Source organism: Canis lupus, chromosome 27, assembly GCF_011100685.1.
Source record: "Canis lupus familiaris isolate Mischka breed German Shepherd chromosome 27, alternate assembly UU_Cfam_GSD_1.0, whole genome shotgun sequence".
Taxonomy (NCBI): domain Eukaryota; kingdom Metazoa; phylum Chordata; class Mammalia; order Carnivora; family Canidae; genus Canis; species Canis lupus.
Genome location: NC_049248.1, coordinates 16,659,644 through 16,903,436, shown reverse-complemented (window position 1 = coordinate 16,903,436; position 243,793 = coordinate 16,659,644). Strand labels below are relative to the sequence as shown.

The 243,793-nt window shown below is 34.1% G+C and overlaps 1 long non-coding RNA gene across 4 annotated transcripts; it reads right to left on the bottom strand.

Annotated features, from left to right (window-relative positions):
• Positions 1 to 4,567: 4,567 nt before the first annotated feature.
• LOC111092899 lies at positions 4,568 to 121,534 on the bottom strand. Of its 4 annotated transcripts, none has more exons than XR_005379642.1 (5): positions 121,410 to 121,534; positions 120,764 to 120,847; positions 117,931 to 118,040; positions 12,148 to 12,352; positions 4,568 to 7,187 (listed from the first exon to the last, which is right to left on the bottom strand). It is a non-coding gene; the product is annotated as an uncharacterized LOC111092899 (long non-coding RNA). The 4 variants fall into 4 exon arrangements; XR_005379641.1 differs by lacking the exons at positions 4,568 to 7,187; positions 12,148 to 12,352 and adding exons at positions 80,258 to 80,377; positions 96,071 to 96,139; XR_005379643.1 differs by lacking the exons at positions 4,568 to 7,187; positions 12,148 to 12,352 and adding an exon at positions 80,266 to 80,377.
• Between the last annotated feature and the right edge of the window lie 122,259 nt (positions 121,535 to 243,793).

Genomic DNA, 243,793 nt, shown 5'->3' with positions numbered 1-243,793 from the left:
ATTCGTTTGCAGCCCTTAAAATGCATGGGGAGTGTGATCACACATTGGGCCTGCAATCTCTATATAATGCTGTTCTATTCAGGCTCACATTTAAGTAACAATGGCCTTTGATTCTTTATATATTTTACTTTTTTTTTACACCACTGTGTTTGTAGAATAGGTAGTTTTTTTCTTAATATATCATCGAGTAAAAGTTTATTAACTTTTTGCTTAAGAAATGTCACAACCTGTCAAAAGCATGATCAGTTCATCCAAGCTTTTGTTTCAGACCATACTACTTACAGATCTATTATAAGATTGAGCATGTGGACCTTCATGCCACCATCCTCTGAGCTAATGGCATGGTCTACATATCCCCTATACTGAACTCAATTTTACCGATGAATACTGCAGAAAGCAATCGTGTGCAGTTAAACAGGATGTTCTAACAGGTATTACTCAGTTAACAGTTGAGAAACTCTCCTACCAAAGGGTCTAATTTAACTATTTGGAATGGGTCATGAGAGGTAGCATGACAGACACAGGTAAGTGGAGCCAGAGGGACACATTTGTGGCTCTTATGCTATTGAGTAGTTCAATTTTACCAAATTACCCTAAATTGCCCCTGTATTTGCTTGGTGATAGCACCAATTCATGGACTACAGTGTATTGAAAGTAGTTAGTATTTCCTCTCTGACCTGAACAGTGCATATTTATTATTTTTCACCATTTCCCTGTGCACAAAGTAGAGAATCTATTTTCTCTCTCAGTGAAAATATCCCCTTTAAACATACCCAAGTGCAATCCAGGACCTTTCAAGAGCTATGGACTTCTTAGTCAATAGGATTCAGCAGTATTCCTAGTTGGGTAATGTGATTTCTACAAATAATTCTACTAGGGCTTATTCTTTAGTAGCAGGATGAGAGATAATCACTGATTTCTCAAGGTTTGAGAAATGTCTTGGGCTGTTTGATCCCCCATAATTTGCTAAAATTTCTTAGAATGGAGCAGATCTTGAATTTGATCTGGAATAATTTGTCAGTCTATATACATCATTTAAGACAATAGTCCTTAACTTCTCTTGCAATGCTTCTTCTGAAGGGCAGTTATGATATTATGAATGTAGTACAGTAAATTATTCTTAATGCTTATCAAGTTCAAAGCTTGTCACATTAAATTCTTATAGTATGTTGATAAATCAAAATACCCATATGAAAAAATTATACAGGCATAGAGGTTGCCATTCTTTATTTTATTATTTTATTATTTTATTTTAATTCCAATATAGTTAATATACAGCGTTTTACTAGTTTCAGGTGTACAATATAGTGATTCAACAATACATACATTATTCAGTGCTCATCATAAGTATACTCTTAGTCTCCAGCTATTTCATCATGTTCTCCCCACCTACCTCCCCTCTAGTAACCAACAGTTTGTTCTCTATAGTTAAAAGTCTGTTTTTTAGTTTGTCTCTTCTTTCCCCCTGTGTTTGTTTCTTAAATTCCACATATGAGGGAGTATCCAAAATATTTAAAGAAGTTATACAACTCAACACCCCCCTAACATGAACCTCTAAATGATCCTATTAAAAAATGGGCAGACGATATGAACAGACATTTCTCCAAAGAAGGCATCCAGAGACCCAACAGACACATGAAGGGATGCTCAGCATCACTCATCGACAGGGAAACGCAAATCAAAACCACAATGAGGTATCATCTCACACTTGTCAGAAAGGCTAAAATCAAAACCATAAGAAACAAGTGTTGGTGAGAATGTGGAGAAAAAGGAACCCTCATACACTATTGGTGGGAATGCAAACTGATGCAGCCATTGGGGAAAACAGAATGAAGGTTCCTCAAAAAATTAAAAATAGAATTATCATATAATTCAGCAATTATACTACTGGCTAGTTACCCAAGGAATGACTGTCATTCTTTATCATGCAGATTGTGTCAGGCTGTACTCCAAAATTAGTATAGAAAAGAAGCCTTTAGCTAAATCTGGTATTGTGTTCCAATCCCTTGTGGACAAGCGTTCTTCTACTTTTTGTGTAGTATTTCCCATATTGGTTATAGGCTAAAAAAATAAAGGGAAGCACATTATTTAATCCCTGACAACGCACTCTTGATCTCCATGAGCAGTCTGCCTTACGTGCTGGCCAGACAGGGCTATTATAAGGGAGTTAGGAATACTCATTCCACTTCATCTACTATCATTTCCTTTATCAGACTAATGACTTCCTTTTTATGACATTCAAGAATTCTATACTGCTTAACATTTAAACCCAAAAAGGGCTTGGGCAATTCCAAAGGATCTATTTTTCAGATCCAATTCAGAGAGAAGGGTTGACTCAGTCAATATCCTATGTGAGTGTGATAAAGGCAGACCCCCTCCCTTACACACAGTATTCATTCCGTTGACAGGGATAAAAATCACAAAATATCTAATATTTTCTTTAATCACATTTTCTTTCTCTCCTCTCTCTCTCTCTCTCTCCTTCCTTTTTCCTTTTCCCCTCAGAGTGCCACCTTCTTTTTGGATAGCATGAATCTTTTCCCCCCACTGTTTAGCCCCATTCATGGTCACTGATTGAGCAGATCTCTTCTTGTCTTCTGAATATATTCTTACCCTCCCCTCTCTATCCCCCACTCCAAGAGCATAGTTAATTACATGCTTTGCAACTATCATAGTCTGTGTAATTGGCATTAAATTATGTGTATCTTTCCAATCATCACACAGTCAAACCTGGATGCTTTCCTCTGTTCATTGTTCAGAAGATAGTATTCCATTTGTTGGTCAAAGAGAGTAGAGGGAAATTACTTGTCTTGGTGTAAGCTGCAGAAATTGACCTTTATCCATTGCAACAATTTAGCGATCAAGTCATCTGAAAGTGTCTTTCCACAAAGGTTTTCAGCCACTTGGGGATCAGTCATAAACCAAATAACTCCTTTCATTCAGCTATATATAAAATTAGTGATTTGCTCTCTGATCATTTATTCTGAGAATCCGTGCCAGCAGGAATTCGTCAGGCTTGCGCTCGTATTTCTACATAAAGCCCCCCAATCTTAACAGTCTAACCTCTGGAATTTGAGGTCAGCTTGATCGCTATTGACTACAATGTCTTTACTAAATCAAGAAAAACAAAAGTCTTACTTCTCTTTCCTCTGTTCTAGTGTCTTCTTATATACATCTAGAATTTTACCAGGACTGCTATTAGCAGCCAGGGAATAGTATGTCTTTATTAACTTTCTTTCTACTTGCATTCTTTATCCATTCACTTAGCCAATTTCCCCAGATCTAAAACCTATTACCCTAAATTTCATTGTTAAGACTTTCTCCTATAGTTTGACTAAAGGTTTTTCCCACTTTATATCAAGAATACACAAGTAACTATCCCAGCAACAAATACTGTGTTTTTCAACCCCTCTATTTTTTATTCATTTTCTTATTTCTTTTCTTTTTTTTTAAAAAAAAAAGATTTTATTTATTTATTTGAGAGAGAGCATAGAGCAAAAGGGAGAGGGAGCAGCAGGCTCCCTGATGAGCAGGGAGCCCGATGCGGGGTTCAATCCCAGGACTGTGAGATCTTGACCTGAGCTGAAGGCAGACATTTAACCAGCTGAGCCACCCAGGTGCCCCTGTATTTCTTTCTTAAAAGCACATAAGTCATTATAATTTATAGGTCTAAAAGTTCATCACACCAACTCTGCCAATCTATGTTACAAAAGGCTAAATGGTCAAATCAGACTAAAGAAAGCCCATGGCTCTTAACCAGCAATGAGATCTACTAATGATTCAAAGGATCTAGGTGAATAGCAGGACATTCCTTCCCTGGAAGAACTCAAAATGTCAAATGTAGCTCCTCATTGCTACGTTCTCCCACATTGATTCACATTTCGATTTAGGATTAACCTACGAGGTTTATGAGTAATATATGCAGGAGTATTGACCATAAAAGTTAGCCATATTTTGGAAAACTCTTGTTTTGTATTCTATTAATTACACAGCTCATGTGACTACTCCCCATTCACCAGTCATCTATGCTCTATAAACAATAAACTCCAGGTTTATCTACAATAAGCAATTCAGACCCACCAACCAGGTATATCCTCCCCAAACATTTTATAGGTAAGAATTCCTGGTGTTTTTCCACTAGTGTGCTCTATTAATAATGTTTTCTCAGAAGACAAAGTCATGCTTCTCTCACCTTGCAACTGCCCAAGAAGGGAAGGAATGAGATATTAGCTATCTCCTACCCATTACTGGATACCAGTAGACAATGGGGTTTGTCTCAGTAGTTTTAAAAGTTTTTATCAAGAGCTACTTTGACCTTCTAAACAGAGGTCTCCATCATTAGAACAATTTCTGGATTAAGTAATAATTTTGTTTAGAATAATCTTTTTAAAAAGATTTATTTATTTGTTTATGAAAGACACACAGAGAGAGGCAGAGACATAGGCAGGGGAGAAGCAGGCTCCCTGTGATGAGACTGATGCAGGACTCGATTCCAGGACCCCAGGATCATGACCTGAGCCAAAGGCAGATGCTCAACCACTGAGCCACTCAGGCATCCCTCATTCGGAATAATTTTAAATAAATATTGTTACAAATATTTTGGCAACTAAAACCCCTTATTTAATAAGAGACTTTGCCATTTGTTCTTCAGTGAATAAATGAGACTTATTTATAATCATCAGCTTTCTTTTTCCAGATCAAATCTATTATGTTAAAATCCATTAACACTTGATTCTTTTAAACAAACACTTTTCAATTGATGGCACAGTTCCAGCTAATAGATCATAAACTCTGAATTAGTTGAAATCTGAATCAATTATAGCTTACTATAATAGTATTTTTTACTTACTTCAGTCTTTAGGGATTAGTTACTTTATGAACATCTAATTCCTCATTCAGTGTGTTAAGTGGCAGGATTTCCCAATTCTTTAGCAATTTTTTCAGAGTGTCTTGTGGCAAAACAAGGGCCCTTGAGAGGCATCACAAACAAACAAATAAATAAATATAAAATCAAATAGAAAAGACTGAAAGCTCTGACATTTCCCAAACTCTTGTGACAATGACACCATTTACATAAGTAAACTCTGTTAGCATCTTCTAGAACTAGCATCCTATATAGCAGTCTTTGGGAAATGCTGGTCTATGGATTGATTTCAAACTTCTCCTTCTAGCAGTCAAGGCTTTCTGACCCTCCGAGCCACACTCTTTTTCAATTGCTTAGTCTTCTTCTCATTGTTTCCTGATTGTACCATTTAGTCTGTTCTGCTTATCCTGCGTCGCATGGTTTGCTGCCATGATAGGCTTTTTTTCTTTCTTTCTCCTCTTCACATTCTATTCTTTCTTCGTGGCTCAGGTTATGCTCTTCTATCTGACCCTCTCACTGACCTTACCTATGCCAGTCCTTGACTGGTTTTGATCTCAAATTCATTCCTTTGTCTTTCTTGGCTCCATCCTGTATTAAGTGCTGATCATTGCAGATTGTGTTCCACGTTCTCATGTGACCCAGGTTTTAACTTTTTTTTTTCAGTCAGTTAAAGGTTCTATTTTAAGACTGGGGGACAAGTGGAAAGGAGCCAGTAGGGTTTTTCTCTTTGCTTCTCTAGCAATAGTTGCATCTTCCTCATAACTCACTGTTTGAATGAATACACAGGTCTGCCATGGATCAGCTTCTTTTGGGTGGCTTTGGCTTCTTTCTTTGGGTAACACTGACTCTTTCCTTTGATGATCAAGAATAGGAGTGGTAGCAGCTTCTCGTAGTTGCTAATTTTGGGGTTGGAGATTCCCATGTATTTCATCACTTGTGTTATAATCCCTGGCATGAAATTCCCTCTGTTTAAAAACTTGGAGTGATTTCTATTCTCACTATTGTATCTTGATTGTATAACATCAAGCACCGATTGAATTTCCACTCTATTATTATTATATCCTACCTTTGCATTAATTTTTTAAATGTATGATGTCTGTCTCTTCCTAGTATAGGCTTTTAACACCATATTGTCCGTGACAAAATTTGCAATACAAATTCCATGTGTAGTGTGATATTTTGGGATATTTGCAACATGAATAGCTGACAGTTATTTTCAAATTTTGCAATATGAGGCTGAAAGTGGCCAAAATGCTTTTAGCAATTCTGGTAAACTTTTCAATCATTTTGCCTTAGTATATAACATGCACCAGGTCCTTTGCTTTTCTATTGCCTACAGCACTTCTGTTCTTCCCTTCTGTGTCCAAACATCTACCCTATTTTAAGTTAGTGGTCACTTATTCCTTCAGAAAATTAGTTAATAGAGTAATGCTCACATCAAATTACCTGAGAAGAACAGAAGGGATGTTCTTATTTTGTCTAATCATTTGAAAGGATATTGGCTCATTTCCCCTACTTGATGAATGACTGGCATTCATCTCTTGAATTCTTTTCTGTACGATACAGAAAAAATAAACAGAAAAGCAGAGGGAAAAGCCCACAACAAAAACAATAACCATAATCATCACTTTTAGGACTTAGTAAGCAACGAATTGGAGACAAACTAATTGCTAGTCACAGCTTATCTCTGACTTCTCATCTCCCTTTTCATCCATCTCTTTTTTCCTCCCAATCTTTTACTCTGTGGCAGCCAGTACATCTACTACCTGAAATACCAATAGAAAATCTTAAATCACAAAAAGGGAGGGTTTGGGAAGTTTGTATATGTAATTTAGATAGTAGTAAGTGTAGTTCCCCAATGCATTCCTTAAAATGTATCAGCTTCTCTGTTCTTGGTTGATGAAGGATTTAGAATTCTTTTGAATGGAATTTATTTTTCTTCTGTTTGCTAAAACTTGTTTCTGGTGAAAGGAGGAATAACGCAGGAGGAGAATCTTCTTGACTGCTTAGCGGTTTGAAAAGCCTCCTGCAGTTTATTCCGCTCAAACCAGTAGATAGCTTTCCAAAGGGAAGCCACGAGGTGGCAGCAGCAATGTTAAAGCGTGGCTGCTCATAACTGGTATGTTACGAAGTTTTTAGAGGTTTCTTTGTTGTTGTTTTTTTGCTTGATTATTTTGTTTTGCTTCTTTAGAAGAAAATACACAATGAAAACTTGAATTACGTATAAAAAAAGATGCAAAATGACTTTTGGTTGGATATGTTCTGCTTTTGTGAGCAAGGATGCAACTGAGATCTTAAATCAGGGAATCTCGCTGTCTTGATGCTACCAGACAATGAAGAAGAAAGAAGAAAAGCAAGTGTGTCAGTATTTTTCATTCAGACCAACTTTAGCTTAGGATTTAGCACCCTGGTTCTCACATAATGAGGAAATTGGCAAGCAAATCACATCCTTTCATTCTTTTTTTTTTTTTTCTTTTTACAAAAAGTTCTGTGTTGTTAGAGTCACCACAGAGACTCTCACAACTCCCATTATATTCAGAATGGTCCTGAAGTATTTTACACAACATTAAAAAGCTAGATGGCATACTAATGCTAAGTAAGTTTATTATAGTGAAGTGGGAAATATGAAAAATATATGCAAAATGGAATTTGAAAAGACAAAAGTTTTTCACGTATACAGCAATCCTTTTTACTACGTGAATACATGCATTTTCTTTAAATTTTTTTTAATTTATTTTTTATTTTTTATTTTTTTTATTTATTTATGATAGTCACACACACACAGAGAGAGAGAGAGAGAGAGAGAGAGAGAGGCAGAGACACAGGCAGAGGGAGAAGCAGGCTCCATGAACCGGGAGCCCGATGTGGGATTCGATCCTGGGTCTCCAGGATCGTGCCCTGGGCCAAAGGCAGGCGCCAAACCGCTGCGCCACCCAGGGATCCCAATACATGTATTTTCTAAATAAATCTACACAATATAATTATTAAAACATCCTGAGTGATAAGAATCATGTACAATAAATTTAGTTAAACCGAGTTTAAATAAATACCTAAATACCTGATGACTTTTTCAACATAAAAATATAATTAATAAACAATGGACTTTTATGTGATACATGTTTTATTTCTTCAAAGCAAAATGGCTTAGAATTTGTTGAAATCGTTTTGCTATGAATCTGACTGAATAATGGGAATATACACACACACCCTGGTGTAGTGTTTCAAGAGGACTAAACTTTTTTCGAATTTCTACACGGAGATGGACACAATATGTGCAATGGAAATGCTAAATGTGTCACAATTTATCAAAGGCTACATTATAAAGAGTTTATGGTTTGATGAGATGCTTTCTTAGCATTTCATGTTTCATGTGTTTCATAGAATAAATTCATCAGCATAATGTAATTATGAGAACAATAGGCGGGATTACTAAAACATGACTTCTCATCCAAACCATTAAATAACCTCTGTTCAGTTTCTTTTTCTGACAATAGTGTTCTATGGTAACTACAGTTTTGTGGGACCCAGTGAAAATATTAAGATTCAGAGTGCCCAAAGTGAAATTCCATATTCTTATTTTAATGAGATCTCCATGTGGATCTGAGGATAGGCCAGTTGTGGATACCAAAACTAAGATACCTTGCAGCAGGACACCTGGGTAGCCCAGTGGTTGAGCATCTGCTTTGGCTCAGGGTGTGATCCCAGGGTTCTGGGATCGAGTCCCACATCAGGGTCCCCACAGGAAACCTGCTTCTCTCTCTGCTTATGTCTCTGCCTCTATGGTTGTCTCTCATGAATAAATAAATAAAACCTTTTAAAAAAATAAGATACCTTGCAGCACAGAAAATCTGATGCAACTCCCCTGGGCTTATGCACGTAGGTCAGATTGACCTACATCTCTTCATTCTTTAGGAGAGTATAAAGGTAAAATATTGGCCACTGCCCCATTGTCTACCTGATATTTCATTGAGTTATGATGGACCCTAGAGTGTCCTATAACAGGATAAATATTCCTTGTCTATCCTTGGAATGTTTCCATTTCTTCCTTCTCTTAAGAGGTATAACAGGTACAGGGGATATAAAGAACATTAGAAGTAAGAATTATTATTTTTTTTAGAGATGTGTGTATAAGTAAAATAGGTTTTAATTTCATTTAGGTTTATATTAGATCATCTAAAAAGCAAACATGACTAAAACTGTAATTTAACTTATTCTTGTAAATTTCAAAATATGTTTGTTACATGAGGATAGTTGAGATAACTCTCAAGTTCCTACATACTTGCATAAATCCATGGAACAAAACTACTTAAAATAAGAAGGTTATAGTTGCTTTTATTCTGTAGTTTTCATAGTAAATAGGTCGCACAATGAGTGGCAAATATTTTTCTAAACTAAGTTTATTAGAATTACATTTAATTAATATGAAAATATTATTTATTTCACATCTTATTTCACATCTAAATGCATTGCCATCACATTAAGAGTTTTCATTCAAAGAACTGAGACAGAAAGACAGTGAAGTGATGTTGGCAGGGGCTTTGAAATTGGCATACAAGGAACGGCCATGGAAAAACAAGTGATTTTCATGATGGTTGGGAAACTCACATGGGTTCTCATTACCTTGCACATATTCCCTCAATCCTTAATGAAGAGTGCAATATACTTAAGCAGCAGGAGATACTTTTGATATCTATGCTTCTTAAGGCAAAGTTGAATTAGCATAGGTGGGCAGACCTATTGAGATGGAAACCTAACCCAAATTAGGCCAAACTCTTTGAAGAGATATGGAAATGAAAATGCTAAAACATTGTGAGAAAGGTGGATTTTATTTTCTTGCTTCATCCACATCTACTTTTCCTATGTAGATTTTAGATAAATAGCAATGATTTTAAAATTAAATCATCCTAATAACACAAACATCATAGCGTATGGTTTGGTCTTCTGGACACAGGACTGTACGTATGCACTCAGTTTACAGTCTTAAATGGAAGAGAGAAATGAAAACACACACTTTACTCCTATATTATTGTAAAGTTTGCCTTTGAACTAACAGACATGAGTTTTTAAGGTGTTTGGGGAGAATTTAATAGCATAAATTATTATATTGATAGTCACAATTTCTATAATTCTAAATTTCTTGTAAAATTCTAGAAATATTCTCCCATAGATTTTTAGGATTTGTAATTTTAAAAAGTATTTATGAACTAAGGAACTGAAAGTCATAGAAAGCTATTTAAGGGATGAAAGTTTCCTAACTTCTGAGTCACAAGTGTATATAGTTCACTTATGCTTGGCAGTACTAACCAGTCTCTAGGATTCTCAGTTATAGATGTGAAGGAGGGAAAGATACAAGATGCTAAACAACTCAAAGCTTTAGGCTGGAACAACTGTAGTAAACATTGCTATAAGGGAGCAAAATACACAGCATATATAAAAAATACGAATAAATATCTATTTGTTGAGTGACATACATGTATAAATAGTATAATAAAAATACTTATACCTGCTCAATGTATAACCTTATTTTTTTTAAGATTTTATTTATTTATTTGAGAAAGCGAGCACAAACAGAGGGATGGGCAGAGGGAGAGAAAGAAGCAGACTGCCCGTTGAGCAGGGAGTCCGACATGAGGCTCCATCCCAGAACCCTAGGATCATGACCTGAGCCAAAGGCAGATGCTTAACTGACTGAGCCATCCAGGCATCCCTAACCTTATTTATTAAAATAATTGGTGGAAAACCACTTTAAATAGAAATTTATAAACAATAATGCTCATTCTATTTATCACAATTTTAATGCCCCATCTTCCCTATAGTATCTCTATAGGAATATGCTGGAGGGGCACCTGGGTGGGTCAGTGATTGAATGATGTCTGCCTTCGGCCCAGGGCATGATCTTGGAGTCCCAGGATTGAGTCCCACATCGGGTTCCCTGCATGGAACCTGTTTCTCCCTCTACCTGTGTCTCTGTCTCTCTCATGAATAAATAAATAAAATCTTAAAAAAAAGAAAGAATATGCTGGAGTTCTTGAACTTGCAACTTTGTGAATAAACAAGACAATTTGTTGAGAGATGCAAATCACATTGTGAACAAGAATTTTATGGATTTCATTTCACATGTGATTATCAAACAAATATAGGTGATATTCCCTGAGTTTAGATACCAGGCTTTTTTTTTTTTTTTTCTCTAACTATAACCAGTGTGGTTAACTGCAGTTTTCCCTAATACCTTTTTTGAATAAGATTTAACTGGGATACTTTCAAAATGGTCCCACTATGGAGCACCTGGGTGGCTCAGCCAGTTGGCATCTGCCTTTGGCTTTGGTCACAATCCCAGAGTCCTGGGATAGAACCTCAAATCATCAGGATCCCTGCTCAGTGGGGAGTCTGTTTCTCCCCCTGCCCCCTTATTCTGCCCCTCCCCCACTCGTGTGTGTGTGTGTGTGTGTGTGTGTGTGTGTGTGAGCTCTGTCTCTCCCTCTCTTTCAAATAAATAAAAATCTTTAAAAAAAAATGGTCCCACTATGAATCCAGTGAATTACAATCTTTAGGATAAGTATCTCAAAAACTGTATATTTAGCAAGTACAGCAGGGAATATTTATTTTCAAAAAGTGCAAAATACTGGCTAAGGGAACAGTTCAGAAAGGCTCTGAGGCCCTTTCTTGTATGCTGTGTTGTTTTTAACCTCCCAGCTGGTAGCAGCTCAGTGCCTTATCCTATCCTTTTCCTAATTTGGGGGCATCAACATTGTGTGTAAAATTGATGAGATGCTATGTCCTGCTTCTGTTTTGGAGGAACATGGGGAGCCCAATGACTCTTCCCATGTTTGCCTTTCCAAAGGACATGGAGAAGACTGGCAGTCACATATCTGTAGACACTGACGGTTTCAGACTCTCATGCACCAAGCCCACTAGACACTGCTCAACTTAGGCTTTAAAGCTTTTATTTTAACTTATTCATGACACACACAAAGAGAAAGAGAGAGAGAGAGAGAGAGAGAGAGAGAGAGAGAGGGGCAGAGACACAGGCAGAGGGAGAAGCAGGCTCCATGCAGGGAGCCCAATGTGGGACTTGATCCTGGGACTCGAGGATCACGCCCTGGGTGAAAGGCAGTCGCTAAACTGCTGAGCCACCCAGGGATCCCCTCAGCTTAGGCTTTTCCTGAGACTGGATAATTTGGCTTCCATGGAAGGCTGAACTTTTCTTTGGTATTTATGGGAAAGATCACATCTGCTGCAGTTTCTGGGACTTTTAAGTATTGTGTATCTGTGACTGCATGTACCTGGTATGCTGATCATCTCTTCATGAAGAGAGGAATTGTTTTCCTGTTTCCTTATTAGCTGTAGTTCAAACATCTCCCTCGATGAACAGAAATATGAAGAATTTTCTGCACTTGTAGATGCTGTTTTTGTAGTAATGACAATTATCCTCAGGCCTTCTTAGACTAAATATGCTTCTTCTGTTAAATGCACTGTTCATTTTCTTCCCTTGGTCATTAAAAACAAAACAAAACAAAACAAAAACAAAAGTAAAAACAACTCTATTCATTCTTACTATGACAGATTCCTACTTATAGCTCTCCTAGCAGCTAGCATCTCTGTATTACCCAACAAAATCACAATTTTGTAGGTGTATGAGTTTATTTAGCTATTGTCTTATCTTAACCACTAGCTCTTAATCTATTAAATGGCGAGGACACCTGGGGGGCTCAGTGTTTGAGTGTCTGCTGTTGGCCCAGGGCATGATCTTGGAGTCCAAGGATAGAGTTCCACGTCAGGCTCCCTGCATGGAGCCTGCTTCTCTCTCTGCCTATGTCTCTGCCTCTTTCTCTCTGTGTCTCTCATGAATAAAAAATAAAATCTTTCTAAAAATCTATACAATGGTAGAAACTATGTCTTTATTACTTTTATAGCTCCAGTGTCTCTTATAGATTCGGGTACATGGAAATATAATTTTTTAAAATGTCATAAGAACAATTAAATGTTTTCAGGGTGTCAGGAGCTCTGCTAAATGCTCGACATGAATTAACTCATTTTATCCTAAAAACAATCCTATGAAATCATTACTATTATTATGTCCATTTGTTTTCATTTTTACTGATTAAAAAATAGACGATCAGAGATATTAAGTACTTGTTCAAAGCCATATACTTGTCATATAAGGATAAACTCAGGCCATCTGATAGTAGAAATATTTACTGGAAAAAATGAATAAATGAATGAGTGGGATTTTCTTCTCACTGACAAAGATTAAATTAGTCTGGATAACATAGGAAATTAGATCTGATGCTTTTCTTCAGTTTCAGTGGATGTTATTAAATTTAATGCTTTTCCTACAAATGTACTATTGGTTTATATATTACTATTCTCTAATTACCATCTAATTTTAGACATGCATAGTAATCTGTTTTACAAAAAGAAATGATAAAAAACCACAAACTTCTAATATTGGAATGGCAATACTATATAACCTCTGAGATGTGTTAATTGTATGTTGCTGAGTGTACAATGAGTGAATCACTCAATAATCCCTCTGATTCCCATAAAAGTTTCATTATTTAGGAGAGGAAACATTGAGGGGATGTTTTTTAGATGTCTTAAACTCAAATGAGTACTCTGTATTTATTCTAGTAGTTTTAAGGAATATGGATGTTATTGTTTTCAGGTTTTTTATTTTTTCTAATTTCCCAATGAATCAATAGGAATAACCCACAATGAAGTGTTAGATGAGTCTTAACTGGTATTTTTGGACTAGATCAACAACCAATATAAATATTTTCAGTGTTTTAAAAGAATTTTTTTGCAAGAAAAACATTTCCAGGTTAATTTCTCTTTTTTAATGGAAGATTGAATCAATTGGCTAATCTAATTATCTTCTTAAAATTCCCTGGAAAATGTCAAATTTTTCAATTATTAATCTGTAAAACCTTAAATGTTTGAAGTGTATGACCACTTAACTCTTAATGAGTTTTACTCTAAAATTATCTTAAAGATTCAGTTAGTGTACACATAAATCCATTTTAGTCTAGTATTCTGAAGCCAAATTATTTAAATAATTTTTGAATAAAAGTTTAATTATGAACTATTCATAATTGAGTAAATTGAATACAAATTGAGATGGTTTAACCTCATTAATTTCCTATGTCACCTTCAATAGTGAAATTCATCAAATAATTTCCAAGTCTCCATTTGATTTTGTGCTACACTGACCTAAAATGTTTTACTTTTCACTAATTATTTTTTTACTGATAGCTGGTTTCCACTTTCTTTGTCTAATGTAGAGCATTCCACTATTCAAGAAAACAGGATGGATCAGATATATAGAGAGTTGCTGTATTATGGAATCTTTATATACAAGCAGTGTCATTCTGAGATTTGTATATTTGCAGGAGATCAGAGATCCATGGTCTAAAACCGTGGTGATCTTGCTAATTTTGTTAATCATGAGTATTAGTCTGATATCCAGAAGTTATCATAGCAAACCACACAGCATCTTTAGCCAATTGTAATCTTTCATCTCTTCTTATATTGCATGGAAAATACTTTCCTGGGGGTGTGTCTTGATAACATTAGGAGTCTAATGAAGTTCAAAAAGCAGAATTTAGTTATACTGAAAATCACTTTCTAAATAGCAAAAAAAATAAAAAGCACATTTTCAGCTTTCCTTAGGATTCAGAAGGTAAATTTATAAATATATCGAAACACTGAACATATTTGATATAGTGTAGGTTACAAACAGCCCACAAAACAACTGTCTGACCAATTCATTTAAGCTGCACTCTGGCAATGGCTGTACACTTACACTTTGCTGACTTGCCATGAAAAATTTTATAAGCAGCTGGTTCAGTGAAAATCTTGCACTGATGAGCTCTCCAGGACTTTTAGTATGACCAAGCACTTTATCAACAGAGAACTCCGAAAGGAAATAGATGGCCTGACATGCAAACTTGTCAGAACAAACAGAATGAAGGGGGACAGCATGGTTTAGTTATAAGGAAAATGCCTGACAACAGGAGGAACATCGCGTACTTTATTTTTCTCAGCTTTATAAGGCATAGCTGTAGGCCATCTTTCCATGACACATCAACTTCTGGCACCAGGGAAATAATATGTATGAGTTTAAAGAGATGTCATGATTTGACTTACAGAGCTGAAAAACTATCATTGTTAAGAATCTGGGGGGAGAAAAGAAGCCAGAGTCATTTAACATTGCTAGCAATCCTGCTCTCATTTGTTCCAGGAAGGGTGTCTTGGTGAGGCAGAAGGCTCAGAAGAAAATCACTGTAAGCACATCTTAACTAGAATTGTGCGGTCCAGGCTGACTACCTATTCTGTGTGGTCCACTGATACAACCCAATACCCACTCTTTATCAAACACAGCCACCTATTTTCTTCACAAATTTCTCCTTTGATTTTCTGGTCCACTCCAATATACAACTACTTCTTCTGAGAGTGAGTCTAATGATTCACCTTAATTTCATTTCTTTCCTTTCATGTTTTCCTTGAGTTTCTCTTCTCTCACTCATTTACATCTCTCCATTTTCTCATTACCTTGTTATATTGCTTTTTCCTTCCAATTAAACTGCCACTTAATTAAACGTTAACAAATTAGGAGTACATTTGTATGTATGTGCATGCATTCCAATTGACTGAACTGAGTTTAGCAAGCAATGTATTCATTATTTAAACATCTTTTACATAAATATAAATAAATGGAATATCCATCAATTCATCCAATATATAGAGATTACCTATTATGTGACAGTAATTATTCTTAGTATTAGGGATATAAAAGTGGATAAAATCCCTCTGCATTCTGGTAAGGAACTCAGACAAGGAACAAATCAATATAAAATATAATGTCAGTCCTAATAATGGCATAACTGTGATGGGGGGTCCCTCCTTTAGATAATCTTGCAAGACTTCTCTGAGGAGGTGATGGTTGATCAAAATAAAAAATGCATTCTTGTGAATATCCAGCAGAAGAGCACTGAAAGTGAGCATTCTGGGTATTTTTGCAGAATAGTGGGGAGAGCAACAGGCCTGGGTCAAAGTAAGACAGGAAATGTGTAATAGGAAATAAAGTTGAAAATGTAACTGAAGTCCAGATCACGTAGGGCCCTGAAAAATACAGTCTTTCGATTTTATAATAAATGAGATGGGAAGCTAAGGGTAGGTTTGGATCAGAGGATTAGTATGATTTTAATTTTGTCAAAATGGGATAATTCTGGATGCTTGCTTCTGTGATGAATGAAGTCAGGGAGACAAGTTAGGAGGCTATTGTGGTCACTAGCGTGGTTACCAGCTGATGGGGTGGGGCTAGGCTAGCAGCTTGTTCAAGTGCGGGTGAGGTCAGATCCCAGGCTAATTTTGAAAAAGGAACTGCAAGAATTTGTTAATAGATTTCATGTAGAGTGTGAGAGAATGAGAATCCAAGATTTTCAGTTTGAGCAACCAAAAATACACAATTGCTACTTAATAAAATGATGAGAGCTGGATAGAGGAGGCTTGGGATGAAATATCAAGAGTCTGGGTCATTTAAAGTTTGAAAAATCAATAAAATGTTCTAGGCATGCTGTTATGGTCATGGGTAACAGGTTATAAAAAGTTTGCTTCTCAGAGAGGGCTCTGGTAATCATTACAAGTAAGCTTGCTTCTCCAGAGCATTAAAGACACATGCTCTTGTGGTCTGTAGAGAAATGAGAGGATTTTTCTCAGCAATCCTGCAAATTCTTACTATTTATTTGTACACACACATATGTAAAGAGAATTTTTCAAATGTTACTTTAAAGTTTTTTTCTCGTTTTATATTATACAACTAAATCATTTTGAAATTACACAACCAGATCACTCTTACTAGTATTACTGGTGCCTCCTCACATTTTTCTTTCTCCAAAATTTGTGTCTAAATGTCCAAGCAAAATTTATACTAATAAAATAGGAAGCACACTGCTGAAAATTTGATGAGAAAAATCAATATTTGCTTTGGGACTACATTTACTTAACTTGGTAAAATACTTCAGTTCTGGGGATTAAATACATTGTGGAGGATACAGAGTCATATATAGAAAGATTACAGACTGGAAATTAGGAAGTTTGGCCTCTTGGATTCTTGGATTTACCTCCAACAGTCAGATGGGAAGGGTGACACCATTCTTAGTGCTCAGTTTTGTCTTCTGTAATTATAAATAGTATCTACTCTATTCCATTCTATATCTCAGAAAAAATAATGGAATCAATGAAAAATTAAAACCACATAATATATGCTATTAATCATATCACTTGTAACTAAATATAGATGGAAGAACTATTCCCCTTTTTTAAAAAAAATATTTATTTGAGAGAGAGAGAGAGAGAACACAGGAGTGAGGGAAAGCAGAGAGAGAGGGAGAGAAAGACTATTGAGCAGAGTCCATATTGAGCACGGAGCCTGATGCAGAGCTAGCTCAGTCGCACAACCCTGAGATCATGACCTGAGCCGAAACCAAGAGTCAGATGCTTAACCAACTGAGCCACCCAGGTGCCCCACTATTGCCTTTTTCTAAGTAACATTTCAGAAGAATGTTAAAATTATCCTTTGAATGTTTCCAATAGCTCAGTCTTTCCCTAAGAGAGAAGAACACGTGGCAATATACCTCCTGATTCCTTATCATATGTAATTCCCTTTATCAGCTACTGGGAAAACATAGGTTGAATACATGTAGTTCTTCCCATTAGAGAGTTAACAATTTAAGAATTTGAGAGATTTGGATATGTGCACAAATATTTGCAACACAAAGTCATATGAGATAAAAGTGGGGCAAACAAAAAATACCAAAAAATAAAAAGCAATTTAATAGCCTCCCTACACCAGCTTATAATTCAGAAGAAAACAAATAAAAACATTATCCAAAATAATGTCTAATAGGCAATCACTTTCCTTCCAGAAGCATGAGATTTGATTACCATCTTTTTAACTTATATGAAGACAAATGTGGCCTCTGGTCATAAAATTGCCTGAATGTTTGAGGAATCCATCCACATTATTCAATGATATTACATTCCGTAGTAGTATATTCCATAGGTTGATTGCACACTTTGTTATACCATTTTAGTTTATTTGTTCCATATTTACTGCCCTTCAAATCTAAGTATCCTTTTCCTCTCTTATTACTATAAAATGGTAATAGGCACAATTGATTCATCGGCTACCATCACTCATTTTAAAATGCTGGTCTTTTTGGCTGTATTGACTTATGTTTTCTCCTCTGTTACAGAAATGAACCACTGCTATACCCTTGGCTAAATTCATGGCCTCACTAGAGTCCTTTGAATGGAAATCTCATATTTAGGGGAGAATAACTGAAATAAAAATATGTCCTTCTTACAAAACCCATTGCAGTAATTCTGCTAGCCTTCAACTCTTCTGAACATATCAAAAACATCTAGAAAGTTGTCCTGTTGTTTGGTTATTGAATACAATGGAAGTTGGTGTTATTTTCTTGATAAATAGTAATAAGTTCTCAGAAACTTTCTCGGTATTTAATGGGGATCAAAAAGATAATAAATCTATTAAGTAGAGTCTGAGAACGGTGTTGGAAATCTATTAGAAAATACGTATATAAACTATTTATTCTGCATTGGTTATTACATCATAAAATTATGCTGGATGCTCCAAGTCTCTATAACTCAGGATTTGAAATCCAAAGATTTGAGCAGACTGTTATGTTACTACTAATGTGAACTTGGGCAAACTAACCTCTATGTGACTCAGATTCTCTATTTCTAAAATGAAGAAATAATAACACCTGTTTCCTCGGGTTGTGGTGAGTATTGCATGAGTTATTATGAGTTAAGTGACTAATAGATGGCCGCAGGGCATATTGGTTATATTTAATATTACTGAAGTAGAAAGTATCTGCTGGGTATCATGAGAATAAATATGGTTATGTGGTAAGAGATTCATTCATCCACTTAACTGCTTCTAAAGTCATCTTGATGAAGAAGTAATGAGAATGCATATATTTCGGATATAGAGATAAACTCTAGAACTTAAACTAAAAGTTGGATCTAGGAACGAAAGTAAATGTTAAAAATATACATTAAAGTTCATTAAAGGGGGAATCCCTGAGGGGCTCAGTGGTTTAGCGCCTTCCTTTGGCCCAGGGCGTGATCCTAGAGTCTCAGGATCGAGTCCCACATTGGGCTCCCTGCATGGAGCCTGCTTCTCCCTCTGCCTGTGTCTCTGCCTCTCTCTCTCCTCTGTGTCTTTCATGAATAAATAAATGAAATTAAAAAAAAAAATAAAGTTCATTAAAGGTACTCCATTTTATTTTTTTTAACATTTTATTTATTTATTTGAGAGAGAGAGTAAGCAAGGGAGAGAGAGAGCAAGCGAAAGAGCACAAGTAGAGGGAGGGGCAGAGGGAGAGGGAGAAGTAGACTACTTCTTGATAGAGAGCTAGATGCGGGGCCCAATCCTAAGACACTGGGATTATGATCTGAGCTAAAGGCAGATGCTTAACCTACTGAGCCATCCAAGTTCCCCAAAGGTACTCCATTTTAAATGTAGAAAAATATAGAAGAAAGTACAAAAGGAAAGATTTTTTATTACTATACTGTGTGCTATTCAGTCTGCTAAACAACATTTTTTCACTTCTATGTAAGCAATCTAACCTGAAATTACGATCTGAAACATATATAATGTAGATATTACATATCTATATCATATATACATACTACAACCTTAAGAACAACAAAAAATTATCTTCAGTTTTGTTTCTTCAGTAAGATTTAATTACAATTGGCTGAGTCCTGCATGGCATACAGATAGAGGTTTTATTTACTGGACTTTTATTAGTTAGACCAAATCCGCCTCCCATCTGTAGAAGAATTGCCAATATACTTGCAGGTTTCCATTGTTGTATGATACACTGTATTTTGGCCTCTGCTTCAACTGTTCTACCTTTCTTACTTGACTTTTTAATCTTGGTCACTCAAATTAAGGGGTACCTCTTCCAGAAGGTCTTTTCCTAACTAAATTACATAGATTGGTTTAGGTGTTCTTCACCTGTTTTACTTTTACAATTTAATGAATATTCCACTTACCAGATTATATTAAAATTATATTGTGTTTGTTCCCCTAATGGGATACAAGCACCTTTAAAGCAATGATTGTTTCTTATTCATCTTTTCCACCCAGCATCTAGGAAGATGTTCACACAAGATAGGGAATCAATGAAATGAACGTTTTTGTTTTTGAACTGAACTAATATATTCTAGTTTTAAAATTGCATTTGTGAAGTGAATCCTAAATAAAGTATGAGCATCAGAAATAAGCCCAGTTTTCATGTTTTTTATGTGTTCTGAATAAGAATTCTAAGAAGCTGATGATGGATAAATAAAAACAAGGAGCTATTTCTGTCCTGCACTTGAGTACCTCTTTAAAGTTACAATGTAGTTGTTTACTTGAGGCAGTCTCCTCTTCCCTGCATAATACAAGTCTCACTGTGAAGAGAGGAATATTTTACACGTTAATTTGTACTGGGGTTGTTTTAAATATGAGCACTGGGTGTTATACTATGTTGGTAAATTGAATTTAAATAAAAAAATTTTTAAAAATATGTGCTTTCTATAGAGATCATCTAAAGACATGCTGCACTGACATTTTTGTGGCCCTTGCAAACTCTACTTGTGTTGGGTATTTGATATTGCTATTCTCTGTGGTGCTTTTGAGGAACAAAGGGAGGGTCTGCTGTAGAGCTCTCTCCAGGGGGGATAAGATGTTGCCCTGGTTCCCTTATGTCACCTAGAGTCTTATCTTGGTGCTGAACTTTTCCATTGTTCTAGGAAAGCATATTAAATATTAAAACTTCTGTTATTTAACCTATTGTGATTAATGCATTCCTTATGAAATATGTTTTTGATTATAGCATTTACATTACTCTGACTGGGCTGTATGGTAATAAATTTCTCATGAGAGGAGAAAGCTGGAGTCCTTGGATGCTCTTACGTAGAACAAGAAGGTGGAGGTAGAAATTTAATTTTTAAAAATTCCTAGCAGCACATCTCCTTGTTTCTTACTAAAAAATAATTCAAATTTTAGGGGAGTGTTCAACTGACATTTTTCACCTATTAATGATATTCCTAGCATAGCGCAAACACACAAAATACTCAGTAAACATCTATTGAAAGACAATGAAAGAATATTAATAACCTTTGAAAAGCTTATGAGAAGTGTTTGGAAATAATCACATATCTAGGAAATATATTAATCTACCCAATAAACAACAATAATTGGATATAAAAATGATATTTTCAAGACATCGTGGTATACTGGATAGAACAGTGCACAGGATAACAAAAGCTCTTCTATTTGATGTAGGACTTTGTCATTTACCTCCTCCGAGGCCTCAGCTTCCTAATGTGTAAAAATCAGAAGATGTGATCAAAACACCATATTATACAGATATGCCATTTATTTTTTAAAAAATCTGTGATTTTAGGATGACCTATTGCTTTTCTTGATTAGAATTTATATATGGAAGAAGGAAGATTTTGTATATTTGCTATAAGCAGATATTTAAATTCCCTAAATCCAAAAGATCAAATTAGATGAAGGAAATATGAGTGAAAATATATATACCATGAGGGTAGGGTCCACATAGCTTTTCAAATACATTAACCTCTATTTCAGTGTATTTCTAAAATTTTTTATGGCTGAGAATACCTCCTTAGCCAAGTGCAGTGAGAATACAAGCAAATGTTGATTTCATATTCTTATTCTTTTCATATGCTTTATAAAATTTCACCTTTTTTTCAAAAAAGATAGTTTTAAAATTTTTATTTTTGATGGTTTCTTTATGCAGTTAAGCTCCTTTTTGTTTACTAATGGTTGCTGTGGAATTTTCCCTATACAGAAGCCTAATTGTAGAGTCACTCAATTTTCCAAGAATGATAATAATTACCCATATCATTTCTCTATATCTATCTACCTATCTATGTTTTCTATCTATTTATCTGTCAGTTATCTATATCATTCCCAAATAGAAAAAAAAAATCACACTTAGGCAGAATTCCCCAAAGAAAATATTGCTTTTTTACTCTTTCTTCATCTTAATTTGTGTATTTGGGGCACCATTATTATGATTGTTTTAATGCTGATAATTGGAGTACCAAATACTTCAAAAGGCAGAGAATGAAAGGGTCTGAAAACTGGTGGATTGGATGAAAGATTATATAATAAAAAGATAGGCATTCATACTCCTGACCTCACCTTTCAATTTCAGATGACTAATAATATTCTAATATCTTTACTCAATCTGGAAGAGTATATTTATTCACTAAAAAAATTGAAGCAAAGCAGCCCTGAATTTTGAGTACAGCAAGTTCTTCAGCAAATGGAGAAGGCACATTACTGGAAAGAGAACAGTGATAGTAAGACCCTTAATGCTCTTTCCTTTCTTGTGTCCTACAAGGATTCCTCTAATAATACACAAGACATGAACAAGAATCACAATACAACTCCAATGCTGATTAATGAGTTTCCCTTAAATATGAATGGATAGCCAAAATGATACCAAAAAATTAGCAAAACAGAATTGTAAGGGAAATAGATCTAAGCCACAAATAAAATAAAAATCCCAAAATACAATAATTAATTCGCTTAGAAGTATTATAAAATGTAATCTAAACACAAAAATTGAGTTCAAAAAATCCTACTACATTAAACATAATTATTAAAACAATGCAGTAATAAATTCAATTAGAAATGAGTAAATCCTCACAAATGATAATAAATACAGAGAGGTGAAAATAAGAGATATTACAAGAACACAAATGCTAAATTAATACAATTTCCAGAAGAGAATAAAGAAAATAAGTGGAAGAAAATTATCAAAAAATACTGAAAACTTCCCTAAAATTTAATGGTCATAACTTTCTAGATTAAAAGTTCCCACTGAACATTTGAGGTAATAACAAAATTTAAAATCTTGGGGCGGGCATCCCCGGTGGTGCAGTGGTTTAGCGCCACCTGCAGCCCAGGGCGTGATCCTGGAGACCCGGAATCGAGTCCCACGTCGGGCTCCCTGCATGGAGCCTGCTTCTCCCTCTGCCTGTGTCTCTGCCTCTCTCTCTCTGTGTCTCTATGAATAAGTAAAATAGAAAATCTTAAAATAAATAAATAAATAAATAAATAAATAAAATAAGATAAAATAAGAGCACCTGGGTGGCTCAGTGGTTGAGCGTCTGCCTTTTGGCTCAGGTCGTGATACCAGAGTCCTGGGATCGAGTCCCACATCAGCCTCCCTGTGGGGAGCCTGCTTCTCCCTCTGCCTAGGTCTCTGCCATTCTTTGTGTTTCTCATGAATAAATAAATAAATAAAATCTTTAAATAAAAAATCAAAATCTTAAAAAAAAATGTGTATCTTTTCAACGGAGAACACCAAGAACAAAGAAAAGATTTTAAAAGCATATATAGAGGGGATCCCTGGGTGGCTCAGCGGTTTGGCGCCTGCCTTTGGCCCAGGGCGCGATCCTGGAGTCCCCCGTCGGGCTCCCGGCATGGAGCCTGCTTCTCCCTCTGCCTGTTTCTCTGCCTCTCTCTCTCTCTCTCTCTGTCTATCATGAATAAATAAAAATAAACAAAAATAAATACAAAAAATAAAAAACAAAAAAAATTAAAAGCATATATAGAGAAGAAGAAATGAATGGAATAGGTCAAGCCAAAAAAAAAGAAAAAAGAAAAAAAGAAAAAGAAAGAGACTAACATTCGATTTTTAGCAGCAAACTGAAACTCACAAAACAAAGGAGTCATACCTTGAAATTTCTAAAGGAAAATTATTTCTTTTTTTTTTTTATTTTAAAGATTTTATTTATTTATTCATGATAGTCACAGAGAGAGAGAGAGAGAGAGAGGCAGAGACACAGGCAGAGAGAGAAGCGGGCTCCATGCAGGAAGCCCGATGTGGGATTCGATCCCGGGTCTCCAGGATCGCGCCCTGGGCCAAAGGCAGGCGCCAAACCGCTGCGCCACCCAGGGATCCCAGGAAAATTATTTCAAATATAGAATTATCTACCCAGGTAATATTAATCACTAGTTTTTTTTTTTTTAAAGATATTAAGGGTGTCAAAAATATAACTCTTATGCAACTATTCTAAGGAAGCCATTAGAAAATAAAATTCACCTAAAAAAATTAAAAATCTATGAAAGAGAAAGACATGGGAACCAAGAAAGTGTGATCAAAGGGTGATGAGTAGTAGTGTTGTTGAACATAACCTCCATGATGGATATTTTCTGATAGGCCTTTATATGAATCATAAAGATTCACACACTTCTGTGCCCTTCCCATAGGTCTGTCTACATGCCTCTTCTCTAGACATCTTCATTTTACAATCTTCATAATAAAGCAGCCAAACTTCTGGCTACTGTCCAACATGTCTGTGTATTTTCTTTTACAGTATTGTCCCTCCATTCAAACTTGATAACCAAATATACAACTTGAAGCTCTTCCCACTGGTATGATGGTCACATACAACTGAAATCTAATTTCAGCTTGTATCATTCTTTCAAACTGACCCATGCAAGGATCAAGAACCAAATATTTTTCACATCCCTCAGTTACTCATAGAAAACTCACTGAGATGCAATAGCTATGAGCTGAGAGAAGCACTCTTTTCCACTCTGGACCTAATTAATGCAGATCTAAAATGTACCACTTTCATCATCATGTGGATTTCTACTATCCCTCCTCAAATTTGGTAAATATTATTTACAAAGCTAATAATGCACAATTATGATTCTAGCATCATATTTCATGTATCCGATCTCTACAAGGGCCCATGAGTGTATTAGAAGATGATTTTTATGTAGTGATTAGTTTTTACTGCAGGAATGGTCTTATTCTACATATTAAGGGGATGTGCTATGATATATATAAAAATATAATATATAGTTAAATATATATATATCTGCCACAGATATCTCTAGCACCATTGGCTCTGGTAGATCATATTTTCCAAGTACTGGATCAGCTTTCAGTGAAGAATGAGCTACCTGTCCTGTCATATCACATGATCAAAGGACAGAGCAGAATTAAAAAATCTGGTACATACTAATCTGACATCTAAGAAGACTTGCAAGCATGTGTTTCTTAATTATTGAAGGAGGCAAATTATTGAAACCTTGCTCTTTTCCATAGAGGATATGTTTCAGCATGAACCAAATCATTGGACTCCTATATATTGTATTACTGAGGCAAAATTTTGTAAGGTTTGTTACCTACTATTTGGCATGCATTTGTCCTTTATGGCACCCAAGGAACTTGTCACATCATGTTCATTGATAAAATTACTATGCTGTTATCACTATTGGGAACCAGTGAGACATTCTGAAAATAGCAAGATAAAATCCCTTTTATCTACATTTTCATTGAGAACAGGACATTTTATGGAACTCAGGGCAAAAATGTGAATGTGTACTACTATCCTTTCCATGTAAACATGAAGTAGTACTGATCTTTCTCTCTTTTTTTTTTTTTTAAGATTTTATTTATTTACTTTAGAGAGAAAGCATATGAACAGGGGGAAGGGGCCGATGGAGAGGGAAAGAGAATCTTAAGCAGACTCCATACTGCCCATGGATCTTGACACAGAGCTCAATCTCACGACCCTGAAATCATGACCTAAACAGAAATCAAGAATTGATGCCTAAAATACTGAGCCACTCAGGCTGATCCAGTACTGACCTTTGTTAATGAAGATTGAAAATAGCATTCACTATGTGGATACTAACCTACCAATTGGCATAGGTTACATTAAATTGTTCTAGTAAATTTAATATATTCAGTTCAACAGTTGAAACTGGGATTTATGGCAGTGCACAGTTATTGGTGATGGTTAATCTGTATTTTTTTTTTTTGGTAGGGCCCCTATCAAACAGTTAAACAGGAATATAATGACACTCAACACTCTCATTTTAGACTTTAAGGAAGGTGTTAATCTCTTGTTAATCACCCAGGATGTGTACAATTTTGTTATGATTTACTGTCTGGTTAGGATAGAGAAGACTAAGTTTCTATTTTACCCTTCCTAAAATAATGGCAGTCACCCAAAAGATCAAGCACAAATAAATATACAAGATGGAAGAAAGATCAAAAAGTCTTTCTACAGAGCAATTGGAACTATTGTGAAACAGCTTTGAGCCAGGGCTCTATTTATATACTTGTAACATAACAGCCACAACAGCTTAGGAAATTCCTTTATAATGTATGTCAAACCCTTTTATGACAGCCCTCAGAAAATATATTTCCCTTTTCTCAGTGTCAGTTAACTCTGATAAGTAGCTGAGATCCATTTGAAAGTAATTCGAGAGAAATTTTTTAAAAGATATACTTATTTATTTGAGAAGGAGGAAGAGCACATGTGTGAGAGAGAGAAAGAGAGAGAGAGAGCACCCTGGGAGCAGCGGCAGGGGGAGTGGCTGAGGGAGGAGAAGCAGATTAACAGCTGAGCAGGGAGCCTAATGTGGGGCTCAATCCCAGGACCCTGGGATCATGACTTGAGCCAAAGGCAGATGCTTAACTGACAGAGCCACCCAGGCAGCCCTAGAGGCAATTTTTTATGTGTGTGTGTATATATATATATATATGTATGTATGTATGTGTGTGCATATCTCTCTCTCTATATATATATCTGAGGATCCACCTAGGGAATGATGATTAGGGAGAATATTATATGTATGACATATAATTAATAGTTAATATATATATATATATTATATACATAATATTTGGGCAAGGGCTTTGTTGAATTATTCCTAAGTGGATCTGCCTTCCCTTTCAGTCAATGAGTTTGAGAATAACCTTAGATATGGAAACCGAAGAAAGTATCACAATTTTCCATTGTGGCAGTTGACATCACCTTTGTGTCACATCTCTTGATCTTTTTGGTTATATAAGGCAAGCAATACTACCATTGGTTCCCAGCTTTCTTGCCCCTACTGATATGCTGGTCCATTAGTGCCATCACCATAAATATTTACAAGTAAATGTTCTCTGGTTATCATTCAAGCTTGGAATTCATTACATTATGACTTTCACCTTGCCTCTAGTTGTTCATTGCCACCACATGACCTCAGCCACATTTGTATTGACACTAGACAGTCCCATCTAATGGAAGCTTCTCCTACCATAAACCCTTGCTTGCAAAAGATAGCCATTGAAGTGATTGATTGATTGATTGATTGATTGATGGGTTAATGCTATTGTTCATCTTACTAGTCAACTATTTTACTTATGTGAATAGTGTTTTTTTAAACCCTCTCATGGAATATAGCCATAGTGTGATCTCACATCATAAATCCATTCTAACATGTCCACTTGTGATGTCCTTGTGACCTCTTCCCAATACTCTGTCAAAGCAATACAGCATCCCCACCTTATTTACCAAAGATCATTGTTATGCCCATGCTTCAAAGAGTTAGCCTAGAAGCTCGTTAGGACTAGCTCTAGATATGCTTGCCAGGATGTTAAATCCTGAATGCCTCCATTTCAATGAATTCATTGGTACTTCTCCAACCTTCAATTCTACCTTTCTTTTAACACCCTTAAGATCCATCCCCATTTTGCCACCAATATATATTTTAAAGTTTTGTGGTTCTTTTGATAAATGTGCTTTCTATATTTGGAATTGTCATTCTACATTGATGTTATGCTAAGTTCTGATCGTAGTTATTTGCCCAGTGTTGTTTTTCAAATTTCAGCATGAATCAAAACCATCTGTTGATTAATGGGTTCCACTCCAAGTTTCTGATTCAATAGGGTCTAGGTATCACCAGTTCTCAGATATTGATGATGTTGCTGATTCCACACAGCACAGATGTTTCTGTGTCTTGAAGAGCCACTTATCTAAGATCAATAAGAACAGGTGGGTAGATCTGGAGGAGGAAAATTATTTTCTTGAGCCAGTTAGCTCAAGTGGATGGTCTTTAGACAGTGAGAGGATGCTCTCCTCTAAAACAGGGTGAGGTTCACTTCTGTCCAACCAGAGGGTTAAGGTTCAAGGCTCCTAAGCACATAGATGCAAAAGTCCAGAATTTCCAGGGATATATATCAAGGAGATAAGAATACCTTAGAAAATTGCTAATTTTTAGTTTATTTTAATTTAAAAAAATCATAAAGTCTTGTAGGTAAAGATGGCAAAGTGAACATATATTTTTTTTTCTGTCTACTAATGGTCTACTAAAACTCCACTGAGATGGCAGTAAAGGGAATTTCCTAAGACATTAACTAATAAGGACAATGTGAAAAATGTTAGAAAAAAGCAAAATTTTGATGAAAACAAATGTTTGAAGATAACTACTTTAACAGACCCAAGACAGATGAATTCTAAGCTAAGACAACAGAAAACTGAGCACTGACCTGACGCACCATAGAATGCACACAGGGTTAAATACTGGTAGCACTAAACACCACTGGAAGTAGAGGTGAAAACACAATTAAAAAGAAGAGGATTTCTTGGAATCTGAGATTCTCTAATCTCCGTCCTCTCTCGGAATATCAGAGGCTTAATCACTCAATATAGTGGAGCAGAATGATCATCAGTGGAGAACAGAATAGACACATGGACAAGAGTCCCAAATAGAAAACAAGATGATTACATTAATACTACATACTAAATATCGTGGCCTTATCTTACTCCACTTGGCTTTTCTAATGCTGGCCTCCAGATTTTTATCCTCCAGGCAGGATATCTGAGGACTTTTCCTTGTTGAATATGTTCAGTCACAAGAAAATTTCTAAAGCTAACAACCCCAATGTCTTTCCCCAAATAAATGATGGACCTAGTCACGAAACAAAAAGCTCACAATCAAAACCATTATATCACATTCTCACTGCTTTCAATCATGTTTATAGAGACCTAAAGATCACGAATCACCTGAAGATGTCTATAAGAAATAGAAAGAATTACATGTAGAAAGCAGTTATTACACAAGGACAAAAATTTTTAAAATAACAAATATCATCATATAATTCAAAGTTAATATTATATATATTTATAGTGAGCAGCAGGTGAAAGAGGGCTTTTGAAAATTAAAAACATGATAGCAAGTGTGAAAAATACAATAAAAGATTTGGCAGAAGATGTTGAGTAAGTGTCCCAGAATTTAGAGTTAAATGAGAGAAAGAAAAATTGGAAGAAAAGAATAGAGAACCAGTAAAAACATCCAATATCAATAATGCAGTTCCAGAGGAAGAAAAACTATCAGAGGGGAGGAAATTAATGAGAAATGCAGAACTTTTAGGAGAATTAAAAAGTCTGACATTTCCAAATTAAAAGGGCCCACTAAGGGCACAGAACAATTGTCAAAAATTGAGCAGCTGCAAGGAAAATGTTGCAGAATCTCACAACACTGGGACCAAAGAGATGCTATGGACCTCTAGAGAGAGGCCAAAAATCCTCACATCAAAATATAGTGACTATTAACCGCAGTAATGGAAGCAACGTCATATAGAGTGATGACTTCACAACTCTGAAGAAAAATGGCTTCTATGCTTGAATTCTATCAGGTAAAAACCTCAATCAAACATGAAGTATAATTGTGATATTTCAAACATTTTACCTCTCAAAAAATGGGCATCTGGGTTGCTCAACTGGTTAAATGCATGGCTCTTGATTTTGACTCAGGTTTTGGTTTCAGGGTTCTGGTATTGGGCCCTGCATCCAAATCTGAGCTCAGCGGGGAGTCTTCTCCCTTTCTCTCTGCCCCTCCCTCTACTCAATAAATAAATAAACTTAAAAAAAAAAACCCACATTATTTCCCAGGTTTTCTTTCTCTGAGAGAAAGTGAAGAAAGTACTTCACCTAAGTGAAAAAATGAACAAAGAGTGAAAACATGGAATGCAGAAAACAAAGGCACAAAATAAGAGAGAAATTAAAGCACTAATATGGAAGATGAGGAAGTTGGGATATCCTATAATGGGGAATTATCCACAGGTGTAAAGCAGACTCTGTACATATTAAAGCAGTTCAGACATCTCTGGGAGAGATTTCACAGATGAGGAAGCTTTGAGAGTAACTGCTGAATGTGAATGTATTGGGATTTAGACAATTAAAAAGTGTCAGGGACTGAGTTAATGAAATACCTAGGAAATAAGGGGGAAATATAGTGCTTTAATTCTAAAAGAAAAGAAAAAAAAACTATTTAGGACAGAAAATGTACTTATATAGCACACTGTTTTTCTCTGGGAAGAATGTTATTTACATAGCTCAAATAATGTGAACACTGACTCCTGGACTAACTTGTAGAGACCTGTCTTCCTCAACTGTAACCAGTTCTCCTCTTGTTCTGGGCATGAAGGAGAATTGTACTTTCCTGGCTCCTTATAGTTAGAAAAGACCTTATAAGTTCTTTCTGGTGAGTTGCGGATATAAGTTACCAATGTCACTTCTGGTTTGAAGGCTTCAGTTGCCTATGTGAGTCCCATCAGCACTCTCTTCCTCTGCTGAATTGACTAAAGAGGACACAATTCCCGAAAGGATACAAATATTGAATTATGGAGCTTCCATCAGCCTTAAGCACTGAGACGCTGCCTTCATGACACAGGTCCTGGAGAGTTTCCTGGACCAGCATTGGTCTTTGCTAGAGCCAAAAGCATAAAAATTAAACTTTTTAATTTTAATCCAGCGATTTGGAGGCTGTTTGTTACTGCAGCATAATCTATTCTAACTGACAACCCCAAAATTATGATACAGTTTAATGGGAGAATAGGGGGACAGAAGACGTGTTTTGTGTGTATGTGTGCATATGCATGCATGAATACACATTGGAATGACAGTGAAATTGGTGGTTATTAGAAGGTAAAATTAGCCTCTTCCATAGTGGAGGATTAAACCATAAAGAGTAGAAATATAACCATGTTATTTAGATGTGTGGAATTGAGTGTCAAAAGAATCCATTCAAAATCTAGGCAGTCCTTACTTTACAGATTTCCAATATGCACAAATTTCAGTAACTACAGTTTAGTTAAAAGATATCAGTTGCCTAAAATGTGGTTCCAATTTCTGATACTCCAATATACTAACTATGAGTAACTGCATAGTGTGAAGACTCTAATGCTAGCTCTTCATTCACAATTATGTAAATAATAGATATGTAATGTAATATGTATTATGTAAATAATAGCATAATGATCAGTGGCCAATCATATGGCACCTTTCAAACTATTGGTGATTGGTCATAGCACACCTGCTAATTCAGCTTATGTGCACAGAAAGAAGTATGTGGTTGTATTGCCTCTTTGTCTACCAGTAATAAGCCAATGTGACATTTTACAAGAATGAATAAACACAAAGGTAATTGGCTAACAAAGATTAAATGGCCAAAGATTAAATTGGTTAACAAGATTAAAATGCACAAATAAAAAGCAAGTGATAAAGCTAGAGATGAACTTTGAAACAAACATAAATGGATTGGAGCGTTTGGGAGGCTCAGGCAGTTAAGCATCTGACTTTTTTTTTTTTTTTTTTTTTTTAAGCATCTGACTTTTGATTTTTGCTCAGGTCATGATGTCAAGGTTGTGAGGCTGAGTTCCACCTCTTAGCTCCATGCTAAGCATGGATCCTGCTTCAGATTTTCTCTGTCCCTCTCCCTCTGTCCCTTCCACCCGCTGCTCCCCCCTTGTGCGCGCTCTCTCTCTCAAAAAACAAGAACAAAAACAAAACAAAACAAAACAAAAAACCAAATCATAAATTGATCCTAGAAAACATAGAGAATGTGAATATTAACACTTGTGTGAGAGACTTTAGACATGTAGCCACAGGAACTTAGAGGAAGAGAATTTATTGACATAAATGAGGAACATGATTGTGATGAAAGAAATGAACCAGAGAAAGAGATACTGGTAAACACTTCACATTAAAGTAACTCTTGGAGATATTTCAAAATATTCAGAGCATGATGGGGAAATGTTTGGGCAACTCGTGGCTCAGTCAGTGAAGCATCATCAACTCTTGATTTTGGCTCAGGTCCTGATCTCTGGGTTTTGAGATCAAACTCTTCATGGGGGCTCTTCTCTGGGTGTGAAGCCTGCTTAAGATTCTCTCCCTCTGCCTCCTGCTCTCTACTCATTTTTTCTCTCTCTTTAAAAAAAAAAAAAAAAAAAAAGGAGGGCCCTGGGTGGTTCAGTCAGTTAAGTAGCAACTCTTGGTTTCGGCCAGGGTCATGATCCCAGAACCCTGGGATCAAGCCCGGCTCTGCACTCAGAAGGTTGGCGTGAGGATTTTCTGCCTCTGTCCCTACCCCAGCTTGCATGCTATCTCTCTACAATAAATAAATAAATCTTAAAAATAAACAGAAAACAGTGAAATGTTCAAAGCCGACCAAGTTTAGAAAAGAGGATGACAATTCAGAAAGGCATAAAAAAAGATGCTCACTCTGTATCATACAGTTTATAAAAAGAAGGGCAACTATTCAAACTACTCTTGAGTTGTTTAAAAAGAAATAAATTATATCTTCAATGTTTCTAGTATTAAATTACAATAATATAAATCAATATTAGCTTTACTTTTTTTTTGCATTTTCCTATATACTTATACCTGACAGTAAGAATCTTTGATGTTTTGACAGTTTCAAAGGTCACAGAACAATGATCATTTTCCCATTGTTTATTAAGATGACTTTGAATAGTTTCACCTTGCACACTCATTGTTATTCTTCAACACTATGCTATATAAGCACGGCCTATAGTTTAAAATTATTCCCTCCAGAAATTATGGAATTAGCAAGTAAAAGGAATATAAGGTGGCTGTTATTTGCAAAAGTGATTTTTTTGTAGTACACATAGTTTCGATAAAAATCTAAACGTGAAAAAATGAACTATTTTTAAAGATTTTAATGTAAGTCTGGTGTAATAATACTCTCGGGACAACAGAGAAGATAGGATCTTATGAAGGCAGCAATTTTTAAGTGAAAGAATGTATTATTCAGTAGTGTCATAGAATGTATTTCAGATTTGTTTGAGGCTTCTTCAACTTATTTCATAATAATGGTAATAGTAATTGTAATAGCTAACCTTTATTGATTTACTTTTAATTGCCAGACAATAAGATACAAGCTTTGTGTATGTTATCACATGTGATCCTCATTATTACTCAATGATATGTACTATTATCATACTAAGTTTTTCAAACTAGAAATCTGACATTCTCAAAGTCACAGAGCAATTTTGAGGTAGAGCCAGGATTTGAAGCTAGGAAATCTACCTTCAGAAACCTTGCTGTTAATCTTTTAGGTTATGGTCCTATGCAGTTGCTGCTGCATGGCAATGTTGGCTGTCCTGAAGAGCTAATCTATAGGAGAGCAACAATAGTAACAAAGAAATAAAAGAAGAGTATATTGATGGTTAAACCCATCGATATACTTAAAATATTCATTTAGTAGCTCATCCATTTCACTTCATTTATAAAACCTGAGAGTTCCTGGGGTGGAGGGGGAGTGCCTTTCAACTCTTTTTAATGAGGTTGTTTTCTTTAGTTTATAATAAAAATGAATTCTTTTGGGAAAGAGTTACCCAGTTTAGTTTACTGTCACTCTCAGTTTATTTTCCAGCCTAAGAATCAGCAAGTAAAACAGGATGGTAAAAAGGTGGATAATTCTCAATGAAAATGTGATTAAATTCTCTGTAGTTTGTTGCTTAAAATTTATCATGTAGACTCAATATTAATGCTTTAGAAAGGTTTTTAGACTTGCATTTATTTAACTAGGAATGCATTAAAATCTTGAGGATACAGTTAACTATACAGATTCGTTGGCTATATTCAAGATCTAAAAAATTAGAAACTACAAGGATGAGTTATGGGGGGATTTTTCTTGTTTTTGTTTTAATTATAGCTTTATGGGTAGTATCTGATAACTTTTAAAACTTGATATTAAGGATATCATTTTGAAAACCTGGGAACCATGTTCAACAAACCATGACACTTTGTTTAATAAATCCCCAAAGTAATTTCTGAAATATAATTTTAGGAAATTTCATATTACCTGTGGAAAAATTGAAATGCAGTGAGAGTCAAACTCAGACACATTCACCAACTCCCTTTACAAAGGTTAAGTCTGGCAGATGGAGTTTAGTTAATTCATTAGTTATTTAGATTTTTCTTACAGATTGTCATAAAACAATTAAATATGGGGGAAGGAAATTTACATATATAAATTTGTGTGCTGTTTTCTAAAAAAATTATTCCTTTGATTTATAAAAAGCACACATTTTAATTCTTGTTATAAAGATAGCTGATTTGTTTGTAAGAAGATTATTGTTTATTTAAAAACTACAGTGCTCAGGGCAGCCCTGGTGGCGCAGCGGTTTAGCGCCGCCTGCAGCCTAAGGTGTGATTCTGGAGACCCGGGATCGAGTCCCATATCGGGCTCCCTGCATGGAGCCTGCTTCTCCTTCTGCCCGTATCTCTGCCTCTGTGTGTGTGTGTGTCTCTCATGAATAAATAAATAAAATATTTTAAAAAAATACAGTGTTCAAATATCAGGAAGAAACATTTACCAGTTGAGTAGTTCAGAAGGTCAGTCAGAAACAGACAAATATTCTAGAATCGAAAGTGCTGTATAATAACAACTTGGCATATCACTATCTATATTAATATTTGTTTCTAAATTTATATTTATTATATGTACAACATATACTAGATTATACAATTAATTTTTAAATTTAGGTGAAGTATAAAACTCTTCAGTAGGGACACCTGGGTGGTTCAGCAGTTGAGCATCTGCTTTTGGCTCAAGGCATGATCCCGGAGTCTGGGAATCAGTCCCACATTGGGCTCCCTGCATGGAGCCTGCTTCTCCCTCTGCCTATGTCTCTGCCTTTCTCTTTCTGTGTCTCTCAAGAATAAATAAATAAAATATTAAAAAAAAAGAAAAGAAACTCTTCAGTAATAGAATGGTAAAAGAAAATGATAAAGGAAGATTTTGTATTTTCTAGTTAATTAAAACACATTAAATCTTCACAAACTTCCCAACCTCTTTCAGAATTGAATATATTATAGAGTAAGTGACTTGAAGTTGTATAAAAATGACAAGAAGACCTTAGGAAGAGATTTTGATCGAATATTGACTGTTTAAGCCATTTGCAACTAGAATCTATACAAGGGAATCATGTGTAAAGAATTACCACTGTAACACAAATTTTAGATTGCTAAGATTTAATGGAAAATTAAAAAAATAAAATAAATAAAATAAAAAATATGTATCATCATCGCTCTTGTAGGATTTTGAATAAACTAAATTAACCTTTTTATAATGAAAGCCATACTCATTTTTAGTTAATTTTCAAAATATTTCCCTAGGAGATATTTTAACATAACTTTCACCCACATGGACCTATTATAGTTTTCATTGTTCTGTTTTCCACACTTGCTCCTCTGCTTTAACACATCATGATAAAAATTTCCCCATTTGGGAAGAAAGAAAAACTCAATTTTTTTGTAGGTAGGCTTCAATATTGCCAATCTAAAGTTGATTATATTGAATGAAGACAGACATACACATACACACCTATTTAAAAGTATGTTGCAAAGCAGAATCCTAACCTAGGGACTTCTTGAAATATTGCCTACTTATCCCAGAACTGATCAAGTTATTATTTGCTTGTTTTTCTTTTCATCAGTAATTGTAGTAAGATAAAACTTAGTGAGAAAATCTGCATTCTAGCAATATTAAACTTGTATAATTGCCCTTGGGCTATTTTAATTTTTTGTCCTAATTATTTGGTTTTGCAGATAGTTACAATGATAATAACAATAATGGATTAAGAATAGCATAATTACGATTATTCAGTGGTCTCAGGACAAAAAAAGAAAATAGAGATGTAAGACATTCCTTCATGTTACTTATAGCTACATTCAAACTTTTGGTATCTGTGGTGACTAGCTCACTAGAGCACCTAATAAGATATGTTACCTTTCATAACAATAGTAGCTAACTTTTATTGGCACAATTCTTATTTTCTCTTTTATCCTCACAACTTCCCTTACAAACTTGTTATACTAATTATTACCATTTTGCTATCAAGTAAAGAGAGGCACAGAAAGCTTAAGGTACTCACCCAAAAATGCACAGTTAAGAAATGTCTGAACCAGGAGTGCCCAGGAGGTGTTTCTCTAGGACTCCTGCTACTTTAATGTACTGGCATATGTATGTATACATAAGCATGGTGCGATGTATTTATTATACAATGTTTGTAAATATTTGTGTCTAAATGAAATAGTAAAAATATTTTACAATAACAAAGTATTTTCATTTCGAATGGGTCAGAAAATAGAAAACACGGAGCCACAAATTAGTTATCCAAGAAACCTGTGGAGGGAATGAAACATTGTACTGCCAGAAGGAATTTCACAAGGATCTATGCTCATTAGGGGAACCGTCATTATTTTCAATCCAGTATTATGTAGTCACAGTATAGTGAATGTTAGTTATGCAAACAAAACACCATTTCATGATAGGAAATAAATGTGTGTTTTTGAATTTCAAAGCTCAAGGAAAAAAGGAATCTTTATCCAATCAATAAGCCATTGCAACCTAGAGAGGTCTGATATTCCAGCCCCAATTTTTTTTTTTTTCCATTATTCAGGAGCTGGTCACAAACATGAGAAATTACTCCAGGACTGGAGTGCAACAGGATATCATGCTCAGATAAAAATTTGCTTTTAAATTTAGCATCATTGTAGAGATAATTCATGGGCAAAATGTATCTCTGTAAGGAAGGCAGGTAGTTATTTCAGATGTGCACATCACTCATTCTCAACAACTGAATGGCACATTATTATTGATTAATCAGAATGTTTGGAAAGTGTTCACATTTATGAGTTGTGATGTGGTGTTAATCCCCCTAATCTCTGAAATTATACTAAATGTGCTTTAATTTCTGTTTCTGTAAGAAGACATTTCAATAATATTATCATAATGACATTGTCATTGTTATAGGAAATGATTTTGATACATACTGATCCCTTTCTTTTACTCTAGCTATGTCTTTCTTATGAATAAATTCCTGATGCTCATGTGTCACACAATTAAAATGCATGGATTTTGGAATAAGAATGATTGGATACAAATTTTAATTTCATTACTTTTGAGCCTTGTGATCATATTTTAGCTACTTAACTTTTACAAACCTCAAGATCATATGTAAAATAAGGAAACTATGTCCACCTTTGGCTTATAGAAAAGATTAACGGGAAAACATCTGTAAAACAGATTGTAAAGTATTACATTTGTCATATAGTAGGTGCTTAATAAATATTCTGGCCACTTTTCCTTTAACAATTTTAACAATGATATGAAATGTCAAAAGTGTTAATAATAACTTGTTTACATTTCCACATGATGGGACTAATTTTTTAACTACCAAACCTAAAACCTATCTATAAATCATTATTTCGAAAGCATTAAATTCAATGTCATCGACTTCTTTGCTTTGTGATCAATTTTTCTTTCTGCATTCCATCACCATGGACTTTGAAGAGAGAAAGTAGGCATTGGACCAAAAAATGGGACTTCACAAAGTATTGGATGCACCAGTACTGGGAAAATTAAAAAAAAAAAAAAAAAAAAAACACAGAAAACCTGCTGTGCTAGTGGGGAGTCAGTAGTGTCTTTACACCCAAACCATGGTTAATAAAATAGAAAATACACATAAGCTATTTTGCTTGCAACTTAAACTTTTTGTTCCGTTGACACAGAACTAAATTTCCCTAAAGTTAAACTGTAATCTTACCTCACCACACTTATCAACGATCTAAACTTGTTTTTAAAACAAATGGTGGAAAAAAAAATAAAAAATAAAATAAAACAAATGGTGGATTTAGAATTTAATTTGTCTCTTGGTTAGGCAGAGGAAATGCCAGAGGAATGACCAAGTCCCTTTCCAAGTAATGCTAGGCAGCACATAGTCCCTTCAGTAGATTTGCTTCAGAAATCAGCTCTGCCTCATGGGTGGGGAGGTCTGGAACATCATTCTTCCAACTTGGCTGAGCAAGAGAGAATTCTGATGTCCGAGTTCTACTTTCCACCGGCTGGATGAATTTTTCTTATAATTTGTCATTAAGCAATGAATTAACATGTTTTAAAAAAAAATCCAACTACTGCCATCAAAAGGCGACTGCGTTATCTGAAGGCAGCTTTAATTCCCTCACATGCAGGAAACAGAGTAGGACGGAGCTGGGGAAACACTTAAATCCTCATTACCACATATCCCCTCTTCACCCAAAGAGCCCCCAGCCTGCCCATTATTGTCCTGCCTGTACTTTCTGTGGGACTTTGAAAAGAAAAGGTTCAAAGAGCAAGACTTTCAAGCTCCCCTTTCCATGTCAAACACTTTCAACTCCTGATTTCAAAGTGCCACTCCGTTGCTGTTCAAAGGCCTGTGGACTCGTAGGGGGTGAGATTGGAGTTAAAGGTTGAACTACAAAGCTCCTTGCATTCACAGTAATATCCAGCTTGGAGATACAAATGGTAATACAAACTCAAGCACCTATCAATAAAACTGCCAATATATGAAAAGAGGAACAGAAATATTCTAAATGGCCCCTTTTTTATTTTTTATTTTTTTCAACCAGGCTCATGCTGTCATCACTTGGGATGAAAGCCTGGTTGATATTTTGAAGTACTACTTTTCTCTCTGTTCACATTACAACTAGGGTGACTACTGAAGCAGTTGAGAGAGGGGAAAAATAAGAAAGAAAAAACACCTACAAACCCCAAAGAAGTTAGATAAGAATAGCTAAAGAAGTCCCTTCCAACATCTGAAAAAAAAAAAAAAAAATCCTGCCGTACTCTAGTTGAGTATTCAAGCTTTTCCCCTTCGCTCTCTCTATCCTTTTTATCTGCCTGCCCACAAGATTTGGAGCACTATTAATTGGTCCTCAGGGAGGCTAACAGGCCTCTGCTTTTATGACTCAGTTCTTTGTATTGTACACATGTGGGCATCTCTCAGGAGATAAACAAAAGAAAAATGTGTGAAAGGGGCCAGAAATTGTACAGGTCTAAACACTGAAGAGGCCATTGTCTTGATTTACTTTTAATGCTTTAAATTACTTGAATAATTCTAAGGCCCCACCTCAGTTGCCCTCCTCAATCTGCTTAAGCTAATGTGCCTTTTCTCATTGCTACAGGGCCATCACTGAGGAATTCTATTTCCTATTTGAAATCACATTCTACCTCCTTCTTGGCCCCCTCCTCTTATCCCTCCCTTCCTCGGCAACAAACGAGAGAGGTGGTCTTATGGGAAGATAAAAAGAATAGTTGATCATAAGAACTAACCTGGAGCCAACACATTGGCCTTTCGTCCCTTCAGCACTTTCTAAGCCCTAAGCACCTGCAGCTAATTCTCCTGACTTCCAGCCCTGGTCTTGGATATACTGAAGTAGAGACTCTCCAGCAGCACTTTTCTTGCCTTATAAAATGTTTACATTTACAGAAGAGAGTGACCTCTCTTATGTGATATCTCATTCCCTTTAATATACAGGTAGTCAAGTAAGTACTCATGGTATTTACAGCAAGTTGTTGTCATATGAGAACTTGCATGGTTTTAATGAAACAAACATTTATATTTGAATTCATCTTAAAAATAAAGGTAGGGTCTAAATTTAACACATGCAAAAAAAGCATTTTGCCTCTTGTATCTGAAATCAAACCCAGAGCAGACAATGGTTATATCCAGGCAATCAGAATAGGGTTCAGGTGATTACATTATAACCCGACATTTAATTTTTGTAAACCTTAGGCTTCTAAAACATTTTGGACAATACACAATTTCCAAAAGAAAGTTTTAAAGTCATGTAATGCCTGAGATTTTGGTGTGTCACTGTAGTCTGTCTTTATACATGTCAGTGTAAGGATTGTATGATGTCCCTTTCCTGGTGTCATATCTGGGTTCTATAAAAATAAAGCATGTAGTCAAAGTGCACATACTAGCATTTTATTGTAGGAAACAAGTCAGAGAAATCACGGTTAGTAAAACAAGAGAAATGAGAAAATGGAAGTAGGTAGGCGAAGAAACACAAAGTTTATTACTGAGTAAGCCATAGATTCTCCATAAACACAGTGAGTTTCTAAGTGTCTTGAGAGATCTTCATGGAGCCTGTGTCAAATCTCTGCATCTGGAAACATTCCATCAAGAGGAAAGAAGAGCAAGTAGTTTATCTGCTGGTTTCTTACTATCTCCTGACTCTTACTGGTCAACATCACATTCACAAAGCCTTAACTTTATTGCCCATTAGAAATGGATGCTAGAGACTTCAAGAGAACTGCTGGAAAAGGCAGAACTTTCATAAGCCCAATCCAGTCACAAGACAGGCATGATCATCTCTCCTTGACAATCATGGCTGAATCTAGGATATCCTTATTTGTCTCAAACTAGTTGGATCTCTTATGTGGTTGTCTGGCCACTCACAGAGCAAGGTTTTCTTTAGATCCAGGAGGAAGCTGAGAGGCTTTTTAAAAATGAGTTACCGTTAGAAGTCTCATGGAGTCACTTCTGTGCATTGTGTTATTCAAAATAATCATAGGGCTAGCCCAGAGACAAGGAGATGAGGACTACATACGATGCGAACTCCAGGAGGTATAGTTCATTGAGAGGCTCAATACAGTTAATCTGTATTTGACTGACTACATTAAGAAGCAATAATAATTCTCTTGACACACAGAAGATTGTCTAATCTGAATAGATTCTAAGTGAAAGTACCATTTTTCAAGGGACAGAGAACTATGAATCTCTTTTAGATTCTTTTGAATAATATTTATGTTTGTTATATAAAAGCAAATATAAAAACAAATGTGTGTGTGTGTATATATATATATTGTACAATATGGATTCAGTCACTCTTCAGAATTTTTATTTCTTCTAACTTACTAGATGAAGGATGCTCTTAGGTATTACATATAAATAGATAATATTAATCCTATGATTATGGTCATAATAAAAGATTATAGTACTCAGAAGATAAGAAAGTTCTAACCACAGAGCTACTTAAGGAATTGTGCCATCATAATAGCCTGTCATTGTTTGGTTGTGCTTCAAGTTGGGCTTTTATGTACAGTATTGAATGAGTTTCTGCACAAATCAATAGATAGATATTTATTCTTATTTTTAGTAGGAGAAACCTCAGAAAGTTTAAATGATTTGTCCCAAATAAGTTAAATAATTTGTTCAATTACAAAGTACTAGTTCTGGGTATTGAACTCCATTCTGATTCATTCCAAATTTCACATATTTTGACTGAATCACATGGTTTTTGGAATTCCAGCAACATAATAAATACATACAGTAAAGATCCAGCATTACATTTGTCTCATAGACAACTTTATGTGAAAATGTTTTTAACTTTTACCTTTCTGTAAAAGATATGAGTCTTGTACTTAGGAAGACAACAATATGGTAATTCTATATTTTGCACTTTCTCAGTGTTATCCATTACAGATACGTTTACATTGTTTTCATGCATGGTTATGTTTTTAATCCTTTGGCAATATTTTAAATTCTTCTAAGGTGGAGACTATGATTTCTGTTTATCCTGCATCCTAACTTATATCATCGTGTTTAGTTTTTCTACACATAGTAGGTATTTATCAAATTTTTGCTGTCAAGCCAAATTTATATTTTCATCTGATTATGGGAAGAAAAGCCTTCTCACTAATCATTTAATGCCATTGCATTTAGTTATAGAAAAATTATTATTCCGATTAACCATTCACAAGGAAGCAATTCTCTGGTGGTTATAAGTAGGGAAAGGTCCTGGGGAAAACTACAATTATAAGCAGCTGCAGCATGAATTATATGTAATTATAGTTGATTCCTGTAAATAATTCTTTCTGTAAATTTCCATTCGAAAAGGATTTATTGCTTGGTAACAAAGGGTATTTTGAATTAAAAAATATATTTTCCTAAATTGTTATAAATAAATTTATATCTACCAAAAAGAAGATAGGGAAAGGAAGAACAAGGAATCAAAGAAGAGAATGCTTCCATTTCTAGGTGTGTATCTAACAAGTCACAGACTGCAATTTCTTAGTTCAATTTCAATATGACTCATACGTCTGTTTTTCTTCTTTAGCCTGTCTGTAGACTAAGTGGAAATGAAATACAATCCCCACCCTCCAAAAGAAGAAAAAGAAGAAGAATGTGACATACTCTGTTCTGCAATAATTGTCAACAAAACCTCATAATTCTATTTCAGCAACACAAGAGGCATGTAATGACAGATGGCGTCTGATGTGTCACCAAGGCACTGTTGAATACATTAATATGACTCAATTTTTTGTTGTTGTTGTTGTTTAGAGGGAATGACTATTGGGCATTGAGCATTTCCTGTTCTATTAATAATTTTGCTGTTGTTTCATTACAGTATATATCTTTTCCTATCCAATATGGGCCAATATATGCATTATTTATCATATATATTCTAACAAAAATGACAAGAGAAGAGTTGATATATTATTTAAATCAACCTAATATATTAATATGGGTTTTCTGATTTTAAAATGGCAAAATAAAATGAAAAAAATAGGAGATGCTGAATGGCTACTTAAAAATGGAAAGAGTGTCTGCATTTCTGAATTATACCACAAAATTAGGATAGTTTATGATTTTCAACTCTTTTCTTGCAAGGAGAGTTCATCTTCTTCTGAATTATAGCTTTGTTTCTCCAAACATCTATTCCCTATGCTTTGCATGACTACCACATTAATCTAATGTAGAATAATTCGTATTGTTTAGGAGAAAAGCTGATATGCATATCTTTGTTTGACACTCCACATTTCTAAATCCCACAACTCTCGGGTGTAAGGCAAACTCCATATTTTTCTTCGAAAAAATTGAGCTAAATAATATAGGCCATATTGATTATTAAATATTTTTTTTACCAAAGCTTATATCTCTTAAGAGTCTTTGAGCCCATGAAGGCAATCTTTCTTTTTGTACATAATCAACATTAATCTGATTGTACATGTGAAAGCACACACAGCACATAGTTCTCAAATAATATCTTTTGTGTTTTATGCATAAAATCTTGCAAATAAACCAGGTGCATAAGCAAAACAAAGGGAGAAATATATTGAAACATACAAAGGCTCATATTCACTGCTATATAGGGTCCTTTATTTTGCATCATATATCAAGCAAAAATAATCCACATCTCTGAATATTAAGCAAAAACAATATGGCTCTGATGTACTTCTGCACAATATTGTCTAATTTCCATAAAATGTCTGCAGGGTTTTGCACATCAAGATATCTCTTTCTAAAAATGTTTATGGAAATAGGTCATTATGTGTATTCCTAATAGAGAACAATTTGTTATGTTTAAAAACAGCTTTTGTGTTAATAGTTGTGAATAAGCACTAAGTTATCAAGCATTTTAAATATAAGCAATAGATATGTTTATATTATATTAGTGACATACTTCTCATCAAATGCACAGTGTTAATTTAACCTAATTAGAATAGATATTTTAGGGAAAAAAAGTGAAACATTTAACTTTGATTTCCAGTAGTTATAGGAAGGTGATACAGGGTGTATCAGAATCTGTAAAATGCTATATTGAATATTGAGCTAAAAAATGCAAACAACAATATTAAACCAATATATGCTAAATATAATATCTTTAGTTCTTGTGTAACATATAATAAAATGCTTTTCTTTTTAAAACACATAATTCTAGCTAGTCTGGCTTTGAAGTCAGTAAAAGTGAAAGAAATGTAAAACATCTATTCAATTATTTCAGTTAATATACAAGCATTAGGCATTCACATTCTTAATTAAGAGACAACATGCCCTGTCAGGCATCTGCATGGGCTATTGAACATTGTCTAGATTGTTCCATAATTATCCCAGCTTAATAGTTCTAAAAACATAAGCAATGTGCATCCATTGAAGGAAAGTATGGCTTATCACATAAGAAGGTGCGGCACACAGAACATGCTCTGGTTCCATGTATTCATGCTGGAGGTTTTTATTGGAACATGTTTTAATTAATCCTTGAACAGAGAGCAACAGCACGCCACCAGCGAAAGTTGTTCAAACATTCTTTATTGAAAAAGAATCACAGCCTGTAGGCAGAAATAGATGTACATTTGTTGTAGGATTTGTATTTTGATATACCCTCCTCACTCCAACTCTTACATATCCTAGAACAGCAGTTAACTGTGCTTAATTTTACATATAAATTTTGGCAAAATGTAAACACAAATGATATGTCATATGTTGAAAAATTTAATCTGACATAGGGTATTTTCATTTGGAAAAACTTGATTTGAGTGTCATGTTACAATGCTTTTAAACCAGCAGTCATTAGCTCAACTTTTTGAACATATAGAACATAAATCACTCCTTTGCAGGTCAAAAATAGTTGGGCTAAATAGACTGACATGGAAGGGAATGTTTATGGTTTATCATCTAGCTTAAATATCTAGCAGGATATAGAGTATAGGAAAATTGTACTAAGTGAGTAGATTTATAAATTAGGAAGTACCTCTGCTTCAGAGGGTAAAAGTAACAAAATTAAAAGAAAGTAGTATTACTTTTTTAAGTTAAAAAAGAAATAACCTCAGCATTCTTTATGATAGTAAGGGGCACTTTCTAGCAGAATATCAGAGATTTATAGAACTTGAATTCAGTAGTAAAGAGAGCATAACATTTATAACTTAATTCTAAAGTTTATCCACTAATAACAGTAATTAACACTAGGCATTTACTTCTTCTTTTATCTCTAAATTCCATTACCATATTTTTCTTTTCTTTTTTTTTTAAATTTTATTTATTTATGATAGTCACAGAGAGAGAGAGAGAGAGAGAGAGAGGCAGAGACACAGGCAGAGGGAGAAGCAGGCTCCATGCACCGGGAGCCCGACGTGGGATTCGATCCCGGGTCTCCAGGATCGCGCCCTGGGCCAAAGGCAGGTGCTAAACCGCTGCGCCACCCAGGGATCCCCCATTACCATATTTTTCTTGTCTAATTTACATGGTCTCTAAAATAAATTTGTTTACTTTTCACATCATTATTATCATAATTATTCAATGTCAGAAGAAAAGGCACAATTTGAATTGTCCCAACCTACTTAGATACACCTAAATTGATAGACATATTTCCTCTCTACTAGTTTCTCTTCTAGTGGCCCTGCTTTATGCAATAAATGTTCTATATGAATATCTGAAACCTTAGTTTTAATAGCAATTTTGAAAACTGAAGAGCCATTTTAAGTTCTTCCCCAAACTTGCCCAAATTCATTATGAAAAATGGCAAAGACTTGTAGAATGTCAGTCTGAGGAATCTTGCAAAACTGCGCCCCAGAAAACAACCATAACTCTTGAAAATTATATTTTACAAACCTAACCTTTTAAAGCCATAAAGCAAAAGGAGAAACACTTCTGAAAAAAAAAAAAAAACTATCAAATCTTGGTAAGAATTCTAAGTCTGTAGCATGTGACCAGTGACTTGCTCCCTCCTCCCTCCTCCCTCCCCACCTCAGTGCCTAGATGCTCAAATCTGATTGGTTATGGCCTAAAAAGTCTGATTTCTCTCCTATCTCCTAGTCATGGGATAAGTTTTTTTTTTTTTTTGGAGTTGGACAAGCAAGAAGGTATTTCTTATTCACACCCACTCCAAGTTCCTTTGGAACTTTCCTGGCAAATGCAGCCAAGAATTTGGAGGTCCAAATTCTGAGGTTCATACACTCAGCCCTCATTGATGGGACAGATGTTCATCTAGGCACTGCAGGCTGAGATACTTTGGCTGGATCACACTTGCATCAGCTCACTCATAATTCAGAGTTCCACTGTGGGAGAAGTAAGTTTAAAAAACCAGAGGCTAAGAAAACAAGACCAACTGAAACCAACCAAACAAAAAACAGGCTGCTGCCCCCACTAATCATTGCTCATTATCAGAGGTCTCCACTCAAGGGAAGCAGGTCACTGACATGGCCCAGTTCTGGAGGACAGGCTCAGAGATTTTTGCCCAGAAGAAGAAGCGGTCCATAAGAATAGAGAACTGCAAAGATATCCCTAAAGGAACATATTATGTTTGAAACAGTACAGGAAAAATCAACCTGTGGGTGCTTCAAGTATACCACAGTTCTTGACTATAGTCATTGTGCTAACTAGAAACCCAGATTTATTCATCTTATAACTGAAGACTTGTACTCTGAAAAATATCTCCCAATTTCTCCCATACTACAGATCCTGGTAACAACCATTCTACTCTGTTTCTATGTGTTTGACTTTTTCTTTTCTTTTTTTTTTCCATATTCTACATATAAGTGAGATCATACAGTATTTGTCTATCTCTGAATTATTTCAGTTAGGATAACCTCTTTGGTCCATCCATGTTGTTGAAAATGACAAGATTCCCTTCTTTCTGTGGCTGATTAATGTTTTATTATATAAAATAGATATTCGTAAGTGTGATTTCTTGATCATATGGTCGTTTTATTTTAAAATTTTTGAGGAAATTCTATAGTGTTTTTCATAATGGTTATACGAAGTTACATCTCCACTTAACAGTGCATAAAGATTCTCTTTGTTTCTCCACATCTTCACCAACACTTGTTATCTATTGTCTTTTTAATTAAAGCCAATATAATAGGTGTAAAGTGATATCTCATAGTGCTTCCTTAAAATTGTATTCCTTTTATGATTTTTTTCACTGAAATATTGTTGGCACATAATGTTACATTAGTTTCAGGTGTATGTCATAATGATTTGAGAACTATATGTTATCTTATGCTCAACACAAGTGTAGCTACTATCTGTCACCATATAATACTGTTATAATACCATTTATTATATTTCCTCTACTGTACCTTTTATCCCTGTGACTTATTCATTCATAACTGGAAGCCTGTACCTCCCACTCCCCTTCACCCATTTTACCTCATTGTGGTTTTGATTTGCATTTCCCAGATTATTTGTAATACAGTGCATCTTTTGATGTTTTTCTTGGCCATTTGTATGACTTCTTTGGAAATATATTCAGGCCCTTTGTCCATTTTTAACTGGATTATTTGTTTTTTTCTAATATAAGTTGTACACATTTCTTATATATGTTTGACATTAAGGATTTATCAGATAAATGGTTTGCAGATATCTTCTCCCATCCTGGTAAATGCTTTTTCATTTTGCTGATTGTTTGCTTTGCTGTGCAGAAGATAGTTTTAAGTTTGATGTAGTCCCACATGCAGAATTTGCTTTTGTTACCTGTACTTTGGTGTCATATTAAAAAAAAATCATTGCCCAGATCTTAGTGAAGAAGTTTATCCCCTGTTTCATTCTAGGAGTTTTACAGTTTCAGGTCTTACATGTAAGCCTTTAACCCATTTTGAGTTAATATTTGTGAATGGTGTGATATGAGCATCCAGTTTTATTATTTTGCATGTGGCCATCCACTTTGCCCAGTACCATTTATTGAAGATAGTAGGGTTTCCCAATTGTGTGTTGTTGATGCCCTTGTCAAAAATTAGTTGACTATACATGCATGGGTTTATTTCTGGGCTCTCTAGGCTATTCTATTATCCTGTGTGTCTGCTTTTATGATACTATACTGTTTTGATTACTGTAGTTTTATAATATAGCTTATAATCAGGAAGCATGATGCCTGCAATTATGTTCTTTTTGCTCAGGATTTCTTTCCTCATTTCGAGTTTTCTGTGGTTCCATATGAATTTTAGGATTATTTCTTTTTTTCTATCTGTGAAAAATATTAAATACAGACCATTTTACTGTTTCCTTTATGATTTGGGAACTTTATTTTTCTTGCTTAATTTCCCTGGCTAGGACTTCAATACTATATTGAGTAGAAGTGATGTAAGTGTGTACCCTTGACTTATTCCTGATCTTAGAGGAAAACTTTCTACCTTTCACTGTTGAGCACAAAGTTAGTTGTTACCAATATAAAATTTGTTTGTTTGCTTGTTTGTTTATTTTGGTACAAACTGAGGTTATCCTAAAATTTGTAAGGGAATTCAAGGGACCCAGAATAACTAAAACAATTAAAAAAAATAGAATTTGAGTACTCACATTTCATGACTTCCAAACATGCCACAAAGCTACTATAATCAAGATAGTTGCTACTGCCATACTTACTGACATATACATCAATGATTATATAATTGAGAAGTCAGATAGAAGCTTCCATTTTTATAGTTAATTGATTTCAACAAAAGTGCCATGATTCAATGGTGGAAATAACAGTATTTTCTAGAAATGCCACTGAGACGACTGTATATCCCCACATACAAAGGAATGAAGTTGAATATACCTCTTAACATCTACAAAAGTTAACTAAAATAGGTCAAAAACCTAAATGCAAGAGCTAGCTATAAAATTTCAGAATAAAAAATAGGTGTAAATTTTAGTGCCCTGGAATTAAGCAGCAGTTTCTTAAATATGATATTAAAGGCCAAGCAGCAAAAGAAAAAATAAATTGAACTTCATCAAAATCAAGAATATTTGTGTTGCACAAGAAACCATCAAGAAAGTAAAAATACAATCTATAAAATAGGGTAATATATTTGTATATGGTATGTTTGATAAGACATTTGCATCTGAAATTTAAAAAGAACATTTGTAACTCAAAAATACAAAGAACCTTATTAAAAATGGGCAAATGATTTAATATAATTTTATCCAAAGAATATATATAATTATACAATAGGCACATGGAAAGATGCTGAACAGTATTAGCTATCAGAGCTAATAATACATATGTACATATAAATGTGTATATATATATACATACATATATACAAACATATATATTGCATACCAGAATGGCTATAAATGAAAAACACAGATAATAACAAGTGTTGGCACTTATATGTAGAAACTGGGACCTTCATGTAGTGCTAGTGATAATATAAAATGGCACACTACATTTGGAAAACAGTTCCTCAAACCCAGTAATTCTACTCCTAGATATATTCTCAAGAGATGAAAATATATGTTGATACAAAAAGTTGTACTGGTAAGCTCTTAGAGCATTATTAATAATAACCTAATGTGGAAACAATCCAAATGTTCACTAACCAGTGAGAAGATAAACAGACTGGTATTTTCATACAATGGAGTATAATTCTGCAATAAAAAGGATGAAGCAAATTCATGTTTCTGATCCTGTGTATAAGGGGTTTTGAAGTTACCACTCTATCCTAACAACAAGTAAAAAGTTGAACAGACTGAAAAATCAACAAATCTTCTTGGGGCCAGAAGAGGGGGAGGGTATGGGGCCACTCTCTGCCCTATAGCTTGCAGAAATAGATACTTGAATAAAGAGAATAGTGGCTATGCTAGCAGAGGCTCTACCTATACTAGAAACTACAGGCCCTGCTGAAGGAGCCAGTGTGGTGCACAGAAATCTGAACTGTAATCAACAAATTGCTGGAGTCTCAATGTGGACAACTCTGAGGATTAAAATTCCAGGGAATCCAGTCCTAATGAGACCCCCACAATATTGTGAAATTTATTTCAAGGAATCCCACCAGATTCCCACAGTAAATTATTCAGAAAATAATTTATTTGGGCTCCAACAAGGGGAGAGGAATTTTGGACATTTACCATCTTGAAATATTTTAGAGCACTGTATTCATACTAAGGCCTGTCCTCAGGGGAAGCTAGTTAACCAGAACCTTACTTGCTTTGATATTTCAAAACATAACTGACTAAGGGGAAGGTAAATATGCAACACCAGCCCCCTCTAGCCATCCTGTCTCACTTAATGGAGGAGAAATACTAAAACAAAACAAAAACTCACTTCTAAAGTTTGCGGGCCTGTGGCATAAGCTCACTAAAAGACTGAAACCTAATGGACTATATAGAGTGCGTCCCCTTCCCTACACCTCACCATCACATCACTCAAAGCTTATTGATAGCAGTTCCTTTAATCCAATACATCATGTGTAGCTTAACAAGAAAAAATTAGAAGTCATACCAAAATACAAAAAATACAATTTGAAGAGACAGAACAGACACCAGAACCAAATGTGGCAGGGATGTTGAAATTATCAGACCAGGAATTTAAAAACAATTATGGTTAATATACTAAGGGTCTTTGTGGATAAGGTACATAGCATATAAGAATGGATGGGCAATGTAAGCAGAGATGGAAATCTTGAGAAAGAACCAAAAGGAAATGCTACAGATAAAAAAACACTGTAATAGACAGGCACCTGGGTAGCTCAGTGGATTAAGTGTCCGACTGTTGATTTCAACTCAGGTCATGGTTTCATGGTCCTACAATCAAGCCCCACATCAGGTTCAGTGGGGAGACTGATTTAGGATTCTCTCTCTCCCTCTGCTGCTCACCCTACTCTCTTTCTCTCTCTCTCTCTCAAATAAATAAATACTAAAACAACCCCACTGTAACAGAAATGAAGAATGCCATTGATAGACTTATTAATACTGGGCACACTTTGGTAAGAATCTCTGAGTTAGAGAATATATCAATAGAATCCTCAAGAACCAGAGAAGAAAGAGAACAAAGATCCATCATAGCAGAATGAATGTCCAAGAAATGTGAGAAGACTACAGAAGATATAACATTCATATAATGAGAATACTAGAAAGAGAGAAAGGAACAAAGAAATATTTGAAACAATAATGGCTGAAAATTTCACCAAAATAACATCAAACACCACATCACAGATCTCTAGAAGCTCAAAGAACACCAAGTATGAAATATGCCAAACAAACAAACCCACTAGAGCTAGGAAATCATTATCAAACAACAGAAAATCAAAGGTAAAGAAAAACTCCTGAGAGAAGTCAGGGGATAAAACAACTTATCTCTAGAGGAACAAAGATTAAAATTACATCTGGTATTCCCTCAGAAACCATGCAACCAAGAAGAAATATTTAAATATGGAGTGAAATATTTAAAATGTTGAGGAAGAAAAACTCACCAATCTAGAATTCTCTACTCTGTGAAATTATCATTTTAAAATGAGGGAGAAATCAAGAATTTTACAGACAACAATTGAGGGAATTTGTGGCTGGCAGGTCTGTCTTGAAAGAAATGTTAGAAGAATTTCTTTGTAGAGAAGAAGAATATAGGTCAGAAATGCAGAGCTACATAAAAAACATAGGTGTATCAAAGAAGGAATAAGTGAAAGTAAATTTAAAGCTTATAATTTTTCTTATTCTTAATTGATCTAACATTAAGAGTTTGTTCACAATAATAGCAACAATGTATCTAAATGCATATATATATATGATTATTATATAATAAATGAACACACACATATATATGCTTATGTATGCCTATATATCAGTAAAATGAATGATAGCAATGATACAAGGAATGGGAGGAGGGAATTAGGATTATTTTGTTATCATAAGGTACTCATACCACCTGTGAAGTAATATAGTATTATTTGAAAATGGACTTGGATGAGTTGTAAATATATATTGCAAACTCTAGGGTTACCAACTAAAAAAAGTAAAATAATAATAATAAGTATAAATAATATGCTAAGAAAGGTGAGAAAATGGAATCAGAAAAAAAGTTCTCAATTAAAACCACAAAAGGCGGGAAAATAGGAGAGCACAAAACTAGGGGAAAAGAACAAAGGTAACAATTAAAAACCAGTAAAGACTATGCTAAATATTAATTCAACTATATCAATTATCACACAGTGCATAGGGGCTGGAATGGAAGTGTAGCAGACATTCTGTGATTCAGGCTTCCAAAGCCTAGACCTGACATCAAAGTTAGAGCCAAGAAGTAGATTTGAGCTGAACACTAAAATCAAACTACATTTCAATGCACTATGACCATTTCCTCAACCCTCTGTTTCAATCCAGTAACTAGAGAAAGTCTTCTATCATGAAAAAGGATCAAGTGATTATTTCCTAAGGCTTTATAAGAGATGCTTTATAGGCAAAGGAGAAAGGGCACATAGAACTGTAAGGTAATGTGTAGCTGATCCTGGAATGTGACCCCAAAGGTATAGTGGAAAAAGGCAGCCACTGAAATTAAATGAATTCATCTCTAGAGCCTAAGGGTATGTGGGAATCCAGTATGAAGCAGGAGACACCGACTGCCCTTGACCCCACATGTTTAGGAGAAGGAAGACAAAGAGAAGACTAATGTATACTAAGTACCTAACATATAGCAGTCATGGGGCCAGGTGATATCTTAATTTACAGGACAATCTACATAATTTGTGGGGCCCAGAACAAAATGAAAATAAGGGGCTCCCATCCAAAAATTTAAAGCGGGCCTTTCCGAGCACAGGGTCCTGTGTCACTGCACAGATTGTGCCCATGAAGATGGCCATACTACTTTGATATTGGTACTTTCTGGAATGCTACATAGTCCATACTGTCATCCCTATTCCATAATTAGGCAACTGAGGCTTAGAAGGGTTTAACTAGATTGCCCACATTCACACACCTTGTAAAAGGACAAAGATGGATATACGTATGACCTGAAATCTCTAGTTGTTTTCATTTTACCATATCATGCATTTGTTAAAGGCTTAGAGATCACAGAAGTAGTATACTCATCATTTTAAAAATACATATTTAAATGTTGATACTGGGACTACTGTGCTGAGGCTTTTCCAAATTAGAGTGGGGTTGCACATCCAATGGCAAGGAGACTGCAATATAGCCTAATAACCACAGCAATCTCAAGAGCTTTTCAGAATGAGTATAGAGCTAGAACTTCACGACTGGCAAAGCCATAGGACTAGAATTGTTGAAGCTGCAAGTTCAATGGTCTGCTTCATGGATGGTTCTCTAACTGCTCATTAATATTGAAGGCCAGGGTAATTACTCTCAAAAACCCATGGCACTTGCAAGCCTTACTTTTTGCCAATTTTTCTTTTCTGGTTTGTGATACAAAGGTGGCTTTTTAGCCACAAGAGTGCATTCCATGAATCACCAGAGCATGTATATTGTTGTGGGAGGAGGCTTGTGTGTGTGTGTGTGTGTGTGTGTGTGTGTGTATATATATATATATAATTTTTGAAGGAGGTAGGTGAGAAGAGGGCATGCTGTAAATAGCATGTAACTTCCCTCTGAACAAATTAGGCCCTCTGAATTGTATAAGTGAGCAAATCTAATTTTAGTGAACAAAAGAGGCTGGGAGATGCTGAGTGTAATTTTTATGTAAAAATAGGAAGTCTCCAAAGACATCTCTCTTTAAACAGATGAATGCAAATTACCAAAGTCATCCAAATTGAGAAGGTTGATTTATGCATTTTCCATTGTATCCTTCAACAAAAAAAGCTTTTTCTCTTTCCAAATAGTATGCATTTGGGGTAAAGTTTCACTTTATGCACCAGGAAGGGCTGAGAGAAGAGAGATCCAAAGCAGTCATGTAAAGAAATTGTTTCTGTTTCTTTTCCCCTCCAACATAGCTGCTGCCAAATAGGCTGTCCAACTGTCTACTGTATCCAATTTTAGCGACTTGAATTTTAATTAAAAAATAAAAGTTTCAATGTTATGTATCGGAATATATGATTAATTCTCCATTGGCACCCTATGTCTTCAGCAGAGTGCAGACACAATAAGAAAAAAAAATCAAATGATGCTTGAGCATAGACAGCAGCTCAATTCACAAATCAGCAACAGCCATTTTAGAGGATGGGTTTTAGTCAATGGCTCCCTCACCATTGCCAGTGCTTACAGTTTAGTTGTAGCTTTCAGTACACCAATCTCTTAAAATCAATAGTGAATATGAGCCACTAGCAATATATGTAAACAATTGTTCTATTTAAGACAGTATTTGTATTTATATGCTTTCCATATGCTTTTACCCACTGGATGTCTTCTTTCTGGTGGTCTCTTTCCAACATGGATGCTTCTAAAACTTTAACACATTGTACAGTAATCTACAGCAAGAGTGAAGGAATTTAACTTCCATCTCCCTTTCTATCTGTGTGTGTGTTCATCCATTAATCCATGCATTCAAGAAGCATTTACAGAATATCAATTACCTACCAGTCAGTATTCTAGCCACTGAGATTCTTTCAAGCAAAATCTCCCTTCCAGAGCTGAAAGACTAGACTAATGTTAATGAAATAATATTTTCATTAATTGATTGGCAACTTCTGTTGTCTTTCTTTGCTGTTCTTGCACCTCACAATTCAGACTTTCACCGGAAGAAGCTATTTCTTTACAGGTCACAGACTTTCACCTGGCACACACTTTGATTCCTTGGTGCCTCTAAGTCTCTGTTCTATATAGATTGCCTTTCCCTCCTTTTTATTAATTTATTTTTTGTTTTTATTGTGGTAAGAACACATAACATGAGATCTACTCTTTTAAAAAAAATACACTACACAGTATTATAGGCACAATATTGTACAGCAGATTTCTAGAATTTACTCATCTCATTTAAGTGCATTTAAAAAAATATTTTATTTATTTCAGAGAGTGAGTGAGAGAGAACATGAGCAGGGGGAAGGAGAAACAGGCTCCCCACTGAGTAGGAGTGGGGCTCAATCCCAGGACCCTGGGATCATGACCTGAGCTGAAGGCAGACTCTCAACCACTGAGACATCCAGGTGCCCTGTAAGTGAAATTTTATATCCTTTGAACTGCAACTCCCCATTCCACTCCCCTCATGCCCCCAGGACCTAATAAATACCTGTCTTTTTCTACAAGTTTGACTATACTAGGCACTTCATGTAAGGAGAATCATAAAGCATCAGGTCTTTTATGGCTGGATATTTCACTTAACATAATATCTTCCATTACATACAGATATAGATATCTAGCAATATCTATCATCTATGTAAATATCATATTTTCTTTATGCATTCATCTTTCAATAGACATTTAGGTTTTTTCCATATCTTGTCTAGTGAAAAATGCCACAATGAACATGGCAGTTCATATATCTTTTTGAGATCTTAATATCAGTTCTTTTGGTATAAAAGAAGTGAGATTGCTGGATTATATGATTAAATTGTTTTTAATTTTTTAATAAATCACCATACAGCTATACCATTTTGCATTCTTACCAACAGTGCACAAGGTTCTAATTTCTGCTCATCCCCATTGACACTTTTTGTATTTTGCTTTTTGATAATAACCATCCTAACAGGTATGAGATGATCTCTCATAATGGTTTGGATTTGCATTTCCCTGATGATTAGTGACATAAAGCATCTTTTCATATACATATTGGCCATTTGTATGTCTTTTTTGGAGAACTGTCTATTCAAGCTCCTTGCCATATTTAAATTATTAGTGTTTTTTATTTGTTTACTCTGTTTTTGTTATTGAATTCTAGCAGTTCTTTATATAATTTGGATATTAATGCCTTATCAGATATATGCTTGGAAAGCATTTTCCAAGTAAGTTACTTTATCACCCTATTGATGGATTCCTTTGCTGTGCAGAAGTCTCTTAAGATTAACATAATCTCACCATTTTTTGCTTTTGTTGCTTGAGCTTTTGGTGTCGTATCTAAGATATCACTGCCAAGCCCAATGTCATGAAAAACTATTCCCTCTTGTTTTCTTCTAGGAGTTTTGCAGTTTAAAGTCTTACCTTTAAATAGTTACTTCACTTTGAGTTGATCTTTGTGTATGGTGTAAGATAAGGATCCAATTTCATTTTATTGTATGTGAATACTACTAGGTCTTGACCCTTGGTCCTAGGCTTAAGCTCTCTCTCACTCTCAACCTGCCCTCCAGGGCTTGTACGTAATAAACTCTTCTTCAAAATTTTCCCAATAGTTATTGCTCAAGGGTGATCTTGCAATTATAGTAAAAACTACAAAGCTGGGTCTAGTCATAACATCGGTTTGTGAAGGCAACTATCTGTGCAAAGTTCACTGGGGACCTGGTGAGTGTCCCTAGGTATTTGTAGCCAATAGCATTGCTATCCATGGGCTAAGACCAGCACAAACCATCTACCATATTTATTTTTGTATGCTGAACCATCTTTGTATTCCTGAGATAAATCCCACTTGGTTATGGTGTATGATCCTTTTTTTATATCTTGTTAAATTTGGTTTACTAGATTTTGTCCAGGATTTTATCATCTATGTTCATCAGAATTATGGGCTAGTAGTTTTCTTATAGTGTCCTTGTGTGGCTTTGGTATCCGGCTAATGATGGCCCCATAAAATGAGTTTGGTAGTGTTCTCTTTTTTTGAAGAATTTAAGAAGACTTGTAATTAATTCCTCTTTAAATGTCCAGTAGATTTCACCAGTGAAGCCGTCTGGTCCTGGGCTTTTATTTTTTAGAAGGGTTTTGATTACTGATTCAAACCCTTTATTCCTTATTTTCTGTTCAAGTGTTCTATTTCTTCATGATTCATTCTTAGTGGGTTGTATTTTTCTTGGAATTTATCCATGTCTTCTAGGATATCATAATTTATTAGCATATAATTATTTATAATTAGTCTTTTTATTTCTGAGCTATCCATTACAATGCTTCCTCTTTCATTTCCGCTTTTATCTGAAACTTCTAATTTCTTAGTCTAGCTAAGGGTTTATCTTTAAAAAAAAAAGCCCAAATTTTAGTTTCATTGATTTTGTTTCTGCTGTTTATCTATACATTTTATTTATTTATAGTCTAATCTTTTGTTTTCTTGCTCTGCAAACTTGGGGCTAGTTTCTTCTTCTTTTGGTTCTTAAAGGTATACATCTATGTGATTTGAGATTCTACTCCTTTTTAATGTAGATGTTCATTGCGATAAACCTCCTTTTTAGTACCATTTTTGCTGTGTTTCATAAATTTGGGCATGTCATGTTTTTATTTTCATTTGTCTCAACATATTTATCAATTTTCTTTTTGACTTCTACATTGACCAATTTCCATGTATTTGTGAATTTTCTATTAATCATTTAAAAAAATAATTTCTAGTTTCTTTCTATTGTAGTCAGAAAAGATACCTGGTATGATTTCAGTCTTCTTAAATTTTATAAGTCTTGTTTCATGGCTTATCATCTATTCTGTAGAATGTTCTGCGTGCACCTGAAAAGAGTATGTATTCTATTGCTGTTGGGTGGAATGTTCTGTTTTTATCTGTTAGATCTATCTGGTCTGAAGTTTTGTTCAAGTCCTCTGTTTCCTTATTGATTTGCTATCTGGACATTCTATCCATTGTTGAAAGTGGGTAATGAAGTCTCCCATTATTATTGTATTAGTCTATTTTTCCTTCACTTTGTCATTTTGCTTTATATATTTAGGTGCTGTGATTTAGGGTGCATATATATTTATAATTGTTATATTTTCTTGACGAATTGACACTTTATCATTATATATGGCTTCTTTGTCTCGTGACAGTTTTGATTTAAAGTCTGTTTTGTTAGCTGTAACTATAGCCCCCTCTGCACTATTTTGATTACCTTTTGAATGAAACATTTGTTTCCATCTCTCCACTTTCAGTCTATGTGTGTCTTTAATTCTAAAGCAAATCTCTTATAGACTGTATATAGTTGGATCTTGTTTTGTTAAGCTAGCCACTCTATTGATTGAAGAGTTATTTTAAACATTTATGTTTAAAATATTATTGACAGGTAAAGATCTACTAATACTATTTCTTTAATTGTTTCTTTCTGTTTTGTGGATCTTTTCTCCCTCTTTCCCTGTCTTCCTTGTGATTTTCTTTTTCTATTGATATGTTTTTATTCCTTTCTCTTTTCTTTTGCATATGTTTTTCTTTGTGGTTACCATGAGATTTACACAAATCATCTATAATTATAATCATCTCTTTTATTCTCTTTTAAGTTGATAATAGGTTAACAGCCATGTTTTCTTGTTATTCATGTTCCTGGTAGCTTTCCATTGCTATTGGCACATTTGAAGAATGATGAGCTCCTTTTCCTCCTTCTCCCAGTCTTTAATGACTGTCTGACTAGTAAAGACCTTTACCAGTCAGTCTGGCTAAAGATTTGGGCCTTAATTAATAGCTGTCCCAGGCATCTAGCTTTTTAAATTTTTTTTTCAAAAGTTAAAATCTCTTGCTTCCCTAATATATGATTATCTGACTTCCTTCAGAGCCCTTGAGAAAAGGGGCAGAATTTGGTCCATTAGGGAACACACTGAAAGATGGACACAATGGAATCTCATTCTCCTTCCGTCCTTTCGGAAGAAAGATCACAGTTTTGTGCTTTTCCAAGCCTTTTATTTTTTTTATTTATTTTAAAAAACATTTTATTTATTTATTCATAAAAGACACACAGAGAGAAGCAGAGACGTAGGCAGAGGGAGAAGCAGGCTCCCCATGGGTATCTGGATGCAGGACTCCATCCTAGGACCCCAGGATCATGTCCTGTGCCAAAGGCAGACGCTCAACCCCTGAGCCACCCAGGTGCCCCTCTCCAAGACTTTTAGAGCTGTGCCCATCTCCTTAGCTGCCCCCTGACATCCCAAATTTGGCAGTTTGAATTTCTCAGTTCTGCATAACACAAGAAAAAGGCCAGTTCCTCAGTCAGTGTACAGAAAGGCCAGGAACATTACATTTATCTCATTCCCTCTTCCTTTTCCATCTCTGACCAGTGAGATGTGATCTCAGTGCTGGGCTGTGCTGGCTGGGGGAAGGGCTGACATGATTGAAATTGCACTTTTTACCTTTGTCAGTGTGGCTGATCTTTGTTTTGTGCTCAGTTGAGGTACTGTAACTTCTTAACTGGAATCTGGACCTTTCCTGAGGTATTTTGTTCCTTGTATGGTTGTTAAGCCAATGTTTGTATGTCAGGAGTGTGGGGGAGAGGCCTGAAACTTCCTGTTCCACCATCTTATTGATGTCACTCTTCCTCCTTTTAAATATTTATATTAAATATCCCAAATTGTCTATCTATACTTAGTTACAATTTTATTTAATGTTAAAATAAGACAATTTCAGTATTTAGTCCTATAGATTGTGTAAAGTCCAGGATGTAACTTTACCCTAAAGATTTTTGAGGATAATTGGAACCTTAAATTCCCATGATTACCTTATGTTTTAGATTTATTTTTCCTCAATTCTCAGTGTATATTTCCACATCAAATTCTATGGCTCTGTCCTCTTTTATTTTCTTAACTTTGCATATAAAATTTATGACTTCTTCATTTCCTAAAGGTTGTTTTAAATAGCAGGCTTTAACTGAAGTTTGTGCATAATGATTAAGGATAACTATAGCACAAGCATAATTCAGAACCAATTAAATATTTTTTGTTACATATCAGTTTTGTAAAGACTGTGCATTGCTACTAAGGAGTGGGTTTGGGGAAGGTTTTCTCTTGGCCCAAAGTTTTATTGATAAATCTGTTTGTTGTCCCTTTCTCCAGATATCTCTTCTAAGCTCTAGGCCAGTATTTTTAGCATACATTAAATCTCCTCTTTGATATTTCAAAGGTTTCCCAAATTCAAATATCTCGACTAAATTCATCATCTCTCTTTCCAAAATAGGACCTCTTTCCTGAGTGAGTAATCATGATAGTTTTGCTACTTGTCCATTGCTTAAAAAACAGTGATCCATTTAGTCAAGCCTTGGAACAGTGTTATATTCGAAGGAGCCCAAAAGCAATAGGAATTCCAATATTTTCATTTTAAATCTCTTTCAGATATTAGATGCTCTTGTTAACTGTTAACTAAAACAGATTTGTAACTGCCTATTTTCACTGAGACTCCTAACTTCAGAAATTCCTGGAAGGTTCTTATTTCTGCCACAAATAAACTTTCTTTCAATCCAGGTGTCCTATTCTTATTCTATTACTTTACCCCATTTTTCTCATCTCTTCCCTGCCCTACATCCCTAATCCCACAGGAGACCTGCAAGTAATCACCTATTCAACACTGTCTTGCTCAGCCCAGTTAGGGAGCATTTTGCTTCTTCTAATATCTACTGTTGGTCATTTTATTACAATGCCAAACCTTGGCAACTTTGTCTTTCCAATCTTAGACAAAGGATGTGTGGAGTGGGGAGAATAAAGTGTAGATTAAAGGGAGAGAATGCTGATGATATTAAGTATACATGGCAAGAATCCCCTCTTCTGGACCCCCACATGATTGATAATCATTTTGCCCTTTTATATGTCTTCATTTTTCTCTCATTGTGTTCATGGTCTTTTAAGTTAAGAATTGTTCTAAAAACTAAGTGGTTGAAAAGTTTGCTGAATGAACTAGTGCATGTTTATTAAGTTCTTGCTAATAGGTGCCTTACATTATTAGTTTGTAGCTCTATTATATGTTTTGAGATCAAGAGGATTGCTTTATTTGAATTTTGTCTCATAGGAAAAAAATAGCTTTTTGTGTATTTTGGTTTGAAGGTACTGGAAGGCAACTCTCTACCTCAATGTACCTTCCCCAATACTTGCCAGTTTCTCAAAAAGCTGAGAGGACCATTTTATGAATTCTCAAGAGTTTTAGAGATTTTAGGTTGTTTTAAGTTATATAAATATAAATTATATGTAAATAAAACTCTAAATGCTTGGGGCACCTGGGTGGCTCATTTGGTTAAGCGGCTGCCTTTCCCCTCAGGTCAGGATCTCAGGGTCCTGGGATCTAGCCCTGTGTCAGGCTCCCTGCTCAGCAGGGAGTCTGCTTCTCCCTCTGCACTCCTCACTCTCCCAGCTCATGCTCTCTTTCTCTCAAATAAATAATCTTAAAAAAAACCTAAATACTTAAAAGCATTATATTTTACTTTTTAAATTCCAAAATAAGATTATGTTTCTGTTCTTAAATCATTCATAAAAAGATGTTTTAAATATTAATTACTATTCTTAGCTTATATTCTTGACTAAAACTGTAGAGATATTTAATCATATCTACACAAATACATTATATATGGATATGCATAGTAAGTTTTCTAATATTTGATATATTACAATATATTATTAATTATGTTAGTCTTGTCTTAAAAAATACTACAAAGCAAGGATTAAGATTGACGGGAGAAAAAAGACAGGATATATTATATTTTTCATTTACTCTAATGTGGCTCCATATTGCAAAAGTCTGTGAACAAAAATATTCATATCTTACTGTGTTATATTTAAAAGGCTACATGAAGACATATTAAACATACATCTTAGAAATGGGTGTATAATTCCTTAATGTAATAAGTTCAATAAAGTATCTCATTTGTACTTTTATGTCGTTTTAAAATGTAATAATTTTTTCATTGTGTTAAAATAATATACTACATTTTATTTTGTGACATTAATATGTCTTTTGCTTCTGTCTTCTCTCAAATGTACCAAAGGGCTTTATATCACTATACATAACAAATCACTATTTCTCATTTTTTTCAAAGCTCTATGGTTTGTATGAAAATAGATATGTACACTTTTCAGTTTCCATTGTTCTCAGATATCTCTAATATCTCTCATGTTTGAATAAAAAACCATTACTCAATACTATAAGCAGCATTAAAATTACACAAGAGCTTGTCCAAGTGCCAGTATGGCTACTTGTTCTTTTACGGACCTCTGAGTCCTCAGTTCTTCATTTAAAAAAAAATGAGATCAGATGCTAATTTTCATCTGATAATTATCTACTATAAACCTGGAAAATAAATAAAACAAGGACATCCCAATCAGTTACATTTACTGTTGATGTGTTACTTCTACTCCCTTTTCCTAGGGAAAGGTTTAAATTAGATGAAAAGACTAACAGGACATGCTTCCAGGCTGAGACTACCCAAAATTAGGTTAGTGCCTGAGAATAACTTTGTAGTCTTGATATGAGCTGAGTTTCTGATGAACAGTTAGGTAAGATTGTAAATATCAAACATTGTACACAATGGCTTCTACCAATGTCAGCCATCCTAAAAATTATTAGTATTGCCAATACTCTACCATTAATCATTGTACTGCTATATATTTTAAATTTTTTTTTTGTCAACTTAACTGTCTATTAATGAATTCATTTACTCCACAAATATTTCTTAAACACCTACTGTGAGGGTGACACTGTGGTAAGCTTTGGAACAAGACTTCTTGCCTCATGTATTTGACATTATAATAGGAAAATGACAGATACTAAATAAAAAAAATAAACACAATAATTATAAAATAAATAAACATAGCATTGAAGTTGAGGGTAGCTGACAAAGCTAATTAGAGCTGACAAGTTGTAGCTTTCACAAAGAAATCATCAAAGATATCAAGTAATGCATTTCAGCTATATCCCCGACCAAGAAAATGAGAAACAGAAAAAACTCCTAAAAATAAAAACAGTGAGTGAGAAAGGAAATACACACACACACATGGCTTTAGGAATATATTTATTCCAAGGAATAAGACACTACAAACAGGAAAGATTATTCTTTTTAAATCAAAACAAATTTGATTGGGAAAACGTTTCAGAGATATGAGTTAATTCTTTAATTGGCTGAGTTGTTTACTGGTGAGTTTGTATATTGTCACCTGAACAATAAAGACCAAAAGAAAGGATTTCATGTATATTTAATTTCAAAGAACACCTTTCAGACAATTTATCATTCTTTATGATGGCTGAAAAAAGGCAAGGAAGATGATGGCATCTTTGAAAATAGCAAAGCTAAAAGCTGGTTTTAGAGAGTTAGGAAATATTCTGAATGTGGATTATGTTCTGAATCTGCTTTTCTTTTTTTTTTCAAATTTAATTATTTCTTGGTATAATATTCTCTTTATTTTTATTCTCTGCCTTACCATGACCACAGGTACTTATAGTCAATAGGATGAATTGGGTGAGTTGTTCTGCTTTTATAGCATTGCCCTTGTGGTCTTTCTTACTGTATAGATGTTAAGTAAATTGCTCCTTCACAGAAACCATTACTTTATTACTTTATTCCTATTTATATCGATCTTGAAATAATCAAATTATTGTATCAAACAGACCAAATTTAATTTGTAAAAAAGGCCTCAGACATGTTCAAGATGAGAAACTGCAATTAGTAAATCTGCAAATCAATGGCATATTTATGTAAAGTTGACTCAAATAGGTTGTTCCATGTTTCACCATTGATTATGTCTATATCTAATCTGGGCTTGTTCTTGCTAGAGCCTCAGGACAGTGACATAAGTTACTAGAGTTCACTGAAGTGCAAGGATCTCTTTTTAAAGATATTGAAAATCATTTTATAACATGAGCATTAAGAAAGACAACAAAATGATCTTTTGAGAGCCAAGCAACATTAGAGATGATTTTTTTGTGTAATTTAAATAATTGATAAAAAGATATGTGATAGAGTAGGTATTCTGGTATTAAATCTCTTTTATTTTTCATTAGTTTACTAATAAAAGCTTTTCAAAAAGTTCCTATAATAATGTTCAGATGCTGAGTCTAATCCTGGTCCTGGTTCACTTGTCTTTTTTTCTTTTTTTCTTTTTCTTTCTTTTGTTTGTTTTTTCAAATCTTGTTTCTACCTAAACCTAACAAAATTCTTTTTTTTTTTTTTAAGATTTTATTTATTTATTCATTAGAGACACAAAGAGAGGCAGAGACACAGACAAAGGAAGAAGCAGGCTCCATGTAGGGAGTCTGATGTGGGACTCCAGATCACACCCTGAGCAGAAGGCAGACGCTCAACCACTGAGCCACCCAGGGATCCCAAACCTAGCAAAATTCTTTTGTTTGTTTTTCCTTTGTTCCATAATGAATTGTCCATCTCTATAATCGATTCTGTTTATTTTAACAATTTTTTAAAAGATTTTATTTATTTATGCATGAAAGAGGCAAAGACATAGGCAGAGGTAGAAGCAGACTCCCCATGGGGACCCTGACATGGGACTTGATCCCAGGACCCCAAGAGCACACCCTGAGCCTAAGGCAGATGCTCAATCACTGTGCTGCCCAGGAGTCCCTCTATAGTCAATTCTAATAAATTGAGATACTTCAATAAACTTCTCTATCCAAAAATATTTATAATACAGAAATATTCTACATATCACTAATTCTTATAATGTTTCTCAATAAAAGACAATAAAATATTCAAAACTACAATTAATGAAGAGGTGGTGTTGGCCAGTGAAATTAATTCAGTCCAGTTTTCTGAGGATCTAATAATGATGCAGACAAAGAGTTGACAGCTGGGCAGAATTAATTCGAGCCTTAGCTCTGAGGTGAAAGCCTAGAATTTGATTTTGCATCTTCAAGTACTGCATTGGACAGAACTAAAGTGATCTTAGCAGAATTTTTGTTTGTTTGTTTGTTTGTTTTTCTTTCTTGGACTGGGTGGGTATAGTTTTGTTTCTGTTATTGTGCCTGGAAAGCTGAGATCTATCCACAACTGTGTTATAGAATATAGGAAAACGTTTGAACCTGAAGAAGTTAAAGCATAGGTATTACAAAGTTAAATTCTATGGCCATTTAAAGATTTGAGATGACTCTTAGGAAATATCTAATTTTGAGTAAACCTTTCTATCCCAGTTAGATTGCTGGGATATTAGCCAGGTTTATTCAGAGTGACTAGATTAATTGCCCTGCTGCATCCAGTTATTTAATATTATATTTGTCTAAAATAATATATTGTGTTTTTGGCCAAGTTGAGCTCTTCATTCTTATAATATTTGAATAATAGCTGTTCATGTGTTTAAGCTCTTCTCAAACAATGACATCAACAGAAGGATCATATTTAAATTTGTTCATTTAAAATCAGCCAACATGAATTGAGCTTCCCCTTTGTGACAAGCATTGTGCTAAGTATGGCTACATAGATGGAAGAAAAATAATCATATATCCAAGAAACTTACTATAAGGAGTAAGACATTGCATTAGTTATCTATAATTGTTTAACTCTAAAAATATGATGATTTAAAATAGCAATATTCATGTATTATATGTCAAGATTTCTGTGCTTTAGAAATCAGGAGTGGACCTCACTAAGTGCTTTGACATGGAGGGCAGTCATAAGGTCACTCAGATGTTGGCAAAGGTAACTAACAAGGCCCACTCCCAAGGCTGAAGAATTGGTGATGGCTACTGTCTGGGAACTTTGGTTTCTCTCCACTTAGACTTCTCTACTGGGCTGCTTATGTTTCCTCATGACAGTTGGTTTCTTCCATAGCAAGGAATTCAAGAAAACAATACAGAAGCTGCTTTGGCTTTTATGAACTGGCCTAGGAAATCAAATGCTATCGTTTACTTTATATTCATTTTGTCACACAAGAATTACCATGATTCAATAAGGGAATGAGCTACACAGGAGGTGAGGACCACTGAGGCCATCTTGAAGCTGACTGACACCCCCAAAAAACAAAAAACAAAAACAAAAACAAAACAAAAAAACAAACAAACAAACAAAAAAAACAAGAAAACAAATAATTACAAAGCAATATATTAATGCAATAGTGGCATTATATTTAAGGGAGATATATGGTCTAGAAAAGAAAAATAACATCATGATTGTATTTGAAGAGATAATGTAAATTCCAATTTGGAATTTTGCTGGTAAAGCTAATAAATTTCTTCAATAAGATAAAATGAAAGTATATGTGTGGTCAGTTTTTAGAAGTAAATATTATTTGTTTCCTTGTCAGTATATTTTAAATACATAAGTCAATATTTTCAGTGAAAGAGTAGAATATTTTTCACTAGAAAATAGGTTAGCCTATACAATATTGCCAGATTTAGACATAAAATTTGAATAATATAATATCTTTCATTATGTTTAATATGTTTATTTGTCAGTTTCTTTATTCTGGATAATGGAAACTTTGCTAACAAATTTTTATGTAACAAAGTGGTGCTGAATAATATTTAAGAGCAAAAAAATTCACATATTCTAAGTTGACACAGAACAAAATGGTGATTGGAATAAATAACTTTCTTACTACCTTGATTAGTGCAAATAAAAATTCCAATTAACCAGTTGTTTGAAGGATCTGAATTTTTGTGACTATCAATGTTGAGTCTAAATAACTCCACTTGTTTATGCTCATCAACACTGGGCATGTTGGTGTATGTATCTTTGTTATGGATTCTGCTATTCCAAGTTTGATATTTTTCTGATGTCCAATGACAGCAGTAAAGGTTTGGATAAAAAAATAACATTTAGAATAATTCATTAGTACATTTGTTTTAAACAATATGTATAGTATAAAGATGACAAATTACAATAAAAACAATCATATGTTGGAGCTCCATGTTATTTTTAATTAAGCCCTGTAGCCAAATTGGTAAAATATCTAGCCCAATGTTATATTCTCAGTTTTACAATTACAGTGAGACAGGTTTCCTTATTCTCTTATTACTCTTTCAAGAGTCACTTCTAATGAAGATGGCAGCCATCATTTAAATACACATCATTAGGTAAAGAACATAAATGTCAATAAAACATTTTCTATTAAGTAGCAGGCTGATGGCACCATAAAAATGAAAATTTTTCAAGTTGTAAAATATAGTCAAAGTCATAATGGAGTACATTAATATAGTTTGGCATTCTCTCAGTATTCCTTAGTGAACTGAAAAAGAGCTTTAATTAAAAGTGATTTTGATTGCTTCACATTTATACTGCAAAAGACATACAGTGTTTTCCAAGAAGCTGTTCTTCACATGAAATCAAGTTAGATAGATGTACAGTATCTCTCAAGTAGCTTGATTTCATTCCATTAGAAATAAAAAAATTGGTATTTACTTAAATTTATGTCACTCAAAGGGCTTGTATTGGTGCTTGTCTACTAGTGGCATAAGCCCACTTTAGGCCATGTGTGTTAGTCAATGTTTGTAAAAGGTACATTTTCTATAAATGTTTCAAGAGTTTGCCAAATGAGTTAGTATAGGAACAAGATGCCAACTGTGTTTCTCCTCCGTATATTGCCTCATTTATAACACTAATTAATAAATGATCCTCCAAATTTAATTGAAATTAGCTCAATTTCATTCAACCTGCATTTTCTAAAAGAAAAGAACTTCTGACAATTGTTTTTTTTTTACCTCTATATCCATGTATACTTTTAACTGTATGTTATAAATAACCCCCCCCCAAAAAAATACCCACCAAACAATTCTAAGAAAATAAATATTGCTACTACAACTCTAACTTTAAGGAAAATGTGTTTAGAATGGCAAGATAATACAGATGTTTCAGTCCTAAATCAAATAATTTTACCACTCTTAATCTTGACAAAGCATGAATCCCTCATGAAAAATATATATTAGTGCTTATCACTAATTTAGGAGATTTTTTCCAATATGCTGTCAAGAAAATATTCATATTTCAAGGTTCTATGACCAAAAAAGTAATCTAAAATTAAATACATAAAAATGAAATGTAAATCTGGATCAATTTGAGAAAAATTTTAAGACAAGTTTGTACTAGGAAATCTGTCTTTAGAATACTCCATTTTGTTGTTGTTCTTAGGTGTTGGGCATTAATATAGAATTGTGGAGGAAAATCACAAGGAAACTGGAGATTCTTGCCCACAGAGAGGGGTAGAAGTTATAAAGACAGACATGAGGAACTAACTACTAAACTAACCTCATCCTCAAATAAGCAGCTGTTATTTTAAAAAGCACAAGTAGGAGACACCCAGCACTAGGATCTCAAACAGGAGGGAGACCTAAATCGTGCATAGTGAATTAATATACTTAAATCCTTAATAAAAAGAAAAAAAACTTATAAAAGTTATCATGACTAGAGCCTTTAATTGGTGAAAAGCTTGTGTTTATATCTTATCAGATAATTTCCATTTGTGAACTTCCCTTGAATTGAGTTTTCATTCCATTGAATGGAAAGGAAAACCACCAAATTTCAGCAACTCAAAGAATTTCAAATATCCCCTTCGCTTAATCCATCTGTCAGTCCTTGCTTGAAAGGATTACACTCCCACATATAAGTATGATATACCAAATGCATGCACACACTAATGAAAAGTACTAGGGCTCCTGGGTGGCTCAGTTGGTTAAGACTTTGACTCTTGGTTTCAGCTCAGGGCGTGATCTCATGAGTCCTCAGACTGAGCCCCATGTAGGGCTCTAAGTTCAGCAGAGAGTCTGCTTGAAATTCTTTCCTTCTGCCACTCCCCCAACTTGCGCATGTAGTATGTGTGTGGTCTATCACTAAAATAAATAAATCTAAAAAAAAAAAAAATCAATAAATGTCAAGTAATGTCATCCATGGGAGAAACACTGCTGCTCATGTACAGAGAATTGTAAAATATATTAATTTATTTTTTCACTTTATAAACATTTCTGGCATAATATGAAGTAAACAAAGAAACAAAACCAACAATTTCTACATGAAACAGAAAGGAATAAACCACGATTTTTCTTTCTAATTTAACATAATAAAATTCTTTCTTTCTTTTTTATTATTTTTTAATCTATTAAATTCATCCCTCATCTGCGTATGTGCTCTCATCTGAGAAGAGTAAAGCCTAATCTCTACATGACAATAGCTAAAATAGTAGGAAAATCCCCAAACTATAGTCTGTGAGAAATTTGTCATGGTCAAATTCAGTTCTACATCTTGACATTCTATCCATTATGTTGGGTATTGTTAATTAGCCATTCTAATATGTGGGTTTTTCATTTGTGTAATAGGAATAAAATAATAATATCTAAAGACAGAAGTTCTGAATCATGCACTTTTGTAGCCTTTCCTAGCTTAGGATTTATATTTCTATTTTTAAAAATATTACTCAAATTACAAAAAAAAAAACAAAAACAAAAAAAAAAACAACTTAATTAGAAAGTTTTCTCCAGGAAAAAAAAAAAAGTAAGTTTTCTCCAGGTATAAATTTGGTAAATTTGGGCAGCCTGGGTGGCTCAACATTTTAGTGCTGCCTTCAGCCCAGGGCGTGATCCTGGAGACTGGGGATCGAGTCCCACATCGGGCTCCCTATGTGGAGCCTGCTTCTCCCTCTACCTGTGTCTCTGCCTCTCTCTCTCTCTCTCTGTCTCTGTCTCTCATGAATAAATAAAATCTTTTAAAAAATTGGGTAAATTTGATAATCAATAAATCAATCTCTGTTGGGATTGTGTTCAAAGGAAAACCTCGAATGTCAGTTATATATGTATACTATAAGAATAAATACAATATATCAAATTTATCTAATTCAAAAATAGTTTTATTTTTATTTCAGAACAAATAGAATAAATCTCTATTGCAAACAGCTGTTATCCTCTATATTCACTAAGCAAGAGAGGATGATTTTTTTATTCTGGATATATCTTAAAACTGTACAAATCAATAAAATATCTAAAGCAATGATGGGTATTAGTATGTATTGCTTTAGATATTTTATTGATTTGTATTCAAGCTTATAAATTTGAATTGGAAATTCTTGACAGGATCATGTGATCATCCCACTCATTCTAGGGATTCCTACCTCATCCTAACTAAGTTGCTATCAATTGTGAGTCCCCATATGTGATTGGAAGCTCACTGCTTCATGACAGAGGCTGTGGCATTATTAGATAATTCTGTTAGGAAATTTTACTTTAAGTTCATTTCAAATACATCTTTGAATAACTTGCATTCATGAGTTCTATTAATTACCTGTGGGGAAAGAGCCAACAGATTTACTTTTATTTCTACACAATAGTCCCTTTAAATATTTGAAGACAACATGCACTTTGCCCTCTAGTTATTCCTTAATTTTTTAAAAAAATTAAATACATTAGATTTGTCTTATTTGGTTTTCTATTGAGTAGCCAATATAAAATTTTCTCTTTATAAGATCAGATATATGTGACTAAAGTGACTTGTTGTTGTTAAGGGAAAAAAGAATTAAGAAAAATAATAAATGTTATAGCTCGAAAAATACTGGTATACTCATTAAAATGTGATTAAATGTCTAAACTTCCAGTACATTAACACTGACATTTTATTTTTTAAACAGTGTCAGGTAATGAAGGTCAACGCAAGCAAGCGTTCTGCTTTTGGCCCTTAGTGAGAAGCGCTCTGTACTTGGACTTCACAGCAGGGAACTGTCAGGCGCTGTTCTCCTCTGTGCTGCTTCTCTCTAAGCACTAGCTTGCAGCTGGCTCCAGCATATGCTAGTGTATGGAGATACTTTCTGGGGTCCACCGCCTCAATCACTATTTAATGATTAATTACCACAGTCTGATGTCAGGGTGAGACATTCAATGCTTCAGGTAAAAATCTTAACTATAGAAAATGACAGCAGGCAGAGTTTTGAAAGCTGAGTTAACTTTGTATTTCTTCTGATGAATTACTCCATTTTTCTAACCACTTGTAAAGAGTAAGGTGAAAAAAAGACAAAATCGTCAAGTAGCAAACGCCAACAATGACAGGGGTGATATTCAGCAGAATAGTCTGTGATTGTCACTCACAATGAGAATAGTGCAGACAGATACACAATAAGTAACTCTCTACTGGAAACCAAGCAAACAACTTTCAATTGACATTCCAGGACATAATGGATCTGAGCTGTGAAAAGAGTCTACTAACAATGTTACCTAGTAAGCAAATAAGGGTGAGACCTATTTTCCACCAATATCTGGTTTTGAACTCCCTATATAATGAATAAAGAGGTGACAATATTCTTTAGCTATACTTACCTATATTTATCTTATAGGAAATCAATAAAATATCTTTTTACCAGATTACTTCTGGTAAAAAGTCCAACTTGATGTTAAATTATAGTAGTATAATTGTCTATTTTCAGTTCTCAATAACTGTATACAACTTTGAATCATTTATACTGAAATGTTTTAATTGAAAAAATGAAGCAGCAATTAGAAAGCAAATCTTAATCTAAAACATGCAAGCTCAAAGTGAATTTTTGATTCTGAGAAATTTATATCACAATTTAAAATAATACATGAATTATTAAAATTTTTCAGTGAATTAAATTAACCTGCATTTTTATTCATAAATTTTAATTATTAGTTTTATACAAAGCAAGTAGGAAGTTTAAGGTTTTTTTAACTTAGTGTCCATATTCTTATAGTTAATTTGAAACGAGCTCAAAATATTTGTAGAGAACCAGGAATATTTTTTTAAAAATCTACCGATTAGCTATTGTTCAATGACATTGATCAATACCCTTAGCATATACCTTGTCAGTGGACTCGTAAATGACTGGAAATATTGTAAGGGTATAAAAACAATTCACTGAGATCACTCAAGATTACAATGCCCATTTGTTGAATCAGTTTCAGAATATCACCAATCTGTAAATGAATCATCTTAAATGGACATTTATAAATTTATTACTTAGAGTACACTTTTTTCATTGAATGATTTTATAAATTTTGAATAGGTTTCTAGGCTAGGCTGCCAAGATACTTTAACTTAAAATTGAACATCTTAATAAAAATTATAGCAGTAAATGTTAATGTGAGATAATATATGGTATTGCAACTATAAGCTTATTTGCATTTATGTTTACCTTTTTTATGCGTAGATTTAAATTTTGGATGCAGGGACAACATATATACCATTCCATGTCCTCAGCAATGAATAAGGATTTGCCTTTCATGTTCACCTATCTCCTTCAAATTGTTCCACATATGCCTATGACAAACAGGAAGTCCTAATGCTTTTAGTTTTAAATACACAAGGGTCATGTGTAAGTCATACGGTTGGCGTTGAGAAACTTCTCTGTTAGGACAAGGTAAGACAACACTCTCAATTCACTATATATAGAGGAAAAAAATTTTTTAAATAAGGAAGAATTATAATTCCAAAGTTAGTTTTGATTTTCCCTATCATAAGTAGATATAGAAAATTAAAAATTATATATAGTCTCCAGAATACAATAGAAATATAGTCCATTTAGGTAACATTATTGTTCCCAGCATTTTACATGTTATTTAAGTCCATTAAAAATTATAAAAGACAATTTACTTTGTTTCTGGACTTTAAATCATTTAAATATTTTGATTTTTGTTGTTGACCACGATTCCTCATTTTGAAACCAATTTAGCAAGTTCCAAGAGAGGTGGAAGAGACAGAACTTAAAAATTCCAAATATTCAGTCAGCAAAATATAGATAATGAGAATTAGATGATTTGTTCTAGTATTATTTCTAGGCTGTTTTGAAATTCCCCACAGTGTTGCCATAGTGTAGCTCTGAAATATTATTACTTGAGTAGGCACAGAACAGTTCATTTTGGGCTTGTGTTAGGTGCACAAGAAAAAAAGGATGACGAGATTGGTGAAGGAAAAAATTTGGGACATCCCTATTTTACAATATCCTCAAAAGAGTCATAGTATAAAGTTGAGTATTACTGATATATGTTAATCTTGATTCTTGTTGAAATGGTCATGCAATCACAAGGTAAGCAAGTGCAGTGTCTAATCACAAATATAAAAAAGGTACCAAGCTCATTCAGCCTACTTTAAACCCTGAAATAGGAGCTTTCTAATTTCATTGGGTTGATCTGGCATATTTATATCCCCTATTTAATGAAGCCTGAAGAGTCAAACTAGTAGTGTTATGATGAGTTAACACCACAGCTTTGATTGCTCACCATCCAAATAGCAAAATTTCCTAATATCTTTTTATGGGACTTAAAAGACATTAAACTAAATATGATTGCTGCTCCATAAAATGGTAGAACAGTTTTCCATATACTGTATATATGCAAATACAATATCCCATCTCAACCTCCAGTGCCCATAGTAAGCTACCATTACAGCTTAGATTGAATAACTATTATTGGTTTACATGCTTCTAAATCTTGCATTTTGTGTAACTAAGACAGAGCTAAGCTTTCAAAAAATAGAACAATGCCTTATACACAAGACCATCTGGTTTAAAAGCTTTGTGTCATTATGCAAAGTACCTTTACCCATTTGAAATAAATTCATAATACACACTGAAGACAATGTATATGACCTGAAAATTACAAGGGAACCTTCTTAATGTCAAATGTTTCATATACCTCTCACTCCTTCAGAGAAATGTTGGTGGAAGTAGAGGATTCAGAAGAAAAGGGAATCATATTCTAAAAGTACAAACTTCAGTGGGTATATACTGTAGGGACACTCAATTTCTAGCTTTTAAGAGTAAATGCAAGAAATGTATAGATCATTATTTTATCAGCCACTCAGGATTACCCAGATTACAAAACTCTTACAGTTATGAATGTTAGTAGATACACCTCAAAATTGCAAGGAATTCTTATGAGGTTCATTTGTTTCCTTCAAGTTGGTTGGTGTGAACAGAATTGTGTAAGGTGAGTTCATGAAATGATCACAAGGTAAGGCTTGAATTTGTTGCTCTAGTATATGCCTTCAGTTTATGAAAGGTTTTCCCCTTTCCCCCTTATGATATGCTCAGTAAACTTTCCTTTATGGCTTTCTCCACATTTTTTTCACTGATATGATGACAACCATGATGATCATATTTTATAGAGGTATGCTCTTTAACGCACTGATGTGTAAAATAGGTTTACTGTACTCAAAGCTACACTTTACTGGAGAAGCTATGTCACAATTACTTGACAGTAATGATAGACAAAATTCCAAATAGCCTTACTTTGGGTAAGCATCACAACTTGGGATACCTATCTGGACTATTTTACTTTGCCAACTTCTTCTTCCTTTGTCTCTCAAGTAAATTCTCTGACGAATTTTCTGTGATCATTGATGGGACCTGGGACTCTATTTTTCTTTCCAGTGAAAATAGTGAAAATAGTGAAAATCACTATTTCTTGACTCTTAATTTGAAATAGGAATACTATTTATTTTGGACTTAAGTGAAGTTAAAAACCATAAATCTCTGTCTCCTAAGTCTTAAAATAAGCATCTTCCTGTAGTTAAATGTATTTGTTTTGATTATATTGCATGGTGGAAGAATTTAAATATACTAAATTATTTACATTTAATATAGAAAGCAAGTGTTCAGAAACTCTTGTTTCAAAATTAAAATACGTTTTCATTCAACCATTCAAAAATATAGAGAAAAAGCCAATGAAAATAGGACATGGAAATCCATAGACATGGAAACAAGACAGTTAAGTTCTCAACTGAGTAGTAAAATATACATTTTCCAATTTTCACATGAAATTTCACAACACTTGAAACACTCAGCCATATTAAGGACTAAAAAAGGGGTCAGAATATAGACAAAAAATAATTTTGTGTTTGTGTGTGAGGAGGATATCCTTTAAGAAAAGTGATCTGTGAGAAACTTTCACCCAGGCTGATGGAATGTGATGCTTCCAGGAAGTATCCTACCCTGTGTTTAGAACACATGGTATACTAGGGTCTGCCGCTTGCCTGAGAAATTTAGAAACAAGAGATTATCTCTGATAGTGGTGGAGTCAAGAGATTACCTGTACAGTAGTATGGAACTACACTCTTAATTTGCTGGAATAAGGATGCAACTATTCCCAGGCACCAGATGTGGGCCACATGAAAGGGAGTGTTGATTAAGAATCATCTTGGATTCATTTTAAAAAGACTACTCAGAGGACAGAAATACTTAGAAAACACTGGAAGAGAAATCCTAGGGGATGATAAAGGAATCATCTTGCAAAAGGGATCATCAGAGGACAGGGTATCACCAAATCTTAGAGAACCTATAAGAGAATCTTTGCAAAAGAAGAATCAGATTTAAACTTCTGCCAGGTTCAGAGAAACAGACCGCTTACAGGGCACCATCCAAGTAAGACAACTTTTACTTTGCTCTTACCGTTTTTCCTTTTTTTCCCCCCTCTCATCCTTTAAGTATTCCAAACTAGCTAGCAAAGCAGAATATGGTTATATAAGGACGAGGGTGGAGAACTGGAGAAAAATGCAACTGATCCTTTACTAATGGAACTTTAATCTGAAATAGTAGGCCCTAGATGGGTAGAGAGGGAAAATATTTAATGCTGAATCAGAGACTTAGAGGATGCAGACTCAACCATAGCATATGTTTGATAGCCCTGTTCTGTGATATGCTTCAAGCTTGAAAATTAGAGCTTTTTTTTTTTCAGTTTTCCAGTGAATAACTATTTTTATATTTTTTGACCACCAGAAACACATATGCTAGTTTTGATCTGTATTTAATATGCAGCATATTTTAGCCAGGCAAGGTGTGTGGGGGGGAAATGCCCTAAATAACATATTTTTTTCCCTGGAAACATATTTATTTTTTCCTTCATTGTCAAGAACATTTTGTTTGGTACAGAATTATACACTGGCATTTGTTTTCCCTAGCATTTTTCAGACAGAATTCTGGTGTTCTTTGGTTTAATTGTATCTTTTGAGAACTCAGCTATTATTATTGTTGCTAATAGAAAGCTAATAGACTCCCTTTTCCTTGACTGCTTTCAAAATCATCTCTATGCCACTATTCATTTGTTTGTTTTTTTAAATATTTATTTATTTTATTTATTTATTTATTTATTTATTTATTTATTTATTTATTTATTTAACAGAGAGAGAGCAGAAGCAGATGGAGAAGCAGGTAGAGGAAGAGGGAGAAGCAGGCTCCCTGCTGAGCAGAGGCCAAGGTGGGGTTCCATCCAGGACTCTGGGATCATGACTTGAGCCGAAGGTGGACACTGAACCTACTGAGCCACCCAGGCACACCACTATGCTGCTTTTTAAATACTAGTTTTGTATTTGGTGCCTTCATGTGGTGTTCTGCGGGTTCTTAGAGTTTCATGAATCTGTGTTTGATGTATCTCATAATTTTGCAAAATTTGGGGCCTTATCTCTTTATTCTTATGTTTTTCTCTTTACTTTCCTTCTGACATATATGATTTTAGATCTCTTCACAAAGTATGTCTTTTGCATTCTTTTTTGTATTATACATTCTTTTATCCCTTCATGCTTCAAACTGAATATTTTGTTCTAATTCTCTCTTCCATTGTCTTTAATGGCTATTAAACCTATTCACAGAGTTCTGAATTTTAGTTATTGTATTTTTCATAAAATTTCCATTTTTTATGGTTTTGAATTATTTGCAAAACTTCTGCATTGTACTGAACACAGTAAGCACATTTTTACTTAAAAGTCTTTAAAAAAAAAGTCTTTGATCTGTTGTTTTTTTTTTACTCTTAGTTTTGTATACACCTGGTTGATTTTTTAATTGAATGGTGGCCTTTGAGAATGAAAATATTTAGGGAAAATATAAAGCTCTGGATTATACTATCTTCTTTGACAGATCAAGTTTTAATTTTGGCATTAGGCTAAATTGGAAGCATATCACCTTTACTTAGTCGGATATTGAGCTGATATGAAAACTGGCTTTAGTCCTTGCAAGGACAAGTCTAAGCCCTGTTTATCTTGTTCATTCAAGGTAACCCCTCAGAATCCCATCCTCAAGTCCATAGACTTCATCAGGACCTCACTCCTTGGTGAATCCTGGACTCCAATTTTTGTATCTCTATCCTCATGAAACTGTCAAAATCTTCTCAATCTCTCTTTTTTTTTTCTTCTCAATCTCTTGACTACAAATTTGAAATCAGCAAAAACAAAAACAAAAACCCACAAAAAATAGAAAAAACAAACCATTACAGAAATTGTGGTGCCAATGTATGGCTCTCTATTGGGCTTCTTCCTTTATTTCTATAATTTTATCTTGGCCTGCAGTCGTTGCCACCCAGATAGCTCTCTCTGATGCCTTTAAATATATATATGTAAATCTCAAACATACATACATATGCACATACATACATATTTGCATATACACTTATTTGCACTATATCAGTATATTTGCAAATATATATATAATGTAGCATATATTTTATATAATATATTGCATATATAATTATAGTGTAAATATAGATAATATATAATCATATGTATACATATACACACATTTAATTTAGTAAATTTTATTATTCTCAGTGGAAATGCTATGGGAAGATTGGTGTGGAACAGGTCGCCAACCATAGCTAGAAGTAGAACCAATGAACTACCAGAAGAAAAAGAGAGAATATATAGGCTTTTTGAATTTCTGTTCAATTCCAGTAACACAGTTTGACTCATTTGAGTCCTAGGCATGGGGTGACATAACTGTGGTCAATTAAGTACATGCATTAGAAATTCTGTTAAAATGTTTTAAATAATTTTAACAGATATAAAAATCTTTGCTTGGAAACTCCTGTTATATGTAGCTACCAGGTTCTGATGAGAAAAATGCCTCTTTCAGGTAATGACAGCTTTGAGATAAGTGTTGCAGACTGTCACTCATATTGATGTTAGGGAATGTTTCTGAGGCAATCCTACATAATTACACATATGGTCACAGCCTCTTGCATTTAACAGAAACAGCAGAGGTTGTAGGCTTTTATGTCTGGTCTACATGACGTTGTGGACACATATTAGTGTAATTTGTTCTTTGGCATATCAAGTTTCTTTACAAATTTCATCCCCTATTAAATCTGGAATAATATTCTTATCAGAGGAATGTCCAGTTTACAAATAAAGGGTAAAATGTTAATGAAAAATAGAAGTTACAGTGGTGGGGTATTAATTATAAATCATAACTGTAATATTTAGATTTATTATTTCTGTATCTGGGATAACTTCAAGTGACCATTCTTAATCTTGTTATTTAACACACAGTAACATAAATCTTTAGGTTATATAATGAATGGAAAATAGTTTAGAATTTAAAAGTAATGGAAAGAGCTCCTATATATGCTTTAAAAAGAAAAATCCAAAGTGGTTAAAAGTTCCAGTAAGAAACTAGGAATTAGATGAATGCAGAGGTTTTAAATGTCAGTGAGGTAGAAGTTAAATTGGGAGAGGTTCTAGTCTTCGTTGATCATACTCTCTCCTATTCAATGTAAAATGATAAAGAAAAATAAACATAGTGTTGGCTTATTTGCATATTTTAAGTGCTTGTTTAGATACTTTTCATCATTTAATACAATAATTATTACTTTGCTATGCTCATACTATGTCTTGGACATTGTTATAACCTCTTTGAAGTCTTCTGAAGAGCATATTATTGCTGCCCATATTTTCTAAATAGGAAAATTAGCACATAGAGAGGTTAGATGGCTCTCCCAGTATGAACATTTGAAGGGGGATCAATGCACTAGACCAAGTTGAAGTAGGCTTAGAGTGTGACTTATGCTCTAAAGTCTAGACTCAAGGCAGTGACTAAGTAAGAAACAAAAAAAAGTTATACTATGTAAATAATTTTCTTATATGAAGCATTAATAAAAGTCAAGTTAATAAAAATCTAGTAATGATAATAAAAATCCAAACAGGCTTTCTATGCTAAATTGTCAAATAAGTAATATACAAGTGTGTATAAATAAGAAAATAGACTATAAGAAAAAGTTTACTGGCTACACTGGCCTTTATGTTATTACTTTAATTGTTTTAAAACACCATTTTAAATTATGTGCATTGAATATTTTTCTTGAATGCAAATACAATTTGCACTAAGACACTGTGGTTTTTATAAACTAATTGACTTCAAAGAAAAAAATAGCACATGGAGACAGGCACTCAGAAATGTTTTTTTTTTTTTTTAAGATTTTATTTATTTATTCATGAGAGACAGAGAGAGAGTAAGAGAGAGAGAGGCAGAGACACAAGCAGAGGGAGAAGCAGGCTCATTCAGGGAGCCTGATGTGGGACTTGATCCTGGGTGGGTCTCCAGGATCAGGCCCTGGGCTGAAGGTGGCACTAAACCACTGAGCCACCTGGGCTGCCCTCAGAAATGTTTCTGCACTTGCACCAGAAGTCTTCCAAGTCCAAGTACATAACAAAGGTATTCAATTAAAAAGTATAATTTTCATTGGTAAATTATATAGGAACTGATATTATCAAAGAAATTCATTCACATTACCTAAGTAGGACAGACAATGTTTGGATCAATTTTGTATTAAAACTTAGAATTTTAAAGTGCATAATTTTCAGAGTAATTTATAGTTAATTAGTTAAATGGCATTGAGACACTACTTCAGCGTCTTTATGTTCTCTAGCATCTTTAAGGGAAAACTGATTGAAGGTGGAGACTATGACTTGTGCAAAGACCTTAACCATATTTCAGCTTTTTGAGAAAAAGGGAAATATGACAAAGCATTTAGAAGTGCTAAGAGTTGATCTTAAAAACTCAGTTTTTGCATGAAAAAGAAACTAGGTAGCATAAGACCTACAACAAATACAATTTTGTAAACTAAACAAGCACAAATACATCTAAAACATAAAGCTATTTATTTCACTTTATATACATATACATATCCAAGTGTATATTTAAAATATATTAGAATAAATGTTATTTGGGGAGTGTTAGTGATTCTGTGAAACTGAAGATATAGGGAAAATATTTAAAAATGCAAAAGGCTTGAAAACTGATGAAGTTATCATGCCATGAACTAAAGATGTAATTAACTCAACAATCTGCCTCTGAAGTGTAAAGGGGGAAACAAAGACCCAGTTTTATATATTGGACACAGAAAAATATCCAAGTTATATTATTAATTAAAGAATAATATGCTTTCATTTAGTGTATCTCTGTGTGTGAATTAGCCTTTATCTTTATACTATTCTTTAAACTTACCCTAGTTTCATTTAGACTCATCAATTTTTTATCCTGTATTTCCTCAATATCATTGAAACTTACTATTAGTTATTAATCTTTAAGACTACCATCACCATTCATTTTTTACACTAAGACATTGCTTCCCAATACTAGATTTCTTGTTGTATCATCGTCAAAAATTTTCCCATATCCATCACCAACTCCCTTACAAAAAGTACCTTTTTCACTCATTTTTTATTCACAGCTATTCACAATTATGCCAATACACTTCTTTAAAAACAAAAAAGGTCACTATCATACATAGAAATCCAGTATTATCATAAAATCATAGCTATATGGATGAATACAATTAAGATAATACTGCTATATTCTAGAATTTTTAAATAGAAACTAAACATTTTTAAATCATCATGCTATAAATAAGTTCCTCAATGTCTATCTGGCATCGTAAGAAATGACATAAAAATGATTCCACTCATTGTTAGCATAGTTGGAGAGAACTATGACTTTTTATTAATAAATCACTGGTTTGGGCTTTAATTTTAAGTAATCCTAGGAATCCTAATACAAATATAAATGTAATAAGAAGGATAAAAAAACTCTTCTATCTTTTCTGATAAGACTGGAAACTTAGAATCAATGCCTAACCAAATCATGCAAACATATGGCTTTAATTTTTCAAATTAATTCCCAAACTTTTTATAATTCTTCACCAATAAATCTCTTGTGTATACAGAAAGTTTCTAGATTTCTTTAAAAGATTTATTTATTTGAGAGAGTGAGGGGGGAGAGGAAGAAGAAGAGAGAGAGAGAGAGAGAGAGACAGAATCTTAAGCAGGCTCCACACCCAGTGTAGAGCTCAACATGTGGCTCTATCGGGCCACCCTGAGATCATGACCTGAGCTGAAAGAGCCAGATGCTCAAACAACTGAGCCACCAACGCGCCCCAAAAGTTCCCAGATTCTTAATAATTTATTTCTTTTATAGTAGATGTAGAAAAAGGATTTGACAAATCCAGACTCATTTATGCTAAAAGATTAACAATAAATTAAGAAAGGAGAATTTTTTTCAAGTCAAGAGTCTCTTAAAACCTATAGCTAGCATCATACAGAGGTGATCTTTACCTCTAAGATGGAAAAGTAAATGAATCTCTTCTCTTTACCATTGTACTGGATGCTCAAGTCACTATAGTCTAAAAAGAAAAGGAAATAAAAGAAATCCATGATGGAATGAAAGAATAAAATCTGCATCTATTCACTATATGATTCTCTATGTAGAAAAAAGATATGCACAACTACTATAACTAATAAACTAGTTCATCAGTGTAGTAAGATGCAAGATCAATAAATAAAAATCAATTGCACTTCTGTATACTACCAATGGGCTCTATGAAAATGAAGTTAAGAAAATAATACTCTTTCAGAATGACAAAAAATGAAATATTTAGGAATATCATATTAAATTTAACAAAGCACTGAACTTAACAAATAAGTTCAATATTTATACACCGACAGCTCCGTATATTATTGAAGGATATCAAAGAACATTTAAACAAAAGGAGAGATAACACATTTTATGGATTAGAAGACTCAATATTTATAAGATGATAATTTCTCTCAAATTGATTTATAGATTCCCAATGCAATCTCTATCATAATTCCAGCAGGCCCATTGACAGAAATTGGTAAGATAATTCTAAAACTTATTTGGACATGCCAAAGTATCTAAAATAGCCAAATCAATTGCCAATAAGACAAAATTTGGAGGACTATACATCCTGATTTCAAATATTTTATAGAGCTACAGTAATCAAGACAATGTGGTACAAAGGTAATGATAGACAAATGGCCAATGAAACAGAATCAAAGGTCTCAGTGTAATAAAATAAACCCTTACGTTTATGATTGGTTGGTATTTTACAAGGATACCAAGATGACTCCATGGGAAAAGACAATCTTTTCAACAAATAGTGCTTGTACATTTGGATAAATATATGCAAAAGTATGAATTTATGTTATTAATTTACAGCACTTATAAAGATTAACTCATAGATCTAAATGTAAAAACCTAAAATTATTCAACTTTTAGCATAAAATTTAGGATATCTTCATGATCTTGGGTCAGGCAAAGTTATTAGGTATAATAGAAAAACAATCAATTCAGGACGCCTGGGTGGCTCAGCGGTTGAGCATCTGCCTTTGGCTCAGGGTGTGATCCCTGGTTGTAGGATTGAGTCATGCATCAGGCTCCCCAGTGGGAGCCTGCTTTTCCCTCTGCTATGTCTCTGCACCTCTCTCTCTCTCTCTGTCTTTCTCTTAAAAAAAAAAAAAAGAAAAGAAAACCAAGATGCATGAAAGAGAAAAACAATGATGATTTATACTTAATCAAAATTAAAACCTGAATGCTTCAAAAGACAACATATAAAAGCAAAACACAAGCTACAATCTTTGAGAATATATCCACAAATCTTTATATGTGATAAAGGACTTCCATGTAGAAGATATAAGGAACAAAATAGAAGGCAAACACATTTTTTTTTAATGAGCTAATGATTTGAATGACCATTTAACCAAAGAAGATACACAATGGCTAATAAACACATAACAAATGCTCAAGTAGTCATTAAGGAAATGAAAAATAACATCACTATGAGACACATCTTTTTATCCAGTAGACTGGCTATATTGAAAAACGTAGTAACAATTGCTGGCAAAGACAAGGAGAAACCAAAACCCTCATACATTGTTGATGGGAATATAAAATGGCATAGACACTTTGGATGGTAGTCTGATAGTACCTTAGAGGACTAAATATAGTAACCATATGACTCAGCAATTTCACTCCCAGGTCTTTACACAAGAGAAATAAATGCTTATACCCACACTAAGACTTGTATATGAATGTTCACAGCATCATTATTTGCCATAGCCAAAAAGTAGAGACAATTTATTTTATTTTTATAAAAAATAATAAATATATAATAAATATATTCTATTTATTAATATTTTATATCTATATATTTATTATAAATAAATGTAGATTAAATGTAAGTATAAGCATATTAAATATATAACATATAATAGATTATTATATAAATATAATTATATAAATATAAAAATAAATATAATAAATAAGTGTTAGAGAGAGAGAGTGAGTGGAGTGAAGAACAGAGGGAGAAGGAGAGAGAGAATCCCAAGGAGACTCCTTGCTGAGCATAGAGCCTGATGTAGGGCTTGATCCCACAACCCTGAGATCATGACCTGAGCTGAAACCGAGTCAGACATTTTATTGACTGAGCCATCCAAGTGCCCCCAAAATAGAAACAGTTTAAATATCCAGCAAAAGGTGAATGGAAAAACATATCTCTACAATTGCCTGTTGTACTAGGATAATGAGAGACATATAGACCAATGGATCAGAAATGAGAGTCCAAAGAATAAACCCTTACAATTTTTTATTGGTTGTTCTACAGTGGTGCCAAGGTGATTCCATGAGAAAATATAGCCTTTTCAACAAATAGGGCTGGTATCATTAAATATTATTCCTCTTGGTCTCTGATAATTTTGTCTTGAAGTATCTTTATTTGATATTAATATAGCTATTACTGCTTTATTTTTTCTTTTCTTTTTATTTTTTTAAGAGTTTTTCTTATCCATTCATGACAGGCACACAGAGAGAGGCAGAGACATAGGCAGAGGGAGAAGCAGGATCCCCACAGGGAGCCTGATGCGGATCTCAATCCCAGGACCCCAGGATCACACCCTGAACCAAAGGCAGATGCTCAAACACTGAGCCACCCAAGCATCCCTAATTTTTTTCTTTTCATTACTGTTTTCTTTCAAATAATGTTTGCATTATATATATATGAAATTATTTGCATTATATATGTGAACATATATAGTATATCTGTAGTATATAGTATATACAGTACATATAAACTATATATAGTATATATACAACTATATAGTACATATAGTACATATATAAACTATATATATAGTATATAATTTCATCCTTTTACTTTCAGATTGCTCATATCATTATATTTGATTTATTTATAAATAGCACATAGTTGGGTCACACTTTTTGATCTGTTCTGTCAGTTTCTGTCTATTAATTGTATTCAGATCATTTAAATTGAATGTAATTAATGACTATTAGGGCTTAAATGTACAGTTTTATTGTGATAAAATAGATATAATATAAAATTTATCATTTAAGTCATTTTAAAGTGTATGACTCAGTGCCATCTAGGAGGTTCACAATGTTGTGCCGTCATCACATCTACATAATTCCAAAATATTTTTATCACCTCAAAGGGAAATCCCATGCCCATTAGGAAATCTGTCATCATTCTTCCCTCTCTATAGCTGCTGCCAACCGTTGATTTGCTTTCTGACTTTCAGATTTTTCTATTCTGAACACTTAATATAAATGGAATCAAACTGTATGTGAATATTTTGTCTGGCTTCTTTTGGTTAGGGTGATGTTTTTAGGGTTTATGAATGTCATAGCATGTATCAGTGCTTGATTCTTCTTTATGGCTAAATAGTATGTTATTGTATGACTATGTTACATTCTGTGTCTCCATTCATTCATTGTTGGGCATTTGGGTTGTTTCCATTTTTTTGTTATTGTGAATAGTGCTGCTCTAAATCTTTGGGTACAAGTTCTTGTCTGACACCCATTTTCAATTCTCACTCTTCACTAGGACTTTTCTGACACCTTGTGAAGAGCAGAGGAAGGATGCCCCATGACTGTGAGCGGGGGTGGAGGCTTCTCGCGTGATCTCCACTGATACTATGGGTAGAAAAGAGGACTTTGTAACCACTCAGTAGAGATAAATGTCTTGGCTTCTAACTAGATCTTCTCTGGCATTACCTACATTTCCCCCCCTCTGTGGCAAGAACAGGGTAATTACTGTTTAAAAGTGTTCTGTCTTGCTAGGTTGCCCCTTTTCTAGTCCTTTGGTTAGAGAAAGCAGGCTTTTATTGGAGGTTTAATTTTGTTTTTGTTTTGTTTTGTTTTGTTTTTGTTTTTGTTTTTCTACTCCAGTAATAGTTCCAGGTTGGTAACTTCACCAAATCCAAGTATAGACTTGCTAGCAAGTCATATAAAAATATACTGGTAACATTTATAGTATTGTATCAGTTTGTGACCCAGGCATCCTAACCAGTATCACTTATACTTCACAAATACTTCACAAAAGCACATTTTCAGGATAGAAACTTTGGAAAAATAAAATTACTCAGATACCATACTTAGGTAAATGTGAGCATTTGACCTCAGAAAATGCTTACATAGCACATACGTAGAAACTGTAACATGATGTCTGAGCCAAAGAGGGCCTGTCTCCGAGGATTGAACTAGAGCTTTCTGCATCCCTAATTCTGAAGATAGGATTTTTTACTGGGTAAGGCTGGTGTGTGTTAGTCGTTGCCAAAGTTTCCCACCTAACCACTAGCACGGTCAAAATCTGCCTACTAAGTCCACAGCAGCTTTTCTGATTTAGAATTGCGTTTAAAGGTGAAATTTCTCTTTTTTTTTTCTGCAGTTGCCCAAATTAGATCATTTAATGAGGCTACCCTTCCTCATTGCAAAGGAACTTCTATGGCTAAAAAGGTGAAAATTCTTCCTCATGAATTGGTCGATTCGGACAATCCTTTTGTGATTTTTTAAATGATTTTTAAAAATTTATTAATCAAGATAGTCACTGTGCTTGCCCTGGGATACAAAATGAGGGAAAATAGATTGCAGATATAAATCTATGATTATCTATAATTCTTAAATAAGCATCATCGTATGCTTGCATCATTAATAATTTTATCAGGTATCAAAAGTCTGTACTAAATGCATTGTAAATGAATATTAATTATATGCAGCAATTAACTGTTAATTTGAATAATACATGAACATGCTTTCATGCTTTTTAATTTTGAGTGCTTTGATTTTTAAGTACCCATCAAACCATGATATGATTTGAAAATTTTAAAAATTAATCATCCATATTGATAGGTTCAAAAATTAGAGTAAATGTTTTTGTTCTATAATCTTACTTTTTAACTAAATAAAAGTTGCTGCATCAAGTTTTAGTATCATTTTAAAATATGTCCTTGTAGAAGTTGCCATAAATGTCGACATTTTCAGCAGCATAAATTTATAGTGACACTGAATTTTTATGACACTATAAAAGTCCCTACTCATGATGACATCTACAGCTGCATTTTCACAGAAATATAAGAATTTGTATTTTAGACATGCAGTTTATCCTATCTGGTTTTTCAAAGAAAGAAAACTGGGGTAACAAATATTTCTGATATCCCCAAACAAGTCAAATATATGTCACAGGGATTTAAATATCTGGTTTCATTCTTTTAATATTTGGCAGCTGAGGAATCTGTTACTTTTAAATCAAACTGGTTAGAGAAAAGAAAAGAGGGGTTTAGCTGGAAATTGGATGAGCTCATTAATGGAAGAAAGAACAGATTTTTACAAGGATAAAATTGGTGACAGAAACAAAACTGTCATTATTTAAGTACCCAGAGACTTCCTGAACTATTTATTGTCTTAATCAGTGTAACAGTTAAGACTGTTGATCTAAAAAAAAAAGCTTAGAGAAAAAGATATTATATATAAGTCAATTTTTAAAAGTTTATTTGAAGTTGAAAAGAGGCAATATTTGTGTCAGGATAAATATAACCAAAATATATATAATTTCCTGATTAGGCCACAATTTTTCCATTTAATGATCTTTAAATTTTTGTACAGTTAAATCTAATCAAATGCTAGCTGCTGCTTCTTGAAGGAATGGCTAGGAATGTCTCAAACAGAAATTTCCAAATGATGTGCATTTTATGAACCATATTGGCTGATCTCAAGCAATCTAGAGGAACAGGAAAGTTGTGTTTCATGTATAGAACAACTTCTGGCAGGTTATTCATTCTAAAGGAAAAGTAACTTTATACACGAAGTATTAGTGTAAAGGGTAAGAAATATTTAATATAGCAGCTGTCCTATCTCACCATTTATCATGAGTAATTTTCTTGTTTTCTGAGTCGTTTTCTTAAAATCGACCAAGTTTGAAGGAAAATGTTTACTCTAATTACTACTAAATAACTAAATAGTAGTTGCTAATATTTTTTTTAAGATTTTTATTTATTTATTCATGATAGATTTAGAGAGAGAGAGAGAGAGGCAGAGACACAGGCAGAGGGAGAAGCAGGCTCCATACCGGGAGCCCGACGCGGGACTCGATCCCAGGACCCCAGGAATGCGCCCTGGGCGGAAGGCAGGCGCTAAACCGCTGAGCCACCCAGGGATCCCGAGTAGTTGCTAATATTGATATGTTTGTCATACATACACATGTAGAGTATAATATAATATAATATAATATAATATAATATAATAATATAATATAATATAATATAATATAATATAATATAATATATAATGCTATATAGATAGAACAATACTATATGATGCATTTATAGCACAGTAATATTGAAATATATATTAGTGCTATGAAACAAATTTAGAGCTTGGCAACTAAAGGTATTATGTGAATGTAAGTATGAATAATAGCTTAATTTCATAAGTAAGCAAAATATCTAATGTCATTGATTATAGTTGGTTTATACTACAATTTTAAACATAATAAATTTTATTTTATGAACCGTTAGAAAACATGAAACAATTTAACTCTAAGATCTTTCTACTATGCTAATGTGATCCTTTATTTGTGGTATGACTTGCCCTTTCCACATTTTTGTTTCTCAATTTCAACATTGTCTCCTTAGTAGGCCTTCTGTTTACATTCTAAGTTCATATTCCCCAACACACAACTATTTATATTTCTTTCTTAGTAGTTTGCACTTATTTGTGAACTTTTTATCATTTTTTATACAATAGACCATAAACTGTCTGGGCATATACTAATTTCTTTTTCATCTATATGTAATATCCAACATATTAGTGCATAATAGGTATAAAGTTAGTATTATAGATAGGGAAAATAAATGAATCTTATCTTGTGAACTAAAGATAAGAATAAAAGATCTTGTCTTAAATAGCTTAAAGAACTAAAGATCTTTTGAACTAAAATATTTAGATATATTCAAATATTATTTTTTCCTTAAAGCTGCTAATTGTATGATCAATTTTACTATTCTATCATGTAAAGATATTCAATTAAAATGTAAATTTAATTGAATTATAAACCATATGGTTTTTAAAATAAATGACTATATGAGCGCCTGGTGTGCTCAGTTAGGTTAAGCATTCAACTCTTGGTTTTAGTTCAGGTTGTGATCTCAGGGTCCTGGGATTGAGCCCCACACTGAGCATGGAGTCTGTTTGAAATTCTCTCTCCCTCTCCCTCCCCAACTACTACTCCCTCAGTCACACACTCTCTCATAAATAAATAAATAAATAAATAAATAAATAAATAAATAAATAAAATCTTTAAAAAATAAAATAAGTGATTCTATCCACATATGTATTACTAATGATAGATAAAATTTATGTAACTGTTACTAAATAAGAGACAGAGTGCTAGTGGAAATAATCATTAATAATCATTATTGTATGTGATCTCCAAAGCTGTATCATACGGTAGATACTATTTTTCACCTCTTAAATAAAAAAAATTGTATCCTCTCATTGGAGACTGAAAAGAAAGAATGAACGAGAGAATAAAACAGCATAGAATAGAGTTAAGGAAAGGAGAACAAGAGAGAGAGAAAGAAAAAGAGAGAAAGCAGTGGGAAAGAAATTTTGAGCAGCTACCCTAAACCTTTAAATGAAAACATCATTTGAGTAAGAATATAATTTCAGTCAATGGGGATGCCTGGGTGGCTCAGCAGTTGAGCATCTGCCTTCAGCTCAGGGTGTGATCCTGGAGACCTGGGATTGAGTCCCACATCAGGCTCTTTGCATGGAGCCTGCTTCTCCCCCTGCCTGTGTCTCTGCCTCTCTCTCTGTGTCATGAATAAATAAAATCTTTTTAAAAAAAATCTTCATTTAAAATAATAATAATAATAATTTGAGTCAGTGTACCAGGGTGGATTTGAGATTTTGTTTGTTTTGTTATGAGATTTAATAGTATTTCATTTTCTTTCCATTTCTCTTTGGAAGTGAGTGGATAAATAGGTGTCTACTATTTCTTTTGAATTTAATGCAATGCTGAGATGAACTTCTATGTGTGGGTTACATAGGGGAACAACTTTTAATTTAAATCACAACACTGGTCAAAAATACATGATTAGTTAAGGGTACATTTTCATTTTAAACAGTTCTTGGAATTATATTTTTAGAAAATAAGTGTTTGACAAGACATGAGTTCTGATTGTCTCTAAAACATTGTAAGTCATATAGAAATTGGCTATATACTCTGCTATAGAACTATTATTTTAGAGACTACCAGATGTAATTGATATACAGCATTATGAATTCACAAAATTAAGGAAGCATAGTAAAATGCTTTATTAATGTGCAAGCTTCATTTTTTTTTATCTTCTATTTTCTAAGAATTTGTGGTAATCTCTAGAAAGGAAAAGGATCTCAGTGGAAGACAGGAATGTACTTATTCAGGGATTTTTGCTTGTTTAGTAGGAAAGATAATTTCCACTGGATCCTGGGATGCCTCAGTAAGGCAAAAAGCAAGCAGCTTTGAATATTGCTGCTTTTAAATTAGTAGAAACTACATGCTCCTTACAAAAATGGAGATATTCTTAGAAAGTGCTGTATTAGAGATGAGGAAAAACTATGCTGTTGATAGAATCTCTTACTGAAATGCAAGAGGTAGCAAATCTTAGAAGCATAAAAATGGTGAAGATTGAGTGTCTGAAATTTCACATTAAAAATAAATTTTGCATATTACATGTCTTTGTTTTATGACAAAATACCTGGCAGCCATTGATTGGTTACGCAATTTGATAGGTAGCTATCTACTGCAGTAAACACATGTTCAATGCATAATAATATGCCATCAGGAAAAAATTCCACATGTGTGTTTAGGTCTGGGGGATTCCTTTGGATGGCTATTTGTCAATGGTAATCGGTAATGTGGAAGGTCAGTTACCCCTGAATCCAATCAATATGGCAGCGATTATAGCCAAAAGCTGAGGGAAAAAATTTAACTGTTGTTTCAAACCCAAGTGACTTCTAAATTTCCTTTTCTTTTCTTTTTTTTTTTTTCTAAATGGACCCAGGAAGCTGCGATTTTTTTTGTATATTTTTTTATTGGAGTTCGATTTGCCAACATATAGTATAACAGTCCTCATCCTGTCAAATGCTCCCCTCAATGCCTGTCACTCAGTCACCCCATCCCCCCTGCCCACCTACCCTTCCACTACTCCTTGTTCGTTTCCCAGAGTTAACAGTCTCACCTCCTCTGATTTTTCCCACTCATTTTCTCTCCTTTCCTCTATGATCCCTTTCACTATTTTTTTTTTTATATTCCCCACTTCAATATTAGGAAAAACACTTAAGGACAGGAAAGTGATAAAAAGAAACTGAGTCCAAACAGTACATAATGAAGATATCAGGGTGGATTTGGGGAGCAGGAGGTAATACAGATTAAGTTTCCATCTCTTGAAATCAGATCTCTAACAAGCAAGGTTCTTGTACATGGGAATAAAGGAATTCCTCACACTTAATCATGAGGTCCTCAGAGTTTTAAGTCAAGAATCAGACCCTGTTTAATTTTCATTACTGAGTGTAGAATTAACTTTCTTATTGCCTTGTAGACTTCAGAATGCATGGGATAAATTTAGTTAGAAACTGGTGCTAGGCCAGGATTTTTGTGTTTAAAGGGGAGAACTGAAATGAAACCAACTGCAGCCACAAAGTTAATTGAGAACTAAGTCTTTTAATACAATTATTTAACTTTTTATACATTTTTTATAGTAAGGCTTTTTATACAATTATTTGACAGTCTTTAGTTTGCATTGACACAAGTTTACTATTCTAGATAGTTTTTCCCCATGGTATTAGTTTCTATTGCTGTTGTAACCGATTACCACAGTTTGTCACTTAACATAACACATATTTATTATCTCACAGTGTTATGGTCACAGAACAAAATATACTAAGGCTCAACTGGTTTCCTTTTAAAGTCTGACAAAACTGAATCAAAGTATCCATATGATTCCATTGCTTTCTGGAGGCTTTGGAGTAAAATGTATTTCTAGATTCATTCAGGTGGTTAGAATTCAGTACCATACAGCTATAAGACTGAGGTCCCCATCATTTCCTTTGTTGTTTCTTTCTCAGCTTCCAGAGAAAGTTCACATTCCATGTTTTATGTGCCTCTTTCTTCCTCTGTCTTTAAAGCCAGCAATGGTGGGTCAAGTCATTCTCATTCTTTAAATTTCTCTGCCCACTCTCTTTGGGTTCATCTCTCCTCTCTCCTATTTTACCACATCTCTCTGACTCTACCTGAAGAAATTTCTGTTTTTTAAGGGCTCATGTCATTCTACTCTGCCCAGTTGGATAATCTGTCCCTCTCTATTTTAATGTTAATAATTTTGTTTATATCTTCAAAGTCCCTTCACAGAAGTACTTAGATTAATGTTTGATTAAATATTCGGGGACAAGATTCTTGGGGAACAGCTTTAGAATTTGGCTACAAAACCCAGAAAGATACAGCCACAAATAATTTGAACATTTTTCTTTTCCAGGAACTTACTGAATATCTATTTATATGAAAAACAGACTTCTCAACTAACCCTCAGAATACTATCCTTATCATAATAGATTGCTCAACTTACTTTATTAAATAGGCCATCTCTTCCAAACTCTGCCCCTGTTGTGTCTATCAAACCTAAACTATTATATCACAACCTTTGTCTTCTTCCAGTTTGACCTCTTCATTGAAAACTAGTCACAAAATCTTATAAATATTCCATCTACCACTGAACTCTGAATTCAGAGACTCCACTAAGACTTTGAGTAGGTAGTGGTCATTTTTGCTTTAGTAAGCAATAAATTTGGTTTTTCTGTATCATCAGGCTATTTTAATGGCCTATTTTTCGAGAAGTCTATAGTCAACTGAGGTATTCTACATGTCTTTCAGTTTTATTGAGATTTGATACCATGAAGAAAGGATTTGGTTATAACATCAGCTTTCTTATCTTACACATTCTCAAATAAGTGGGAATTGAATTCTATCATTTCTGTTTTTGATTCCAAAATAGTTCCAAATTCCAAAATACTTGAAATATAGCTAGATCTCTGGAAGCACACAGGCTGAAAGAAAGCATTGTCCAGGATCTCTCAGAGGAACCAAGTTAGCTGGAGGAGAAGAGACTTTGGCTCAAATTTGAATATGCCTATGATAGGGGAGATTAAACAGACTTTACTAGGAGAAATGGGTTACAGGAGCAAAAACATCTGTCATATATAAGTATGCAGAATCTTCCTCTCATCTGAGTTGTTTTGATTTGTTTAATTAGTATGATGGTGAAGCTAAAATAAATCAGAGAAAATGACTGATTTATTATAATAACATATAAACATAGCACTGCTTATTGTAGACAGAATAGAATAGGAAGCCTGGAAGAAAAGGAGTAACAGGAATTGAGTCAGTAAACCACAAAGAAAATCACTTTTAGAAGTTAGTTTGAAGAGAATACAGGGGAAAGAGATGATAGTTAAGATTTCTGAGGAGATTAAGAGAGTACTCTTGTGTGTGATTGAAAGAACAGAAAAAAAAGTTGTTTTGTGGCATTCAATAAAATGTCTCATCAGTACGTTTTTGAAACAGTTCAGAAGCGGTCTAAATTTCCTCTCAATTTTGCTTTTTTGGATACTGTATCTGAGTTATTTTTGATGTAACATAGTGCTTTCCTGCCATAGTGCTAATATGATAAAAAAATAGCTTTTTTCCAAGTTACATAGAAATAAGAACGGTAAAGTTTAGAAAAATTAGGGAACAAGCCCATGACAATCATCTGGTAAGTGATAGTGATGTAACATGAATCAAAATGGGGAGGGTTACACCAGAAGGAGTAATGTTGTGCAGTAGGAGTGGGCAAAATTTTGGTAGGAACCAAACAGGAAATATTTTAGGCTATGCAAATAATATGGTATCAAGTACTGAATTCGGCTATTGGCAGTCCAAGAGCAGCCACAGACAGACAGTACATAAGTAAATGGGCATGGCTGTTTTCCAATAAAATTGTACTTGTGAAAATTTGTGATAGTTCCAATTTAATCCCTGGACCAAAGTTTGTCAAATCTTGGTCTAGAGCATTTGAATGATAAAGAGAAACAAATAACTATAAGGACTGTGGAATTGACAGTTTTGATAAGTATCACTGATTCACTGAAAAGAGAAAATGACAGATACAGATCTACTAATTAACAATTTAAATAAAATTATCAGTGTCAAAGGTCCTGAATGGCAACATATAAAGAGACTCTATTTCAGAGCAGGAGAACACACTCAGCTGATGACTAAATGCATGATTTAATTATAATAGTAGTACAGATTAATGGGAAATCAAATGATCATACACATATACCATAGCCAGGGAGGTGACAGGGAAAAAGTGGGACCATGTGACTTGAGAGGGCATAACTAGGTTGGTGCACTGGAGAACTTTGAATCTTCTGATTCCACTGGACCCACTGGGCATGCTAAAGTATTCTAAATCTCATTTTTATTTATTTTTATTTTTTATTTTTTTAAAGATTTATTTATTTATTTATGATAGTCAGAGAGAGAGAGAGAGAGAGAGAGAGGCAGAGACACAGGAGGAGGGTGAAGCAGGCTCCATGGTGGGAGCCTGACGCGGGACTCGATCCCGGGACTCCAGGATCGTGCCCTGGACCAAAGACAGGCGCTAAACCGCTGAGCCACCCAGGTATCCCCTCTAAATCTCATTTTTAAAAGAGAGATCCCAACTGCCTTGGTTGGAGACTACTAAGGGACTTCAAATGAAGTGGAGGTTTTATAGGTAAATGTTCACATTCCTCAGGATCTGCCGCCACTTTTCCTTTTGTTCACTAGAACTGTAACTTCTCATATTGTGAAATACCAGCATGTCCAGGCTAGGTAAATGTTAGGCTCCTAAGAAATGTAAAGAAATATAAGTCAATGGAGCTGTAGGACTGAGCTGATATACACCAGTGGAAACCAGGAAACTCCACTTTATTAAAGGTCAGTGTTGAATATAAAGCTGAATAAGTGGGCACTCACCAATGACACAAGATTCAACAACACATGGGAGTGGGCACTTGGGGGTTGTTTGTATTTGTTTGCAAGCTGGGGAAAAAAAAAACATTACCAGACCTACTGTGGTCAATAGTGGAGGAAGGATCAAAAGCTCAGAAAAGTAGAGATGCTAGAATGGGGATGCCAGTCTGTAAAAGACTGGAAAACACAAGAGGTGATGTTCTAGAAGACCCAAGTGACACTCCATTTACAAAGATGTTAAGATTCTAATGAGAAAGTCCCCAGAATTGCCAAGAGTTCTGTAGTGACTGTCCTCTGAAGTTTAGAGAATGCCATTACAGAATTGGGCTATCTGGTGGCAATGCAGAAGACTAAATCTCAGACAGGGAGAGAGAAAGATAGAGAGAGAGAGGGAGGGAGACTAAGAATAACTGACTAGAAGGCTGAGAGCTGAGATCAGGTACCCCAATTAAAAGTCAGAATCTCAATTTCCTGATTCAAATCTGTTTTCAGACCAGACCTCACCAGCTAACTAAAAGGCCACTTCTCTCTAAAGAACCTTGAAACATCACAAAAAACAGAAAACAATTATAGCAATGGTTTTCTTAGTTCTTCCCTAAAAAGACATGTAGGCACTTATTCTGTTGGCCATACAATGATGAAACCAAATCTATTGAATTTTTTTTATACAGAGCTAGGGATTATGGCTGAAGTCTGGAACCTAAATTTCCATCAACAACTTCGCATTATAGCAGGAACAAATGGGGATTGGGTAAGTACGATATATAGGACTAGCCTAGGATTTTTTCATAGGGGGTCTGTTGAATCTCTAACCCACCCATTCCCCAAATTTCTATCTGAAAAGGCATACTTAGAAGTTGTCAAAATGCATCATATTAGTTCCTTGACTTACAAAATAGCAACTACAGTATTATGGTAAAAAGGATGAAGAAAAGCCCTGAAAGAGCTAAACCTACTGGCAGAGATTCATTCACCACCTCTCCAAAACCTTTCAATTTATAGCCTTGACCAACCAGTGTAGTAAGTGATCATATACTGTCTTTATCTGTTCTCTGATTAGCTTCTTCATTATGCTTGATATGCATGTAGATTATTTCATCATTTTCCTGCCACAAATCATCCCATTCTTTATTTTCTATATCTGTTAATTGCAACATCATTCAGGCTGAACCAGAAATATCAGAGTCTGTTTTACTCATCTCCCATGTTTAATTCATCACAAGGTCCTAACAATTTTGTTACTGAAATACTGCTCACGCTCCCTTTTATCCATTCCTATTGACAGTGGTCTAATTTACGTCTCTATCACATTTCACTTGATTAGTCTAACCACCCCATTCTTCCTCCTCTTACTTACTCTACTTCATCCTCTATATTGCAGCCAGAACTCTCTAAAATGTTGGCAATTCAGTCATTCCTCCATTTGCAAAATTTTAAGAACTCCCTGAGGCCTACAGGATCAAGTAGAAACACTAAAGTATGAATTCAAAGCTCCTTAAAATCTGGTCTCAGTATGAATTTCCAACTTTACATCCCACTTATTCTCTCCCATCTACTCCAATTATTTCTGCTCTTGTTTCCTTCATCATTATCCAAAATATAATGTTCTTTTCCAACTCCCCTTTTGAGTCTAGTAAATCTTATTTAGACTTCAACTTCCAAAGATCTCATATTATCTCCATTTGAGGACATTTCTATTCCTCCCTTCCTTCCTCATCATTGCTATTCCTGTCTTCTACCAGCCCCATGACACTGCCTTTTCACACCACACTCGCACTTGATACAAATACACACACACAAATCACAAAAATACACACACACAAAATCAAACTTGACTGACTCAGTTAAGTGATTATGGATACAGTGTTTTAGTGTTAGACAGATCTTGTTGAGCCTCTGCTTATGTTTGAGTCATTACGTCTGACTGAACTTTAGGAAGTTTCTAAGCCTCTGTGCCTGCTAGTTTTCTCATCATCAAAATGTGTGTTAAAATACATTACCCTCATAAGAATATTGTAAGGATAACGACATGAGATAATGAAGACCAAGTCATCTTCATTGATGCATAATAATTGTACAACTTAGTTGTTATTGCTGTTTTCCTATACACACATGTAATATTTATCATACACATACATATGTATGCATAAACAGAGTATCTGCTAAATTGTGATCTCTCTGAAAGAAAGTTTTGTATTTCATTCTTATTACTCAGATTTTTAAATGCTTGGAACAAAGTAGTAACTTAATAGATATTTGGCAAAGTAATATTATTTTTTATATCCTATATTATTTTTAAGGTATAGTAGGTGTTTTTTTTTTTTTTTTTAGATTTATTTATTTATTTATGAGAGAGAGAGAGAGAGAGAGAGGCAGAGAGAGGCAGAGACACAGGAGGAGGGAGAAGCAGGCTCCATGCCGGGAGCCCGACGTGGAACTCGATCCCGGGACTCCAGGATCACGCCCTGGGCCAAAGGCAGGCGCCAAACCGCTGAGCCACCCAGGGATCCCCGTATAGTAGGTGTTTACCAGAAGCTCTTTGACTTTTTGATGTATGCTTTAGCAACATGTATGACTAAAGTCTAATTCATGCAAGTTAGAAAGAATAAAATTCGGAAAGGGTGACATATAATCAAATACTTCAACTTAACAAAATAGAAAGGATGTAAAAACATAGGCTCTACTCACACAGAAATGATGGATATTGTACATTACTTCAGATGTATAGAAGTATGGAATCATGTACTTGAACATACGCTATTAAGAAGTATAAGGACACAATATTAATTAAATTATATTGAAAAGAAGCACAAAACTTGTCTTGAATTTTTCTGTAATTTTAAATGCTTGCTCACTATTAGCATGTAAGATATTTTCCAATCTGAAAAGACAGAAAAAAAGTACCTAATTTTTGAATTGTAAATCTGCCCCCCTAATACCTGGCAATAGAGGTAAAAAGTTTTAGATATTATTTTTAAGTTTTCTTAAGTGGGAACAACAATGTTTTGCAATTATAATGACAAAGAAATATATGATTTAAACATCTTAACACTATATCTCCAATGGAAAGAGGAGAATTGTTATTAGGGGTTTGGTCTAGAGTGCATCATAGTGAGATTTCTGCTTTGAACAGCCCTCACCCTTCATATTTATCTTATTGGAGTATCCTGTTAGTGGGTCATCTCATTCTTTCACAAACATTTATAATAAATTGTCAAGTTGGTCCTCTGATGTCACATTTCTTTTTACTTTCAGTAAATTTTGCCCAAAAAGGATTATTGCTTGGTTCAATATCATAAGACAGGTTTAAGCTAGTATATGCAGGCTCCTAATGCACTCTACATTTTGCAGAAGACTGCACAAAATCTCAAGTGGGATGATGCACACATTTATTGAGCTTTTTGCAGCAAGTCATATACACCTTGCTACTATAAAAAAGCAGGTAATATATATCTATAAATGTGATATTGATGGATATTAACATGGAAAAACCCACTTGCATGATTTATTGAGTAACCATCCCAAATTGGGCATAATCTATACATATTCCCAAACTTGTTCCAGTTGAAGCCTTTTTGTTTTTGTTTTGTTTTGTTTTGTTTTTGCTATGGCTATCATAGTCCCAATAGTGATGAATGATTCAATCATTAGAATGGTGAGCAGCTTCATTACAAATGGACACACACACTCATATTTATATAAACACATATTACTGATTTGGTAAATTTTTAAATTTTGAATAATATCCATTATTCGTGGCTGATCTTGAAAATCTTCATTTTTAATCAAAATATGAAAGAATTATAAAAAATTAGGACTGATATAATTCAAACATTGTGACATCCTATTTAAGAATACAATTCTTATACATTATTATAGTGAAAAAAATTCCTAGCTGGGCTGAACTGACAATATATAACTGTTTAAGTGATTGACTGGTCAGCAATATCCTGGTGTAAAAAGTTTACACTGATCAGAATGGTGGGCAAAGTTGGTGGGAACAGAAAACCAGAATTTTTTTTTTATTTACTTGTTCCCATTGCTTCCAAGATTCAAAGAACTGAGTGTAATTAAGCCTTATCATGATTTACTGAAGAAAGTGATAAATCTTTTGCAGGGTCATATAAATTTTGGATTACATTGTACAACTCCATCTTTCATCCAGGCCTTTGATAACATTACTATATGCAGGCACTATTCCCTCTCTCTTCTGTTTCTTCTTTCTTTTTATCTATCTATCTCTCTATATATATAGATACATTCATTTCTATACATACATATATAATATATATTTTATATTTACATATAAATATATATTCATTTAATCTTTCAAAATTTTTATATGGGTTAGGTAATATTTTTTAAATATTTAATTTAATTTAAATATTTAATTTTATTTATTATTTATGAGAGACACAGAGAGAGAAAGAGGCAGAGACATAGGCAGAGGGAGAAGCAGACTCCATGCAGGGAGCCCAATGTGGGACTCAATCCCAACTCCACGACCCAAGCCAAAGACAGACACTCAACCTCTGAGCTACCCAGGCGTCCCGGGCTAGGTAATATTTTTAACAGAAGACACTGAGCCTATAGAGATTAGATAGATTGTTCAAAGCAATAGAGTAAATGGCTTCAAATTCAGCCAGTTTATTTTTTTTTAATTTTATTATTTTTAATTTTTTAATTTTTTAAAGATTTTGTTTATTTATTCACGAGAGACACAGAGAGAGAGGCAGAGACACAGGCAGAGGGAGAAGCAGGCTCCATGCAGGGAGCCCGATGCAGGACTCGATCCTGGGTCTCCAGGATCACACCCTGAGCTGAAGGCAGATGCTCAACTGCTGAGCCACCCAGGCATCCCTATTACTTTTTTTATTGAAGTTTGATTTGCCAACATATATAGTATGAAACCCAGTGCTCATTCCATCAATTGACCTCCTCAGTGCCCGTCACCCAGTCACCCCTTCCCCTGCCCACGTCCCCTTCCACTACCCCTTGTTCATTTTCCAGAGTTAGAAATCTCTCATGTTTTGTCACCTTCTCTATTTTTTCCCACTCATTTTCCCTCCTTTCCCCTTTAATCCCTTTCACTATTTCTTATATTCCCTGTATGAGTGAAACCATATAATGACTGATCTTCTCCAAATGACTTACTTCACTCAGCATAACACCCTCCATTTCCATCTACCTCAAAGCAAATGGTTTCATTTAGAGCCTGGACTCTTAACACAACTCAGCTGACAGTGGTAGAAATAATTTTTTTAAAGCGTAGCATTCTGCTTTTACTTTATTTTTTTAAGATTTTATTGATTTATTCATGAGAGACACAGAGAGAGGCAAAGACATAGGCAGAGGGAGAAGCAGGCTCCCTGTGGGGAGCCCGATGCAGAACTTGATCACAGGATCCCAGGATCACATCCTGAGCCAAAGGCAGATGCTCAGCCACTGAGCCACCCAGGTGTCCCTAGCATTTTGCTTTTAAAAGTAGATTTAAAAAATCAGAATAATCTAATGAAAGCCAGGAATTTATTCCTAAGTATCACAGTGAAAAACTTTGTCTGCTAATAATGCAGCATGCCCCAAGAAGGGCAAAACAGAGCCACATATTTCTCTATCTCATAATAGGGAGGAGGTTTACAGCTCACAAAAGCAAGAAGAGACAATTATTCACTTCCTTCAGGATTATACTGGAAGAATTGGTTGGTTGGTTTGTTTTTAAGAGTAAGTCACATTTACAGGAATAGGTGCACCCATGTCTATCCTCTGCACTAGGCTACAGTGCCTAAGGCAGACTTGAAAAGATGCTCACTAATATCCTGAAGAACTACTGGAATTTTCAAAACTGACAAAAGAATCAGAAGGAAAACATTTCCTGTGAGGAGATTAAGATGTTTCTTACAGAGGGTTGAGGTGGTCTCCAGACTGATTGTCTTGAGAAAGATTCAGTGGATTTGGAAGAACAGGAAAGAAAAAGACAAGTCAGGTTCAAAGCACATATACACAGGAGACCTCCACCTTTATAGCAGTCTGTGTTTTCCTTTATGCATCCCAAGGAAAAGTTTAACTTTGCAAGTCAATTTTTAGATCTCCTATATGGTAATATTTGATATGGGAGACTTGAAATTTGTCAAGGCTTCATGTAGAACATCCTGCATCTACATTACAGCTTAGAGTGTTTGGTATGGCAGTGGTGGATGGACAAGCAGGCCACTGAATCTCCTTGTGAGCTTTGGCAAAAAGAGCTGGGCAACTCTTTTCAGTGATTAGGATATGGTATTAGGGGATCCCTGGGTGGCCTGCCTTTGGCCCAGGGCGTGACCCTGGAATCCTGGGATCGAGTCCCGCATCAGGCTCCCGGCCTGGAGCCTGCTTCTCTCTCTGCCTGTGTCTCTGCCACCACCGTCCCCCATGTCTATCATGAATAAATAAATAAAATCTTAAAAAAAAAAAGGATATGGTATTAGTCAACTTCAGGTGAAAAACCCATTTCTTGGGAAATGTTAGAGAGGTCAGACTCATAAGAGTGAGTCAAGTAATACTTTAAGTATTACGTGGAACATGGGAGACTATGATGCTCCTTGTGGCATAAAGACATAAAGGTTCTTGGGGTGCCTCAGCAGCTCAGTCGATTAAGCATCTGCCTTTGGTTCAGGTCATGATCTCAGGATCCTGGGATCAAGTTCCATATCGTGCTTCCTGTTCATCAGGGAGTCTGCTTCTCCCCCTGTCCCTCCCTCTGCTCAGGCTTTCTCTCTGTCTCTGTCTCTTAAATATATTTATATATATATATATAAAATATATATATATGTATATATATGTATATATGTATATATATGTATATATTTATATATGTATATATATGTGTATATATATATATATATTTTTTTTAAGGAGAGTGTTCTTGTTATACTCAGCTCAATTAAACAAATAATGTTCTTATACACCATAGATTTCCATTTTTTTGAGGTGGCTTACATGCATTAAGTTTGTACAATCTAGCACTCTCTCAAAGTCTCTCTGAGCTCTGTGCTTCTAATACTGCTCATTAACTTGCCCAGTATTGTCAGACCAACAAAAATCAGAAGTTATCATCCTATGCTCTTGATAACCCTTTATCATGGTCTTGCAGGTTGATTTAGTAGACTAAAGTGACTATCCTTTTCAAAAGAATAATTCTGGAACATTCATCATTTTCATACTAATTTAATATTTCACTTTTATTATATATCAGTGATTGGAAGAAGTGATTAAGTGCCATATTAAAGGCTGAGAAAAATCACAATGGAAAGAAAGAAGGAATGACCCTCAAAGCGCTTCCCAACAGACAATGCTATCTTTATTTCTATAAACAAAGAACTTATCCTCTTCCCATCTACAAAATCTTGTGACTTTTTATTTTATTATTTTGTTATTTTAAAGATTTATTTATTTATAGAGAGAGAGAGGCAGAGACACAGGCAGAGGGAGAAGCAGGCTCCATGCAGGTAGCCCGATGCGGGACTCAATCCAGGGTCTCCAGGATCACACCCCAGGCTGCAGGCAGCACTAAACCACTGCACCACCGGGGCTGCCCTTATCTTGTGACTTTTATGAGTGAATTATAAATGAGGAAATTAGCAGCACACATCAATGTTAGTAATTTTCTGAATGTATGTTTGTGTGTACTTGTTGGGGAGGGTGCAAAATATGAAACACAAGAGTCAAGTGAAGTATATTATGGCACTGATCTGTCCATATAACAAGACTTTAAAAAAGGCATTTACTTCATTTCCACTGCAAGTATTTTAATCAGAATAGTCATTAAAATAGTAGAGATAATCAGCTAAGTAATTGCCCCCACCTTAACTCTAGTTTGTCTTTCTGCTAAAAGTCTCCAACAGATGCTTTCCTAGCCGACAAATTACAATTCATGTTACAGAGTTCATGTCCAGAGTTGTCCTTATTATACCTGACTCAAAAATCAACCTGCCATTTAAGGCATAATTAAAAATTAAATGTCTCTTAATCATAGCACTAACTAGCAAGATATAGACAGACATAATTATATATTGAAATTGTCTAGGCTCTGCTAATTCCAATGTTAAGATATTTCAAAGGAAAAACCCAATGTCACGTTATATCTCCAATTCATTAATAAGCATGTTTTCTTACTCACTATTCTTCATGCTGTATTAACATGTGACAGGGGTCAAGATTACATCAAATTATAGAAAAAATTACTATAGTTAACAGTGCCATTTGACAGCTTTATGGGTAACTGCTGTTCTTAAATTTGCCCTGAACAAGTTCTATTTTTCTCTTTATTTCAGTGGCTTTTTTTTTTTTTGACCTAGAAAAGCTAATTTTGCCCAAAATATAAATAATGATAATAATAAAATATAATATGGTTGCATTTAGTTTCTTTTTAGACTGTATCATCTTTTTAGACTAAGGTAATAATAAGAGAAGGGAAAGGTTACAAATAATGGTTGCAAAAATTCCTCGATTATAAACAAATAACTATTTGAAATAATCTCTTTTTCTTTCAAGGATAACTTTTACAGTGAATAATTTTTGTTGTATAGATGTGTGGTCTAAAGTGAACCCTAGACTATGATATTAAAACAGATACATGCCTAATGCTTGAAGGAAAATATTGAATGTGCAATACTAATAATATTTAGAAGGGTCTTACTAACTTTGTTAGTATAGATTAAGGCTTAAATTGATATTTAAAATAATAGCATAATTGTGTGCTGTACTGAAGAAACTAGTGTATTTGTGTATATATATCTATATAGCTATGTTTATAAGTAGACATACATATATAGGTATATTAAAATAGCTATAACTGCTTTAAAATATATTAGAAGATTATCACAAAGCTCTGGATTTTCATTGTTGTTTATATTGAACACCTGACCATTTTTCATTTGCCATCATTAACTCAGTATAGCTTTTGACCTTAAAAGGGTAGCATTTACATAGGAAATCTCATCTTACCAGGATGCATGATGATATTCCCCTAAAGGAATAATACATATTGCAAATTACTAGAAAAAGGTCATTATTGTATTAAGTAAAATACTGTGTGTTTTTTTTTTCAAAAATTCAGATAGGTATTAGCCTCTGAATGAGATTACTTCAAAATTATATTTTTCAAGCTTTCCTAATCTACATAAGTATAAGACTGCTTTAGAGCCCATTAAAAATTGAAAGTTTTATTTGCTAGAGTTTAACAATTTTATGTGTTTTTAGGTCTGCGTGTATAAGGCTATTCAACATGAACCTAGTGAGTTATGAACAAAGAATCATAGAATCTTTTTGAAAAGATCCAACAGATTAGTCACTTTTTTAAAAAGTTTGAAACCTTCTTTTCTTGAAGTATTATTATAATAAAATCTCATTGCTATAGTAATAAGAAACAAGCATCACAAATCAGCATTATGTAGCAGTGAAATAAAATATACGAGCAACTCTGATTTTATCTAATGTTACTTTCTCAGTTCTAACAAATATTCTGTAATCATTACATGGAAACTTACAACTAAATTTCTATTTTCAAGCTTTTTGTTTTTGTTGTTAGTTTGGTGATTTCGCATGTATTTTAGTGTAGGAATAAGAGGATTCAATTTTCTTATATATGCAGTGAATATTTGATACCTTTTTCAATAATAATGCACTCAAAAGACTTCATAGTTGAATAACAAATTTCTAAATTGCATAAAGTGTAGAATATTATGCTTAAGAAAAAATAAGAATTTTTTTACAAAGCTGATATAAATGAAATAGCAATAAAAAGGCATTGTAACTTTTATGTTTGATTTCCTGTTCTTAAATTGAATGAAATGAATGACAAATGGGCAGTGCTTTTTTTAAAAAAATAAATCTATAGTAAATTTAGATGTGAATTTCATTAATCACTTTCATTCCTTCAACAAATGTCTATTGGGCACTTTTTGTGTATGAGATGCTGAGTTAGATTGGGAATAAGTGATAAAATCCTCAGGAAACTCATGAACCAGTGGAGGGTCAGATATAAAACCAGGGTATTATGAAACATACATTTTAAGTGTCTTAATATGTGTTTGCATCCAGAATAATGTTAATGACTATAGACAGTATTACAATAATCTTCAGTAACTCATGTACAATGGTGACTCAATTGTTAATACTGGCAAGAGGTGTTTTGTTTTTTTTTAACATATAAATAAAATAGTATGTCGAAAATGGGACAAAGTCACCAGCATGCTTTATATGTTGAATTGCCACCTTGAAGACTTCATCCAAGATCTAGGCAAGATCTCTTATTTTGATTCTAAGCATTCAATGACTTCTTGAGTGGAATAGTGAGAGGGGTATTAGAGCAAATGAGGGAATATTAGATTAAATAGGGTAATTTAGAGAAAAGAAGTCATTCCTCTAGGATCTTTGAGAAAAGTAACAAATGATTTGAGAGTTCTAATTCCATTTCATTCTTAATTTCACAACGTGAGAAGCTAAAGATTTCTCTGCATTATGTCTATAGACACCACACACTTTTTCTCTCCTAACCTCTGTCTCTGTCTTCTTTTGCCTGCCTGTGCAATGTTTTCTGTTTTTTTTTTTTCTGTTTTTAGAGTTTTTGTATGATTCTCAAATACCGAATGCAAATAACTAGGTTGGATTTTAAGTGCAAGTATTAGGACCAAATTAACTTTAACAAAAATAAAATGTTTCCACAATAGAAGAAATTAATTCAATTTATGACAAAGATTCTGCTCATGTAAGCAGATGAGATCTTATCTACTCAATCCTCATAGCCATTACTGATTATGTTCATCACATTTGATTTGCAGCCAGTGATCTGAAATATCTTTAATCAATAGGCATTTAACTAGACACCACACATCTAAATATTACTTGTTTACTTTTTGCATAAATCTCTACACGTACAATTCTGAAATTCAGTTCAGTTATCACTTAGCAACATCTATATTTTACAGCTCTCTAAAATATTATTTCCCTCTATAGAAGTAATTTTGTTAATGTCTTTGACTTATATCCCTCATTGAGTTTTGACTTGTGTGATTTTCCAGCTCTGTGACTCTTATGCCATTATTTTCATCACTTTAAGTATGTTTATGGGCTGTCTATATATCTATGTTTTAGCTATGATCTACATGAGCAAAAAAAAAGTGAAACCTTTCTGATGTATCTGCATGTGGTACTAATACAGTGGGCATATAAACACAGCTACTCACTAACATCAAAAAGTCAATATAAATGTAGTGCTTTGACTTGCAGACTCAGCTTCTCATTTAGGCATTAGCAGACAGATAGCTATTCTTTAACAACAGATGAGGCAGGTCGATTCAAGTGTGTGAAAAGTCACCTTGCTAGATCTGCTCTGCCAGCGAAGATGTGTAGTTACAGATTCCACTAGTTGTCTTCAAGTTGTTATTCCCCTCATTACCATTTACTCAGCATATGCAGTCAGCTAAACACTATACTTAAAACTTGCCACAAACAGCTTTAAATCTACAGTACAAAGACTCCTAGAAGATACTAGTGTCAATAAATAACTCATCTTTTTGTCATCATAAATGGCAAGGAATTTGGAATGAAAGGAATGAAGTGTGCACACGAGAGAGAAAAAAGAGAAAAGAGAAAAAAAAAGAGAAAAAGAGAAAAAGAGAGAATTTGGTAAATATAAGGAGCCATAGATCATTCTAAGGAAGTTCTGTGAACAACAAACAAATACAAAACAATTTCATCTGTTCTCTATACTCTATTTCTTATCTAATCTCCCACTCTCACCTAAAAACATGAAATAAAACACTGACTTTAGTGAATAGAGGACTGCTGGCATTAGAAGTCCTGGTAAAATCAATTCCTTTGCACAGTCACTGAGATCCAGAGAAATTGTATAGGTCAGGAAAAGGCAGTGCAAATAGAATGAAGACAAAAGGTGGAAAAGTTCACATTATTCCATCTTGGCTTGGATGCTTAAGTGTTCCTACTCCTCTGTGCAGACTCATGATCCTGTCCAATTGTTTTTTTTTAATAATAAATTTATTTTTTATTGGTGTTCAATTTGCCAACATACAGAATAACACCCAGTGCTCATCCCGTCAAGTGCCCCCCTTAGTGCCCGTCACCCATTCATCCCCACCCCCCGCCTTCCTCCCATTCCACCACCCCTAGTTCGTTTCCAGAGTTAGGAGTCTTTATGTTCTGTCTCCCTTTCTAATATTTCCCACACATTTCTTCTTTAGTGGTGTCATCAGTGCAATATGAACATAAATACAATGTAAAATGTCTAATACTTCAGGTTATATTATTGGCCATACATTTATGATCTGAAGCTATTGCCCTGTAATACCAAATTTCTGGTATGATGTCTTTTTTTCTTATGTCAAGTATTACACAATATATTGAGTGTCCTCACTCAAATACATCCCAATGAGCAATGTTATTATTGTTTTTATTATTGTTTTCTGAAACACACGTTTTACCTCTTTTATCATTTTGACGCAAAATTGAATTAACAGGAGAAATGTATGTTAACCTGAGGCAATTGTTTGTGTTCCTTTAGCTCCATTATTGATGAAGAAATCTCTGTCAAAATGGGACATCTGGGTTGCTCAGCGGTTGAGCATCTACCTTCATCTCAGGGCGTGATCCTGGAGTTCTGGGATCGAGTCCCACATCGGGCTCCCTGCATGGAGCCTGCTTCTCTCTCTGCCTGTATCTCTGCTTCTCTCTCTCTCATGAATAAATAAATAAAATATTAAAAAAACTCTGTCAAAATGGACATTTTTTAGGAAAAATGTGAAATGGGCACATTTTGAATTACATGAAGAAATTTCATAGTTGTCTCTTGTCTTAAAAATTATGATGCTACCATAAGTCACAAAAAGTAGTATAGAAAAATGTTATTACGTGAATTAGCATTTAAATTGCACGGTATATGTATTATACATATTACACATAATACATGTGTATATCATAAAATGTACATTACACAGAAACCCATTATGACTTCAGTTTGGGAAGAAGGCAGTATTTTTGCATTAGCTCCTTCCTGACTTCCAGAGTTGCTCTTGCATGTGGCTTTGCTGCAGCCGTCCTTACTATACCCAGGTCTCTGACTCAGATTTCAACAACAGCACTAGCAGGAATAGGTGGAAGTATGTCAAACTTTTAACATCTACTTATTTGGAACAATCTGAAGTATTAAAATTAAAAGTAAAAGCTTTTTAAGAAGTGTTTGAGATGTACTTCAGAAATTATTATGTACTCTATAATTATATTATAATTATATGTTACTATAATAACTTTATTAACATTTTTCTAAGGATATTTTTATTTGATTCTGTGTTAGAAAAGGTAGAAATTTGGTAGAGATGGTCACATATTTCAGAATGTAGATTACTTTTCAGAATGGATTAGGTGGATTATTTCTGATAAAGAAGACAAGTTTTAAACTTTTACAGCCTATAGGGCAATTTCAATTTTTAGAACAAAACATAAGAGAAATGACCTCTAGATCAACTTGAAGCAACATATAAAGGCTATCCTCATTTTTCTATGATTCCATATTTGTGAATTCTGCTACTTGCTAAAATGTATTTGTAAAGCCCAAATCAATACTAGCAGCGCAGTCATCCATGGACATGAGCAGAGTGGGAAGAAATGTGAGTTGCCTGACGTGCATGTTCTCAGTGGAGGTCGAATAAAGCAACACTCTGCCTTCTTGTTTCAGCTCAGTTCAGCTATCATACTATAAACAGATATTCCTTTTGCAGTTTATTTTGTGCCATGTTTTTCACATTTTTGTGTTGTTTTTTTCTTTTTTTTTTAATAATCTAGCTACTTAAAATGTCACCTACTATTAACAAAGTGAAATAAGTCAATCAGAGAAAGACAGTTATCATATGATCTCACTCATATGTGGAATTTAAGAAACAAAACAGAAGATCATAGGGGAAAAGAGGAAAAAATAAAATAAGAAAATCAGAGAGGGAAACAAATCATAAAGGACTCAACTATAGGCAACAAACAGTTGCTGGAGGGGATAAGGATTGGGGGGATAGGGTAACTGGGTGACAGGCATTAAGGAGGGCATGTGATTCAATGAACACTGGATGTTATATGCAAATAATGAATCACTGAACTCTACCTCTGAACCTAATGATACATTATATGTTAATAATTGAGTTTAAATTTTTTTAAATGAAAAAAATTTAATAAAATGTCACCTGAACATACAGTGTTATTGTCTAATGTTCCTAAGTACAAGAAGGCTGTGATGTGCCTCAGAGACAACATGTATACTTGATAAAGCTTCTTTCAGTTATGAATTATAGTGCTGTTGGCCATGAGTTCAATGTTAATGAATAAATAACATATATTCAAGTTTCTTTAAACAAACACATGCAAAGAAGGGTTATATATTGATTGGTTGATAAAAATGCTGTGACCAGAGGCTCTAAGGAACTTCATTCCTCTACGTTTTCTAGGAGCAATGGCTATATATTTGTTAATTTACTGTTGGTGGTGGCTTTATAGTGCTAACTATAACTACCAAAAATAATGAAAAAATGTGTTTAAAAAACACACGGGTGTCAATAAAATAGAACTGGATTTGAATGCTGACTTTAGCATGTACTAGGCAATTATATGCGAGATCCTTTGTTTCCCTACCTATAAAATGGAAATAGCAAAACTTGCCTTATCTCACAAAGTATTTATGAGGCCCAAATCACATCCCATATCACACCAATTGCTCTCTCTCTCTCTGTCAAATAAATAAAATCTTAAAAAAATAAATATTTATACTGTGATCAAAGAGAAGTTGGAGGGGGTCTTTCATGAGGAGGTGAACTGGGCTGACGTATGGAGGGAGAAGTCAAAACCACAGGTAACCCAGGGAAGAGAAGAACACTGCTGGTTGAGGGAGCTATAATGAGAAGCACTGCCTCAGGGGAAAGGCTACAGAGTAAGTAGGGGTAACTCAAAGAAGAATGCCCTGGTAGAGTTCAGATGGCATAGAGGAGTATGATATGCTAGGCCTAGAGAGGCACAATGAAGTTTGAGCTGTTAGAGTCTACAACTAAAATAAAAAATAAAAAAAAATAAAAATAAAAAAAAAGGAAAGAAATATCTTCATCTCACAAGCCATGGGAGGCCTTTGAAGGTTTGAATTAGAAGGGCTGGAATGATGAGATTTGGGTTTTGGACAGATTGTTTATATCACAAGATGAGGAATGGATTGGATAATGGCCAGCATGGGGACAGATCGTTGTTTAGAGGTGATAATGGTGGATCAGAGAAGAAATGATAAGGTAAATTCTGGTGGAGATGAAAAGTGGAAGACTTGAGAGATTCAAATATTTGATGATAGCAACTGCTCTGGAAGGCAATTATCACAATTTTGTTGTTGAAGAAATTCAGTCTACAGAGGTTAAATGAGTGTTCTGTGATTACAGAGTGAGACAGAAAAAGAGTAATTAGAACCCAGATATTGTGACTTGATCATTATAAGACTTCTAAATCCCTTCATGGAAGATCCTAAAGTTAGGAAGTAGATGAGAGAGGGTAAATTTACTCTCACCCCCATCTTACCCTCACTCCTTGTGAAGGCCGAGAAAATTAAGGCCATTCCACATTAAATTCAGTGTTAGCACAAGTCCCCTGTGCCCAGGCCCCTGTGAATAAGAGCTGAAATTCACATTACTTCAGTTATAGTAAAAAAAACAGCTTACAGCTTAACCTCCTAGAAAGCCCCATATTAGAATGAGAACAGAGCCCAAGCCAGGGGCAGGAAGCCCCATATTAGAATGAGAACAGAGCTCAATGCCCTTGAAAGCTGCATATCAGAATGTAAACAGAACTTGAGAAATTCCTCCACCCCTCCTGGAGGTCCCCTAGACCAGCCCATAAAACTGAGCTGAAACCCACCCCAGGGTCCAAGTCCCTGCTCCACTGGAGCTTGTAAATAAACCCTCCTGTGTTTGCACCGGTGTCGGCTCATTGGTGGTTTCTCGGATATGTAATCTTGGGCACAAGATTGTTGGCACAACATCCCAACATAAAAAGACCTTACTTACCAATATTTGGAGAGAATTAACCAAGACTCAGTTCAAGACTCAAGTTTTGAATAGCTTCAGTGAATTTTGCATGGCAGAGAAAGTCATTTTTAGCCTGTGTTTGTGTTGTAATTGGTTTTACTTTTTTTTTTTTTGACAGATTCTGAAGAAATGACAGTAAGGGAAGGTGGCTGAAAACAGAGCATCATGAGATAAGGAAAAGTACATTCAGAGAGAAAAGATTTTTTCAGCTCATGTGAAAATGAAATTTTAGACACAAGAGGAATTTGGGGTTTTAAAAAATGGCGGGACAGGTAATTTCATACATATTTCCATTTAAATTTCTTTTTTATTTTAGACTTCCAGAAATATTGTAAAGGTAGTACAGAAAGTCTCCATATATCCAACACCCATCTTCATCTAATGTTAATAGCCTGCATTATCATGATAATGGTTGTGACCCATCAAAGCTAAGAAATTAACATGGTACAATACTATAAGTAAATGCACACATTGCTTAGATTGGCCCAAATTACACTAATGTTGATTATCTCTTCCAAGATTTAATTGCCCTGTTCTCTTAGTCTTTCCCAGTCTGGGACAGATATTCATGGAGAAAATTGTTTTTCATATCCTTTATACTTTGGAAAAATTCTGGTTAGGGATTTTATAGAATGTCCCTCACTATGGATTTGTTTGATATTTTCTCATCATCTGAATGGAAGTTATAAATTTTGGTAAAAACACCATAGAGATGTTGTTTCCTTCCTATCACAGCAAATTTGGGGTGTATGATAGCACTATGTATCATTACTGGGGATGTTAATGGTAACCTCTTGTTTAAGATGATGTCTACCAGGTTTCTGCAGTGTCAAGTCCAGTGTAAAGTTAGTCTTTTTACTTTTCCATACTCTATACAATGAGTGACTCCAAAGTCTAGCTCACCTTCAAGGAATGAGAAATTAAGCTTTGCCTCTTGGGGCGGGGGGAATTATATATATATTATATACATAATATATATATTATTAATATATATATATATATTAAAATCACCAGAGTAGTTAATAAATATTTTGGGGAAAACTTTGAGACTTTACAAATATCTTGTCTCTCTTTAAACTTTCACCCACCATGATTTGTGTTTATTGTGGATCTTGCCTGCAGCAATGCTTGCTGTGGCATTCTAAAAGTGGGTTTTTATTTCCCTTAGTCCTCCCATATTTATTAATTATAATTCTGTTGGGAATACCCATTGGAAGATGCTTTGCTCTCTGATTTACTGTGTAAAAATTGCATGAACAACCTATTATTTTCGGAACTTTTCTAATTGGAATTGATACAGACAAACCTTCCCCTATTGAAATTGATATGGAATAAGCATGGTCCTAGTTTCATTAACAAGGCTGGGCAAAAAAATACTGTCTCCCAAATGGCAAGTGCTAAACTGCTGTTGTTTCTGCAGCGAATGGGTGGGGCGGCAGAGAGAACAAACATACTAATAAAGTGGTGAAATCACCCAAGATGTTGCTTTCCTCTCATTTGTTGCCATTGCATTGTGAAAGGGCATCATGTGGCCAACTTGTGAAAAGCAACTGAAGTGGCATAAGGACAAACTTTAGTGCACTGTACTTGGTTAATGCAGCCAAATAATTCTTAAGGACAACAATAAAAAGATGAATGCCCAACCCAGGAGGAGAAAAAAGTAGGAAAAAAAGTGGGTTGCTAGTAAAAGAAGCATACAAAAGTAGCAATAACAACAAAGCACAAGAATATATCTAGGTAGGCATGCAATCTCCTGTTTTAATTAAAATTGTTTTTTTCTCTCCACTCTGAATGAATTGGGAAATAGTTGTGTTGGAATAACAATTATTTTTCTCTGAGAATGATGTATTAGGATGAATATTTTTATTCACCAGAATTCTAGAAGGGTTGTTCATTCTGGGGGTGAAGTGAAGGAGTCCCAGAAAGGATTAAGAAGGCCTCTGTGCAGAGTGTACAGGCTTTTATCAGGGCCTATAATGCCTCTATGATGGAATGGATGAGCAGTGTACAGACTGGGATGCCATGGGGTGGGAGTCTATGAAGAGACAGGGGCATAGAAAAGAGGAAGAGATGTCTAAAAAGTCACAAGATTTTCTGATACTCTGTAGAGAATCTATGGGTTTCTTCAAGAAATACTAAAATAAAGCTTTATATTACTTTAGACTTCTCAAGATGGTCTGACCATTTCTTTGAGTGCAACTTTGTTTCAAAGACTTGCTCAGAAAAGCCAAACAAACAAACAAAAAATAAAACAAAAAACTCTCCCAAAAAACCGCAAGCAATCCCATTTTATGTGGGCTATACAAAGATGAGTTTTCCCAAGAACCTGATATTGTCCCCAAGAGCTCACAATAAATTGGTCCCATTTTATTTATCCATAATCATTTTCTACTACTTCCCAGTATGGCTATCCAATCCCAATATGTTGGTTTCCTGAGGATTCTTTTACAAATACCATTTCCTTTTTTGAGATACTCTTTTCTGGTTTTTTGGTAATTCAAGTTTTAAATATTCCTCAGAGAGGCTGTAAACATCATAAAAGCAGACCGTTTTCCTTGTCTTTGTAATCTCTTGCAGTGACTAGGAAAAGGCCTGGTGCAGAATGGTAACAATAACTGCATAAATTCAACCCAAACTTAGTTTTCCTCCCGAGGACTGTTTTTTTTTTTTTTTTTTTTTTTTTTTTTTTTTTTATATATACAATAACCCATGTTGTTTAATTTTACTCTTTGAATTTGCAGAGAATTTGAGTTTGCATGAATTTTTTCTGCCCATATAAATTAATTGATGATTGGAAATATATTGTCTATATCCCATTATAAAGTAAGTAACTAAATAAGTAGTGTTGGATATAGCACCTGTCACCTAATAACTATGTACTTTTTAAAAAATGGCTGAATAAACATAATAGACTCTTAGGCAATACTTGTTTACTTGACTTGGAAAGAACACAGATATGGGATGTGTTCAAATAGGTCATAAAAGAGAAATATTAGGATATCTTAGCATTCAAATGTTAACACAGCTAAGTTCTTTTTTTCTCACTTTGTAGTTCTTCGATATGACAACATTTCTTCTCCTTATATGTAGATTTTGAAACTGTTGCAACAAATTCTATGAGTCATGAAAATTATGAGGCATGACTCCATAAATATCATTAAAGGAAAGCAATTGTGAATCTTAGATACCTTTGCATAATACTGTATAAAGAATGGACTCCTTTCTCTTCCTTTTCTACAACATCTTATTTCTCACAAACTCTGTTAATTCTCCTTCCATGATTTTCCCCCATTCTCTGTTAATTCTCCTTCATTTTTTCCCCATTCCTTCTACCCATGTTTATTTTTGGAGCTCTCATTAGATTACTTAAACAGCACTTTCACTAAATTTTCTGCCTCTAGTCTTATGGATTTTCCTTTCTGGAACCAGACTTTGCCTCCTATAAAGCAAATCTATTCACGTTAACTCCCTGATTATGTTCCCATGTTCACCCATTGTTCTCAGATAAAATCATTCCAAGTCCATGAATATAAGTTCAACATTTACTTAGAGACAGGAAAGATCTCTTTGCTTATTAGTGCAAGAGATATTTACTAAGCAACTACTATATCCCAGGAACTGCCAGGCAAATTAATTTACCTCTATCAGAGGACTTGGAGTCTAATTGTTTGGATCTGAATTGGGATGATTACCACTTATGAGTAATGTGACCTAGGGATAATGTCATCAGTCAGTTTTCTTATAATAGTACTTACCTCATTGTGTAGTTGTGAGGATTAAATGAGAAAATCCATGTGGAATACTTAGTGTCATTCCTGATACATAGGAAGCTATTAATTAATATTACCTATTATTGTTTAAGAAACAGAATTGTCCAAAATCAATTGCAAAGAATGAAGTATACATATACAGGTTTTATTTTGAGTAAACAACAAAAGAGGTGATTGAATTCAACTAAATATTTCCATTTAGTAATCCATAAAGTGATAAAAATAGGAAATATAAAATATTTAAAACTATATGTACCTAAACATAATTTTTATGTATTATATATGCCCCAAAGTGATGAAATATAGAAAATTATTTTCTATCTGCAGAAGTGAGAAAATAAAACAGAACAGAACAAAACGTCCTGACTACGGCTTCACACATTTGATCTTATGAAGAAATAAAAAAGTGTATTTGGCCATATTAAATAGCTATGACCCATTGCTCAAATGAGAGCCAAGACTAACAAACTTCATAGAACCATAGTCTTAGGAGAGCCCAAGCATAATCAATGTAGTACCAACAAACTGTTTCTATAGTTGCTCCATGGTAATTATTCTCCCTACTCCCATAGAGTTCGGTGGAAGAGACAAGTTGAGTTCTCATCTGATGATGAGAATTTCTCTTATCTCTCCAATATAGTCTCCCTTTTCTTTCTTTTTTTTTTTAATTTTTATTTATTTATGATAGTCATAGTCATACAAAGAGAGAGAGAGAGGCAGAAACATAGGCAGAGGGAGAAGCAGTCTCCATGCACCAGGAGCCCGGACGTGGGATTCGATCCCCAGTCTCCAGGATCGCGCCCTGGGCCAAAGGCAGGCGCCAAACCGCTGCGCCACCCAGGGATCCCTAGTCTCCCTTTTCTCTCACCTGCTATTGCATTACCTCACACAGACATTGTTTCTCTCTTGGAATTTTTTACAGAAGTCTTCCCACTGAAGTTTTTGTTTCTTAGTCTCTTCTCTCTGTATTAAACTCTCCATTGATGGCAGGGGGATTTTTTAATGCAGTCCTAAGTCACATGCCTGCTTTAATACCTTCAGGGGCCTTCTACTGTCTTTGGGAGGAAATCTCAGTTCTTCTAATAAAGCATGAGTCACTCATAATTTGGCTCTGATGACTGGCCACCTGCATATCTCACCGCTGCCATTTTGTATTGATGTTACAATCTTTAAATAATTTTCAGGTTGCCAAACTTCCCTTGATATTTGAGATCTTACCCCTCTCTCCTATTCTGTGTTTTCTTTTTTTTCTCTGCCTGGGAAGAAAAAAAAATTATATATATATACTTGTTTCAAGATTAAACTTTTACAGTGATCTCCTTTTATGACTCCATTCTTAGTTAAAGTGACTATGTGTCTCTAAAGTGTGAGAGGGAAATGTTTTTGAATAGGTTTTATGACTTTATCCCTGCAAGTATAATTGAATTGTCCCTGGGAAAAAGGATATGGGTATGTATGTGTACATATGTACATAAAGTAGGGTTATATTCCCATATTCCCAAGAAATCTTAGGTTGCATTTCCTCATCATTAATATTAAAATGTGTAAATCCAGCCATAGAAAAGATCAAATGAGCCCATGCATCTCAAGTGCTCCGCATAGAACCTGAAACATAGTAGGCTTTTGGCAAATAGCATCTTCCCCCGCACTCAAGCTCTCCACCCAATGGGAAGGTCTTTTGACTAATTTGAATTTAAAATAAAGACAATTAAATAAAACCATGACCAAGTGGAAATGGCCATGTCTAGTAGCAAAACAAAATAACTTTAATGGGCGCAATTTGAACACATTTTTGCTCACACTAAAGAAATGTGACTTTATTTTGTATAAATTCCACACTTTAACTTGGTAGACTCATCCTGTGGTCAGTTGTTGGTGGGATTTGGGGACAAAGTACCTTTAAACTTACCCTTTCTGCTTCCTGTTTCCTTCAAGTTTAAATAGTCTCTTTTAAATAAATGCCTTAAGAAGGTATCCAGATGCTTTGGGTTTATGTGGACTCATCATTAGGGGCCAAGTCTCAAGTCCTCATATTGTTCCTATGCTTTTCTCCAGATCTCTGCTTTCTCTATGATAGTCATCTCTAGACTGATCTCTGGTTCTATTACTCTGCTAACTTCTGAAATGCAGCTGATTGATGTGTGGCTTGTTCTCTTGAATCAGAGTGCAGTGGCATTCCCTTACTTTATTAGCCCATCCTTTGCATTTACAGAAGCATCTATTCAGCAAGCTTCTTTTTTCAGGCTATGTCAGGGCTGGCCACAAGTAGCTTTTGTGGCAGGGCCATTTGTTCCTTGCCACAGTAGAGTCATGGTAGGCATGCTAGTTTTTAATTTTTACAATTTATTTCCCCCTATGGCACTCCCATATCACATAGGATTCTTTTCCATCTCATGAAAGGTGAGAGTTTTGGTTCTCTCTAATGTGCTATGGTGTTACTTTTTACTCCAGTAAAGCTACCCTGAATTAACAGAGAACCATCTGCAGGTCAGTCTTCCCTCAGCATTCCAAATGAGGATCCCAACAAAATCATCTTTTGTTTCTGGCTTTTACCATCTCTTATCAAATTACACACACCAAACACACACACACACACACACACACACACACAATTCTCAGGGATTCTGGTACAGTGAAAGGAGTTGAGAACACTCATGGTAGAGTGCTTGCATTAAATAACTCCATCTCCCATATTCCTCCCATGTTCCATGATACTATCAATCTTCTACTTCCTATAGCTATTAGGTAGGATTATATATCCTTCTCTCTGATGTGGGAAGTAGAAGAGGAAAGTGCTAGGCTTAGCTTCAATGAAGGATGAGATGCAGGAAGATAAATTATTTCATTGATAATGCAACACCGTTGGATGGCATTTGAAATCTATTATCCCTGTTACATACATGTGTAAGGTAGAGGAACAGAGTGCAGGTTATAAAAAGAAGACCATGTGATTGCATAGCAAGCCTTCAGATATTAATGGCATATGGGGAATAGTACTACCATCGGTTTAGTTATTAATCTTCCATCCTAGTTCAAACTGCAAACACTGACCATCTCAAAACCAACCAATCAATAAACAAGCAAGCATATAAACAGTCAACTTAGTATTTTTCCCGATATTTTATAAGATTCTTTTAGCTGGCCTACCAATGGATAAAAAATATAGGCCCATATGAAGAATAAGCCCTTGCATTATTTTACAAGCTACTTTTTATTATGTATGGTACACAGCTACAAAAGGTCACAGAACTAATTAGTGGCAGGTTTATGACAAAAATCCAATGCTCTTGATTCACTAACCTATATTCTTTTATCTAGGTAAATTTGTGACTACCTTCTCTTTATTTTTTTTCAATTTCACTATATATAGGTTAGAATTTAATTTCATTAAATATCAACATACTTGACTGCCTGTACACTGGACCTTATCTATTTGGAACTCTAGTTCCAATTAGATAAGGCTTCTACAGTGAAGTCCTAGAAAATTTTATTTATGTCTTCTCATTTAAAAATAGTAGTGGCAAATAAAACAATATAGTCTTTGTGACTTATATATGTTTGTTCTTTTAAAGAACAATTTAACAAATAATTTAATAATCACCTATCTTCTACAAACTCAGTGACCTTTAGATATTTTTTCATAATTATATAGGACGATAATATGTACTTTCTTTGGATTTTAGCACTGGTATGGCAATTTAAAAAGTTTATTTAATAGCAAATATTATTGAGTTTCGAAACATATGTAGTATATTTATTTTGAAATAAAAACAAGTTATTTGCACATATTTGTATGGACTGATCATAGGTAATAGAAAGTAAAAGGCAATATTCATGTTACCATATGCAGGATCTTATGTGTACAAAAAAGAAAAAAGATGAAAAGAAAGAAAAAGAAAAACTGTCTGATGTTGTTGAATTAAATTAGAATATAATTATTACTTCATGTCTTCACAAAAGACATTTTGTAACATTTAAAATTTCTGCTAATTGCACAAGGTACATTATCATGCAAAAGAATGTTAGTGAAGGTTGAAAAGGACAAACCAACTATTCTCGTACATCACCATAATTATGCAGCCCCATGTTCGAACAATTACATTTATGTAGACCCACTGTTAAAATCAATGTTACTTGTACAGCTAGTCCTTAATCAATGAAATCAGTCAATTTACCATGGTCACATCCTTCTTCTTAATTAAGACAGTGATATCTCTGGAGCGCAGGGTCTCAAAGAGATAAATAAGTACAGAGGTTGAGAAATGTCAAAGAGGTGACTCCCCGATTTTACTCCTGACGAACTTGGAAGGAATTAAGACAGTTCCTTCAGTTCAGGGAAGCAGCACAATCTTCTAAAGAGATGGCTTAGCATTCATTAAGAAAAGAGCAGGTAGTAGTGTCTGACAGAAATAGCACTAATGAGCAAAGAAGGTTTTCAACATGCATATCCTTCATAGTCATACGCTGAATTATGAAGGTTGTGCCACCTAAGCCAATTTTAATTAGAATGAGCATGGACCTCTTTGGACAGTTAGCCTTTCTTTCCAAAATCCATTTCAATATGGTGTCATTTTGTTGTCATAATCAAAATGGCAAAGTGATGGAATAACCTACTTAAAATGTCTGTGGTGTTAAAGCAGATATGGCAAACATCCTCTAATGACACATGTAATAAGGGTATTACCTGGAGGACGTTGACAGTACACTCTGTGTTGTCATTGGAGCAGAATAATGATAGAGGTGACAACAGAGGCCTTCAAAGATCCAGTTTCACCTCTCTGTCCCACCAATGGACTGTAAAAGTATCATTTATTGAGAAAAAAAGAAAAAACAGCTCTATTAAAAATAGCAAATGTAGACATATCAAATTGATTTTTTTTTATTTCACAAGGCATACTATCTCTGTACTTTCTGTCTGGTATTAGCCATCTCCTGTTAACCTAAGAGAAGCTCTTGTCAGACCATATGAAAATAAATGAAAGAAAAACAATAAATAAATATATAGCATTGGTGCATTTCCTTAAAAATATATATGATAATTTTTCTAACAAATCTAGTATAAGTTTATCTCTATAAATGAGATAATTATTCAAGTATTTATGGAAAAATAATTTAAAATACAAACTTTGTAACCCAGGCATGATTATATAAATATGAACACAAAGAAATGATAATCTGTTTTATGTTTTTCTGGTAGTAAATAACACAATTGCAGAATTATGTGAGACAATTAATGTATAATGATGCCACAAATTTGAACAAGTACTTTCTATCATACTTATCCACCAATATTAACTGAATATATGCTGAAAAATTTTTATCAATAAATATCATTACCATAAGTTTTCTTTCTCTTTGTCTCTCATGTTTCATATTTGAATAAATGCATACATTTTTAAATACATAAAATTGGTTGCTTTTATAAAAGGAAAGATATGCTTACACCAATCAGTCTTTCTATAAAGGCTTTTTCTTTTTAATTTTATAACAAAAAGAAAGTGACTGTAAAATCAGAAAACTTATAAAAAATTTTTTTAATGCTTATGTTAGTTTGGTTTCAAACCAAACTAACTTTGATCAAAAGTTATTTCTTAGATCATGTAAATTTTAATGACAATTCAGTTGTGTGGCATTAAATGCCTGGGGAAAAAATTACTTAGGAGTGTCATTCTCTCTGCTAGCATCAAAAACCATTCATAGAGAAGGAACCCAACCAGTTAAAAAGTAATGATATCAACATGGATTATATACAAACTCAAACGACCTTGTATATAAAAATCTAAGTAGTGAAAGGGTAGTCAGTGCCTAGGATATTTACCTAGTAGGAGACCCATACTCCTAGGACAACTCTGATAGAAGCTACTAAGAGGCACAAAAAGTAGGAAAGATTTGAGTACATTCAGTAGAGTGCACGTGAATGGAAAGAAGTAAAAAAAAAAAAAAAAAAGCAAAAGATTGAGCGGTTTAAGAGTCAGTGATTAAATAACATAAATTGTGAACATCAGTAAAAGCAATACTTTTTGTAATTCTAATCTAGTTATATTTTTCATTCATTATGATCTTCATGGTAAAGATATGGAGTCAATGATAAAGTAAGCTATTTTACATTTAAATTTCTTAATCTCAGCCTGAGTCGAAAAACTTTACTGTCCATTGTCAATTACATATATCAAGTTGGGATCAACTAAATAGGTAGAGCTGGCTCTAAAGACTTTTTCTGTGTAGCCATCAACCATGTGGAAAGAAAAAAAGAAAATTCTAGTCTTAGAACATGCTGAGAGCTGAAAACTTAATTCTGAAAAAAGAGACAAATAAAATATAATTTGTGTTCATATATATGTATATATATGTATATACACACACACTTCTGTACTTAGACTTTTAAAGCTAGACTCTGATAAATAACCCATCTCTACTCACCTTTACCATCTAGCAATGGAGATAGACCCATATTATTTATTAATTTGTAGAAGATGCTAAGAGTCTATGAGAGGAAGCATATGAATATGTTGCTCTACAACACAAGGAAAGGCCTATTAAATTGTCAATCAGTCACATTTGTGTTAATAATAAATTCATATTTAAATAAATAGTTAAAATGCATAGTTAAGTAGAGAGTTATATGCTTTTATAAGGTTTAGAGATAGCTTCATATTTAATAGCTAGATTTATAATTTTCACAAAAAGAGATTAGATCAACCAGCTTATGGACTTTGGGCCCTACTGTGCTTATATAATTTCTGAACCCAGTTGAAAATGTAACTTCTGGAATACTTCTTTAGGTTGGCAGGCATTTTAACTTTCTGTAATAGATTTTTCTCCCAATACAAATAGAACCATCATAAAACAAATAGCCAGAAAACTATGATTATTATGTATATATATGTGATATAATTGAAAAATATTTATTTGATTCTATGACTAATCAATCCCATTTACAAAGGAGAAGTTGTTTTAAGGCCACTCAAGAAATGTTTGAGGGAAGACAAAGTCATGTTAGGCAGAAGAGAAGAGAAACACAACCCCTACACTCCACACTAACGAATCATTTTTGGCTAAGAGATGTAGCAATCATGGGCAAAGTTTGTGGCCATGCTGGAAGGGAATACTGTTGGGCCACTGCAATTAAAAAAATGATGCTTTTATTATATAGTATTCCAGCTGCTGGATAAGTCCCCTAAATCTTTCCCACCACAAAAATGACAGTTCCTAAGAAAGCCATGCATTTCTGTTCTGTAGCAGCTTTAGTCCTGGACAGGCAGGAAAATGATATTCTCTCTCTCCCTAAGGAGTCTGCTTAGCAGGACTCCTGCCTGCCAGGAGAAGAGAGCTGATTATTTCCATCCATCTCCTTTCTCTTTTTTCATCCTGTTTTCTTTTTAGTAAATGCACTTGAGGAGTCATTGATTTTTTTTTTTTTTTTTTTTTTTTTTTTTTTTTTTTTTTTTTTTTTGTGAATGCGGAATACAGTACAATAGCATTGTATCACCTGGTACTTTAACACCAAATTCACTTACATTGTATTTCTCTCTGGATAAACTCTTCTTCCTTCCTCCATTATTACAATGTTGGATGTATACATTTTTACTGAGGATCTTTATCTAAAGACAATAAGTCAGATTAGAATAATCTAAGGATAATATTGAAACAGATGCTGACAGTACAAAATGGTTAACTAATAATAACATGAACACTTGTTGAGTAATCTCAAATCACTTGATGATAACTCATGGTCACAATGAACCAATTATATGCACAAGTAAAAGGAAACTAATGGTCATACTTTTTTCATTTAAAATCTATTACATGGCAAGAAATGATTATCAGTAGCAAAGAAATAGAAAAAATTCAGTGGTTCAAAAGCTAATCTATATAAAAATAAAGAGGTAAGAAATGTATTTTATAAATGTATTACCTTTTGTGTGGGGCCATAATACAAATGAAGGTGAAACTATGGAATTATTTAAGAACAACATTGAAGTAGATTAAACATATCAATTTTGTTCTGTTTTAGAGACAAGTAAACATAAACAGCTTCTTTCTAAATATTCTTTAGTATGGAGAATATTAAAGAGATAATTTTCTAACTGTAAATGTGATGACTTAAGTGAATTAGTGAATCTTTCAAACACATCTTAATCATTAGAAGTAATAAAACTTCACCACAATGTTTTAAGTCTTCCCAAAGCAATCTTCATCACTGGCCTTTATCATGTTTCTCTGAGTTTTCTTATCAGTAATATCTTCCCATTGCTGTCACTAAAGGAATGGTTGTTACACTGATTCTAAAAAATGAATGCAATATTCCTCATTACATATAGAATTTAGAATTTTATATGAATTCTTAATTCAAATAGAAGACACATTAAAATTCATAAGCATTATGATACGATACACTAACATAGATTCAGGGGGTACACAGGTTATGGAATCAAAGAGGTCGAGTTTGGAATGAGGAGCCAGCTTCCTTTTTTACCAGCTTTATGACCTCAAACTCACTTTCACTAGCTCTAAGGTGACTTTCTAGTCTGTGTAGTGGAGATAATGCCTTTCAAGATAGTTGTGAGGGTCAATGAGATGGATGTCAGAAAAATTCATGGTGCAGTAGATGCTCAGTAAAGGGTTGAATCGATTTGCAGGAATGTAGCAAAATTATTGTGAAAAGTCATTGGTTGATGTTAGAGATTTGAACAAGTAAATATTATTGAATAATTATTCTTCAATAGTTAAATAATGAATATTTATACAATTGGAAGATCTCTTTTAAGTTCTTGTTTGTAGAACCTGTCTACCCAATAAACAGGAAAATATTTTTTATAGATTAACCTGAATTTCTGAATTATCAGAAATCCTGAATTATCAAGAATCAAAACAATGCATTTTAAAACTAAATTCTCATTCAGCTACTTAAGAAGATAGCAAATTAAAGTCATTGTGGAAAGTAAAGAAAAGATCAAAATGTATTTTCAAAGCACTATGGTGTTCAGAATGGTGCCTGAGTGCATTCAGCTATCTTTGGTGAAGATAAAGAATAATACAAATAAAATATATAATACACTTGTTTATATAAAATTCCTATAATGTATTGACAACCTTTTAAAAAATCAAAAATACTCTCTATCATAAAAGATAAAGAATGAAACAGGCTGAATACACTTAAAGATGAGAAAGATTTTTGAGATTCAGATTCAGTATTATGTTTAACTATTCTAAATCTATTTGCTTCGGTATTCAGAAGCTTTTGTGATAGGATCAGAAACTGTGAAATGGAAATTGTAGTGATTTAATATTTGGAAAAATTATAATAAATGTAAAAAATAGTCAGGATATGTTTTCACAGTGCTTTCTGCAAAGAAAGAGAATTAAGAAGAAAAGCCAGAAAGCTTCAGGGATTAGAGAAGATATTTTCTAAGTTTGAAAGCAGATGTTGTACCATATGTGCTTACCTGTTCTCTTTTTATTCACTTTGGCTGGATCATTACCAACCTGTCTTGTTTTTAATCCAGTAGAATCACTGACTGAATAACCAATTATTTCACCTCTTTATAATGTAGCTAACTATGACACAATGTTCTTGGAATAGATTATAGGCAAGAGAAGGAAAAGAATAAATTAAAAACTAAGATAAACACAATAGTGAATTTTCAATTTCATCATATTGTAAGATAATTTTAAAAACAAAAAAACCCGAAATTTTTTGCACTTCTCTATTTTACCTTGTATACACTAAGAGTGATATTTAATTCTTTAAATAAAAGGCCTCACATAAATTGTCTCGTGTACACATGTGATGCACTTATAAGATTTATGTAGACAAGTGTTAAAAATCCAATAAGTGCTTATTAAAAGTATTTGAAAGCAACAGACTTTCTCACTTTTTAAAAACTACTTGTGCTAGAGAATAAGCTCAGGAAGTAGTCATGTCACAGTATCCATCTAAAATAGATCTGAACCATTTTGCCAAAAGAGAAATCATTTCAAGGAACTTTACATAAAAAGACCCAAACACAAGCAAAACACTCTGCAGAAAACACATGTGAAACAATTCTTTCAGGTTTTTGTAATAAGTGTTTTTAATAAAAAATAAAATGCATGTATAAAAATAGGCAATAAGTATATAGTTTAATAAGTGCATGTGTAATCAAATTAACCAACAGAACATTAACATCAGCCCATAGTCTCCCTTGAGCTTCTTTCCAGTTACCACCTGCCCCTAATTTAATCTGCTTTTTGAATGTGACAGAAATAGAATCGCAGATTATATACTCTTGGTATCTTTTTTTATTCAAAATTATTATTTTTTAAAGTTAAAATTCTTCCGTGATTGCTCCAAATGTCTCAATTCATCAATATTTAAGAAATTAGATTGAAGATTTTGGGGTCTTTAGCAGTTTTGTATATTCAGGAAACTTCCCCTTTTAAAATAATTATCTCATGAAATGTAAGTAATTTCAGCCGTTTCTTCAACTTAAAATAAGTATAGATCTTTTACATATAAAATGAAGGCTAATCTGAAGATTCAAACATTTTTTTGAAATATTTCGAATATGAATAAAATATAAAAGCCACATAAGAGATGTTTGAAAACATGAAACAGACCAACTATTAAAATTAGTTGATGATAAAAACAAGGAGAATCAAAAATAATAGATATTTCTCTAGCATGATGGTTCTCAACGTGTGACCCATGGTCCAAGAGCAGCACCTTTACCTGGAACTTGTTAAAAATTGAAAGTTTTTTTTTTTTTAAGATTTTATTTATTTATTCATGAGAGACCCATAGAGAGGTAGAGACAGAGGCAGAGGGAGAAACAGGCTCCCTGTGGGGATCCTGATGCGAGACTCAATCCCAGAACCCCGGCATCATGACTTGAGCCAAAGGCAGATGCTCAAACACTGAACCACCCAGGCATCTCAAAAATGGAAAGTTTTGAGTCCCATTCTAAATTCTGAATCTGGGAGTAGCTACTCAGCTTTTCAGGTGTTTCTGGTGCATATTATCATTTTAAGAAGCAAATGCTTCTATTCTACAGCCTTCAATTCATCAGATATTTTTGCTTCCATCTGCATTTTTTTCTTAAAATTATTTCCTTTTTTTTTTTCCTTAAAATTATTTCTAAACAACATTTCCAAAAACTAGACTAGCCTTCTGTGACTATGGGCTCCTTAAACTGACTTTGTGGTATCATGTTTGTTTTTTGTTTTTGTTTTTTTTTCAGTTATACCTTCAGGTACCATTGTCCTTAGGGTCTTACTTCATTCATCGAATAAGTATGTATTGCTTTCCTTCTATGTGACACTCACTATGTGTATTGTTTTCTATGGCTTTTGTAACAAACTGTAATAAATTTCATGGCTTAAAACAACTCAAAGTCACTCTCTTAAATTTCTGGAAATTCTAAGTCCAAAATCAGTGGGCTGATGTCAAGGTATCAATAGGGCTAGTTTCTTCCGGAGGCTCTGAGGGGAATCTACTTTCTGTCTGTTTCAGGTTCTGAAGGTAGCTTATATTCCTTGTCTTACAGATTCTTTCTTATATCATCTCAACTCTTGCCTCCATCATGCCACATTTCCCATTCATGCTTTGATACTGCTGCACCCCTGGTTTAAGAACCTTTGTGATTTCAGTGAGCCATTAGATAATCCAAGATAATCTGTCCAGCACAAAATCCTTAACTTAATTACACCTGTAAAGCCTCTTTGCCACCTAAGTTTTTACAGGTCCTGGGAATTAGGATATGAACATCTTTGTGGGAGTCACTGTTCTAATCTACCATACTCGCAAGTGAATTTATGTTCTAGAGAGCAAGATGGACCTTGACAGGATATGACAAACTCTCTCCTCTTCAATCCATTATAAAACTTTGCAAAGCAATACTGACAAGTTAATTTTAATGAGGCTAAACTTTAATTAAATTACAATCTTGAGAAGAGCTAGAAAAATTAATACATTTTTAATTCATTTTACTAATATGTGCCAGATATTGTTCGTGTGGTGCTTAAAGTCTAGTGAGGTGAGGTATACAGAGGGAGATTACAATGCGAGTGAAAAATGCCATTCGAGAAAATACAGTGAAGGTACACAAAGCAGTATGTGGTTTTCTATAATACTCAGTGAGCATGAGCCTGGGGGAAGTGAATGCTTAGCTATAATCTGAAACATTAGTATGTGTTGTGGGAGCATTCAAGCAATTGGAACAGTTTGTTGCAGAAGTCTTAATACTGGGAATCAGAGTGTGCTCTAAGAATTTTAAGTGCTTACATGAATGGAAGTTAGTAGATAGAGTGGGAAGTGGGGGAAATGACATGGAAATAAGCAGCTGTCATCAAAAAATGGCCCCAGTAAAATAAATAAAGAAGTGAGAATTAAACTGAGGACTAAGATGCAAATTGAAGCATGGAGATGATATCTGCATTATTGAAGGTAACTTTCACTACTATGTGAAGAGAAGATTGAAATGTGGCAAATCCAGATGTGGATGGACATTGGGGATAATCTAAATGAGAGGTAAAAGAAGTTTGGACTACCATGAGAATGAGGAAAAGAGGACAAAGTTCATGGAAAAGAAATATCCATTGACTACTAGAATTGCCAGCTTTTATGTCGGGTGAACTCTATGAAGAAGAAATGCCAAAGGGAAAGCATAGATTTCTTAAGTGTCTGACTGAATATATGATGATGTTATCGATCAATATATAAGAGCAGGGTGAAGGACAATATTGGGGAGAGAAGACAGCATCATGTATGTTAACTATACAGTTGTACTTGGACAATTGTCTAAGTAAAATACTTTTTAATTATTAGTCCTCCTTAACCTCTCTGCTGGAACTCTTTTATATTTTGTATTTTGAGTACTTTTTCCTTTGTTCTTTCATTTTATTGATTAATTCCTGCATTTTGAAATTTAAGTACAAATACTGAAATATAAGTTTCTTGAGAGCAGTATCCAGCATATTTGTAATTCCACAATCCCTAGCTTAGAATTTTATACCTAATAGGTAATGGATATTTAAGTACATAATCTTATTTTCATGACCAAATGTTATATAAAGTTAAATAATTTACCTGAGAGAATGATTAGACTTTCACCCTGACCTTACATTTATTAACCTTCAGTTTGAGAGGTTTGCTTCCACAAGTAGTCACAGAGACTGCTTTTGAATATTGGAAGTGTTTGAAATCATTATTTTTATTATTGTTTTCATCTGAAATTATTTTGAAACATCAAGATAGTTTCATTTATTACTGTAACAATGATCTTCATTAGTATTTTATGCCTTATACTTGCGGTATAATCTTAGTCTATATACATTAGCATTATAGTCAAATTACTTTCCAATTTCAATTTTGAATGAAGCATAATCAACACATTCTTTGCCTTTATAGTTCATAGACTGCTTCATGTAGGGGAAGAATCATACACTTTGGAGCAAGAGAGAGCTAGGTTTAAAGACTACTTTCCTACTTATTAACAGTATGTTCTTGAATGAGTTCCCTAGTATCTCTGCACCTGTTCCTTCACATGCAAGATGGAGGTAATAGGGTATATTTCATACGGTTCTTATGAGGATTGAAAGCAAAATACATGAAATTCTTAGGACTGTATATCACAGATATCAATAAAATAAATTATTATAATAGGTATATATTTTTTCAGTACTTGATGCCCTCCTCCTATTAAAAGGCAACAACACACACACAACTTCTCCTAGCTTTATCTGTGGAACACTTAAATTTTTGGTTGAAAAATAGATTTAAATTCATAAAACTTGAACTGGATTCTAATTTATAATTTTCAGGTTATTCTTCCTTGAATGTACAATCTAATAAAAATTTTTGCACCAATGCCTGTGCCATCGGATGGATAAAATCTTGGAAAAGGGAATAGCGTGTTGTTTAAATAAAACATCAGACTTAGAAGAAAAATAACAATACAGGAAGTCATTTTAGAAACCTATCAGGGTATAATTCTCAAAATTTTAGCTAACTTTGCTTCTTTCACTCAAACAGGTTATAATGTTCAAGGCTATAGTGTGATCTATTGCTGAGTTAGTAATGACAGTCAAGTTTGCCAACACAATCACTGCACTACATTATCTAAGTCATTGCTCTGTAAAGTGCTTTGGGATACCTTGAGTATGAAGGGCCATATATCAAGTATATTATATTTTATTCTATATGGTACCTGAGTTTTAGCAATGCATATTCAACTAGCTGAATAAAAAGACTTCTAGATGTACTTTATTAGTGTTTGTATGCATTCACTATAAGTATAGGCTCTACTCTCAACTTGAGCTAAAGAAATTATGTTGGAGAAAGAGAGAGACAGAGAAACAGAGGGAAAATAATCTCTATCTTGCAGGTAGAAACTTCAACTAAATATGCATCTTCCTAGCATTCCTGACCTCCAAATTTACCTTCCTTTCACCTGTCACCCAGAAACCTAAATTGGTTTCCTTTTCATGCAAGAGTGATATATCAGAGCCCGAAGCACATCAGAATCATTTATCATTGTTTCACTCTCAGATCCTAATACTGTGCTTGAATGAGTGAATGAATGAATGAATGGATTTCTGCTGCATTATATCCTTACTAGATTTTTTTCACTGATATATATTTAAAGTAGCACTGTAAATTTTGGTAGACAACTTTGCCACACATTAGGAATGTTCTCAAACTATCGTGGTAAGACTTTTGTGAGGAAGAAACATCCCAGAGGATGGCTATACAGCATTTAGAGTTGTCAGCTCTTGCTATAGGATTGCGTTTCAGAAAAAGTGACATTTTCTTGTGCTATATAAACACATTAAAATATATCCCTAACCTGAAGAGATATTAACTTTTTTATGGTAACTTATCCTTATGAATCAATAAATATGAAGGGATTCTATAGGAGAATTTATACAAACACACATACATGCATAGACAAAAACATACAAACTTGCAAAAAAATAAACTAGCTCATGTATCTTAGAAATTAAGAAATATTCCTTTTATTCCATCTTTTGATTTTGATACATTAGCTTTCTCTCTGTTATGAGTGAAGCATCTGAAAAATAAGATTTGTCATTTATTTGTTCAAAGGTATTTCTTCACTATCTACTATGTATATACTAAGGACCTATGAATATACTAAGTATTATCAATGCTTAACGAATTTAATAGATGCCCAGCAACATGGAAAAAAAAACTAAATTAAAGGATGATTTGTTTTTAGTTATTCGGTTATAAGAATTATTCTAAGTATCAGCTTAATTAGGTGGAATAATAACATGTGGTTTAAGAGTACAAATGGATTTTTTATTCTGAAAATAACAAGCAATTAAAAAATACTAATGTAATAAACAGTGTGTATAACACCATTTATCTCCTGATGACTTTTGCCCTTTGATCAGTGTTGATGATGTACTCAGAAAAAAGTTATAAAACATTGTCATGCTCTTCTGAAGTTTACTATTTAATTGTAGAAATGAGTTGTCTTGATCTTATCTAAATTAGTACTGCACTGAAGATTTAAAAGAATGGTATTTTCAATAACAGGTGCATGTCTATCCATTAAAATAATGAGTCTTGACCCTTACCTCAAATTACGCAGGAAAAGTATTCCAGATAATTTTTATGGCTAACTGTGAATTATAAAGCATTAATTTTTTTACAGTAAAACGTACAGGAAAAATATTTAAGAGCTTGGAGCATGTAGTTTTTTAAACAGTACACAGAATGCTTCTCCAGAAGGAAAAAAATTATATTAATAATACAATTAATTATATTAAAATTAAGGACTTTCACTCATTAAAAGACACCACGGAGAGTAAATAGGCAAAGCACAGTCTGGAAGAGGATGTTTTCAATATCCATATCTTTTCATATTTTACTGGAAGCCTTTGCTCCAACATCCCTCGTATATTACTTATATAATATTAATATATTTTATGTAAAGGTGTACATTGAGAAATAGAAGGCAAAATATGAATAGAAATCCTAAAAATTTTTCTTCTCATGCTCATAGGGGCACATTTATCTCCATTTAAAGACCCCTGACCAATAGCTTTGCAAGAGTATAGGTTAGTCTAGTTTTTATTTATTTATATTTATTTATTTATTTGTTTGTTTATTCATGAGAGTCACGTGAGGGGAAGAGAGAGAGAGAGAGAAACAGAGAGAGAAGCAGGCTCCATGTAGGAATTCCGATGCGGGACTCGATCCCGTGACTCCAGGATCACACCCTGGGCTAAAGGCAGGTGCTAAACTGCTGAGCCACCCAGGGATCCCCTAGTTTTTAGAACATTACGGAAACAGTCTATATTATTTAGGTTTATCCTTAAAGATCCACTTCACCCTATTCTGACCTGCCTCTTTTCAATTCATATACATATACAAACATGTGATCCAGAGTTTCTAGTTTGAATAGCTACTTCAGGACAAGTATACCTAGTTTAAATGCCCCAGATGAGAAATGATTATAGCCAAGAATGAGCATCTTGGGAGAAATGCATTGTATTAGCTCATATCTAAATCATAGATTCATCTCAGCGATGGTTTAGATGAACAAATGTTATATATTTACATATTTTCACTGGATTAAAGTTGAACCACAGGGAAATGCATATATATATATGTATATATATATATGATACATGTATCAGTTATAATTAATAATAAAACCTATTTTGGTGAGCATTTTTTCATGTCTCTGGTACATTCCCATTGGGTTCTGTCTCAGGTTCAGGCAGAAATTGCACCAGGAAAAGTCAGACATCGATCTTGTGCTGCATTAATTGTAAGTTGAGCGGATGGCTGCACATCTTCAGTATCCTTTTTTTAATGTTGTCATGGGTGTCATCTCTGTTTCCAGCTTTTTGGTTTTATTGCAGTTTTATTTTCTGTAATTTTCTTGAAATGCGAAAGATATAGTTCTGCTATGATAAATGAGATGGGGAACCCATAGCTCAGTCACTAGTTTGTTCATAGATTGACCATTGAATGTAAAGTATGTGATGCTAAGAACAATTTTGATGAGATCCATTGTTGAATGTGCAATGATTCATTCCTCTTTGTGAAGTTGCTACCTTTATGTCTTAGTTCTGCATCATTTTTCATGTTTCTCTTTTAATAAGTAACTGGAAGGGCAAAAATCTTCCCAAAATATCACCTGGACTAAATTGAGCATATGTGAGTGATATCCACTAAACATAGCAACAATACTTATATGATTATAAAGATTAAATTTCTCATTTTTAAATAAAAATTTATAACATGATTTTTATACAGAAAAAATTCTATTTAACTTCTGTCTTACTTTGCTCAGTCTTTTTGCCTATACTTAGAGAATTTCTTATCTTTGATAAACAATATGAGGTATAAATCTCAGATATTATCTTATTCACTGTGATTCAGTGCAAAAGGCACTATTTATCTGAAATGCAATATACATGTATTAGTTTATTTGAAAAATTAACTTTCTTCCAAAGACCAAAGTCACTGTTTCTATCCTCTAATTAACATTCTCATATAAATCTGACCTACTGATAATAAGGTATCAAGCCAAGTTCCGCTGTCAGAAAGAAATAAAAAAAGGCCTCCCTCAAGTTCATATAAAGAAAAAGAAGAACATAAGTGTTCACTTTATACACACATACATGCATAAATTCTTTCATTGATATGGCTTTGAGGCAATTAGTAATGCCACTGTAGGCCAGAGGTAAATGAGGAAAAGAATGAAAGAAAACGGAAATGCAGGAAGAATGAGCAGATATACTTTAAAAAGTGGTACCAAAAGAAAGTTTATTAGTACACAAAGTGTTCCAAGAACTCAGAGACTTTTTTTATGTATTGCTTCCTCAATTTTTCTTGCTATGATCCTGTACTTCAATTTCTTTCCTCTTTTTCCTCATTGTTTCCTTTATTTGGAACCTTTTTTATAAACTCCTTGAGCCATTCTTATTTATAGGTGGAGACTTGATTACTTATTTAATTTATAAATTTCTAAGAAATATCTCTCTGAAGATTATCAGCCTAGAAAGTATACGGACATGTTTTCTATGGTGTACAGATTCTCCATAAGAAATTAAAATACCATGGATCATGAGGATGTTAAAATTATGGGGTTTAAACTTAAAATAAAAATCATTAGATTTCAATATAATGTTTCTTAATCATGAAAACCTGCAAATATATTCTCTGGCATTCTATGAGCTCTCACAATTTTGAGAAACATTGGCATAATGGAAATTATGTGAACAAAAATATTTATAAACATAGATACATTCTAAAAAAAAGGTATATCATTACATTTCATTTTTTTCTTTTTTTTAAAGATTTTATTTATTTATTTATTTATTTATTTAATTTATTTTTTATTGGTGTTCAATTTACTAACATACAGAATAACCCCCAGTGCCCGTCACCCATTCACTCCCACCCCCCGCCCTCCTCCCCTTCTACCACCCCTAGTTCGTTTCCCAGAGTTAGCAGTCTTTACGTTCTGTCTCCCTTTCTGATATTTCCCACACATTTCTTCTCCCTTCCCTTATATTCCCTTTCACTATTATTTATATTCCCCAAATGAATGAGAACATATAATGTTTGTCCTTCTCCGACTGGCTTACTTCACTCAGCATTACATTTCAATCATAATCCAAGTTTCCTTGGATGTCCCTTAGGTGTTTTACATATACAATCTCACTTTTAAAAAAATAAGATAAAAGATAATAATTGACTTTTAACATTATGTAAGTTTAGGATGTGCAAATGTGTTCATTTGATAAGATTATATAATTGTAATATGATTACTCTCCATTATGTTAAATAACATCCCTATCATGTCACACACTTATCATTTCTTTTTTGTGGTAAGAACATTTACCACAAGTCTTTTAGCACCTTGGAAGGATATAATATAGTATTGTTGATTCTAATGTGCTGTGCATTAGATCTCCACAATGTATTTCTCTTCTAACTGCAAGTTTGTACCCTCTGACTAATATTTCCCCATCTTCCCCAATCCTTACTCTGGTAACATGATTCTACTCCCTGTTTCTGGAAGTTTGGCTTTTTAAGATTCCCAAATATATGATATAATACAATATTTGTCTTTCTCTGTCTTTATTATCTCACTTAGCATAGTGTGCTCAAAGTCAATCCATGTTGTTGCAAATGACAGGATTTCCTTCTTTCTCACTGCTAAATAATATTACTTTGTATCTATAGACCACATCTTCTTTATCCAGTAATTCATTCATGGATACTTAGGTTGTGTTTTGGGTCTTGGCTATTATAAATAATGCTACAGTGAATGTAGGGGTGCAGATATCTTTTCAATATCCTGATGTCATTTGTTTTCGATATAACGCAAGTAAGATTGCTTAAATATATGGTGGTTCTATTTTAATTTTTTGAGTAGCTTCCATACTGTTTTCAATAGTGGCTGAACCAATTTCCATTCCCACCAATAGTGCAAAGGGTTTCCTTTTCTCCACATTTTGCCAATACTTGTTATCTCTTGTCTTTTTGATGATAACCATTTTCACAGGAGTGAGGTGATATCTTGTGGTTTTGATTTGCATTACTCTGATAATTAGTGATGTTGATGATCTCTTCATGTACCTGTTGGCTATTTGGATGTCTTCTTCAGAAAAATGTCTAGTTTGCTCCTGTGGCTCATTTTCAAATTTGATTTTTTTAAAATTATTATTACTGAGTTGTTTGAGTTCTTTAAATATTTTGGATATAAACTGTATCTGATATATAGTTTGCAAATATTGTCTCCCATTCCACATGCTGCCTTTCATTTTGTTGATTACTTCTTTTGTGGTGCAGAAGCTTTTAGGTTTGATGTAGTCCTATGCATTATTTTTTGCTTCTGTTACTTTTTATGCCTTTGTTATCATATCCAAACAACAGCAGCAGCAGCAAAAGTTGTTAAGAATTGGGGATCCCTGGGAGGCTCAGAGGTTTAGCACCTGCCTTCAGCTCAGGGCCTGACCCTAGGGTCCCGGGATCAAGTCCAACATCAGGCTCCCTGCGTGGGGCCTGCTTCTCCCTCTGCCTGTGTCTCTGCCTGTGTCTCTCTCTGTGTGTCTCTCATGAATAAATAAATGAAATCTTTTTTTTTTTTTTTAAGTTGTTAAGAATAATGTCAAGAGCTTTTTCCCTACTTTTTCTTCTAGGAGTTTTATAGTTACAGGTCAAGCTAATTTGTGTAAGTGGTGTAAGATATGGGTTCAATTCCATTTTTTCTTCATGTGTTTACCCAGTTTTCTCAACACCATTTATTAAGGAGATTATTCTTCTCCATTGAGTACTCTTGTATCCATTGTCAAATATTAGTTGACCACATATGTGGGAGTTTATTTCTAGGTTTCAATTCTGTTGATTTGGTCTATGTGTCAATTTTTATGCCAGTACTATGTCATTTTGATTAGTATAACTGTAATGAGATTTGAAATTATGAAGTGTGGTGCTCTCAGCTTTGTTTTTCTTAAGAATGCTTTGAATCTTTTGTTTCTTTGTGATATTGTATGTTTCAGGATTTTTTTTTCTATTTCTGTGAAAAATGTCATTGGAATTTTGATATTGATTGCATTGAATCGATATATCACTCAGAGTAGTATGGACAGTTTAATAATATTAATTCTTCTAATACATGAACACAAGATATCTTTCTATTTGTGTCTTCTTCCATTTCTTTCATCAGTCTCATAGTTTTCATTGTACAGATATTTCTCTTTCTTGGTTAAATGTTTTGTTTTTGATGCTATTGTAAATGAGACTGTTTTCTTTATTTTTCAAATATTTCATTAGCTAGTATATAGTATCTTTCATAGTGTTAATGTGGTATATCGCATAATTGACTTTTGTATGTTGAACCATCCTTGCAAACCAAGAATAAATCCCAGTTGAACATGAATTGTGTTGTTGAATTTGGTTTGCTTATATTTTATGGAGAATTTTTGCATCTACATTCATCAGGGATATTGGTTTTTAGTTTTCTTTTATTGTGGTATCCTTATCTGGCTTTGGCATCAGGGTAATGCCAGCCTCATAAAATGAGATTCAGAGTGTTCCCTTCTCTTCAATTTTTTGGAAGAAGGTTGATAAGGATTCACATTAATTCTTTAAATAATTAGTAGAATCAGTAGTGAAACCATCTGGTCCTGGACCTTTGTGTGCTGAGACGTTCTGATTACTGATTCAATTTCTTTATTCATCACAGGTCTCCTCAGATTTTTTATTTCTTCATGATTCAGTTTTGGCAGATTAAATGTTTTTAGGAAGTTATCCATTTATTCTATATTATCATTTTTTTTACATATAGCTGTTAATCTCTATTGATCCTTTGTATCTCTATGGTAATAGATGTAGTGTCTCCTTTCTCATCTCTGATTTTATTTATTTGAATCTCCTCTCCTTGTTTCTAACTTAATCTAGATAAAGTTTTGCCAATTTTATCTTTTCATAAAACTATCTCTTAGTTTCATTTATCTTTTCTATTATTTTTCTGGTCTCTCTTTCACTTATTTCCTCTGCTATCTCCTTTCTTCTGCTAACTTTAGGGTTAGTTTGTTCTTTTTCAAGATCATTGAGGTATAAAGTTTGTTGTTTGAGACTTTATTTTCTTAATATATATGTTTATCTCTACAAACTTCCCTCTTAGAATTCCTTTTACAGCATCCCATAGGTTTTGGTATGTCATGTTTCCATTTTCATTTGTTTTGAGATGTTTTTATATTCCCTTGAAATATTTTTACTTCTCTTTTAGTTTCTTCTTTGATCATTAATGTTCAGAATATGTTATTTAGTTTACACGTTTATAAATTTTTTATCTTTCCCATTGTTATTGACATCTAGGATTGTAATACTGTGGTAGGGAATGATATTTGGTATAATTCAGTGTTCTTAAATTTACCAAAGTGCGCTTTGTGACCTATCATATGATCTATCCCTGAGAATGTTTCATGTGCACTTGAGAAAAATGTGTGATCTGCTGCTGCTAGTTGAAATGTTCTGTATATGTCTATTATGTCCTTTGGGTCTAAAGTATGTATAGTCCAACATTTCTTTTTCCTGTCTGAATGATTATTCATGATTGATAAGTCATGACTGAACATGGGGTATTAAAATCCCTCACTATTATTGTATTGTTGTCTTCCTTCAAATCTGTTAAGGTTTGCTAAAAAATTAGGCATTCTAATGTGGAGTGTATGTACCCTTACAATTATTGTATCTTCTTGAGAAGGTGACTCATTTATCATTATATAATGACCTTCTTTGTCTTCTTTATCATTTTCAACTTAAAGTCCATTTTGTCGGATATAAGTTTAGAAACTCTCACTTCCTTTTGGTTATTTGCATAGAATATCTCTTATTAATCACTTTCTGGTTGTTTTGTAAATCCATTTTCCTTTTCTCATCTCTTGCTGTGTACCTTTGTGAATTGGTGATTTTCTGTGATTGTTTGCTCTAATTCTGTTATCTTTTGTGCTTATACCAAAGGTTCTGCTTAATGGTTACCATACAGCTCTCATCTGTGTGTGTTTATCTAAATTAGAATTTACAGGTGCTCCTCAACTATGTCCAAGAAAGGCTTAAGCCAGTTCATACTCTCTTGCCATTTCCGCAGCCTATACCAAGGTCTGATTGTCTACTATCTGATGCACAGATGGAAGAGGTTCTACTCTGGTCCTTTGGCATATGGTATGGAGTTACACAACTCCCACAGAGGCATTTTTGTTATTTATTGAATGTCAAATTTAAAAATAGGGACAAAGGGTGCCTGGGTGGCTCAGTCAGTTAAGCAGCTGCCTTCTGATCAGATTATGATCTCAGGATCCTGGGATCAAGCCCCATGTCAGGCTCCCTGTCCTGTGGCATGTCTATTTCTCACTCTCCCTCTGTCCTTCACACAATGCTTGTGCTCTCTTTCTCCACCTCTCTCAAATAAATAAAAAAAATCTTAAAAATTTTTAAAAAATGGAGACAAAATGGAAGGATGTCTTATGCCACGAGAATACTGACATAACTTCCAGCATTCAAATTGATCAATAAGAATTTATCTGGGACTGTTCTAATTTCTTTTTAATTTTTGAAGGAGTACTTTGCTGGATAAAGAATTCTTTATGGGCAATCATTTTCTTCTAGCACTTTGTTTTTGTTGTCTTATTGCCTTCTGCCTTCTGTTGTTTATGATGAGAAATCAAATCTTAATTTGTTGTGGTTCCTTTATAAGTGACAAGTAATTTTTCTTTTACTGCTTTTAAGATTCTCTCTTTGTATTTGATTTCAACAGTTTGATTAATATTTATCTAGTTCTTGGATGTGTACATTAATGTTTATAATCAACTTTGAGACAATTTCTGCTATTCAAATTTTCTTTCTACTCTTTCTTTTCTTTTCTTTTCTTTTCTTTTCTTTTCTTTTCTTTTCTTTTCTTTCTTTCTTTTCTTTTCTTTTTTTCTTTTTCTTTTTTTTGAGTTTGATGTCCAGAGATTTTATTAAGCTCTTCATCTCGTACACATGATTGAATTCATCCACACTGTCAATAATTTAATCAGTCTGAACCGCCTCCACTCCGCAAGATTGGGTAGGTTCAAAGTCCCAGTGTTCTGATCATATAGCTGGTCTTTCTGGTGATCTGTTTCCAGTCCGAGTCTTCTCACCTTTTTTTTTTTTTTTTGTACGTCACCCAGTCACCCCACACCCCTGCCCACCTCTCCTTCCACTACCAGAGGAAGATGTCTCCCATGTTCATTTCCCAGAGTTAGGTGTCTCCCATGTTCTGTCACCCTCACTGATATTTCCTACTCATTTCCTCTCCTTTCCCCTTTATTCCCATTCACTATTTTTTATATTCCCCAAAACAATGAGACCACATAATGTTTGTCCTTCTCCGATTGACTTATTTCACTCAGCATAATACTCTCCAGTTCCATCCATGTTAAAGCAAATGGTGGGTATTTGTCATTTCTAATGGCTGAGTAATATTCCATTGTATACATAGACCACATCTTCTTTATCCATTCATCTTTCGATGGACACCAGGGCTCCTTCCAGTTTGACGATTGTGGACATTGCTGCTATAAAAATTGGGGTGAAAGTGTCCTGGTGTTCCACTGCATCTGTATCTTTGGGGTAAATCCCCAGCAGTGCAATTGCTGGGTCCTAGGGAAGTTCTATTTTTAACTCTTTGAGGAACCTCCACACAGTTTTCCAGAGTGTCTGTACCAGTTCACATTCCCACCAACAATGCAAGAGGGTTCCCCTTTCTCCACATCCTCTCCAACATTTGTTGTTTCCTGTCTTGTTAATTTTCCCCATTCTCACTGGTGTGAGGTGGTATCTCATTGTGGTTTTGATTTGTTTTTACCTAATGGCAAGTGTTGTGAAGCATTTTCTCATGTGCTTGTTGGCCATGTCTATGTCTTCCTCTGTGAGATTTCTGTTCATGTCTTTTGCCCATTACATGATTGGATTATTTGTTTCTTTGCTGTTGAGTTTAATAAGTTCTTTATAGATCTTGGAAACTAGCCCTTTATCTGATAGGTCATTTGCAAATATCTTCTCCCATTCTGTAGATTGTCATTTAGTTTTGTTGACTGTTTCTTTTACTGTGCAGAAGCTTTTTATCTTGATTAAGTCCCAATAATTCATTTTTGCTTTTGTTTCCCTTGCCTTCACAGATATCTTGCAAGAAGTTGCTGTGGCCAAGTTCAAAAAGGGTGTTTCCTGTGTTCTCCTCTAGGATTTTGATGGATTCTTATTTCTCATTTAGATCTTTCATCCATTTTGAGTTTATCTTTGTGTGTGGTGTAAGAGAATGGTCCAGTTTCTTCTTCTGAACGTGGCTGTCCAATTTTCTCAGCACCATTTATTGAAGAGACTGTCCTTTTTCCTGTGGATAGTCTTTCCTGCTTTGTTGAATATGAGTTGACCATAGAGTTGAGGGTCCATTTCTGGGTTTTCTATTCTGTTCCATTGATCTATGTGTCTGTTTTTGTGCCAGTACCACACTGTCTTGATGATCACAGCTTTGTAGTACAACCTGAATCTGGCATTGTGATGCCCCCGGCTCTGGTTTTATTTTTCAATATTACCCTTACTATTCAGGGTCTTTTCTGATTCCACAGAAATCTTAAGATAATTTGTTCCAACTCTCTGAAGAAAGTCCATGGTATTTTGATAGGGATTGCATTAAACGTGCAAATTGCCCTTGGTAGCTTTGACATTTTCACAATATTGATTCTTCCAATCCATGAGCATGGAATATTTTTCCATCTCTTTGTGTCTTCCTCAATTTCTTTCAGAAGTGTTCTGTAGTTTTTAGGGTATAGATCCTTTACCTCTTTGGTTCGGTTTATTCTTAGATATCTTATGCTTTTGGATGCAATTGTAAATGGAATTGACTCCTTAATTTCTCTTTCTTCAGTTTCATTATTAGTGTATAGAAGTGCCACTGATTCCTGGGCATTGATTTTGTATCCTGCCACGTTGCCAAATTGCTGTATGAGTTCTAGCACTCTTGAGGTGGAGTCTTTTGGGTTTTTTATGTACAATATCATGTCATCTGCAAAGAGGGAGAGTTTGACTTCTTCTTTGCCAATTTGAATACCTTTTATTTCTTTTTCTTGCCTGATTGCTGAGTCTAGGACTTCTAGTACTATGTTGAATAGCAGTGGTGAGAGTGGACATCCCTGTCGTGTTGCTGATCTTAGGGGAAAGGCTCCCAGTGTTTCCCCATTGAGAATGATATTTGCTGTGGGCTTTTCGTAGGTGGCTTTTAAGATGCTGAGGAATGTTCCCTCTATCCCTGCACTCTGAAGAATTTTGATCAGGAATGTATGCTGTATTTTGTCAAATGCTTTCTCTGCATCTATTGAAAGGATCATATGGTTCTTGTTTTTCACTTGTTGAATTGGTCTATCACGTTGATTGTTGTAAGAGTGTTGAACCAACCTTGCATCCCAGGAATAAATACCACTTGGTCGTGTACTATTGGATCCTATTGGCTAGTATCTTGTTGAGAATTTTTGCATCTGTGTTCATCAGGAATATTGGTCTATAATTCTCCTTTTAGATGGGGTCTTTGTCTGTTTTTGGAATTAAGGTGATGCTGCCCTCATAGAACGGGTTTGGAAGTGCCCTTTCTATCTTTCAGAACAGCTTTAGTAGACTTTCTATTCTTTTCTATTCAGAGATTTTCATTATGCAAATGTTAGTATGTTTGATGGCATCCCATAGGTCTCTGAGTTTCTGTTAAATTTTCTTCATTCTTCTTCTTTCTATTCCTTTTTTTGAATAATTCCAATTGTCTTATCTTCAAGTTCCCTGCTTCTTTTTCTATAAGCTCAAATAGGCTGTTGAATTTCCTAGTCAATCTTTTTTTTTTTTTTATTTTAAGTCATTTGTACTTTTACATATGAGTTACATAAAACAGCAGCCTTATCTATTTTGTTGATATTCTCCTCGTGGTGAAGCATCAGTCTCATACTTTCTTTTAATTCTTTGGACGTAGCTTTCTTTAGGTCTTTGAAGAGATTTATAATAGCTGACTTAAAGTCTCTGTTATTAAGTGCAATATCTATGTTTCTTCATTAAAGGGATAATTTTATTCCTGTCTTTGTGTAAGTCATTATTTTCTGTTTTAAAAATTTATATCATAATTACTTATGAGAGGTATCAAATAATATATAATGTGGCAACTGTGAGAATCTAATTTCCTCCACTCTTACCTAGGATTTGGTTTTGTTGTTGGTTTTTATTGTCGTTGACATCATTACTGTTTGTTTAGTGACTTTCCTGAAGTATTTCTCTGATGTCTTTAGTGTTGTATTGCAGTCACTGAAGTCTCTTGTTTATTAGCTTGGTGGACAGCTAATGGTTGGACAAGATACTCTTAAATGCCTTAAATCACTGTATCACCTACTCTTTACCATTCTGTTTTATGTGTGTGTTGAAGCATATATTTTTTTAAAGATTTCTTTCTTTCTTTCTTTCTTTCTTTCTTTCTTTCTTTCTTTCTTTGAGAGAGAGTGCTAGAGCACAAATGGGTGGGGTGGTGGAGCAGAGGGCAAAGAAGAGAAGCAGACAGAGCAATCTCAGCTGGATCTCACAACTCTGAGATCATAACCTGAGCCAAAATCAGGTGATGTTTAACTGACTGAGCCACCCAGGAGCCCCTGTTGGAGTATATCTTTCACGGTTCTGAAAAAGTCGGTTTTGATAATTTTTTCTAGTGTTCTTTTTGCTTTTATAGTACTGTGTATTTCTTAAGGTCCTCATTCCATCATTCTGGAAGTACATCTTTTCATTTGAATGTTTCTTAGTCTTTAATTTAGGAACATTATGTGATGTATTGAAATTTGCAAGGAATAATAATTTGATAAAATCTTCTGCTTCAAGTGGTTATATTCCTGTTTTACCAGGGGCTGAAGCCCAAGTCATTGAAAAGTCTGTCTACTTTGCTTCAATTTATCTATCATTTAAATATTTTGTGATGTGTACCAAGGCAATTTTATTTGATCCTTCTATATTGAGCTCAAATTTTATGTTCTTAGATGTTTTTTTTTTTAACTCAAATCTTCTTCATTGTTACATAAATGTGCTTATATAAATACATCATTGATAAGAACATTATTTTCAATTTTCTTAAAAGGATAAGATGGTACATGGTCTTTTCTTAAATTTCTATATATTCATTTTCTTAAATTTCTATATATCTTACTGATTGTTTTTATTCTACATATGACAATTATGACAGACAATAAGCCATATTTTTTTATCATTTTTTTAAAATTTTTATTTATTTATGATAGTCACACACAGAGAGAGAGAGAGAGAGAGCAGAGACACAGGCAGAGGGAGAAGCAGGCTCCATGCCCCGGGAGCCCGACGTGGGATTCGATCCCGGGTCTCCAGGATCGCGCCCTGGGCTGAAGGCAGGCGCTAAACCACTGCGCCACCCAGGGATCCCTAGCCATATTTTTTTAAACTTATATTTAGCTTCATATCTCTGATTTTGACTGCATAGGTTAATTACATATATTAGTTACATACATATCAAGAGATTTGAGACTTCTGACAGTGTTTTTTATATAAACTATAATAATAATAATAATAATAACTATATATAAATTCACTATATATATATATATATATATATATATATATATATATATAGTGAGTTTAAGGGTACCAGTGGAACAACTGGTTGAGCTTCTAACTCTTGATTTCAGCTCAGGTCATGATCTCATTCTCCTGGTATTCAGCCCTGTGTTGGGCCCCACCCTCAGCAGGGACTCTGCTTAAGTTCTTTCCCTCTGCCCCTCCCCCTGCTTGTATTCTCTCTCTCTCTCTCTCTCTCTCTCTCTGTCTCAAGATAAATAAATCTTTAGGGAAATAAATGAGCTTGGGTGGTAGGAAGGACAAAGAATATTCATATACTTCATATGTTCACTCTAAGGCAAATATGGTGGTATGAGCTTTTATACAGATTACTTTATATATGTGACCTATTCCCCTATGTGCCTTTAGTCTGGAATAGAGACTATAGGAGATATATAGATATAGATATAGATATAGATATAGATATAGATATTGATATATGATATAGTCTTTAAAATGATCTCCCTTAAAAAATGATCTACTCTATACTCTGTATAATTTTTTGAAACTTCTATTAACCTAGAGAACATGAATTGGTTTTCCTTTCCTTTGAAAATCTTCCATCTACTATTTATAGACTTATTTCTTCTACCTTCAGCATCTCTTTCTTAATGTGAAATATCCTGACACTTTAAATCTATTTTTGCATATAATGTTTACTGGTTGATAATTACTTCATGCTTTTTTTTTTTAAATATGATTTTATTTATTTATTCATGAGAGACACAGAGAGAGAGAGAGGCAACGACATAGGCAGAGGGAGAAGCAGGCTCCCTGCAAGGAACCCCATGTGGGACTCCAACCCAGACCCCAGGATCACGCTCTGAGCTGAAGGCAGACACTTACTAGTGAGCCACCCAGGCATCCCTACATCCCTACCCAGGCATACCCCACCAGGCAAGCCTACTTCGTGGCTTTTTAAATTCAAATAATTAACTACTCATCTATTAATATTATTATTGGAAAGTGGTACAAGAAAAATTGTGTTTAGCATTAACATTTATTAATCTGTATCAGTTAACTCTTTACTGTTTAAATATTCTTTTTTATTCAGTATTTTTATTATTGATTCATCTTTTTAACAAAGTTAGACTGTCATTTGCTATATGACTAATGTGGTAGTATATTTTATACTCTTATATGTAGTGTAAATGTCCAATACACTTTATATTATTTGTTGCTGAGTTGAAGACATTGGATCATTTCCAACTTATTATTCCTCAGTCAATTGAATACATGGGGAAACTACTACATACATTTTGAATAACATCAATATTATTGAAAGCTTGACCAGGCTGAGGTAAAACCTTAACTTAGTAATAGAAAAATGGCCTATGTGTCAGGTGCAAAAAATTGCTGCTCAGATTCACTCAGTGATAATTGTTGATAAAACAGATGGTAATTTGAGATCTGCATGCATCCAAAGTTGCTGAATGAAAATATCCAAAGAGAATATTCTCATCTGCCAACTTAAACAGAAATAATGGGAGAAATGGCAGGCGTGAAGTGGTTCTCTAAATTGGATGCTAGAGTCACATTCTGGCAAAAAGCCTTAGATAATGGAAGTCCAAGAATACACATGGCAAACACACTTTCGGGCAGCATAAATGCTTGATCTGCCCATTTCATGTACACTATTCAAAGGAACAGGTACACGAGATCCCTTAATAAATAGCAAATGAAATTTCTAGAATACAAATGAATAGCAAAATTATTAAATACATTACTATTTAAATACAGTTTTTGAAATCAATCAATCTGAGAGACAGAAATGTTCCCCTTAAAAACCAGTAAAATCATTTTCAAAGCAACAGAAGCAATGGAATTGAATTTTTTAAAATTAGAAATTAAATTAAAATAAATAGGAAAACCAACAATGCTTGAAATTTGAAAATCACACACACATACACATGCATGCACACATGCCCATATAACTCTCACAAAAAAACAAAAAACAAAAACAAAACATCAAAAAGTGCCTACATGTTTCTAATGTATATGTATTACAGAAACCTGTTTAATATTGAAAGAAAGTATTTTGGTTTCAGTGAGTACAACATTTAGATATATAAATATTAACCCCCCAAAATAAAATTGTTCATGTGCAAGGTTTGTTGAACACTATAATAAATTCTTTTGTCATTAGTGGGGAACACTGTATTTGTGTACCTTCAAATATTTCTATTTGAATAGAAACACAGCCAAGGCCAAAGTTTATAAAAAAACATTCAAAGGCATATAAAACCCTCAGAATAACTAACTTTGATTTGATTCTAATCTTTTGCTTTGGTGGAAATAAGTCCAGATGCTTTATTTTATATCTCAACGTCTCTGAAACCAAAATATCAGAGTACATTTAGAATACAGTAAGCTCTCATAAAAACTCTACAGGGGCACAAATTGGATCTAATAGTATCACATACTGACTTTGTAATAATGACTATACTATTTAAAATATGTCACATATTAAAATATGTCATTAGTATTAAGTTAAATAATTCCTTTAAAAGGGTATATTAGAAAGTTGTATTCAAATCTGTTAAAATTAACATAATATTATAAAAGAAAATAGTTAATATATTTATATAGAATTTATTCAATGAGTATTACTCATAAAAAAAAGAACATTGATCAGATTCATTCCACCAGATGCTAGCAGGCATTGTAATTGAACGACTTTTTACCAATAAAGAAATAACTATACAATAATAGTGAACGTGGCTCAGAATGTTCAAAAAACTTTTTGTTTGCTTGAAAATTTTCCATAGTTCCAAACTCATTAGCATGTACAGACATTTCACCAGGTGGACTTTGTCTTCTGTTTACCTTCATCCTCTATCCATATTACAAGCATTCAGACAATCTAGCTACAATCTATGACTTCTGTAGTTCTTCAACACTGCCATGCTCCATCTCACATTCCTACTATTAAGCATGTAATCCTTTGCACTTCTTCTAAAATACAAATCTAGTCATATAACTCCTTGACAGTGACATGTTGAAACACTTCAACAAGCCCCTTATTTCTCCATTACATCTTTGTCCTCTTTCATACACCCTATGTGTCAGGGTTTATTTGCAAGACAATTTCTTCCTGCTTCCAGATATTTACAGTGTTTCTTTTTCCCAGAATAACTCTGCCTTCCATTCAATAGCTAACTGTTATTCATTGCCTTAGTCTGCAAAGACTAAAATTGTTGACCAAAGAAAATTAATGTATTTCATATGTTGAATTATTATTTGGAGGTAACCAAGATATTGACACAAAAAGACAAAGACAGTACAGCTGTTCAAGTTTCAAATAGTGCACATTGTAAGGAAATGATGTAGTACCCCCTAAAGTATCTCTTACTTCAGTCTTGTTTCTATGTAGGAGGCCATTTCCATATTCTTTCAGTCAACATTTTCATTCATCTAAATCAAGATGCAATGTTTGTTTTTCAGAAACTTTTCTTTATCCAGTACTCATAGTTAAGGCCTTCTAACTCTAACTCTAATTCTTCAATATGCACCATCACACTACATAGTAACTGCCTAGTTATTTGAGTCACTCCAGCATTTTATTTTAAATTTCTGGCATTTGAAGTCTGTTTTCTATGTCACCAAAAATTAGCACAATATCTTCCATTCAGATGGTAGCAGATAATGATTTCTGAATAAGTGGTTTTTGTACAGATCTTTTAGCCTTAAATATATGTATATACTCATTAGGTTTGCTTTACCTTTATAATAGACCATTTCCAAACCAATTGTTTGTTTGCATGCTAATAATCAAACTATCACATTTATCTTTTTTCAGATAGCAGTAAGGTAGCTTGGAAGTAAAAAAAAAAATGTTTATGCTGTAAACTTAATTGGTTCAATAGTATCATATCAGCCACCAACTTCATATCACAAATAGCTGAGATGTCCAAAGTATGCTCAATAAGCCTGAGCATTCTGTAAACCTTTTCCTGGTTCAACATTTTAAATTCAACCAAATTCAACTGCAACATAAATATCTTTTATTGACTGCCCTTACAGGTAATGAGCCAGGCATCTCTTCCAGATAAACCCCATTACAGCTCATTAGTCATATAGACATTGAATTTCTGTATTTCCCTAAATGAATTTCAGTATATATTCCAGTTAATATGCTGTAACTATCACAGACATTTATCCTGAATATTGAAAGAAATATGATAATTGTGTAATTTGTTCCCATCATAAATCATAAATCCTGTTTTTTTTATATTAACCAAGTCTTAAACCAGAGTGTGAGTGGTGCTTAAAAAAGAAGATAGATAATGGAGACATTACATATGCTGAATCAACCATACTTGGCAACTCATGGAATGCATTAAAGAAGAAAGATGGAAGATATGTTTGCAGAGGTTTTGAGACTTTGAGAATAATGGCATATCAGAGAAAGGTAAGATGGGGAATGTACTAATTTGGATGAACAGGAGGTTTTAACGCAGAAGAGTTGATTTGAGTAGCTCCTGAAACATTCAAATTTAGATGACAGCCAGAAATGTAAAACTAGACTTTAGGAGAAAATTTGGCATGACATTACAGAACTAAATTTGAGAGTCATACTCACAGTTGTGGGTTGATCAAAGCAGTAAAGTGAGAACTTTCAGGCATGTATTTAAGGGACGAAGTTGACACAGCCAAGATGATATTAGGAAAGAAAGTAAAGATCAACATTATTTTTAAAAACAGACTTTCTTTTATTTATCACACTGAATAGCATATATTGACACTCAAAAATGTGTGTAAATGAAAGAATAAATAATAAAATATGGTGATAGAGAGCCCAGAAATAAACCCCAAATATATGATCAACTAATATTTAATAAGAGAGCCAGGAATTTCCAGTGAGGAGAGGATAGTTTCTTCAACAAATGGCATTGGGAAAACTGGCTAACCATATGCAAAAAAAAAAAAAAAAAAAAAAAAAAAAAAAAAAAAAAATTTAAATTGGACCCCTAACTTATACCACTCACAAAAAAATTAACTTGAAAGGGATCAAATCCTTAAACATAAGACCTAAAACCATAAAATCATAAAAGTCGAAGAAAAGATAAGGAAGAAGTTCCCTAACTTTGGTCATAGCAAGAGCACAAACAACAACAAAAATCAACAAATGAGACTACATCAAAATTAACTTATGCACTGCAAAAGAAACAATCAATAAAATTAAAATCAATATACAGGATGCAAGAAAACATCTGCAAACCATAGATTGCATAAAAGTTATATCCAAAGTTTATAAAGAACTCATACAACTCAACAAAACAAAACAAACCAATTTGATTAAAAAATAGGCAGAGGAAAAAAAATAACATTTTTCTAAGACACCCCAATGACGAACAGACACATGAAAAAATGTTCAACATCATGAATCATGAGGGAAATATAATAAATATATAAATATATATATAAATCAAAACTACAATGAGATGTCACTTGTAACTATGACTATCATCAAAAAGCAAAAGATAACAAGTGTTGCTGAGAAAAGGGAGCCCTTGTGCACTGCAGATCGGATTGTAAACTGGTTCAGCCACCAGGAATATTATGGAGGTTCCTCAAGAAGTTAAAAAGTAGAACTACTTTACAATATAGCAATATTATTTCTGGGAATATATCTAAAGAAAATATCTGTACTCCTATATTTATGGCATTATTCACAGTATCCAGATACAGAAACAACGTAAGTGGGTCAATGGATGCATAGCTAAAGAAGATGTAGTGTATATATACAATGGGATACTATTCAGCCATGAGAAAAAAGCAAATTCTGCTATTTGCAACAAGGTGGATGGACCTTGAGGATGTCATGTTGAGATTAAGTCAAATAGTGAAAGACAGATACTATATGTTACCTTTTTATGTGGAATTTAAAACCAAACAAAGCAAAACAAAATTTAAAATAACCCGAAACAAAAACCAAACCAAACAAAACAAAAACAAAAACTTGTAAAAACAGAGAGTAAAATAGTGGACACGAGGGACTTGTGGATAGGAGAGTGGGAAAGATGTTGTTTAAGGATACATACTTACAACTGGTAGATAAATAAGTCTTGGAGGTCTAGTACACATTACAGTGATTATAGAAAAGAAAACTGAATTAAACATTAAACTTGCTAAGAGAACAGATCTTGTTCTAAGAACTAGAAGAAATTCTAAGTATTTGAAATAATAATGTTAGCTAGTACTACAATGGCAATTAAATTGCAGTGTAAATGTATGAAATCAGTATGTTGTATGCCTTAAACTTATATACACAATGTTATATATCAAATATATCTCAATAAATTTTTTAATTTAAAAAATAAAGTAAAGTAAGTAGAATAGAATAAAATAAAATAAAATAAAATGGTACTTGGGCAAAGTAGAGATTGAGAAGCCAAGGAAAAAGAAGCAAGCACAAGGATTATCAGAAGAATGGATGGAAAGTAGAGAGAGTTTCTTTACCTTCATCCATCAACCACTGCTCATGTGCATTTTACCTCAAGATGAACCCATCCCATGGTATTAGAATATAGATATATTTGGACTGGCAGAGCTCAGAGTTTCAGAATTATCCATCTGTGAGCAAAATATTAACACTTTCTTTTTTGTTTATCATTGAGGTATGACCCTGTTTTTATTTTAAGATGTAATTATTTATTTTGAGAGAGAGAGAGAGCAGAAGCAGGAAGGGCAGAGGGAGACAGAATCTAAAGCAGATTCTGCACTGAGTGCCAAGCCCAATTTGGGCTCCATTTTATGAACCTAAGAATCATGACAACCTGAGCAGAAACTAAGAGTCTGAAGCTCAACTGACTGTGCTACCCAGGGGCTCCCTGTTTTGTTTTGTTTCTTAAAGAATAAATTGAAAGCAAATAAAAAATGAAAAAAAAATATGGTCAATATTACATAGGAGTTTAATATAATGCAAGTTAAAAAAATGTTCATTTTCATCTAAAACCTGAGTTGTATGCCTCTATACTACTCCAGAGGTAGAGAATTTTATTAATCCCCAAAGTTAAATGCTATTAACATTGTCTAAAATTTATTTAAATTTAATAGATAACAAAGAATCTTTTTTGAAAAATATTTTAAGATCTATTACAGTGAGAATTTTTTAATTTGTTTCCTTTTATGGTAAGACTAATATATATATATAATATATATTAAACTTTGAATGAGATTAAATATATATATATATATATATATACTCATTCCAACAGATAAAGACATTTTCTTTAATACATAAAATGAAGAAAACCACAAAAAGAACATGCTCGGTAAATAAAATAAATCTATAGTTTATAGAATATTAACATTTCAAGGAGACAAAGGAGCTATAATCATTAATAGCATTATGAAAAAAATTAAGCCGGAGGAAAAGATGTTACCCAATTTTTAAACTTATGATAAAGTGGCCATAATCAAGACATTGTCACGTTGTTGAAAAAATAGACTTTAGATCAATAAAACAGAATAGAAAGCCAGAAATAGATCCACACAAATACAACCAATTAATATTTGACAATGATATAAATGGAAGGGAAAAGGGAGTCTTTTCAACAAATTGTTTTGAAGCAGGAACACATCCAAAAAGAAATAAAATAAGATAAAAAAAAACTTCAACTCCAGTCTCAAACCTAATTTAAAAACAAACTAAACAAATGTTATAGATTTAAATATAAAACACAAAACTATAAAACTTCTAGAATACATAAGAAAGAATCTTTATGATCTGTGGTTAAGTGAAGAGCTCTTGGTTGTGATATCAAATTCACAATCCATAAAAGGAAATCTATACAAATACTTATCAAAATTAACCAAATACTGTTCTGAAAAAGAAACTATCAAAACAATTTTAAAAATCAATTTAATATAATTCATCACATCAATTGACAAAAAAGAAAAATCATATGATCATTAAAACATACAACTGACATCAAACTTAATGGCAAGAAATTCAATGTTTTTCCACTAAGATCAGGTACAAGGCAAGTACATCCTCAGTTACCAGTCCCTTTCAACATCATACTGAAAGTTCTAACTAATGTGATCAAGCCAGAAAAAGGAAATAAAAGGTAGACATATTGGAAAGAAAGAAATATAAACATCTTTGTTCTCAGACAACATGATTGTCTATGTAGAAATTTGAAAGAATAAACAAAAATTTCCAGAGCTAATAAGATATTACAGCACTGTTATAGGATACAAAAATAATGTATAAAACTCAATTGCTTTCCTATATGCTGGCAATGAATGTTACTGCATTTGTAACTAAAAACACAATACCATTTACATTAAACTCAAGTAAATAAAATACTTAGGTATAAACCTAACAAAATATATATAAGATCTATATGGGGCAAACTAAAAAACTCTGATGAATGAATTCAAAGAAGAATTAAATGAATGGAGAGATATTCTGTGTTCCTGGATAGGATAACTCAATATTGTCAAGATGTCAGTTCTTCCCAACCTGCTATATAAATTCAATGCAATCTGAATCAAAATATTAACAAGTTATTTTATGGATATCAACAAACTGGTTATAAAGTTTATATAGAGAAACAAAAGAACCAGAATAGTCAACATAACATTGAAAGATAGCAATGCTGGAGTACGGATACTACTCAACTCAAGACTTACTCTGAAGATACAATAACCAAGATAATATGATGGCATTAGCAAAACAATAGATGAATAGTTTGAAAAAACAGAACATAGAGCCCAGAAATAGACTGATATAAATATAGTCACTTGATCTTTGACAAACTAGCAAAGGCAATAAAGTTGAGCAAAGACAGACATTTTAACAAATGGTGTTGGAACAACTGATCATCCACATGAAAAAAAAAAAATCTAAGCACAGATCTAATGTCCCTCATTAAAATTAGCTGAAAATGGGGTGCCTGAGTGGCTCAGTCTGGTAAGCATCTGACTATTCATTTCAGCTCAAGTAATAATCTCAGGATTGTGGGATCTCATGTCTGTTACTGGAGATTTTCTCCTTCTTCCTCTTCCCCTCCCCCTTCTCTCTCATTCTCTCTCTCTCTCTCTCTCTCAAATAAATAAATAAATAAATCTTTAAAAAAATTAACTGAAAATGAGGATGCCTGGGTGGCTCAGTGGTTGAGTGTCTGCCTTGATCTCAGGGCGTGACCCCGGGGTTCCACAATCAAGTCCCCCATCAAGCTTGCAGGGAGCCTGCTTCTCCCTCTGCCTATGTCTCTGCTTCTCTCTGTGTGTTTCTCATGAATAAATAAATCTTTAAAAAATAAAAATAAATAAAATAAGTAAAAAATTAACTGAGAATGAATCACACACCTGAATGTAAAATACAAAACTATAAAACTCTTAGAAAATAACAGAGGAGAAAGCCTAGTTGACTCGTTTATTGTGATGAATTTTTAGATACAACATCAAAAGCATGATTCATGAAAGAAATGAGTGATAAGCTGGACTTAAAATTGAAAAGAAATTCTGCTCTGTGAAGGACAACGTCAAGAGAATTAGCAAACCTGTCAAAGACTAAAAGAAAATATGTGCCAAAGACACATCTGAATCTGATAAAGTACTGTTATTCAAAATATGCAAAGTACTCTTTAAGTTCAACAATAAGAAAACAAACAACCCAATGACAAACAGGACAAAGATTTTTACAGACACTTGGCTAGAGAAGATATGCAGATTGCAAATAAGCATATGAAAAGATGTTCCACATCATATGTCATCAGGCAAACACAAATTAAAACAAAATAGCAATGAAATGCCACTATAAACCCATTGGCTATGGCCAAAACTTGGACTATGACAACACTAAATGTTGACAAGGATGTGGAGTAAAAGAACTCTCCTTCATTGTTAGTGAAAACACAGAGTTGGACAGTACTTGGAAGACAATTTAGTGGTTTATTGTAGAACTGAGCATACTCTTATCATACAATCCAGCAATCAGGATCCTTGATATTACCCGCCCCCCCCCCGAAAGAAAACTTAAGTCCACACAAAACTTACACATAGATATTTATAGCAGCTTTATTCATAACTGTCAAACAAGATGTCCCTCAATAGGTGTAGATAAATACACTGTGATACATTCAGGTGATGGAATATTATTCAGTAATATGCGAAATAAGCTATCAAACTGGAAAAGACATAGAGGATACTTAAGTGCACCTAAGTGAAATAAATCAATCTGAAAAAGCTATACACTATATTATTCCAACTAATGGCATTCTGAAAAAAAAAAAAAAAAAAACAAAAAAAAAACAAAGCTACCAAGATAGTAAAAAGTTAAAAAAATAAAAAAGAGGAGAGATAGTAAAACATTGAGAAAAACTCGGTGGTTTTCAAGGGTTGGGGAGGACAAAAAGAGGCTAGCACAAAGGATATTTAGGGCAGTGAAAATACTCTGTATGATAACAAAATTATGGACAATGTCCTTATACATATAGGCAAACCCATAGAATATACAACACCAAGAGTGAATTCTAATGTAAATTACAAACTTTGGGTAATTATTATATGTCAATGTAAGTTCATCAATTGTAACAAATGTATCTCTGGTGGGGAGTACTGATGATGAGCAAGGGTATGTATATTGGAGACAGTGTATGGAAAATCTGTAACTCTCCATTTTACTGGAAACCTAAAACTGCTATAAAGATAGTCTTAAAAAAAAAAACGATCAATCAGAATAAAATATTTGCAAGTCAGATGTCTAACAAAGGACTTACTTATATCCCTAATATAATGAGAACCCTAGAAGACCTCAACCATAAAAAGAGAATAATCCAATTAGAAAATGGGCAAATGCCATGAACCAACATACCACTAAGAAGGATATACAGGTGATAAAAACAAACAAAACACTAACAACAACAAAAATCTCAACATCTTTAGTCATTAGGAAAGTAAAATTAAAACCATGATATGAAAAAAAAAAAAACATGATATGATATAACTCCATGTCCATTAGAATAGGTAATTTTAGAAATTCTGACAGTACCAAATGCTGGTGAGAATTTAAGTGATTCTATCACTCTCACATTGCTAGCGTAAATGCAAAATGATAGAGCTACTCTAGAAATTGATTATAAGTTTATTATAAGGTTAAATACATACACAACATATAACTCAGCATCTCTCTCCTGGCAATCTACCCTACAGAAATGGAAATTTATTTATTTATTTATTTATTTATTTATTTATTTATTTATTTATTTATATTTTTAAAAGATTTTATTTATTTAGTCATGAGAAACAGAGAGGAGAGAGAGACAGAGACACAGGCAGAGGGAGAAGCAGGCTTCATGCAGGGAGCCTGACGTGGGACTCGATCCCGGGTCTCTAGGATCACGCCCCAGGCTGAAGGCGGCGCTAAACCGCTGAGCCACCCGGGCTGCCCTGTAAATTTATTTTTAAAAATCCTCCACATGAGTGTTTATAAAAAGTTTCATTCATAATTGTCCCAAACTGAAACAGCCCAAATACCCTTCAGTGGGTGAATAAATAAACAAACTGTGGCAAATCCAGACAGTGGAGTACTACTCAGAAAATAAAAGTGAACATACTATTTGTGCACATGACAACTTGCATGTATTTCAAGGGCATTATGTTGAGTGAGAGAAACCCATTTTTAAAAGGTTATATGCTGTATAACTCAATTTTTGTGACATTCTCAAGAAGACAGATTTGCCTATCTATATGGATACAGAGAACAGTAGTGATTGATAGGAACTGGGAACGGCAAAGGATTTACCTGTAGGAGGCAGAATGAGGAGTTTTAGGGTATTAAAAAATTGTTCTATGTCCTGATTATGGTGATGGGTATACAAACATATATGTAATAAAGTGCATAGGACTGAATTTGTAAGAAAAAGACAGTAAATATTACTCCACTAAAATATATATGCAAAGATTCTTCTAAGGGATTGTAGAAATCATCTACTTTAAACCTTTCATTCCATTATATGACCAAATTAAGATTTGATAGTATAAATCAGTTATGAAAAAATTATGCAATCAGAGTTTCTTTAACATTCTGATTGAACACATTTGCTAGAAGAAGCATGAGGCTTCCTGATGTTGGAGTAAGTTATATTTTTCTTGTACTATGTTGCTTTAGGTAATAAAAAACAGTAGTCAAATCTCTATTAAATGATTCTTTTAAAGTTTTTGTTGTAAATAGTATGTCCTCTAATAATCTTTAAGTTAGAAAGTAAAATTATCTTGAGTGGTATTTTTCTTCTACCTGGCAACTCAACCATCTCCTAAAATATGCTATCAGATTTTTTCCCATATTGATCACATTGATAAACATCAAAAAAAGATTAGGCTTTCTATGAAGTTCTGATAGATCATAAATGCTGGAGCAATCTAAAGAAGGTAGAAGAATGAGACAACTGGAAATATCTCAACATCTCTAGAATTTGCCAAATGCTGAGTCAAAGATTCATGAGGGAAGAAATCATTTGCTTCCTGCTCATGATTTGAGTCATCTTCTGCTCACTCAGCCATTTCAAAGAAGGAATTACAACAACTAGAGCCACAGAGCAGTTGGAAGTCACAGTTTATCTTTGGGTGGTTAAAAATCAATTGTAATGAAAAAGAAACAAAGACAAATAGAAAGCACTGGCCTGGTCAAATAGCAACCACAAATAACAATTTTAAAATATTGTCAAGGGAAGAAAATAATACAAACCAGAGAAAGAAAAAAGACTAATAAAAAGCAGAAATAGATGTAGAGAAAACAAAAATAAGTAAACAAAATATTTAATTATAACTCAATAGCAAATACCCTGGCAGACTTCCAGAGAAGAGACAAGACAAAAATATACCATAAAAGTTCAGAAGAGGTTGGATTTAGGAAAATATCAGATTTTAAAAGAAAGCAAAACTAGGGCAGCCTGGGTGGCTGAACAGTTTAGCACCGCCTTCAGCCTGGGGTGTGATCCTGGACACCTGGGATAGAGTCCCACTTCGGACTCCCTGCATGGAGCCTGCTTCTCCCTCTGCCTGTGTCTCTGCCATTCTCTCTCTCTCTCTGTGTGTCTCTCATGAATAAATAAATACAATCTTAAAAAAAAAAAAAAAGAAAGCAAAACTAAACTATTTAATGAAATTATTTTAACAGCTTAAAAGTAAAAACCATTCTGCAAGCTAAATTAACCAATTTAATTATACTATGAATGAAAGAAGCATGGAGCCCTCACGTAATTGTCTAATAATATTCAAACAAAACTGAAAATAAAAAATTACAATGGGTAGAAAATATTTTTCATTTGCAATTCTCAAAGTAGCACTTAATGTGTTTCCCCAAAGATTAATCTACCTTCCTATATGTATTAGCTTAGAGAATTTAGTTTCTAAAATACAGAAGTAAGCTAGGACACAAACTCCATGAACATAGAGATATTTCTTCTGTTTATTGAAATATCCCACTTATCTGAAACGGTGTCTGACACATGATACCTGCTTAAAAAATAGATGATAACATATATTTGGTGAACAACAGATGTTCTAAGTTTACATTGCTCAGTAATGACAACACTAGCTTAAATGATGCTTCATTTTCTGGTAATATGTAGCACTAAGTTCTTATAATAAAAATGACTAACAATGGTAGATACAATATTTTAAACATTCTTAAAATTGTTATACACATATAATGGTAAGAATTAGTAAACCAACATCTAGTTAAAGAGAAAAACTGAGAAGAATAAACAGAACACTATGGTCTCTCTTGCCTTGAAAGTATTTGCAACCTATACTGATAAGATTTTAAATTTAATGATGACCAGAGGTACAAAATGCTGAAAATGTCAAGGGAAAGTAATAAGAAACACTTCCTCCATCAAATTGGGACTCCAAAAGGGTCTCATGTTAGGATAAATTAAAAGTAAACTCATATTTACTCCTGTGATAGGCCTTCAGAGCTTATTAAAGACACTGACACCCTATGGAATTCCACTGAATCCCAAGCAACGTGAAAGGCAGAGAAAGGGGCGGGGGGGGGGGGCAGGGGGAGGGGGGAACGGATGACAGGGAAGAAGAAAATAAGAAATTCTCACTTGGTTACACCATAGGGAAATTACAGGAAAATAATGACACACAGATGATGCAGATATCAGCCAGAGGATAAAGAAAAATTAATTTTCATGGAGTAACAGATTAGACAGACACTAACTGCATATAGCAATATGAAAAAATAATGTTATATTTTTATTAAATTAGGCTGAATCTTAGGATCTCAGGAATTCAAGATGCACTTAACCTTAGAAACCAATCAAAGAAAATCATCCTATTAACAAATTAAAGGATAAAAACTATAAGATCATTTTAATAAATGCAGAAAAAAATATTTGGCAAAATATGTTTTGATTTTTCTGTTGGAACATGGATGCTTCTTTTATAACTGGACTTTATATGCCCCACTAAGAGTTCTGTGTTTTACAAAATAATTGAGACAACCAAGTACATCTATGTTTATATTCTAGTTTTTTAGTTCACTGGGCTACTGTAATAAGAGCAAATACATACTGTTTGAGATGTGTCAGCTCTCTTTTAGGCATTTTCAGTATATTAATTTAATTATCCCCTCCCCAAATGTGAGATAAGTAAATACATTTTACCATTTTTACAGAAGCAAGATCTGAGTTACAGTTTAAATCTTGCCATATTTTACAGAGGTAAATGGTAAAGCTTAGATATAATACATTCTTACCCTACATAAGAAATCTATTGTACTCTTAACTCATTGCCCTAATCAATAGTTATGAAATATTAGGACTGATATTATTTTAGAGGCTAATATGAAATATTTTAGAGGCTAGAATTATTTTAGAGGCTAACATGAAATAGTATTAGTAAAGCATACAGCTCATTCTATAAGCAACATAAACACTAAAAAAGTAAGTACTGGAAACAGAAAAATTACTGACTACTATTGTAGTCTATTGGCTCACTGATTTTCAGCATTTGTCTTCTAGTTGAAATTCAGGATTAGTATACATAATATAATTAGCAAATGAAGTAGATATCATTTTATGCTTAACTGGCTGACAATCTTAGCATCATAACAATTCTATTTAAGTTTATTTATTTATTTATAAATATTTTATTTATTTATTCATGAGAGACACACACTTGAGACAGAGGAAGAGCACAGGCAGAGGGAGAAGAAGGCTCCATGCAGGAAGCCTGATGTGGGACTCGATCCAGGGACCCTGGGATCATGTCCTGAGCCAAAAACAGATGCTCAACCGCTGAGCCACCCAGACGTCCCTATGTGTAAATGTGTAAAACTTACACATTCCACCTGCCCTGCCGCCACACCCTAGCCATGCTCAGTGCCCAACACCAGGTGCTCCAGCCCGACATGCTGCCAGTCTAGACAACATCCTGGGCAGCAAGTGGAGTGAGACGCTGGATAAGCACTTGGCTGTGGCTCTCCTCACTGAGGAGGTGGGTCAGCTCTTGCAGCACTGCAGCCAGGAGGAGTTTGAAAGGTGGTACAGCACCCTGTGGGAACTGGCGGACAGCTGGATCGGCCCTTATGAGCAGGTTCAGCTCTGATTACCCTAAATGCCCAGAGATGTTCATACACACGTACACACTCACACCCACCCACCCACACCACACACACACACACACACACACACTATTATACTCCTATGGGCCCTCTTCCCAGGAAAGGACAAGGGTCTTCTACTCTACTACAGCGTGCTACCTTAAAATGTGTCTAGTTCCCTAAGACAGGAGTCAGCAAATCTTTTCTGTAAAGGGCCTGGCAGTAAATATTTTAACTTTGCTGACCACACACACACACACTAATAATAATAATAATAATAATTAATAATAATAATGTGTAAGTTTTAAAATAAATGTATGTATATTTTCCTATTCAGCTCATTTAATACTTTATATTGCTCCTTTGACATTGTTTTCTACTTCATGTTTATAATTATATATCAAAATACCTGATTTTTTTGGTGAAATTTTAAGCCACATATTTTAAGCCAACTAAAATTTAGGTGGGGGGGGGGGATATCTGATCAATTTTGTAAGTTCCAGTGATTCTTAGAATGACAATCTATAAATAATAGGCATGAAGTATATAATGGTTGAATAAAAACATGAGTCAGTCACCAGTAGTAGATTAAGAAAAGCACCCTAAAACTTAACTAATAATAGTTTACTGTTGACCAGAGCCTTACTGATAACATAAATGATCAATTAATGTGTATTTTGTATGTTATTCACATCATATAGTGTATTCTTACAATAAAGTAAGCTATAGAAAATAATTTGTTATTAGGAAAATCATAAGGAAAGGAAATACATTTACAGTTTAGTATTGTGAAATATACACCTAGAAGAGGACCTGCACAGTTTAAAATGGCGTTGCTCAAGAATCAACTGTAATTTCTTGAAAATATGTGTTCACTAGGTCATGAGAAAATTTCAAACATAGTAATAATGTCATTTGAAAGTGATATAACTTTAAAAAGTTATATTGAAATATTATTGATAAGTTGGGTTCTTTAGGGCTAGGCAAGTTAAGTAAAATAAATTCAAAATATGGTATAAATAAAGTATTAGAAGTTTAAAAAAATAAAGGAAACCAAGATTGTGCCTTTAACTATTTTATAACTTTAGCTAGGCAAAAAGAAAACAAAAAACTTTCCTGATTTTTTCACAGCTATTATGCCAACATTTTTATGAAGAAAATTGAGGGGATTTTAATCCCAGCCATAACAGGTAAGAGGTAAGCAGACTTCTAGATATCTTTTAAATATCCCAGTCTTGGGGCAGCCTGTGTGACTCAGCGGTTTAGTGCTGCCTTCAGCCCAGGGCCTGATTCTGGAGACCCTGGATTGAGTCCCACATCGGGCTCCCTGCTTAGACCCTGCTTCTCCCTCTGCCTGTGTCTCTGCCTCTCTCTCTCTCTCTCTCTCTCTCTCTCGGTCTCTCATGAGTAAATAAATAAATAAATAAATAAATAAATAAATAAATAAATATCCCAGTCTTACGTTCTTCAAAAACAATGTAAACTGATGTCATGTATTTATATAGACTATGATATTAATGGTCTATTTTCGTATCATTAATAGCAGGAAGAAGGTACAGGTACAGAATGTTTTGTAAGTGGAAGAATAGCCCAAGTTGAAACTATCCTTTAGCTTAAATCACATGGATTCAAATTCCCTAAGCATTTTCACATTCCCTTAAAAAATATCTAACAGCACTCTTTAAAGCAATGTTGCACCTGTTAATGTCACACTGAATACCATATGCATAAACAGCTCTCTCTTTAGAATTCTCTTCTAAAATTGGTGATATTCCACCCTAGACATTGAAAATTCTAGAGAGAGAGAGAAAAAAAAGAATAAGACATTTTCCTTATTTAAAACAGATGTGCTTAAAAAAAAAAAAATGGTTTCTTTCTCATCATGCCCATGGCTATGCAATTAAATAAAATCTGAGATATCATAAGGGGAGGAGACACCAAAAAATGTTCACATTACAGACACCAAAATGTTTTAGATACCTAGTTAATCTCACAGAAGTACAACTGGAGGCCTCAGTAATCTTTCTATAGAAAGCTAGAGAACAATTTACCAGGCTTGACAATAGAGTTAAACTCTGAAGATGTAAGCAACATAAATCCATATGTAATTGAAAATGTTAGTGAGATGCAGAAGTAATCCATTGTGCAAAAAATTCACTGTTTATGTGAAAAAGAGGAAATGAAGAAATAACCAAGTCCAACTAAGATCATTTTACAAGCCTCTACAGTCAATGAACCAAGGAAGTTCTTGCTTTGAAGCACCAGAGAACTTGAAATTATAATGCAATTAATATCAATAATTGTTTTCACAACCGATGACTTGAAGTTTACTATTGTGCATCCCTTGTGAATTGAACCAATTTTTAAGATCTTAGGGCACTGAAGATGTTGGAGCTATACTACAAGTTGTTTGCAATCTACAGTGAGGAAAGAATTCACTTAAAAACTACTCAGTCTTGGGATCCCTGGGAGTCTGAGCATTTCACTCCACACTCAATGTGGAGTTTGCTTGTCCCTCACCATATGATTCCCCCCACTTCTCCTTCTCAAATAAATAAATAAATAAATAGTCATTTAAATTCCAAACTTGGTAGTAGGGACAAGTAGAAAATAAGTTAGTATATAGTTAAGTTAATCAGCTATAAGAAGGAAGGAAGAGGACAATAAGGGAGAGAAAAAATAGGGCAGAAGCTATCAAAAAAATAAGCAAAATTTTCTCTGACATATTATCTCAGAACCACAGATACTTTCTTTCCTTTTAAAGATAAGTCTTGGGATGCCTGGGTGACTCAGTGGTTGAGCATCTGCCTTTGGCTCAGGGCATGATCCCAGAGTCCTGGGACCGAGTCCTGCATCAGGGTCCCTGCCTATGTCTCTGCCTCTCTCTCTCTCTCTGTCTCTCATGAATAAATAAATAAAATCTTAAAAAAAAAAAGATAACTCTTCATCATTACTGTTGGATCCCATTCCTTTATACTGCCTTTATTATAAACTTCGTCAATTTGTTTTACATCATTACTATTATTATTATCATTAGTAGTATGATATTATTCTTATTTAATGTCTAAAACTTAATACAATGAGAAGGACTTGGAGATAAATGTAAACTTCAAAGAAACTTGAAGTAAAAAAAGTGAGATGTAGATTTGGAAGAAACTGACTCTAATGGAGAAATAAAGATTTTACATTTCGATGAAATGTTAAATCAATATGGGTCTTCAGTCAGCTGACGTGCTGTGCTGACAGATGCTAACAGGTGTCTTGAAATAAGAAGCTAATAGAAAGGCAATATCAGAGGTGACGTAGAAGGAGAGTTACCTTACAATAAATGGTTTTGATAAGAATATGGAGGGATGCCTGGATGGCTCAGCAGTTAAGCTCTGTTTTCAGCTCAGGGCATGATCCTGGAGTTCAGGGATCGAGTCCCACATCTGGCTCCCTGATAGAAGCCTGCTTCTCCCTCATGCCTATGTCTCTGCCTCTCTCTCCCTCTGTGCCTCTCATGAATAAAGTTTTAAAAAATCTAAAAAAAAAAAATGAAGACATGTTCCTATCCAAAATTAAAACTTTAAGGTCCATAGTACAAGTATTTTTGTGAAAAATTTACATTTTATCAATATGGGATAGATGTCCATGCTCCATTTAATGTTTTATATTGTAACTGAAATTTTTTAATATAAACACCTAGACATTTCCTTATTTTACCTCATATGTGTTTTTTTTACCTTATATGTGTTTACCAAATTACTTTATTCACTATTATCCAGTGAATGTGTACTATGTACTTTTATAATTTGTGAATATCCTTGATTCTCATCATAACTTGACAATTTAGTCATTTTACTTTATTAAATAAATATTCTTAATACTTTTATATTTCCTTACCTTTTCGTGTCTTTGTCACTGTAGAGCCTTTAATTTTTTTAAGTTAGTTTTTAAAGATTTATTTATTTGAGAAAAAAAAAATAGAGGAAGGTAGGAACAGAGAGAGAAGGAGAGACTCTCCAGCAAACTCCCACTGAGCATGGAGGGAGCCCCAAACAGGGTTCAATCCCACAACCCCAAGATCATAACTTCAGCCAAAATAGTCAGATGCTTAACTGTGAGCCACCCAGGCACTCCTGCAGAGCTTTTTATTTTTTCTTCTTCAAGTAATAGAGAAAACAAAATTTAAACAGCATTTTTATAGCAACATAAAAATTTCTTAAGATATATTACAATTTATATTTTTTTCTAATTTTCAAAATCTAGACTCTCTTTTGGTGACAACTGAGGAAATTAACACAAATTATTTTTTATCTCTTATCAATAACAACAATGGACTAGGATTAATTGTGGAAACAGATACATAGCATTAACTAAATGTCCTATCTTGCTAGACAATGGAAATTGTTTTTTTTTTTATTTTTTATTTATTTATTTATTTTTTTACTTGAAGCATAATTAAGATACAGGGTTACATTAGTTTCAGGTGTAGAATATAACAATTCAAAAATTTTATACATTATTCAGTGCTAATCAAAATAAGTGTACTCTTAATCTCCTTTATCCATTTCACCCATCCTCCACGCACCTCTTATCTGGCAACCACCAGTTTGTTCTCTGTAGTTAAGAGTGATTTTTTTAATGATTTCCTCATTTATGTTCTAAGCTACTATTTCTCTCAGAATTTGATATTTTTATACACTTACAAGAATGCTTTATATGTTTTGTGTACTTGCTCTTTTGTCATATGTAGAGCAAATATCTCTAACTAGTTTTTTTTTTAATTTATTTTTTATTGGTGTTCAATTTACTAACATACAGAATAACCCCCAGTGCCCATCACCCATTCACTCCCACCCCCCGCCCTCCTCCCCTTCCACCACCCCTAGTTCGTTTCCCAGAGTTAGCAGTCTTTACGTTCTGTCTCCCTTTCTGATATTTCCCACACATTTCTTCCCCCTTCCCTTATATTCCCTTTCACTATTATTTATATTCCCCAAATGAATGAGAACATATAATGTTTGTCCTTCTCTGACTGGCTTACTTCACTCAGCATAATACCTTTCAGTTCCATCCACGTTGGTGGGTATTTGTCATTTCTAATAGCTGAGTAATATTCCATTGTATACATAAACCACATCTTCTTTATCCATTCATCTTTCGTTGGACACCGAGGCTCCTTCCACAGTTTGGCTATAGTGGCCATTGCTGCTAGAAACATCGGGGTGCAGGTGTCCCGGCCTTTCATTGCATTTGTATCTTTGGGGTAAATCCCCAACAGTGCAATTGCTGGGTTGTAGGGCAGGTCTATTTTTAACTGTTTGAGGAACCTCCACACAGTTTTCCAGAGCGGCTGCACCAGTTCACATTCCCACCAACAGTGTAAGAGGGTTCCCTTTTCTCCGCATCCTCTCCAACATTTGTTGTTTCCTGCCTTGTTAATTTTCCCCATTCTCACTGGTGTGAGGTGGTATCTCATTGTGGTTTTGATTTGTATTTCCCTGATGGCAAGTGATGCAGAGCATTTTCTCATGTGCATGTTGGCCATGTCTATGTCTTCCTCTGTGAGATTTCTCTTCATGTCTTTTGCCCATTTCATGATTGGATTGTTTGTTTCTTTGGTGTTGAGTTTAATAAGTTCTTTATAGATCTTGGAAACTAGCCCTTTATCTGATATGTCATTTGCAAATATCTTCTCCCATTCTGTAGGTTGTCTTTGAGTTTTGTTGACTGTATCCTTTGCTGTGCAAAAGCTTCTTATCTTGATGAAGTCCCAATAGTTCATTTTTGCTTTTGTTTCTTTTGCCTTCGTGGATGTATCTTGCAAGAAGTTACTATGGCCGAGTTCAAAAAGGGTGTTGCCTGTGTTCTTCTCTAGGATTTTGATGGAATCTTGTCTCACATTTAGATCTTTCATCCATTTTGAGTTTATCTTTGTGAAAGATAGTGGTGAAAGAGAGTGGTCTAGTTTCATTCTTCTGCATGTGGATGTCCAATTTTCCCAGCACCATTTATTGAAGAGACTGTCTTTCTTCCAAGTGGATAGTCTTTCCTCCTTTATCGAATATTAGTTGCCCATAAAGTTCAGGGTCCACTTCTGGATTCTCTATTCTGTTCCACTGATCTATGTGTCTGTTTTTGTGCCAGTACCACACTGTCTTGATGACCACAGCTTTGTAGTACAACCTGAAATCTGGCATTGTGATGCCCCCAGATATGGTTTTCTTTTTTAAAATTCCCCTGGCTATTCGGGGTCTTTTCTGATTCCACACAAATCTTAAAATAATTTGTTCTAACTCTCTGAAGAAAGTCCATATTATGAACAGCTATACGCCAATAAATTAGGCAATCTAGAAGAAATGGATGCATTCCTGGAAAGCCACAAACTACCAAAACTGGAACAGGAAGAAATAGAAAACCTGAACAGGCCAATAACCAGGGAGGAAATTGAAGCAGTCATCAAAAACCTCCCAAGACACAAGAGTCCAGGGCCAGATGGCTTCCCAGGGGAATTTTATCAAACGTTTAAAGAAGAAACCATACCTATTCTCCTAAAGCTGTTTGGAAAGATAGAAAGAGATGGAGTACTTCCAAATTCGTTCTATGAGGCCAGCATCACCTTAATTCCAAAACCAGACAAAGACCCCACCAAAAAGGAGAATTACAGACCAATATCCCTGATGAACATGGATGCAAAAATTCTCAACAAGATACTGGCCAATAGGATCCAACAGTACATTAAAAAAATTATTCACCATGACCAAGTAGGATTTATCCCCGGGACACAAGGCTGGTTCAACACCCGTAAAACAATCAATGTGATTCATCATATCAGCAAGAGAAAAACCAAGAACCATATGATCCTCTCATTGGATGCAGAGAAAGCATTTGATAAAATACAGCATCCATTCCTGATCAAAACTCTTCAGAGTGTAGGGATAGAGGGAACATTCCTCGACATCTTAAAAGCCATCTATGAAAAGCCCACAGCAAATATCAATCTCAATGGGGAAGCACTGGGAGCCTTTCCCCTAAGATCAGGAACAAGACAGGGATGTCCACTTTCACCACTGCTGTTCAACATAGTACTGGAAGTCCTAGCCTCAGCAATCAGACAACAAAAAGACATTAAAGGCATTCAAATTGGCAAAGAAGAAGTCAAACTCTCCCTCTTCGCCGATGACATGATACTCTACATAGAAAACCCAAAAGTCTCCACCCCAAGATTGCTAGAACTCATACAGCAATTCGGTAGCGTGGCAGGATACAAAATCAATGCCCAGAAGTCAGTGGCATTTCTATACACTAACAATGAGACTGAAGAAAGAGAAATTAAGGAGTCAATCCCATTTACAATTGCACCCAAAAGCATAAGATACCTAGGAATAAACCTAACCAAAGATGTAAAGGATCTATACCCTCAAAACTATAGAACACTTCTGAAAGAAATTGAGGAAGACACAAAGAGATGGAAAAATATTCCATGCTCATGGATTGGCAGAATTAATATTGTGAAAATGTCAATGTTACCCAGGGCAATATACACGTTTAATGCAATCCCTATCAAAATACCATGGAAATTGTTTTTTAAATTATTTCTCAACTATCTTCCTTCCTCTACCATTGTGTATAGGGGTGTATTGTTTTTGGTTCACCTTAGTATTTATTCCATGAATTAGAGAATACCTAAATAAAATCATGAAAGATAAAACAAAAGGAAAGTATATCAATTAAAAGGTCAGTATCTGATGTGCAGATATTTAAGAGACACAATGTTCTGTTGGAAATAAGAGTTATTTTAAAAATACGTAATAAACCCTTTCTTTTTCCTTTCTTGATAATATACTTTGGTTGATTTTTACCATCCAGCAACAAAATCTCTCACCTCTCCCACTTTTGGTGCTACTTCCATCTTTAGAGGAAGAGCTCTTCTCTTATTCCATCACAGAAGCTAAAATCACACCCTTCGAATGTAAAGTATGGTTCTAAAATCTATCAATTATATAAATTTGCTCTAGATTTTTATGTGAAGTAGTAGGGATCATAAAAAAAAAATTCATTCCAGTGAGGGTCACAGAAGTTGGAGAAATAGCTTTTATTTTCAGAGAAAACAGTTGTTGCAGATCTAGCAGCAGTGTTCAATCAACAGTTGCATTCAATAGAAATCAATTGTATTGCAGAAGGAGTGAAACTATAGGATCTGTTCTTTGTAACAATAATACCAATGGGTTTCCTGGACAATATGTTCAGTGCCTTTCAAAGCACAAGCTAAAACAACTAATGAACAAAGGAAAGTTAATCAATCTAGCTATAGAGAAGAAAAAAATTAAAAATATAAGAAATTATAATTATATAAAATTATAGGAGAATATATGAGATTACATGAACTATAAAACAGAAAGAAGTGATGTCAAGAATAAAATGGATTATTTCAATTTTCTCTATAATGTAAATGAGTTAGTTTATAACATTAACATAGACCATCCCAATTGGTTAAAATAAAACGAGCAACAAATACAAGAAAATTCTAGTATACCTTCTTAAAATAGATTCAAAGTAAATATGTTAAATGTATCTTTTACTTTCAAATGAATTTTTTTAAGATTATTTATTTATTTATTCAGATAGAGAGGCAGAGACACAGGCAGAGAGAAGCAGGCTCATGCAGAGAGCCCGAGGGGGGACTCGATACCGGATCTCCAGGATCACACCCCGGGGCTGAAGGTGGTGCTAAACCGCTGCGCCACGGGGGCTGCCCCCAAATGAATTTTATTAAGGCGGTATATGCATTATTTTCATTCATTTTATCTCTCACTTCATCAGCATTTGATTTTTGCAAGAAATATGCGATAACTTGTATTGCACACCTAGTGATATTATCTCAGAATCAGTATAATGAACCATTTTTTATCCTGTTACATGAACACATGACAAGACATATACAATGAAGATTTTAATATAGAACTCAAAAATGATACAGACCTTTCATGACAATGAAAGTGTATTGCTGTGCCTGTCAGGTGAAAGACAATGGCTCTTTTACCTTTCTTGCTTTTTTTGATACACAGAGGAAAAGCCCTTGACAGCTCAAGAGCTAAATAATAGGTGTCAGAGGCTTTTGTTGTTTTTTTCTTTTTTGTTTCCTCTAGTTACATGGCCATATCTGGCACAGAAACCAAAAAATTTGAATTCAATCAGTAATTTAACTTGCAGTAAATCATTGTCATTTTTCTAGATCCGTATGGACTTTAGACTGGTCTAATGTATTCTTTTTTTTTTAATTTTTTAAAATATTTATTTATTTATTCATGATAGGCACACACAGAGAGAGAGGCAGAGACACAGGAGGAAGGTAGAAGCAGGCTCCATGCCAGGAGCCCGACATGAGACTCGATCCTGGGACTCCAGGATCGCACCCCGGGCCAAAGGCAGGGGCCAAACCGCTGCACCACCCAGGGATCCCTATTCTTTTTTTTTTTTTAATTGAACGTACACATTATTCAGGTTTTAAGACGTTGTAATTATTATTTCCTTTCATCCTTACAATAGCTTTAGCAGGTAGATAGTATTTTTATTTGCATTTACTGATAAGGAAATTAATAAAACTTAGTTTTTGTTTTTGTTTTTTTTTTAAGCGAGGACATTTTGGATCTCAATTTGACACTTATTATAATATCTTATATTTCATTACTTAATGAAAATTAATGTAATACATACAGTTTCTAACTTTATCTCTTCCTGCTATCTACATAGGGCTGATAATAAAAAAAATCAAGTCTTTTCAGGTTTCCTGAGCCACCTAAATATCCAATAGTTTTCTCTTCCAATAGTTTTTATGTTTTTCAAACTTATGCTCTAACTGTTGTATATAAATGACTCTAACTGCTGAACAGTAATTGTCATGTTTGTCATAGTTTTTATGTTTTTCAAACTTATGCTCTAACTGTTGTATATAAATGACTCTAACTGCTGAACAGTAATTGTCATGTTTGGAAAACCATTAAATCAAATTCTAAGTTTTATTTTATCTGACCCTGTAGAAGACAAATTATTTTCTTCCAAATCTTTGAATATCAATTGAGTCAAGAGTTTTTAACTTTTATTTATGTCTGCCATGCAATTAGTAGCCACAACAGTATCCCACAGTATTCTGAATCTTTATTTCCATCATACTGTTTAGTGACAGTGGTTATTGGGTGCTTTATAGCTTTGCCTTCAATGGGCATTTTATCACTGTTGATTAAAAGCACTAATTCTATTACTGATTTTGCCTCTGACCACCTGGGTTGCTTGGATCTCATCCTTTAATACAAGATACAATTTTACTGACAGATTCACATTTTCTGTTGCCTCAATCTGACACCAAATACTACATCAGTTTTTATACTTGCAACAGAATCCACTCCACCTAGTTTAAGAATAAATCTGTTGAAGGATATTCCACGTATCTCTGATATGATCAGAGAGTTAGGCTTGCCAACTGGTCTAGTGAACACACTACTGCTATTCATGGATAATGCAGCTCACACTAGTGAAGCAAAAAGCTCTGTAACTTCTGTCTTCCAAATACCTCCACTGTCCCATCATCAAAAGTTTAAGACTTTTCAGTACCTTTTTTCTCATATTGCTTATTTATTAATTAAAATGTCACTGACTAAAGAGCTCAGCTAGATCACCGTAAATATAGTCAGCTGATTTTTTGACATAGAAGTAAAGATAACAATGGAGCAAAGAGATTTTTCAACAAATGATGCTGGACCAACTACACACCCACACACAAAAATATTAATATAGATAGAGTCTTTATATTCTTCAGAAAAAGTAATTCAAAGTGGATCACAGACCTAAATTTAAAACACTAAACTATGAAATGTCTAGAAGATAACCGAAGAGAAAACCTAGCTGACTTTGAGTATTGAGATAACTTTATAGATATAACACCAAAAGCACAATTCATGAAAGAAATAATGGATAAACTGAACTTTTTAAAACAAGAACTTCTGCTCTAGAGGTAGTGAATAAGGAAAATAAAACAAAATAAAATTCTTGAAAAGAAATCTCTACTAGATAAATATTTAAAGGCATTACACAGAAGAATGTATTACCAGGTAACATAATCAATTCTAAAACCATAAAAATTAAAACATTCTTGTATTGATTCAAGGATAGACAAATTAATATATTGAAATAAATAGTCTAGTAACAGACCTATGTGCATGTAGAGATAGTATACTTATAAGAAAGTAGTATCAGACAAGAATGAGATGAATTGCATGTTAGCATGGGAGAAAAATAAAGAAAATTGGCCTCAACCACATTACATACACACACACACACACACACACACGCGCAAATTCTAGCTGGATTATGGAAACATATGTAAAAAGTAAGACATTATATATACACACACATATATAAATTAATATACACATATAAATTTTATCTAGATTATAGAAACATATGTAAAAAGTAAAGCAATACATGTTACAGAATATAAAAGAATATGTCAAGGATATTGGAGTAGATGATAATTCCTAACAAGCCACAAAACACACTATTATGAAAAAAAAAGTTGATAATTTGAAATACATCCATATTTTAAATCTCTTTTTCCTAGCAAAATTCAATGGTGAGAGAATGAAAAGACAGCCTACAGGGTTGGAGAAAATATTTGCAAGACATTAAATCAATAAGGCCCTGTATTCAGAATTTATAAAATAATTTCTGTAACTTAATAAGAAAAATAGAGAAAGCCAAATAGAAAAAAAGGCAAAGCCTGAAAAGCATTTTACAAAACTGGATATCTTAGTGGCCAAGCGTAGAACAATATGTTCAGTCTCCTATAATCAGCAATTTGTAAATTAAAACTATATCCATTCAATATCGTTATAGATCTACTAGTGAAAGTTGGCAAGGGTGTAGAGAAACTGGAGTTGTCATAAAATTGTCTACATCATTGTAAATTCATACACTCAGTAAAACTTTTTGGCACTATTACATTGGAACATATATATGCATATGCATATATATTCTGTGATTCAGCAATTTCACTCCTATCTATACATTGATAGAGTTTATGAACAGAAACAGATACATATTAGAATTGTAGCAGCACTAATCGTAATATCCAAAAATTTAAAACCACCCAAATGCTTAGTAGCAATATAATAGGTATATAATTTTCGGTATTTTCATGAAATGGAGTAATAAATAGCAATGGAAATGAAGGTGTGCAAAACATGTATCTCACATATACATTGTTGGCCAAAAAAAAAAAAAAAATTAAAATGGCCAGGCACAAAGAATACTTATTCTATATTCCTTTTATAAAAATAAGATAGTGGGGCAGCCCGGGTGGCTCAGCGGTTTAGCGCTGCCTTCCGCCCAGGGTGTGGTCCTGGAGACCTGGGATCGAGTCCCATGTCGGTCTCCCTGCATGGCGCCTGCTTATCCCTCTGCCCGTGTATGTGCCTCTCTCTCTCTCTCTCTCTCTCTGTGTCTCTCATGAATAAATAAATAAAATCCTTAAAAAAATAAAAAGAAAAAGAAGATAGCAAAAAAAGAGAAAGAAAGGAAAGAAGAAAGAAAGAGAGAGAGAGAGAGAAAGAAAGAAAGAAAGAAGAAAGAAAGAAAGAAAGAAAGAGAGAAAGAAAGAGAGAGAGAAAGGAAGGAAAGAAGGAAGGAAGGAAGGCACCCGGGTGGCTCAATTGGTTAAGTGTCAGTTTTAGGACATGACCCAGAAGTCCTGGGATGGAGCGTCGCATCAGGCTCCCTGCTCAGAGGGGAGTCTACATCTCCCTCTCCCTCTGCCCCTTCTGCCCTCCCTGCCCCCACTTGTGCCCTCATTTTCACCCACACACATTCTCTAACAAATAAACAAAATCTTTAAAAGAAAAAAAGAAAATACATGTAAAAAAGTTAATCTAGTAGCTACCTATGTGTAGAAGGAAAGGGTGTTGCTTAGGAAGGGTAATGGAGAAAAATGTTAGGTTCTGGTAATGTTAGTTTTTTCCCCCTTTACCCAGGGGTGTAGTTTCTTGAGTGTACTTACTCTGTGAATATTTTCTGAGCTGTGCTCTTATGAGTTATACATTTATTGTATTTGTTATTCAACAAAATCCTTCTTTGTTAAAGATAGGAAATCTATGGTGCTTAAGAATGTATAGGTATGAAGAAAGATAGTAAAGGAGTAAGTATCTAAGCTTTGGTATAACTGGGATTAATTTCAAGAGATAATTGTTATTTGAGGCTTAAAATATGGGTGATAATTTACCAGGTGAACTTGCTGGAAGAGCTTTTTAAGAGAAAGTTAGTGTTCCTTTTCATATTCATGTTCTGCAATACATTAAGGACCCTTTTTCCCTCAGAACCAAGTTTTATTCAAAATCATGTTTATATAATTCAATTAGACCAAATAAACTCTATTTAATCAATTATAAATTATGAATTAGTAGAATAAAATTTGTAGAAATCTTTCTATTCTTAGACTTGAAACAGATTTCATTAGTTTAGCTATTTTATAAATGTCCCATAATAAAACAGAAATTGTAATAACTGTTATTTTATTTTATTTATTTTTATTTTTTAAAAGATTTTATTTATTTATTCATGAGAGACAGGCAGAGACACAGGCAGAGGGAGAAGCAGGCTCTTGGCAGGGAGTCCAATGTGGGACTTGATCCTGGGACTCCAGGATGGCTCCCTCAGCCGAGGCAGATGCTCAACTGCTAAGCCACCCAGGAGTTTTGATAACTGTTATTTTAAAATAAAAGTAATAAGTGATTTATTCCTTGAAATCTGACAATCATGTAGATTATGTTTTTAATATTTTTAAGAAAAATATTCTCATCTGGTGTGTTTATGAGAGAGTAACGATGATGATCTTTGCTTTTCTGAATCAAATTGCCAATTCCTCTGTTGATTATCATTCACACTCTTTTCATTTCTTTTAAAAATTAAGAAATTATAAAAATAACTTTTAGAATGTGTATTGACCATGTAGATTTTCTTTAAAATGGGTTCCTATAAATAATGACCTTCATAGAAAAGTATTCCAGAGAGTAATCTCATTAGACTTCAGAAATTAAGTAAAATTTTCTGAAAAAAGTTTCTTACAGTCTGATTTTTAAAGAAAACTAGGTATTTATATTGGATTTATGATAGATTTTTATTAAACAGGTTATATTTTCTAATAAGAACGGTATCTTTGAAGTCATGATCTGATATGTTCAGAATTGAGTCTTATTTGCAAAGAATATGTTTTGCCACAGAATGGATTGTACCCTAATGTCACTTAATTTATGAATATGTGAAGATTATGATTTATATTTAGTATGAGAGTTGATGAATCCAAAGAATGTGTTTAGATTTTTGTAGTTGTTTGCTTTCAAAGATAAGATATGTATTGGGGTTCCTGAGTGGCTTCATTGGTTAAGGCTCTGACTTGATTTTGGCTCAGATATGATCTTGATCCTGGTTGTAAGCCCCATGTTTGGCTCCAGCTTAGTAGGAAATCTGCTTAAGGATTCTCTCTCCCTTTCCCTCTGCTCCCCACCCCCACTCACATGCGTGCTTTCACTCTCTAAAATAAATAAATAAATATTAATGTGTATATATATGTATATGTATATATATGTATATACATATATATATATTTACAGAAAAATTTTATCTGTGATGGAAAGCACCTGATTTTTTTTCTCAATCACAATAAAAGCAGACTGCTAAAATATCAGTGCCAAAGTAAAGGCACTCTTTTCATGACTCTTTCATTATTATCTCAATTATTATTAAATTATCATATTTACTTGACTATTAACTACAAAATGTTGATATGCTAATAAAAAGATGAGCATAAAAATTAAAAGATGATAAAACATAATTCATGTTGATTTTTTTTTTAATATTGAGTAACCAAGCTTTAGTAAATACTATTTTTTGCTTTTAATTATATCTTAACAAGTAGTGATTATGATGTGTAACTCCTTTTGGAAAATAAATGACTTAAATTGACCTACTTTAATTTTATTCATTATCTCTAACTGTTATTAAAACCTGTATTTGACATATGTGAATATTATTTGATCTTTTCAAACCACATTCATTCTCATTAAGAAAGCCCCAAGACATTTTCTTTCAGAATATTTTTCAAATATTCTGAGATTTTACTAGTTATGTGAAATGTGACAGCACTTTCAAGTTCTTTATTATGGTTTCCTTCTACAGGAAGAACCAATTATTCCACACATATTAGTGCCTGGTTTTGAACTCAATATTTAAGCAATTAGTATCTGTATCTATAAATTAATACATTTATATTCCTAATGTAGTTTTAATCATACAAAATGAATAGAAACTGTCTTTTGGGTGTATTCATGTTAAAGGTAGAGACTGTTTATTTGATGTTAGAGCTCAATTAAACTCCAGTTTGGGAAAAGTGAAGGTAAGTTTTTGACACTCTTCTGGCTGATTCTAATTTCTACTTCTTTATGAAAGAGGACAACTAAAGAAACATTCACATTATCTTTCAAAGGAAAAATGTCTATTTTAGACAAATTGTGCTTGTTTTCATATTTTTATAGCCAGTAATTGCTGACAAAGATGTTCACGTAATGACACCTAATCCACTAAAATTATTTGAACTTTAGTATAAGCCCTTTAACTTTGAATTAAATAATACTCAGCTGTGAATGTTTTTTAGCACTGACACATATATCTATCAGCATAGACAGATTCATACACTTCGGATTATGCTATGATTGATGTAAAAATTATCATTTTAAAATCAATTTGATATCTTTACAATATCAAGAAAGTACTTGTGCTTTGAGATACTCATACTAGTTGAAAAGTAATGCTAGGAGCATCCCAGCTGGCTCAGCGGTTTAGCGCCGCCTTCAGCCCAGGGCATGATCCTGGAGATTCGGGATTGAGTCCCACATCAGGCTTGCTGCATGGAGCCTGTTTCTCCGTCTGTCTGTCTCTACGTCTCTCTCTCTTTCTGTGTCTCTCATGAATAAATAAAATTTAAGAAGAAAAGTAATGCTATTAGATTTTAAATCTATGAAACATCTTTGATTAAGATTAAAATTGATTAATATTATTTTCTATCTGGTTAGCTCATATGTGTACTACAACTGCATGCATGAATCCAAATTTACTTATTTATATATATTTTTAAGATATTTTATTTAATTTTTCTTGAGAGACACAGAGAAAGAGAGAGAGAGAGGCAGAGACACAGGCAGAGAGAGAAGCAGGCTCCATGCAGGGAGCCTGAAGCGGAACTCGCTCCCAGGTCTCCAGGATCACGCCCTGGGCCGAAAGGAGGCCCTCAACCACTGAGCCACCCAGGCATTCCATAAATCCAAATTTATTATTCCCATGTGTTGTTGATGACAAATTGGGTAGATCCACTTTCACACTAAATGAAAGTAAACATGCTGACGATAGAATCCTAACAGCTAGACAAGATGTAGGGGCATTCTAGAGAGCATGCTTCTATCCACACTTTTCCCAAAGTAATACACTGCTCATAAGATAGGACATAGCTCAATTTCAATGATCTGATGACGCTATGCAGACCCACTGTGTGGGGCAACACTTCCCTTTGGGGAGTAGTAAGTTCTTCCAGCCCATTCAACATTCCAAGGGAAGTAAATGAATATGAAAATTCACAGATATATACTAAGAAGACTGAGCTCACTGTGACACAGATCTGAAGCAAAACTACATTGATAAAAATAAATCTCCACTACCAACAAAGCCTTCACTGACCACATAACTTCCATATACCCCTTCTCTGATCTGAAGATCACAGTGATGCTTTGGGTCTACAGAATTAATGTCCAGTAATCCTTGAGAGCTCTGATTATTTTTTCTTCTGTAATCCAGTCAGGTTGCAAGTCATTTAGGAATGAATGGGAAGATGATTAACGGTATACATTTTTGGAAGAGTTGCAAGAACTTGAAGGTACCTGGCCTCTCTTATATTAAAGGGGCTCTAGATCTGTGACAGGAGCTCATAAATTTATTTATGGTAACAATGGTAAATGGCTTGTCCCTCTCTTAATCTTACTTGATATTCCTTTTTAGAGTTCCAAACTTCTTAAATCTGCTGATACCTTCCTCTATAATACATAAAGGAATTTTGGGCATTTCAACTTCATATAGTGTAGACTACCATTGGGTCCATATTTCAGTCAACTGATCAAGAAGACTTATAGAAACATTCTTAGCCCATCAAGCTAAAACACTGAATCCAGGATCTCTGTTTTAGGGGACTAATACTAATAAATCTAGCCTGATAAAACTTTATATATCCTTTTACCTTGATCCCACAATCATAGAATCTACTTCTACACCAATTCCCAAATATTCTGACTGTATAAATTGACTCAATCATGCAAATATCTTGGTGTTCATCACACCTTCTCACAAATATCTCTTTGAAACTCATTCTTTGGAGGTAGCTGTGTCTTGAATCTGAGTATGGTTCTGAAATGATGGTCAGTGAAATATAGCATGTGGAAGAAAACTTGTTTTTGTAAATAAAGTTCCATTTGTACATATTCACACTCAATTGTTCATATATTATCTATGGTTACTTTTGTACTACCAGAGCAGAGTTGAGCAGTTATGCCAGAAATCACATGACCTTACAAACATAAAATATTTATTTTCTACCCAGTTAAGAACATGTAAAAAGCTTGGGAGTTGTCACTCTTGTACCTACAACAACAAAAATATGGACAAACTGGAATGCAATAACTTTTCTTGTACATACCAGAGAATAGCTTTCATGGTTAAACATCACCATAAAATCAGGAAAGACAGGTGCATTCCAAGAGACATAGCCAAGATTTGCTTATATGGAGCAGAAACTACTAAGCCATAAACTGATAGGAATACTTAAAGGGCAATTATGAATAATTGATGGAATCTAAGTGTAGACTAGTTTGAGAGTAAGAAAATCTTGAAGAGAGAGGCATATTCTTTCATGGGACCCACACTTTCTAGTGCTTTGTTTTCAGGAATCCCACCAGATTCTCCTGGTAAAGATTATTCATAGTTCTATCAGGGGCAGAAGAGGAAATATTGTGAAATATGCTCAGAGTACTTTTCACAACAAAAGTTTAATCTCCAGGAGAAAAGACATTGCCAGAACTTCATCCCAGCTGGGGATAAGGCATTACATCTATACCAGCCATTTTCAGCTTTCTTGTCTCACCAAAAGTGTATATATTGGAGGTCAGGGGGTAGGAAGTAGGTGGCATAGTCAACAGAAGTTAGGGCTTCCAAAAAATACATTTGGAAAAATACAGCCAGTGAAGGGAGTAGGAGGCCAAAGAGGGAAAAAAACCAAAAAAAAACCAAAAAAAAAACCAAGCAAACAAACAAAAAACCTAGAGAAACATGCATGAAGCATAGTCTTACTAAATAATGAGTTTTAATTATTAGATTATGAACTACTCTCTGTCCCCCTAGTTCTTAATGAAACAAACAGAATAATAATAATAGTGGATTATTGCTGGAGACTTGCTAAACAGATTCTTGGAGGAGAATTGATGGAAGCCCAAACCACAGAAGTGACAAAAATAAGAAAAACAGAGGATGTTTAAGTTTCTAGTACATATAGTTACAGCAAATATTAAATACAATCAACACCTATTTTAGCATAAATCCTCATATAACATACATTTGCTTAGTTTCTAATATTACCCAAAATATTTTTGGCTTTCAACAAAAATTACAAGACATGTCAAAAGCAACAAAAACAGTCTGCAAGAATAGGAAAAGCACTACAGCTAGACTCAGATATGGTATGAATCTTGAAAGTATCATGTAGGATGTTAAAAATACATATAATTGAATGTTAAGAGCTATCATGGAAAATAGTATTGTACATGCAAAAGCAGATGGCTAATGTAAACAAAGAGATGAAACTCTAAGAAGAAAGCAAAAGGTAACATGAGAAATCAAAATACTGTAATTGAATTTAAGAATGTCTTTTCTAGGTTCATTAGTACACTTGACAGGGACAAGGAACGAATCATGGAGTCTGAAGATATGTCAGTAGAACACACTTAACTGAAGTACAAACAGAATAAAGAAAGGATAATTAAAACAAACAAACAAAAAGCTCCAGAACATCCAAGAACTATGGGACCATTTCAAAAGATATAATATACATATATGTAGAACACAAGACAGGGGGAAGAAAGAGAAAGAAGAAAAAAATTTTCTCAAGTAATAATGGCCAAGAATTTTGCAAAATTAATGACAGACATTAAGTACACAGCCAAGAAGCTTAAAACACACCAAGCAGAATAAATACCAAGAAATCTACATCTAAGCATATCATATTTAAACTGCAAAAGGGAGGAGGAGCAAGATGGCGGAAGAGTAGGGTCCCCAAATCACCTGTCTCCACCAAACTACCTAGAAAACCTTCAAATTATCCTGAAAATCTATGAATTCGGCCCGAGATTTAAAGAGAGACCAGCTGGAATGCTACAGTGAGAAGAGTTCGCGCTTCTATCAAGGTAGGAAGACGGGGAAAAAGAAGTAAAGAAACAAAGGCCTCCGAGGGGGAGGGGCCGGGAGGAGCCGGGCTGAGGCCGGGGCGAGTGTCCCCAGGACAGGAGAGCCCCGTCCCGGAGGAGCAGGAGCTGCACCGACCTTCCCGGGGGAAAGGGGCTCGCAGGGAGTTGGAGCAGGACCCAGGAGGGCGGGGATGCCCTCGGGCTCCCGGGGACACTAACAGCAACTGCGCGCCCAGGAGAGTGCGCCGAGCTCCCTAAGGGCTGCAGCGCGCACGGCGGGACCCGGAGCAGCTCGGGGGGCTCGGGCGGCGGCTCCGCGGAGGGGGCTGCGCGGCCCGGAAGCGCGAATCCACCAGCGCAGGCTCCGGAGCACAGGGCGCCGGGACACAGCCCAGGATCCCGCCTCCCCCGGGACAGGCAGAGGCCGGGAGGGCCCAGGACAGCGAGGACGCTCCTGCCCCAGCTGAGCACATCAGCGGCCCCGCCCGGAGCCTCCAGGCCCTGCAGACGGAGTTCCTGCCGGAGCTGAATCCAGGTTTCCAGAGCTGCCCCGCCACTGGGGCTGTTCCTCCTGCGGCCTCACGGGGTAAACAACCCCCACTGAGCCCTGCACCAGGCAGGGGCACAGCAGCTCCCCCAACTGCTAACACCTGAAAATCAGCACAACAGGCCCCTCCCCCAGAACACCAGCTAGACTGACAACTTCCAGGAGAAGCCAAGGGACTTAAAGTACACAGAATCAGAAGATACTCCCCTGTGGTTCTTTTTTTGTTTGTTTGTTTGTTTGTTTGTTTGTTTGTTTTTTTGGTTTTTTTGTTTTGTTTTGTTTTGCTTTTTGATTTGTTTCCTTCCCCCACCCCCCCCTTTTTTTTCTCCTTTCTTTTTCTCTTTTTCTTCTTTTTTTTTCTTTCGTTTTTTTTTCTCTTCCCTTTTTTTTCTCTTTCTCTTTTCTTTCCTTCTTTCTCTCCTCTCTTTTTCTCTTTTTCCCAATACAACTTGCTTTTGGCCACTCTGCACTGAGCAAAATGACTAGAATGAAAACCTCACCTCAAAAGAAAGAATCAGAAACAGTCCTCTCTCCCACAGAGTTACAAAATCTGGATTACAATTCAATGTCAGAAAGCCAATTCAGAAGCACTATTATACAGCTACTGGTGGCTCTAGAAAAAAGTATAAAGGACTCAAGAGACTTCATGACTGCAGAATTTAGAGCTAATCAGGCAGAAATTAAAAATCAATTGAATGAGATGCAATCCAAACTAGAAGTCCTAACGACGAGGGTTAACGAGGTGGAAGAACGAGTGAGTGACATAGAAGACAAGTTGATAGCAAAGAGGGAAACCGAGGAAAAAAGAGACAAACAATTAAAAGACCATGAAGATAGATTAAGGGAAATAAACGACAGCCTGAGGAAGAAAAACCTACGTTTAATTGGGGTTCCCGAGGGCGCCGAAAGGGACAGAGGGCCAGAATATGTATTTGAACAAATTCTAGCTGAAAACTTTCCTAATCTGGGAAGGGAAACAGGCATTCAGATCCAGGAAATAGAGAGATCCCCCCCTAAAATCAATCAAAACCGTTCAACACCTCGACATTTAATTGTGAAGCTTGCAAATTCCAAAGATAAGGAGAAGATCCTTAAAGCAGCAAGACACAAGAAATCCCTGACTTTTATGGGGAGGAGTATTAGGGTAACAGCAGACCTCTCCACAGAGACCTGGCAGGCCAGAAAGGGCTGGCAGGATATATTCAGGGTCCTAAATGAGAAGAACATGCAACCAAGAATACTTTATCCAGCAAGGTTCTCATTCAAAATGGAAGGAGAGATAAAGAGCTTCCAAGACAGGCAGCAACTAAAAGAATATGTGACCTCCAAACCAGCTCTGCAAGAAATTTTAAGGGGGACTCTTAAAATTCCCCTTTAAGAAGAAGTTCAGTGGAACAGTTCACAAAATCAAGGACTGAATAGATATCATGATGACACTAAACTCATATCTCTCAATAGTAACTCTGAATGTGAACGGGCTTAATGACCCCATCAAAAGGCGCAGGGTTTCAGACTGGATAAAAAAGCAGGACCCATCTATTTGCTGTCTACAAGAGACTCATTTTAGACAGAAGGACACCTACAGCCTGAAAATAAAAGGTTGGAGAACCATTTACCATTCGAATGGTCCTCAAAAGAAAGCAGGGGTAGCCATCCTTATATCAGATAAACTAAAATTTACCCCAAAGACTGTAGTGAGAGATGAAGAGGGACACTATATCATACTTAAAGGATCTATTCAACAAGAGGACTTAACAATCCTCAATATATATGCTCCGAATGTGGGAGCTGCCAAATATATAAATCAATTATTAACCAAAGTGAAGAAATACTTAGATAATAATACACTTATACTTGGTGACTTCAATCTAGCTCTTTCTATACTCGATAGGTCTTCTAAGCACAACATCTCCAAAGAAACGAGAGCTTTAAATGATACACTGGACCAGATGGATTTCACAGATATCTACAGAACTTTACATCCAAACTCAACTGAATACACATTCTTCTCAAGCGCACATGGAACTTTCTCCAGAATAGACCACATATTGGGACACAAATCGGGTCTGAACCGATACCAAAAGATTGGGATTGTCCCCTGCATATTCTCGGACCATAATGCCTTGAAATTAGAACTAAATCACAACAAGAAGTTTGGAAGGACCTCAAATACGTGGAGGTTAAGGACCATCCTGCTAAAAGATAAAAGGGTCAACCAGGAAATTAAGGAAGAATTAAAAAGATTCATGGAAACTAATGAGAATGAAGATACAACCGTTCAAAATCTTTGGGATGCAGCAAAAGCAGTCCTAAGGGGGAAATACATCGCAATACAAGCATCCATTCAAAAACTGGAAAGAACTCAAATACAAAAGCTAACCTTACACATAAAGGAGCTAGAGAAAAAACAGCAAATAGATCCTACACCCAAGAGAAGAAGGGAGTTAATAAAGATTCGAGCAGAACTCAACGAAATCGAGACCAGAAGAACTGTGGAACAGATCAACAGAACCAGGAGTTGGTTCTTTGAAAGAATTAATAAGATAGATAAACCATTAGCCAGACTTATTAAAAAGAAGAGAGAGAAGACTCAAATTAATAAAATCATGAATGAGAAAGGAGAGATCACTACCAACACCAAGGAAATACAAACGATTTTAAAAACATATTATGAACAGCTATACACTAATAAATTAGGCAATCTAGAAGAAATGGACGCATTCCTGGAAAGCCACAAACTACCAAAACTGGAACAGGAAGAAATAGAAAACCTGAACAGGCCAATAACCAGGGAGGAAATTGAAGCAGTCATCAAAAACCTCCCAAGACACAAGAGTCCAGGGCCAGATGGCTTCCCAGGGGAATTTTATCAAACGTTTAAAGAAGAAACCATACCTATTCTCCTAAAGCTGTTTGGAAAGATAGAAAGAGATGGAGTACTTCCAAATTCGTTCTATGAAGCCAGCATCACCTTAATTCCAAAGCCAGACAAAGACCCCACCAAAAAGGAGAATTACAGACCAATATCCCTGATGAACATGGATGCAAAAATTCTCAACAAGATACTGGCCAATAGGATCCAACAGTACATTAAGAAAATTATTCACCATGACCAAGTAGGATTTATCCCCGGGACACAAGGCTGGTTCAACACCCGTAAAACAATCAATGTGATTCATCATATCAGCAAGAGAAAAACCAAGAACCATATGATCCTCTCATTGGATGCAGAGAAAGCATTTGACAAAATACAGCATCCATTCCTGATCAAAACTCTTCAGAGTGTAGGGATAGAGGGAACATTCCTCGACATCAAAAGCCATCTATGAAAAGCCCACAGCAAATATCATTCTCAATGGGGAAGCACTAGGAGCCTTTCCCCTAAGATCAGGAACAAGACAGGGATGTCCACTCTCACCACTGCTGTTCAACATAGTACTGGAAGTCCTAGCCTCGGCAATCAGACTACAAAAAGACATTAAAGGCATTCAAATTGGCAAAGAAGAAGTCAAACTCTCCCTCTTTGCCGATGACATGATACTCTACATAGAAAACCCAAAAGTCTCCACCCCAAGATTGCTAGAACTCATACAGCAATTCGGTAGCGTGGCAGGATACAAAATCAATGCCCAGAAGTCAGTGGCATTTCTATACACTAACAATGAGACTGAAGAAAGAGAAATTAAGGAGTCAATCCCATTTACAATTGCACCCAAAAGCATAAGATACCTAGGAATAAACCTAACCAAAGATGTAAAGGATCTATACCCTCAAAACTATAGAACACTTCTGAAAGAAATTGAGGAAGACACAAAGAGATGGAAAAATATTCCATGCTCATGGATTGGCAGAATTAATATTGTGAAAATGTCAATGTTACCCAGGGCAATATACACGTTTAATGCAATCCCTATCAAAATACCATGGACTTTCTTCAGAGAGTTAGAACAAATTATTTTAAGATTTGTGTGGAATCAGAAAAGACCCCAAATAGCCAGGGGAATTTTAAAAAAGAAAACCATATCTGGGGGCATCACAATGCCAGATTTCAGGTTGTACTACAAAGCTGCGGTCATCAAGACAGTGTGGTACTGGCACAAAAACAGACACATAGATCAGTGGAACAGAATAGAAAATCCAGAAGTGGACCCTGAACTTTATGGGCAACTAATATTCGATAAAGGAGGAAAGACTATCCATTGGAAGAAAGACAGTCTCTTCAATAAATGGTGCTGGGAAAATTGGACATCCACATGCAGAAGAATGAAACTAGACCACTCTCTTTCACCACTATCTTTCACAAAGATAAACTCAAAATGGATGAAAGATCTAAATGTGAGACAAGATTCCATCAAAATCCTAGAGAAGAACACAGGCAACACCCTTTTTGAACTCGGCCATAGTAACTTCTTGCAAGATACATCCACGAAGGCAAAAGAAACAAAAGCAAAAATGAACTATTGGGACTTCATCAAGATAAGAAGCTTTTGCACAGCAAAGGATACAGTCAACAAAACTCAAAGACAACCTACAGAATGGGAGAAGATATTTGCAAATGACATATCAGATAAAGGGCTAGTTTCCAAGATCTATAAAGAACTTATTAAACTCAACACCAAAGAAACAAACAATCCAATCATGAAATGGGCAAAAGACATGAACAGAAATCTCACAGAGGAAGACATAGACATGGCCAACATGCATATGAGAAAATGTTCTGCATCACTTGCCATCAGGGAAATACAAATCAAAACTACAATGAGATACCACCTCACACCAGTGAGAATGGAGAAAATTAACAAGGCAGGAAACAACAAATGTTGGAGAGGATGCGGAGAAAAGGGAACCCTCTTACACTGTTGGTGGGAATGTGAACTGGTGCAGCCACTCTGGAAAACTGTGTGGAGGTTCCTCAAACAGTTAAAAATAGACCTGCCCTATGACCCAGCAATTGCACTGTTGGGGATTTACCCCAAAGATACAAATGCAATGAAACGCCGGGACACCTGCACCCCGATGTTTATAGCAGCAATGGCCACGATAGCCAAACTGTGGAAGGAGCCTCGGTGTCCAACAAAAGATGAATGGATAAAGAAGATGTGGTTTATGTATACAATGGAATATTACTCAGCTATTAGAAATGACAAATACCCACCATTTGCTTCAACGTGGATGGAACTGGAGGGTATTATGCTGAGTGAAGTAAGTCAGTCGGAGAAGGACAAACATTATATGTTCTCATTCATTTGGGGAATATAAATAATAGTGAAAGGGAATATAAGGGAAGGGAGAAGAAATGTGTGGGAAATATCAGAAAGGGAGACAGAACGTAAAGACTGCTAACTCTGGGAAACGAACTAGGGGTGGTAGAAGGGGAGGAGGGCGGGGGGTGGGAGTGAATGGGTGACGGGCACTGGGTGTTATTCTGTATGTTAGTAAATTGAACGCCAATAAAAAATAAATTAAAAAAATAAATAAATAAATAAATAAATAAACTGCAAAAGGCCAGACTCACAGGAAAAAATCTAAGAAGCCACAAGAGAAACTAATTATATATGAAGAAAATTATTAAAAATTTGTAAAACAAAAAGGCAAAATAAAACAAAACCAAAATCTAAATATATAGAAATATTTTATGTTCATGAATCAGAACACTCAATATTAAGGTGTTGATTATTTCCAACTTAATCTATAAATCCAATGCAATCCCAATCAACACCCTAGGAAGCAATTTCATACATATTGACAAACTGATTCTAAAGTTTATATGGCCAGGTAATAGATACAAAATAGACAATATAATGCTGAATATAAAAAAATAAAGTTGAAGTACTGACACCATCCAACTTAAGAATTTTCTATAAAGCTACAGTAATCAAGACAGTATGGTAGCTGTGAAATAGACTCATAGATCACTAACAGACTCTGCACAGACTCACACTTATATAGTCACTTGATTATTGACAAGAAAGCAAAGAAAATTCAATGGAGAGTAGACAGCAATTTCAACAAATGGGGCTCAAACATTTGGACATTAATATAAAAAAGAATATAGAATAGACACATTTTCACAAAAACTTAACTCAAAGTTGCTTACTGATGTAATATAAATGTAAAAACTTCTAGAAAAAATACAGAAAAAAATTACTTTATAATGATTAGTTATATAAAGGGAGGAAGAGCCAAGTGGAAGAGCTCCAATGGCCAAAATCAGAATGATTTGAACAAAATATAAATAAGATGGTAATGAATTTTAACCAAAATTAAATTTGAATAAATAAATGATTTAAATCAATAAATAATAAATAGATAAGCAAGATGTCATATTGATAGGATTTGATAAGGATGGCTCTTTACCACTGGGTGGCCTTCCTAACCAAAACTCAACCCCAGTTTAAGCATGAGAGAAATATAAGAGAAGCAAGAAGAGGAGGCAGGGTTAGGTTCTGAAGAGAATCAACGGTGCTTTTTGAGGCAACTAGTTCATGAGAAACCATTATAGTTTCTTCAGGGAGGAGGAAGTAAACTCAGGCAGGGATGAGATGACTACTTCTACTAGCAAAGAACACTTGCTGAAATTTTAGTGCTTAAGGTTCCCAGCTTCATAAGAATCCAACTTTATGTTCTCATCCCACTTTCCTGGATCCTATAGCTCCTTCCATGTCCCATTTTCTTTGACCACCTTTATTTCAGAACACTTTAACCAATGAAGCCATTTGCCACAGCTCAGGTGTATATTCATATCTAGGGTTACCTCTCCATCCAAATGAAGTAAATGACCAAAGGTACTACTCATAGGTCCATCTACTGCATGAATTTCTCCTCATAACTTCCCTTCAAAATACTCTTGAGAGAAGCTATAATGCAATGGTCCACTCTGTTAATCTTGATGCATACTTATTTCTCCTTCTGGCACATCTTTACTAGAGCATATAGGATATGTCCTGCTCACCAGATACAATTAGCATCAAGCAATAAATATAGTGGATACGTATGATGTTCTGTGGAACTTAAGACAATCAGTGATCCCTATGGACCATATTTTGACAGAGAGCAAGGAAATTAATAGTCCTAGGGATAATGCTATCTGTGGCATACAAAAGTATAATGTCTTTTATCATCCCAATTGATGAAGATTTTAAATAATAAGTTTGCTTCACCATTGCTTAAGTATCAAGGATCAATCCCAAGGAATCAAGAATTTGGGGAAAGGGGAATGATTTCAAAAGGAAAGTTGGCCCGCACAAAGGAGTCACTTATGATGTCTTTTATGGCTTTGTGACAAGTTGATTTCCTGGTGGTCTCAGAAGATATATTTAAAGAGAATACAACTGGGAATGCCTGTGTGGCTCAGTGGCTGAATGTCTGCCTTCAGCCTGGGGCATGATCCTGGAGTCCCGAGATGGAGTCCCACATCAGGCTCCCTGCATGGAGCCTGCTTCTCTCTCTGCCTGTGTTTCTGCCTCTCTCTGTGTGTCTCTCATGAATAAATAAATAAAATCTTTTAAAAATAAGAAATAAAGAGAATACAACTGTGTTGCATTTTTAAAATGAAATAAACTTGGAGGAGAGAACAATTTATCTACTTGTTTTTGTTTTCAAATGGTCAAATTTAGTGTCTAAAGAATCTACAGTCCTGCATTTCTGAGTTGTATATGTGTGTGTCAAATGGCTCCTATTGTGTCTTGTACCTCAGTGGCAACAGGAAAGACCCAGGAAAGAAGGCAAAGTTTATATTGGTCAGAGGTGAGGCAAAGTACTGTCAGTTCAACCCATAAGTACCACGAGGGCATAAAAGCAGCAGTTGTTGGCTCTTTGCAGTGACAGCATTAGCAACAGTTACTTTCTCTGTGATGACAAGAATAGCTAAGGCTATTCTGGTGAAAGACCAAGACAAGTATGCTTCTTTGTTGTGGTCCATGAGCTGAATCTGGTAATTGAAAAGTTTGGCATCCAACTTGTAAGATGATGAAAACCAATTCTCCCATTTGTCCTCATAATTTTGTCATTGTTATTGTTGTTGTTGTTTTGGCTTAATTGCAAGAAGTTAATTTTCAATTCTCAAGTCAGGAAACTAAGTCTTCTTGACTTGCAAACCAAGTCCAAATAAACACCAAGTCCCATTTTTCTTAACTATTTCTGATACAGATCCATTTTTCTCTACCTTCACTGTCTCTGCTAGTAGTCATCACCAAGAGACTCCTGAATCATCTATCCACTCCATATACAAGTTTTTAGAAAATACATGTTAAATTGATTGATTGAAGGAAGACTATACTTATGGTTTTAAACTTTGAGACCTCATTAGTAATTTTCAGTTTATATATGTAATGTTTTATTTCTGAAGGTATCAGTTTATGAGATTGGTAAAGATAAATAGGAAGTGAATACTTATGAGGCCAATATATGCAAAACATTTCTAAAATGTTCAACAGTTGATTTTCAATACAAAAATCAGCTAATAGTTTCTGCTTCTTTAAAGGAACAGTTCAGATTTTTTTCCCTTTAATATATAAAGAACTTGGGACACCTAGGTGGCTCAGTTGGTTAAGCCTCTGACTCTTGGTTTTGGCTCAGGTCATTATGTCATGGGGCCTGAGATGGAGCCTCACATCAGGCTCCACAATTCACAGGGAGTATGCCTAAGGATTCTCTCCCCCCACCCATTCTTTTTTTTTTTTTTTTCTCCCCCCACCCATTCAAACAAACAGATAATTAATTTAAAAATAAAGAGCTTGATTTTGGCAATGTTCTTTGAAATAGTGTCTAACTATAACTACCCAATCTTGTCACTCAGTTATGAATGTAATAGGACATAGAATATATAGCAAGAGCAAGAGATGACAGGAAAAAAGGAAAAAAGGTGAGATGAGTGACAAAATGATAGTAATGACAATGAAGCAACAACATTAAACATCATTTTGAAATAAGTCTAACTCAGACCCAAAGGGCAACCTTATAAATAGACAAAAGATCACAAAAGGAATTTGGTATATGTACATCTAGTACCTAAACATATTTTTATTAAAGTGATCACTATTCCCAAATGTACTATAAATATTTATTTTAAAAATACATGTTAACCATTAAAAAGAAGGAAATGTTTTTATACAAACAATGTAAAGTAGAAAAGATACCTTTAGCTAAAATTTGATGCAGTATTAACCTAGCAAGCATAAAGCACAATTCAAGCCAAATTTGAAAACCACAGGGCTATAAATTAAGTCACTGGGGGATTCATGTGGCATGCTTGTGAACCTCCAAATAGAAATCCTTTAGGATTCCATTAAGGTCTGCTATAAAATTCATATAGAGCTTCTTTAGATGGAACAAAACTGCCCCCCCCCCCTTTAAGTCTTCACTTTGTTTTATCCGTTTTATGTTCATTTTAAAAAATCCTTTTTGGGATGCCTGGGTGGTTCAGTGATTAAGCCTCTGCCTTCAGGTCAGGGTGTAATCCTGGATCCCCCAGATCGAGTCCCACATCGGGCTCCCTGCATGGAGCCTGCTTCTCCCTCTGCCTGTGTCTTTGCCTCTCTGTCTCTCATGAATAAATAAATAAAATATTTTTTAAAAAGTCCCTTTTTATGATTAGAATTTCACTGAGTATTTTATGTAGTTGATTATTTTCATGACTTTTTATATATCACTTTTCTTCTAAATAATCTCTCACCATTTAGTGAGTAGCAATGTTATATTTACACTTTGTACATATCAAGGTTCTTTTTTTTGAGATTTCTATTCAGATACATAAAAAATGGTATTTCATAGTATTTTAAAAGTTTTCACAAAAGACACTAAAGTTTTTATCATTATCATTTGCATAGAAATAATTTGCTTTCAGCTAGCAAAAATAAGCTTCTGCATTTTAAGTTGCATTCTATAATATTTAATATATAATTCTTCAGAACTAACTTCTATTTACTAAACTTATCAAATGCAATAATTGAAATAAGTGCATGAAGGTGTATTGGGGAAAGAAGGACACAAGATAGGCCGCTTTCCCCACCACTGAACTCCTGTCAATCAAAGCTACCTATTATAGCATTATCTAAGAAATAAAAATCTGGAGAACATCACTTTTTTTTCTGTTTCCTCACCTTGTTGGTACTATTTTCCAGAATGATTCTTGTTAACCTACCCCTTATTCTGGTATCACAAAGCCCTCAAACAAAAATAATGATGAAAGCAATAAAAAGTTCTGATTCTGACATCTGCCCATTAGAAGTACCATATATTTTGTAAACCTAGTAGATAGCCACTAAAATTAAGTTTTTATACACGATGAGTGGTTATTATTATTTTTGGCCCCTTTCTAGCTGTTACCTTTAGTCTATTTTTATCTAAGTTACCTTGGCCTGGCCCACAAATAAAAACTCGTACAAAATAATAAAAGATAAATGATTTTCAACTTCTCAAATAATCAGTAAGCAGACTGCAATTGTCTAAAAATAAAATATGATTTTATACCTACAGTGCACATGTCATCTACCTGAAGAGTTGTCAGTTGACAACTTAGAACATGCATTTTGTGTTTCATTATTTAAATTTGAAGTTTTTGACTTCTACTTGTACTTTTTGACACAAATTGCACTAAATGCCATGCCTTGTAACCACATAACATTCTTTTAGATTTTTTTACTTACAAGTAACTGATTAGCCAAAACAAAACAAAAACCCTTATTTTTATGGTATCTTATAAAATGTGGTCATTTTAGTATACATTTAATTTTCCATCCAAATGTATGCATTTTATTAAGTTTTATTATAAAAATTCTACAATACAATAAATAAAACTATTCACAAGGATTCATAAGTATCAGACAGATCCATCTTCTTCCTATCTGTGATAGGAATATGGGAAAGGGAGCCTCCCCACATAACAGACAATGGATCCATAGAGATTCAATCACTTATGAGAAAATGCTCTGCATCACTTGCCATCAGAGAACTACAAATCAAAACCACAATGAGATACCACTTCACACCAGTGAGAATGGGGAAAATTAACAAGACAGGAAACAACAAATGTTGGAGAGGATGTGGAGAAAGGGGAACCCTCTTGCACTGTTGGTGGGAATGTGAACTGGTGCAGCCATTCTGGAAAACTGTGGAGGTTCCTCAAAGAGTTAAAAATAGAGCTACTCTATGACCCAGCAATTGCGGTACTGGGGATTTAACCCCAAAGATACAGATGCAGAGAAATGCTGGAACACCTGCACCTCAATGTTTATAGCAGCAATGTCCATAACAGCCAAACTGTGGAAGGAGCCTTGGTGTCCATTGAAAGATGAATGGATAAAGAAGATATGGTAAATATTACTCAGCCATTAGAAACAATGGAATATTACTCAGCCATTAGAAACAATGAATATCCACCATTTGTTTTGACATGGATGAAACTGGAGGGTATTATTAAGTCAGTTGGAGAAGGACAATCATTATATGGTCTCATTCATTTGGGTATATAAAAAATAGTGAAAGAGATTATAGGGAAAGGAGAGAAAATAAGTGGGAAAAATCAGAGGATGACAAAAACATGAGAGACTCCTAACTCTGGGAAATGAACAAGGGGTAGTGGAAGGAGAAGTGGATGGGGGATGGGGTGACTGGGTGACGGGCACTGAGAGGGGCTCTTGATGGGATGAGCACTGGATGTTATACACTATGTTGGCAAATCGAACTCCAATAAAAAACATACATATAAAAATACATATTTTGCCCATGTTGATAATGTAATAAATACATCATGTCTTAAAGAAATTGCTATTTTTTTGTTTTTTTAAGATCATTGTGGATCTATAAGCATTTGTAAGAAATAATACAGAGAAATGCCATGTGCCCTCTTCCCACTTCCCCCTAATGGTAATGTCTTGGAAATCTATGGTACAATATCACAACTGGTTTATTGACATTGATGTGGTCAAGATACAGAACAATTCCTTCAATACAAGATTCCCTGATGTTGCTTTTTATAGAAATACACACTTCATCCCTGCTCTCAACACTTCCTTGACCCCTGACAACTACTATCCTGTTTTCAATTTCTGTAATTTTATCACCTCAAAAATGTTATATAAGTGAAATAAAACAATATGCAATTTTGGGGATTTTTTTTTTTTTTTTTACTCAACATTATTCTCTGGCAATTCATCCAGATTGCTATGTGTATCTATGTTCCTTTGTGATAAATACTATTCTATGGCATAAATGTATCAGTGTGTTTACTCATCTGTTAAGGACATTCGAATTGTTTTCAGTTTGGACCAGTATGAATAAAGCTATTATAAAATTTCACGTACGGATATCTGTGTAAATATGTCTTCGTGATAAATCTTAGAAGTACAATTGGTGGATTGTGTAGTAATTATATGTGTAGCTTATTAAGAAATTACAAAACTGTTTTTGCAGAATGTCTGTACCATTTTACATTCCAATCAGCAAAATATAAGTGATTAAGTTTCTCTCTATCTTCACCAGCATCAGGAATTGTAACTATTTTTTTTTTATTTTAGCCATTTTAAATGATATGCAGTGATATCTGGTTGTGATTTTAATTTGTGTTGACCTAATAGCTAACATAATGAATATTTTTTCACGTGTTCATTTGCCATTCTTATATTCTCTACAGTGATATGTTTCTTCATGTCTTTTGTCAATTTACTAATTAGATTTTTGGAATAACTCTTCAGTTTGAGAGATCTTTATATATTCTAGACACTAAAATTTTTGTGAAATATATGGTTTGCATTTTTTTCTTCTAGTCTGTAACTTGTATTTTCCTATCCTTAATAAGATGTTTTGCTGAGCAAAAGTTTTTAATTTTGATAAAGTCCAACTTATCTGTTCTCCCTTTTGTGAACAATGTTTTTGGTGTTAAGTCTAAAAATTCTTTGTCTGAATATTTTCTCCTATGTTTATTTCTAAAGGTTTTATTATTGCTTTACAATTTATGTTTAAGCCTTTGATTCACCTTAATTTTTGTATAAAGCATAAGGCTTGCTATCTTCTAGACTGTTGTACATCTTGTTTCATACATTTGTATCACTCCCTTGACTTTATTGTTATCTAATTTCTACTTGTCTTTCTGGAATCAGTTTGGCAGTCATTTCTCCAGAAAGCCTTCAGTGAATCTCTAAATCAAGATTAGATGCTACTTATCTGTGGTTTACACCCTCCATTCTTCATCTCATCATGGTGTATATTATGCAATATTAAATTATCATCCAGTTTACATGTCTTTTTTTTAATATTTTTTTTATTTATTTATGACAGTCACACAGAGAGAGAGAGAGAGAGAGAGGCAGAGACACAGGCAGAGGGAGAAGCAGGCTCCATGCACCGGGAGCCTGACGTGGGATTCGATCCCGGGTCTCCAGGATCGCGCCCTGGGCCAAAGGCAGGCGCCAAACCGCTGCGCCACCCAGGGATCCCAGTTTACATGTCTTTATTGTTTTGTAAGATCTTTGAGGAAAGGGGACATCTCTGCCTTCTTCATTTATCCCCAGTGCTCAACACAAATTACTACTCAGTAAATATTTATTGAATGAATAGGTGAAAAGAGGTCCTTCTCCTTATACAAATCAAAGAATGCAAATATATGTTTGTGATTGCCTGCTAGTCTCAACCTTCTCCACAGATACCCCCAAATCTTGCTCAATCTTCACTACTACATAGATGATCTAGAGCTATCAATAGTAGTACAATATATTTTCAACATCTACCACCAAATTACATTCTAAGCTATTTATAGGTTACTGTATTGCCCTTTCTTAACTTTATTGAGGTAGCACCAGAAGTGGAAAATAAATTTTATAGACATTGTACTACTTAACTCTTCTTATCTTTTGTATTTCCTTCAAAATAAAAGATCTTTGGTAATAAAAGTGAAAGCCATTTTGACATTTTGATTGCAACTCTCTCAAATCTATCTCTTTTAAAGCAGTTTATGAAAATTTAGGTCCACTATTGCCTAGTTTCAATTAAAATACTTAACATCCATCAGGAATTCATAGTTTTTCTACTTAATGGTCATCCAGATAAATAGTATATAGTTTGCAGTTATCTTTAAATGATTAATCTTTATTTTCCACATTTTACCATTAAGTTAATGCATAAATCAGTGTAGATTACCCAGGGAAATCCTATTTAACAAGCTTAAGCAAAAATGAAATTTGGTTAACATAAGTAGAAGGCCAAGGGATGACACTGACTTTATTATGAATTTGTGATCCAGAGATCCAAATAATAACACTGGTCATTCTCTCTGTCTCTGTTTCTCTATCTTGAGATTGCTTGCCCAAGTTTACTTTGACTTTTTAAATTGCCTTTCTCTATTAACTTTGTTTTTTGGACACATTCTGCCTATGAGATACTAAGGTGGATCTCAGAAATTATAGACTACATACTGCTCATAATCCAGAGACATAGTTCTTTCTTTAAACACTTTAGAGCTAAATGCATAATAGATTTCTCTTCTTTAAGATTTATTTATTTATTCATGATAGAGAGAGAGGCAGAGACACAGGCAGAGAGAGAAGTAGATTCCTCACAGGGAGCCCAATGCAGCTCAGGATCACGACCTGAGCTGAAGGCAGATGACCAACCACTGAGCCACCCAGACATCCCCGTAATAGATTTCTTTATTGTTTGGTAATGTTAGGTGTCTCATGATCAGACAATCTGGAGTCTCATGCTTTTCTCAGTGATCCAACTGGTATCATACCAGGTAGATATTATAATCATTTCAATAGACCTACATAATTCAAAAAGTGTAAGTTTCCCAACAGGAAAAGAGGTGCTAGCGCACAAACATGAAATAAGTCTAATGCAAAATCTTCTCTCACCAAACTCATATCTCAGTAAATTTGATCAGTATTTTGTGTCTAAATAAGGTATCCATTCTACTTCTTAAATCAGTACATATGTCTAAGCCCTTAATTAAAAAAAACTTAGCTGATACACATTTTAGCAGATACATACAAAGACTGACATTAAAGAAAATTTTGAGTTGCATATATATCCAATTAAATCCAAACGATTCATTATCTTTAAATAGTGTATTGTTATTATTATGAGATAGTAGTTAGTAATAATTATTGATAGAATACAATAAAGTGAAATTAGGCTTTAATTTTCAAGATGCTCAATTATGTCATATATTTAGAATGTAAATTAAATAAATAGACTATCATTCTAATTTATTCAATTGTTCATTTAATTAAAAGGAAGACTGTAATCTCCACATTGCACATGGAATTGGAAATACACAGTCTCCTTTCCATATTAATAATCACTGCCTACATAGAATTCCCATTTCTAACACTTCAGATATTGATCAATATATATATATATATATATATATATATATATATACTAGCAAACTGCAAAAGAGGCAATAAAACACATGTCAAATTAAACTATTCCAATAATTTAGAAAGACAAACTAAAGGTATTTGATATTTTCAACATGTTTTTGAATCTAGTCAACATGCTTTTTTTATGTTATATCACACAGAAAATGGATAGGGTTGGCTTTCAATTCACTCCCTCCATTAAGTCAATCAGTTGGACAACACAATATCATTAAAAGTGAGACCCCAAATCTAAGCCACAAACCTAGGAAAAGCCTCAGGTGCTGACAGATTTCCCATCAATTCTTATAAAACCTGATTGTGGCAATTATCTCTAACATCAGAGTCTTTTCAGAATTTTTTAAGACCAGAATTATGTCTCAAGACATGAAAACTCCCTTGATCCCATAATCCTTAAAAAGATGACAAGGTAGGAACAATTGGGGGATTTTCATCCTCTTTTACTCTCCTGAATAGAGAGTACAAGATTGTTTCCAAGGTTTTAGCTACGCACCTCAATGATATCATTCCTGCCCTCATACACTAAGATTAGGAAGGATTCATCCTGGGTAGCTCTAAGAACATAATACCTGAAAGATATTTCCATTTAATCCATCAGTCACATCTCCCCAAAATCATAATACCGATGAATCAGTAACTGTTTTTAAAGGGAAATAAATAAACTTAATAAAAAGGCCTTTGGGTGATCTTGTTCACCCCATTAGGTTGATCTGCTCATAGAAAAGATTTAAATCTCTAATTTGCTCATTATGCTTCAATGCTCATCTTACTTCCAGCCAAATTACCACAGCTCTCCTGCCATCTGGTCATCATTCAACTGTTGTTTTTCTGGTGTCAGGGAAATTTTAAACACACAGAAAAAAGGCCCTAAGGGATTCTGAATGGTTAGTGTTCATGCTAAACTCAGATTTCTTAGCTAAAAAAAAAAAAAAAAAAAAAAAAGAAGAAGAAGAAGAAGAAGAAGAAGAAGAAGAAGAAGAAAGAAAAGAAAAAAAAAAACAGTAGTGTGGGAGGATTTGGAATGCTGACCACTATGATTGTTTTTATCATGAAGATCAATGATCTTACTATTTTGGCCAGTAGTTTGGGTCAGGATTATTTAAACACTAATATCTGTATCATGAGGGGAATTTATTGATTACAACCACTAATCAAATATCTAGTATTAACTCATTTATTCATTCCTTTATTTAATAACCAATTAGAGACTGCTTACCATGACACAGAATAAGGCATTATAGATATAAAGATGAATGAAACACAATCCTGATTCTGAACTAGTGAGGAAGTATAGATTTAAGTCATTACAACTACATTACAGTAGATGACAATTAAAGCCATTATTTCATAAGAAGTATACTTTTCATACCTGTTACCTCCAAAAATTAGTTTTTAGGACCTCAGTCATCCAATTGTTCAGTTAATGTGGAATAAAAAAAAAAACAACCTCATATAGAAACTCCAGCTGAGATAAATTCACTTAAAAACTCTCTCACCTACAACCAATAAAGTTGATACAGCTAGCATGTTTGTAGCCTAAAATTAGACTTGATTGTCTCAAAATGTTTTTGATTTATATAGAAAGAACACCTCTCTCTAAGCTGATCAATATACGTATCTCTAACAGTGACTCACCTGCATAGATTACAAAACTGTACTTAATTTGAAAATGTGTGTTAATTGGATTTTTAACCATTTCTTTCCTACCCATGCCTCCTTTAACACAATAAACTAATCAAGAAATGTAGGGAAGATGAGATTTCCCCAAAAGGCAAAAAACTAGATAGAATACTCAAGGAACTTTCAGTTTGAGCTGGAATGATATAGAGATCATTATGGAGATGTTACTGGAATAAAAGCTGACTGATGAATCTAGGGAAGACAAACATGATGGTTAGTCCCAATGGTCAATGTTAGGGAAGATATTTGGCCAAATAGTACAGTATAGGTCAAAGTTTTGCAATCTGTTTTCTGTGTTGTAGTTGACCAGCATAAGTATTAATGCTCAAGATTTGATATAAAATAGGTGCCTATTTAAGAAGAAATTTTGGTTCCTAAAATCCGTAGTCTGCACCCAAATGCCTGGTAAACAGCCCTATGTTTACTACCCAGTTATTTTTCTTCTAAAATATTCTTTATCTAAAAGTTATCATTTTTATAAGATATTCTTTTCCTATTGTTTTGTATATTCTTCTTTATCCCTATCAACTTCTCAGCTCACAATTCTAGGCCTTTGTATAATCTGGCTTCAACTTCTTTGTCCAGCCATACCTCTTCTTTTTATTGTAAACACTATTACCTTACCAAACTAACTAAAAATAACTCAAATACTATTTAATTTTTATAAACACCAGTTTTCTGCCAAAATATCTCCTCTCGTGACATTTTTGTCCATTTATTTCCTTCACACTGAAGATAATGTATTACACCATGTAGGAAGTTTTTAACAGATTTTCTCTTCCTAAAGAAAGATTTCTTCTCCATACAAATGACCCAACATGTATTTTTAGGGTACTACTTGCTACTGTAGCAAACAAATTCTAAGATTTCAGTGGCATAATATAGTAAATGTTCTTTCTTATGTCATCTGTCAAATGCAGATGTTCTTCAACAGCTGGCAGTTTTCCCTCCATTAAGTAGTTCCTTTTTTGTATAGCTTCATTATCGCATTTAGTCTTACAGCTCTTTGTAACCAGGGAATGAAAGAAGAGTGCAGATTTTCACCCATCTTTTAAAAACCCTGATTCATAAGTGACACTATCAGTTTCTGTCTCATACCATTAATCAGAACAAGTCATATAACTACATCTGGGTACAAAGGAGACTGAGAGATTCAGCTCCCATTTGGGCACCCATCTTCCAGTGACAACTCCACACCATGGAAGAAAAAGATGAACATTCAGTGGGCAGCTGTCTTTACCATACCACTGTAATAATACTTTTCCCACTCGTGATGCCTATAACACTAAACAATTAATAAACATTATATGAACAAATATTTTATTATTTATAACAGCATATTAGTATATTACTAGATTATGTAATTATCTAACATTATTTCCTATATAATACTTGTTTCATTAATATTAATAATGTTAATAGCTAACACTTTTTGATTATTTATTACAGGATAGAAATTATATCAAGCCTAATTATTCCTCAATTGAATTTTATGGAGTAGGCATTTCATTAGCTTTATTTTATACAAAAAGAATATGATAGCTTAAAAGGCTTGGGCCACTTTCTAGAGGTCACACTTAGTAATCTGTACTTCTAACCTTTTAATACAAGTACTATGACTCAAGAATTCATAGGCTTATGTTGTTTACAAATCTCTTTTGACTCTCTTCCTTACTAGACTATAAATTCTTCAACAGTAGTTGTGATTAAATGGTTTTTGTTTCATAGCTCCCTGCTCTATGCCTGGCCTATAAAAAAGATGTTAAAAGTTTTGAATTAATGAAGATGAGGGATCAAAATGCACATTTCAGTAAGAGGAATACGTAGAGAATTTTGAGAACACAGAGAAAGGCAGCCATGTACAGAGGCTTACAGCAGAGATAGGAGACAGTTAAAATGGAAAAATGACATTACAAAAGTTCAAGTGAGAGACAGTACATGTCATAATGGAAAATGTATTAGAAATCAGGCAAAAATGTAGTCATTATTAAAAGAGATATTGTAAAATTTGGTGACCAATAAGATGTGGGAAGTGAGAAAATGAGAAGAATCAAAGCTGGTAAAATTGAGTTAAGAGTACAATTAACTAAGACAGAAAAAAAAAAGGGAAGGTGGAAAGTTTCAAGTTAGATAATCATTTCAATTTGGGATATACTAAGATTTTTCCTGAGATATACTGATGTTTATGTTCTATAGACATGGAGCTTAAGAAATGAAGCCATTTATCTGTGAATATTTAAAAGTAGATGACATAGCCTAAAAATAGCTCTGGGAAGTAGTGGCATTTATAAATAAATGATAAAAGACAAGTTAATAAAAACACAAGACCAGTAAAAGAGGTAGGAAGAAAGTTACAAGTGATTTTTTAAAATACACCTATAGTAGTTGATGTTGCAATGAGAAATGAAGAAAAAGGGTTGAAACTTATCCAGATTTATCCAAAGGTTTGAACACATATGGAAACTTTAAACAGTGTGGTATCTATAGATAGATATGTGAATGAAAGAGCAATAGTTTAAAGTAGGAAATCTTGGAAATATTTTCAAAATGAAGGGAAGAAATGGAGTAGCTGGATGGTACCCAGGAAGTGGAAAGGTATAAATGAAAAATGAAAAAAAAAAAAGAAAGGAAAAATGAAACACTCAGAGGTGGCTAGAACAAGACCTAGATACAAGAGACTGGTTGTTTGTTTGTTTGTTTGTCTTTAGAGAGAGAGAGAGAAGAGCGTGCATGCATGCACACACAAGGATGGGGAAAGAGATGGAGGTAGAGCAAGAGAAAGAATTTTAAGCAGGCTTCAGGCTCAGCATGGACTGTGACATGGGGCTTGGTCTCTCAACCCTGAAATCATATCTGAGCAGAAACCGAGAGGCAGATGCTTAACAAACTGAGCCACCCATGGACCTCAAGGCTCTTCTTTTTCATTCCATTCTAACCTAGGAGGAAGGAGGTAGACACAAATCTTCATAGCTATATGCTTGGAAATGGAATGATAGTTTCAGTAAGAGTCTCAGTATTCTTCTCTTTTCTCTCTCAAGTCATACTGGTATTTGCTAAGTAAGGTGGTGTGTCATAGGAGATTGGAAGCAAATTATGGGGATTAAGTAGATCAAAATAGACATGAAGAGTAAGAAAGAAATATAATCACTACCCAACTTTTTACTTATCAATTGTAAGCACAATTTCCATAGCATGGAAGTCTGTATCTCTTTCTAGGGTTGTCCCAACAAAGTATCACAAACTGGGTGGTTTAAACAACAGCAAATTATTGTCTCACAGTTTGAGAGGCTAAAAATCCAAGATCCAGGTGTTGGCTGAGTTTGTTCCTTTTAAGGGGTGTGAAGAAGGATCAGTTTTCTGCCTCTCTCTGAACCTGTGGTGGTTTACAGGCAATCTTTGATGTCTCTTGGCTTATAGAAGCATCACTCTGATACCTGGCTCTTTCTCTCATAGTGTCCCTGGGTGCCTGTCTGTATCCAAATTTCTCTTGTTATAGGAAACAATAGTCGGATTAGGGGGTATCTTACCCTAGTATGACCTTATCTCAACTAATTACATCAGAGTGACCCTAGTGGGTGTTAAAGCCTTAACATGAATTTTGGAGGACACAATTCAATAACAGAGTAACACCATGGTGTATTGTGATGGCAACCATGGAGAAAAGCATTTTCTTAGCCTAAGATAAAAATTGTTTTTATGTTATTTTAAATGCTTGAAATTTGAAAATTTTATCAAAACACAACTTAACTGCTCTCATATCAGGAATTTCCAACTGTCACAAGCAAAGACTATTTTCAATTTTCATGATACTCAACTTCCCTGTGCCAGTTGACATTCTACTTTTTGAAACCCTATTTCTCCCACTTATAGGATAATATCATTTCTCTCATTCCCCTCTCATTTCTTTTGCTCAGAAATTATCAGGATTTTTTTTTCTTCTTAATCTTTGAAACATGCCCAAATAATCTGTTGAAACTCATAGATTTATTTTTTTTTTAATTCTGTGGACTCCAACATCTTTATCTCTAGGCAAACTTCATTTCTAAGTTCCAAATAGTCACTCCTGATGACTTCTAATCATTAAATTTTAGTATTGAAAACCGAACTCAGAATTATTTTCTCTGATATCCTCTTCCCTCAAACTCTCCAAAAGCATCTACTTTACCATATAATTTTCTTGTTGGTTTTAACAATACTGTCATTATCTAAGTCTCTCACATCTGAAACATCCAGATATCTTTATTTCTCATTCTCCATAATCTAATTAGTTGTGAAGCAAAGTAAATCCTACCACCATAATCTATATCATATTCCTATACTTTGTACTAGACATCATTCTGAGATCCTTATTATTCCCTATGCTTGTTACTAATGCTTCATACTAAGTCTACTTATTTTCTATTATTAGCCATTATTTCTTAAACTGAGACCAAATTTAAGCTCTGAAGGAGAGAATAAATCATACTTTTGCTCATAAATAGCCAATGACTTCATATTAGATTCTGAATTAAGATTATTCTTGTCAATATATTTTCATTAGCTACATTATATTGCCTTTTGTTATATATCTGATATTTATTTAATTTTCAGCACAATCCTATGAATTTGAATGTGTGTGTTTACATTTTAAGGATGGTTAATGAAGATACTTAATATCCCCAAGGTTCTACATCTATTCGTGAATTTAAAAATGTTTATGTAACACTTACCTAGTGTTGGGTCTTGTGACTAGCACTGAGATTTCAATGATAAAAATACAAACATTTTCTGTTTTCATGGAGCTTCCATTCTACTGAGGGTGACAGGAGATTAGTGTACCCAAATTAAGTAAAGTGAATACAAATTTGTGTAAGAACCATGAAGAAAAAAATGGCAAAATAAAGCATAGTTTTGGTAGTAATATGGAAAATGAGACATTACAGAGGGTGGGCAGGAAATCACTCTGAACAGGCAATAAATAGTATAAAGCCAAAAAAGTGAAAAGTATCATGACATGGGAACATTAATGAGAAAGAATATTCCTGCGAAGGAAACGTGCAAATGTCCTGGCAAGGATAGTATTTGATGTTAGAGGAAATGTGAGAATGAGATGGCTGAAGCATGATAAAAATAGATAACACTGGAGATAGTGATAGAACCAAATTCTGCAGAGTTTTGTGGTTAATGGCAATTTGTTAGGATATAGTAGAAATTAAGTATGTATGCTAATTATGTGACATGATGGAAGCATTAGCTAATGCTACAGTCATAATGATATTGCAGTATATAAATTCATCACATCAACATGTACACCTCAAACTTGCATGGCAGTATATGTCAATTATATCTGTGTTTTTGTTTGTTTGTTTGTTTGTTTTTAAGAATCTATGCTAAAGGCAGAGAAGTCACTGAATGGTTTTGAAAGATGGTCTGAGATGACCCATTAAATATATCAAGAATGTTACTTCTGTTTCTGTATAGAGAATGGATTTGGAGATGGGAAAGCATAAAAGTAGAATCTCGGCAGTGGTTTGTAGACATTATGGCAGCTTGGAATAAAATGGTGAGTCAACTATTGTAAATCAGCACTCAGCTTAATCTCTGTTCCCTTTTATGCCCTCCTCTGTCTAGACTAGCCTTGGGGGAAGTACATTTTCTTGGAACTTTAACATCAGCGTTCTAATTTGATTATTTAAAAAGAAATACATAAAACTGGGAAGACAAAGGAAAAGAAAGTTCTTTTTTTTTTTTTTTTTAACAAAAGCGATGGTGACAAGGCTAGCACAGAATTAATCGTGACAATGGTAGAGCTAATGTAGCCTACACAGAATGATTGTGATTTTTTTGAAGTTTCCACAGAATCTATAGTCCCCTATCTCCAGCATGGGCTGTGGGCATCTATGATTTTAGCAACAGGTTTGGGCATTCAACCTCAGTGCCTATGTGACCCTTACTTTCATTCCTCTAGCTTTTCAAAAGCTTTTTGTCATATTAATCATATTGAATTATTTTTCTGATTGCACACTAATTCACATGTTAATAGCAGATGATAAAGATTATTTTATAGTTTTATTACATGTAAAAATTCACAGAAGTTTCTGACTTTAATAGATGTGTGAGATGAAAAAAAGAAAGAAAAAGGAATGCCATCTTAGATATTTACTTACACAGATGGAAGCATAGATTATCTATTTAATAGAATAGAGATAACCTGGAGAATTAGGTTTTACAAAGGTATAGGACAGAAGAGTTAAGCATTTATGTTTCTTTTTTTTCTTTCAGATTTTCAGACAAGGTGTAAAATAAGTGATTGCATAACAGACATTTGAGGAGACAAATTAATGAGTGACCACCCCAGAAAAAATAAACAGAATATTTGAAGGGAGACTGTTTACTATATACAAAGAAACAAGAGTCAAGTGTGAGAATGTTAGCATAAAATAGCAAAGTGTAAATTTGACATAGGCAATTTTAAAAAAAGAAAGATTTTGTAACAAATGCAAAAGTTAAAATTAAGAATAATTGAAGCATTAAACAAAGGTTGGACAAGGTTAAAGACAGAATTCAAATATCTGTAATTAAGTGTGAAGAGAAAGAAATAGAACCTATTAGGAGTGTGAATATATGCCAGAGAATAGAGGCAGAGGCATAATATATTCAGGCAAAATTTCAAAAGAAGAGTAAAGAGAGAAAAGGACAGAAACCATAACTGAGGAGATGATCAGGGATCATTTTCCCAAAATGGATAATGTACACCAATCCACAGTGCTACATAGCTCAAAGAATTATAATGTAACTTTAAAGAATCTATTATCTATGCAGTGAAATTACAGAGAACTACCCCCACAAAAATAAAGATATATAAAAGGTATCTAGAAGGGGAAAAAAGTTTCTCTCACAATAGCAATTGGCAAACACCTGATTTCTCAATATCTACAATGGACCCAGAAAAAATAACTGCCAATCTAGAACACATTCATGGGCAAAATTATCCTTAAAGAATGAAAGGGAAACATAAGCTTCTTCATACAAATAATAACTGAAAGAATTTATATCAGCAAACTAATAATAAAAAAATACAAAAGAATGTTATTTAGGCAAAAGGAAAATGGTCCTAGAGGAAAACTTATAAAGGAAGAAAGAAATAAAATATTTTAAACACATTTTTACATGTTCTATATAGAATATATATTTGCATTTTAATGACTTGTTAAAACATGTTGTACTATGTGTGTATTTTTATTTTTATATAATTGTTTATAATTTCATTTTATATATAAATATTCTATATGAATTAATGTATACATTTATTTGTATTTATTTACATATATATTTACATATACATATTTTTATAATAATATTTTATATAAATTTATATGTTATGTATATATGTATATTTTATGCTTTCTGTTGTCTTATAGCTGGGATTATGATGAGACCTAGAATTAACCTGACAACCTCTTCTAAAGAAGGGTTAGATGTGGGACTAGAAATTGGTTAATGATAAAATACATCATGACTCATCTATCATGACTCAGTTACCCAAGTGCCAGTTGGAAATCTTGGGAAAATGATGATGTGCAAATACTAGAAATTTTACTAGTAAGTTCAAACACTAAATCTAGCCAAACTTATTTGGTTACTGAATGTTGCTAACTAAACATTCATTATAAAGAAGGGATTATACACTTTTTTCATACCATGAAAAATCATCTCAACACATCGTAAGCAATGATATATTAACTGGTAGGAATAGATGCAGGACAAAACCTGAATGAAGAATATAAAAAAATTGTACTCTGGAAAACTCTCATACATACCCACTGAATGATATACAACAGGTAAATTTCTAGGCATTCAGCCAGTGGGAACTTGAGGTATTATAAATTGAATATTTAAGTCCATGAAAATTAATTTTTTAAAATAATTATCCATCTCCCCCTATTCACTGCTAGATACATTCTTCACATTTATCCAGAATGGTTTTTTTTAAATACAATTCTAACCCTGTCATGTCTTTGCCTAAAATCTTTCATTTCTATCGTGACTCAAAAATCTTTGAGTTCTCTAGAATAACAAAAAGTCATTTTTCATTTCTAATTCCCTCAATCCTCATCTTTTGCCACAGATTTGTAGGATCTCATGAAATTTAGTCACACTGAAGTACTCATTGTTTCTAAAACTTTTCTTAACTCCTGCAGTGCCTTGGTGTTTCAACAGGTTAAGGGTCTAACTACTTTGGGTCAGATCATGGTCTCAGAATCCTGGGATAGGGCTCCATATGGGGATTCACACTCAGTAGGGAGTCTGGTCAAGGATTCTCTCTCTCCCTCTCCCGCTGCTCCTCCCCTTTGCTATGTCCTTTCGCCCTCTCTCTCAAATAAATAAATAAATCTTTAAAACTTTTCTTACTCTCCTTCCTCCCTTGAGCCTTTGCATTGATTGATCTTTCTTTAACCTCCCTTTCTATCATTTTACTTGGGAAACTACTTTATTCCTTAGTGTTCTGCTAAAACATGGTACCCTCTGTGAAGAAGCTCTATGTGACTTAGTCAAGATGGCTCTCTTACATAGTACAAAAGTATAGTGTGCATAGCTCATAATAATTATCACTTTGTACATCAACTTTCTACTTGAAAGTCTCCCTCCACCACATGTCTATTAATGTATCAAGGTAAGGTATCATAACAGTTTTAAATAGCTGTTAAATAATAAATGGTTGAATAGAAAAAGAATATTGAAGAGAGATGTTAGATATGAAAATAAATTGAAAGGTGTGACCAGGATCCTGGTTTGTATAGAAAATAATGAAATTTAATTAAGTGATTAAAATGTTAACTTATCTGCTTTAATAACATAAAATTTATTTGAAATCTAGAGTATTTTTGTTGAATAATATATATGAAAATATATATTAAAAATAATATATATGAAAAAATATATGTGAAATATATATGAAAATATATTTTGTTCTATATTTTTATATATTAAATTTGTCTTGTTATGCTCCTGATTTATTCTTTCTGAGGATATAAAATAATTATAAAATTTTCTTAATATTCTGTAAAAATATACATAGTATATTAGTAAAATATTATGTAGTTAGTATATATACATATAGTATACTTAATATACTATTTTTAATATATATGTGGTAGTTTTTCACATACTTATCTAATAATTCTATCATATGTGCATTTTGGATATGTTTCTAGGGATTGATTGATTTTTTTTTTCCACAGTAAAGGCAAAATTTCCCTTTGTTTGTTTTGTCTGATAATTTCTGGTTGGATGTCAGGCACTGTGTTATTACCTTTTTGAGTCATATTTCTTTAAATCCACCTTAAATTTTAAAAATCTCTTCAAATATTTAAGGCTTTATTAGAACAGTTTGATCTTTGAAGCATGCTTTTAAACTTTATTAAGAGGATTCAGGACAACTTTTAGTCTAAGGCTAATATTCACTACTCTCTATTACTGAGACTAGATATTTCTGAGGCCTTCACTGGATATCCTAAGATTCAGCAGATTTTCACACTCTGGCATGAGAACACAAATATTCCTGGCCTTGTGTGAAGACTGTTCCATTAATTTCTCTTTATGAACTTCAGCAGTATCTTTACGTGCATCTGAAGTTCAAGTGAAAAACCTCATGTCCCTGTAATACTCACTCTGTGTAGCTTTTACATCTATGGTACTCAGCCTTATTAAATAAGGCAGGAAAGACTTTCATTCTTAACTCCAAATTCTGGCTTCTTACTGGAAGGAGATGACAGGATTTTGCTTGGAATATATCTGTGCACCATAGCTTGTAATATGTCTCTAGACCATAAGGTAGGGCAGTTATAGGGCTTATCTCAAATAATTCTTTCTCTCAAACATCACCATGCTTGAGTTCCAATGCTTGAGTTCCAATGTCTATGAACTATTGTTTGACAAAAGATACCAAGTCACAAATTCAAAAATCTCAATAGTCTCCAAGTAAGATAACAAAATCATACCTCAGCAAATTAAAGTACATTTTTTTGAAAATCAAAGACAAGGGTAAAATCTTAAAGGATTCTATTAAAAAATGCAGTAGATACTATAAAGAATGAAGCACAAAAGAAAGGTAATCCCATGGATAAATTCAAAGGATATTGGCATTACAGAAAAATAAAACACTTATGCAATTTAAAATGCATGATAGTATTAGGAAATAATTTAGTGGTGGGAATAAACAAAGTTAAAATGCTCTACAATCTATGAGTTTTACTAAAATTAGTAAAATTATAATTGTATTAAGCATTAAAAGGCCAGGGATACAAGTCATATTATCTAGGCTGAGCTCAAAATATGGTAAGAGAATTGATTAACTGGCAAGGTAATAGAAAAAGAAATAATATAATTTGAAATACTAATTCTACAGAAACTAGAAAGGAGAAAATAAGAAACTTAGGTTAGCGGGAAAAAGAAAGCTAATAATAAAATAGTAGACTTAAAGAAAAGTAAAATAAATACAGCATCCAATTAAAGACAAAATTTATCATATTAAATTTAAAAAAACTAAAATCAATTATGTGTTTTTTTATAATGGACACTCCTTAAATACAAAATAAGAACATGAAAACAAAATAATGGGAAACTGTTTACAATATACATAGTAGGTAAAATAACATAGCAAAATACATAACAAAATACATAACAAAACTTAACTTCACAAAGTAAACTTTATAGCTGGGAGTGTTACTACAATTAAGAGGGGAATTTTATGATAAGAAAAATATGAAATCACAAAAAGTATGAAAATTTCTAAAAATGTCGAGTATCTAATAGGTAGTCTCAATTTATAAAGTAAAAATAAAAGTCTAAAAGGAAAAATAGACAAACTCCAAATTAAAGATAGTGGAAATCTTAACATACCCTTCTTGGCAACTGATAAAAAATCACTGAAGGCTGAGAAACACTTTAAAAAATTGATATTGGAAAATTGTACCAAAAAAGAAAAACCCAAAGAAAAAAAAAAAAAAGAAAGTGTTCATCTTTCCAAGTATAAACACAATGACAAGATAGGTCATTTGCTGAAACATACCATATATAACAAAGGACTGAAATAATACACATAATCTTTATTATACATATTAAATATACATATTAAATATAACATTGAAATTAATAACTAAATGGTAAGTGGAAAGATTCTGAATGTTTGGAAATTAAGAATATAAGTGAATAATTCATGGGGCAAAAAGGAACCAAAATAGATTTAAACTTTTTGGACTAAATTTAACAACAATATGGCATATAAAAATGTGAGATGCAAGAGTAGCAGCACTTCTAAAGACACAATAGCCTGTAATAAATGCATTAGAATTTAATCAATTTAAATTAAAATAAGCATCTTTCAAAAAAATAGAATTGCAATGTAAGCTAAAGGGAATATAGTAGATAGAAATAATAAACATAATACAATATACAAACAAAATAGGACAAATACAATAGAGAAAATTAATAAATAGTTGACTTTTTAAAAAAGTAATACCTAACACAATACATTCTTCTCAAGACCAACCAAAAAGAATATGAGAGTAAAAAAGTAAAGAGGAACAAATATATAATATCATAAATGGCTTTTACAAAGGGGTATCAATACAAATCTTATAGACATTATATAGATGAGAGAATTTTATAAAACTTATTCAATGATTTGGAAAATTTAGATAAAATATGCGAGTTTTTAGGCAAAAATAACCAAGACTTCTGAAAAAAGAAGACATCTAAATGGTAATATGAGAGAATATTAAAGAAACTAAATGAATAATTTAAAAATCTCCATTGATGTAATCTCCAGATACCATTGATTTACCAATAAATTCCTCCAAGCATTTGATAAAGAAATCACACCCAAGTAACAAGTTCTTCCTGAAAACAAAAGAAAAGAAAACTTTCAAAATAATTTTATGAAGCCAGAATGATCTTGATACTGACAAGGACATTAAGAAAAAGAAAAATTTCAAGCTAATGACTATAATACTAACTATTAATCTATTGATGTATTAACAAAAGCTTAAATATAACATGACCAAGTTGAGTTATCCTAAGAATGTAAGGTTGCCTTGACAATTGAAAAACAGTAAAATTCATTATGTTAAGAATAAAAGAGAAAACATTATGATCATTTTAATTGGTAGTAAAAAGCCAGGTAAAAAATTAACATCTACTCATAATAAATATTCATAACAAAGCAGGGATAAAATAAAATTTTATTAATTTAATATATTATTTCTATAAAAATTCTATAACAAATACCTAACTTAATAGTAAAATCTTGTAGGGACGCCTGGTTGGCTCAGTGGTTGAGCATCTGCCTTAGGCTCAGGGTGTGACCTTGGAGATCCGGGATCAAGGACCACATCGGGTTCTCTGCATGGAGCCTGCCTCTCCTTCTGCCTATGTTCTGCCTCTCTCTCTGTCTCTCATGAAAAAAAAAAAATTTAAATAGTAAAGTCTTGTAAATTTATATGTAAATTTATACTCTGAAGTTGAGGAAAACTTCGCGTATGTCCACTCTTACTATTTCAACATTTTACTGGAGTTGTTAGATTATAAGTCAAAATATTATGAATAAACAGACTAAATTTATAGAGATAGATAAATAAGACAGACTTTGAAGAGGAAAGCAAAAATAAAACTCTCATTATAGGTAGAATCATACCTGACAATACCCAAATATTTATAAGGAAAGAATTATAAAGTATCAGGAAGGTGTGAATTACTCAATAATCTTTATGGAATATTGCTTATTATTTGTTAATGGGCGAAACTAGTGCTGCACCTCGCATTTGAGGAAATAAATTCCAGATGGTTTGGATATGTTAAGTTTTAAATATTGGATATGTTAAATGTTAAAAACTATTTTAAAAGTTCAGTTTCTGGTTCCAGAAGTAAGCAGCTTAGATACTGCCATACTATACTAACAAGTAAAAAGCTGAATAAACTGAAACACAAAAACAAAAACAAATTTTTTTGGATCCAAAATAGAGAAGAGGACAGAGGGCAAACAATTACCCCCATGACTGAAAAGACAGACAAATGAATATAGGGAATCACCAGATTCTAAACTCTAAATATAGAGTTTACCAGAGTAGAGATGCACACAAAGAAGCTATGCAAGAACCAATGTCAGGTCAGAAAATTTGAACTGTAATTGAATTGAATTATACAAGGCTCAGTGTGGATTTGTTAAGAATTGAAAACTTCAAGGGGATTCAGTCATAAGGGGGATATCCTCACAACATTATAAGATTTACTTCCAGGATCACAATAGGTTCCTACATTACATATCTGGGAAAAAATGATTTCATGCTTCTAGCAGAGAAAGAAGAAAAGGAAACATTTCCAAATTAATGATACCTGTTCTTAACAAGACCTGCCTTCAGGGGGAACTAGTTAACTAGACCCTCACTGGCTAGGCTATGATCAGTACCTAAATGACCTAGAGGAAGGAAATGCCCAACTCTAGCCTCTTCTATCTATCCTGCCTCACTAATGGGGAAAAAATAGAAAACAAGACAAAACCTTCTAAAGCTCTCAGTCCAGAGGCATAGGCTCACAAAAGATTGAGACCTAATTTTAGGATTATAGAATACTGTTCCTTCACCCACACTTCACAACACATTACCAAAAGCCTATTTATAGCAATTCTTTGTGCTCAGTACATCATGTTGAACTATGAAGAAAAATTTAAAAGGCATACCAAAAGGCAAAAAGTATAATTTGAAGAAAAAAGAGCAAGCATATGAACCAGACATGGCAGGGATACTGGAATTATCAGACTGGGGATTTAAAACAACTATGATGAATATGCTAAGGGCTCAAGGATAAAGTAGACAGCATGCAAGAATAGATGGGCCTTGTAAGCATAGATGTAGAAATCCTAAGAAAGAGCCAAAAAAAGAAATGTTAGAGAGAAAACACTGTAATAGAAGTGAAGAATGTCTTTAATGGTCTGGACAGAGCTGAGGAAGATTTCTGAGCTACAGGATATATCAAAAGAATCCTTGAAAACCAAAAAGTAGGTATGCCCGGGTGGCTTAGCAGTTGAGCGTCTGCCTTTGGCTCAGGGTGTGATCCTGGATTCCCTGGTTCAAGCCCCACTTGGGCTCCTTGCATGGAACCTGCTTCTCCATCTGCCTGTGTCTTTGCCTCTCTTTTTGTGTCCTTCATGAATTAATAAATAAAATCTTAAAAAAAGAAAACCAAAAAGTAAAGGGAACAAAGACTGCAGAAAAAAAAAATAGAAGAACAGAATATCCAAGGACTGTGGAACAACTACAAAAGGTAATGCACATATATGGACATATCAGAGAAGAAGAAAGAGAAAAGAACAGAAGAAATATTTGAAACAATAATGACTGAGAATTTCCCCAAATTAAAGCCAGACAATAAATTCTGGAAGTACATAAAACATGAAGCAGGATAAATGCCAAAAAAATAAATAAACCTAGGCATATCAATTTCAAATTATTGAAAATGAAAAATAAAGAAAATACTCTGAAATAAGCCAAAGGAGAGAAAAACCTTAACTATACAGAAGCAAAGATAATGTTTCCATCTAATTTCTCTCAGAAACTGTGCAAGCAGGAAGAAAATGAAGTGAAAAATTTAGTGTTGAGAGAAAAAAAGCAAACCTCACCAATGTCAATTTCTCTACCCTAAAAAATTATTCTTCAAAAGTGAAGGGAAAATAAAGACTTATTCAGACAACAAAAATTGAGGGAATTTGTTGCCAAGAGATATGCCCTGTAAGAAAGATAAGAGAAATTCTTTAGAAATAAATAAAACAATACAGATTTGAACCTCAGGTCTGCATAAGGAAAAGACAACCATAGAAGGAATAAATGAAGCTTAAATAAAAAATTTTAATTTTCTTAATTTTTCTTATTTTTTCCTTTTTAAAAAAGATTTTATTTATTCAACACAGGGAGAAAGAGTGAAAGAGAGCATGAGCTGGGGGAGAGGCAGACTTCCTTCAAATAGGGAAGCCAATACAGAGCTCGATCCTAGGATTTGGGATCATGACCTGAGCTGAAAGCAGACACTTAATCAACTGAGCCACCCAGGCACCCCTAATTTTCTTACTTTTAACTGACCTAACAGATAAGTTTGTTCAAAATAATAATAACAATGTGTTTTATTATGTTTGCTTATATATATGTCATATGTATTTATATATGCTTATATATAAGTGAAATAAGTTAAAACCTGATACAAAGGATCCAAGGGAGGAATTAAGATTATTTTATTATGAGAGGTATCCACACTAGTCATGAAGTTATATAATGTTATAAGAAAGTGGACTTGGATAATTATGTATATTGGAAACTCTAGTGCAATCACTAAAAAAGTTTTTTAAAAAAGCAACTGATGTAATAAGAAAGGAGGGAAATGGAATTATAAAATTAAATTACAATAATTAAATCACAATTAAAATCATATAAAAATTAAAACCACAAAGGAATAACAAGTATGGAAGATAAAAATAAGAACAAAGAACAACTGCAACAAGTAGAAAATAGTAGTACATATGATAGGTATTAATCCAACTGTATCAATGATCATCAATGATCTCTATGCACCAATTAAAAGACAGAGAAGATAAAAGTGTATCAAAAAAACAAGACTCAACTATATGTTATAGAAGAACCACTTTAAAGATAAAGACATGCATAGATTAAAAGTAAACAGATAGAGAAAGATATCCCATGCTAAAACTAATGAAAAGAAACAGGAGTAGCTATATTAATTTCACACAGAGTATCCTTAAAAGTGAGGGACTTTATCAGTTATAAAGATGAATATTATATAATGATAATGAGGTCAAATGAGAAGATATAACAATCCTTAACACATATAAACCTATTAACACAGCATTAAATTATGGGAGACAAAAAGTAATAGATTACAAAGATAAAATAGATGAATCCACTCTTATAATTGAAGATCTTAGCACTCTTCTATCAGAAACGGACAGATAGCAGGCAGAAAAATCAGTAGGTATATTGCTGAACTCAACAACACCATCAGTCAATGAGATATCTTGGATATCTATAGACTGCTTCAGCAGAATACACATTTTTTTTCAAGCAATCAAAGAACATTCACTAAGATAAACCACGTTCTGGACCATAAAACATTAACAAATCTAAAAGAATAAAAATTATACGTATGTTCTCTGACCACAACGGAATTCAGTAAGAAACCAGTAACATAAGGATAACTGGAAAATCATAAAAAACATGGATATTAAACATGCTCCCGGATAATACATGGATCAAAGGAGAAATCCCAAGAGAAATGTAAAATATTTTGAACTAAATAAAACTACAACCTATTGAAATTTGTCAGATGCAGTGAAAACAGAGGTTTGTAAGGAAATTTATAACAGTGAGACATATATTAGAAAGGAATAAACATCTAAAATTAGTTGTCCAATTCTTGCCTTTGGAAAGTTGAAGAAAAAAAAAAAACACAAATTGAATCCAAAGTAAGCAGAAGAAAATAATAAGAATTAGAGCAAAAAGCAATATAATTAGAAACAAGAAATAGAAAACATCATTGAAACCAAAAACTTATTCACTCAAAAGATCAATATAATTTGTAAGGCCCTAGCAAAATTAAGAAAAAGACACCAACTGATAGTATCAGAAATGAAAGAGGAGATGCCACTGGAGATTATATGGATTAAAGGGATAATAATGGAATACTATGAACATCTCTATGCCTACAAATTTGATAGCTTCGCTGAAATGATCAATTTCTTAAAAGAATTTTCAAAGCTCACAAAAGAAAAATGGATAATTTGAATAAGTCTGTATTAATAGGCCTATTAAATAACTCAGTGATTAATAATCTTCCCAAACAGAAAGCACCAGGCCCAGTTGCGTCCATTGGTGAGTTCTTTCTACCAAATATTTAAGTAATAAATTATAATGATGTTCTATAATCTCTTTTACAGTATAGAAGCAAAGGGAACACTTTCCAACTCATTCTATGAGATAAGCATTATGCTAATATCAAAACTAGACACAGATATTAAAAATAGAAAAGAAAATTACAGAGGAATATGTCTCATAAACATAATTGTATAAATCCTCAGTAAAACAGTAGCAAATCAAATCCAACAGTGTATAAAAAGAATTGTATACCACAACCAAATAGAATTCATCTTAGATTTATAAGCCTCAGTTATTGGTATTTGAAATTCAGTTAATATAATCCATCACATTAGAATCTAAAACGAAAAGTTACATGATCATACTGACACATGTAGATAGAAAAAGCATTTGATAAACATAAACATCCATTCATGATAAAAATTTTCCATACTAAAAATAGACAGGAACTTTCTCAACTTGACAAAGAATATCTCCAAAGAAAAATGTGCAGCTAAAATCATAAAAATTAGTGAGAAATTCAAAACTTTGCAATTAACATCAGATATAAGACAAAGATATTCCTTCCACAACTTGTTTTTGACATCATAGAGGAAGTATTTAGCTAGAGCTAAATGCAATAAGATAAGAACAGGAAATAAAAGGTACACAAACTGGGAAGTAAAAAATAAAACTTTGTTTGCTGATGAAATAATGGTCTACTTAGCAAATCCCAAAGAATTGAGGGGAAAAAAAACTCCTGGAACTAATAAGCAATTATAGCAAGGTTGCACCCTACAAAGTTAATATACAAAAGTCAATTGCTTTCCTATATAATAACAATATACAAGTGGAATTTGAAATTTAAATACCATTCCTATTAACACCATACAAAAATTAAATACTTAGGTATAAGCTAACAGAATATTTTGGCTAACTGAATTTAAATTTTAAAGAGCTAACAGAATATGTACAATATATGAGGAAAACTACAAAACTCTGATGAACAAAATCTAAAAAAAAGGAACTAAATAGAGGGAGACATTCCATGTCTATGAATCAGCAGGTTCAATATTGTCAAAATGTCAGTTCTTCCCATACTGATCTATAGATTCAATGTAATCGCAATCAAAATATCAACAAATTATTTTGTGGATATTGGAAAATTAATTTTAAAGTTTGCATGGACAAGCAAAATATTCAGAATAACTAACACAATATTGAAAAAAAAAAAAAAGAACAAAGTTGAGGGACTGTCATTACCCCTTCAAGAAATACTAGGAAACTACAGTGAGACTGTAGTCTCACTGTATTGGTGAAAGAGTAAACAAATAGATCAGAGGAGTAAAATAGAGTCCCAAAATAGGCCCACATAATCACTTGGTCTCTTACAAAAGAGCAAATGTAATACAATGGAGCAAAAACAGACATTTTAATAAATGGTGCTAGAACAATAGGCCACCCATATGTGAAAAAATTAATCTAGATGCAGACTCCCCATCTTTCATAAAAATTAACTCAAAATAAATCAGACTCAAATTTAAAGACCAGAACTATAAAATTCCTGGAAGATGGACAAGAAAACCTAGATGGATTTGGGTATGACAATGATTTTTTAGATACAGTAACAAAGGCATGATCCATGAAAGATTGATAGGTAAGTTGGACTTCATTACAATTAAAGCCTTCTGTTCTACAAAAATCAGTGTCAAGAGAATGAGCAAATAAGCCATAGACTAGGAGAAAATATGTGCAAAAGGTATATTTGGTAAAAAATTGTTATCCAACATATACAAAAAATTCTTAAGGTTCAGCAATAAGAAAACAACTCCCCCCAAAAAATGGACCAAAGAACTTAACAAACACCTCACCAAAGAAAATATGCAGAGGGAAAATAGGTATATAAAAAGATGCTACACATCATATATCATCGGGGAAATGCAAATTAAAACAATGAGATATCATCACTTATTTGAATGGTTAAAAATCAGAATACTGACAATATCAAATATTGATGAGCATATGGAACAATAAGAACTTGCATCCATCCATTCCTCATGGGAATGCAAAATGACACTGCCACTTTGGAGGACAGTTTGATAGTTCCTTTACATTTAGTAAAACGTAAACTTGCTATACAAATCAACAATCAGGCTTTTCAATATATACTCAAATATTTAAAAGCTTTTGTCTGCAGAGAAACAAACATGATTTTATAGTAGTTTTCTTCATAATTGCCCCAAATTGGAAGTAACCAAGATATCCTACAGTAGATGAAGGGTTAAATAAACTGTGGTACATCTAGACAATGGAATATTATTTAGTGCTAAACAAAGACATGAGCTATCGAGTCATAAAAAGACATGGAGGAAGCTTAAATGCATATTACTAATGAAAGAAGCCAGTATGAAAAGACTATATATTGTGTGACTTCAACCATATGCCTTTCTGGAAAAAGCAAAACTATGCAGACAGTAGAAAAATATCAGTGGTTGGGGCAGAAAAGAGTGATAAAAATGTGGAGCAAAGAGGATTTTTAGGGCAGTGATAGTACTCTGTACAATATCATAATGATGGTTACATGTTGTGATATATTTGTCCAAAGCCACTGAGTGTATAACACTAAAAGTGACCCTAAACTGTGTACTTTGTGTACTTTGGTGATTATGAAGTGTCAATGGAGGTTCATCAGTTGTAACCCATGTATCTCTCTGGTGAGGGAAATGGATAACTGGGGAAACCATACTTGTGTGGGGACAATGGGAATATGAGAAATCTCTATCTTCCCCTCAATTTTGCTGTGAATGTAAAACTGCTCCCAAATTATCTTAATAAAAGTTTTAAAAATTAGTAACAGAAACTATCAAAATTGCTATGAGGAAAATTTAACTGTTATTTTGAAAATGTTGTGCAAATAAAGAAAGTATGATTTCTCCCATATGATGATTAGAAGCAGAAGTAACCTAAATATACAAGGAAGTCCATGTAATTTTTCCATATAATACTTTGCAATATCCAAAATATATTCCTGAAATTTATTTACTAAATGACAGGTGGATCTGTTATAAACAAAATACAGAATACATTTGCAGATGCCATCTATAAGTATACAAGAAGCTTTAAAATATTTGCCAGTTTGTTTTTAGTGATTATCAGTGAGTGGATTTTTATGTTTCATTATCTCCTTTAAAATTTTCTTTACTGTTCAGCTGTTCTTTACTGAATTTGTATTATATAATTAAAATGTAACCTAAGTTATGCTTTTATGTTTTAAAATTCAACTACTTTAAAAGGTTGTAACAAAGCACTACTTCTTCTACCACACTTCCTTACCACAGCCTACTCACAGGATATAATACTCTTCAATTTAGTCTTTATTGTTTGTATTGCTTCATATACTTAAATATCACAGCTTTTTCGTATAAATTTTAATCCCTACTTATTTAAAAATAATAGCCAAATGAATGAAGAATTTAAGAATTTTATATCTATATGAATATGTACATAGCTCTCTTAGCTCTCTCCCTAAATCTTCTCAATATTAAAAAAAAATCACTATTTTTGTTCAGTCACTATTTAGACTTTATATAGTCAACATTTTTAATATTGGTCAGCTATAATATATATATCCATATATGTATATATATAATTTTTCCATATATTTCCTATATGCCTCTGAAAAATGTATCCCAATATTGTGATAGACAGAATGACCTTAATATGTATACAGTACATAAGGTAATGATTAATTTACTTTTGAGGATCGATCCTGACATACATCAAAGTAAGAAGGCATAAATATTAAGGGGGGGAAGGGGGGAAGGGGGAGGAGGGAGGGAGGGAGGAGGGAGGGAGGGAGGGAGGCGGGAGGGAGGAGGGAGGGAGGAGGGAGGGAGGGGGGGGGAGAGGAAGCGGGGAGGGAGGAAGGAAGGAGTAAGGGAGGAGGGAGGAGGAGGGAGGAAGCAGGGGGAGGGAGGGAGGGAGGGAGGGAGGGGGGGGAGGGGGGAGGGAGGAGAGGGGGCGAGGGGAGGGCGGGAGGGAGGGGGGAGGAGGGCAGGAGGGAGGGAGGGAGGGGGGGGGGAGGGCGGGGGGGGGAGGATGGGGGGGGGGGGGGTGGGGGGGGAGGAGGGATGGGTAGTTCTGAGTGGGTGGATCGGGGGAGTGGCGTTAGGGAGTGATGGGGGAGGGAGGGGGTAGGAGGGAGGACGGTATCCTTCCTCTTTCCTCATTCTGCCTTCCTTCCTCCTTCCTTCTCTCCTTCCTTCCTTCCTTACTTACCTTCTTCTTTCTTTTCTTTCTTTCTTCTTTCTTCTTTCTTTCTTTTTCTTTCTTTCTCTTTCTCTTCTCTCCCCCCCACCCCCCCGCTTTCTTTCTCTCTCCCACAATAGGCATGTTTAATCTTTCTGTTCTAATCTGACCTCATTGCTCTTCAGGCTAACTTGAACTCTTGGAAGGCTCTCAGAGTACTTTTAAAACATTCCTTTAATATCCCTCCTGTTTTCTGAATTCCTAACTTCTTCTTTGGATTGCTTCTTTATTTTGTTGGAACTCATTCTCCAGTTCTTTTCTGAGAAAAGGTCATGAGAGGGAGACTCTTTAAATTTATCATGTCTGAAAAAAATATTTTTTAAAAATTATTTATTTATTTATTTGAGAGAGAGAGAGAGAGAGAGAATCACAAACAAATTCCCTGCCAAGCATGGCCCAACGTGGGGCTTGATCTCATGGCCCTAAAATCATGACCCAAGCCAAAATCAAGAGTCAGTCACTCAACCAACTGAGCGACCCAGGTGCCCCCAAAATACCTTTATGTTAACCTCACACATGAGCAATCATTTATAGAAACTTATATTGAAAATTGTTTTCTGACAATGTACCATTATCATTGACACTGCAGAGTTAATGTGAGAAGTCTAATGCAACCCAGATTCTTATCATTTTAAATCTTACATATGGCCTATTCTTCCTCTGTTTTTTGTTTGTAAGTGAGGTTGGGAGTCTCACCATTCACTATACTGGATTCCTCTCTTTTCAGTACAATGTCTGACTTGCTATTCATGGTGTCCACTTACCCATATATCTTTGAATCGCTCCAGAAAAACAAACATAACTTCTTTTGTTTGAGTATATGGTGGGTAATCAATCACCTGGCTGCATACAATGAAGAAGGAAAATTGTAATTTAATTTTTTTAAGATTTTATTTATTTGAAAGAGAGAGTGAGCTAGAGAGAGAGAGCGAGCACAAGTGGGGGGAAGGACAGGGGAGAGGCAGAAGCAGACTCCTCACTGAGCAGGGAGCCTAATGCAAGGCTCAATTCCAGGACCCTAGTATCACTACCTGGGCCAAAGGCAGATGCTTAACTGGCTGAGACGCCTAGGCACCACAAATCTGTGATTTTAATGATACTCTAAAATCTACCATGTTTTCAATTTGTCTTTAATTCTATGCCTCAGCCTGCCTGAAGGCTGAATTTCATCACACCTTCCATCTAGGTTTCTTTCCTCACACCTTTCATCTAGGGTTCTTTATATGAATGAAGCTACACAAATTAGAGGTGTGTGGTTTGGAAAGTAGAAGTGAGGCAGTAGCCTATTCTTTTGATACATTGGTAGTTTATTTTGACATGCAAGACTATAGAAAAGGGGAATTCTGTGAGCAACATCCCATTGTCTGTTCTCCAGCTTCCCCAAAACAAGGAACTAGTTGTGGCAGTACTGTAATAAGCAATATGGGTATGCTCTCAAGCTCCTAACTTCATAGCCACTTCACAGACAATACCCTTGGAGTTTATGTTGTTTATTATTTTGATAGTATTTCCTGGAGAGAAATAAAGAATTTGTTTCACCAACCCTTCCAATAACTGTGTAAAAAAATAAGGTCCTGTATTAAGTCCTTTCCTGCTTAAAATGCTTGATTCTGTAAATGAGACCATGCTTAATCTATCTCTCCATCTACCTTCCACAGAACCTGGAGCCTTCAATTCTTAAACTTTTTTAGAGACCCATGAATTAAATCTGCATGGCTCCTATTGGTGTTTATCACTTGTATGTTCTCTGGTTCAATTGTTTTTATATTTTTTAAAATCTTCTAAAAAAATTGCTGGTATCTATCAACTTCAGACACTTATATATTTTTCCATCCTTTTGGAGTTATGTATGCATTACCTAGATATTTTCTGAGAGAAGTGGAGAAATTTGAAGGAAAAATGGAAGTAGATATTTTTCTTGAGTTTATCATCCTTTAATATGATTTATCTTTGAATTACTTTATGATAAGTAATCTGACAATTAATTAATTAATTAATGGGAAAGAATTATTGTTTCTTTTATATAATTCAATTGTTTCCTTTATATAAATTTAGAGTCTTGGGAATCCCTGGGTGGCTCAGCGGTTTGGCGCTGCCTTCAGCCCAGGGCGTGATCCCGGAGTCCCGGGATCGAATCCTACATCGGGCTCCTTGCATGGAGCCTGCTTCTCCCTCTGCCTATGTTTCTCTCTCTCTCTGTCTATCATGAATAAATAAAAGTTTTAAAAAATCGAGTCTTGTACTCTTGAGTTTTTATGGCATTCCAGTATAGAAAAAAAAAAGAGAGAGAGAGAGAGATTCAACAGAGAAGAGAGGAAATTGGAAAGAATTCTTAGCGGAAATAGGGAGTGGACTCTTAAAATAAGAGGTTAAGTAGACAAATAGAGTCTAAGTAGAAACATATCTGGTAGAGGAGTGATTAAAATATACACAATGCCTATATTTAATTTTTAGTTATCTCATCATTTTTCATGCCATTCAGTGTATCATTCCATAATATTTTAGAGAATGAAAAAGAAAACAAGTCTATAAATGGAATGAACTGAAACACTGTTGTTTAAGATGAGTTGCTACATGAAGAATCAAACAGGGAGGGGCACTTGGGTGGTTCAGTGGTTAAGGTCTGTCTTTGGCTCAGGTCATGATCCCAGGATCCTGGGATAGAGTCCCACATTGGGCACCCTCCAGGGAGCTTGCTTATCCCTCTGCCTATATCTCTGCCTTTCTCTGTGTGTCTCCCATGAATAAATAAATACAATTTAAAAAAAAATTAAACAGGGAGCAGAAATTCTGAGGTGGTAGGGACAAGAGGGGTATTTATGCTTGCCCCTTTTGAATTCATCATACCTTTATTTTTTTAAAGATTTATTCACTTATTTTCAGAGAGAGAGATAGAGAGAGAAAGAGAGCATGAACTGCTGAGCATGGAGGCTGACACAGGGTTCAATCCCATGACCATGAGATCACAATCTGAGCCAAAACCAAGAGTTAGATGCTTAACCATTTGTGCCACCCAGGCGCCCCTCTAATTCATATCTCCAGGAAACTGGCAAATAGTGGGGATGGACTGGATTTCCCTGAATAGTTGGGAGGATGATTTAAGCCATTTTATTAGTGTATTTTAAGAATTGGCAGTGAACGTTACAATGTCAAAAACTACTATGTGTCACTGAAATGATAAATTTAATTCTGACATAAATATCTACATCTGGGAAGCAGACTGGAAGATCATTCTACTCAGCTATCCGTTTTAAGAACATGTATGTGTAAACCATCCAAACGTTGTAGGTGTCGATTCTTAACAAGTGGACATGCGATTACCTCCCTTGAGAGATCAGTGCCTTATCATTCTGACAGTCAAGAACTCTATTTTAAATTTGACTATTTTGGGACACCTGGGTGGCTCAGTGTTTAAGCGTCTGCCTTCCACTCAGGGTGTGATCCCGGAGTCCGGGATTCAGTCCCACGTTGGGCTTTCTGCGGGGAGCCTGCTTCTCCCTTTGCCTATATTTCTACCTCTCTCTGTGTGTCTCTCATGAATAAATGAAACGTCTTTAAAATAATAATAATAATAATAATAATAATAATAATAATTTAACTCTTATTTATTATTAATTATAATTAAATAAATATATTTATACATATATATATATTTTTATTCTCTGGTTCCATTTTTGGAGCCTAGTTGAAGATTTTATTGGTTGATTTTTTTATATTCAGTGTCATCTACGATATCTATTTGGAAATAAAGCTCTAAAACACGTTGCACAGAAATTGATCCGTACCATCCAAAAGTTAGGTTAGAGTTGCTAATGCCTCCCAGGACCAAAATTGAAGCACGTTTTTTGAAAGCTTAGGATTTGCGCCATATCAGTATCAGAGTTTCTGCCTGTCACCAAAACAGAGTTGATCAATGATGGAATGAACGGTTAGGTACATCCTCTTCTGCCGATTTCTTGATGGTTGAATAACTTGCCTTTGGACCTTCCTTTGATAGATCTCAAGGTTTTCAGTGGGAGAAGACAACCACGAATTTTCAAACACGGCACATTTAGACGGCACCTTTGCAAAGTAGACACCTATATTTATCTGTGATTATATTTTTTACTGTGGAAAAATCAATACTATTCCACAGTGAGCTTGCTTGTGTCATCAACATACAGGTGTGGCAAACTTGACCATTATATAAATATATACTATATATAAATATATAATATATATATATGTTTATATTAAAAGAGTGTCGTATGGCAAACAGTGAGAAGTCTTTGGGCTTTGAATTCTACATATGTGGGTCCAAATTTCATCTACTTAGTGCATAAGGTCATCTGAAAAATTTGCTGAACCTCACTTAGTCTAACTACACATCAATGGATTGGCAATAATATTATGTATCTTACATATATGTTGTTAGAAACAATAAATTTTGGGACACCTGGGTGGCTCACTTGGTTAAGCATTCAATACTTGATTTTGGCTCAGTCATGATCTCAGGGTTTAGGATTGAGGCCCATGTCTGCTTAAGTTTCTCTCTCTTCCTGTGCCTCTCCCCTACTTCTTAAAAAAAAAAAAATCATCTTAAGGATAATTCAGAGTGTGGTATATACCAAGATTTGATCAATGTTTTTATTCCTATCATTAAATATACAGTTGAAAGTTCCTAAACTGTGTAGATCATTTGGTGATAAAGATAATTATTATGTCCATACCCAAAAAGTGATCAAGAAGTGAAAGATATATGGGGTGGTGAAATCTGTATAATATAAAAGCACACTGAACTAGGAATGAAAAAATATGCATTCTACCCTCATTTTTATGTACTGAAAGCAACATTGTGCTCCTCTACAAACAAATTATCTCTCTGTGTAGCAGCTATCTAGCCTGAGTAACAAATAAACACAACCAGGAAAAACAGGATTTGTGTCGTACGATCATCAGGGTCCCTCTTTGTTCTAAGACTCCATTCATTCATTCATTCATTCATTTATTCATTTTTACTTATTATTCTAATGGCTGACATCATATTTAAGAAAGCTGAGCTTTCGAGACAACAGCCTAAGTTTCGGAGGCCTTTTCTTAACAGCAGCCAGAAGTATATTTTCTAAAAGTAAAGATGACTCTCAGAACATAAATGCCTAAGTAAGTGTATTGAATTTTCTTTCAGGCTGCTTTCAAATAACAGTGGTCTCAGTTTAACAGTTGTATAGGTGTTTTTAAACAATTCATCTCTATCTTACTTTAATTAAACATGCACTTTCTCTAGTCCCCACACTTGTAAAAATGGAGTTTGCAATTTGACAGGATGATATTATAGTATTGAGCAATATGTGAATTGGTTTAAAAGTAACCAGAGTTGAAGCATACATCAATCACCACAAGTGCAAACGCAGGTCACTAAAGCTGTCAATTTCAATCAGCTCTGTAATTAAATACATCACCAATATGGATTTTTGTAAGAATGTCACTTGTTCTTCAGATGTCTGCTATGAGGACAAATCACACTTCAGTGTATCTGCACAGGCATTCTAAATATAGTATTTTTAAAAGCAGAACATCTTCATCCATCTTTCTCTGATTTGTTAAGTAGAAATCCATTTACTAATGCATGGTCTAAAAGCTATATTTTTAAATATATATTTGAACTGCCTTCCATTAATTAAAATGTTGCAATATCTCAGTTGGCATTTTAAACTCATCTTTCACACCTTTAGTGGCATTTGTTATTAAATAAATAGATAATGGATAATAATCACCTTTTAAAAGGCTGAACAATTGTAATTATGTATAATTGTAATTAGAGATTCTTTATTATGTGTTCAAAAAGCAGAAGATGCTTTTGGTTATGAAGAAATAAATTATTCATTTCAATTTCAGCATGAGAACAAAACTATTTCACATTTAGAAAAATCTTTTAGTTTTTTTTTTTTTTAAACAGCTATAAAGTGTCATCGCCTTCTATTACACTTACCACTACACGGGAAAAGACTGCAACAAAGCCGTATTACCAAATATATATTGCCTGCCATTTGATTTAATCTTCAAATAAGCTCCAGGAAGCAGGTCCCTGGACAGTTAATCTTTAGTTTTGTAGCCCATGCACATTTTCAATAAGGTTACTGGGGAATTAGGCCCAGTAGGGAGAGGAAAAGCATATTGTCTTATTCCACAGGCAGCTGTTGTGAGCCCTGTTAGCAAATTATAACTTCCTTAATTATGAAATACTTTATTAGTAGAATCTCTATCATTATGTCAGTCCTCCTCAAAGAAAGTCACTGTAAATTTTTAGTATAGAGTGCCAACAATTTTTAAAAAGTCTCTTGACTAATAACATATTCCATATAATATTTCTTATCACGAGGATCACAAAAAACAAAGCCCGGTTATACAATGTGAAGTAAAGAACAGAGACTCATAGCTAGGACCTTAGTAGAGATAATAATCAGAGCACTTGAGGAAAGGTGTTGTATAAATAAAAAATGATAGTAATTGTCCAGTTTAGATTGTATTGTTGTCCTCATTAATAATAAACACCTGCCCTTTCTCAAATATTTTTTTAAATTATTCCTATTTAAGCAATAACATCAAACAACAACAAATTGATAAACAGAAGACATGAATCATTGGAAAAAATCGTAAAAGCTTAAACCACTCTGAGTGTCATCCAGAAAAAAAAAAAAATAGAGGAACATAAAGCAAGGGGACATTAACCACAAGTTGCTGACTTGAGGGTTTTTGGGGTTTTTTGTTTTTCTTTGTGGTCAGCAGTAGCATGCAATAACTCAGGAACAATTTTCAGTGAATTATTGTACCTACTCAATTTATTTTGGAGTGATCTTTATAAGTTAAGGCCCCACTTATATAAACCTACATGTTGGTTTCAGCTAGATCTTAAACAGCATAAGAATACTCTCACTTGATTTGTTTTAGCTCTCTGATCTTCATGTGTACCTTCATCCATTGTTCTTGAAATGCATGAGTAGCAAGGATGCATTTTTTTTTCCAGACCAAATACTAAATAAATAGGGGGGAAATGTGAAATTGAGTTAAAAAAATGAAAAAGGTGAAACCAATCAAATTTGCATTGACTTTCTTGGAGCTATGTGGCATGATAGTCCTGAGAAAGAGCTTTTACTTCTCCTAAACAAAAATACAGTCACTCCCTGGATGCTGTAGTAAACTTTCTCTAAGTCCCCAGTTCAGCACTTCTCACATGACCCCAGCAGCTATTTCAACTATTCTCCCAGTTTCTTTGGTCCCTTGTTCCATATCTTTCAACACCTCACACAGCAGTGCTCATCAATTACCTCACAGAAAAGAAAACAAATAAGTAAAGAATAAAGGTCAACAGGTAGAAAATCTCACTCTATACCATCAACATCCACCATTCGTTTTACCTTTCAAGGACAAATTAGCTTTCTCAGGTATAAAAGTCAAACTTTTTGTTATTTTCTTGGGATTATGATCACTGTTATTCACCATCACTTGCCTCCATTAATTCTATCTTGTTCCTGCCCTATATCTCTGTCCCCTCCTTTTTAACTGTTAACGTTCTTTCTGGCCTACATACAATGTCAATTTTCCTCCTTCTTCAAATTTATAATGGTCTCTCAACTCTTTGTTTTTCTCTAACTAGTGAAATTCTCACTACTTGTCAAAAGTAGCTTTTTGCCACTATTTCTTTCTTGTCAGACACTAATAAATTTGTTGTGGTTAAAGTCAGTGGTAATTTGTAGCCGATATATTACTTATTTTCTTTATCATTGACATTATGGACCTGTCTAGGGTTCCTAGAAAGCTCCTTCTCCTCCCGTTGTAGTGAGACACTTCCAGGAATCTATCTGTTGAAAGTGGAGCCCCCAGGTTTGATCTTATTGTCTCATACTCATGGGAGAATCTATTTGATGCCACTAAACAAAATTTATTTCTGAGTTCTAGATACATAACAAGTTCATTTTGGATGTCCAATGTCACCTTTATTCTCTCTTCCCAATTGGTTCCTTCCTATCCTTTTATTTTCTGATCTTAGGGAGAGATTCACTCTACCCTGAGTAGAAGAAGGTTAAGCAGACAATATGTAATGCCTACATGAAAGAAATTAAGTTTTTGTTTACTTTTCAAGTTCTATGTTCCCATGACACTTAAAGGTTAACTAGCTTTGTATCTAAATAACTAAAATGATCGAAAAAAGCAAATATTTATAAACATTTAATGTTTAAAAACATTTATTTTGGTAATGGAATTTTTTATAAATAACAGTATTTATTGTTAGTATCAGCAAATATAATAAAACTGATGATACTGTAGGGGAAGAAAATTTTTTCTTTACCCTTTTGAGTTCTTAGCTGATACCCCTATAATAAAAGACAGATTAATGAGATAAAAACAACAGCAGTCTACTAACATGTATACCTCATATATATAGGAAAGATACCCAAGGAAAGAATGAGTAACTCTCTGAGGTAGCTTAGAATTCAGGTTTAAATGACACTTTAATAGGGAAAGGGGTGAGAGACCTCTTGGGAGAGTAATTAATTTTTAGAAAAGATGAATAGGCCCTTAGAATAATAGATGGGGGGATGATAGTTTGTGACAAAGTTTGTCTGAAAGTGGTGTCCACTTATCTTCTCCTGTGATGAGAGTCATTCTTCCCTGTATGATAAAACTGGGGGAGGGAATTATGACAATTGAATTACTTTTGGGGGACCTATTTATAGACAGACAAGGGGAGTTCAGAGAAAGCTTCTCCATTTATTGTTTTTTAAGTGCCTAGAGCTCAAAATAATCAATATGACAAAATGGCTTATTTGAGGTTGGTGTATTCTGCTATTCTCCAATATCAAAATTTGCTTAATTATCTGGAGAATATACACAAGTATTAAATTAACATTGGCACTCTAGTGTAAGAACAAATTTTAAAAGATATGACATGGTTATTTTATTTTAAAAATTTTCCATTTATATTCTAGCTTCTCACAATAATGTGGAAAAGAATCAATCGCCTATCTCTGTAATAAAATTCAATCATTAGTAAAATGCCATGAAACAATAATAACTAACACTTAAAGAAGATAATATATAGTAAAATTAAACTGTGCATTCAAATGGAAATCAACATACAGTAGATCCAACCTCTAGGATAGCTGATAAACTTTTTCATATATAACTAAGGGTCCAATAAAATAGTATACTGAATTTCCAGAATCTTTAAAAAGGAAGATAAAGTTATTTATTTTTTCAAAATATATCCATGTTTGAGACCCTGAATGTCAAATAAAAATAAAAATGTTGTGTTATTAGTCTCCTAATAGCTCTAAACAAATTAGGAATAATGATAGTGGTATTACTGAAAAAAGAATTAAGACAGAAAATTTTAAAATCAGGGGTGCCTGGGTGGTTCAGTCAGTTAAGTGTCTGCCTTCAGCTAAGCTTATGATCCCCGGGCCCTGGGATCAAGCCCCATATCAAGCTCTCTGCTCTGGAAGGAGTCTGCTTTTCACTCTCCCTCTACCTGTTGCTCCCTTTGCTTGTACTCTCTCTCCTGTCAAATAAATAAATAAAATCTTACAAAAGAGAAAATTTGAAAATCATGAATAATAAGTAATCTATTAGTGCTTATAAAGTTTTAAATTAATTTAAAAATTAATAAGGAAAATGAGAATGAATGCTTTACAAATACACAGAAAAATAAAGAAATAAATTACACCAAAATAGATTGGAAGGTTTAAGGGATACTTTTATATTCTACATACTATGAATTTAAGATAAGCACATTAAAATATTATGCATAGATAACACACAATGGCCTGTTTGAAAAGAAGTAGTTGTTGGCTTCTAAAGGTCTCTGCTCCCTCATGAGTTACTGGCTGGCTAGCTATGGATTAGAATGATCAAGTGGTCTACCGGGACAAGAAGGCCTTGGGCAACCACTTACCTTACATTGTAAAACCCTTTCTTATAAAATTAAACACAGAATGAGTTGCATTGAACTCTGCTCACTTTTGCTTTGGTTTCTTTTATCTTATCTGTTTGAAACTCAAGAAGCAATGCTGTATGAAAGCATTAAGGTTGATTTCATTTGTGATTTGAAGAATATCCATATTACAGATTATTAAATTAATGGCAATCTAACCTTGAAAGCACCTCTATCCTCTGAAAGAGCAACACTTCATCACCTGTTTTGATTCATTAATGTATCATTTAACTTGGTATGACACATGTTCAGCAGTTATAATTACATTATGGTCTTCCTATTACATCAGCTCTGCTCCAAGTTTCTGTCACCACAAGTCCAATTTTCAACATAGAGCAATCCACTGCACTCTTTCCTTATTAGTGTCATCTTTAATGTAGCAGAGAGGCTGAACCATTACTTGGCACTGAGAGTTTAACAGCAATTAACCCCTGCTCTATCCCCAGGGAGAAGTACATCAGCAACTTGCCAAAACACTGTAAACAAGCTGGCCAAGATCAATGTGTGACCACGCTGGCTGCAGAGCACCTAGTGTATTAATTTAGGATTGATATACGGGAAAAAGAGGAGAAAATGGTCCACAGGAAATTAACCTAAGTCACTCCCCTACCCTAAATCGGAAATATTTCTTCCCAAAGAAAGATACAGGACAAAAAAAGAAAGAAAGAAAGAAAGAAAGAAAGAAAGAAAGAAAGAAAGAAAGAAAGAAAGAAGAAAAGAAAGAAAAGAAAATCATGCTTATAGTGAGCAAATACACTGCATGTTTATTCAGCTTTATTGCCATAAGAAAATAATTACTGAATTGATTACTTCACAGGATAGTTTTTTGAAAATGGAAAATGAAATGCATAAACAATGTATTCACATAATGTAAAGGTCAAATCCAAAGAGCAAATGACAAAACAAACTCAAATTTTGAGATACTCCTTAGTTGTTCCGGTATATAGCTTACTGGCAGGGAGAGCTACACATGGCTCATCTGTAAATTTCAACATTAGGAAATTCTTGGCATGATGTAGTAAGCAGTTCTGAGAGTTGATGGTACAAACTCTCAGAAAGTGCAGAGTGAGAGCCCAGAGCAGAATGTGTGGTCTGACATTTTCTAGACTCATTCTGCAATAATTTGGAACTGCAGAAAACAGTAGTATAAAGCTGAATACTTTCACACTGCAGTCTACTGAAAATGGGGGGAGCATTCTGTTGAGAGAGTAAGACTCTGCTATAAGTATAAGAAATGTGAAAATATCGAGAGGGCTCATCTAGACCCAGACCAAAGGTTTAGCTTGTTTTCTCATTATGGTGCATTGAAAATAACAAAAGGTCGTAACTCTAAAATGTCCAGTTATTTTCCTGTTATGACAGCCACATTCATTTGCTTATACTATGTATTTTAACATTATCATTTCAAGATTGAGAGTGTACATCACCATTCTCAATATAATAGTAATGGAAACTCAAACCAAATGGTAGCCTGAACTTTGCCTTCGATTGAAACAATAAGCTCTTTTAGATATAAAAATTTCCTTTGTATGGAAAACTAATTTATTAGCCTGCCTGCATTGCTTTCCTTTCCATATTTCCTTGCAGAGATGGCAGTCTTTTGTGCAATTGCCCTACTGCTGTTCTTTGTTTATCTAAATAGTCAAGTTTCTCTAGATTTGGGAAGCCCCAGGTCTCTCACACATTTGAGAAACAGATGACAGTATAGATTATTTTATTTGGGGGTATTTTACTACTTATTTTACACATCAAAACCCCAATTTCCTTCAGAATATGGATGTAAGGGAGATAATGACTGATGGAGATTAGTTCATAGTGTGGCATCAACTGGTTTTATAATGCCAGAAAACATGTTTTTATTCTAAATCACTATCAAATGATATATATAGAAATGGAATATAGGTAGTTTCCTTCCCAAACTGATTAAATCTTTGCTCATATACATGCTAGTTCTGAAACAAACATTCAACTCTGCCTTAGCTTATTTCTCAGTTACATTTGGTAAACATGACTACTGCTTCCTTGAAGTACTGTCTTCACTTGGCCTTGAGGATATAAGGCTTCTAGATTTCCTTTTGCATTTTTGTGGGGTTTTTTTTTAGATCCTTCAATGGATTTTCCTCCTCGTTCCTTCCCTCTATCTGAGTGACCCCAGGGGTTAATCCTGGAATTCATTCCACAGTCTCTGCCCAGTGATTTCACCCAGTTATAGCCTCCTAAATGTCACATGAAAGACTGATAACTCATAAAATTCTTATCCAATTCCAACTCTTTCCCTGAGATCTACATTTGCATATTCAGCCCCTTACTCTCCTTCACCAGGAGATAGATGTGTGATATCTATCTCAAGCTTAACAGGACTAAAACAGAACTTATGAATCTACTAGAGAGCAAAAACTTAGAGATCATTCTATTTTCCTTTTTTATCCTTAGACCTCACCAAAAATGTATCAGTAATTCCTATCAACTGTAGTAGTAATATATATCCTGACTCTAACCATTTCTCGTTATCTCTACTACATATATCCTCTTTTAAGTACCGTCATTTCTTTTCGGGAATATAGGAATATTAACTGGTCTTCCTTCTTCCATTTTCATCCAACTAAATTCTATCTCCACATAGCAACCAAACAAATACAATTGTATCACTCTCTTTCTTAAAATTTTTCAGTGGTTTCCTATTATATTTAGAATAAATAATGAATGAATGGATAGATAGGCAAATGAATGAATAAATACATTTCAAATTCTTCTCCAAAATTATGGCTTCTATATGATTTGTCCTTGCTGTCTCTTTAACCTTTTCTTCCACTTTATCTCTGTCCAGGTAAGACATACTTCAACTCCTACTATTCTTTTTGTTGTTCACCAATCTTTAGTCATTTTGAATTAATTTTTCCTAAATATATTATGCTCTTCTCTCTCCACCTTGGGCTTTACATTTTCTGCCTTTTATTCTTTTTTTAAAAGCATTTCCTTCCTATATGGAATACTTTCATCCAAATAAAATCTTGTCACGTCTCATTCTTTCATATGATTTGCTCCTATTTCTCACATGGGCCTGTGGCAATATCACATATATACAAAGCTCTTGATGATCATCCATCTATAGTATCTTGTTCTTTCTCTGTTTCTTTGTCATCTCTGTCTACATATATATACATTCATACTTAGATATTAAATATTTATCTTCCTGTCAACACTATGTTAACTCTAGAAACCCTTAAACTGTTTCACTTTCTTCATAACACCATATGTTCCTATTACCTATTATTATGTGTTAAAATCAAAACATATGACATCAAGTTAGTTATTTGATTGTTTTTGTTTCTCCCTTTGGGCTTTGTATTTTCATCACTGGTGCCTATGAATCACCCAGAAAATAATTAATACTCAATAAATACTTTTCAATAAATGGTTAACTAAATTAATTTTAAGTATAAATAATGTAGATATTCCTACCACAGAAAGAGAAGTGTATTGTTTTTAACCTAGAGGGAACACAAATGGTTTTTTTAACTTAAATAGATACAAACATCTTCAAATTCTGTGCATATCCAAAAGGGGGGATCTTTTCTCCAACTGTAGTGACTATTATCATTTTGTTCAAAAGTACAATTTGGAAGTTGTTGAAAATTCGTAAACAAAAAAAGCTATATAGTTTGGGAAAAAATAAATGAAATGACCATACTTTACAAAGAGTTGTGAACTTACACATTTAAAGAAATAATAGTCTATGATTGAATTTATCTTAAATTTTAGTGTCATTCAATAGCTATTTTAATATAATGTAAATATATTTAAGGATTTAAAAGTTATACACTTATTGGAAATGTCTGTTTTTAAAGTAATTATCATTTGAGAAATTTTCTGTTGCCAGATTAGGTTATCAATGCAAAATTATATCAATAGCTTCCTTTCTCAAGAGGTAGCATTATGACTTTATGATAGGACAATTGCCTTAAAGCAAACTTGATATTCCACGTTCATCTCATCAGTTTTGCAACACTAAACTACACCTCATATAGTCACTTCTAAATGGGACAAACCCTGAGATTGTCTTAGTAAATCCCCATATATTTTCATTAAATTCAAATCCTAGTGGACCTTCCAAGACAGTGGGTAAAAGGCCTTAGGGACTCACTTATTTTATATTCCAAGTATGGTTAATAGCCCCTAAGTAGGCTTAGGGGTAAAGAAAGGGTAACCAAGGTCAGGTTTCTCCAACCATTGGTAGGCAGAGAATGAAGTATAGTTTTACCTCTACACCTCTGCTTTTCTCTCTGCCCTTTCCAGACAATTTATTCAACAATTTGTTGTTGAGCACTCACTACATGCCATGTACCATTCTAGAAATTGAAGATATGCAGGGTGAAAACACTAAAACTCTAACTTCAGAAATCTTATACTTAAGTGGAAGAAATTGACAATAAAAAATAAGTGCATAAAATGTATAGTACATTAGATAAGGATAAATTCCATGGAGAAAAATAAAGCAAGGGAGAAACACAGGAAATTTTGGGAGGGAATAATTATTTCAAATGCATTGGTGAAGGCTATAGAAAAAGAAAGAAAGAGATTTGAACAAGGAATTCAGCCATTCAGTTAATAGGTGTCAGAAACTCAGCTGACCTGGAAAGAACTGAACTGCCACGTGTTGGAATAGTGGTTTAAAGCAAGAAGCCAATAACAAAAGGAACAGTCAAGTCTTTAGTCATTTACCACACTAGTATAAGCAGGAAGTAAAAACCAGAGAAAACTCTAACTCCCCTGTTCCATTTTCCCCGTGGGATGGCACACTGGCTGAATGCCCAGTAGGTTGATACAGATGTAGGAGTGAGGGAGATTCTTACAGATTCTTACTGTAAGAGAGTCCCCCCCAAAAAAAGAACCTGCAGTTTTATGGACCTGAAAGCTGGGACAGAGAAGACAGAAGCTAGGAGTGAAAAAGCATCGAGCACTGATTCAAAATTGAAAAAGTGTCATCACGTCTTCCCTTCCCCCAGTAAGGAATGAACTGAAGACCTTGATCAGAAGACCTAAGAGAAAGACACCTTGGAATGAAGGTGCCTGGGCTAGGGCAGCAAATCTGTGTAAGAGCACAGCTGGCCAGAGGGGCATGAGTGAATCCCTGACTGCACCCTCCTCCATAGTTTGTAATTACTGGCCATGCACCAAGTCTGGTATGGAGAGGGCAGCTCTCCTTATGAGGCCTACCAGCTGAAAGCCTTTGCAATTGCTGTAGCCAGTCCTGAAAAACCACATATAGATTTTTTGGCAGGAGTCTGACTCCTCAGCAGGAGAGAGGGGCATTAGAAAGTGAGGAAAAAGCAGGTGAGAAATCTGAGAGGAAAGCAAAGCTGGACTCTTAGAAAAACAGTGAGGATATAAGAAGAACTGTTTAAAAGTGAGCTGTGAAAGGAGGACATTAGGTAATTAAGTCAGAAAAGTGACAACTTGGATCTAGACTTAGCAACCCCAGAGAGAACTTGGGTTTTTACCACAAGGGGCATAAGGAATGATTGGATTATTTTGGTAGGAGGAATGCCATGATCTAACTTATGTCTTTTTGTTTTGTTTTTAAGAATTATTATGACTTCTAACTTTGGCATAGGAAGAGGACACAAGCAAAGAAACCAGCTAAAAAAGCTAACGAAATGATTCAGGAAAATACCTGATGGTATTCTAGACTACAGTGATATAGTAAATGTAACAAGGTGATGAGAGCCTTAATATATTTTGAAGATAGAGCTGGAGGATTTGCTGATAGATTGGATGTTGATATTGAGAAACAGAAAGGAGTCAAGACTTGTGTCGAGATTTTTTAGCTTGGGCAACTAGAAATATTAAATTCCTAGTTACTGAAATGAGAAAGCTTACTAGAAAGCAGGTAGATGTGCGTGTGGTGGGGGGTAGCATGTGTGTGTGTGGGGGGGAGATCTGAATTGTCTTTTTGATATCTATTGACATCCCACTAACTATCACATGGGCTAATGACTTAATGACCATAAGAGATCCTAGAATGCAAGAAAATGATTCAGGCCAAAGATCTAAATTTAGGAGTTTTCAGCATTTAATCAAGATTTAATGTAACAAGATGAATGAGGTCATGGAGTGTGTGAGCGTGTAGAGAATTAACAGGTTCAAAGATTCCAACCTAAGGCACACCAATGTGAAAAGGTCCTGGAGATACGGAGTTACAAGCAAAGGAGACTGATAAGGAACAGAATTGTAAGTAGAGTAGGAAGAAATTCAGAAGGATGATGTGGTGTCTTAAATGCCAGTGAAGACAGAATTTCAAAGAAATGAAGATCAGTTGTGTCACCTGCTGCTGAGAGGTCAGTATTAACTGCCCTTGACAGGAGCAGTTTGTGTTGGGAGGAAAGTTTTATTGGAGTATTTAGTGCATTGGAAGAGAGGGCTGGAACTTAGACCACTTATTCAAGGAGCTTTACTGTTAATATAAAGAAATGAAAATGAAGAATAAAAAGAAATGGGTCTTCTCTTTTAAAAATTTCTCATAATGGAAAAATTGCAGTCCATTTGGATGTCAGTGGGGATGATTAACCAGATAATAAAAAATTGATAATTAAAAAAAATGAAGGTAGATTTCCTGGAGCAATGTTGAATAGTTGAATAGTTGAATGTTGAATAGTTGAAGGAGATGGATCCAGAATACAAGTGAAGGGTTTGTCCCTACGCAGAAGCATGTATTGTTCATCCAAACTGATAGGAGATAAATTAGATAATGAAGGTGGAGATACAAGTGGATGATGGTTGGACTTATGGAAATCATGATTGCTGATTGAGTGTGTTTTCTGAATGACATAGAAAGTATGGTTATCAGTACAAGTGAATAAGAAAGAGAAGGCATTGAAGGTTTGAGAAAAGAAAGGGAAATTTGCAGAAGTCATTTCTGACTATCAATTGGACAAATAAAATGTAATGGAAATGCCAGTTAACACTAAGGGCCTGCCAAAATTTAACGGTAATGAATGTTAAGTGAAATAAGCCAAAATGGTTGTGCTTTTTCTCTAGCTGTGATCAGCTGGATGGATGCAGATAAGGAATAAGCCAAGAGTTGCATTTAAATAGGGCTAAAGTTTTGCTACATCAGTAGACAAAATAAGAATGATATTTTTGGTGATCGGCTCCCCTCATCTACTTTCCTCTTTTTTCTCCTTCATTTCTAAAATTCTCTAGAGAATTAAAAGTTTAATGTCTTTCAAGTAGTTTGGCTTGGAAGTAGCAGATCAATTTCCTAATATGTGAATTCAAATTATCTAATCTATTTAAAGCAACAGCAGGGAAGAAAACTCCTTTACTTTGAAGGGATCTTAATATGTCTAACTTAAAATATAATAACAAGAAGTGTTAAATAACCTTCCCTTAAGACTCATGATTAGATACTAAGCCTCCTCCTAATTCCTCACCTGGACCCAAATTCAAATGTCTATCATTGTAATTATCACCAGTCAAACATTTCTGAGAAAGGGAAAAACATATTTTTTAAATTTTTGTTTTACACCCACACAATTAAGTTGGCAGTGAATTAAAGCTCTGCCCATTTTTTTTATCTATCTCTAAGTCAAAAGCCATAGCTGCCAAGAGCTGCTGTGATGCCAAGTTAATTGCCTTATAATGAGAACCTGAAGTTGGACCAACTTTGTTAGCATTGACCATTACTGACCCAGAAAGAAGCCAAAAACAAGGGGAGGAGAGATGACAGAGGAAGGAAATGAAAGTATTTTCTTTCTTTCTTTTTCCTTTAATGGAAAATCATGTAAAGATAAATTCTACTGAGTTTGGCCCATTACCCTAAGGAAGAAAAACAAACAAACAAACAATGTTTCTATAGAAAGATAGAGGAAACATCCATTGTATTCAATCCTTCTTGGGCATGGTATTCAGGTACCAGCACATCCTTCCAGAACTTTAGCTCTGTTTTGAGCCAAAGTCAAAGACAACTCCCAATAAGCTAATAAATCACTAAGCTAATAAGATAGACTTTCTCCAATACCATCTTCTGGTAACTAAGAGAAGTGGCTTATGTGTCCAGGTTAGGTAAACACATCTTTATTATAAAAAGAGATAAGAGAAGAAAAAGGTTAAATTACTATCAAGTTGACTTGGATAAACACTAGTACCTATTTCCTTCAGCTTCAATTTTAAAACTTAAGCAGAGTATATATGCATAAGTGTATTTAGAATAATTTTTAGAGATGAAACAAAAACAGGACAATATTTCCTAGCTAAAATTTCCTTGAAGCAGTCAGGAGAAATAAGGGAAAGAGTTTTATTTCAGCCTAATAAATGCTGAATAAACAGAAGCTGAACAAACACAGAATGCTATACCATAGTCAAAAGACTCAGCCTTTAATAATTGATGGTGTGGGCCCTTGTTAGCAGAAAAATAATTTTTTAAAAATGTTAAAAATGAATTATTGACATAAGAAAACATATTATACTTTTTAAATAAAAATCTTATTTCTAATTGAAAATTGGCACCTTGCCACTAACTAAACTTGACTTCAAAAGCAACAGCTGGGAAAGCATCTTTTTAGTTCTTAATTACTATAGTATGTAAAACAACTTTTTTTCCCTGTTCATAGGCACTTGTTTAGCTGAGGATGAGATCAAAGTACAAGATGTGGGAAAAGAAATTATGACCTAGTCCATAAATGTGAAATATATTAAAGTTCCACAAAGAACCTTGGGAATAAACTTATACCAGACTTTTTTCATTATATAAAGTCAGATTGTTGAGAGCATACTGAGCAATTAGAATGATGCTGAGGACAACGTTTGTTCAAACATCTCTTTTCTTCTAAAAGGCTCTTACAAAATTGGAAAGGAAAGTGATGTAATATGAGTTCAGTTCTCCTCTAACTGCCAGGATCTATTGAGCATGGGGTGGGGGGTGGGGTGTTGGGGTGGGAATGAAGAGAAGACTCCATCTCACTTCTCTAAGTGTTTGGCATTGGAATTGCCTCTTACTTTTCTTTTTTTTTTTTTTTTTTTTAATTTTCTTTTTTTAATTTTTGTTTATTTATGATAGTCACAGAGAGAGAGAGAGGCAGAGACATAGGCAGAGGGAGAAGCAGGTTCCATGCACCGGGAGCCCGATATGGGATTCGATCTTGGGTCTCCAAGATCCTGCCCTGGGCCAAAGGCAGGCGCCAAACCGCTGCGCCACCCAGGGATCCCAGCCTCTTACTTTTCTTAATCTGCCTTATTTTCTTCTGAGTCTCAGCTGCAACATTTCCCTCTACAACCGTAAGGGACCTCATCAGAAGGAAGACAGGGCAAAAATGAGGAAGTATTACTCTGTCCTGTCTAAGATAAAGTAGCTGTGAGTCATTACTTGTCTAACAATGGGAATGGGGTTGCGAACCAAGAAAGAGAAAAAGTAATATTGTTCATTCATATAAAGTTAAAGAGGGTTATTCTCTGATGCTTTGCATGTTTTCAACAGCTTAATGTTTACAAAGAAACTGGAAATATATATTTTATACCTATGTACACATAGTTTTTATTCCACCTGACCCATCATCAAGCACTTTACCAAATGACTGCATTCTTATTTACACATTAATAAGAACTTACTTCAAGAAAAATAAAACTATATTTTAAAAATTATATTTTAAAGCAATAGGATAATTTCTTAGATGGTACTACTTTTTCTTTTTATGAATAACCTTGGCAGTGGATCTGACTTAAAGAAAAAAAGAAACATTGTCAAATATTCAAATGTGAACACATACTAATGAAAGCATTTGCAATACAAATCCCTAGAGTGCTGATAGCATTTTGAGAGGAGTCCTAGTGAATTGTTGGTGCAGGAGGCTGGAAGTGACACTGTACAGAGGGTAAGAAATGGGGTGGAGAAAAAAAAAACCCTCCATTTTTGCTTTAAGACAAAGTACCAAAGTAGCCTGGAACACTCAAACTAGCACCTGATAACTTCTGATGTACCTATAAGTCCTAGCACTTATAGTACTTATTTGTTAATAGTGTCTACTTATGAGGAAGGTGTGCTGTACTATTGAGGATTCCCTAGTAATTCAGTCTTCTTAAGATAGGTCAGATACAAAGATAACAGGATTTGGAAATATGGGAGAAGGGAAGTGCTACTACAATGGCAAAAGTTTATTGTAGGTACTAATATGGCTCTGTTTTTAAATTTTCCCAGAAAACACAGAAAAAGGGGAAATACTAATTTCTACATAAATGTACTAGCAAGTGTTAATATGAAGAAACAAAAATAATTTAGGCTAACGTATACATGCACATAAAAAGAATGCAAAGGCATGCAATTTAGTAGGTTTGTCATAATTCCTATATAACGTGGGCAAGTTGCATTATGTTTAAGCAGTATCATCTTTAGAATTGGAAATCTGAATTAAGTGATAGCTGTAGACACTTTCTATTCATTTCTTACAAAGGTAACTTTTCTTCCCTTGATGATATAATCTTTCTAGTACAGTGTGAAATTGGGTGAACCCCAAGAAACAAACTCTTCAGATGATATTGATAAAACATGTAGAAAGACATGCTTTTATTAATTAACTTTTTATAGACTCCAACATCTCTTTGAATCATCTAGTTAGAAGTGAGATAACCAATGATCTCTGATTTTGTGGTTTTGTTTGTTTTTACTTGATATTTGATACCTATTCATCTGGTCATGGATTTATTTATAAGTAGTATGGCAAGATATTAGGAGAGGAATGAAACTTTGATTCTAGGTCCAGAGAGAATTCTATTTAAACTAGGAAATTCTATCTGAATTTTAATTTCTTTGCTGCCTCTCACTAGCCAAATGGCTGTAGACAAATAAATTCATCTGTATCTATCTCAGGTTCCTCATCTAAAGATCTGAATTAATAATAACATCAGAGCTACTGAAATGCTACATTACATACATGGAAATGGCTTATCACATGATAGTTAAGGGTCATTGTATGCTATTTTTCTTCCGTGCCCCAACCTTTATAAACATAAACCAAGTTATTTATGTTGTCAACAATATTAGCAGTAATCCATGATATTTATGGAAAGTAAGAATACCTCAGGATCAAATGCACTGCATGTTTTAAATTCTCCCATCTCATTTCTCTCTCCTCTCCTACTGCAAGCAGGTCAACTAGTCATTCAGTGATAGATACTAAGGGCTCATTTTCTAAAATGTCCCTTCAAGAAGCTAATGGATATGAGGGAAGAAAATCAAAAACACAAACCAAAAGAAATTTTTAAAAATGAATAAAAAACTTTACAAGATGTTCAAATATTGGATGATTTAAATATGGATTTTTTTTTCTTATCTGAAAGCCAGAACTACTCAATTCTAGAGAATTCTGCTTAATAATCATTCAAATGATTGTTAATCCAAACAGGGATGATCCAGGGGCTTATGTGTTAAGTCTGCATTATAAAGCAAGAAGATATTCTGGATAAGACCCTCCTTGAGGAATTGCTTTGTACTACCTACAGGTACCTGTTAAGTGTTTCTGCAAAGCAGTGCTAAAATATTAGCATTTTTTCACTTGAGGGAAAATGAACACAATGGGGGGAGAGAAGGCTTTGGAAGATTCTGATATTTGTTTTTCAAATTGTTTACACCCTGCAAAACTGAATCACAATGCTTCCTGATTTTTGCGCAAATATATAACAAATACCTTTTCTCAAGTATGTCAGATGAGTGGTAAATATGTAAGACTGTGATGATGAGCGTTTGTATCCCTAACCTACTCTTCCCCCAGGTTAACTTGCTAGGTTAATTCATCCCTAGATACTCATTCTTAAACTTCCTTTAATTGGCAATTGAGAGGTATTTCAGCAGACAGACGTGCTGCAGATACCCTAAAGACAACAGAAGGGGAAAAGTTAACAAGGGGTTCTGAGGCACTGCGACAAGGGTGACAAGGTTTGTTAAGCACGAATAAAGGGAATGAGCATTGCAGGAGGTATTATGGATTGGCAGCCTTTTCAGAAAGGTCAGTAGCTTCCTTTTATAATTGCTTCCATTCATTTCAATAGTTTGCTAGAACACTTTAAAGCCAGAAGCTGTCTAAAGGCGGACTGGCAACTTCCCTTTCCTTCACAGGATCTCTTTCATTCAAAATAACTTTTCCTTTTGCAATGCTTAAAAAATCACATGCGAGGAAATCTTATTTTAAAAACTTTGGTTACGATTCTCATAAATCTCTAGTAAATTTTGTATTATTTACTTGGGAAAACCAGGAGATGACTTTGGCCCACAGAGAAAATCCCACTTGTATTGTAGAAACATTTGTAAGCACCTATAAACTTTTGATGCAGCAGCCCAAATATCTCAGCTTCTGGAACATTACAGTGACCACATATTAAAGATTAAGATTTCAAAAATATAGGTAATTCCTTGATGCTTTTCCTTTTTGAATTCATCTGGCGCCTCCTGATTTTTTTTTCTTACTTATGAAACTTGATCCAACTTACATTAATCTGTTTGTGCTACTGAGAACAATTTCTGATACACATATTCTTAAATGTTTGAATATATTTGAAATGTTTTTGAATATGTGTATTTCTAGTCTCATCAATTCAAACGCAGATTCAGTGGTTCTAGAAGGTGCTTCCAGTTCTGCATTTATACAAGCATGTTATCTTCCAGGTATTTTTGATGCAGAAATTTCCTAGACAATTAGAGGAACCATGTATAAAAGCACGAGATGCCAGGAAAAACATCAGTGTGAAAGGAAGAACATTGTTTATTAGCCTTTTGTAAATCCTTCAGGGTAATTTATATAGGCTTAAGTATTCCTCTATTTAATTTTTGGTAAGTTTCTTCTAACTCAATGTGGTACAAATTAGATAATTCTACTCTTGGACAGTCTACTGTGGCAGCTGAGACCTGTCATGGGTGCTTAATGATAAAAAATAATAACAATAAATGTATAGTTATACAAAATACATCTTAAAACAAAAATAATTCTCCTTTTTGGTGGGGTCTTTGTTTGGTTTTGGAATTAAGGTGATGCTGGCCTCATAGAACGGATTTGGAAGTACTCCATCTCTTTCTATCTTTCCAAACAGCTTTAGGAGAATAGGTATGGTTTCTTCTTTAAATGTTTGATAGAATTCGCCTGGGAAGCCATCTGGCCCTGGACTCTTGTGTCTTGGGAGGTTTTTTTTGATGACTGCTTCAATTTCCTCCCTGGTTATTGGCCTGTTAAGGTTTTCCATTTCTTCCTGTTCCAGTTTTGGTAGTTTGTGGCTTTCCAGGAATGCGTCCATTTCTTCTAGATTGCCTAATTTATTGGCGTATAGCTGTTCATAATATGTTTTTAAAATTGTTTGTATTTCCTTGGTGTTGGTAGTGATCTCTCCTTTCTCATTCATGATTTTATTAATTTGAGTCTTCTCTCTCTTCTTTTTAATAAGGCTGGCTAATGGTTTATCTATCTTATTAATTCTTTCAAAGAACTAACTCCTGGTTTTGTTGATCTCTTCCACAGTTCTTCTGGTCTCGATTTCGTTGAGTTCTGCTCGAATCTTTATTAACTCCCTTCTTCTCTTGGGTGTCGGATCTATTTGCTGTTTTTTCTCTAGCTCCTTTATGTGTAAGGTTAGCTTTTGTATTTGAGTTCTTTCCAGTTTTTGAATGGATGCTTATATTGCGATGTACTTCCCCCTTAGGACTGCTTTTGCTGCATCCCAAAGATTTTGAATGGTTGTATCTTCATTCTCATTAGTTTCCATGAATCTTTTTAATTCTTCCTTAATTTCCTGGTTGACCCTTTCATCTTTTAGCAGGATGGTCCTTAACCTCTACTTGTTTGAGGTCCTTCCAAACTTCTTGTTGTGATTTAGTTCTAATTTCAAGGCATTATGGTCTGAGAATATGCAAGGGACGATCCCAATCTTTTGGTATCGGTTCAGACCCGATTTGTGACCCAATATGTGGTAATATTCGATAAAGGAGGAAAGACTATCCATTGGAAGAAAGACAGTCTCTTCAATAAATGGTGCTGGGAAAATTGGACATCCACATGCAGAAGAATGAAACTAGACCACTCTCTTGCACCATACACAAAGATAAATTCAAAATGGATGAAAGATCTAAATGTGAGACAAGATTCCATCAAAATCCTAGAGAAGAACACAGGCAACACCCTTTTTGAACTCGGCCACAGTAACTTCTTGCAAGATACATCCACGAAGGCAAAAGAAACAAAAGCAAAAATGAACTATTGGGACTTCATCAAGATAAGAAGCTTTTGCACAGCAAAGGATACAGTCAACAAAACTCAAAGACAACCTACAGAATGGGAGAAGATATTTGCAAATGACATATCAGATAAAGGGCTAGTTTCCAAGATCTATAAAGAACTTATTAAACTCAACACCAAAGAAACAAACAATCCAATCATGAAATGGGCAAAAGACATGAAGAGAAATCTCACAGAGGAAGACATAGACATGGCCAACATGCATATGAGAAAATGCTCTGCATCACTTGCCATCAGGGAAATACAAATCAAAACCACAATGAGATACCACCTCACACCAGTGAGAATGGGGCAAATTAACAAGGCAGGAAACAACAAATGTTGGAGAGGATGCGGAGAAAAGGGAACCCTCTTACACTGTTGGTGGGAATGTGAACTGGTGCAGCCACTCTGGGAATCTGGTGGAGGTTCCTCAAAGAGTTAAAAATAGACCTGCCCTATGACCCAGCAATTGCCCTGCTGGGAATTTACCCCAAAGATACAGATGCAATGAAACGCCGGGACACCTGCACCCCGATGTTTCTAGCAGCAATGTCCACAATATCCAAACTATGGAAGGAGCCTCGGTGTCCATCGAAAGATGAATGGATAAAGAAGATGTGGTCTATGTATACAATGGAATATCACTCAGCCATTAGAAATGACAAATACCCACCATTTGCTTCAACGTGGATGGAACTGGAGGGTATTATGCTGAGTGAAGTAAGTCAGTCGGAGAAGGACAAACATTATATGTTCTCATTCATTTGGGGAATATAAATAATAGTGAAAGGGAATATAAGGGAAGGGAAAAGAAATGTGTGGGAAATATCAGAAAGGGAGACAGAATGTAAAGACTGCTAACTCTGGGAAACGAACTAGGGGTGGTAGAAGGGGAGGAGGGCAGGGGGTGAGAGTGAATGGGTGACGGGCACTGGGTGTTATTCTGTATGTTAGTAAATTGAACACCAATAAAAAATAAATTAAAAAAAAAATAGACTTACCTAAAAAAATAAAGCCATTTTGTTTTCTTTAGCAGTTCCTTAAAAATTAGAAAAAACAATTAGCAGGTAACGTTTTTATAGATCATATGTTCATAAGTATTTCTGAAAAGTATATACTTTACTTTTTAATTTAAAAAAATTCCCATTCTATACCCTGCCCCACTCCTTCCTATTGCTACTGTTATACTTATCTCTCCTTTGTAGGAGTTTCACAATTTGTGTATTCTTATTTGAATGGAAATTGCTGAGGTTCCCCCTTCCACAGCAAACTTCCATAAGCTGCTAGTTTTCTTAAAGCAAGAAGTCATAGTCTTTTCCCTTTCCACTCACAGATATAGCCAGGAGTTGGACATGGGATTTAATCTCAGTCAATCAGAGACCCTTAAAAGAGGGGGTCTCATGCTAGTGGCAGAGGAAATGCTTGGAGGTCAGATTTCCAGCAGCAGCCTAGATGGTATGTAAACCATATTGTTCCTAATGCATGCCTTTTATGTTATTCCTGCTGTTCACTGTCCAGAGCTCCTTTGATTTCTACCAATTTCCAATCTTGGTTTGTCAGCTTACTGCTGATTTTCTGAATCCAAATTTGCTTGTGATGATTCTCTTATTGTTTACAAATACTGTTTTTCCCCGTTGGTTATAACCAAGAACCCTGAATAAAACCCTTTGTTTTATTGATTATTTTTGATTAACAAAGAAAGTCATGTCTGGTAATGAAAACACATGGATTTGTATACAATTCAGAGATTATTCATAATCACATCATCAATGATACATTGTAAGGACATTAGGAATTAAACTCATTACATAGGAAATTTGAAAGGAAGAGGTCAGGAACATATAGAAATAATTCAGTATGAATTTCAGAGCACATAGCTATACCAGGGAAACATCTTCCACTTATTTTAGTTGATATGATTTTCTGGTTAATCATATTTTTAAAAAGTTGTTAAAAAGTAAGCAAAGTGAGAACATAAATTACCTGGAGATCTGTTAGTAAATCAAACTTTAGAATGACTGGCTAAAACCAAACTTTAAGAGGACATGAAAAAAATGTCTCAGATATGCAAAAACAAGAACTGAGAAAAGTGAAGGCATTTCTCAAATGAACAAACTGATAGATATGTCCATATATACATATTTTTCTAATGTCACCTGTCATGTATTGAGAGCTTTAGTGAGGGAAACTGAAATCTAAATGACCATATGAGAAACAAAAAAATTCAGCTCCAGCTAATATGCTTCCATTTACTTAACACATTCATACAGGTGAAACTGTACATCTAGAATTGGTGGGATAGCTAGTTACAGTGGCTAAGGTATTATTTATTTATTGTGACTGAATAAAGAGACCCCCTACTCTAAAATCTTCATTTGTTTATGGATAATCTCACTTCCTAAGAAACTTGTAACTTCACAGTATCATGAGCCTAGCAGTGGCACTCACTAGCCATCTAATAATGTTAAGTATTGGAAAAATGATAATCATGGTAGTTAAATACTGTTCCATCACAGTAAGCTGAGGACACTTCAATAGATGTGGGAAGGAAAGGTAATCGAACAAAAAGCACTGAATTTAATTTCTAACCTGTTAGCTCCCATTTAACTGATTTTAGAAAGTCTCTGTTACATACATATCTGTGTCCCATGGCCTATCTCTTGATCTCTTTCAAGAGAAAGGAGAATTGTAAGTGAATATACCCAATACAGTATGTAGAATACACACATGAATAAATAAACAATAAATAAATAAATAAATAAATACATAAATAAATAAATAAACTGTGTAATTAGAAGAAAAATAATTACCTCCTTGGGTATAATAGTCAAGACATATTTCTAAGCATGCTCCTTCTAGGCAATCAGTAGAGTTTAATTTCCCCAATACCTTTGGGGTTAGATGTGACCATGTGACATGCCAATTAAGCACAAGATGTTAAATGATGGTCACTCTTGGAAACTTTCAAAGTTAATGCACAATACACTATTTTTTAACTTACTATTATTGCAGTGGAAATGGTGGAATAACATACTGAGATGAGGTTTCAGGCAACCCAAATACCTGAATGCTATTAGAGCAAAACCTTTAGCTTATCCACAGTAAATATGTATAGTGAGCAAGAAATAGGGCTTGTAATTTTAGGTATTGTTACTGTTGCATAATCTATCTAGTCTAATTGGTACATAGGGTAACTGTGAGCATTAAATAATGAAGGTGAAAATGCATTGTTGATAGTAAAGCTTTACATTTATGCTATTTTTATTGTGTTTCTATAATGATTATCTTAGCATTTGTGAATGTAAAGATATTTAATGATAACATTTCCCATATAATTTGGCAGAACTCACTCTGAAAGATATCAAACGGCAGACCAAGAAATAATATTTTAAAATATGACAAGACTAAAGAATTCTGGGAACCCCTCTATAAATATGTTCCTGTTTTTCCTTGCATCCCTTAAATAATCTTGACTATAAATAAATAGGGTACAGAAGGTTTCGTCTGATCTGTGGCTTATGCTTCTTATACCCTTCAATGCTACATATGCATAGTTCAGTACTATCTGAAGTCCGACAGAAAGTATCTATTCATGGCCAATGCCATGTATTTTTTATCTTTTCTCTACTATTCTATATTCTTCGTCAATTTCATTCCTCTCCACTTTTAACAAAAAGCAAAAAAATAAAAATAAAAAATAATATAACAACTACAACAAAACAAACCTGTGTGGTTGGAGAAAAACAACCAGAAAATTCAGAAAAGTTTTGGGGAAAAACTAGTAATTATTAGATTCAGTGTTAGTGTCATTCAATGATACACAGGAATCCATATGCAAATCATTTGGTCAGGTCCACTGTTCCACTTCACTCTACTCATGTTATTGCAAATATACAGATAAAAACTTTTATTAACATGCCCTCCTCCTAAAAATAATTAAAATAACTCTTATCTCCAACTATTCCAGCCAATTCAGTTTAAAGTGGAAAGATCACACATGTGAAATTTTGTTGGCTCCCATCAAGCAAACTAATGCACATGAAAATAAGATCCCAGTTTTCTGATTCTGTCCCGTTTATCCAAATATGCTGTCCTCTAACAGTGATGGAACCAAGAGACTCCTCATTCTTTATAAATTGTTTCTTCCTAAGATAAATTTTACCAAGAGAGAGGTGATTTATAAATTCAAATTCAAATGCTGATGAGAATTATTTTAACATTAGCTAACAGTCAATATATTCTTCTTATGAATCATGGCAGAGGAATAA